This window comes from Notamacropus eugenii, chromosome 1, assembly GCF_028372415.1.
Source record: "Notamacropus eugenii isolate mMacEug1 chromosome 1, mMacEug1.pri_v2, whole genome shotgun sequence".
NCBI classification, from domain to species: domain Eukaryota; kingdom Metazoa; phylum Chordata; class Mammalia; order Diprotodontia; family Macropodidae; genus Notamacropus; species Notamacropus eugenii.
The window spans coordinates 356,817,043-357,105,400 of NC_092872.1; the positions used below are offsets into that span (position 1 = coordinate 356,817,043).

Here is a 288,358-nt window from a genome sequence, read left to right on the forward strand (position 1 = left end):
GAGGAGACATTAAAGCAGGGAAAGACATGGGGCAGGGAGAAAAGTTGGAAAATCACTACAGTAGGTCGACAAGAGGTGACAATTAGCCAAACAAATTGTGGGACACGAATGTGATGGCATATTACTTTGGTATTAGAAACTATACATATAAAGAGTATAGAGAAACTTAGAAGTTATATAGAGTGGTGCAAAGTAAAGTGAGTAGGACCAAGAAAATAATATACACAATGGCTGTTACAATGCAAATGGAAATAGCAAAAAGAATAAAACCAAATCCAAATGCTATATAATTATGAGTTGCTTCACCCAAAGACGAAATGAGCAAATGCACCTTCCTCTCCTCTTTGTATCGGTGGGAGGCTACTATGATTGGGAAACATTCATCTACTGTTGAGCTGCTTTGCATCTTTCTACTTCCCTTTTGATTCTTTGACACACAAGGAATGACTCTATAGGTATGGGGAAATGTAGCACTAGCTGTAAAACCTCTCTTACAGGGACAATTGATGCTGTATCTTTAAGAAGATGTGGAATTTTGAGAGACTGCAAGTTTTGTTGACATTCTGAAGAGACTATTAATTGTGATGACTGAAGAGAAACTGTGAGAAGAAAGAAAAGAAATTAAGAGAACTGATTTTTCCACTTAGATTATTAATAAATAAGATCATTCTTCAGAGATGCCATCTTGAGAACTCAATAGTAGGGTTGTATTCCAGAAGTGACGTCAAGAAGAAAGGTTATGGTTAGTAATCTTTATCACAGCTAAAACATTGTAAATAATTATTATGTTACATTATGAATAAATGGTCAGGACCCTGGATATTCATTTAAGCTTAGAAGATTAGGGGTTTTGATAGAGAAAAATCAGCAACTACTTATAGGAAAATAAATAGCATTTAATAAATTGAGTTGGGGGTCTTATAACTGATTGACTAATTAATGAGAAAGGCTACAATTTTGGTAATTAATAATAAAATAGCCCTGCATTATCTTAGAACTCAGGATGATGAGAATGTATATGGTGATGAGTCAACTAGCAGCCTGAAGGATCACCACCCCATGTAGGCGCCCACCTGAGAATAGTTGACTGTAAAACCCTGCTTCAGTTATTTTTGCTGAATTGCTTTTAAAAATCTTTCTTTTTTAGACTTTGTTACAGGGGATGACTTTTTCAGTAAATGAAAGAAAGATATATATTTGTAAGTGAAGGTTATAGATGTCTCTATCTATCTAATCTATCTATCTATCTATCTATCTATCTAATCTATCTGTCTATCTATCTATCTATCTATCTATCTATCTATCTATCTATCTATCTATCTATCTATCTACCTATCTCCTCTGCTCCTGCCTGGAACCTCTTGATTTTTGAGAATTTTTTATGCTTGGAATGTTCCATGCTAGAAACTTCTATCCTCCATGCAACCTAGCCAATTGACACTTGTGATATCAGAGATAGGAAACCAGTGAGATGTGACTGAACAAAAACTTGCTTTTACTTGTAAAACCAATGTCTGGCCCTGATCTACTCTGTGTTGTTGGCCTATTATATAAAGTGGGTCTCAAGTGTCCTTAATTGAAGACAAGAGGAGTGATGAGAGCCTGATTGAAGGTCAAGTATCAGGTCAAGAAAGTACATAATGCAGCGGAAGAGTGAGGAAGTTAGAGTCAGAGGGCCTGGGTTCAAGCCTCTTGACTTCTCTGGGCCTCAAAGTCTTCCTTAGTAAAATGAAGGGGTTGAAGTAGATGTCTTATAAGGTCCTTTCCAGTTTTAGTTTTATGATCCTATCAGCTTTTTGATCCTCTTCCTCCTCCAACTGCAGTTTGGCAATCATTTGCGTGAAATTGGGCGTCACCCCTACACTGACTCAATCAAGGATATAGCCTCTTTCCTCCAGCAGCTCTGATTCACTTGGAACCTTGTGTTTCCATTGACTGTGATCCATATGTATCCTTTGCCTTGAGTCTTCTTTAAGATCTCTTCTTGCTCCAGGATATCTCCAGTTAGGCCTTGTGATTTCTCTTATGTGAATTAAAGTGGACCCATAATAAAGGTCTTAGCACTTCTGACTCATCTGTCTTCTGTGAAAAATTTTACATCCTCAAATAGGCCGCAATAGACTGAGAAAGATTGTATCCTCAGACTTTTACTTCTGATAATCTCACACCCCTCTGCAGAAATGAGATGGAAAGCCAAATATCCATCATTCAGCAAATTCACATTGAGCGCCTGTGTTCAAGGACCTGAATCAAGGGGGAAAATAAATAAGTACAGGGCCTTCTGGGTGATTACTAAAAATATGTTGTACTGAGTGACAAGGGCCAGAAGTTGCAGACTCACTAGCCTGCAGTTCTCATACTACATCCTCAGCTCCAGTTTGGCTAAACCTTAGAGGACATGTGTGAGGTAAGGCTAAAAAGATAGTCTGGAGTCAGATTGTAGAGCACCTTGAAGGTCAGGTTAACGAGTTCAAACTTAGTATATGGGAAACTTCTAAAGGTTTCTGAGTAGGGAGTGATAAGATTAGAATGAGGCATGGGGAGGATTAGTCCAGCAGTGGTTTGAAATGGAAGTGGGATGACTGAGGAATCTGTTTAATAGTCAAACAAAGGCGAGGTGGGCTTAAAACAAGGCAGAATTAGTGTAAGGAAAGAAAAGGGGAAACATCCAGAGTGATACTGGAGAGGCAGAATCAAGAGAAGAGTCCAGTAATATTATAAGCTTTGGAACCTGATTGATTAGGGAGATGTTGGTGTTACCAAGAGAAAAAGAGTAGTTAGAAGTAGAGGAGATCTCAGTTATAGAATACAGAAAATCCCACTTCAGACACTTATTAGCTTTATTGGTTATTGTTGTTTAGTCATTTCAGTTGTGTCTAACTCTTTATGACCCCATATGGGGTTTTCTTGCCAAAGCTACTGGAGTGGTTTGCCATTTCCTTTTCCAGTTCGTTTTACAGATAGGGAGCTGAAGCAGATGGGGTTAAGTGACTTGTCCAGGGTCACACACAGAGAGCAAGAGAGAGAGAGCGAGAGAGAGAGAGAGAGTGAGAGAGCAAGAGCGAGAGCGAGAGAGAGAGAGAGAGACAGAGACAGAGACAGAGACAGAGACAGAGACAGAGAGAGACAGAGAGAAATTTCGACATTTTCCAAATCTGGAATGGGATTCAACAACTTGGTCAGCCTTAAATGCTATTACCCATGACTAGTCCTTGAGATGAATCCTAGCGGAATGTGATTCCTGGTCATTTAGTGTGTCTGAAGGCATTCACCCGTGGGCATTTCTAGGAAAGTGAATTTTCAGAAGGCAGGGTTTTGCTTACACAACGAAGGAGGTGGCAGTCCAATTGTATACTACTCTGTTCAGACAACATCAGGACCATTCTCTTCATTTCAAGGGAATACATTTTTAGAAAACGCATTGACAAATGGGAACATGTCCCTTACAAGGAAAGTATTACAACGAGAATACTATAGAGCTGGCCAGGTGTGGTGGCACATGTCTGTGATTCCTTTTGTTGGGGAGACTGAAGCTGGTAGATTACTTGAGTAAGGGAGTTCTGAGTTTCAGGAGGGCTAAAGCAGGTCATATATCTGCATGAAGTGTGGCTCAAATATGATGAGTCCTTGGGAGTGAAGAAACACAAGACAGCCTAAAGAGGGATGAAACAGCCCAGGTAAGGGAAAGAAATGGAACAAATTAAAGCTTTTGTGCCAAGCAGGATGGGATCAGTTCACAGTTGGTCACTGTACTTTCTAGCCTAAATAAGATAAATAGACACAATCTTTAAAAAAAATTGGTAGAAAGAATTAGAGGAAAAAAAAGACTTTGAAGGAACATGATACATGCTTCCAACTATTTGGAGAGCTGATAAGTTGAACGATAGTAGTATCTCACATTTATGGTGGTGTAAAATCTTCCTTGTACAACTAGGCAGTGCAGTGGATAGAGTTCTGGGACTGGAGACAGACCTGAGTTCAAACTGGACCTCAGACACTTACAGCTGTGTGACCCTGGGCAAGTCACTTAACATTGTTTGCCTCAGTTTCTTCATCTGTAAAATGAGCTGGAGAATAAAACAACAAACCACTGCAGTATCTTTGCCAAGAAAACCCCATATGAGATCAGGAAGAGTCAGACAAGACTGAAATGACTGAACAGCAAAATCCTCTTTTGTACAACTATCCTGAGAATCATCGAAAGTACTTTATCATCCCCATTTTGCAGATCTAACAGCTCAAAGTTAGTAAGAAGAGAAGCAGGATTCAAATCCTAATGTCTGCTAACTCCAACAATAATAACGATCCCCACAGGATACATCAGCCTCATTCTTATTATCTTCGTTACAATAATAGTGAGCATTTTTATGGCCCTTTAAAGTTTGCAACGTGCTTTACAGAGGTCATTTCAATAACCTTGGGAGTTAAGGGATACACAGGAGTTATCATCCCCATTTTACAGATAGGAAGTTGAGGTAAGTTAAGTGATTTATTCAAGATTACGGAGCTAGTAAGTATCTTAACTGGCCTTCAAACAGAATTCTAATTCCAAGTCCATCACTATCTACTACTACACACTGCTTATTTCTTTTATCTCACTAAGTCCATGGCCAAATTTTCTAGATGATGAATCCAAAGCCAACAGGGTAGAGTATGATTCAAGGTCATACTTGTATAAATAACAGTCAGAATTTGAATCCAGACCCTCTGCTTGCACAATTGGTGCTCATTCTACTTTTACTATGCTGCTTCTCATCTCTTAACCACTCTTAAACTTCAGTTTCCTCATCTGCAAAATTTTGATATTAATACTTTACTACTTACCCCAGAGGGTTGTTAGGTAGAAAGCACTTGGTAAATCAGAAAATTCAACATTAAGAATAAATGTTTTTCAAACTGAGTTGATTTGAATTAGATTGAAGGGGTTTTCCAAGTTCAAACTATCTTCTCTTAGTGAAGTGTGCCTTTCTTTTTCTTCCTAGCATGTTCTCTCTCTGTTTTCTGGAGTCCTCACACTCCATTTTCTTTAAGTCCCAGACCATGTGACTACCAGGTAAGCACCCCTCTCCTTTCCCCCCAGCCCCACCTGCTGCACTTGCCTAGAGTAGAAAAGTCATCTCGTCATTTGCAGAACTCTGCAGTGTCAGAAGATGGCAGCAGTTCATTCATGCATGAAGCAAAATCTGCTTCTATCCCAAAAAGGTCCTTCTGGAAAAGTGAGGTTTGTTTGGAAAATAAATGAAACTCTAGGCCAGTCTCTTCCCCGTTTCATGATGTGAGACTTCTGGGTGTTTGACAGAATAAAAAGCCCTTTCTTCCCGCATCTTTTATGGCTGTTTCCTCTTTGTCATTGCAGTGGTGACGACATCTTGGAGGACAAAGAGAAAAGTGCCATTTGTAGATGTTTAAAAACAAGCTCTTTCAGGCCAAGGAATGAATGTCCCCCAAGGACTTCAATCTTTTCTGAGGTGCTTTTCAAACACTTTGTTGCTTTATATGACAATTCACAGAACAATGGACTGTTAAAGCTGGAAGAATTAGCAAAGGAAGGTTATTCAAATACTAGAGCTAGAAGAGAGGTTAGAACTTGAGACATGTTCAAGCTTGGAGAGACCTTGGAGGTTATTTAGATCAACCCCTTATTTTTACAGAATAAGAAGCTATGGCCCAGAAAGGGCAGGTGATTTGTCCAAGTCTCACAGCAATGGGAGCATGGATGCCAGTGTTTAGGTTCCTTATATCCTGGGGCTAGCTCAGTGCTCTTTCTACCACACCAGGAGCTTGGATAGAAGAGTTTGGGGGCTTGTCAATGAAATTTCGGGATTCTGGAAGCTGGAGAAGGAGTGTGTTGTGGATAGAGGAGGGCCTTCCCTAAAACCTCAAAATCACACCTTAGCTGAATTTCTAATTGGGAAGACAGCATGCTATGTATATACAAGATGTATATACAATGTAAATTTTGCTTGTTTGTTCAGGGAAGACTAACATCTCTCTAGTGAGGACTTGTTGAGGCCTCGTCATGGCTGCTCATCCACCTTTAGTGTCCATGTGTCACCAGCTCTCACCTGTGGCTCCAAAAAACTTTACCATGTAAAGTGGCCATACTCTGGTAAAACCATCTTTGCAAATGAACTAAACCAGACTAAGGATAACTGACTGGCCTCAAACTGGTCAGTGAATCAGGGCGATATCTACTCCAAGCATGTGAAGACTTCCACCAGCTGAATGGGCAGATAAACAGCAATTTGTGCCAAAGGCAGATGAAGCAGGCACTATGGAACGCTTAGGGCTTGATCAGACACTGAAGACTCCATGGTCATTCACTGCCTCCCAGGCCATTGCCAATTGTCCAGGCTTTCGTCCTGCCACTTGGATTTTGATGTCTCTAGAAGAAAGAGTGAGACTGATGACTTTGTGCAATTCTGCCTCACTTAAATCCAATTCGCTCACAAGTCAAGATGTCACCCCATGATGTCCTCTTTGAAAATGAAGGATGTGTATGTGTAGAGCCCATATCGCATGCCGTCTTGGGGAGGGAGGGGGAAAAAATTTAAAACTTATGGAAGTATTTTGGGGAAAATAAAGAAAATGAAGGATGTACAACAGCAATAATGGAAATGGGAAGTAATCTTGGAGAGAAGATGATAGCTTGGCAGGGAGTTGGGGAGAGACCTGGAAAGGCCTCTACTGAAAGTCTACCAATGGCTCCCTATTTCTTATTGAATGCATTTCAAGTTCCACTGTCTGGCATTCGAGACCCTTTTTAATCTTTACCTTTCCAATCTATCTCACACTATCCTGGATCATCTAGAATTAATTGCATACATATTTCTTGTTCTCTTACTTTGGTGCCTTTACCCATCTATCCCTGAAAGCCTGGAATGCCCTCTTCCTCTCCACCACCACATATGTTAATATTCCACCTACTTCAAAGTCCCGTTCAACCATTACTTCTTCCTTGGAACTTGCCCTGATCCCTATAACTGGAAATGAATTTCTTTCCTTGGTAATTTTTAGTTCAGTTCAATTCAATGAACATTAGTTAAATTCCTACTACATTCCTGTTTCATATTTCTAGCCCCAAGTCTTGGGAATGAAAAGATAGAAATGAAAAGCCCTAACCCTTGAGGAGTTTATCATACAAAGTTTTGTTCCCCTCTTTCTTACATACTTATTGTTATTGTTCTCCACAATTCTCTATCTGGGAAATATTAGAGCATAAACCCTATGATGGCACTGTTTAAGTTATCTTTGTAGAAATTCTGGTGCCTAACTAGGGCGCTGTAATGCACTCCGAGTCAAGGTGGCCTGGGTACTATTCCAATTTTTGTAGATGAGTCACTTAATCTCTCTAAGCTTGTTTCTTCATCTGTAAAATGGGGATAATAGGGTTTGTCCTTTCTCCCTCATGAGGTTACTGTGAGATGTATGAATATGAAAGTGTTTTCTAATCTATAAACTATACATACGTAAGAGATTATTACTAGTTAACCTAGCTGGAAGGTTGGCTCTGTCTAGGCATGTGAGTGACATTGACATCCATTGCTCCCCTCTCCTTCCTATTGACATTGATAATGACACCATATTTCCCTGGGTTCTAGGAAACAGAATGAGACAGCCCAATTAGAATAATTCTGAGGCCTAATTAGAAGCCAGGTATTGCTTGACAGTTGGAAGCTTCCTAGACCTGCTCCCTGGATTGATTACCCACATGATTGATTGATAGGGAAGTGCCAGCAGGCTCCCAGGAATGCTCTCTCAGAGAGTACTTGATGTCAGGATGAACAAAGATAATGATAAGACTCACAAACAATGCCAGAAGCTCAGAGCATGAATGAAGAATGATGATTGTGAGGAAAGGCTTTGGCATTTCTCAAGGTATACTGCCAGCAGTGGCATTTCAGGAATGCCACCCAGGGTAAGATACTCCTTATGGAGGTCAGAGATTGCTGCTGGGAAACTGATTTCTGGGTTGTGTGTAGAAAGTTAGGACAGCAAAAACAGACCCCAGAAAGTGAATGGCAGATTAGGACTAGAACCCAGATCTGTCGACTCCCTGTTCCAGACCTCTTTTTCTACTTCAATAAATTAATTGGACAGAATGACTGCTGTTTCATAAGGATGGTATTCAGGCCAGTCGTGGGTTCTGGTCAGGAACACAGATATGAGCTCTGTTGCTATGCGTTTCTGTGATGTTTGTAAGTCATAAAAAATGATGAGGCATCTTCGATCTTTACTACTAACCATCAGGATCATTAAACTTGACCTTGTACACCACTTTACTTTTCCTTTTTCCATATCTTCTTATTATTTCTCCCAGATTTTCCTTTCTTTCTTTTATCCTTTCTCTTTCTGACTGCCCTTGCCCACCTTCCCCTCCCTCTATATAGCTACTTTAAGCACTTAGGTAACTAGATGGGTCAGTGGGCACAGCCCTGGGCCTGAAATGAGGAGTCTGGAAGACAAGAAGTTCAAATCTGGCCTCAGAAACTTACCAGCTGTGTGACCTCAGGCAATTCACTTAACCTCTGTTTATCTCAGTTTTCTCAACTGTAAAATGGTGATGATCATGATAACATTGACCTTCCAGGGTTGTTGTAAAGATCAAATGAGGTGATATTTGTAAAGCATTTAACACAGTACTTAGTACATAATAAAATCTATATAAATACCTGTTGTTGTCCAGTCATTTCAGTTGTGTCCAACTCTTCATGACCCCATTTGAGGTTTTCTTGACAAAGATACTAGAATGATTTGCCATTTCCTTGTCCAGCTCATTTTACAGATGAGGAACCTGAGGCAAACAGGATTAAGTGACTTGCCCAACATCCCACAGCTAGTGAGTGTCTGAGGCTGGATTTGAATTTAGGAAGAAGAGTCTTCCTGACTCCAGACCTAGTAGTCTATCCACTGCACCACCTAGATGCCCCACTACATTCTAGCTTTTATTATTTCCCTATCTCATGATCTTGGGGAGGGATTGGGTCTTTATTAGCAGGGACAGACAGGCAAAGATCAGCTCTAGGACTTTCATCTATAAGACTCTGGAGAGGATTATAAGTATAGACTCTCTGAGTTAGAAGTGCTCATAGAGAAAACTGAGTTCCATGTCTTCATTTAACAGATGGGGAAACTGAGGTCTAGAGAAAGGAAGTAAGTCTCCCAAACCTAAAGTAGAATTGGGACAACAACTCAGTCTCCTGCCTCTTTGTTAAAAGCTATTTCTCCTCCCAGTCCTTTCTGCCACCCTACATACACAATTCCACTGACAAGGCACAGGAAGGTATTTTCTGCACCTTGTCAGTAAAGGCAGGAGGCTTACCTCTCCTTGGGGGAGGTTAGATTTTAAAAGCCAATCAAAATTCAACTTTATGGCTTGTATTTTCTTTTCTCTTCAATCTCCCCCCGCCCCCCCCCGACCACCCCCACCCCACCATATTCTCTGATAACCAGCTTCCTGGCCCATCCTATTTTCTTGGTCTTTGATCTGCTTCTCCTCCCCTTTTTCTCCTCTGAACAAAGAGAAATGTATTGTGGTCAAAGTGAAGGAACATGATTCGGTAAAGTTCCTTCTGACTCACTTCATTCCTCTGAGCATTTTCCCAAGTGGCAGAGTGTGGTTTGGGAGTCAGGAGATTCAGGCTCCATTCCAGACTGTGGTCACTACCTCACTATATAACCACAGGCAACTCACATCTTGCTGGGGCTTAGTTTCCTCACCTGACATATCAGGGGTTTCAACTAATTCAGGGGAATGTGAATTCAGATAGGAATATAGTACATCTTTATCTTCACTAACCTCTAACTGAAATTTTTCATTTCCTTCAATTATTTACAAATACTTTTCTGAGAAGGGGTCATTGGACTCTACCAGACTGCTAAAGGGGACCCTGGGACTAAGGAATCTCTAATTGTACTTCCAGAGCTGACATTCAGAATTCTATGGTTCTTAGCCCCATCCAGTTCTGAAATATTATAGTTCTATACTTCTGAGGTTCTTTCTTGATTGGGCATTCCAGGATTGCTGGCTCTGGTGCTCTGGGCCTCTAATTCTTTAACTCTTGTTTTGACCATTCCTAAGTATGGCTGACTTCTTGTCTCAAGCAACTTCTGAAACCCTCTTCAAATGAATGAATTTCCTAACTGTCCTCTACTAGGGAATGTGTCTTGGTCAGTTGGCCATCCATCTGATTTTCTCATGCTGATGATGGCATAACTAAAACTGATACCGATCCCTTTTCCCTGAGAAAAAAAAAGTTTAGGGAAAAAATGTCCCACCAGATTACACCCAGATGTTAGACATGAGTGATCCTTAACACCTCACACTCTAGCCTGTGATATTGTCTAGAATCGGTGTGGTATGGAAGAGAGAACCCAGGGTTTGAAGTCAGAGCACCTAGACTTCAATCTCAAGTCTTACCTATGCAACTTTGGGCCATTTCCCCAATCTCTCACAAAAAGGCCTATAAAATAAAGTTGGTGGGGGTGGGGAACCTTTGGCCTTGAGGCCATGTGTGGCCCTCTAGATCTTCAAGTGTGGCCCTTTACTGAATCCAAACTTCACAGAACAGATCCTCATTTGACTGAATTCAAAGAGCCACACTCAAGGACCTAGAGGGCCACATGTGGCATTGAGGCCACAGGTTCCCCACCGCTGGACTAGATGATCTCTGAGTTACCTTTAAAAATCTAAATTCTATGAATCTGTGAACTCCTTACATTGGAAAGCCATCCCTACCCATTTTTACTTTCCTTCAGGCCTCACTTGCAATATCTAGGTGTCAGAGTTTTTGTGACGTTCAAATGAGTTAAAGCAGGTTGTAATGTTAGTTATCCATATAAATGGGAACTATTAATGTTCACCTTCCTATTTCCCTCTCTCAGTCCTCTGCATCATTTATCTATCTCTCCACAAGAGACAAATCAGGTAACTCAAATAGATTCAGAAATTTTGGAGGATAGAAAGTCATAGCTGGAAGGATAATAACAGGAAAACGTATCTAATAGGGTACTTAAATCCCTCATTTTGTAGATGAAGAAAATGAAACCCATGCAGGTTAAATGACTTACCAAAGGTCACTGAGGAAGTAAGCATCAGAAGTGGGTTTTGAACTCAGGTCCTGTGAATCCAGAGTTAAGCTTTTCCCCCTCTACCCCCTAGAACCATAGAATAATACTGAAAGGGACCCTAGAGATTACTTAGTCTAACCTCAATAAATGCTTCCCAAATTATGAGGTATATCTGTGCAATGCATATCATGGAGAATGAGGAGTCATGTGAGGTCAGGACCCTGGTGGTCTACAAAGTGGCAAGTAAGACTTCTTTGGGATTCTTCCATCTTCAATTTACAGATTTAGCCTTTCATTGCATAACAAAGAGATGGAAACTGCACTGGGGAAGGAGAAAAGACATTTAATGAATAGCTTACAGCTCAAAACTTAGCCATTGGCAGTGAGTGAAGATGTCACATAATAGAATGTGTCGGCTTTTTTTTCCTTCTTCATGAATCAGACCCATGAACTTGAAAGTGACAGAGGCTGACTAGCTATTAGCAACGTTCCCCTGGATTCTGCATGAATATAATTATTGTTAAATAAATGTCTATTGTATCAAGGTGCCGGGGATAGGGAACATGAACTTTCTTTACAAATTTCTGCAGCTTAAGGATGTTGGAAAAAACAGGAATAGGAAATAACTAGCTGAATAAAAGCTCAGGTGAAGCTGAGTCATTAAGTTTTAATGCTGGGCTCTCTGTTTGCTTTGTTTTCCCCATTTTAGCTCTCTGGCCATCTGAGGTTAAAGATTACTGACAATAAATGTGCCTGACATCATGACCTTTGACCGGGCATTAGAAGTCATAGAGATCACATTTTATATGGCATCCTGGGATGGTGAAAGTGACGAGGGTGGGAACAAAGGTGGACGCCCTGTTTTATTAATATTAAGAGGGACAGTCATTCTTGCCTTAGCAATTAGGCCAAAGGGGAAAAAAATTATCTTTTATCAGGAACCTGGGCTTCAATGTGGTATTGTTCTCCACCAGCCTGCCCCTGGGATGTTTCCAAGTCAAAGGCCTTGGCGTGGATGGAGAGTGGACCTGTGGAGTGAGTCAGCATGGCAATGTAAACACTTCCTCACTCTGTTGCACTTTTCAGATGGGGTAAAATCAATTTTATTTTCCTTTGAAAATTAATTAATCTGTATTTTTTAGTGAGTGGGTATCAATAAAGGAAGGTTGGTAGATTGATTAAAGACTTTTCTCTACCTTCTGGAGCAAAAATAGTGGCATTTTCTTCAAATGGCTTGAAAGTGCTCTTTCCTTAAAGAGGAAAGTCTGCTCTAGCCTTTGAGCCTTGCTTAGCACCAGGCACCAGGAAAGGCTGGAAAGAGACTGAGACATGGAGTCGGGAGACATGGACTTGAAGACCAAATCTGCCACAAATTTATTGTGTTACCTTCAGTGAATCAAGTCTATTCCTTGGGGCTCAGTTTCCTTTTCTGCTACATGAGGGGTTAGATTAGATGATGTTTAGGGTCTCTTTCCACTTTAATGTTCTGTGATGAAGATCAGTGAAAAGTCTAAAGCCTGGCTAGCCTGGAAAAGAGAAGATTCGAGGGACAAACATGATAGATACCTTCAAACAATTAATTAGAACAAAGCCGGAATTAGCAAAATCATTCAGGAATTCTTGAAGAATATAACCACAGAAACAATTCTATTCAGTCATATTAAAACAGATGTGTGCCCTCCACTATTGTGAAGAGGTGATCCAACAGAGTCCTGAATGAGGAAGGATTACTAGTGGATAATGAATTCTTCTAGATACTTATCTCTAGGGGAAGGAGAGGGGGATTATATAGATCACATCAAGCCCTACAGGGGTATGGAATCTGTGGCCTTGAGGTCACATACAACCCACTAGGTCCTCAAGTGTGGCCCTTTGACTGAATCCAAACTTCATAGAACAAACCCCTTAATAACAGGACTTATTTTGTGTAACTTGGACTCAGTCAAAAGGCCACACCTGAGGACCTAGAAGGCCACATGTGGCCTCAAATCCCAAGTTCTCCACCCCTGCCCTAAGATTAAGAGCCTCCTAGACAAGATCTATAATCATTCAAAGGAGTTTTGTCTGTCCACTCACATGGGAAAGATCAAGTGGATGAAGACTGTCTATTGTCCGAATTTCAACACGCATTTGGATGAATACACCATAGAACTTGTCCAACAGTCAAATGGACAATGAGATGGGCTTAGAGTTTAGAAGGAAGAGAATGCTTTCAGGTAACCACAAAGATCTTTACTCATCTCAAGCTTCCCATGAAAACAAAGGCCAATCTCTTTAATGCTAACTTTTCATTGATGTTGCTTTATGGCAATTAGAGATGGGACACCATGGACTCTGAAGAACTAAAGATGAGTATCACACAGAATGCAACAGAGGTGTGAACAGGCTACAAAACATAGCCAACAAGTAACTCCAAATATTAATAAGATGTCATCATAAAAGGAGGTCACCAGGGAATTGTTGGCAAGAGAAAACAAAGCTTCCAGCTTAGGGGGTAGACCCAGTGTGGTGGGCAAATATGAAAACAAGTCACAAAGAGCAAACACAGAGTTGCTCTCTGCATCACTGAGGAAAACTCCCAAATCATGGAGAAGAGCAATTAGGCTTGTTTTGCTTGGCCCCAGGAGTCAGAAATAACAGTAAAAGACTGAGAAGCAGATTTTGGCTTTATGTAAGACAAACTTCCTAAAAATTAAAGCTATCCCAAAGTGAAATGGGTTGTTTCAGGAAGCAATGGACCTTTTTCATCACTGGACTTAATGACTGCTTGTCGGGCATTAAAGAAAGTTTGAATAGTTGGTAGACTGAGTTGCTAGGTGGTACAGCAAATAGAAGTCTTGGCCTAGAGTCAGGAAGACTCATCTTCCCGAGTTCAAATACAACCTCAAACACTTGCTAGCTATGAGACCCTGGCTAAATCATTGAACCCTGTTTGTTGGTTTTCTCATCTGTAAAATGAGTTGGAGAAGGAAACAGCTTGCTTTTGCCAAGAAAGCCCCAAATGCTATCATGAAGCGCAGGCCACAACTGAAAATGATTGAAAATGACAAAAATGTGGTTGATTTAGATGATTACCAAGATCTCTTGTAAATCTGAGATTTCATGATTCTTAGGGCTTTTGTTAGTTTTAAAACATGATGGCTCTCTAATTACAAGATACCTTTCAGATTTGACATTCAACGATAGAATTGCCATTCTATATTCTAAGGGAACATAGAATATTGACATTCTATGAGTCTATCTCTTTCCAATGATGAGCTAATCTATTAGCATTTATTGAATAGCTGTTCTGTGATACAGAAGAAAGGGTACTGGCTCTGGAGTCAGATGACCTGAGTTTAAATTCCCACCTTTGCTCCTTACTACTTGTGTGTCTTTAGGCAAATCATTTGTGTTTTCTGCATTTCAGTTCTACACCTGTAAAATAAAGAGGTTGGGTCAGATGGTCTCTAAGACCTCTTCCAACTCGAAGTTTATGATTCTATTTGCACATGCCTTTGTCAGGCACTGCTTATTAACATAATAGAAATAGAATTCACAGACCTTGTCCTTGAAGAGCTTACAGCCTCACTAGGGAAATAAGTCTAATACAAAGAAACTCAATAGTGAATGATATTAGACCATAAAATGAAGTGCTTAATTGGGTGATACATATAGGAATATTGAAGTAATTCAGAGAAAGGGTGAGGCTAGAGTTGTCATTCCCTCTGGGCTTTCAGGAAAGAGTAGATAGTTAGTAAGTAGAGTAAAAGGTATCCTATCTTTGCAAGTAAAAGAATTGAATTCTAGTCCTTTTGTTATGTTACTTTCTGACTGTAACTTGGGCAAGTAAACTTAATTTCTTGAACTTAGAAATAAAAATGGTCATATCCTCTACTGCAAAGGATAGCTATGAGGATCAAATAGAGAGTCTGCATGGCAAAGAGATAAGCACACTGATTTGGAATATTCTCCTAACTCAATAGCAGGTAGCTAGCTGGCACAGTGAATAGAGTGCCAGACCCGGAGTCAGGAAGACTCATCTCCCTGAGTTCAACTCTGGCCTCAGATACTTACTAGCTGAGTGACCCTGCGTAAGTCACTTAATCCTGTTTGCTTCAGTTTCTTCATCTGTAAAATGACCTGGAGAAGGAAGTGCAAACCACTTTAGTATCTTTGCCAAGAAACTCCAAATGGGGCCATGAAGAGTTGGATATGACTGAATAACAACATGTACTCTCGATTTTATACACACACACACACACACACACACACACGCATATATATGTGTATATGTATATTATGTATACACAGATATACATACATACATACATACATACACATATCAGATAGAAAACAAAATAAATGTGGGAATCCTTTCAGAATCAGTTTTTGGTATGCAGTCAGATCATGAACTAGGTACAGCAGAAGTTAAAAATCAAAACTCATTTTTTTAAAGAGTAGAAAGTACTTCTTGCAGTTGAAGAAGCTCTAACCCAAACTTTCCAAAGAAGCCACTGAGTCTAAAAATGGGAAATGGATAAAAGTAAAAACATTGACTTTGACCTTGTTTTACTATCACTAGAGTACAGTGACTTTTTGGCCATAGTTCCCAAATAATTTTTTTTCATAGTTCCAAAATATTTTTCAGAATGGTGGGACCAATTAATAGCTCAACCAATAATGCATAGATGCAGTATTCCAATCTTATAGCCCTTCCGCAACTGCCATTTTTATGTTTTGTTGTCTTTGCCATATGTGAGATGGAGTCTTGGAATTGTTTCAATTTGAATATTTGTAATTTGGAGTATTTTTTCAAATGACTGTTGATAGCATACTTTTCTTTCTTTGACAATCATTGATCTATTGAGGATATATAACATCTTCAGGAGAATGATCTATGAATGTATCAACAGCATCTTTGATAAAAATATGATAAGGGAATAGACTCACAAATTATTTGCAGACCCTACATTGACAGTCAGAAAACCCCATCTTTTTAATATCAATATTTTTAAAAACAAGAGGCAGCATTGCAAAGTGATTAAAGTGACTAACAAAGTCCTGGGTTCGAGTCCTGCATCAAACGTATAATAGCTCTAGGAATTAGGGAATTTGCCAAAGTGTTTATAGAGAAAGATAAGTTGAACAAAGGATCTGACTTGGTTAAAACTATAGTAGTGACTCCTGCCTGAAACCAGTCAGTTGTTAATATACAACGTGTGCAAATAGGTAGCATATGTACCACCCGATCAGCCAGGTAGTTACTGAAAACTGACCATAGATAGGCAGTTGAACTCCCATATTTCTAACTGCCTGAGTGACCTATATTACTGCTTAAGGTGCCCATTTCAGGGTAGTCTAAATAAGAGGGACTGCCATATTTGTCTTGGGGAAACCTCCATCCAGATCAAGACCACAATACTGAAAGTTTCTTGTACAATTGGTCCACTTCACAAGGACTTTGCTGAATCTTCCAGTTGCTGGAAGCCTGAACTCCCCCATTTAATATTTTCCCCCCTAAATGTTTAGTAAAAGTTCTTTTTGCTACTGTTTGTTCTGTGTTCTCGAAGAGGACACATGATATCAGGAGGATGATGCCTTGACTTGCAAGTGAAGTGGATCTAAGTGAGGAGGAGTCTAATGTTCTTTTTTTTTTTTTTTTTTTTTTTTTTACTACTTTACAGTTGTTCTTGTTGTCCTGGGGTTTCCACAGTTTGAACTCAGACACTTCATGGGCAGCACTAACTGACTGAAAAGCTAGCCACTTAACCTCTCATTGCTCCCAGGGAACTCTCTTATGAATTGTTCATCTTAATAGCAACAGTGAATTTGGGTCCACTTCTCCTCTTCCCCTCAAAAAAAGATTTTTCCAATGATGTTATATAGACAAATATATAAACAGACATTGAATTGGACCCAGATTTAAACAGAAGGAGGAGAGTGGGTTGTATTGTTCTCACAGAATTTCAAAGCCCCTTTAATGAGAGTATGCTTTAATGTCCCAGAAAAAAAAAATGATCCATTTTAAAAAAATGCCAACCTTTTACCCATATTCTTGTATGGCTGTAAGACATGGAACAAAACAATCTCCGAAGAATTAAAAGCTAATGTCACACAGAGGGCGAAGGGAAGATGCATGCCTGGTATGAGCTGGCTGCAATATAAAACTAATGAGGAACTTTAAAGAACAGGAGCCAAAGATATCATCAAGGAAACGAATGATAAGAAGAGAAGATAGGCTGGTCAGTCCCATGGCAAGAACAAGGAATGAAGGTGAGTTGTTCACTGGCACCCTTATGATGCCAGGAAAAACCTCCAGCACATTGGGTGGACTCCATGCGGTGAACTTATGAAGATATTGATAAGAATCGCACAAAACAGGCAGGCATGGATGCGTTGAGATCTGCTTTGTTGGAAATGAAATCAAAGATCTAGTTGAGTGTGAGTTGAGTAATTAAGATGAATGTTTCATGCCTGAAAATTGGAGAACGTTAGCAAATGACCTGACCTTTATTTTTCTATTTTTTAAAGTTTTTTTATTTTTCCTTATTCATTTATTTATTTTTAGTTCCCAATGTACATTTTAATAAGATTTTGAGTTCTAAATTTCCCCCTCTCTTTCTAGTCCCCCTCCCTTCCAAAGATGGCATGCAACCTGATATACGTTATTAATGTATGATCATATTAAACATATTTCCACATTAGTCATGTTGTGAAAGAAGAATCAGAACAGTCCTGACCTTTATCTATTTATTTAGAAAGAAAGAGAAGGAGGAAGGAAGGAAGAAAGGAAAGAAGGAAGGGAGAGAGGAAGGAAGGAAGAAAAGAAGGAAAAAATAAGAAAGGAAGAGAGGAAGGAAATAAGAAAGGAAGGAAGGAAGAAAAGAAGGAAGAAGAGAAGGAAGGAAAGAAGGAAGAAAATAGACTGTTCCCCTTAGGACTGTGAGCTTGACTTTAGTTCCTGACAAAGTTCTAAAAATGTATGATTAAAGAGAGGGCTAGTGAACATTCGGAAAAGAAATCAGTGATCACAGGGGACCAGCACTATTTCCTTAAGAATATGCCATGCTAGACTAACCTCATTTCCTTTTTTTGATGGGGCATCTAAACTGGTAAAGCAGGAGAATGCTATAGATATAATTTATATAGATGAATCATATTAGTCATCATTTCACCAAGTCTATTTTACTGTTCTTGTGGACCAAACAGATGTGGGCAAGACAATAATACAATTCAGTTATTTGGAAGTGGTTAAATGGCTGCACGCAAAGAGTGGACACTAATGCTTTTGCTCTCAAATTGGAAGGACATTTTTGGTGGAATGGCTCAGGGATCTGCATGTGGCCCTAGACTGCCTATGGCATTCTTGTTAATTTTATAGATGACACAAAGCTGGGAGGGATGGCAAACATAGTGGATGCCATAATGAGTCAGGATTCAAAATGACAATATTTTCAATAATGACTTGCTCTTAAGGAGAGGCATTGGGTTAAATAAAAAAAAAATGGAATTTAATAAGAACCAAGTTTTATACTTGAATTTTTAAAAATCAACTTAACAATTATGAGATAAAGGAGGCTAGTTAATTCAGTCAAAGAGGATCTGAGGTTTTCAGTGGATTACAAACTCAATAGAAGTCAATGGTGTGATACATGGAAGCCAACCAATCAACAAATGAACCAAAAGCTAATACAATTTTAAGCTACATTGAAAAAAAAAAGCCATAATATCTAGGGCTAGGAAAGTGACAGCCTTAATGTACTCTGTCCTAGTTGAACCACATATAGAATATTGTATTAATTTTTAGGCAACACGGTCTAGTTAGGTCACTGATGAGCTAGAGAAAGCCAAGAGGAGTATAGTCAAAATGGTAAAAAATCTCAAGTTCATGCTAAGTGAAAATCCTTTGAAGGAACTGAGATTGTTTAGCTTGAGAAAGAGAAGTCTGGAGAGGGGCATACTGGGTGTGTTCAAGTAGTAGAAAGGCTATGATAAAGAAGAGGAATTTGACTTGTTTGCATTGGGCCTTGAGAACATGAACTAGGAACAATGGATAGAAGTTGGGTGTAAAAAAAGCAAATATAAGGTTTGGAGTTAGGCAAAATTTCTTAACAATGAGAGATCCAAAATTGGAGTGCGCAGCCTTGAAAGATAGTGGGTTCTTCCTCACTGGCAAAACCAACAAAAGCTAAAGGTTGACTTATTCGTTATAAGGACAGCTCGGTGACACCATTGTGCATGGGCTGCCAGACCTGAAATCAGATAGACTCATCTTCTTGAGTTCAAATCCAGCCTTAGACATGAGCTGCATGACCATGGACTAGTCATTTAACTCTGTTTGCCTCAATTTCCTCATCTATAAAATGAACTGGAGAAGGAAATAATGAACCCTTCAGTTTCTTTGTCAAGAAAACCCCAAATGAGATCACGAAAAGTCATACCCAACTGAAAAACGACTAAGCAACAACAATCAGTTATGTTATAGAGGAAATTCTTGTTCAGGTGAGGGTTGGATCAGATCACCTCTTTAGTCCCTTCCAACTAGGAATGTGAATTATAATCCAGTAACACCACTAGTCTTAGCAAAATCAAAACTGCAGGGGTCCCAAGGGGCAATGGAAAGCTGTATAGTGGGTGTAAGTAGGCTGCACAATATTTTCAATAATGACTTGCTCTTAAGGAAAGGCATAAAAGACATGACTGAGGAATCTGTTTCTGGAGAAAGAGTCTAGTGGATCATGTGCTGAGAACAAGAGATAACAGATGGACAGCCTGAATGTTGTGCTGGTATAGTCATCTCAAATGCCCCAGGTTTGAGGGGCCACTTGGAGGACCATAAGTCTCACATGAAACAAGCTGCCTCTGCTCTAGCAAGCCCACTCCTCCTGCCACTCCTAACCCTTTCTTCCTGGAACCTTTCATGTCCCATCAGATAACAGAGATTTTGCCAGTTAATCCCTGCTGTTACTAGGCTTGGAGATATCCATCACACGCATCTGATATGTACTGGGAAGAATCATACCTCTTCTACTTATTTATCTGGGTGACCATGGCCTCTTAACTTCTCTGAATCTGAGTTTCCTCATTTGTAAAACGAGAGAGTGATGCAAGCCCCTTCAAGGTCTAGATTTTATCAACCTGGATAAGACCCTGCCCTTTTCATTAAGACCCTATGTCTTCCTCTGTGTAGCTGAGCTGACCCAATATGTCAAGCACAAAGCATCCAGTTGTCCCCATACGGAACTAGGAGACATGAAGAAAGCTGGGCATAATTTGGATATTCTAGATCCAAAGACTGGCCTTCAGCAGGATCATTAACTTCCTTCTTCTTACATAGCCTGAAGATGATTGCAATGCATTTGAAGGCACAAGGATGCGGTAATCTCCCAGTTTGTTCTCTCCCTTAAACATCTCATTTTGAGTGCAAGCCTTTCTTTGTGTGAATTAAAGTGTCCCTGTAATAGACCTACTGCTTTTACCATCTCTGGCCAATCTACTTCTTCTATAGAAAAAACCCCATGTCCCCCAAAAGCTACAAAGGTCAAAGATCCCTGGTTTCTAAAGGAGAGTAAGGGAGCTGGAAGATGTATACCAGGATCTTGGGTAGATTCTCAGTGAATTCCTTATGAAGGAAGGTAGACAAAAAATGGCACAAGAGAGTTTGGGATAAATGGTTTACTATTTGTACTACAGAGGGGTGACCTACCCTGATAGGATCATGAGTCCACTGAAGTATCCAAGGAAGGGTAAGTTTCTTATTGTCATGACAACTTTGGCTTTTTCCAGTTCTGAAATAGAGAAGTCACTTAGGCACCAGCATTAATAGGGCAATCTGAACTTCTGGAAGCACATAGTCAATTCCAGAAGAGCCATTAGGGAGCCTGATAGATCTTGAATTAAAGAAAAGCCAAGTTCTCCTTCACTTCTTTACTTATTTGAATATAAAGCATATCCATGAAGGTGAACAGTGTGGTCTGCCTTCTCTTATATCTTAACAAAAAATGCCCTTAGAATAGAATTAGAGTGCAATGGATCTGATGGGTCCCCTCAATTAAGAGTCAAACCCACTCATTATGGAGGCTTTATAATGGAGAATTTCTCAGAATAAGGAACAGAGGGAACCTACCATGCAGAGACTTTTCAACAAAGTCAGAGATTCTTAGAGAGATGCAGAGTGGGCAGGATGTCCCGAGTTCAAATCCAGCCTCACATATTTGCTGGCTGTTTGACCCTAGGCAAGTCACTTAAACCCAGTTTATTCATCCGTAAATTGTGGATAATATTAGCACTACTTAGGATCTTGTGAGGATCAAATGAGATAAATTGTAAAGCACTTAGGACAGTTTTTGGCACACGGTAAGCTCTATGTAAATGTTGTTGTTATTAGTATTATAAGAACTCAGCACCAAAATGTTAATCCCAGGGAAGAAAAATCCTGGTCTTGCAGGGAGTTATGAATAACTGTAGTATTATAGTCATACCTCCTTAGGTTTGTATTTCTAAGAAGAGTACGATTCCTGAAGGGCCAATTAGTAAGCTAGGTGGTACAGTGGGTAGAGCACTGGACTGGAGTTCAAGAAGACACAAGTTCAAATCTAGCCTCACACCCTTCTCACTTGAGTGATCCTAGGCAAGTCACTTAGACTCTTTCTGCCTCAGTTTTCTCATCTATAAAATGAGGATAATAATAATAGCATCTGCCTTCCACGGTTGTTGTGAGGTTCAAATAAAATATTTGCAAAGTGCTTAGTGAGTCTTAAAAGTTTCCCCTTCACTGTGGCATTCGGGCAAGTCTCCATCAATCAATGCTGCTTTCAGTGAACACAGGATGCTCACATTTCCAAGACTGGGGAACAAAGAAGCCTGCCCAGTCTTGACCCAGGAGCAGGCTGATGACTGAGGGCCTCAGTGGTTTTTTATGGTTCTAGTGAAGAATGTTTATAAAACACTTCAAAATTCTGGTTGGTGATCAATTAGCTAAGCTTATAATGAAAGGAACCATCAACAAAGCTTTAATTTCTTAAGAGTTTCCTCTGTTATTGTAATTCTTTGGACAGCTCCATCATACCTTCTTCCTCAGAAAATTCATCACTGGGAAATCCCATTATCTCATAAGATTGAATCTGCCTTATACTCACCTCTCTTCAGTACCCTCTGATGGGACCCTGACCTCTGTTTAAGAAAGGGGCTCAGCACAGTATTTCCTCTTTTCCTACCAGCTACATTGCTTTTGGATTTCTTTGAACATCTCCTTCACTTCCCAGTTACCTTTTTCTCTCTCTCCTCTTTCAGTTTCCTTTTCTATTTTGTCTGCCCTCATTAGATTGTAAGTGTCTTGAGGGCAGGAACTGTCTTTGTTTTTAATTTTTATTTGTATCCTGGCACTTAGCACTGTGCTTGGCACATAGCAGATACTTAGAAAACGTTTATATTTACCAAATTGGTGACTAGGTGTCACAGTGGATAGAGCGTTGGTCTAGCCTCAGACACTTACTAGCTGTGAGACCCCTGGTCAAGTCACTTAGCCCTGTTTGCCTTAGTTTCCTCAACTGTACAATAAACTGGAGAAGGAAATGGCAAACCACTCTAACATCTTTGCCAAGAAATACCCAAATGGAGTCACAGAGTCCAATATGGCTGAAGAACAACAAATTTACCAGATATAAGATAGACACATCATTAGTAGTTAACTGCCAAATTTGAGAGACCCGCAGGCCATTGCCAAATTATATCACTCAAATTATTTTCTTATTATAGAAAAACTTACATAACAGCTACTTAGTCACAAAATGGAGGCTTAAAATAAAATGGAGCATTCAACCTAAATTAACATACTCATTCCCACTACACTAAAACCTTTCTAGATTGGAGAGATCAGAAAGGAAGCTGTGCTCTATGAGCAAAGCAGAATTGAGACAGCACAAAGTAAAGGTAGGATGCCCACAACTGGAGCATCCACCCCAAATATTCACACTAAAGATCTGTGCCCAATTTGTAGTAGAGCATTCCAAGCTCGTATTGGTCTGATCAGCCACAGTGGGACATACTGAAACTTGACTTTATCATGGTGATGTCTTTTTGGTCCTCTTTGAGAATGAAGGACAACAACCAGCTTGGAGAGAGAGATAGCCATAATCTCAAATACCCCTCTGACATGCCTCTGCCCAAGAAGAGTTCAGGGAACATTTTAAAGAATCTTGAGAGAGGAAATGATACCTTAAAATACAGTCTGTGTTAAAATATCCAAAATTTGTTGATTAAATAAGTTGCCTTCTTATGCCTTCTAGGCCCCATCAACAGTCCCATCCAAAGATCAATATCAGGAATTTATTGAGTGAAGAAGAACACTTCCTCGGGATAGACCCCAGTCTGATCCCATGGAAATAAAGAGAGTAGATTTCTCTTTAATCCATTCACCTAGTGAAAAAAGTCTTTTTTGTCCTTAGACTATTACCTACCTTTCCAAGGGGCTTTCCCAAAAAGTCTAGAAAGGGCTTTAGAAAAAAAAAATATTCCTTAATATTTCTAGTGAAATCAAAGTGGTAGTAGTAGTAGTGGTAGTAGTAATAGTAATAGTAGTAATAGTAGTAGTGGTGGTGGTAGTAGTGGTCCCTCCCTCTGCTGCCTTTGTGTTTTTTTGCACATACTTACTTGAGACTTCCCCTCTCTTATCTCTCACTATTGAAAATCCTAGTTTCTTCCAAGGCTCAGCTTAGGTTCCAAGGATTTCATGAACACTTCCCTTAATTCCCCTGCTAGAAAATAGCTTTCCTCTCCTCTGATCTTTCAGAGTAACTCCTTATAGGCCATATCACATTTTGCCTCATACCATACTTGTGAATGTATTTTTATCTCCAGTCTTAGACTAGATTTACAGGGTGGGGAACCTGCAGCCTCGAGACCACATGAGGTTGCACTTGAGGACCTAGAGGGTCACATGTGGCCTCAAGGCCACAGCTTCCCTATCCCTGGATTAGAAGCTTCTTGAAGTCAGGTACTGCATCTTTTATCTTTGTATACTCAGAACTGAGGGCTTTGTACATAGTAAATTTATCTGAGTAAAATGAAACAATCATTAAATGTACATCTGTTGAATTAAAATGAATTGAGTTTAGAAATTCAGAAAAATAATTCTCCAAGAGAGGCCAAGCCAAAGTTGAATGCTTGGGAATCCTGCTTCCTGATATTTCAAATATTGTGAATTCTAATATATTCAACTATTCATTTTTCCACTAACCAAACCAATCAAAACCTAGCTGTATCTCTGTACTCATGAGAACTCCGGCAGGTAGGGGGTCCTCATTTTATAGCTGAGGAAACTGAGACAGACAGAAATTAAGTGATTAATCCAAGGTCACACAGCTAGTATGTGTTTGAGGATACATTTGAACTGAGCATTCCCTTGACTTCGTGGCCAGTCCTCTATCTATTGCACCATGTAGCTTCCTACAGAGAATATAAACACTAAAGGAGAAGGTATAAATAGGTTGGTGACCTGTACTGCAAGAGAGAACATCCATCTTGGTGATTATAATACTATAAAGGAAAATTAGTATTTTCCTTTATAGTATTATAAGGAAAAACATCCTAACAATTAGAATTGTGGAATTTCACCAAAAGCAAAATGTGGCATCTTATGAAGTAAATTTTCTATCACCTGAGACCTTCCAACAGAAGGGAAAAAAAAGAGAATAAGCATTTTCATAGCACCTACTATGTGCCAGGTATTTTGCTAAGCATTTTGCAAATGTTAATAGTAATGATAATTAGCATCTATTATATTCCAGGCATTGTGTTTAGTCCTTTATAAATATTATCTCATTTGATCTTCATGACAACCCAGCAAGTTAGGTGCTATCATTATCCCTGTATTACTTTTGAGGAAACTGAGGCAAACAGAGATTAAGGGACTTGCTCAAGGTCACAAAGCTACTAACTGCCTAAATGACTTTCTAGCTCTAAGATTCCTAGATTCTGTGGAGGGTTCAGAACCTGGATCAAAAATCGTTTCGTCCTCCTTCCTCTGTTCCCTCCCCACCACCCCTGCTATGGCATAGTTTCCAGTTGGAGCCTACGGGGCTTGTTAGAGCTACACATTCTTTCAATTACAAAACTCATTGGATTCAGCAATCTCTCATATTCATGTTCCTCCAGGCTACATCCCAACCTCCTGCCTCTTTTAGTGCTGTTACTCATAAGCCTAACGTCCCTTTCCCATTAGTTTCCACCATACTTTCATCTCCACCCAGCCCTTCTCCTCCACACTCTTCTCATCCCTGCCTGGCCCGCTACTAACCTCTTCCATTGTGAGCTTTGGTAGCCAGGTTTGATTGCAACCAAATGGCCATAATATCATTCACTTTTTTCCAGGAGTGCCTACCCCTTCCTTGTTTTAATCAAAATCTAGTTTTTCCTTGACAGCATTTCTTTTCTTTCTACTCTATTTTTTATATTCTCTCCAATGAGCTTCTTTCTCCATAACTTATGAGGAGCTACCTGAATCCTCTCCAATACTACTTTTAGACCATAGTTCTTCTGGTCATCTCTCTCCAGAACTTGAAGTTTCTCTGTTTATTGGTCATATACCTTCCTTATTTTTTTTGAAAAGGATAGATGTGTAGAAATAGAACTGAAAGGAAACTCCACAGACATCTAGTCTATCTCCCTCTTCCTCATTATACAGAAAAGGAAATTGAGGTGCAGAGAGATGAAGTGATTTTTCTCAGTCACACAGTAAATATCAGGGGTGGGATTGAACCTGAGTTGTCCTAGGTCTAAGTTCAACACTATCAACTATGCTATGCTACCTTCATGAGAGGCCCTCTTCCTTTTCCTCATTGACTTTTTGAACCTCTTTTGCCAATTGATTTAGCCTATTTTTCAAGGTGTTATTTTCTTCAGCATTTTTTTGGGTCTCCTTTAGCAGGGTGCTGACCTGCTGTTCATGCTTTGCTTGCATGTCTCTCATTGCTCTTCCCAGTTTTTCCTCCACCTCTCTAACTTGATTTTCAAAATCCTTTTTGAGCTCTTCCATGGTCTGAGCCCATTGAGTGGGCTGGGATACAGAAGCCTTGACTTCTGTGTCTTTCCCTGATGGTAAGCATTGTTCTTCCTCATCAGAAAGGAAGGGAGGAAATACCTGTTCACCAAAAAAGTAACCTTCTATAGTCTTATTTCTTTTCCCTTTTCTGGGCATTTTCCCAGCCAGTGATTTGACTTCTGAATATTCTCTTCACACCCACCTGGCCTCCAGATCTGCCCAGCTAGTGCTTGGGGTCTGAGATTCAAATGCTGCTTCCCAGCCTCAGGGCTTTGGGTGGGGGCGGGGCTGCTATTCAGTGTGAGATTAAGTTCAGGTGCTCAGGTGGGGGCAGGGCCGCCTCACGGGCTCAGTTCCCTCAGGGGATTTATGCAGAGACCTTCAACAATGGATCTGGGCTCCTGCCTGCTTGGGGAGCCCTGGTCTGCTCCTGCCTCCTCTGCTGCCTCCCTAGGGGGCCTGAGTTATGGGGGCACCCCACTCCCCTCTCGACCAGCCAAAGAGACCTTCTCACTGACCCTTGTCACCTGTGGGTGGAGGGACCTGAGTGGCTGCTGGAGATTCCGTCCCTGAAGCCTGCTCGGATCTGCTCCTCTCGGTGCCATGCGGCCGAGGCAGGGCTGGGGTCGGCTGCACGTCCACAGTGCGTTGGACCTTTTGCGAGAGGTTTGCAGGGCTCTCTGGAACAGAAATCTCATCCGCTCTGTTGTTCTGTGGCCTCTGCTGCTCCAGAATTTGCTGGGAGTTCTTTTTTACAGATATTCTATGGGCTGTGGGTTCGGAGCTAGTGTATGTGTGTCTTTCTACTCCATCATCTTGGCTCTGCCCCCAGCCCTCCTCCTTTCAAAATTATCTTTCTACTTGTGTTCTTGATTCCCTAGCTTGTGAGTGAAAACTCGCTTCAACCCATTTAATCTAGCTGGTCCCAGATCATGCTTTATAGTCCATCTAGATATCTATTAAGAGACCAGAACCTACCCAACATGGGCATCTTGTCTGCCCTAAATCTTCCCTCATAATTCCTGTGATTGCCTAGACCCAAACTCCCTTCCCTGATCACCATTTCACTTGAAGGCAGATAATGTCTTTTTAATTTATATTTGTTATGCCTAGCAGTGCCTGGCACATAAGAGACAATAAATGTTTGTTGATTGATTGCTTCTTATTTCTGCTTGGACCTTGCTCTGTCAATCATCTCTTCTGTTTTATACATCTTCAATCTCTCCCTCTTTATTGGTCCAAAGGACCTAAATTCAAATTCTGCCTCTGATGCTTACTGTCTATGAGACTTTGGGCAAATCATTAACCTCTCTGAACTTTAATTTGCTCTTCTTTAAAATGGAGATATAGCTTCTGAGATTCCTTTCAGATTAAGACCTATGATCCTCAAAATCTAAGACCATCAAAAATGCATAGGAATTGCTTAGTTTAAAAATGTCAAGTTCAACCTTCCTGTGTTCTTGCTGTCACTTTCTTTGAGTGATTCCATCTCTTTACTTCCTTCCATAGACCAAGAATCTAGAATCAAGGGACTAGATCAAGGATATAGAAAGAGCAATAATCCTTGTCTGCTTCAATTTCCTCCATACCTACTTATCCCTTGCTATTGAGACTTCTTTTCATCATCCAGATGAAATTGCTATCTCTTTTTTAAAATTAATTTATTTTCAATTTTCAATAATCACTTCCACAAATTTTAAATTTTCTTCCCCTCTCTCCCGTCTCCCTCCCCAAGACAGCATGCAATCTTATTTGGACTCTACACATGTATTCTTATTAAATACATTTTCACATTAGTCATATTGCACAGAAGAATTAAAACCAGTGGGAGAAACCATGAAAAAAACCAAACCAAAACATAACAAAATAGAAAATAATCTGTTTCATTATGAGTTCTGACTCTATAGTTCTTTCTCTGAATGTGGATGGCATTTTGCATCAAGAGCCCTTTGGGAATGTTTTAGGTCCTGGCATTGCTGTGAAGAGCTAAGTCTATTGGAAACAGTTCTTGCACACTGTGGCTGTTACTGTGTGCAGTGTTCTCCTGGTTCTGTTCATTTCACTCAGCATCACTCCAATATAAGTCTTTCTAAGTTTTTCTGGTCTGCCTGTTCATCATGAAATTGCTTTCTCAAAGGCTACCTGTGACTTCTTAATGCCCAAATCCAATTATATTTTTATCTTATCCTCCTTGATCCCTGTACATTTGATATTACTAACTATCCCCATAGGCAGCTAGGTAGAGGGCTGATTAGGGTACTAGGTTTGGAGTCAGGGAGATCTGAGTTCAAATCCAGACTTGGATACTTACTCAGCTGTATGATCTTGGACAAGTGACTTAACCCTATTTGCCTCAGTTTCCTTATCTGTAAAATGATCTTGAGGAGGAAATGGCAAACCATTTTAGTATCTTTGCTGAGAAATCCCCAAAAGGGGTCACAGAGACTCAGACATGACTGAAAACAACTAAACAGTAACAATAAACTATCCCAATATTTTTAAACTCCTTTCTGTCTTGACTTCTAACATCACTGTCATAGTTCTCCCCTTAATTTTCTGAATGCTCTTTTTCTGTCCCTTTCATGAATTCTTTTCCCTTCTTCTAACCTAGAATGGAGGCATTGCCTAGTGGGAATCGTGGATAGAGATCCTTGGTCCTATTCTGTTCTCTCTCTATACACGAGTACTCCAACTGCAACCACTTGCTTTACCATCTCTATGGATCTGCTTACCTCTCATTTTTCTTCTTTTGAATCCATCCTGCATGGTCAGATTAATCTAATATACAGCTCTGATCATGTTACATCTCTGGTCAAAAATCTTCAGCATCTTTCCATTATCTTTAGAATAGTCTAAACTTCTAAGTATGGCATTCAAGGTTGCCTCTTACCTTACCCTGAAACATGTATACTCTTCCATACATATGTCTTTCTTCCTTTCACAATCTTATTCTTTTGCCAAGCTAGAATAATAGTCTTTCCTCTAGCCTGTTTTACATTTTTCTCTTATATCTTTGAACCTCTTGCAACTTTTCTCACAAATGAAGTAGCAGAAAGCACTCTGGATTTGAAGTTTGGGGATCATCATTCAAATATGGGATAGTGAGATAGAAATGTTTTGTCTATTAGTTGGAAAGAAGCATCTGGAGGAGAAGCTGAGTTAGGACTAGAAATTTAGAAACAGAAATAAAGTCAACAAATATTTATTAAGCGTCTGGTATATGCCAAGCATTGTGCTAAGCTCTGGTGGTACAAAGAAAGACAAAAAGAAAGTCCCTGCTCTCAAGGAGTCTACAGATCAGTGGAGAAGATAACATGCAAACAATTAAGTACAGACAAGTTGTATATAGGATAAGTTGGAAATAATCTCAGAGGGAATGTTCTGACATTAATATATCTTCCCTACACTCCTCTACAAAGTTACTGAAATTCCCACCTTTAGTTTCTTCATCCAAGGATTGGGGAAAAAATTAATTAAATTTTTTTAAAAGTACCTACAATATATAAAACATGGTAGTAACCACTGGAGAAACAAAGATAAAAATGAAGTAGTCCCTGTCCTCAAGTAGCTTACAGTCTACTAGAAAACACAAAATGTATACAGAAGAGCAGTCAAGGTGGCAGAGTGAGAGGAAACATTTTTTCTTAGCTCTCCCAACATACCTCCACCACAATAATGTAGAGAATTCACCAGACTAAATTCTAATTTGGAAAATCAACAAAAAGTCACAGTGAGTTATTTTTCAAGCCTAGGTCAACTTAGGAAGATAAGACAGAGAGGTCTGTGGACATTGTTGAGGGGAGGGGGGCTTGACCAGGAGGATAACTCAGGAACCATTCCAGTGCCCAGGGACATAAAGGGAACTGAGATAGAGCACCAGGCCAGGAAGTACTGGGGCAGGAAAAGATATTATAGGACCCTTGAACTAGTGCTAGGAGCAGGAATAGGTGCCATCTGACAACCCTATTACCCATTACCCAGTTCTGGGTCACAAATCCAGAGTAGAAAGGAGCAGTCATGATTGAACACAGGTCTCTAGTTGAGTACCAAGCATAATCCAGAGCATCTGTGTGGCTCTAATCACAAGAGTAGAGCAGGGACTTGGTGCTAATTTTAGCCCAACACCCAATCCTGTTGTGAAAAAATCAAGGGAAGAAACCAAGACCAAAAGGAAGCCAAGCAATTCAGTCACTCTAAACTTGTAGAATCTTTCAGCAAGCTAACAGTGACTGCGTCCAGCAACAGTCTACTGAAATTCAACTATGTGCAAGTCAACAGATCCAAACCTGAGTGTGGAACTTACCGAGTTCAGATTACGAGAATAGTGACCAGACTTCTTCCCAGGTCACACTACCTTGTATACTGAAGACTGAGCTGTGAAAGCAGTAGACACTCAGGCCACACAACCCTTTTTCCTCCTCCCCCCAAGAAAACACTCTGAGAAGTGAGCGGAGCCTAACACTTAAATAAATTCCAAAGTCAAGTAGGCTGGAAGAATAAGCAAACAAACAAAAAAGAACCTGACCATAAAGAGCTACTGTGGCAACAGGGAAGCTCAAGACACAAACACAGAAGACAATGACTTGAAAACATTTATGAGTAAAGAAAGCCCCACAGAACATTTTGAAAAAAGACACAAGCCAAAAAAAGCTAAAGAAAGAGAAAAAAATTAAACTAAATAATAGTAGTAGAGGGGAAAAAAGAGAGAAAGAAATGAGGGCTCTCCAAGAAAGTAATGAAAAGAGATTAATCTTGGCAAAAAGAAGCACAACACCTTACAGAAGAAAATAACTCCTTAAAAATTAGAATTGGCCAAATAGAAGCTAATGATTCCATGAGGCATCAAGAAATAACAAAGCAAAATTAAAAGATTGAAAAATAAAAGAAAATATGAAATATCTGATAGGAAAAATAACTGACCTAGAAAATAGATTAAGGAAAGATAATTTAAGAGCCACTGGTCTACCTGAAAACTCTGAATAAAAAAGCAAGAGTCTATACATCACATTTCAAAAAAAAATTATGAAGGTAAACTGCCCAGATATCTTAGAACCATAGGGAAAAATAGAAATTGAAAGAATCCACTGGTTACCTCCTAAAAGGAACCCTCAAATGAAGACTCCCAGGAATGTGATAGCCAAAATCTAGAACTTCCAGGCCAAGGAGAAAATATTACAAGCAGCTATAAAGAAAGAATTCAAGTACTATGGAGATATAATCAGGATCATGCAAAAGCTGTTACTCACCACTATAAAGAAATAGAGAGTCTGGAATATGATATTCCAAAAGGTAAAGGATCTAGGATTACAACCAAGAAATATCTACTCAGCAAAACTGTGTATAATCCTACTGGGGCAGGGTGCTTTTTCCAGGCAAAAAAAGAAAAAAAAAAACAGAGCTGGATAGGAAATTTGATATGCAAACACAAGACTCGAAAGAAGAATAAAAAGACAGAGAGCCTGGGCATTATGCTTGGATGGTCTCAAAAGAAGAATGGGAGGGTGGGAAAAAAACAGAGAAAGAAAACTATAGGCCAATTTCTCTAATGAATGTTGATGCAACAAGTTTAAGTAAAATATTAGTAAGGTAATTATAGCAATATATTACAAAGACCATACACAATTACCAGGCTGAATTTATAAGAATAATGCACCATAAGTTCAATGTTAGGAAAACAATAAATATAATTAACATACAAATAATAAAAAAATAAACAAAAATCATGTGATTATATCAATAGATATGGAAATAAGTTATTGAGAATTTACAAAACCCATTATTGTTTAAAAAAAAAAAAACAACACTAGAAAGCTGTATTGCTAATATATTGTTAATGGAATGAGAAGATCTTTCCCATCCATTGATAGACCTATGTGATCTGCTTAAGTCACATGGAAGCCTGAGTCACATGAATTTAAGTCACATGGAGCAGGAAGGGGTGGAGCAGGAAGGAATGGAACAGGAAAGGTGGAGCAGAGCTGAGAGGAAATGAGACAGAGCAGTCAGAGCTGGGAAAGAGAAAGGAAGCAAGCAGCAAGTTGTGAGTGAGTGATTTTGCTTAAAGGAGTTGTTTTGTAGGAAAGCCTGATAATGTGCATAGACTTCTTGGTTACTATGATGAATTTCTTTGTTACTATGATGAATCTGGCTTCTTGGTGTTTGAATAAAAGTCTTGGTTCTGTCTTCAATGAAGAGAGTCTGTTATATTTTGTGCTTCAAACCTGGAAATATGCTGGCATATTTATAGTACCACTGTGAGTATCACCTTGGCAATATATTTGGTGTTACAAACAGGATCGCAAGATATAAAACCTCTACTTGGAGTCAGGAAGGCTCTAAGGAAAGAAATGGGTATTCCAGGAGAAGAGGATTTACCTTACCCCTCCCTTGTGAGAGAATGGGCTAAAAACATAGAACTCTGTGAAAACTGGGAACCCAGGCTATAGAAAGGAGAACCCAGAGATTTAGAAAGATGTTTGCAAGGAATATCAATAGAACCAGGGAAAGAAATGACTGGAGTGTGTTATTATGTGTAGAAGCAGAAACAAATTGCTGGAGAAAAAGGTTAAGATGGAAAAGGAGTTAGCTAGTTTGCATGAGAAACTTTCTATGCTACAGTATTCAAATTTTCCTTTAGAAAAGCAAGCTAGAAAATTTCAGGTGGTAGAAGGAAAGGCTGTTGTTAGTTTAGCTCACAAAAGAAGTGAAAAACTAACAAAAGGAATGTGCATGCAGCCCTTGTACAGGCTGGGCCTAGTTGGGGCCCTGATACCTGGAAGTAAGATGCTTGGGAGGAAAATGAAACAAAATTAGATGAGAAGACTTCTACATATGCAGATGTTCTTCCAATACTAAGAAGGAAGCAGGAGAACCAGGGGGGGTTCATTGTTTAGAGAGGTAATTGACAGTTTTACTAGGCAGGAGGTCACACGTATTTTGAGTCAGTTCATACAAAAGATGATGAGAATCAGTGATGAAGGGGCCAGAGGAGTAGAGATAGATAACACAGATTGTTTGAAATTCGTAGGTATTAGTCAGAATCCTTTTGTATAGCAAGCTTTTAGGGACTACCATATTCAAGGAGGTAACAATGGAATTAATCTGTTAGCTTTGGCTGCAGAAGGATGCAGTAAGCAATATCCTACTGACTCTATGTGGCCTAGTGAAGATAGACCCTGATATTCACTTAGAGACTGTATAAGAAAGTTAAAGGAAGAGGTAATGATCAGAGACACTGATGCTTATCATAGTACTCCCTTAATGGTTCCTCATAGAAATATAATAGTGAAGATGGCTCCTCCTGCTTATAAGCACCTAATTCTGACCCTACTAATTGGGGAAATAGGGCACCCTCTTTTGGAGGTGCTAAATAAGATTTCACTGTTAAATAACTTAGTTGAATAGGGAAAAGATGAATTTCTTCAAGAGAGAAGAGCACATAGTCAAGAGATTCAAAGTCAGAATAAATTAACAAGGAAAGAATTATTCACTGCTCTATTAAGAATAGGGATAAATTTTGGAAGAGTAGATGATATTCCAACTAACAAACTATACAAAATGTACCAAAAAAAAGAAACTTCATATTAGGCTGAATAGAGAAGTAAGAACTGCTCTTACATATCCTCTTGAAACATTGCATCCAAGTTTGTCACACCTGCAGAGAGAATAGGAAATTGGCCAGGCCTTAGATCAGATTAAAGAAAGTACACCTCTAGCCATAATGATGACCCCAAATCTGCAAATTAGAAAACAGCAAATAATAACAAATAAGTTTATCATAGTGGGTTCATGGACTCCAGAAGCACAGCTGACCCTATATCTATACTGTTTCTGGTAATTGTGTCCTTGTTTCTTTTTTACTTTTTGTCTGTTCACCTTGTTTGCTAGATTTGTCTCCTACAGGCTTAGTACCCTCCACCTGTAGATTCCTGACTGCTCAATCTGGATATCACCCCCCATGTCCAAGACTGTCCTGTGTCACTCCTGGATCTGACATTGACCAAACTCTGGACGACAGCTAAAGAACTGACCCCTTGAATGGGACCTCTTGGGGCAGGGACAGTGGTATGTAAATTTCAGCAGGAAGTAGCTATAGAATAAGAGGTCTTCACCCTTTACCTCAAGGAATTTTGGGTCCCATTCAGTCAAGGGGGGAGTGATGGGCTGCTTGTGCTCAAGCCCCACCCTAAGATTTTGTTTTATGTGCTAATTTTGTGTTATACCTGTTATGTTGTTGTAAAGTTCTGTTGATACCAGCTGCCCCATTGACCTATGTAATGGATATGAAAGATCTTGGGGAGAAATGTATTGTTAATGGAATGGGAAGATCTTTCTCATCCATTAATAGGCCTATGTGACCTGCTTAAGTGACATGGAAGCCTGAGTCACATGAGTACCAGTCACATGGAGCAAGAAGGGGTAGAGCAGGAAGGGGTGGAGCAGAGTTGAGAGGAAGTGAGGCAGAGCAGGCAGAGCTGGGAAAGAGAGAGGAAGCAAGATGTGAGTGAGAGAGGGAATGATTTTGCTTAAGGTATTTGGTTTGTGGGAAAGTCTGATAACATGTATAGATTTCTTGGTTACTATGATGAATTTCTTTGTTACTATGATTGATCTGGCTGCTTGGTGTTTGAATAAGTGTCTTGGTTCTGTCTTTATTGAAGAGAATCTCTTTTATCTTGTGCTTCAAATCTGGAAATATGTTAGGATATTCGTAGTTGCCACTGTGGGTATTGCCTTGGTAATATAGAAGCATAGGAATGAATAGAACTTTCCTTAAAATAACAAGTGGTATTTATCCAATATCAAGAGTAAGCATTATCTGCAATGGGGATAAGCTAGAAGCCTTTCCAATAAGGGGTAGGGTAAGGATATACATTATCATCATCATTATTCAGTATTGTACTAGGAATGCTAGCTACAGCAATAAGACAAATAGCAATGAGACAAATGAAAGATAGTAAAGAAATAATTATAGGCAACAAGGAAATAAAGCTATCAATCTTTGTAGATGATATGTGAGAGCCCATTTAAAACTAATTGAAACAAAGAACAACTTCAACTAAGTTGCAGGATATAAAATAAACTGACATATATCATCAGCATTTCTGTATATTACCAACAAAACCCAGCAGGAAGAGGTAAAAAAAAGAGAAACTCCATTTAAAATAATTACAGATAATATAAAATATTTGGGAGTCTACCTGCCAAGACATACACAGGAACTATATGAACACAATTCAAAAAACATTCTTCACACAAATAAAGACAGATCTAAATAATTGGAGAAATGGCAATACAACCTAAATTAATTTACTTATTCAGTGCCATGCCAATCAAATTACCAAATACAATCAAATCATTTTATAGAGCTAGGAAAAATAATGACAAAATTCATCTGAGGAACAAAAGGTCAAGAATATCAAAGGAATCAATAAAAATGGGAAAAGGGGGATTAGCAGTACCAGATCTTGAACTTTACTACAAAGCTATAATCATCAAAACAATTTGGCACTGGATAAAAAATAGAGAGAGATCAGTGGAACTGGTTAGGAACACAATATATAGAAACAAATGAGCACAATAACTTAGTGTTTTATAAACTAAAAGATCTCAGCTTTTGGGACAAGAACTCAGTACTTGACAAAAACTGTTCAGAAAATTGCAAAATAATCTGGTAGAAACTGAGCATAGGAGAACATCTCACAGTGTATACCAAAATAAGCTCAAAATGGGCACATGATTTAGGCATAAAGACATAAGCAAATTAATAGGTCATGGAAGAAATTACCTGTTAGATGTATGGATAGGGGAAGCATTCATGATAGAAACAAAAGACAGAGAGGTTCAAAGTAAGTAAAATGGATAATTTAACTTATATAAAATTAAAGACTTTGAACAACAAAACCAATACACCTAAATTTAAAAGAAAAACAGGTAACTGAGGGGAAAATCTTTGTAGTAAATTACTCTGATAAACTTCTAAGTTTTAAAATATATAGGGAATGGAATCAAACTTACAAGAATAAGAGGCATTTCCCAACTGGTAAATGGTCAAACTAATCTGCAGTTTTCAGAGGAATAAATCAAAACAATCACTAGTGGTATGAAAAAATTCTAAATCACTAACAGTAAGAGAAATGCAAATTATAACAACTCAGAGGTACCATCTCATACCCATCAGATTAGTTAAGATGACAGAAAAAGAAAATGACTAATGCTGGAGAGAATGTGGGAAAATAGATACACCAACACATTGTTGGTGGAGCTGGGAACTAGTCTAATCATTCTGGAAAGCAATTTGGAATTATGTCCTACAAGCTATTAAACTGTATATATCTTTTGACCTGTCAATCATAGGTCTATACTCTAAAGAGGTCAAAGAAAGAGAGAAAGGGTCCATATGTACAAAAATATTTATAGCAGCTCTTTTTGCTTTAGCAAAAAATCAGAAAATAACAGTATGCCTGTCAATTGGGAAATGGCTGAACAAGTTATGGTATGTGAATATGACAGAATACTACTGTACTATAAGAAATGATGAAAACCTGGGAAGACTTTTATGAACTGATGCAAAGTGACATGAGTGGAACCAGGAGATGAATTTATACAGTAACAGCAAGGCTATGAAGATAGTTGTTGTCCTTTGTCTTCGAAGAGGACCAAAATGACATCACCATGAAAAGTGAAATTTCAGTGTGTCCAACTGTGGCTGATCAGACCAATACAAACTCGGAATGCTCTACCACAGGTTGGGCACAGATATAAAGATAATCAACATTGAAAGACTTACTCTAAACAATATGATGAAAAATCACAATTCCAAAGAACTCATGATGGAACATGCTATCCAACTCCAAATAAAGAATGGATGGATTCAGTACATATTGAGGAATATTTTCTTTTATTTCTCTTTTTCCTTTTTTTGGAACACAGATAATCTAGAAATTTATTTTTCCTGTGTATACACATTTGTAATGAGTTTTATTTTTCTTCCCTTTCCAATGGATGGGGGAGAGAGGGAGAGAATTTGAAATTGAATATAAAATAAAATTGAATTCAAAATTTTTCAATAAAAAATTAAAAACAAAATGAATACAAATAAGTATAGCATAAGGTAGAGAGTGAAAGGAGTAGAAGACAGAGAAGATCATATGTTCCAGGAATATTTGAAGAAGGAAAAAGCACTAAGAATTGGAAGGATCAGAAAAGGTTTTATGAAGGAAGTGGTAGCTGGGCAGTCTTGATGGAATTTAAGGATTTGTAAGGTGGACTTGAGGAGAGTAAACTCTGCTGGAAGACCAGAGTTTGCCTTGGAAAAATTTATGATATGTTTATTTGAAGGCACATGTTGAGCTTTGGTATAGCTCTTTAAGGGATTGTGGTTAGAATATCTGAGACCTCAGGCAAGCCATTTCTTATCCTTCAGCTTCAGTTTCCTTGGTTGGGGTAGATGATCTCTAAAATGTCTTCCAGCTCTTAATATATGATGATGTGAAGGCACCTCCTAGTCAGAGGTATGCTAGTAAATGTGTAATAACCAACACTTCTAAAAAGTAAATATATAAAAGTACCCAAAACACACACACATATACAAATATACACACACATATGTATACACATATACATACATAGTATATATGCACACATATACATATATAGTACATGTACATACATACATATACATATATACATACATTATATCTATATATACATATATACACACATATACACATGCATATAGTACAGTGTGGCAAGCCTGTAATGCTTGCTAGTAGGGAAGCTGAGGCTGGCAGATCTTGAGCTGGGGAGTTCTGATCTACAATGGGCTAAACCAATTGGAACATGCACTAAGTTTGGTATCAATATGGTGATCCCTCTTGAAGTGAAGGGGTCACCTCATTCCCTAAAAAGGAATGAACTGACCTGGATCAAAAAAAAGGCAGGTTGAAACTCCTGTGCCAATCAGTAGTGGAATAAGATTCTGTGAGTTCTCTTCCATCTTGGACAAGGTAGGGAGATCAAGTCTTTGAAACAAAACAAAACTAAACCTCCGTCTGGCTCTTATATTCTATGACTCTACTTCTGTGGAGACAGGTTAAAGGGGAGTAAACAGACCTGTGACAACATTGGTATAAGGAATTCCTAGTGAAGAAACCCCCTACAGTATGTTCAAGGTGGTCCTTGTGTGAACCTGTTCCTGACTTAGCTGCCACAACACCAATCTGCCTTTTGTGAATGATTCTCTGAACTGGGTATACTATGCTGATGTCTGAGTTGTAGCTCCAGTCAGGAAACCTAATCCTATATCTGAATCTGATAAAAATCCAACATGTGACCTTGAGTAAGTCCTTTGGACAGCCTGTCGCATTCAATTTCCTCATCTGTAAAATGAGAGTATACTCTAAGACTATGTAATTCTAGAATCTCATAATTGTATGCATCCAGACCTTCACTGACCATCCTAAACATATGACATAAATATCATGGGAATAGTGTTCAAAGGGGAAAAAAGTGTAGTAGGAACTTCATTGCTATGGAGCATCACCTGGTGCCCCTTCTGAACATGTCTGAGCTTGTTGAACAACCCCTCTGGAGATGTAACCCAGCAGATCCAAAAGGGAAGCATCATTATGACTTAATATTATCTATACTTTGCTACCTTGTCCTCTTACTATTAGAAAAAGGTGACGATTTCTCTCTCTCTGGGGGATTTTTTCTTCTTTAGTTAAATGATGATTTTTCTTAGTTATGTAATATTTTTGGGCAAATTTCCTTCTGTTGTCTCTCTAGGAATTTCCTTACTCCTTAAGTTTTTTGAACTCTTGTCAGGTTTTAGTGTGTATGAGCTAATTATGTTTGCTAGTGCCCCTTAAGCTTATTTGCACCTTACAGAGTAGAATTAATATAAGACAATTTGTGTAAAATATCTATAGAGGATAGGAAGTAGCCCAAAAGTTTTTGTCAGAGAAGAAACTTGTAGCCGTCATCAGTCAATCCATCATCTGCCTCTTCTTCACTCCACGAAAAACAGTGGGATACTCCGAGCAGACTGGTCGCACGGAAAAGTATTGGTAGCCTCAGGCAAGAGGGCTAGGTTTGGAGCCAAAGGTTTTGAGTAAAAAGAATTTGGGGTGGTCATTTTTCTCTTAGCCTCAGTTTTTATTAGCAAACAAATGAAGAGGGGGATCCCCACTGATAATATGAGGGATGTGTCTGGAAGGAAACTGGCAAGACCCTCCCTAATCCTCTTATGTGTCTTGAATAAGGTGGTAAATCCTGGACAAAGTGAGCTCTTTAATAAGGCAGGAACTAGCTCTCCTTTAGAACCACATTGTGGATGATTGATTGATCCAGTCATCTAGTTCATGTTAGTTAGTGGTGACACCTGGCCTGTACCCTTGAAATTAGCCTTTAAAATGGAAGGAAGAGATTAAACAAGGAGCTGAAAAGTTAGGGAGGTGCAAAAAAGGAAGACCACACGTACATACTCAGACTTCTCAGTTCTTAGAGATGAAGCCTGTGCATCTGTACGGCCTCTCCAGGGAACCATATGATCCCAGAGGGGGCAGCAGATTTAGGCCGCAGCAAGGAGTCTGAGTCATACTTGAAGTTTTGGGAATACAACCTGGAAGTTATGGGAGATGGCATGTACATAGCACTTTGCTAAATGTTTGTAAAACACTGCCCATGCTATCTAATTTGATTCTCATTGAGAGGTTGATGTGTTGTTCTCCTTATTTTCCAAGTGAAGAAACTAAGGGTGGCATGGGTTAAGTGACTTGTGTAGGGTTACATGGCTAATACCCGTGAGGTGTGATTTGAACTCTGATCTTCTCCACTCCAGGTTCAGCACTCTTACCCACTGTACCACCTAGTGGTAATAGAGTGATAGAGGAGCTCCTAGACCTAGACCAAGCCATCTGACCTCAGCAGAGGAGCTCCTGGACCATGCTGAATTTCTTCAATTAACTGAGGTGGGGGAGGAGGGACTCCTGAATCAAATGGAAGCTGAAACTAATAAAGAGCTGTTAACAAAGTCCTAATGTTGGGGAGCAAATCTGCTTTGTTTTTAACTGGTATTGAATTATGTGGAATGTGCAGGTTTGGGACATAGTTCAACTCTAGTGATCCTGAGTGCTTTTTACTTGTTGGGAGATTTAAATATAGATTACTATAGTAATTAGTATTCTTAATATTAGTATTATAATATTGAGGAATTTATGGGTTTTAAGATAAAATGAGTTTCATTGGAGGACTTTCTAAGCAGTTTCCCCTTGAAGGACTAGGGAAGGAATGGTTAAAATGTATGATAATACTGTAAATCTAAAAGACTGTTATGGGTCAAGCAGGAGCTAGAGGCTCATCAGAGAAAAGAGGAGAGTTATTCAGACTATTTATTGACTCTAGTGTGAGTTATTTGTGTTTGAGGGGAAGTATAAATAAAACTTGTCTTATAGTTAATGTTTTGCTAGCCTGAATGCTTGCATGGTCACAGAGGGCCCTTTTTCTGCTAGCAACCTATAGTCTAGCTAAATTCTGATATTCCTAGGGGAAATTTTGAGTGAAACACAAGCCAAGGAGATTTGTGAGAGGCAGCACTCTCTCCCCTCAGTTGAACCCAATCTGTGTAATAACCTTGATTCAAGGCCATAGGTTACAATTACATTTTGAGGCAAGATGCTTATGGTAAACTTCTGGATACAAGGAATATGTAGACATGTAGAAAGTATAGTATTTTCAGCAAGGCATTTGATAATCTCACATGTTACCTACTAGCATGGTAAATATGGGAATGCCAAGGAACCACATGGAGTAGGAAAAGGGCTTTGAAAGTAATCGCAGTGCAATTTTGGCTTGCAGAGGCATCAGTTAGATAGAGCATTTAAGCAAAAGGGGGGATGATTATTGCTGGAATAGATGTAATCCTGTTGCCTTTGGGATGAAGTGGTTTATCAGGGGAGAGACAAACAACCAAGTGTAAATCTTTAGTGCTCGAGGATAGGAATAGCTGTAGCTGTGTGGATAACCTCAGTTCTTTTCTTCTCTGGTCATTCTGTGCACTCCAGTGGGGTACTGATCTACTGGTAATGAAGATCTGGTCACTGGATCCAGATGGCTCAGGAGGAGAAAGTGAGGCTGGTGACCTTGCACAGCCCTCCCTCCCTCCCTCAAAACAATGTGCAAGTCATGTCATCATTTCTCTGATGTCATGGTCCTCTTTGAAAACGAAGGACTAACACAACAACAAAGAATTTGAAGTAATTGTGTGAATGTCTGTGTTAGTTCTCCCTACTCCATATTCTGAATAATGTGGCTGTATTTGGTACTTGCCTTGGAGAAGCATACCCTGGAAGGGCAAATGTACAATGACAAAATAATTTTAAAATATTTTAAATTGTATAGTTTAAATAAAATAAGTAGGCTTCAAAGGAGAATTTTTTAAAATTGTTGTCTTTGTATCTCTGAATCTTAGCAGAGGGCCTACATTTCATATAACAAAGGAAGACAGAAAGAGGGGGAATAAGAGAGAGAATTGATTAAGGGAGGGATTAGTCAGAAGTAAAACAAACTCTTGAAGAGGAACCAGGAAACAAAGAGTGAGGAAAGTATAAGAGAACAGGAAGGAGAGAAATACACAATTGAAAATCATAACTTGGAAATGTGAATGGGATGAACTTGCCCACAATATGGAACAGGAGAGTAGAATAGATTTGAAACCACAATGCAATAACATGTTCTTTATAAGAAACATCCTTGAAGCAGAAAGACATACATAATAAGGGCTTGGAGCAGAATTTATTATATTCCAGCTGAAATAAAAAGGGCAGGGGTAGTGATCACAATCTTAGACAAAGCAATTGCAAAAAATAGACCTAATTGGAAAAAAATAAACAAAGAAACCACATTTTGCTGAAAGATGCCATAAATAATGAATTGACATCAGTACTGAACATTTATGGACCAAACAACATAGCATCTACATTCTTAAAATAAAAATTAAATGAATCATAGAGAGAAATAGAGAAACTATACTAGCGGGGACCTCAATTTATCCCCTGATAAATCTAAACAAGAAGATAAACAAAAAAGAAATCAAAGACCTGAGTAGAATTTTAGAAAAGTTACATACAATAGACCTCTGGAGAATATTGAATGGGAGTAGAAAGGAATATGTTCATTTCTCAGCTGTGCTTGGCAGTTACACAAAAATTGACCATATGTACAGGGACATAAAAATAGCACAAATAAGTGTGGAAAAGCAGAAATATTAAATGTATGTCTTACCATAATGCACTATAATTATATTTGATGAAGAGCCTTAGAAGCAAAGATTAAAAATTAACTGGAAACTAAATCATTTAAAACTGGGCAGGTCAAAGAACAAGTCATAGGAATAATCAATAATTTCATTAAAAATAATGACAACAATGAAACAACTTATCAAAAATTTTGAGAGGAAGCCAAAGCAATGCTTAGGAAAAAATTTATGTCTCTAAATACTTTTTATCACTAAAATAAAGTACAGATAAACAAATTGGGCATGAAAGTAAAAAAAATAAAAAGTTATAATACCAACTAATTAAAATTGAAAAACCCAAAGTAGTACCTAACAATGACTAGGCACAATTCCAAAGGGCTCATGTTGAAACATACTATCCCTTTCCTGATAGCACATATTGAGACACATTTGTTTTTGGAGACATGGCCAATTCCATTCATTTTACTTGATTATATGTGTTTATAACACGGGTTCTGTTTTTCTTGCTTTCATAGTGTTGTGGGGGAGGTGATAGGGAGAGATAGCAGATCTTTAGGAAAAATAAAACAAATTTTTATTTTAAAAAAGATAAACTGAAGGTATGTGATCACAGATTAACACATTAATATTCCCTTAAGTTATGTAGGATAAGCAACAAAGAAATGCTAAATAGATTTTTGGTTTTATTCAAGGTATGCATTTTTACCTGTATGTGTGATAGGTATGTATGATACAATAATACTTCAAAATTTATTTAAATAAAACATTTGGGAGATTATTTTTAAAGAAGTCTTCATGGAATCACAAAATCATAGAATCTGAGAGTCAGAAGAGACCTCAGCCATCATCCAATGTCGCTATACCTGAAAGAAATCCCTCCTGTACCATACTGGACAAGTGGTATAACATACACTGGAAAGAAGTCATCCAGCTCCAGTTGAATATCCATAATACTAAGATGCCCACTGCCTCTCAAGGCAGCCTATTCTACTGATTAGGATGTTTTCCCTTATACAGAATGTCATAGCTTGAAGGGACCTTGAAGTCAGAACACTAGAATGCTAGTCATCCAACCCCTCATTTTACCAGTGGGGAAACTGAGGCTTAGATAGGGACAATGAAAAAGTATAGCTGAAATTAGAACCAAGATATCCTAAATTTTATTCAATTTTCCCTCCATTCCAACATGCTAGGAGTCCACAGAATCACTGAATCTCAGAGTTGTAAAGGACCTTAGAGGGTATCTAGTCCCACTCAGACTTGCACTCAAATCCCCTTTATAACATCTTCTCCTCTCCAAAGTGGTCATCTAGTCTCCACTTGAAGAATTGTAGTAATGAAGAACCCAGTATCGTTGAAGGCATTCTATTCCATTTATTAATCAATCAATAAACATATATTAAGCACCTAGTATATGCCAGGTCCTTATTAGGAAGTTTTTTCCTATATTAAACCAACATTTGCTTCTCTGATACATCCCCTCATAGCTCCTTGATTTACTCTCTGGAGCAAGTGAAAACAAATCAGATCTCTGTTCCACATGACAATGCTTTAAATAGTCAAGTAACTAGGTGCTCCCTAAGACTCCCCTTCTCTGGCTTAATATCCTCAGTTTCTACAGCTTTATCCTGTAATAATATCATGTCTAACCCTCAACATCCAGTATGAAACTTGAAGGACTTGGTTAGGTGGAGAGAAAGAGAGTTGATGTTCTTGGCAGGAAAAGAGATAGAAATCAGCATGGCAGGAGGGGTGAGACAGTGAAGCTTGACTTGAACAATTGCTTGGTGTTGGGGAGTAGGAAAGGATGATTAGCTTAGATAGACAAGGGCAAGACTATAGAGTATTGAAATCTAGGCAGAAAATGACTGCTTTATCACTTATAGAAGGCAGTTTTGCTTTGGGAGCAAGATTAAACTGTTTTCTAAGGTCCTTTACAACTTTCTTAAGGTTACATAATTCTAAGTTTGAGGTTTTGTGCAATAGGAAATTAGGATCCATTGTAGTATTTTGAAAATAGCATGATGAAAGTTTTAGGGAAGATATTCCTGGAAGCAGCATATAAAATATTTTATATAAGTGAAGATATTAGAGGGAGGGAGACCTGTTGGGTTATTGCAACATCTAGGCAAGAAACAGAGAGGCTAAACTGAGGTTCCTGGCTGGTGGACATGCAGAGGAAAGAACGATGGAGAGAGAACATCTATTGCAGCTGCTTTGAGAGACTTCCACAGAAGAAGCCAGCCAGCCGATGGTGCTAAAAAGAAAAAAACAAAACAAAAATGAAAATGTGCCTTGGAGGGGCGCATTTTAACTCGTAAAGAAGTCATTTGACGTTCCACTTGTCATAATCAAAGGAAAGAGGGATAAATTTATATTGGGATCACAGCTGAGATAGAAGACCATGTATGACCAGTTTCTTGGAGGAACACGATACATTCATTTGTTTGAGTCTTAGTAATATAATCTTAAAATCATGGTGGGAGTAGGAAAGAGGATAAATGACCAGGAGGAAAGTTTGTCTTGGATACTGTATACTGGTTATGCCAAACTCTTGCCCCTTATCCCAGTTCCATTGAAACAACTAGGCTGACCCACATAAGTGGACAGTTCAGGATATAGAGGAGAATAATGTATTCTCTAGAGAGAGAGATGGGGTCTCTCTAAGGTCAATTTGTTTAATTTCTCACCTCTGGTGTCAAAATCAGGCAGGTGACAATTGGCTAGGAAGCTGGGAATTCCTAACAAGAGAAAAGAAATGAGGAAGAGAAGTTGGTAGGAGGGGGAGGAAGGGAGGGTACCAGCCAGGAAGGAAAAGAGAACACACCCAGAGCAGGGACACCTGGTTGTAAGAAAACCACAGGTTTTCAGCTTACCACAGAGACATTCCCAAGGAAGAATGTATAGGACTTGGGCATATGAGACTGAGGAGAGTGAAAAGTCAAAGAAACTTCAAGGCTTTAAACAAGAGAAAACGATAGTGCTGTGAAAAGAAGCCAGGATATTGGAAAGAGTGTTTAGTCTGGGTCTGTGCATGCGTTGGGAAAAATGATGTTGGACTTGTTGAATTTGAGAATAGCAAGTAGAGAGACCCAGCAGGTAATTAGAAATACAACAATGGAGTCTGGAAAAGAGGTCGGGACTGGATGTGGCAAATGGATAAAGCCATTGTACTGTGTCCTCTAGCAGCTTTCCTCTTTCCCCTGGCTCCATTGGAGGTTAATGACTTCATTCAAATGATAGAATTTTGAGAAGACCATTGGAGGAGATTTGTGAAGTCAAGAAAGCTTTTTTCAAGTACTTCTAAAAATCATACCTGGTAGGTTTGCTCGTGGGTTAGCTAAACCTGAGTAGAAAGCTCACTGTTCAACTATATATATGTATACACACACACACATATATGTATATATATATATATGCATATGTATCAAACCATAGAACCTCTAAGATGAAATCTCAGAAGCATCTAGGCCAATGAAAACCTGAAGTATCTATCTCTTCTACAAATGGGGGTCAGTCAGCCTTTTCTTAAGCCTTCTTATCCACATGCTGTTGGATAGCTCTAATTGTCAGGAGGTTCTTGCTTATATTCAATCAAAATTTGCCTTCTTGTAACTTCTATCCATTGGCTTAAATTCTTCCCTTTGGAGGCACTTGGAATAAATACATTCACTCTTGCACATGGAAATAGGATAGCCTGTAGCACTGAATGTGCTAGTTAGATGACCATGGGCAAGTCACTAAGATGGTAGCCACAATAATGGCTGGCATTTATACACCAGCTGAAGGTTTGCAAAGAGATTTATATGTATTGTTTCATTTAGTCCTCACAACAATCTATGAGGAGATACAGTGCGACATAATGGCCAGAGAGCTGACTTTGGATCCAGGAAGATTTGGGTTCAGATCCTTCCTCTGATACATACTGGCTGTTTCACCTTAGCCTGGACAAGTCACTTAACTTCTCAGGCCTCTAAGAAATTCTTTAGGACTATTTAAGTTGGGGCAGCAAGGTGGTACAATAGATAGAGCGCTGGCCCTGGAGTCAGGAGGACGTGAGTTCAAATCCAGCCTCAGACGTTTAGTTGCTATGTGAACCTGGGAAGTCACTTAATCCCATTGCCTCCAAAAGAAAGATGATATAATTTGCTGAAGAAGTGTGCCTGTAGAGAGTTACATCACCCAAGAGTTCCCAATAATAAGGTGTTGGAACCCAGATCTCCTAGATGGAAGAACCAGCTCCTGGGAGAAGACATTCTTCATTCCCCCGCCATGTGGTGGGGTGTGGCCTCCTTTGATTGGTAGCAGAAACAGGCCCAAACTGCCCACATGGGACACTCTCTCTTTCCCAGTATAGACCATACAGGGTAAAGGTCCAAGTTCACCCACAGCCTGAGGGTGAGTGCCATGAACTGATGGGTTTGTCCCCCACATCTTTTAACCAGTGACCTGGAAAAAAAACAGTGTTGGGGTTTCATTTTGGACTGTTTGGTTTCATTTGTCTTTTCTAGTTCTAGTGATTGGTGAGAGAATCCCCACCCAACCCAGAATCAAGCCATGGGGACCTTGGAGGCAGGATTCCAAGTTGGATTTGCAGCCAACTGACCCTGCAGGGAAGCCCTGAGAAACCAGGGTGCCTGACTCAAGACCCAGGAGGACTGTGGACTTGGAACTTGGTGGTGATTGGACTCTATAGGAACTGAGTTAAACTGTGAACCTAATCCCCTTCCCCAACCCCCCTTAAGGTGATATAGGGGGAATTACACCTGCAGATATTGCATGTTTATTCTTGCTACACCTTTGAAATAATATTCGTTTGTAACACCTAATCTGACTGTCAAGTGATGAAATAGAACTGGGGTGCAAGGAACTTCTAAAATTGGGGAAATACCATGAGTGGAGACCGGAGCCAAATGGAAGAGAGCCTAAACACCTCCCTGACCTATCCTGGGGTGAAATGTAACACAACTGATCTTCAGACTGCTAGGTGTATATCAATGACATCACAGATCCAGTTTCTATCCCCTGTTTTACAGGGTAGGAAACTAAGACTAAGAGAGATTATACACAACTAGTAAATGTCTTCTTGACACAGACCCCAACATTATTTACTATGCCATGCTGACTCTATGACCTTGCTAATCAAACCTCAGTTTCTTTATCTATAAATGGGTGCAGAGAGTAAAAATATTTGCATCTGCTTCCCTGTGTTCTAAGGAAAGGGCTTTATAAACCTTCAAGTGCTACAGAAATGTGAATCAATGCTGGTATTGTTCTAGGTAAAATGTCTTCAGGTATTTGAAGATAGCAATCTTGTTTCTCCCTTAAATCTTCTCTTCGAGTTACCATAGGCATGCCATTGCCTCTGGTGGCTCCTGACACAGGCAGGATTAAAATCCAGAACTTGGATTGGGAGGCCATTCCATGCCCCTTCTGCAAAGATCTGTGTTCCTTTATCTCCATGAGTTTTCAATTTATAACCCAGAGTTAAGGACAGTCCAGAGCCTATATACTTGTGTTTATTCAGAGAGGCCATAAAACATTCCCAGCTCTAAACCAGTCTTCAGAAGGGTCAATAGAGCCCCAACAGCTGTCTATAGATTAACCTGGGAGGCCTGCTCTAATCTATGCCGATTCATTGACAAGAATTATTCTGAAAAGGAGAGATGCCACTAATTCTGAAAGCTACACAGAGAGGCAGAGGAAGAGAATGTCATCTTAGCTGCCTTAATCAGGCATGATTTCAGGGGAAGAAGAAGAAAAAAAACAAACTCTTGTGTCATTTCCCAGGACTTGTTAGGGAGCCAGACACTCTGAAACTCGCATTTGCCCTGACAGTGACGAATAATAATATGCTGAATACATACATAAAGAATGTTTGGGAACGTTTCGCCTTGTAATACCAGGGTGGCAAAGGCGGAATGTTGATCCACAGCTGCGGTTTGGCCTGCTACCCCCATCCTCCCCCACCACCCCAGGAGACCTCATTTGCGGGGAGCACTGGGGATTGAGCACTGTGCCAGCAGCACACCGATCTCCAACTACGAAGCCTGTAGCGTCCCTCTAACTGTCAGGGTGCAAATTGACAAGCCCTGAACAGAACCTGGGCAGCCCCAGCAAGGCAAGGCCCAGTGGGTAGCAGGAAGGACTGCTCCGCACTGGTCAGGAATAGGGAGAGGCCAAGTAATGCCCTTGATTTTTATTTCTCTCCAAGACTTATCTTAAAGATATGGGGTAGCCCCTCCCCACCAGGGTGTGCCTCCGAGTTCTCCAAAGGAAAGGGAGAAAGACCCGGAGAAGATGGAACAGGCTTTCTCAGAGGACCAAATATATACATTATTCAAAGTCATGCTCAGAAACTTCCCCAGAAAGTTGGAAATGGGTACATACCTCATTTACGCATTGATTAGTCTCCATTGGCAGAAGTTCCAGCTGGGAGATTTCTCCAAGGCCTCTTGCTTGTGTTAGACCGTTCCTGAGCCCTGGAGGGATCACTCAGAATATCTTCCCTCTGTCAGGTGTTTGGTTTAAAAAAAAATGAACCAACAAACAAAGAAACCCTCCCTATGTCCGAGGTGCTCTGTGCATCCTTCACGAGACCAGGAGGCTCTGGAAGGTGGAGGCTGAGGATTTTACAGTGAGGAATAAATTATTGAACAGACAATGGGGCAACTGGGCTCCATTTTACACAACAGAGGTCCTGCTGAAAAAAAAATTGTTCCTTTTACCAAACAAGATAACTCTGCTATGAGCACAGGAAAATGTAAACTGTATAGGATTCTCTTTTCAATATGCAAGTGAAGCTTTCTACTTAAAGGAGGATAGCTGTGGATCTTTTGGGGAAGCAATTATTTTGTAATCAGAGACCCTGTCACACAGTCAACACTTCAGTGCTTCTCCTTGCTGTTTGTCTGAATTTTTGAATATTGGGTTCACTTAAAGTGAGGCTCACCATTAAGTCGATGAATATATTATATGAACTTTGCAGACTAAAAAAAATTCCTCATTTTTTAAAATCCCCATAGAATGGGTAAATGATGCTCTCTCCTTCATTCCCCAAATGAAAGAAGTTAATTGGATAATGACGTACGACCAGAGCTATCAAAGCAATTTAATTTAATAATAATAATTTAATAATGAAAATAACAATATTATACCTGAAAGCCACTGAAATCAAGGAAAAGATCAGGTGATAACAAAAAAATTTAGCACCTACCAAATAAATACCTTTCAAGATATGATTGGTGGCTAAAATTATATCAGAAACTCTGTCTTTCATAGATTGATAGATGGCAAATCTTCATACCACCAATACAAGTCCTTGTTACCCTTGAGAATGCAATCAATAAGCTGTACTGGTAGCAGACTATTATCACAGACCCAAATGTTGCCTACTATTACCCTGACATAAGTCATCATAAAAACTTAAGAACAGTGTTTTTAATAAATGTTGCCATGCCAAATACTCCTTATCTGCAAGCTGTGTGTAACCAAAAAACCTTTAGAAATATGGAGATACAGAAAAATAAAATGAAGAACAGGATAAAATACATACTATTCCCTTCATTGGCTGCCACATGAGTTGTACTGAAGATGGTTTTAGCAAGCCTACAGAAAATAAGCTTATACACCAATATTTTAAGTCAATTACAAAAAACCAATGATTATATTCACCTGTGTAATGGTCCATAAAATATTAAATATAAAGAATAATAGTGGTATAGTAATTTATCCCTAGATAATTTCTATCCAAATTTCATCAAATCAGATGAGAAAGATAATTTTTCTAAAATAATGATAGTAAGCAACAACTACAGTGTTCGAGGAATTTTTCTGATTGACTTAGCGCTTCATTGCAATGCAAGGACTTAAAAAATTCCCAGTGGACTCTTGAGGCAAAATGCCTTCCACATCCAGAGAAAGAATTATGGAATTGGATCATGGATGAAGCAGACCATTTTCTTTTGTATTATGTTTTGTTTTGTTTTATGATTTCTCCCATTCATTTTAATTCTTCTACGCAACAAGATCAAGGTGAAAATGTATTTAATAGGAATGTATGTGTAAAACCTATATAAAATTTTATGCCGACTCAGAGAAGGAGTGGGGAGGGAGGGGGGAAGCAGGGGAAGGGAAGGAAAAAAATCTAACATATATGGAAGTGATTGTAGAACACAGAAAACAAACAAAATAATTTAATTAAAAAAATAAAATAAAATAATGATAGTAATAATGATAGCTGGCACTTATAGTTTTTCTTGAGTGACATAAGGGCAATTTTCAATTTTTCAACGTCATGATGCTTTGAACTCCTAGATGTGGGGAAAAAATACATGATGAACATACTTGCTGGCTAGAATTAGGTATTAATATACTTTAAAATTTTTTAATTGGATTTTTAAGTTTTGGGGTAATTAAGAAAAACTTATGTTTGACATATATTGTTTTATTTACTCTTTATAATAACTCTATAAGGTAGGCACCAAAACTACCATTAGCCCCATTTTCTGGATGAGGAAAGTGAGGGCTCAAGTGACCACTTATGTGAGGTCACAAAGCTAATAAGTATCAGAAGTGGGATTCCTATGCAGACATCTTCTGACTCCAAGTGCAGTGGTCTTTCTGCTATGCTGTACTATACTGCCTTCCTCTTTGAGCTCCGAAGTCACAAAATCTCAGCAGTCAATTAATCCAGCCTCTAATCCTTTGCAATAATCCTGTCCAATAAAAATAAATTACATTTTCATAACCAGTTTACAAAGCTCCATTTCTTACTACAACCCTGTGAGATAGTGTAATTATTGGTGTGTCCATTTTATAGATTGAGAAACTCAGGCCCCAGGAGATGAGGTGACTCATGAGAGGTATCAGGTAAGGTCATGAGAGAGAAGGAGCTAAAACCAGTCTTCTGATTCCTAGTTCAGTGGTCTTTCCATTGCATTATTATTACCTCTCCAGCCTCCTTCTCTTCATCATCTTGGACAAGTGGTTATTTAGCCATTTCCTTAACATCTCTAGTAACTGGTGGCTCACTACATCCCAGGGCAAGCCAGTCTATTGTTGGACAGCTCTACCTTTTAGCTTCTCCTCCTAATGGGTAGGTGAAAATTGACCACTTCTATGTGCCCCACTCGGTTCTCTCAGTTTTTCTAACAAAATGTTTGCTTCCTCTTTCCCATGACAACCTAAGTCCATTTAAGTATCTCAAAGAGTGTCATAAAATTCTCCCTCAGATCTCCAAAACCAAATGGATGTTAATTTGGTTTGGTTTAATAAAGTCTGGCCAATATGTAGCACAAACTAAATCTGGCTACACAAATAAAAATGGGAATAGATGTAAATGGAATGACAAATATGCAAATCTATTTTGTAACTTTTACCATAAGGTGAGGGAGAGGTCTGCAGAAAAGAAAGACACAGGTGGATCAAAGTGAGTTTCAGTAGATTCTAATTATACCAAATTCTCTTGTTAGTCAGGTACCAGCTGGTTCCGACAAAGTCTGACAAAGGTCTCTTGATGTAAAAACCATTTTCCAACTTGAGCCCAACCTGACCCAGAGAAAGGGCCAGAACTAGGAAGCAGGGCATCAGACTGGAAAGATGTGTAGGAGGCTCTTCAGGGGTTTCAGTCAGGAACACTGGACTGAGAGATTCAAGGGACTCTTGATCAAAGCCTGACTGACTTAAACCTCTCTTGGGCTCAGTTCCTCATCTATAAAATTATTAGACTTCTTGAAATCCAACAAGATAATTTTATTATAGTTTCCTATCGTAGAAATGGTTTTTTTTTTAAACCAAAAATGGTCCAGATTTATTTCATAGACCTTTTGGCTTTCAAAGGCTCTGTGCCTGTTCTATAATATGATCGTTTCTTTATTTCTAAAATGAGTTTGTCTCTAAAGGTCCTTTGCAGGGTTTTAGCTTTCTATGGTTTTATAATTCTAAGAATCTGTCTAGTTAATGTTTAGAACAGGGTTCTGTGGGTCTAAGGACCTCACGAGCTCTCACATTCTGTTCTATGGCTTTGAACCTTTAGAGATGAGAACAATACAATCTTTTGGACAGATTCTGAAAAATTTTCTTTCTCTTCATGGTAAGGAAGGGTGAGAAGCCATCGTTTTCTCCTTGTATTTTCCCCTAGTTTGACAATTGAGTTTATTTCAATTCCCATTTACTTTTCAATGTTAAAATATTTCAAAAATCATGCAAACAAAATTTTAATTATGTTCTAGTTGTCAAATTTACATGATTAGACCAGATACAGGATTGACTGTCACAGAGGGAAATATTTGTAGGAAATATAAATCAATAATTTGGGTTTATGGGCCCAATACCTTTATCTTTTCATTCTTCATTTCAATCTAATTTACATTCAATTCAAAAGCATATTATGTGAATCCCAATATTGCTCCTGATAGGATGAGCTGCTCAAAGCTCAATGATAACTTCTTGACTAATTGGATTTTTTCATTGCCAAGTACTTCATACAATAGATTTCCTTTCATTTACTTAGGAAGAAATTCCACATGCTAGAATACAAATTCCCTAAGAGACAACATTGTATAATGGGAAAAGCCCCATTGGGTTTGAACTCAAAACTTGAGTTAAACCCTGGCACTTCCCATTCACCAGCAGAGTGGTCTTGGCCAATTATTTAACTTCAATAAATCTTAGTATCTTATTACATAAAATGGAGACAGAAAATCTTGCTCTACCTGTCTTGTATGTCCAGTATGAAGATCAAATAAGAAATGCTGTCAATTAGTTTTACAAGTCTAAACCCTTTCAAAAGAAATAAAGGTATTTTCTCAGATTTCTGCTATGGAATGACTAGTATACAATGGTGACGTTTTCTTAGCCATCCAGGATAGCAAATTATGCATCCTTGATGTCACATATACTCTATTATAGATGGAATAGACCCAAAAGGAACTAATGATTAAATAAAACTTACTTGGCTCAGGGTGGATGAGGGGAGGTCTAAGGGGACCCTCTCTTTTGGCTCCATTTACTTTTTCTGTTAATCCTAGGTCCCACTAATTCTAAATCCCTCCAGCTTCTATCCTGGACCCTCTTTTCTTCTCCTTTCATACTATTTTGCTTGACGATCTCATCAGCTCCTATGAATTTAATTACCATCTCCATGCTGATGATTCTTAAATCTGCCTCTTCTGCCCTGAACTCTCTGATCTCCATTCTTATGTCTCTAATTTCCTTTCACATATCTCAGACTGGATGTCCAGTAGATGTCTTAAATTCAACATATCCAAAATAGAACTCATTATTTTTCTCTTAACTCTCCCCCTCCTATCTTCCCTATTAAAGTAGAAGGTAGCACCATCCTCTTAATCTCCTAGATTTGCAACCTAGGAGTCATCCTGGACTCCTCACTATCTTACTCTCACCCTTACCCCCCATATCCAGTATGGTGCCAGGGCCTGTTGATTTTTACAGAAGACTGAGCATTCTCCCAACCTTGACCTTACCAAGAGACCCAACTCTTTGGTATCCTTATTGTGTTTTTATATCTATTCTCTAGGTCTGTCCCTAAAATTGGGAGACTTCTATGAGTTTCTAATTCAAATCCTTCAGAATGTTTTTCAAGTATCTTATATCCATCTTTGTAGTATATTGATCCATGATGACTATAACTCAAATTCACAATAAAGAAGAAAGCAAGACATGAGATGTCACACCAAAGTAACGCAACGAAGTAATGCTAGAAGAACATGGCCTTTGGCAAGTAACAGTGAAGCACATGTGCAGTTTAGCAGCAACAACGATGACAACATTCAATTTGCATACTGACAAGCAATGAACTAGAATTTAGTGTTATAATTAGCATCACGGAATGCAGTGTCAACCAATAAACATTTATTAAATACCTACTATATGCCAGAAGTGTACTGAGGACCAGCATGTAGCCTGCTGAATCTAAGCTTTCAAATGTAAATTCATGTGTGAATTTAGTAGATTGAGTCCATTACTTATTGATCTCATTGATCCTCACAACAACCCTAAGAGGTGGGTGCTATTATTATTTCCACTTACAACTGAAGAAACTGAAGCAAACAGTGGAGACAACTGTACTGTGTATAACCAGAAACCCAAATACCAGACAAGAGAAAGTTAAGAATAGAAATAGGTCTTTTAAAAAATTAGGCTGCACAATTTTAGCGGGGAAAGAACAAAAGTATATTTTAGAAAGAAAACAAAGTGTATGTCAAAACTATAAAACTCAACAGACAAAAATTCTTCCCAATAGTAGAAAGATTGTTGAGCCAAAATAATCTCCAAGTTCAAAGCATCCAAGAATTGAAACTGCAAAGAGAAGATACAGCATTAAAAATAAAAAATAAAATGTTCGTAGTGAGGGTATCTACAGTACTTGTAGAAGTCATGTTGGAAAAGCCTGCTTAAAAGATGCAAGAAACAGCTGGCAAATCATTAGAGAAAAAATTTAAAATAAAAAAAGGCTTTTTTATCTTTAGACAAGTTCCCACTTTGAGCAGTGGAGGTATTGTGCTTCTAGTGTTGTGTGTTCTGAAAGAGGAAAGCATAGTGAGCAGGAAGGGCTAGTAGCTACCCGTTCTTGGCTGGCCCCCACTCTTGGCCTCCAGTGGGGCAAAAGTGTCTCCTCTCTCACTCCTCCTTTCAGATATTATTTGCTCTCTAGTTATAGCCTGCAAGCCCTACCCCTGGGGTGAAGGGCTTCCTGTTAAACTTGCCAAGAGAGGATCCAAAGAAATCAGAGTCATCTGAAGACACCTCTGCGGAGGGAGCTGACCTCAGTTAGCTCTGTTTCCCTTCTTCTTTCTTGACTGCTAGAAGCAGGCTCATTAGCTCTAATTATTGGTTCAGATTCACTTACTATTTCTCTGCTTTTGGAAAGTTATAAAATAAAGAATAAATAAAATCTCTTGTTCATTTCAAGCTCCCAACAGAGAAAAAGTCAGCAATTAGAATCTCTCTCTCTCTCTCTCTCTCTCTCTCTCTGCCTCTCTGTCTCTGTCTCTGTCTCTCTGTCTCTGTCTCTGTCTCTCTCTCTCTCTCTCACACACACACACACACACACATATAACAATGATATTTATATAGCATATCATATATTGTACTATATGTAATATTTATATAGTATGCCAGACATAGTGCTAAGCCCATTACTTATAGGATCTCATTTGATCCTCACGACAACCCTAAGAGGTGGGTGCTATTATTATTTCTATTTACAGTTGAAGAAACTGAAGCACACAGATATTAAGTGACTTGCTCAGGGTCACACAGCTAGTAAGTGCCAGAGAATGGATTTGAACTCGCCTTCCTGAGTTCTATCCATTGTACTACCTATGTGTATGTGTAAGTATGTACGTATATGTGTGTATACGCACACATATATATCCACTGATATCCATCCATCCATCCATCTGTCTGTCCATCCATCCGTCCTTCTATCTATTCATCCAGTTGCTTCATTTAATCCCTTAAGGAACACAGAAAAACAATGAATAACATCTGAGATATCTTAGAATGATTAGTTTCTTTCCAAATGAAAAACAGAAAGAATATGAACTCTTAGAGAACGAGGATTGGAAAACCAAATTTATTTCTCTCTTGACAGACCAGGAAAGGTGGAAGGGAAACAGAGGATTCACCAGGAATGACTGGTTCTCTTCCCAGCTAGCAATGGGCATGGCCCTCTCCCAGCAGCCTCTGTTATTCTAGTGCCTCAGATTCCTCTCCTCACTGCCCAGGCCAGTGTTTTGGTTGTGCTGTGACACTTGGGGACAGTGGTGGTACTGCCCTTCCCTTTGCCATAGCTTCTTCTCCTAGTTGTACTGCCACTGTGAGGCACAAAGCTCAAACAATTCAAAGGAAGAAGAAGAAGATCCATTTGTAACAAAGATATTTGTGGCCATACTTTTTATTGTAGCACAAAACAAGAAACAAAATGTGTGCCTTTCAACAGGGCAAATTGTGGTATAAACAAAAATGAATATAATAATTGTGTACATAAGAGATGACAAACAGGACAGATTCAGAAAAAACCCAGGAAGATTCCTACGAACTGATGCAGAGTGATGTGGACAGAATCAGGAGAAATAACTATAACACCATAAAGGAAAATGACTTTGAAAAACTTAAGATTCCCTATGAATGAAATAACAAATCACAACTCCAGAAAACTGATGACCTCTTTGCAAAAAGATGTTGAACTAGAGGTGCAAAATGAGTCTTATGTTTTCAGACAAACTCCATGGGTTCATTTGTTTTGCTTGACTATACTTGCTTATCACAAAGGAAGGCTTTTATTTGGGGAGGAAATAGTTGTGGGAAGAATTTGGTAGGTGGTGCTAGTAATACAAAAAAGGAGAAAAGAAAATCAAGTGTCAACAAATCATGAACAAATATATAATAACATACAATTATAAATTAACACTCAAATTAACTATAAAGGGTATAGGAAGAAAGTTGCTGTCTGTATCCAAAGAAAGTACTAATAAATAGTTGTATAGAATAATTTCATATATATATATATATGGAGAGAGAGAGAGATGCTGACTTCTTTCCATCTATCTATCTATCTATCTATCTATCTATCTATCTATCTATCTATCTATCTATCCCTATTTGTGTCTAATAATAGCCATCTCTAAGGTGGGGGTAGAGAAGAAAAAAGGAAAAAAATTTACATGATAACTTTGTTGTATATTTCAAAGGAATAGTAAGTTGTACATAGTAGATTTGCAGTTTCTTGTGCAATTATCTTCTTTATTATACTACTTAAAAAGAGACATGGGACCAGGACTCAGCTCTCCCAATTCCCACTCCAGCATTCATACCACAATACCATTCCCACAAAATTTCACTTTATAAAAAATCATTTTTGACAAGGAAACAAATTTGAGGAATTTGGAAATAGGAAGGACCTGCTGAAAATAGCTCTTGATGAAGTTCAGGCATAGTGATTATAACATTTGGGAACCATGTATATCCAAGAAAGCAGCCACTCTGAGTGATAAGTATCCAGCTTAGGGAATTAAGAGAAGTGACTAATGTACTTACTGAACCGTTTATAATTATTTTTACGAAATGCTGTCACCAGAGTAGATACTAGGTGATGAGAAAACAGCAAACATGTGGTAAATATTCAAAACATGGGGGGAAGCAGAGGAGTGATTCTAAGAACCAATGCCTCTCCCCACCTCGCCTACCTCTGGTCTCCCAAACCCTGACATAAACATTCAGAAAAATAATGTGCCAAGCAGTGCAAGAAAATCGACAAGCCTACAGAAGATAGGCAATCATGAGCAAGGAGTCCATGGATTTATAAGGACAAATAGACAGTGGGTTGAATTCTTTTTGCAACATAACTACAAAAAAATGGATTATGGGGATGTGCAGAGAGACGTATAGTAAAATGTTCTGTAGAAATTAATTCAAGATTAAGATTAATGCATACAGACCAGAGTAACTAGAACCAGGAATACAACATACACAATGACTAAAACAATATAAATGGAAAGAACAAAAATACATAATACTTTATCCAATGTGTAATGATTAAGACTGGCTCAGGAGAAGAAAAGATAAAATGAACCTTCCTCCCTTCCCTGCAGAGGTGAAAGGACTGTGGATGTGGCACAGTGGATTTGCTTTGCTTTTTTCCCCATTTTAAAACAAATTCTTTGTTTATAAGGGCTGTATCATTGGATAAAGGAAAAGGATGTATTTGAAAATGAAAATGGTACAACAACAAATGATGAATAAATTTTTGAAAATAAAGGAAAAATATTTAAGGTGTTACTTGTGGACTCTAAAGGGTCCTCCCAGCAAAGCTCCCTGCTCCAGATTGTCATGGATCCCAGATTCCTCTGGGAGGTGGACTTACTTTAAAGAGTGGAGTCAGGCTTGTCATATACTCTCTGGCAATAATGCTCCAAATGCAGAACAGAACTACTCAAAAATCTGTAAAACATAGCTTAGATGTGATTTATTAATAAGGGTTCCCCTTAAAGGAACATACAATGGTACAAAGGTTGGAAGGATGAAGGATGGCCTGGAAAGGGGAGATCCTGAAGGTACAGAGACCCCAAGAATGAGACTATTCCAACAACAGGTCCAGGGCTTCCGATGTCCTTCAGTAACTCCCACTTTGATTCATCCAGAGTTCATAGGATCAAAGAGATGGAGTTGGAAGAGATCTTAAAGGTCAACTAGTCCTAGATTTTAATATGAAATAGGAAGAAATTTCATATTTTCCAGAGAAATGTGGAGGTCCAGAGAAATGAAATTACTTCTCAAAGGGAAAAAGCAGCAAAGTCACCATTTAAACATACCTCCTCTGCTCCCAAGTCTCATACTCCTCCCACTGTGCCATGCGGGCCTCCCTTGATCCCTCTTTTAACATCACAGGCTATCATTCAGATGGACAGACAGGTTCAGAAGCCTTGCCTGGTAATCAGGAGCTTCATACTTTGCCAAGTGGTCTTGAAGTTGCAAGTGTTTCTTAAAAATTTCTACCCAAACCTCCCCCCACCATTCCAGACCAGTATGAGTCTCACCCATAAATTCAGGCAAACAACTCTCCTCCTGACTAATACTTACCTATGAAGGTGCAACATTTCCTATTCTAAATGGCTAACCTCAAGCTCTCAACACCACCCTTATCTCTATACTCTTTTTGAAAGTTCCCAGGGAATAGAATTTCCCCAAAAGTTTCCCTCTTCAGACAAGGGCAACCCCTTCAAGCTTCCCAGTAACAAAGGCTACACAAGTCTTTGTGCAGATTTGTGTCCTAAAGATAAGTTGGCACTAATTTAGGAAGTGTCAGGTCTCTGTTCACTTTTTCAGAGGGGAAAAATGAGGAGAGATATGATCTCTGGACCTTTATCACAGAATTCCTGTATGATAATCATCTCAATTTAATTGACATGTAATAAGCACCTGATATGTATAAGGCCTTGGTGAAACAAATTAATTATCAAGTATTTAATAAATGTTTACTTTGTGCTAAGCACTGTGCAGTGCATTCTTGATACAAAAACAAAAATGAGAAGATCTCTGCCCTCAAAGAGTTTGAATCCTTAATTCTTTATTATGAATTTAATTCTAAAATTTCCAAATAAAAAGAATAGAAAAGAGAATTCTATATTAAACCAAGAATCTCAGTTATGAACAGTTTATTTTTTTAAGGTATATATTCAATTTCACAGAATAGTATCAATACTGACCTACTTGCCTAGTCCTTCGGCTATCGCTACATATATTTTTAAAATTTTATTTTATTTTTAACTTATGGAATAAAACAAAGGCGACCAAGGATTCCAAAACTTGGACTTGGAGCCAGCAGAGAATTTATTCAAGTCTTGTTTCACCATCTGTTTGAGCATGGATACCTCAAGTACAGTTTATGAGCCTCACTTTCCTCATCTGTAAGATGGGTCTACTAGTATGTGCACAACTTACCTTATGGGATCGTCTTAAACTCCAGATGAGATAACTATACATAAAGAACTTTTTTTAAACTTTGAAAATAAACCAAAGTAATGATGAGATAATCAGAAAGTTTACTTCGAACTCTAACATTCCATGATTTTAAGGTCCCTCCTCACACTGATATTCTACTTTATTACTCTAAGATTCTTTCTCTCCAGGATTGTGGTAGAGCTAGCCTTATCTGGCTCTCTACAGCTGATTGTTAAATTTTCAGTGTGTTCATTGACAACTTGAAAATCAGCAAAACCACAAATCAGAGTTCAATTTATTGTTTTGTTCATTGTTGAGTCTTAAGAGAGTGACAGAGAAAATGCTAATAATGCAAATTAATCTTAAAGTTGTCCCTTGAGTATACTTTTTCCAGAGCTGGTTGTTAAACATTTACCAGCACACTGTTGCTGCTAGCTCTCAGATTCTCTGAGAAATAGATGGTGAATAAGTATATATAATAAGGAAAAAAGAAGCTCACACAAACATACAAGAGTATAGTCAGAAGAGTTAGATGCTAGTCAATTTAGCCCCAGGCTAGATTGATCTTACTTGAGAAGATGGCACTGGGGAGAAAAGGAATGAGGTTTTTTAATTGATCTTATGCATGATATATTCACTTGTTTTGAATTATTGGGGTTGGAGTGGGGAAGAGACTGTTTCTTTACTGCACTTGTCAGAAATCACAAGATTTAAGAGTTGGAAGGGAGCTTAGCAGCCATCCAACTCAACCCATACGTGATAAGAATCCCCACCATACTAGGACCTAGAAGCTTTTCCTGTTGTTTTGTTGTCTAGCTGTTTTTCAATTGTATTTGTTTCAGTTGTATCCAATCTTCATGATCTCATTTGGGAATTTTTTTTTTTGTGAAGATACTGAACTGGTTTGCTATTTCCTTCTCCAGCTCATTTTACAGATGAGAAAACCAAGGCAAACAGGATTAAGTGACTTGCCCAAGGTTACACAGCAAATAATTGTCTGAGGTCGGATTTGAACCCAGAAAAGTGAGTCTTCCTGACTCCACAAACTCTGTGCTTTATAGTGCCACCTAGCTGACATCAAGTCTAAATTTGCCTTTTTGTCACTTCTTCCCATTTCTCCTGGCTCAATCCTCTGGGAGTCAAACAAATTAATCCCTTCTTCATGTGAAAATGCCTTCAACTACCTGAACAGTTCTCTCAGCTTCCTGAGTCTTCCTCACGCTAAACATCACATTTTCTCCAACCAGTTCTCAAAGCCATTTGCCATCCTAGCTGTCTTCCACTAGACAGTCACCATTGTCCTTCTTAAACTGTGATGTCCAGAACTGAACACAGCACTCTAGACGGGTTCTGGCAAGGGCAGACTTTTGACTTCCCTCTTCCTGGAAGCCATGTTAATGCAGTCAAAGTTTGAGGGAGTTTTTTGGCTGCCACTGCTGACTCATGCTGAACTTGCAGCCCACTAAAACCTCCAGATCATTTTCAGAACAGCTGTGGCCTAACCCTACTTCCTCCATCTGAACTTGTGAAGTGAAGTTTTTTTACCCAAGTGTAAGAAGGGGAAAGGCTCTTTGCTTTACAAATATTGTCTCATTTGATGTAGTTGCTATTATGATCGTTAATTTACAGATGAGGAATATGTAGACAGAAGTTAAGTGACTTGCCGAGGGTCCCACAGCTAGTGAGTTTGTGTGGCTGGATTTGAACTCAGCTCTTCCTGCCTCCAGGTCCAGCATTCTATCCGCTGTATCACCTACCTGCCTCACTAAGTAAGACTTTACATTTATCCTTATTGAAGTTCACCTTATTAGAGTCAATGTAATGCTCTTGATTGTCAAGAACTTTTTGAATCCTGGTTGTCATGCAATGTGTTAGTTGTTACTCTAAGTTTTGTGTCATCTGCAGATTTCATGAGCTCACCTTTAATCTTTAATCTATAACTTTATCCAAGTCATTGTCAAAAAATGTTAAACAACATAGGACTGAGTACAGATATTTAGCTACTTCTTGCCATATTCACATCAAACTACTCTGTGGGTCCAACCATCCAACCATCTATCCAAATTCTTAAACTCTCATTGTATTAGCATATCATTTACATCTCTTCATCTTCTCCATGAGAAGAGTATGAACTACTCCATCAAAAAATTTGCTAAAAATCTAGATTTGATATTCATATTATTGTTTTATATTCATAGCATTCTCATCTATTAGTTTAATAATTCTGTCAAAATAACAAATGAAGTTAGTCTGGCATGAGATGATCTTGATAAAGTCATGCCAGCTCCCTGTGAGCACCCCTTCTGTTCTTTTTCATAATTGTTTCTAGAATTTTCCCTGGAATCCAAGTCAACCTCACTATCCTAAAGTGTGCAGGCTTTGCTCTCTTCCTTTTTTTCAAAATCAGGACAGCATGGACTCCTCTTCAATCTTGTGGCACTTTCTCCATTTTTCATAGTGTTTCATGCATAATTGATGATTCCTCAGCCAGTTCTTTCAGGACCCGAGGACAGGGAGAAAATTAGGCTGATGATCTGAGTTCATTGAGGACATCTTTTACTATCTCCTTCTTTGTGCTTGGTATCAGTTCCCTGATAGTCATTTTTCTTTTGGCATTTGCAGTGCAAAAGTCCTTCTCCTTGATGGAGGAAAAAGAAGAAAAAGAAGAATTAAGCAACTCTTCTTTCTCTATCTTTATCAACTATCTGTCTTTAATTCTATTTTTTCTCTCAGCATAGTTAAAACACCTCTTTTAATAATAGCGAGCATTTATATAGAGGGCAGCTAGGTGGTACAGTGGATAAAGGGCCAGGAGTCAGGAGGACCTCAGTTCAAATCAAACCTCAGACACTTACTAGTGATGTGACCCTGGACAAATCACTTAATCTTGTTTGCCTCACGTCATCATCTGTAAAATGAACTGGAAAAGGAAATGGCAAAGCACTGCAGTATCTTTGCCAAGAAAACTCCAAATAGGGTCATGTTGAGTTGGACATGACTGAAATGATTCAATGTCAACAAGAAAGAATTTGAGGTTTACAAAGTGCTTTACAAGTATTATGTCATTTAGCCCTCACAGTAACCCTAGGAGGTAGGTATTATTATGATGCCCGTTCTATATATTAAGAAACGGAGACATCATTTAAGCAACTTGCCTATAGCAAGTGACCTGAGGCAAGACATGAGCTCAGGTTTTCTTGACTCCAAGTCCAGTACTGTATCCACTGCACCATCTGGCTGTCTCTGTTGTCTATAGTTTCCTTCATTAACCTCAGTTTATTCTGATTTTCAGAATTCCTTTCACAATTTTTACAAGATCATGCCATGCTTATATTATTCATTGTTACTTGTACTATTTCCTATCTTCTATCCACAGGTTCCCAAAGTAGGCAATACCATCCCATCAGGGGTGTTTGAAGGATCCAAGGGGGCAATAGTATCCTCAATTCAATTGGGTGATGTTCAATAAAAATAAGGGGGTGGTGGAAGCAAAAGGAAAGGAAAGAAGAGAAGGAAATTTTGAAAGATCATTTGTACATGTTTTATCTGTTGTGTAACAAAGTTAAAGTTGTAGTGATTACATTATTTTCCAAATAAACATACAAAATACCAGGTATAACTGATCAGTGGTCAAGTCCCCCAACGGGTCTTAACAAGTAAGTGTTGGCAGACAAGTGTGTGGTACATTGTCAGAGAGTTCAGCATGCATCAGCAGGAATATGTGCGTGTAATGACTTGTTTACAATATGATACCATATGGTTACATGACACAATATTGCATCATCAGAATTTCAATGCAGGAAACCCCCCCACAAATTTACAATAAATTATTAAACTTGATGTCATTTTTAAAAATTATACATTTTTTAAGTGACTCAAATTTTTAAAAAGTTGTTAAAGGGTTAAATAAAGTAGATTTCTAGGGGTATGTTGAGTAATTTTTTTAAAAAAAAGGGGTGGTAGGTCAAATAAGTTTGGGAACCTCTATTCCATACATTTCTTTCTTTCTTTCTTTCTTTCTTTCTTTCTTTCTTTCTTTCTTTCTTTCTTTCTTTCAAATCAAAGTTGACTGGTGTGTTTCCTGTGTATCTACATTGATCTTTTCAGATAAATCTTTTATTCTTCTTCTTCTCATCATTTGGAATTATTTCCCTTTGTGTCGTCAGAGTTTTGTTCTCCCATCTCCCATTCCTCCTGGTCTGACTTCCTGTATAACATAGCAACACTAGCAATTTCCCCCCAGAATCCTCTGAAAACTGCTTTTCCAAAATTTAGGGTATGTCAGACTATCATTAGCTTTCCTTTACTCTATCACAAACTCTAGGAAGGGAAAATTATTATCTCCCTATCACCCCCTCCCATCCAGTTACCAATATTTATTTCTACCTTCACTATCAGTTTCTTCTATTAGTGAGAAGCAGATTCAAAATAGAATTTCCCCTTATTGGTTCCTCTACCATTTGAAGGATGAAATTAGTGGTCAACAACTCCACTACACCCTCACCTTGCACCAGCCTCCAATCTGTTTCATCAGTTTAACCCACTTATCAAACTACTCCATCAATTTGCTTTACTCTCTAGTCATTCCACTTACATTTTCTTACTTTTCTTGTCTTGCTTGCTACTTACCTTCTCCTTTTAACTCAGAGGGCTATTGTAGAAGAGACTCATCTCAGTGGAGCATTATAATAGATGGCCTCTGAAGCCCCTTCCAACTCTGAGATTCTGTGATTTTGAGGAAGTCCAAACTCTGCTTCATAGATGATGAAACCCAAATTCAAAAAAGGAAAATTATTTGCCCATGGTCACACAGAAGGTATGTACCTCAGCCAGTAGTCAGCTGAGGTCTGCCAAATCCGACTCCCTTCCTGAGAAACATATACCCCGATCTTCACAATTCTGCCAAGGGCAGGCCCACTTATTTTTCTTCCAGGGCATATTTGTAGCATTCTCGGCTCTTGGGACAAGCTTTATAGTCAAGTTCTTCTCAGTCTCAATTAGGAATAACACTCATTTAACAATAATGTTTCCAGGTGATGGTGGTTCAGGCAGGAAGGAAAAAAAAACATACTGTAATATAAAAGTAGATTCCTGGGAAGAGTAGATAGGCAGAATAAAATCAATTCTGAAGTCTCTGCCTATTCCAGGAGTATCCATTGAATGCATAATTAGGCCCTCTGTAATTGTCAGTTTGAAACTGCCTAGGACACCAGGGCTCCAACTCCCTAGTTTACTTTACAAATGTAAAAAGTTAGAATTGCCAGTATTCTGCGAATGTTGCATAAATGCATCATTTGTATAAGTGACTGAAGATGGGAAAGAAGGGAAAAGAGATTAAAGAGGCATTTATTCTTCATTGAAAGTGTGTAAAAGTAGCACACTCTTGTGACCCATGGGTCAGGTCCTGACCTCTGACTTGGTAGGCTAGGGCAAGGGCAAGGGCCCCTCTTTCATGTCCCAACCCACAATTTTTCCCAAGAACATCAGAATCTGGCTTATTTTGCTCCTCACAAAAAACTCTAAGCTCCTCGAGAATTTGGAGTAACGTTAGACATGCCAGCAATGACAATGCTGATAACAGTGAATTAGCAGGTAGCAGGTATACATCACTTTGAGATTTGCAAAGTGCTTTATAGATACTATGTAATCTGATTCTCATAAAAAAAATCTGGGGGGCAGGTGCTGTTATTATGCCTTCTCTATGGATGAGGAAGCTGAGACAGACAGAGGTTAAGTGACATGTCCAGAGTCACGCAGCTAGTAAGTGTCTAAGGTAGGATTTAACCTCAGATCTTCCTGACCTCAACATACACTCTACTGTGCCTGCCTCAGGATACAGGAAGTCCTTCTTGCTTAACCCTTAGCAAAATGGTTAGGATACTCCCCCTGACCCCCCAGGCTTCCCCAAAGATTCAGCTCACAATCCCTGAAAACTCACAGTATCAATTAATGAAGTCCCTGTATTGCAATAGGATTGTGTCCTGGTTAAGTCCAGCCTCAGCCCTTCTCCTCTTCTTCTGGTAAGTCAGCACAGCTCCAACGGCCTGCTCCAATGTGCTAGAGTATTTAGTCAGCTTGGCACCAGGTAACTAAAACTCACTCCCTTCAGTCCACACCCAACCTCATTTCCATCCACTTTTGGCTCATCTTCCATCAGCTCCATGGGTGCCTCTAACCCTAAGGAGGCAAAATGGTTTAATAGATAGAACATGGGCCTTAGAATCAGAAAACCCAGCCCCAAATTTTGGCTCAGATCCTTAATAGTGGGGTAAATTTCCTCAGGTCACTTAAACTCTCTTAGCCTGTTTCCCCATTATAAAATAGGGGTGATGATGATAAAGATGATAAATAATAATAATATCTACTTCACAGGGTTCTTATGAGGACCAAAAGAGAAAAAAGGAAATGTGCAATGAGTTTTGAAAGCCTTAAAGTGTGGTAACTGTTATCGATTATTTATTGTTCTTAGCTTTCTTACATGGTATACCTAGCTATTCTGATCTGAGACTGTTGTCTTTCACACATGGTCACTGACTTAGAAGAAAACCAATTAACATGTTAAAAAAATACATACACATACACACAGATATAGATAGATACATATATAAACATATGCATACACACATATATACATAATGTCTCTTGCTCCAATGATCCAGGCTCTCAGTTTGGTGTACACAGAGATTCACATGTATCTGTGTATGTACATAGATATATATGTATAAATACATATACATACATGCAATGTATTTGTCTATTCATCCATCCATCCATGTTGTAGGTAGACAATATATTCATATAATATGTATGCATACACATATATTTGTCTACATACAGATGTAGACATGCATACTCCCACATTATGCATAATGCACATATGTGCATATATTCACACAGGCACAATGCACATATGTGTGATGTACATGATATATTGCATATTTGTTCACAATGTGTGTTTATATATATACTATGCAAATTGTATGTTATATTAGTGCTATGCAATACACGTTACACATACACAGTGCAGACACATTAACAAGAGATTACTTCATCAGCACATTTATGGATACATATATTTTGTACATACATAGATACACTTGTCCACATGTATATACATGTATTTATAGACTGCATTGATCATGTCTAGCCACAATGTATAGTATATACTCATATATATGTATGCAATATACTTCAAAGTTTGAAGTGCATGACACTAACATTCCAACTTTATTCAAGCTTTCTCTCTTCCTTGGCTGGACTTGGCTTGCTCACACCCAACTAATACTCACATTGTCAAGTCAGAATATTCCTTAAAAGGACTGCCAAGTGACTACATATCACTCTCAAGGAATTAGAGGTAACCCTGGTGTGAGGAAGATATTTATCAACACTCATGACTGTCACTCCTAAGCCCCTATCAGTGTGCTTCCAATTTATACAAATAAGTCAACAATGACAACATTAACTCTTGAACATGAAGTATTTACTAGAGAAGAAGGGAAAATAAGAATAACTGTATTGTAACATTTACTAAATAGAAAGTAAAAGTAGGAATAACAGAAATATGAAATTCAGCTTATCAACCTGGGTCACATCCTCCCACCGGTGCAAAGTGTCCGGAGGTAGGGGCACAATGGACACAAAGTTACAAAAAATTACATGAGTAAGGAAACCTATGTGTCCAGGGCAACCCAAGATCTGAGTACTGCCCTATATGTCTGTGGACTGTCTGTACCACTCATTACCTGCAGAATGAGAGCACTCCTCTTTTGAGTCTCTTTTCTGTTCAAAGCAATTATTTTAGAGAAGTGTGGTTTTCTCTCAGTTTCTTTTAGTACTTTTATCTGAAGCTCTTACTGCCTTTAGGTCCTTAGGTCCTTGGAATTGTCTATGCAGCTCCTTAAGCAATTTTTTCTCTGTATTTCCCACACTGATCTCCTTTTCCTGCCCTTGTCATGAAGCAAAAGGTCCACAGAAGAAAGGGATATCACCACATAAATGTATCTGTATGTACACAATGCATATTCACATACATGCACAAGTATATTGTTGTACATAATACTATATGTGTATATAGAGATGCATATATAAATATATATGTAAAGACATGCATGCATACATATAAACAGAGAACAGTATGGTATGGTTGATAGAGGACTGGCTTTAGCATAAAGAAGACCTGAGTTTCAGTTCCAGTTATGACACATATTGCCTTTAAGATCCTGGACAAGTCACTGAATCTTAGTACGTAGCCTGAAGTACCAAGAAGTTAAGTTACAGAGAAAATGCCATTCTGCTTTAGCAGGGAGAGTTTCCTCAGCAGAGTTCCCGTTATAATTGAAATGAGTCCATCATACTTGCCTTATAAACCTTTTTTAAAAGTCTGTGTCATCTGACATGCTTTCTTTCACTCTCAGCCTCATGTCACCGGAAATTTAATAAGCACGCTTTCTATGACTTTATCCAAGTCACTGATAAAATGTTGGCCTGGTCAGGGACAAATCTCTCAGATACTTGTCCTGGACTTGAGAGTGAACTTGTGTCCAGTTATGCAACCAGTGCAGAATCTATTTACCTATATTATCATTTAATCCCTATCTTGTTCACAATGATTGTATGAGATACATCATCAAATGTTTCACTAAAAATCTAAATATCCTTTATCTTTGGCATTTTCCTGATGGACCAATATATTTATTTTCTGAAAAAAAAAAAGAAGTTAGTATACTATGGCTGGATCTTGATAGAGACATGAGTGATGACCATTTCCCTGTCTAAGTGCTCATTAACAATCCTGTTAATAATGTAGAATAGAATGAGAAAATAAAAATCAAGTCTGCTTGTCTATGATTTAGTCTCTAACCTCATCCTATTATTTAAAAACGGTCATACACTCTCCATCTCATTTGCCTTATCTCTCCTGTATGTCACACTTTCAAAGATCACCAACAAAGACTTAGTTATATTTTCAGAACCTGAAGTTATAGTTCATTCACCTTAGCCTACTAATTTGAATTCATTGAGTACATCTAGACACTTCTTGACTATTCTCGCTTATCTTGAGTACTTACTTTCTGCTAACTCTTTCTTCTATCCTTTGTAGTTTAGTGATAATCCTTCTCCCTGGAAGAGAAAGTAGATGCAAAATAAGATTTGAGTTGATTTGTCTTGTCCATTTTTATCATACATCCACTCTCAGCTGTGGTCTCATCCCTTCCTTTAGAGGCACAATATGTCTAACTGTGGCTAATCATATCAATATGATCTTGGAAGGTTCTACCACAGGTCAGGCATAAATAGTTCATATGATCATTTGGGAGAGAGGTGACTTAAAAAGTTGTATGTTTCATATTTCTTTTGATCTACCATAATTCTGTTTCACTTGTAGAACACAGTGCTTTCTTTGATGTATACCACTCTGGACAATCTTGTGTCAGTGTCTTTCATGTCTCACAATCAATAGCAAAGTTCTTCACAGAGACCTTGAAAATGTACTCGTAAAAAATGACAAATTTTGGAGGCGATTTGGGAAAATTGAGACATTAATGCACTGTTGGTGGCATTGTGAACTAACCATTATGTAAGAGCAATTTGGAACTATATCCAAATATTTATAGCAGTTTTTTTTCTGGTGACAAAGAACTGGAAATGGAGAAGATGCCCATTAATTGGGGAATGGCTAAACAATTTGTGGTGTATGAGTGTGGTGGAATATTACTGTGCTATAAGAAATGATGAGCTAGATGCTCTCAGAAAACTTGGATAGTCTTACATGAACTGCAGCAAAGTGAAATGGGTAGAACCAGAAGAACATTGTACATAGTAACAGCAATATTGTAAGACGATCAACTGTAAATGACTTGGCCATTCTCAGCAATACAGTGATCCAAGACAACTCTGAAGGACTTATGATGAAAAATGCTCTTTGTCCCCAGAGAAAGAACTGATGGAGTCTGAAGAGATTGAAGCATACTTTTTAAAGCTTTCTTTATTTTTCTTGGGGTTTTATTTTGGTCTCTATTTTCTTTCATAATATGGCTAATATGGAAATATACTTTGCATGACTACACACGTATGACCTATATTAAATTGCTTGCATTCTCAATGGGGGTGTGGGAAGGGAAAGAGAGAATTTGGAATTCAATCTTAAAAGCAAATGTTGAAAATATTATTTTTACATATAATTGGGGAAAAATAAAATACTAAATTTTTAAAAAGAAAAAAAAAGTGTCTTTTTATTCTTTTGACCTCCATGTAAGTACTCTGTAAAATAGTTTTTTTAGGCAAATGCATGTTTGACATTATTACAATGTGACCAGTGTATCAGAGTAGCACTCTCTGTAGTAGGTTTTAAATGTTTGGTGGTTCAGTTTGAGAAAGTACCTCAGTGTCCACTACCTTATCTTTCTAGGTGATTTTCAGAATCTTCCTAAGACAATTCAAATGGAAGGGTTTCAATTTTCTGGCATGGTGCTGGTATACCGTCCAGATTTCACAGGCATACAACAATGGGGTCAGCACAATGGCTTGGTAGACTTTCAGTTCAGTAGGAAGCCTAATACCTCTTCTCTCCCCCACTTTCCTTCAGAGCTTTCCAAATGCTGAGGTAGCTCTGCTAGGCATGCATCAAACTAGTCATGTATGTGGACATCCCGGAAAGCATGCTACCAATGTAAGTGAACTTATCTACAGCATTCAAAATTATATATTGCATATATAAATATATGCAACACATCATGTGTATATTATATAGTAAGCATATATGATATGCATGCAATGTATTTTATGTATTGTTATGCATATATATGTATGTGCATATAAATTTATACACATATTCATACACACACACACACACACACACACACACTAGCCCTTGCTATGTGCACTCCATCCTTAGCTAAACGTCCACCGTTTCTATACGTTAGCTTAGGATACAAATCAAAATCCTATTCTCAGATATATTTTCTTAGCTGTTTGTTTCCTTCCTTCTCCCCCCCTCCTCAGTATACCTTTCTCTTCTGATTCCTCTATCTTCAGTTTCTAGTATTCATGAAAAGACCTGCTGTATCTAAGGTCCTAATCTTTAGCAATGCTTCTTGGGTTTCTTCTGGGATTGTTTGTGTCCAGCAATAATGGATGGTGGCTATCAATTTTGACAAAGTTCAAGTGGCTGTCACCTCTCTGATACATGCCATTACAAGAGAGTAGGTATCTTTGGTTTTAATGTCAGTCCAGCAAATAGTTATTTTGATGTTATTCAGCAGAAAGTCAACAACCACAACTATAACGTAACCATTGCTGAGGATGACCTTTTAACTCATGGCACTGGTGGATTATATCAATATTTCTTAAGACCTAAGAAGTACTTTCTCTACAGATTCCATACACTTCCCCATTCTGCCAGAAGACTTTCATATCCACATAATTTTGAATGTCCATTGGTCCCTTTTCTTCCCTTCTTTTGTCACATTTTCACCTCCACTCTCAAATTCTGATAAAGGTAAGAATTCCCCTTTGTTTCACCATATACTTTTTGTATTTGTTTCGTATTTTCAAGGATGTTTCATTCTCCCTAATAATCTATAAAGCAGATATTCCTTTGTTCAGCTCTTTTAATTCTCTGTTAGAATGGAGACCAACATGACCGTTGTGCATACACAGGTGTTACTTGACATCTGCAGGAATACAGATATATTCTCTTCAGGCCAGTACAAAATTCTCTTTGTCCTCCATATTTACTTGACACATATCCTTCATCTCTATGGAATTTTTTTTGCTACCTCTCTTGGCTCACCCCTGTGGCTAAATGTGGTAGCAGATTGCCTATTTCATGTACCTGCTTATGGTGCTGAGAACTCAGTCACTAGAGTCTACAGAGCAAGTCTTTATTTAAGGGTGCTTCCTGCATTTTCTGGTCATGTGATCTTCTCATCATCCTTTAACCAATAGTCAGCTCATTCCTGCCTTTCCCTAAGATAAACAGAAGCCAATCTTCAAGCAGAAATCTGATTATTTAATTAGATCTATCCAGTACAGGAGACTGGGGTTATGACTCAGTGCACCAATTTAGTCGGAGGAAACACTTCCTCTCCATAGCAATTGTGGTCCCTGTAGCACACATTAGGGTCCTTTAGCACTCTGAGATACAATTGCTCCTCCCCTGCCCCTCATCAGTTCTTTTCAAGGGCCCATCCACTCTAAATTCCCAAGGGTGATGGGCTGCCTCCTTTCCCAGTGCTATTTCCCTCTTAAAACTTCTTTACTGCAACTACTACACCACACCTCCTACCCATAATCTCTCCTGAATTTGCACTACCCACAATTATAGATACCTATAACACTGGTCACCTTCCTATACTTCCCTAGACCTATGTACCTACTAAGGGTGAGGGGACAGTGAGGCTGAAGATACTTAGCAGACCACAAGACACCAAACCATGACATACAACATAGAAACATAAAAAAGCAAATGTAATATGAATGAGGTAAAAATCAAATTATCTAATTAATGCTGCCTATTTTTTCTTTTATTTTCACCTTGAAAAAAGGATCTCCCTTTACTTCTCTGGCCACAAGGCTATCTTTACCCAGTGGGAGCTCGGCAAGGTTAGATTGCCAAAATAGATTTATATACCAGACAAACAAATGAGAACACACAAGACACGAAAAATTATGACAAATGGACAAGTTAAAATCCAGTTACCTAATAAGATCTAGATGCCTCGTTTTACATTTAGTGCTGATTTTCAAATATCTGAAACTTCAGTGCCTGCTGAGGTCTTCTACCTCCACTGGGGATGGTTGAGGTTTAATTTATGTAGAAGACAGAAGCAGATATAAGACACAAAAACACAAGATAAATTTAATCATCTACTTTGGCCTATGTACTTTTATTTTTTAAACCTTGATCCTGATTTCCAATATTTTTCTTTATTTCCTTGATTACTAGATTCTCATCCCCTCTTAGAGGAAGGGGAGGGGAAGATTTATATTATCCACCAAAGAGAAGTACATATAAGTACACAAGAAACAAGCACATAGCATATAAGGACACATGACTAAATCAAATTATCTAATTAGATTTATTCCCTTTAAAAAAACAAACAAACGAATAAACCTTTCCACTAATCTGCAGCTACTTCGCTCTAATTCCCTGGCTATTAGGTTCTCTGTCCTTGCTTGGTGGCAATATTGGTGGTGAGATGTGGTTGTGATTGATTTACTTAGCAGACAGAAATTGATATAAACGCACAAATAACACAGGGTCAAACATGGAGAGTTGGATGGGATCTTAGAGATCATCAAGTCTAATCCACTTATTTTATAGATGAATGTGTGTGTTCACTCTTCATTGCTGAAGAAGACCATGTCATCAGAGAAACAATGACGTGACTTGCACTCTACTTTGTTTTGAATGAGGGAGGGCTGTGCAGGTTACCAGCCTCACTTCTCCTCCAGAGCCATCTGAATCCAGTGACTAGATATTCATCAAGATGACTAGAGATGACCCAGGATGAGGCAACTAGGGTTAAGTGACTTGCCCAAGGTCACACAGCTAGTGAGTGTCAAGTGTCTGAGGTGAGATTTGAGCTCAGGTCCTTCTGACTACTGCACTGGTACTCTATCCACTGTATCACCTAGCTGAACTATATAGATGAATAAACTGAGGCTAGAGAGGTTAAACGACCTACCTAGAATCACAAAGTTAGTAAGGAATTTTAAGGCAGGTCTTCTTAGCTCCAATACTTTCTCCAAGATACCACCCTCTCCCTCAAGGTACTTGATCCAAGGATGTGAGAGTAATTCTAATTACTCAAAGTGATAACGTTTTTGTTTACTTTGCTACTGATTTCAAAATATCTTTCCCTACTTTTATGGATCCTAAACTCTTATAATCAATACCACAATTAATCCCATTTTAAATGAAATTATAGTTTCCACATTTTTTCCCCCAGTCCAATGCACTCACGATCAAATTCTTCCTTGTGTGAAAATTCTCCCTTGCTGCATTTTAAGCTCATTTACAAATACAACAGGTTATTGCATTCTAAAATCAATTTTCTCTTTTTTTAAAGGTCCTCTCTGGGGCAAGAACACCTCAAGTTTTTTAACCTTTCTGTCTATGACCCTCCCCCCATCCATTCCTAATGACTTTGTTTTCCTTGCCGTGTCCATGTTTCTCTGACTTTTCCCTTCTGCCAAGTACAAATTATTCATGTAGACCTCATGGACTGGTCTAATGTTTTTCTCCCTTAGTTTATATTTTCCCCTTAACTTTTTTCTTCTTAAAAATATTTAATTTTTAAATAAATATTTATTATCTTTTCCTCCCATTTCCCCTCTCCAGAACAATTTAGCCTCCCCCCAACAAATATGCATACTCTAGCAATTTCACATCAATTTCAGACATTGATCACATCCAGAAATGTATTTCTCCTTCTGCATTTTAAGTACATCCCTTCTCTGGCAGGAGGTGGTAGTGTGCTTCACCTTTAGTCCCTTGGAATTATGCTGCACCTCTTTTATTACTCGATTCATGACCAGATCTAAGATCGATTCTGGCTCTAAAATCCTAGTTCTCCTTTCTCATCCTGTCTACTGTAGGCTTTCAATGGGTCTTAAAACTTAAGATACAGCTTAGGTTATTGCATCCCCAAGAGCTCTCATAGGCCTAAAAAAATCCTCTCTATATCATCGGTCTTGGCAAATTAGATTAGCAGAGAGAATTCCCAGCAGCAAAGGTTTTGGAGAAGCTGTAACATCAAAAAAAAGTGAGGCTAGAGGGAGTGAAATGTGACTTTTTGAACCTGTCAAAAACTTGGAATAGAGTTGGATTTAGGGTAGCCCTAGGCTGAGATGCTCTTATGCAGAAGGGACAAACATGCAGGCTACTGAGCCAGTAAATGTATCATATGTAATTGGGATATATTTAACAAAATAAATAAAAATACAATAGGACATCAATAATGCTAATATGTGGTTTTCTGAGTCAATATGCAGCCTACAGGGTTCCTTGTGTACGGTTTAGTGACCTCTTTTCTATTTAAGTTTGACACTCCTGCTCTTAGGAGATGCCTATATGGAGCATTTATTGACCTTTTTTTTTTTTATTCAATTTCTCAGTCAAGTGAAGCAAAGATAGCTTATTATTCAAGTATGACAAATTAATGGGAACCAATGGGAAGGACCTTAGCTCTGGAGTCCCAAGACCTGACTCAATACTTATTAGTTGTGTGAGCACAGACAAACCAGTTAACTTCTTGGGGCTTCTCTTTCCTTTATTGTAAAAAAAAAAAAGAGGGGTTAGGTAGAGGGGTGTACAGAAACTATTCCACAAGGTCATTATGAAACCTTAAAATCTTTATAGAAATTCAATTTTTTTACTGTTTTGTAATTCTGTAAGCTAAAGTTGAGCCACATCTTAAAAATAGTGTCTCAAGATTCTGATCCCTATTTTTCTGGAATATCTGTGATGGTGGGAAGTGGAATGGGAAAGGGAGGGGTAAAGGACAGTTGTATGCTAGTCAATATTTAACAACCAGCCAAAAAATTACATTTTATATTACATTTATAATATTACATTTTAAAGTTTCATCTGTATTATTATTCCATCATGTTCTTAATTCTAGACAATTAACAGAATATGAAATCAAGTCATTATTTGTAACATTGGCTTATTTTCAAGGTGTAAATGGTCACACAGAAAATTTAATGATTGACTCTCAAAAGCCTGTACAAACTGGGTTCCACATAACCCTTATACTCATAACGATGATCACCAGCTTTCTGAGCATCATAATTTTTTTTTCCTGCAAGTGAGGTACACTAACTTTTTGGTTGGTGGAGTGCGAGACGGTGGGCTGCAGTTTTAGCAAGTCGTCTTCCAATATTTGAAAAGATACCACACTGAATAACGATTAGACTCACACTACTTGGTCTTAGAAAGCAGACCTTGGGCAGTTGGGTAGAAATTACAAAGAGGTAGATTTCAGTTCTGCATAAATAGAAACTTCCTAAAAATTATAGATGTTCCTAAATGGAATGGGTTAAAACAAGAGATACTGAGTTTACCTTCACCAGAGGTGTTCAATAAGAGGCTAGCTTACTGCTCACTAAAGATATTGAAGGGAGTTGTGCTTCGGGTAGGGAATGAAATAGAGAACCTCCGGTGTCCCTTCTACCTCTAAAGTTCTACAATTTGGAGCAGATTTGCCCAAACATCAAGCATGGGAATGCACCCCACTGAATCAGAATACAGTGTAATTGCCATAGGTTGCTGACCCATGATAAAGTTGTAGCCTCTGCCTACATTTTGCTTTCATTTTGCTGCATAAACTGGACTCTTTAATAGAATTATAATGATTGCACAAGTTCATAGGGTCATAAATGGTTACAGAACCTTCAAGATAATAATCTAGTTCAAATCACCCATTCTACAGTTGAAAAAACTGAGACCAAATGAGGTTAAGAGAACTTACCCAAGGTCAGACAGGTCATAAGTGTCAAAGTCAAGTTTTTAAACTCAGAATCCAAATCCATCATCCTTTCTGCTCTACCATGCTGCCTTCAAGTTTATTTCATAAGTATTGGGAAATGATGCATTAGTTGAGAGTATTACTTTTTACCAGTGGGAGTTTTTGCAAAATAGCACACATTTCATGGGCTCTATGCATCAGTCATCCTGTATTGCCATTACAGACTGGACACACAGCAAACAATGACTATGTAATGAAATACTATCTCCCTGACCTAACAGATTGTTTGTTGTCTGAATGAAATCTGCTATTAAATAAAGACTTCAGTGCTAACAGCAACTCTGTACAAGCTCGTCCATGTAGACGAGAAATCTGTGATACTCCTTCCATTGCACTGATTTCTGTAAAACAAGCAAAAAACAAAAACAAACAAAAAGACCAAACTTTTCCATCAGCAACAAAAAAAGATTGCATGATGTCACATGCCTGTGATTCCAGTTACCAGGGAGGTTGAGGCTGGTGAATCTCTTAAGCTCAGGAATTGTGAGCTGTGTGACTTAAGCTGATGCACCCTAAATTTGGCATTAATATGGTGAGCCTCTGGGTATGAGGAAGGTAAGGCATCCTGTTGCCTAAGAGGTCAGAATTGAAGGTCTCCTGCTGATCAGAGTATTAGTGAGTAGGCAAAGAATTTCCAGCTTGAGTGAGATAGAGAGACCTAGTGGAGAAAGAGAGAGAGAGAGAGAGAGAGAGAGAGAGAGAGAGAGAGAGAGAGAGAGAGAGAGAGAGAGAGAGAGAGAGAAGCCTTAACTGGAATGCCTTGACTCTTGAGGTACTTTCTGTCTCCCCTTCTTTGAATCTGAGAACCTACCTATGCTATCCTCTCACGTGAAACTTGGAAACCCTTGGAGACCAGATAGAGCATAGAAATGATACAATTTAATAAAGTCACAATAAAACAGCCAAACCCTTTCATACTTTTTCCTTTTCTTTAACTCAATTTATTTTTCATTTTGTGGACAGAGATTTAGTCCTGGTATTAGTTTATGATTTTGCTTGAAAGAATTACCCAACACACACACATATAAAGAGGATATATTATTTTTATTATTTATTTTATGCCATGTATACCATAGAAAAAAAACCTGAGTGAAATCACTTCAGTACCGCTGTGTTTTTCATTACAAAGTTATTACATATAGAAATTACTCCAAATTATCTGAAATGAATGGAAATTATGAGGTTTAAATTCCCCAGGTTACCACAGGCACAGCTCTAGAAATTTATTTTGTCATCTTGCTGAACATAATTGCTACAACAAAATTTCTTCCATTTTACAACTGCGGCATAACTTATTTATATCGGTGGTGCTGTAATTTTACATCAATAAGTTGCATGGGAAGGAGTACACAGGTGGTAATTGAAAACAATAATTTGTAGTGAGGTCCAGGTGGAACGCAGTTGGCTCAGAAAAGGCTTCAGCTACTGCTCACTAACAGCATTGCATCATTGAGGCCTTTCCTCTCTAGGTCCCGAAGCTTTTGTAAGCCTCTAGTCCAGCAGGTACCAAGACTTTCTCATCAGCCTCAATCGCATTCCAAGGTATCAGCCCAAGTGAGCTATCCAACTGATTTGTCAATGAGACACTGATCCACAGATCAAAATTGAGAGAATAGGGCCATGGAGAATATGGACAAAAACTATCTCCAAAACGTACTCCCATCGGGGAAAGCAAGGCCAGCTCTTGCCCTTTCCTATTGACTACCTTCGATTAGGGAGGCTGGGGGGCCTTTTAGGTACCAGACACTAATTATCTGATAGATTTCAATTGGAGGATAAGTTGTTGCCAGAAACATCAACGCCTCTATTCCCCAAGCAAAAAGCAAAGTGTTAAGCCCATTAATGTCTCCTACGTTACTGTGTTCCTTACCAACAGAAATGTGCATTCTGGGTACAATATCAACACAGTCCCCAACCAGACATCCTCACTTTGAAGTTCCATAATCGTTCCTGTTAAACAGATACAAATAATGAAACTGCACATGCCTGCACTGAACCCAAAAGCTGATGAATTTACCAGTTTGAATTCTGTTGTCCAAGTAAAGATTAAAGAATTACCATAAATCTGCCCTGTTTAAAGACTATAAAACTAGGAGATATTGCAGAGTGAGGAAAAAAGGCAAATGGGGTGGTTCTTTGGGAATGTCCAGCTTCAAATTTTCATGAGATGGAATAGAGAGAGTCTGAAATGGTTTTGTCAGAAGTTCCAAATGGAAATTTTTATCACCATATCCATATTTTAGAAGGCTTTATAGTTTCAACACTCGCAAAGATGTTTAAATCTGAAGGAAATTATTACTATTTTTTTACGTAGTACCTGAACTAAGCCCATATTCAAAAGGAGGGCAAACTAACATTCTGGTTAATCTCTGTTTCATTAATTGTCTTTTGCTGCAGTGTGTTTTTTTTTTCCTGCTTTGCAGATTGAGCTTAAAGTGTGTCTCCAAACAGAGATAATTTTGTAATATTTACATAATGGAACAACTTAACACAACTAACACACTATATACAGAAATATTACAGTGCTTTCCATAATATACTTGCAGGAAAACTTTGGTATAATTCTATTGGAGTGTTTATTTTCCTTCCCTCCCTCTGATCCCAGCTTCTCAGGCTAACCCTGGTCTATTAAAAAAGAGGAAAACTACTTCAATGTTTTCCAGGATACAGAATACCTTTGTTGAATTCACTCGAAAGCATACGCAGCTCTATTTCTAAAAGTACAAAACAACAGATGATATGTCCCAGCACCTTCTTCTTTTCCAGTTCTGGAGGCATATCTGAAACAAGGGTGTATGTATATTTTTTTTGGCAATGAATAAACTAAGTTTAGTAGCAGCACCCTCATTAACTGTGCTTTGCTGAAGGACAACTTGTATTACTCATTCACTCTGGTTCTCTGAATTTCGATAACTGATTATCATCCACCCTCTTCCCCACTTCTCCTTCCTATGTAGCTAATCCCATTGTATAGATTTATTTTCTGAGAATGAATCTTGGGGATAAAATATAAACTGAGTCAGACTCAAATATTTCTCTGACTTTCTCTGCTTAAAGGACATGAAACAATCCTCACTACTTCCCTTGTTCAATAGATTATCATCATCCTCCCCATTTCATTATTATCATTCTTCCGATTTCATGTAACCAGAAACTTACCCTAGTACTGACTGCTACTGTTCTTATTTCAGAAAGGAAAGTCAGACTTACAGCCCACTCTGAACTTGGGAGGTTTTGGCTTCTGGTCCTGCTTTCCCTACTCCTGAATCCCAGTTCTCTCCCCAGATGAACTGTTTTTAAACATCAACAGGGAAACCTTACTTTTTGCATTTGAAGAGTCAAACAAGTTACAGATTTTTGTAGAGCAGGCATGAAAAGCACAGATAGATTCTTTCTGTATACACACACAAACACACGCGCACACACACACACACACACGCACACACTGATTTGGGGTATGTGTGGGGGGACTTGGTGGGTAGGGGATCATGTTCTGGAACACATTTCTCCGAAGTCGACCAACTGGGTGATGCCAGTCCTTACCAAATTTGAATTCATGACTCAGCCAAGGAACATAACAAAATTAGTAAGGCAAGAAAATTCCAAATGAGGTGAGAATACTGTTGAAGGGAAGTTCCAGATTTTCCTAGCACAGAGACATTCCATACTATTCCTGATAACACTGGGATTTTCAATGTGGGGGAAGATCTTTTTCATGTAAGAAGAACTCAGTACAATATTTTGTTTTTAAGAAATAAAAAAGTACAATGAATGATCAGAAATTCTGAATACCATTTAACCCTTTAGAGATAGCAGGTATACAGATGATTCATATAGATATCTGTAATCTGGAATAGGCTGTTGTTTCAATATCATTTATAGAGGAAAAAGGTGAAAATTGCTGCAGCAAGTATTTTAATAGCTGAAGAGCCATTTTGTTGGTGCAATAAATGAGAGGAATCTATGAAAGAGATTGGTTAAGATGTAGTTTTGTTGTCTTGTTTACTGCCATAAAGTGACTTGATACAAAGAGAATACAAATTTTGAGTGATTATGCCATATAGAAATTTGATGTCACTTAACTATGTAATTTTAAAAAATGATATAAAATCATTCCAGAAGATAAGCCAAGAAGCCCCAAAGACCTCTTTTGTCTTTTTATCGTTCTGAAAAGATAGCTCATAGAGATTCTGGTACTAGATGGGAAGGAAAAATAGCTCTCTTGGGAGCTTAAATAATATGTATGTAAATATGATTGGTTAGATCCTGCACTTCTGCTTCCTTGTAAGGTATACAAATTCAAAAAGGTGACCAGATCAATGTTTAGCATTTATTCTGATTTTCACAAGCAGCCACATTTATAGATTCAAAGAGGATAGAAATTAGCAGACTACTTGCTTACACCGCTTTTCTCCAGTGTATGTGAAATTGTTTGCCAGATAGTCGCAGATCACCAGAAACGAAGCTGAAAGTCATTTGGCAAAATGTATTGTTGAGTTTTTATTTTTCAGGAAAGTTATTTCACTACATTTATAGGGTGGAACAACATTTTTTAAAAAATCAACCAAATGAAATGTCAGTTTCCACCCCAAAGAAATATTGGGAGTCCCCATTTTGACTTGATACTACTGATCTTTATTCATGCCAAATTTCTGCTGAAGACATCACATAAAATGTAACTAATAAAAACTCAGAAGGGGAATGTTGTATCGCAGAAGATCAAAATAAATCCTAATTACTGTTAAGAGTTTAATAATTGAAAACTATTTCCTTCCACAACTCTGAACATATAGTACACCTTGTGTAGATACACATATCCAATCTATGCCATCAAATATGTTTATATTCAGCATATATACTGATAGTATGAATGCCGAATTAAATTTAATAAAAACATTACAATTTCTGGGCTGTTTTTCAATAAAGAAATCATAGAAATGTTAAATGACTTGAGAATGTTGAGGAGTATTTGTTTAGCTGCTGGAATGCATTTTTTTTAAAGGGGGAGACAAGAGAAGGGAATTATTTTTCCACTTTAAAGAAATTTTTGACACTTGCTGATTTTTAAAAAATTAAGACAGAATATTGAAAAGCCGTATTTCTTTACTTTAAGCCGTTTTCATCATTCTTCAGGATCAATTAATTTTTCTAAAAGGAAAAGTCCTTGACTGAGTGCCATCTGTCAAACAGACTAGTAAACTGTCTTTAGTCACTAAAGCCAGAGTGAATACACGTGCAACCTGTACTTCTTGTAATTTCCACAACATGTTAATTTTCACGTTCTTTTTTTGAAGTACCTTTTATTATAATCAAACCACTGATAGATCAAAGGCAGGGTGAGGGAGATCCCTGGAACAAGAATGAAAATAATTCGTGGGACAGAAACATTTCTGGTCCCAGTGCCATTGTAGCTGGCAGTGCTGGGGGAAAGAGTGGAAGAAAAGGAAAGGCGGTGGGGTAGGTGGGGGTGGGGGGCGAGTTCAGCTCGCCCCGGGAGAGAGGCTAGTTCTTCTTGTTTGTCTGCTGTCACCGATTGTGACTTGATATCGACAGAGTGAGAAAACAGAACAGTGGGCCCAGCTGCAGACGGAGGCGGGGTCGAGGGATAGGTCAAGGTTGGAAAAGAGACTGCTATTGATCTGGCTTTGAACGCGAGACAGGAGAGCAAGGAGACTAAAGGGGGAGCTGTGAGACAAGACATTAACAGCTTTCAGTGCTAATGATCACAAGTGCCAGACGGGGGAGAGAAAAAAAAGAAGAGACTGGAGCAGCAGTTAGGCTCTCTCTCTCTCTCTCTCTCTCTCTCTCTCTCTCTCTCTCTCTCTCTCTCTCTCTCTCTCTCTCTCTCTCTCTCTTTCTCTCTCTCTCTCTCCCTCCCTCTCCTCTTCTCTCTCTCTTTTTTCTATATTTACTTTCTTTTTCTCTTCTCTTTTTTTCTTTCTCCTCTATATTTTCTTTCCTTCCCTCTCCTCTCTCTCTCTCTCTCTCTCTCTCTCTCTCTCTCTCTCTCTCTCTCTCTCTCTCTCTCTCTCTCTCTCTTTCTCTCTCTCTTTTCATTTTTTAGGGGCAAAAATAAAAGGGCACACCTTTTTGATGAAACAGGCCAGATACCTTATCAGTGGAAGCAGAGAAGGCACCATCACACTGCCGGGATAGGCACTGTGTGCTCCCCACGCCTAGTTCAGGTTTGAGAAAGTAATAAGGAAACTCACCCATGGGTTTATCATTTATTTATCCCAGGTTCCTGAGTGAAATGCCCACTGACAGTCACTGTCTGAAGCTGCCAGCGACTTCCTGGTTGGACATGCAGAGATGGAAAGAGGATCCAGGGAAGAAATAAGGAAGGAATTCCAATTACTCCCCCCCCTTCGTAATTCCATCCCAAACTTAAGGGAATCCTGCTGAGGTCTGGATCGCTATGAAAAGTGCTTTATCTCCCCAGAGAAAGGTGAATTCTTCTCACCCTGTGGATCACTTTTCTGATGTCCCGTTGGCCTCCTTTTTCGTGTTTCCTTCCCTCTCAGAAGAACCCACAGTTTGTCTTCTCCCTCTCTCTTCCTACTCAGGTCTTGAGTTTCTTGGCTTAGCTTGTGGAACGATTTTATATCACCTGAAAAAACTACAGTTAGGTGACATCAAATTTCTCTGTGTATTATATAGGAATGTATATAGCATATGTATGATATATATGTATACAAACATACGTATTTTGTGTATATGTGTTAGTATAAAGGGGCATATATGTATATATATATGTGTATATACATACATGTATATATATGTGTGTATATATGTTATAAACAAAAAACAAGGAGACTGAAGTGCGTGTGTTCTCAGACTCCTAGAAAGGGTAAATAGATTCAGGGTAGTCAGTCTAAGGTATGCCTCTGAACTTTTTGGAGAGGTGTAAGCGAAGGGTCATTTTCTTTGAACACAAGCGGCATTCCTAGAAAGCTTTCCGTGACCCCCGACTCATCGATCATCTTGACGTTAGGTGAGGCGGCAGCTTTTCAGACTTCAGGTAAATGGAGGTAGGGCATGGAAAGATTTATGCAGAAATCTCTCTCTCTCTCTCTCTCTCTCTCTCTCTCTCTCTTTCTCTCCCTCCCTGTCTCTCTCTCTCTCTCCCTCTCTCTCTCTCTCCCCCCGCCCCTCCCCCCCGCCCGCCTCCCACGGTGGAAAAAAGCCCCTGTCCCCCGGGGGCGCTGTCTCTCCACCTAAGCCTCAACCCTGTGCCCTACAGTTTGGCCCTTATGATCTCACCACCCGGTTCGGCTCTACTGGCTCACCTCCTAGCAGAAGATGCTACTCATTCAAAAACTGCGCCCACCCCACCCCCACCCCAGCCGTTCCCCCTTGCGCTCCTCACTCTGCCTCCGGCGCTATCATTTGAGAGCAGTTCACATCTCCCCCCTCCCCCCCATTCGATTGTTTGCATAACTTTATGAGTTGACTAATTTTTTTTTTTTAAAGTAGAGTAGGATTTCTGGACGCACTCAAAATTGCTACGAGCAGTTACTATCCAGGATGCTAATTTCCTTTATAGGACCCTAAAAGCAAACAAATAACTACCACCCCACCACCCCCAGCCCATAAAGAATGAGGGGGAGGGGAGAAAAATAAACTGCTTAAGAGGTGCTAAATGCATACTACTTCTTAGCTGTTTGTGCAGACTCGCTTCTGAGCTGGTCCCTGAGAGTAGAGAGGGGCGGGGAATGGAGAAGGGGGCAGCGCTGCCCCGGAGGCCTGGGCCTCCCAGGTCACTGTCTGGAGTGCTGGGAATACGAAGTGTAGGAAAAGGAAGGCTAGGAGTGAGAGGCGAGTCTTAGAGAAGGCTTGCATTTTAAACCTCCCTGGGGACCAAGGGAGGTCCCAAAGTGGCTTATCCTCCGCTTAACAAAAGTTATCTTTCCTACGCCGTAGCCCTGAAAGCCACCTATGGGGAAGGGGAGATGAGAAAAATAGGCTGAAATGAGGAAGGTGGAGGGTAGAGTTCCAGGGATTCTACATACAGACACATACACATACACTTTTAGCCTGGGGTTCGCAGCCCTGCCTTTTTCCGGGTTTGGGCCTTGGAGTGATGCCTAAAAGGTAGTTGTATCCTTCCCAATTAAACTAGAAGGAGACAGGGAAGACTTTTAAGGGCCGTATAAATATCCCCTCTTCTTTAGATGGGTAGTGTCAGACATTCTACTGCTGAGAAACGAGTTTCTTAAGGGTATTTTGTGCCTCTCTGGCAGGGGATTCCACAGAGAGTCATGGTTAAGGGACCACGTTCAAGCTCCTCTGTGCCTTGAATTTCTTCACGAGCCAAAAGTGAATAGATAAAGGATGCCTCCGCCACCCTGCCAGAGGCATCGAACTCTGATCAACATTACAACCCTTATCTTTGCCCCCCAAACCCCCCCCCCCCCCCAAACGCTCTATGCAGATTTCAGAGTAATTGGGAGAGGGAAGGGAATGTTTGACACGAACTGACTTCAAGTAAGGAACTAGGATGAGTGTCTTTCGGGGAAAACTACGCTCAGACCGGGGGTGGGGGGATGGAAGGGAAAGAGGAGGGGGAAGGCAGATTACCAAAACAGGAGTCTCATAAAATAAGGAAGACCGCACTTCAATCTCGGCCAGAACTCTCCCTACCTCAACCGACCCCTCCGCCCTATATACAGCACTGAGGTTCTAAAAGAATCATTTTCTAGAAGAGTTTTAACAATCTTTCCTCTCCCTAAATAACTCTATACCAACCCTCAAAGAACCCACTACCTAACTTACTTGACTGGAATTTTTTTGGCGGGGTGGTTAAATAATTGGCCATCCCCCTTTCTACCTCTTCCCCAACCCGTCTCATTACAACTCCAACTATTTCCAAGTTGCTTCATATGCTCTCCCCCACATCCAAAATGATATCTTATTGGGGGGTGAAAGTGAAGGAGTTTTCCACTAGGAAAGAAGACCCTAGCTGTCGGGGTTTGTATATCTTCCATCTCCTATATCCTTCCATCAATCCAGGGTATTGCCCGCAAGAGTGGTGGACAGGTGAAGAATATTTTGTCATAATTACCATCATTTAAAAAAAAAATTACGAATTCCCCTCTGTCCCCCCAAACATGTACCATGGAAAAGCAGAAGCGCACAAAAACCCGATTTGTACATGTGGTTGGGTTGGTGTGTGTGCATGTGCGCTCGTGTGTATGTATGTGTGTGTGTGTGTGTTTTCTTGTTCTCTTGCAGGGTACAATGTTAAAAAGCCACCACTAGTCGCCCCCAGTGCTCCGACTCTCTGGGTCTTTTTGTCTCTAGTGCAGATTAAACGTCACGTCCGCACTTGAACTTGAATTTTATCCCATTGTACAGAGGCAGCCCCAGCCATAGAGAGACAGAGAGCTCCCAGAGAACCTGGACTCCGCCATCTTCACATTGCAATATATATTTATATATATATATATAATAGTAATAGCTCGCACCGACCCAGCAGCACTGGGCTACCGTCCTACCTTCCTTCCCCTGTGCCAGGCGAGGGAGAACAGTGCAAAGTGGTGCAGGGACTCTGGGAACCCAAGGCATAGGGCGAGCGTTCCAGGTGAACTGGAAAGGAGACACTACTGAGCTGCCCCCCAAAACCAGCCAAAAGGGTTAGTGTCAGAAAAAATTGGGGGGCACTTTTATGTTTCTTTTTTTTCTTTTTTCTTTTTTTTTGGCAAGGGGCGGGGGAAAACAAGTCCCAAGTTTTATTTTATTTTATTCTTTTTCATATTCTTTTTTCCGTCCTGGTGGAAGTGCGCTTTCCACCTACCAGAGACTTTGGAGAAAAGTGTCACGGGTTGGTGCAAAATCCTCTAAGTTCAAGAAGACATTTGGAAGTCCAAGTGGCCAAACAGTTTGGAGAAGTGAGAGACAGATATTTTTTTTTCTTTACCTCTTAAATTTTTTTTTTCTAAATATTGGGGGGATTTCATCTAGTGCACGACAACAACAAGAGTTTTTTTTCTTTCTAAAATTTAAATTTGAAAGTTTTTTAAACTAGAAGAACAAAATAAAGAAGAAGAAGAAGAGGAGAAAAAGGGGGCAAGAAAGAAAGAAGGAAAAAAAGAGGCGGGGAGCAGCAGCGGCTTTAACCTCCACCCCCCTCCCCTCTCCATTCCCCCCAACCGGTACAGCTCTCCGGGCGATGTCAGTGTAAATGCCAGGCAATGTCCCGCCGCAAACAGGGGAACCCGCAACACTTGTCACAAAGGGAGATTATCACACGTAAGTCTCAATTTGAAACTAGAAGAATTAGGAGCCTAGGGCTCCGGGGGTGTTGGGGAGAGGGAAACGGATTGGGAGAGTGTGTGTGGGGGGTGTCTTTAAAAAAAAGTCTTGGGGAAAAAGAGGAGGGGGTGGGGGAGAGACAGCCGAGGCTGATGTTAGTCATTGGAAATCGGAGGGGAGAAGGGGGGATTGAAAGGCTGGGGAAAGGAAGGCTGGGGTGGGGGGAGGCGAGAAAGCTTAAAGTTTCTTTTGCATCGGGGTGCTGCCGGCAGCGTGGGAGAGACAACCGCGCCGCCGGCTTTGGGGAAAGATGCAGCCCGGGAACGGGCTGGAAGGCCGGGCCGGGGGGTCGGGGGGTTTGCAGGGGAGAAGGTGTGTGTAGGGGGCACTTGGGGTGGATTGCACGGTGCACGGTGTGTGGCGGCGGCAGGACTGGGGAGGGGACGAGAGTGGGGGAGAGGAGGGGTTTGGGTGAGGAATCTGTGTGGTTTTTTTTAGGAGGGTGGATACGCAGAGCCTGGAAGTGGGGGGAAAAGTTGGAGCTTGGCTGACCGGGGGAGGAAGCGGGTGGCTGCGGGGCTGCGCTCAGGGCCCGGTTCTTGGGAGAGTTGGGGGAGACTTGAGGTAATGGCGCGGGGGGGAGGGGCGCGGCGCGCGGCGGCAGCGGCGGCGGCGGCGGCTGCCGGGGATCCGGGCAGGCAGGCGGGCAGGCAGCCGGGGAGGAGCCCTCTGCGCCCGCCAGCCAGCCCGCGGGAAAAGAGTCAGGTCCTCGGGACTCTGAGCCTGGAGAGGGGAGGGGAGCCCAGGCTGCAGGCCAGTGCAGCTTTCCAGGTGCTGCAGACCAATCCACCCCCCCCCACCCCCAGCAAAACAACTGAACTTGGTAGCTGCTTGCCCAGCCTCAGCACCCCCCTACTTTCTCCCCCCACCCCATTTCCCCACCTCCGTGTCTCCTGGGATAATCCTGCTTTCTTTTCCCCCTCCCTTCCCCCCCAAAAGGTGGGGAGACTTGAGCTGTTGAAAAATTCCTACCACTGGGAAAAGTATGTCAGCTAAGAATGGGAGAGATTGGGGTGCACCTATCCATCTAAAAGTAGATACCTATCCATCTATCATCTATCAATCGAATCCATCTTCTTCCCTGTCTAAATCAACACAAGCAAAGATAGCCCTCATTTGCAGTCAACTACACTGAGAAAGCGAGTTGCTGGGAGGATAGATTCACTTTAGGAGAGCCAAGTCTGGAAACACCATGTGTAAGCTGCAGTTTCCAACGCTCTTGCAAAAAAGAAAGAGAAAGGAAGAGATAGAGAACAAAATAGACAAACGTACACAAAGGTAGACGGAGGAAAGCCTCCCAGACGCTGGAAGATGAAGTCCAGGCTCTCAGTGGCACCGGTGGCCAAAGGTCTGGCTGCACCTCCTGCCGCACACAAGCTTTCTCCCTTTCTCTCTAGCCCTCTGCCTGCAACGCGTGCTTCACTTCTCAGCCGCGCGCAATTTTTTTTATTGCAATAGAAATAAAACATCCTCTGGGTGCAATCAGGATCCGAGGCAGGTTGTTTTCTCGCAATTCACCATAAACCTATTATGGTTGTGGCCAAAACGCCCCGGCTGTGTTCGGGAGGGCTGTGCGCCGAGCAGCCGAGGGCTGTCTGGAGACGGTGGAAATGCGAATATTTATGTTATATTTTTAAAAAATTTAAATAAATAAATAAAGATATAAATAAATAAATAAATATATGGGGTCTTCCCCTCCCCTGAAAACCAAGAATAGAAGCCATCTGCTAGGAGCTTTGGGTGTTGCGATCTGTTCTTTGTTACAGAGAGAAATTTGTAAGAATTTGGTGGATTATTTTTTGAAGGGGGGTATGGGAGGGATATATTTGAGTCGCGTTTGGCTTTAAATGGGGATGACCTTTTTGGAGGGAAGGGGAGGAAGCTCACTTTAATTTTGTATCCCCCCCCCACCTTTGTGAGAACATAAATGAAGATTCAACCTGGTTACATTGTTATTTAAAAGAAACAAAATGTTTCGCAACCAGATTTGAGCTTCATTTATTTTCTTTTCTTAAAAATAAAGGTACTTTAGGCTAATTGACATTTTCTTCTTTTACCGAGGAGTAACAATCACAATGTCCCCCTTTTTTTGGGGGGGGAAGGAATTGAAAAACGTCTACCCGGTAGACATGAATCTAATTTCCTGAGAATTCAATCTCCCCCCCCCCACCCCAAGTATTTTCTTTATGATTGCTTAGGTTGTTTTTTGGGGAGGGGGAAAGGTGGGGGGAGTTGTTGAGGGGTTGGTGGTGGGGATAATAAGGCTTGTGGTGGAGAAAACCTCGCCTGCATTTGTGTTTAAGGGGGAAACATTTGAAGGAAGAAGCAGGTAGGTTTGCTCTTAATTTCATCTCTTTTCTTGGTCGCATTACTGGAAAGTAGTAAGGAGGCAGAAAGGGAAGCCGAGTTACTATGCTCACAGTGATGGTTGGTGTGAAGGCTGTGGGAGGACTGGAGGGCAAGCCACCTACGATTTGGTCTCCCCCCCTTCACTCCTTTATCCATCCATCCATTCATCTATCGGTCTATCTATCTATCTATCTATCTATCTATCTATCTATCTATCTATCTATCTATCTATCTATCTATCTGTCTGTCTGTCTGCCTATCTAAAGCTGGTGGCAGTAGCGGGGAATAGTTTGTATGGAACGGAGAGAGAGAAGGAGATCATATGTAAGGAGTGGGAGAGTCAAAGGTGGAGGAAAGCGAGCAGGGCAAAGCTTTTACTAGCAAGTCTTCAACAGAGAACACAGAATTATCTGCAGACTTTTCTGAGGGGTGTTTCAGGGGGAGAGAGTAGTCTAACCAGTTTTCTGGAAGGGTTATTTATTATTAAATAGCAGCCAGTCTCTGTGTCCTGTGCTCACAAGGGAGGTGGGAGAGAGAAGGGCAAGGGGAAAACTGCATGAATCTGATACTGTTTTCTGGGCTCTGCATCATTTCATGTTCAGCTGTGGCTCTTTGACATCTGACGGGAGGGAGAATTGCATTCAGGGTGCAGCACTCTTTGCCAGGCAAAGGCTGTTGTCACTGCTCCACCGAAGTTTATTAGTTTCCACGCTATGGGGTTAAAAGAAACATTTAGATCTTCCTTGTGAAACAAACACCTGAAAATGTGGTTCATTTTTATCTGTTAGCTTGAATGATTATTTATAAGCTAGAAACTCTTTGGCCTATGTGGGCAGTCACCAGGTTCTCCATAATGATGCAACCTTGGCTAAATGTGAATAATTGTAAAAATAAGGAGACAGTAGCTTAAGTAGCATCTCTAGTCTTTGCACAGAAGTTATTACATTGAAAGACTCGATAATGAGATAGTTAAATTTATAGTCAGTGAGAAAAGGTATGATAGAAGAGAGAGGGTTGTGTGAGACCGCTATTTGCCAAAAACATTAAATTCTAGTTTGTTTTAAAATGTTTGACTCAGATGAATATTTTTCTGAAGTCAGATTGCTTTTAAAAAAGAAAACAATATATGAAATACCAGTAACAATAAAGAAAGCCAACAACCAACAAGGTATTTTAACGGTTGTGGGGGTAGATCAAAGAAGGGTCTGTGTGATTCCTTCTGCCAAGAATGTCCAGCAGTAAAGTGAAATTTCTTGAAGTAAAGGAAAAAGCTCTGGTGCTTCATGAAGAAAACTGGATGCTTATGAAAAATTATAGACCCTATAGGGGGGATTTTTCAGCCACCGACCAATAGGTTTCTTTGGAAAGATGGATCATTATCCTCATGAATTCCCATTCCTCCAAAATAGCTACACATTGAAAAGTCTGGGATATGAAGTCCCAGAAAGGCTAATTGTTATAGCTACACGGCTAAATAAAAAACCAAGAATAATAATTATGCTGTAGCTTAGAAATGGTCATGTTAACAATCCTTCCCCATCCATACACATATCTCTATTCATCCTGTTCATAAGCCTTTCCAGAATAGCTCATGCTTTTGAAGAATTTCTTATACTAGATTTTAGGAGAAAGGAAGTTTTTCCTGTTTTCCTACAGACTTGCAGAAGGGAACCTCTGTGTAGTTAAGGACATGATCCGTATCATTTGTTAAAATTCTATAGAGTAATAAAAATATGTTCATCATACGACACTATTCTGGGAAGATTTTTTTCCACCTTTTAATTCGTACCTGAGAGGTAGGAAGCATACTTATGAAGTTTCTACTGTTATTAAAGAACAATTGTATCAGTGAGTGAGAAGAACAGATATTTTCTCAGTGTTCATGGCTTCATAGTTTTTATGAGGTGATGGACCTCTAAAATATTTAACATAAAATAGTTTTTCCACCCAAGAAATGAAGTTGTTTTCATGATACCTATTAATTTACCTAGACATTCCTAGGGGAATGTAGGATTTTTGAATCAGGATTGTATTTAGAGTCATGATGACTTATTGATTATTTAGACAAAAACACACCTTATGGTGTTGGACAAAGCCAACTTTGGACGCATTTCATAATAATTATCTCTTACACACAATTGATCCTTGCTAAATGGTACAAATTACAGGTATCAGTTACTGCCTTCGGATGACACCTGAACTCTTTATCAGAATTTAGTTTTTAGTTCAGGAACTTTTAGATTAAAAAAAAAGTCTTGCACAAAGCCTCCATTTCCCTTTCACATTTCCTATCTTGATTGTTTTGCATTATGTATTGCTTGTGATCAAATACGTACCAAAATAAACTTTACAGGCTTTTCTAGTTGAATTGCCAACCCAAGTCTCAACTATGCCCTGTGGCTTTAACTGACAGGCAGTGACAACTAGGGGGAGCTCATAGTCTGTCTCATGGTAAAGGATGGTTAAATAGAGCTTGGTGTACTGGTGGTTAGGATACAATAGGGTTGAAAATAATGGCTATATCGGAGGCAGTTTGCATTGCTGCAGAATGTCTTAAGTGTAAAGTTGTAATATTGATTTCCATGCAGAGATCTGTGCAGGCAAAATGAGAGTATAAGTTTGAGAAATCTATTTTCAAACAATCATTGATTTGCAAGGCTGTGTTCACAGATGGGCTTAAAAACAATTAAGATTATTATTATTATTTTTTTAATGACATGTTTCCCTATCAAGCCCCCAAATTTATATCCTGAAAATTCCATAATGCTATTAAGTAATCAGGCTAACAATAATCATTAATCATTGTCAGTCGGGGTATAGTAAATAAATCCTCTATTACAGAGGTATACTGTACATCCATGTTTGTCTGCTGTATATATATATCACAAACATACTGGAGAGGAAAGTATCCAGTATTCAGTAGTCAGAGACTCAGAATAACTTACTGAATGGAAATTCCCTTTAGATCTAATTTTATAGTATGTGTGTTTTCACTTCCAGTCACTATGCAATAATTCTGTCCTGTGGAGGACAAGATGACCAATTCCCAAAAGATATAAAATGCTAAGTCATACGATGTGTAAAAGTTTCTATGGAATAATGTGTATAGGTTACTTAGTCCATAGAGGACTGCTGCCTTTCCAGCGTGGGACTATTTCTTACCTAAACATAAATTTGTGCTTTGATCACTAGCTTTCTGGATACACAATGCTTTCTTCTTAGGCTCCAAGAAATCCATCAGAAAACAGAAACATTTAGTTTTCTGTTAGAGCTCAATATACGGGCAGGGGAGGTTATACTATCACAGGAAGGAGTGCTTTATTCTAACCTGAAAGAGAAATAAATTAGGTCAGACAAAAGACTAGGGCTGTCATCAACTGTAGAAAGAGCCTTCAGTCTTGAGTACAGAGGGCTAGCAATTTATCTGATGATTTCTCTACTTCATTTAACGTTTGAAGTGGGGTGGTGTAAGCATATAGAGAGAGAGCAGCCAAGAACTCAGACGTAAAGATGTGCAGTCCCCCCAAATGCTGAAGAGATCTGTGTCCCACAGGCTCTCAAAAATCTTTTTCTTTGCAGAAATCCCAAACCTCTCCCTTGTGGTCTGTCTCATTTCCACAGCGTTTAACTTTTCCCAGGAGAAGCCATGAAAGCACAGAACTCGGCAGAGACCCCTGAGATGGAAATGTGGTCTTTAAGAGTCCTACTGAGGGCCACTGAAAAAGGGATGTGGGGAGCAAAAGGGAGCAGTGTCTGCAGCCTGTTCGAATTTCGACTTAGAGGGAGAATAGCTTGTCCCTGCTAAATGAACATCATAGAATTTTTAGAGGTGGAAGAGGCCCTAGAATCATATAATCTCAGAATTGCAAGGGACCCCAGAATCATGGAACACATAAGGTTCAAATAGGTGGAGAGACCTTAGCATCATAGAACCCACAGAGTGTTTATGATTGGTAGAGACTTAGAATTACAGGACCTTAAAGCTGAATATCTTAGAACATAGACTATCAGAGCCAGAGAGCATGTTAGAAATCGTTAAATTCAACTTCATTTTACTTAAAGGAAAAACCCAGGCCCAGAGTGGTCAAGTTTCTTAGTGGCAGAGCTGGGATGCTATTCCAAATGCCCTTTTCATTATACTGTACCATGTCCATAATGGCTTTCTGTGGTGGCCTCCCGGCCTCACCTTCAACCAGAACTGTCTGAGGAGTTTGGTCTCTGGAGGTTAACAATGGTGTCACCTATGGGCAAGAAAAGAAGAAAATAAATGATCTTTGGGGACTGCCTCATACCACACAGTAAAGTTATTGATGCAATACCAGTACCTTATAGGGTCTGTGTTGCTACATGGTGTTAGATGTGGATACATTTATATATTTTTAATGAGGAGGGGAAAAGAAAGATGTCAATAACCGTCTGCAGTATTGATAAATGTATGATTCATTCAGCTGCTGTTATTATGGCATCTTCATCCCTCACCATCGTGTATTTACTCTCATAAAAGGAGTCTGGGCCACAGGTATACCCTCCCTTCTCAGCTACTGTAAACCTTCTTGCTGCTTTTGTGGGTCCACAATAAGTTGCAGCCTGTGGACCTCAGTAAGATTTGGTTATGCCAGGCTCCCCATCTCCCCATCACACCCCCCAGAAATGCTGTGGACCATCTACCCTGAGCAGCAGTTTTTCCCAAGACATCTATAAAAAGTGCGGAGAGCAGACTATTAGAAAGCAAATGGAAGCCGAGGGACACACTTCATGTGTCTCAGGCACGTGTCAGCGAGGGGGGTTAGAGGAATATCGTCATTTTACTGGCAAAAGTGACACCAGATCGGGGATTTGATTAATGATGGCACATTCATAGGGACTTAGTTCTATATTTTTGACATATGCAAGGCTTTTGTGTAGTTGCCACAATGCAAGAAATTCATGTTGGGTTTTTTTTTCTTTCTTTCTTTTTTTCCCCTCGGAAGCAGCTGATGATTTTGCCTGTGTGGCTTGAACATACTCAAGATAATTTGTTGAAATTCAGCCCCAGACAGAACAATATTGAGGAACTTCAAAGTGGAGCTGAGGGTGGTGGTGGTGGTGGTGGTGGTGGTGGTGGTGGTGGTGGTGGTGGAGAGAAAACAAATCCCTCTCAGTTTTACCTAATGTCTTATGACCCCATCCACTAAAGCCACAGAAATACAAGTACATTTGATAAATGCACCAATGTATTCCTCAGTAAAGCAGCATCCTTTAAGCCAAAAAAATAAAGATTCAAGAAAAGTTGAAAGCTGGCATTCTAATAATTAGCCTGGGCCTTGGAAATCATTTCACTTCTAAGAAAGAGGCACTTCGAAGGGCAGTAATGTTTAAATCCACGCTGGAGATCAGAGGCTTAAAGCAGGTCGCCCTTCACAGGGTCGACTTCGCTGGCAGTGGAGAGGTCGGTACTTGGGATCCTGTAATAGGAGGGCTTGTCTGCCGCTGCTGCTGCTGCCGCCACCGCTGCTGCTGTTGCTGCTGATGAGTTTCTTTTTTAAAAGAATGGTATTAAATAAAACAAATCTAATTCATTTGGCAACAAAGTCTGCTTTTATATCACATCATCGCAATCTCTGCTGTGACTCTGAAGATTTAGAGCTACTTTAGTTTTACAAGACCTGCAGAATGTATTTAAAGGCTTCCTCAGTAGTAAATCTCTCTCTCTCTCTCTCTCTCTCTCTCTCTCTCTCTCTCTCTCTCTCTCTCTCTCTCTCTCTCTCTCTCTCTCTCTCTCTCTCTCTCTCCCTCTCTCTCTCTCTCTCTCTGTCCTTCTCCCTCTCCTCCCCACCTCCCAAAGCAACTAGTTTATTTATCAAAACGTAGGTCACTCCTCTCTGGTGCTGTGTTCTTACCATTTTATTAAGTAAGGTTTCAGTAATGGATCCATAAATATTCCTGAATGTCTTTTTCAGCCTTTCTCTTTTTTCCCCCTCCTTGAATCTGTTAGACTCAGAAACTTAGTTTCTTCAGTTTCTGAAAGAAGGGTGCATTGGGGCATGAAGGGAGTTTGGTCCCCGAGACTTTGGAGATATTTGAGATGGTTCTGAAGTGGGTGTTTTTAACTGTACCAGCTCAAGCTGGAATTGGATGAGACATTTATTTGAAGGGCTCTGTCTCTTCTTTCCCACTATCCCCACCCATTTCTCTCCTGTCAGTGATGTTTTAAATTTCATACTTAAGGAAGACTGTTTGAAATAAGTTGTAGTCCCTTGACGCCAGGCCCTTCTTATCAACTTACGAACTGACCATGGTTGCCTCTGTTAAAATGGTCCCCACTCTGCCCAAACATTTGTTTGATTTGGTCAGTTGGATTTGGCAGTGGTCGAAAAAATTAACAACAGAACATCAATTAGCCAAACTACTTGGTGCTGCATAGACTGAGCTCTCTCCTGGATAACTATCCCAGTTTGACAATTTTTTAAAAGAATTTTCAGTTTTCAGAGGTTTGTCTCCTTTCATGGGTGTTCTGTGCCTAGGGCCTGAGTGAAAAGGCCTTGAATCCAGTCTGTTGTGAGGGTTGAGGTGTGACGAGCTTCCTTGGAAGAGTCTCAGTGTGGGAAGAAGCTTGTCTCCACCTCCTATGGATCAGGGCCATGGGTGTTGGTGCCAGGTCTCTATCTATCTCTTCATAGGACACAGAAGGAGATGGCTAGCAGGGAGGGGTTGGTAGGGCCAGAGAGCAGATAAGGTACAGAGCAATGCCGTTTGCTCTAATTCCTGTGGTTACAACTGCCCTTCTTGTGTCTGTCCCACGCTCTTCCCCTTTCAGAAATAATTTAACCCTTCCACCAATCAATACATCCCTCACTCAGGCTCTCTGCTTTTGAACCTGGCCTGTTAAATGTGTGGTTAACCGCACTGGGTGGACAGCCCTGTGGCCAAACAACAGCAGCTAGGCTGACTGGTCGAGGCTGGGCTGAGGCTGGGCTGTGGCTAAGCAGGATTTAGATCTTTTGGTTGGATACTCTGAATTTGTTTTAAGACTTCTGTCATGATGTAAGAAATGCTCTAAATATACATTTGTTTTGTGTTGCTTGTTCTCCCTCTGTCTGTCTCCATGTGAGCCAGTTATTATTTGCACTGTTAAGACAACTTTATAAAAATCTGCCGTCACTTTTTGAGTCATCTATTCAGAACCTACACACATACACACACACACACACACACACAATTGATTCTTTCCCCCATCCTCTGTTATGTTCTCTTGGATACAATGAAATTAAAAATTGATGGCATGAGCTTAGAAAGTGTTGTGCTCAGTTAAATGTGAGCCTGGTGTGGCTTAGGTGCCTGGTATCATCTGTGTGAAAGGAATTTTCCCTTTAGACAAAAAAAGAGGAAAAGATCTCCCCAATTTTTGGTAAACATAGGTTGTTTGGTAGATGGGAACTTTCAGAACCTAAGAATGCCTTTCGGAGGAAGCAGGTGTAAAATCTTTTCATTTAGAGTTTGCTAGCTTAGCATAGCCCAGCCCAGTTCAGCCCAGCCCAGCTTAGTCTGTAAGACAGAGGCAGGCCGGCTCCGCTGTTCTGTAAACATGATGACACATTACAAGGACGACAGAGACGTTGGGGGCCACCCATTTTAGGAATCTATGGGTAGCAAGCAGCCCCTACCTACCAAAAAAAATTAATTTCCGTGCACATTTTCTCTGGATTGTGGCTCACCCCTTAATGATGGGAATTTGGATTTGAATCAAAGCTGAAGAAGAAAGCACACGAAAACTCCTCTCTTCTATCTGGGTGCAGTAGCCTAGCGGCTGCTTGCTATGTAGTAAGTAGGTAGTGCTGGCCAAAAGCAGGGCTTTGAAAAGAGGACAGTCTTTGAAGTCCCCCTTTCTGAGGTAGGATTTCCCTGAGGTAGGATGGATGCAGAGGCAATTCAGAAATTTATCAAATTCAGTTGATCAGTGCTCTGCTCATTGGGACAACTTGAAGCTCTGAGATGGTAGCTGACCAGGCAGGACAGATGAAAATATGGCAGATGGTGGCACCTCCATAGATAGGTTGTGTGGATGTTGCACAAAGTTGGGAGGGGGATTCCCCCTACCACTCAATCCCATACAGACCTCTCTAACCTGGTGGATTCTTAGCTGCCTAAAATTCACTTTAGGCTAGAGAGAATGTGATATTGGGGAGTATTGCTTTAGAACCATATGTTTGCTATTTTCTTTTTTATGAAGTGCATGGTCTTTATTTTTGAACTCCCATAACATTCGACTTACCCACAGATTTTACCAGTTTGGGGAGGGGGTTATCTTTGTTTCCTGCAATGAACCTTGGGCATCAAAGACCTAGTTTTGTTGTAACATGGAATTTAGCCCATTAAGCCCTTTGAAGATTTTAAGGTTTTAGAATTTTTCTTCTTCCTCCCCTCTGCTATTCCTATGCACACATTTTAATGTTATATTGATTTAATTTTAAAATGATGTTCTCTCTCTTTCTATATGTATATACATGTTTTGTTAATATTATTATATGAAGTACTGAAGTAGCAAAATTTTGTGTTGGACTGAATTTTAGGGACCTGGAAAAAAATTCCAAAAAGGAAACCTCATTTTTCCTTCTTATTTCCAAAAAACAGAGGGTATGAAACTTTTGTTGGACTCAGCAGCATCAGTGTCCTGTGACATATTGATACCAGTGTGGACTTCTGAGAGGAGGGTTACTGTCAAGAGATGTGTACAGGTCAAAGCATGCCCAGATCGAAAAGATCCGTTTTCATTTCACTTTTCTTTTTCTATGGTATTCTTCTTCTCGGGTGGCGGTGGGCAGAAGGGAATCAGGGGGTGAAGCTGCTAAATCATGCACTTGGACTATGAGGAGATAGTAAGGTGGGTTTTGATGAGCTGTAGATCTCAGAGTACCAAGTACTGAGTGAAAAGGGGCTCCTTCTTCCTTAGGACCAATTGAATTTTTCTTGGCCCTTGCTAAGGGATCGGAAAGTGTTTCTTTTTCTTTCTTTTCTTTCCTTTTTCTCCCCTATCCCCCTGTTATGAAAATGACTGAGAGAGGGACACGCATATACACAGACATAGGCAGTCAACACATATAACACAACAAACAACAGCCAAAGGAAATGAAACCATAGGGTGTCTATATTGAATGTGTCTCAAAGAAAAATTTCTTTTTCAAGTGGGAGCTCCTAGGCCTGAAGCAATGCCCTGTCTCTCTACCTGGTAGTATACAAGGATCATTTGAGTTTGGGGAGGGGATAGCAGAGATGGGTCCTTGTCTGGCTGCATCCCATGAGAATGATATGTACATTAGAGGACTACAGAACATAACCCATGTGGCCTTGTATTAAGAAACTCTTTCCTCCTTCGGGTGAAGCCTGGTCGTAATGTCATGTTAACCAGTTGTTGATATATACAGGGTTTCGCTTTCCAAATTGAAAATTCTTCATTTGTTTTCTTATCAATGGACACATAGAACAACAACAACAAAAAGATTTTTTTCACCCCTTTCACAGGTACCCCTCCCACCCCCCACCTGTGGCAAAAACAATGAAATTTTGGATTCTGGTTCCTGTGCTCAGGGCTATGGATCTTCCTTCAAACTTTGATTTTTATCTATGGGACTGGGGGAGATCGGAGATATGGATAGCGCATTCTTGACAAGGCTAGACTGGGTATTTGCTGACTTGAAGCAAAAACTAAAAGTATAGTATAGTTAAAAATCTTTTGAAGCTTTCAGACTCAATTACTGCGAATCTTAAGGACTTACTGCATGAAGAAAGTGAAAAACTGATTTTTTGAAAGGCAAAGGCTGCCCAAAAATGAAAGAATACCAGATGTTACCACTCCCTGCCCCCCCCCCCCCCCCCCCCCCCCCCGCCAAGTGCTGTTACCAAGTCCTTAGCAAAAGAGGAGAGGAATGTTTTCGAATACGCATATGTGAACTCTGCTAATTTTTAGATTAGACTGTGTTCCTTATGAATTAAAAAATGAATCTGAAATCATCTAGCTGGATCTTTTAGCAAGAACTTAAATCTGTTTAGAAATTTTTGGTACTTCTAATCTAAACAGTAAATTATGAAATGGGAAGCAAAGTTAATGAAAACATTTCTCTCATCCCGATGAGATGATGAAATCAAGAGAAAATTTAGTTTAGGTCGGATGGAGGCCTGAGAATCATAGCCCAGAAGATATACATATATTTAAGCTTCGATCCATTCCCAATGAGGTGGCGTTTAAACCTGTGGCAGGTCCTTTTATTCCCCTGCTACCTTTCTTAACCTTACAGTTTATCCCTTGTCTCCTTTCAACTCTCCATTTCATTATGTCCTTTTTAGCTTTTTTTTTTTTTTAGTTCATCTCGTTTGTGCTAAAAAAAAAATATTTTGACATCCTCCTCCTATCTATTAGGGATCCTTCTCTAGAAATAGTGCACAATACATCCTTATATTTCTAAAGAACTGTTTTCACAGTACTCTCCTTTGGCTCTGAAATTATGTATATGTAATTGGTAATTAAAGGTGCGAGCTTTTCAATATAAACAGTATTGCTCAATGTTAGATCGTTAAAGGGAGCAGAGGCACTAAATAATTACCTTTTACATTCTGACAAACTGTTCACAGAAATCCACTCTCCCTAGCATCACTATTCAGCGGAAGGGTTATGATTACATTTTCAGTATGGCAAAGCATCTTTTCATAAAATAAATTGGTAAATTAATTATGTAGTATTGTCTTCAAACTCCCTTTAAAGTAAACTCTGATTTTTTTTTTAAAGGCGTAATTAATGGTTTCCAGAATGTGTATTGTGTTTGCTGTTTAGTTACCTTGTAGATTTTCTTTGTTACAAGTCTGCAGACAGCAGCCTTTTGGTGTGGATTTCTTTGCCTATGTGATATTTTTCTATTTCTACATTTCTAATGCATTTCTACATTTATCTCATTGGGAGCCCAGCTCAGCCTTCTCTTTGCTTCTACTCAGCAGAATCCTGAATTATAGTTTTCTTCTTGCTATTCAGAAACAAACATACACACACACATCTCCTGTTTGTGATACATGTACATATTACACGCATAGATGTGGACTGTTGGGGAAACTTCCCTGAGGAAGCATGTGCTACTATCAAGGGAAATAACAGGCCCGTGATTTATTTGGAGGATGGGAGATGCCACAGAAATTTTTCCTTGAATTATCTGTTCCTTGGCTCTGACCATTTAATAACTTCACAGCCACGGAATGCATTTTTCCCCGTCATCTCTGTTTCCTACTCTTTCGTGTTTTCCATTATTCTTTGCTAAATACTGAACAGTTTAAAATTTACCTTGCTTTTCTGGTTTCAGACCTTTGTCTAGTTTGCCTGGCTGTCAGAACTCGAACACCTTTTATTCTCTTAGAATGCTAATATTTGCATTTCTAAAATTCCAACAAAATCTCAGATCCTGAGGGGATTATGAAACCTTTATGTGTCCCCTTTGTTTCGATAGGAAATTTTAGACTGCAAAGTTAAACCGTCTTTCTTAAGTGGCTTATTACCTTTTAAGATCTTCATCATCTTTTCAAACTACCTTATTTTCCCCTCTTTCCATTCAACCTTCTAATAAGCAGACATATGTGAATAAGGCAGCATAAAAATATATTTTCTTTTTAATTTAACATACTAACTGAGCACCTACTATGTGTAAGGCACTGAAAGTGTATTGTGGCCTGGAAACATGGCCTCCTGTGTAAGAAAAGAAAACCAATCAAGAAAAAATAATCAGTAGCTATTAGGGAGCCAGTTAGGGAAATAGAACTCTGACTGACAACTTGCAAGCAATCCAATCTCCCCCCTCCTTTTTTTTTGTGGGGGGCAAACATCTTGTAATTGTCGATGCTGCCCTCTGAGTCCTGTCTACTTCTCGTAGTAGCGTGGCCATTCAGGTGCTGTTTTCTAGGTGACAGCCTGTCCTCAGGGAATTTTGAGAAAGGTTTAGGGTATGTGGGAGAAGTTACTGCACCTCACTGAAACTCAGTTTTCTCATCAGTAGTATGAAGATAATAGTAAGGATCCTCCCTGCAATATCAGGGTTGTTTAAGAAGTACATCCTTTATAAGTCTCAAAGCAGTGAAATAATAAGCATAGGGACTAGACCTGGGATTTCATTAATACTGGGAACTCTCAGTGAAGAAATTTCCTCCACCAATGTGGGATGGCATTTTCTCAGAAACCACCAACTACTCTTAGAAGGCTGCCTAGAGCACTGAGTGGTTAAGTGACCCAGCGATTCTTTGTCAGAAGTGGAAGTTTAATCTAGCTTTTCCTGGTTTAAAGGCCAGCTCTCTCTCCACTCTGTCATGCTAACTCATAATAATAGTTGTTAAGATCCATATAGCGCTTACTATGTGCCAGGCAGTGTGCACACAATATTTTTACAGATATTATCTCCTTTGGTCCTCACAACAACAGTGGGAAGTAGGTACTATTATTATCCCCATTTTACAGATGAGGAAACTCAGGTAGTCAGAAGTTCAGTGACTTGCCCAGCACCACACAATTAGTAAGTGTCTGGGACTCAGTTCTTCCTGATTTTGGGACTGGTGCTTTATCCATTGTGCCACCCAGGTGTCTCTCTTACGACTTCTCCAGTGACAGGAATAGGGACTTAATTATGAATGTCAAGAAGGCCAAAATAAGTTTTCCTCCTATCAGGAGGATACTGAAGACCTAAGCCTGATAAAACACCTTTTGACTTATATAGGTTTATAGCAATGCCAGAACCTTTTGGAAAGATGCCAGTGTCAAACAGGGCATCAAAACATTTTATGAGCCCGGGATCCTTTCTAAGCAGGGCTCTTTTTGTTAGTTGGGATGCAAATAAAAGGGGAAAATAAAGGAAGAGGAGAGGCAGGCCTTAAGATCCACACTCATGAGTTTCTACTTTTCCTAGTTTGACTGTTCAAATGTTTTCGAGTGCTTAAGTCCATCTTTTTTCTCTCTGCTCCCTCTCCTCCCCTTTCCCTCTTTCTGTTCTCCATGTTAAGCAGAGGCTGACCATGTGGAAGCCACCATTGTCGACGAAGATGAAGGTCTTGAGATAGAGGAGCCGGGTGGCCTTGGGCTGACCGCAGGTGGGACAGATCCAGACTTGCTGACCTGTGGACAGTGTCAGATGAACTTCCCCTTGAGAGACATCCTGGTGTTTATAGAGCACAAGAAGAAGCAGTGTAGTGGGAGCCTTGGTGTTTGCTATGAGAAGAGCCTGGATAAAAGCAGTCCCCCCCCTTCGTCACGCCCCGAGCTCAGGAAAGTGTCAGAGCCAGTGGAAATCGGGATTCAAGTCACCCCGGATGAAGAAGATCGTCTACTGACGCCCACAAAAGGAATTTGTCCGAAGCAGGAAAATATTGCAGGTATGGCATGTTCCCTTCTCCCATCTTCTATTTAAGTATTTGGTCAAATGGCACTCCCCCTATAGCACACCTGTCATGAAGTAGAGGCAATCCAAAAAAAGGGCATTAGGGTTTGAGGGCCACCGCACTGGTGCTTATGGTCCACCACATTTTTGCCTGACTGTGCCAGTGACGTATGAGAAAAACTTTCAGGAGCTTTGGAGGTTGGTTGATCGTTAAGGACCACCATAAGAGTACCAGGTGTATCCACATATTTACCTAGAAACTTCTGGGGACTCTCTTTTTCTGAGGCATCCACTCTATGCACTGAGCCCTCAGGAAAAGATATACATAGGGTTTAGAGGACATAATTAATCTCATTGTTTGGTGAGTGGCTTTCTCTTTGTGTCATAATCAAGTTGACCCCATCACTGCTGCCAGAAGTAAAAGATGGAGTGAAAAGGGCAGTGTGGGAGAGGGAACTAATCCCAGCTTTTCCATAAACTTGCTTAGGCAAGCCTCTTCTTCATTTTGGGACTCAGTTTCCTTCTCTGTAAAATAGTTGGGCTAAATCAGGAGGCAGTGACATGTAATAGAAAAAGACTCTGTACGAGAAGACACCGGTTTAAGTATCTTTTTTGCCCCTCACTAGCTTTGTGATAAGTCAAACAGCTTGCGTTAACCTCAGTTTCTCCATCTGTGAAATACAGGGGAGACCAATGTCCAAGATCCCTTTTAATTGTAGGGATTGCTTTTGTGGAGATTTCTTAGAATATCCACTGTGGTTCAGGGAAGTGGGACATGCTACCCATTCCCCCTTAGCCGCACTGGTGACCCACCTGGACGTTTTCCCCTGTGTACAGGTACACTCTCCTATATAACTTTAGCACATGCTTACCTTCTGTTTGGCCTGTTTCCTCTCAAAAGTGCGGTTTTACAAGAAGTGCCTCTTGCTCTGTTAGCTTGCTATTTCCTTCCTAGCATCAAGATACTCCATCCAAAGCAGCAGACCCTTTTTTGTGTGCTCATCTCTCTCTTGGGTGGAGTCTATAAACCGATACTACTTTCTTGGGCGAACACTAACTGTGATCTGGTGGGAAAAGCCCCAGACTGGGAGTCAAAGGGCTTCTTGCTATGTATTATCCATGTCATCATGGGCATATCCCTTCCCCTCCAGGGGCCAGAGTTTCTTCATCTTTAAAATGGAGGGCTTTTTGATAGCTCCCTTCTAGCTCAAAAGCTGATGTTCTTAACTGCTAGTATTTATGTTGTTATGGTGAATAGAGGAGGATTAGGGATAAAAAGAGCCCACCAAGGGCTTTTAAAGCTTTGGAATAGGGCCTTCTCTTTTTCTGTTAGCATGTCTACACTTAACCTGGAAATAGGAAAGCTTCCTTTTCCCATTTTACCTCTTCCTAGTGTTCTGCTTTTGGATTCGTACTTTCTGTACTAGACACAAGGCTAAGCACTGATCAATTATAACCTGGCTCTGTCACTGACTCTCCACCTGTGCGACCATAGACAAGCCTTTCCCTTGCCTTCTTAGGACCTTGTTCTTCTCATCTCTGAAAGGAGGCGGGTGGATAAGATGACATCTCTAAGGGTGGCTTCCATGGCTGACATCCTATGATTATGGGTCCCTTCTGGCTCTAGATTCCATGACTAGATGAACTTTCTGGCCCTGCCTTCTTCCAAAATACCACGACCAGATGGCATAAACCTCTATGTTCATTGCACTAGGCTAGGGATTTTCAGAGAGAATGCTTGGACCACTTTGGGCTAATTAGAGGCATCAGAGGTAGTGACTTGATTTCTTCTTCCAGTGACTCCCTGAGGTACAGAGGCTGCTCAGGTAGGTCAGAGAGCAGCTACTGGTAATTTTAATCTTTGGTAGAGCTCCTACTTTTTCTGTTGAAAGTGTTCTGTTACTTCTGTGCCTAGCCAGTCAAAGGGGATTCGAGAGTTGCCATTTGCTGAGGCCAGAATCTGATGGTTATTTTTTTTTTTTAAATTCTTTGGATCTTTTGGAATGACTGTTGCCACTAGTCTACCTGTTCTGTCATGTGGGATGGTGGAGAATTACTGGAATAGTAACCAAGAGACCTGAGTTCTGGTCCTAGCTCTGTGACTTTGGGCAAGCCACCTTGATTTTATCCTGTAGATGCTGAACCAGATGATTTCCAAAGTTCCTTCTAACTTTTAATTCTCAGATCTGTTTGAGGGTGGGGTGAGGACCTTGGGATGGTGTAGGCACGGAATCTACTGTCCTAAAATGAGAAAGATCAATGACAGTTCTTACTCTTTTCCTAGCTCAATGGAGATCAAAAGGAAATTTTTATGAGAGGCACTTAAAATACAAAAATAAAAAGTTATTTTGGGAAGACTTCCTGAACATGATCTGCAGATAGGAATATCTGTGCAAATGTGGCAGTGCCTTCTTAATTAAGGACCAAACTGTTAGATGAAAAAGGTGGGATGACTTTTTGGTTCCCTGTCCTCTCCTTCCTGTACTTAAAAAAAATCAGAGGAATAATTTTCAGCAGGAGTACGGAATTCATGACATTGTAGCCAGGCAGGGCAGCCATGACTGCCTCATGAGAAGTCTTTCCTTAGAAAGGCCCTAGTGTAGTATACCTATCCCCAGATTTCTCTCTCAATAGAAAAGCCTTTTACATTTGCTAGAAAAACTAGAACCTAAATTTAACACTGAAGGTATTTCCCAATGAGAGGCCATAGATCATTATTGTTAGATTTGTTTAAAAAATCAACTAAATATGATTTCATAAAAGGAAAAGATAATTTCTAAGGAAGCTTTACCCCCAACCCTTCTTCCTTTTTTTTTTGGTTGAAATACTATAGTACTCTACAATGCTGTACGAGCGGCAACAGATATTGTTGGCCTTTCTGCTCTGCAACAGGGTGAATGGATTTCTTTATTCCCAAAGAAAATATGTAAAATAATCCCTTAGAAGTATAAAGACAGATATGTTTGTTCAAAGCATTTTAAATGTTCGTTTAATCAAAGGCACCAAATACAGTACATGCTGTGGCAGTTGAGGAAGACCGTTACATTGAAATAGCAAATCCTGGTCCTTCTTTCTCTCCTTTTCCCTTTTTTCCTTCACACTTTTGGAAGCAACTAATTTTTTTTATTTATTTAACAAAAAGGAAAGATTAAAGAATAAAACTTCAGTGGCTCAAATGTATAAAGTAATTTAATATGGTGGAAGCATTAATTATTTTAGCTTAATTGAATTCTGAGGACTGCAGTAGTTGCATTTTTGTAGACAAGCCCTGTTTATTATTTCTCTGTGTAGATTAACAGTAAAGGAAACACAGATAACTTTCAGTTATTTATTGTCAAATAAATGTGTCAATTCATGTGTAAAGCAAGCTGTTCAAAGATAATTGAGTCTTTATATTTTAAGAGGGAGACTGGAAATCATAGGCAATGGGCTGCTTTGGCTTCTGGAAATACACACAGCTGCTGCCCAGGCCAGGCAGTGGCTGCCCATGGTGCTGCTGGCTGCCCTCCGCCCTGGTGAGGCTTTCTTGAATTTCTGTGAAGTTTTCATTTGTTGTGTTGTGACCTTGGGCAAGGGTTTCCTCTCCCTCAGCCTCAGTTTCCTCATCTGTAAAATGTATAAGTTAAAAGCCTCTTTCTTGCTCTTACATTCTGTGTTCTCTGATCGTAAGGGACAGTACTGACAGTATGCGTTTTCCTATTTCTCTGGCTCAACTGAGTTTTAGTATAGTAAGCTTCTGGTAGTGGTCTTACAATTTACATCATCCTAAGATTAATGGTGGCAAAAATCCCTTGGACCTGGCACAAACCTTTGGGGCTACCACTTACAGTTATAGATTCAAATCCTTGATATCCTATGAGAGGCATTATAAAGAAATGACAAAGAATATTTACTCCAAGGGAATCTGGGGTGCTGAAGTTATACCACTAGAGATGTAAGGGTCTTCTTTGAAAACGAAAATACCTGTTTGGTTATGTAAGATATTAAGCTGCTATCCTTCCTCTTAAGTATGAATTACATCCTTTGCAAGTATCAGCTGAGAGCTGAGCAATAAAGAAATGGGAAGGACATAGCAGGGAAAGCGGCAGTTTTGAAGTCTTGGATGTTGTCTGGAAGGGCAGATTGAGGTTGGTGACTACTTGGAGTGGAAGAGGTAATACACATGCTGGAGGTGCTGGAGAGCACTGAAGATGGAGTTTGCCATCTTCTCCTTTTTTTTTTTCCAGGGTCAGTCTATCATTTTGGGGCCTTTGGCAATCAGCTCCGATCTTGGAATTGCAGTTTGATGAATTTGATGATCGACAAGGATCATCTTTGGGGAATTGACAATCTTATTTGAGGGAGGCCAATCTCACATATGGATGATATAATTAATGTCATACTTCGCCATTGCTATACCTTCAAACCATGCTTTCTTTTAAGGTAGCATGTGAAATGCATATTAGAGTGATGGTCAGGAGATCTTGGTCTGAATTCCATCTCAGCCATTTAGAAGCAACAGATGGGATCATGGATTAGAGCTGCAAGGAATCTTAAAAAGCATGTAGTTTAGAGGTGGGGAACCTGGGGCCTCAAGGCCTTGGGTGTGACCTTTTGACCAAGTCCAAGTTCAAGTTTTATAGAACAAATCCTTTTATTAAGAGGATTTTTTCTGTGAAGTTTGGATTCAGTCAGAGAGCCACACTTGAGGACCTAGAGGGCCATATGTGGTCTTGAGGCCTCAGGTTTCCCTCCCCTGATTTCTAATTTAATCCCCTCATCTTACAGATGGTGCTATCAGACCCTGTGTGCTTCACTTAACTTTTTTGAGCCTCAGTTTTCCTTATCAGAAAAATAGGTTATATATTAATTATTAAATATTAAAATAGGTGATATATTAATTACTGTGAGGAAAGCACTTTGTAAAGATTTCTAAGTACTATAGAAATGTGGATAGATCATCATCAACATTATTATTTTTCCCTGAAAGAACTCTTCAGAGAAAGTTGATTGGGAATATCTATAACCTCTTTCCCTTGATCCAACCTCTCTCTGACATCCTGATCTGATTGACTGTACTATAAGCAATCTCTAGTGTCTTTCTATTTTTTAGTGATTTGAAGAGGAGAGGCTAGATCTCAGGTTTTGAAAGAAAATGTGCATCTATAAGACGTGCTTGTCATAGATCACTTTTGACTTTTGTAAGAAAGAAGTAATTTGGGATTCAGTGTTGGCTTTGGAAGGCTTGCTACAACTGTTCTTCTAGCCCAGGTGGTTTGGTTTTCACTTACTAAAGCAGTACAAGTCTCATAGGCTGAGCATATTACTAATATCTGTGTTTGACATGGAAGTTCTACATTTATACAGCTCTTTCAAGAGAGTACCGCCATTTTGATTTTTCACCTCTTTGGGACTCATCTCTAAAACAAAAGAGATCGGACTAAATGAACTCTTGAGGTCACTCTGAACTCTATATTCTGTTTCTATGATTCCATGAATTAGTGTCAAAGCAGGACACCCCCCCCTCAACTTTCAGGTCTTAGTGTGACTGCTATTATTACAATAACCGTATGATAATGGTGAAGTCAAATACAAGGTGTCCCAAAAGTCTTAGTGCAGTTTAAAGCTGGCAGATGGGTTAAAGCCCACAACTGCCCTAAGACTTGTGGACACAAAGGATGTGGAGGTGGGGAGATCTGGGTTCTAATCTCAGCTCTGCCAATAACCTGTTGTGTATGTACTACTTCATTTCTGGGGGCTTTGGTTTCCCCAAATGTGAAATGAGGAAGTTGGACAAGGTGATTTTTAAGATCCTTTTTCCCTCTAATATTCTATAATTCTATAGCCTCTGTTAATGTGCTGGGGACATTTCCTATCTATAAAACTTAACTTTAGGTCCTTGAAGAAAAATCTCTTAGTTATTACCCCAAAGACACTTTCCTGAGGTTTCACATTATACAGCCACTCTAGGGAATACTCTTGATCATGGATAATTTTTTTTTTTTGGCATGACATCATTCATTCCATAACCAAATGAAGTTGAAATGGCATGAATTAGCCAGCACCTGTCAATCATGGTTTTGACTTCATCCCCCCCACTCCCCAGAAATGTCAGTTAACTTGGGGAAGTGCCGGAGATTCCAAAAGTGACAGGAGGCTGCTTCTCCACCATAGGCCAGGGGTAGAAGTGTTCTGTGTCCTTTTCTTAGTGTTCTAGACTTTTAAGTAAGTCTTCATTTGGAACTGGGGTAAGCAATTCTGGGGAGTATTATGGAAAGTCATTCGCGGAGAAGGAAAGAGAGGCTTTAGATGTCGACCAGCAAGTGGGATTCTCTGCCATAAGCGGCAGACCTTATGTAGTTGAACTCAGTGTGTTTGAAAAGAAAGGTTTCCTGTCAGCTGCAGGATTTAAATGCTATAACTCTAGCTCTGTGAATGCTCATTTTGGGTCTAAAGAATTTTTTTTTTTAAACTAAAACCTGCCAGTGAGAAGAATTAAATTGCATGTGCTGCAAACTAGAGATAAACACTACTTCAGGTTGCCTTGAAATAAATGAATTTGATATATTTAGAATTGTTATTTCCCCTCCAAATTAAGATTAGTTAAATCCATGTGTGTTGTACAGTTGATTGTTAACTCCATGTCGTGAGTTATCTTTCTTTCTGTTTTTTTTCCTCTTCCCCCAACTCGTGACAGCTAATTATTTTTGCTGCCTGCATTGAGGCATTTATGGGCACTCGGTGTTCCACATAACAAATTTGCTGCTCTTAACTTTAACTTTGGGGTGTTTGTAGCCATTGGGTGGTGCTCTGTCATGAAAAAAAAGAAAGGCATATAAAAGAGAAATCAGAGTATCATGGATCTAAAGCTGGGAAGGACCTTGGAGGACATTTGCCAGATGAGGAAATTGAGGACCAGGGCTTTGAGTTGACATAAGTAGTAAGGGTGAGAGGTTGGGGTAATATCCTTGTCTGATTCACCAGACTGTCAAGTGAGATTAGGGACAACAGTCCATGGGCACCGCTGCTCTGAAATATGATGCATTCTCATTGGGTACGCTTTGTCTCAAGAAAGCCGTCTACATGGCACAAGATGGGTTCTTGGTGTCCAGCCTAATAAAAATCTTTGCTGAGCATCTCTGCATTTATTTATAAGAGAATCTTAGAAGTTGAAAGGGTCCATTTAGAACAGGCTCCCACCTCAGAAGAGGATTTTGTCCACAAAATCCCTGATGGGTGGATGGTACTAGCAACTAGTGTTTTAAGGTTTACATTGCACTTTATACAAGCTACCTCATTTGAGCTCCCCATAACCCTATGTGTTAGGTAGTGAAGGTATCAGTAACTCTGTTTTTCAGAGAAGATTTGGATTTCAGATAGGTCAAAGGATATGTGCCTGCAGCCACATATCTAATGTTGGAGGCAAGATTCAAACCTAGGCCTCTTCTGACACCATACTCAGGACTCTCTTCCCCCATGCTACGGTCTTTGCTTGAACCCCTCCAGTGAAAGGAAGGAATTCACAAGGCTGTCCACTCCATTGTTGGACAGCTGGCTTCCTTGTAGCATGGACTGGATAGCATGAGAGTTGCTTCCCTGGGCCAGCGGGCAGTCTCTGAAGATGTGTGACACTGGAGCAGTGGGTTATAGTTTCCATTTTTATTAGAAACATTTCCCTTGGCCACAACATGATTTCGATTAGGCATTGTGCCCACTGCCTCTGCTAATGTGCATGGGTGGTATAAAAACTTCCAGCAGTCATTCAGCAAAGAGGGATCTGAGGCATGGGCAGGGTAGGGAGGCAGACAACGGGGCGCCCAGGGAGAAGTAAACTTACAATTCTTTCTCATCTCGTAGCAAAAGGTCAGTAGTTGACTTGCAGTTTATATTAGATGTTTGACAGTCACCTTTTGCTAATTTTCATGCCTGACTAATGAAAACCAACCTGCTCAGAAGTGGGGAAGAGTGGGCACCCCATGCGTTGGTGGGGCCTACAGTTAACAAAGCAGCTTGTCACCTCGGCACACCTGGGATGAACTCTTTTCTCTGAGATCACTGAGAAAAATGAACCTGGGGAATTTGGATTTTTAATATTAGCTCAAATTTGGACAGCAGCATCGAGTATTTTTTGCAAGCATTTTTCCCTTCCATTAACTCATTCCAATCATGTAACAGGATGGTGTAACCCAAGAATTGGTGACCACTCAGAGGTTAAATGACTGCCCAGCGTAGTAATACACTGAGTAATGACTGACATTTGTACAGCACTTTAAGCAATCTAAATATATTTTCTCATTTGTGCCTACAGTAATCTGGTGGGGGTAATACTACAGATAACAAATAGCAGTGCTTGGGGAAAGTATGCTAGCCCTGGAACCAGGAAGACTTGGATTCAGATCCACTATCAACACTTGTTAGCTGTGTGACTGAGGGCAAATCATTTCCATCACTCAGTGTCTAGGTTTCCTAAATTGTAAAGAGAGATAAAACTTGTACGCGTATTCAAGTAAGATAATATATGTGGATGTAAAGCACTGGGCAATCTTTAAAGGGCCGTGAGAATGTCAGTTATTATATTGACTAGAGAGGAAAAACTGAGGCTCAGTATGATCTTCATCTATAAAATAGTGTAAAAGAAGTGGTGCTGAGTTCAGATGACTTAATGGATAGGAAACTATTTTTTTAAAAGGATAAGGCCACACAAATCTAATATTACAAATATTAACTCAAGTTGTTAAGTCTGATGGGAGTTGGGAGAATGGAGAAGTCATTGTGGAATGGACTATTTGAGAAAGGTATCCTGAAAGAGAAAGCTTTTTTAAAAAATTAAATAAAAATTGACTTCTCTAGTTTTGTTTAGTCTAATAACCTTGTCCACAGTCTCCTGAATGAAAAAGAATTACATGCAGGGTTTGAACCTAGGTTTTTGCTGACTTCCACATCCAACACTCCCAGGTGCAGCCTGTACTAAATTAAAATATAATTGGGAAATATTGAACAAAAAAAAAAAACAAACCCCATAGCTATCATGGCATTTTAAAACTAAGTCAATGTACAGTACGTAGAGATGCTTACCTTTATCCTTACAGATGAATAGCCCCCATTTCTATCCGAGTTGGACCCCACTGGTGTATAAAGCACTGGATCAGGAGGTAGCAGACATGGGTCCTACTAGCACCTTACTTAGGTAAATTACTTGCCCTTTCTGGGCCTCATCTGTATAATGAAAGAGTTGGAATAGATGATTTCTAGGGTCCCTTGCAGCTCAAAAATGCTGATACTTATGTTAAACTAAAGCGGGGAGAGGGGATTCTGAATTTCCCAAGCTTCAAAACAGTTGAAAGACAGATTTCCAACAGATAAGTATGTAAGTATGATAATCAATGACCATGAAGCTCACTGTTTATTATTTCAGCTCCTTCCTGGAACTTTCTCTGGAGGTCTCAGTTACGATAAGAATGTTAGGCTTGGTGCCAGGAAGGTCTGAGTTCAAACTTTATCTTAGACTCTTACTAGTTGTATGACCCTGGCAAGTCACCTAGTCTCATTTTCCTCACCTGTAAAATGTGTACAAAAGTAGCATCTACACACAGGGTTACTGTGAGGATCAAATGAGTGCTTTTCAATCCTTAGAGTGTTATTTTTATTATACTTCTTTGGCTGTGTCCTCAAAGTAGAAACACACTTTGAGGGGAGGCTCTTAGTTGATACCTTGGAAAACTCAGGTCAGATTCAAGTAAAAACACCTGAGAAAGAAAGAATACCAACTGGTTAACTGATGGCACATTTATCAAGTATTTACTGGGGAGTCTATTGCAGCAAAAGGGGATTGCTTACAAGAGGCTAGAAGTAGTAACTGCTTTGTCCTTTTACTTTGTCATCTAATGCCTAGCCCCATGCCTCGAACCTTTTAGGCACTCAATAGTTGCTTCCCAGCCATAAGGAAGGAAGTAATTTGAGAGAAATTCCAAGATGGTAGAAAGTCAGGTTCTCAACAAGCTGGGTAAGTCTGATGGGAGCTCAGAAAATGAAGAGGTTAGCGGATCTAGGAAAGGCATGTTAAAGAAGGAAGTACTGCTGCCTCATTAAGAAATCCAAGTAAAAAAAAACAAACAACAGACTCCTTTTTAATGTCCCATGTTGATTGAATTGAGTCTAGCAGCTTGTTCCTGGGTTCAAGTCTCAACTCCTTGGTTGGCATGTTCTGAAGTGATGATTTTAAGCACTTGGGAGGAGTTGTATCTTTAGGGCACCAGGGAATTGGTGAAATGGTTCTGTTCAAGAAAAAAATAGTGCCCTCACAGCCTGGTAACTGGTTGACTTTGCCATGGCTAGAAGCTACAGCATAGGTTGCGTGCTGTTTCCTGCCCCTGTCATGAGGCTGTTCCTGCAAGTGCGGGATTATGGGGAGAAAAGAATAATTTATATAGTGAGAAATACAAACTTGAGATTGAGTGGGTGGTGTATATTCACGGGCTTTGTGTACACTTCCTCACCCTTTCTACAAACATCTATTAAGTGCCTTCTAGGATCATAAATTTACAGCTGGAGGGTCATCTAGTTTCTTGACAGATGCAAAAACTGAGGCCCAGGGAGTTTATAAGGGACTTGTCCAATGCATTGTGCTCTGTGCCATGAAAATTAGGAAAGTAAACAGTAAATGGTCTCTACCTTCAAGAAGCATAATATCGAGTATGGAAAAATAAGAGAGATACATATGCTACCAATCAGAATATGAGAAAATTGTATAAAAGTAAAGTACTGTAGGATCAAAAGAGATCTCACTTCTCACTGGGGGGGGGGGGGGGGGGGGGCCGTGGTTTGTAGAATAGGTTCTATGTATGATTCAGTGGAAAACCAGGGCAATTATTCAGTATTCAGATGAATTGGACTCAGCTCTCCTTCCCCCCTCCCCAATAAAACACTTTTGGCCAAAATAGCCAGAAAATTATTTATGCAAAAGTAATTATTTTAAATGAACCACCTGGATAATTGCCTCCCATTCTCTGTTCCATGTTGCAGGTGTGGACACAGTCTGCAAGCTCTCTCTCTCTCTCTCTCTCTCTCTCTCTCTGTCACACACACACACACACACACACACACACACACACACACCCCTAAATTCGAAGGGAAATGAGCATGTATGGACACTGTATACCCAAGGCAAACACATGAATAAGGAATGTTCAGAGATGTGGAATGTGTGCACTGGGCCTTGGGACTTTTTATAAAAGAAAGTGAGGACACCTGTCCAACTCAAGTGGAGGGTAGTGAAATACTTTTTTTTTTTTCCTGACTTCACAATGTTTAAAAATCTTCTTCAAAGCAAACAGTAAAAGAATCCTGGAAAGATTTTAGAGGTGAAAGCTGGTTACGATAAAAGCCTTTTTCTTTTTCATCCCATCTTCCCCCACTCCATGGCTCTTTAGCATCGTTCCTTTGGGTGATGGATTATTCTTCCCCTTGTCCTTGGGAAGATGATATTTCAGGTCTCAGTCTTCACTGTTAACTTCTTGGATTGTCCCTCCACCCACCATCTTCTAAACAGTTGGGGTGATAAGGTAGAGGAGGAGGGTTTTAGGGAACCCTTCACAATTAGGTTTCTTACCTTTGGCGCTCTTCCTATTCTCTCCTAAATCATAGTATAGACATTAATAAATAAATGGTCTTTCTGCACATTGATGATATGTCATATAACTCATACAACTTTGACCTGAAGTTAAAATATCTTCAATCATTAGAAAAGTAGTATAGCCTTTCCTCACCTGATTTCTGTTATGGTAAAAAAAAAGAGAGAGAGAGATCTTTTATGTTTTAGAAACAAGTAAATATCTAATAATTCCACTTTAGGAGCTAAATTCAGTTAGACAAGACTAATATTTTATCTATTAGCATTTTCATCTGGGAGGCTAAAAATGAATTTGTTTCAGTGTAGGTAAATAAATATACTATCAAGTTTGTATTTCAGAGATGTTATCTTTTTTGGTGAAGACAGTTTTAAATACGGTATCTCTGTGAGTACCTGGGTGAAAAGGCATTGCTAAAGCATCTTTAGAATAGGTGAGATTCCTTCTCCCCCTCCCTCCCTTTTCTTCTTCTTCTGGTGAAAGTGGCAGCTTACAAATAAAACCGGGACCCTTATGGGATATAAACAACAAAACAAATCCCAAGTCTCCTCCGTTGGGGAATCGCCCTTAAGATGATTTCACCTTTGCTCTATTATCTTGGGCAAGTTATTTATATTTTCTGGCCTTAGTTTCCCTTTGGTTAAAAGGTTGGACAAAAGTCTTAGAATTGTTTTTGCATAAAAGAGCACACACAGAATTTATAAAGAAAAACAATAATACTTAAAAAAAGTTCACCTACCACAAGAACCTTTGAACTCAAAGATTTCCAAAGACATTCTCACACCTGACATTACACTTTCATAGTTCTAAGGACATATGTTTTATGATTCTAAGGAGAGAGCTGCTCTCCCCCCCCTCCTCAGAATGGCAAAGTGATCCTGGGCAAGTCACTTAAGACTTAAGTCTCTCACTGGTTAGTCACTCAGTGCTCCAGGCAATTCTCAGATCATAAACTGTTTAAGGTGCCCATCTATATAGAGGAAATTCTTTACGGAGAGCTCTCCCGGGGCCAATGAAATCATAGATCCTGTCCAAAATGATTAAAAAAAAAAGAGAGATTTTAGAAATCTGATTTTTATAAATCTAATCCCCTTGGATGGAGGGAAGTACTGAGTAGCTAGAGTCAGTGTAAGGAAATCTTAGTGGGAAAAGGTGAAAATACTCTGGGGAATTAAAAGCCACTAATTGGGGAGACAGCTTTTGTCCGCCCAACTTTAACCCCTGGACCACTGCAGTGGCCAGAGGAAAAATGGCAGTCTTTATCTCAACTGCAAAAACCCCCAATAATAGCCAACGATTTAGGGGCCCCTAGGGGAGCCTGGAAGTTCTCTGCCCTGGCAGGGACGCGGTGGAGGGAAAAGAATATAATGCAGCCTTATAACCTAGGGGCCTCCACCCAGGAAACCTGGGTTTTTTTTGGGGGGGGGGACCTGCCTGCGGGGAAGGCTTGTTGCAAAGCAGAGCTCCCAACGGTTAAAGGGTGGACTGTTGGTGGCTCTGCCTTAAAAGGAAGACGGGGTGGGGGTAGGGGAAAAAAGTAATAATAAGAAAGAAAAGGGAAAGGGGTGGGGGAAAGGTGGGTGGGGTATCTGGGGATTTGGTGTCTTAAGCTAAGGAGCTAAACCGGAAATCCCAGAGATGTAATGAAAACAAAACGGACTTTTCACTCCGGCGGTGGCATCCTGGCAAGGAGAAGGATTTCCAGAGCCAATGTTTTCATTGTAGGTTTTTCTCGAGAGAAGCGGTGGAGACAAAGCCTTAACCCATTCGCAGGAAACCCTGGCTGGGGCAGGAGGTGGGCCAGGGGGACTGGCTTGCCCCCAACCCCACCCCGCTAGGGGCGGCGGGATTTGAACTTTTTTTTTTCTCCCCATGCCACCTGCCCCCCCCCTCCGCCCAACAACCTGGCATGTGTGTGTGTTGCCACCCCCCCCCCGGGGGGGGGAGGCTATTGGGGAGGGGCAAAGAGAAGGAAATCTTTTCAGAAAACCTTGGGAGGGAGAGGGGGCCTTAAGGAGAGGGAGATGGATTTAAGGCGCAAAAATAACTTGTTAGGACCAGGGAAACAGGCTGACGGCCCGCAGTGCATTCGAATGCACTCAGATTCCACCCCGTGCGGAGCACCAACTCCTGTAACTTTCTTCTTTGGGGGGAGGGGGGAGGCTGCTCTGCCCAGCTCCCCATCCCCGCTGCTTGACCGGGCAGATTTTTATTTTCTTATTTCCCCTCACCTTTTGATCATGGCAAGCACTTAGCATATCGCGCCTCCCCGGCGCTCTCTCATTAGGGTCTTTTATCTGCAGAATGTCCCCAGTCCCCGGTCCTCCCCTCCTCCCCCTCTCCCCACGCCAAGGGCAGTATCGCCTTTCTATCCAGAAAGCATCTAAATCTAGCCTTTAGAAAACACAGGAGCAATTAAAATCATTAGACACCTCCTTCCTGAGGACCTAGAATCTCAGGTCCAGCCCAGCCAGTTTTTTTTCCTGGGGTGGGGGAGAAGGATTTCAATTCCATGCATAATCTGGGGACATAATTGGCCAGCTGCTGTAGGGTCTGCCTGTCTTGCAGCTGACCTTGGTCCTTGCGTCTGGCCTCGGAATGAATGTTTGCCTTCTTTCTGCCTTTGACAGCTTCCCGCCCCCCTCCCCTCCCCGTCGCCTCCCCCGCCCCGGCCCACGCCTTCCTCGGTCTTCCCTTTGCACCGTTCCTCTTTTTTCTCCGGGGGGTGGGGAGGGGGGAGGAGGGGCTAGACTGCGTCTCCCTCTCTCCACTATCCTCCCCTTCTCTTGCTAAATTTATTTGGGGGAGGGGGGAGAAGAGTTTGTGGTTGGGTTTTTATACAGATATATGTATATTTCACCCTGGACTTGCTGGATAAAAAAAATCAAGTCCTGATTGGGGAAGGGGAAGCAGGGTTACAAAATACATACATACATACATATACATACACACACGCATATACACACACCTCTATTTAAATACGTGTTATTGGTGAAGGAGAAAGGGGAGGACGAGGAGGAATACGGCCAGGCTGGGGGGAAGCTGGAAGAAAGGAGAGCCACGCTGAGAGCCATGTGGCCCAGCCCTAGCGAAGTGTCTCTTTCTCTCCCTGCGCCCCCGGGGAGTGGAGGGGGCGGAGGGTCTCGGCCCGGCAGAGTGGGTCTAAAGAGAAGTTTTCTCCGAGCAGTTTACAGCCCTCCTCCCCAAAGTCTCTTTCTTTACAGCTCCACCCCCTCTTTTCTTCCCCCCACCCCAATCTTTCCCACCTCCTTTCCCAGGCAATCTCACCCCTGGCTCTGGGCCAGACCCTTCCCTTCTTTCCTCCTCCCCCTCCCCCTCCCCCCCGCCCCTCTGTCCTGGGTCTCTTGGGAAGGGGTAGGGGCGGAGAGGAGGGACCTGCCTGCGGAGATGGATGGAGTCGGAGGCTCTAGTTCAAGGGCAGGCCGGTGGCTGGGGCCTCCGCAGCCTTCTACGTCTGCCCGGCTCTTGCGCACCCAGCCTTCCTTCATCCATAAGCAGTTCTCGGGATTTTGAGGACTTTTATGATAACTTTGCAAGTGCCTCCCCCAAGTCCTCCAGTAGACGTCGTCATCCTCATATTAAAAAAAGGGGTGACCATTTAGTTTTTATCCCTGTAGGGATATTTTCCCCGAGGATGCACCTGGGCAGAGGCCAGGTGCTTCCCTACCGCCTAAGGGAAGGGGCAGAGAGGCTGAAGTTAAATGCTAGCGTGCCATACATAGTTTCACCCCACCCCCTGCTCGCACCCCCTTTCCCTCCCATCTTTTACCCTTAATAAGTTGTTTCTGCTGTTCCTAAATCAGGTGAGGGGACATGGGAACGGTGGTTGGGATTTCTGTCTTTTGTGTGTTGTCCAGGGTGGGGGCGGGGGAGCCACTAAAGTGGTTTGCTTTCTTTCTACTTCTCACTCCCCAAATTAAAAAGGGAGTGAGGTGGAGAGAAGCCTGCATTTCTGGAGGGAAATTCTGATGCTAGGATTTTAAAACACTCAAGGACAAAAGTGTTTCCCCAATTGTGTGGGGATTGAACCCTCCAAAAGAATTTGACAAAAGGCACTGTGGAATTACAGGGAATTAATGTCAGTTTCTCCCCCCCCCTTCAGTTCTTATTTCTCTTACAATCACCCCCCAAAGAGAGAATTTGTATGCAAATGGTCACCTTGCTAGGAGTCTCTTTATATTTTTGCTTCCTAAAGATCTGCCTCAAATTGTTGTTTAAAGGCTCAAATAGGTCCTTAAAGACTCAGAGAAACAGTGGTTGTCTGCCTTCTCTAGCTCTCAGTGTGTCTACCACAAAGCTCTTAATTTCTTGTTCAAACATTTCTCCAAAGCTGTTACTCAGGAAATAAAAATGTATGCTGTTTGCCTATAGAAGATTAAAAGTTTACCTTCACTGTGACAGCTTTTCTAGGCTGGGGTTAGAACCATGTCTCTATTTTCTTTTATTGAGAAACAGGTCTGAACCAAACAGAATGGATTTGGTTTTTTTTTCCCCAAAGGGGTGTGGGGCACCTAGGTAGTTTAAAAAAATAGATATATGATTCAGAGGAGAAGCAATATCTTCATGCTTTTATACTCTCATGTCTGCAGTATGCATAAATAAAAAGCATTAACATACATTGAGATAGAATTGACATAAAAGAAATTACTTATCAAAATGGAACTTTTGGTGACCTGCAGAGAAATTTAAGGATTTATATTTTTTGGTGCCCTCTTTTTTAAGGCCACACACAAAAAAGGTAATTTCAGCATAGGAAACCTCCAAATGTTTATGTGGGCCCAAAGAAAGTTTTCACATCTTCCTCTGGCTGTGTATGGATCCCCTAGGGTTTCATTTATAACAATCTAACAAGATAGAATCTGCCTTTGAATATCTGTAAATATGGCTAAAGATCACAAAACTCTACTCATAATTGTTCAAGACTAAAAGGCAGAATTTAGTGTTTGATTAGTGTTTATGTTACAGCATTCCTTTACAGAAAAGGAGATAAAATGATATTTTATTTTCTTAAGGAGCTCTGTCATTGGTTTCTAGACTTCAACTTTTAGAGAGATGAGCAGTTTTAGATTTTTGAAGACAATGACAGGGAGGAATCTAATTGTTCACATTTTCACTTGAAAGACAGGTCTGTTGCATACTTAGTTGATTTAATGATATTTTATTGGTGATGAAACCGACTTATCTTTGGTTTATTTTGATTGATTCAACAGAGATAAAAAGCTACTTATAATTGTTTCTTCTGCATTTAGGGTAAGGCATGTTGAAAAAGTAGTTGAAAGATGATTTGGGGTCTATTGGAGTCCTAATTTGGGAAGAACTAAGGAAACCATCAGGACGGTAGATTCATTTCTGCAGGGACAAATCTTGGTGTTTTAAGGGACTGGTTAAGAGATGCTCCTGAAAATGTTGAATAGACCCTGTTCCGGAATGTGTGTGGTTCTGACCGACTGAAGAATCAGGAAGTCGATTCAGGATTACCTTGCTTTTATGTGCCAGATGTTTTTCAGAAAAGTTGTGGGCAAATTGGGGTTTTGTCAACTGAACCAGGTTGAAATGTGCTTAGAAACTTCATTCTTTAAAGGAAACATGAGGAGAATTCTTTTTTGCCAGGTGACGAATCTTTGAGACAACCTTGAATTTTATGTATGGGCCTTGCTGGAAGGGTGGTACTTCTCCTTACCAGAAGATGGTTCTTGTATTATAATCTGAATTATAGAGGGAGGGAGGATAGAGGTTGAGAGTAGGAGTGGACTGACATATTAGAAATTGAGATATTGACCAGCTGCAGGCTGTCTCTGAGCTCTTCTGTTGTGGTATTGTGATATAAGCTAGCCTAAGGCAAGTGACTTTGTGTTCCCCCACCCAATTTCTTCATCTACAAAGTAGGGACATGACTGTGCTTACCTCTAGTAACTACACAGATAGGAAAATAAACTAGTCTATAATAATGAAATGATTATTCATTTGAAAAGCATCATATATAAATATAAGCTGTTATTGTATTCTTCAAACCAGGGAAAGTGTGGGGGGGGGGGAAGGGGAGGGAGGAATGTAGTTTTCCAAGGTGAAAGGAATCATATTACTGCTTGTAAGAAATGTCACATCGAAATGCAAACTGTATTAATTTTAAAACCACATATTTGGAGGAGTTGAAAGGACTTGGGTTTTCCAATATCTGTGCTTTATAGAAACGTAGGCCACTGCACATACTAAGGGGGAAAAAATCTTTTCTCCTTTCTAATAGGACTGTCCCTCTTTTGGTTAAATTTCACTTACCTTAAAGGAATTGGAGAGAGCGAAATGTTGTAGTAGACAGAACACTAGATTTAGAGAAATCATGTTAGCCTCTCGGTTCTCAGTTTCTTCATCTGTAAAGAGAGGTGATTGACCCAGATCAGTGGTGTCTAACTCAGATCACCAAAGGGGCCACTAACCTGTATGTAAGGATCCCTGTGGGCTGAATATTGACTTAAAAATCCATACATATTTATGTATGTTTTAAAATTAATATACCAATGCATTAACATTAATAGGACCTACATTTTAATTTGGTTTGGTCCACATTCGAATGTTCAGGTGCTGCACCTTTGACACCTTTGACCTAGATGACCTGTAAGGTCCTCCCTTGTATGAACACAGGCTAGCATAGTAGAAAGAGCTGGACCAGGGGATTTCTGGATTAAAACCTTACCTCTGACACTTAAGGTAGGAAGTTGGCCAGAGTTACTTATCCTGCAGGGAACTTGATTTCCTCATTTGTAAAGTAAGGTAGTTGAACCAGATGGCCTTCGATTCCTGCTCTCCATCTATAAATGCTATGGTTACCTATCCTAAAACATAAGCTCATCATCCCTTTTAAGGACACATAAACCATATCAGTAAGTTGGGCATTTCCATCAGAGGGACTTAGAATGCTTCACTAATGATCCTTACCAGTGGTGTTTTTCTTTTCCTCGCCCTGAAAATAACAAAGCAGAGAAGCAACTTTTGTTTTGTACTCCTTTTGTTACCTAAAGAAAGGCATGTTGGAAAAAGGACTTGGCTTCATGGTAGAGAAATTCATTTATCCACCTAAATATTTTAGTGTATGAGCCATCCACAATCTGTCTCCAGCCTACCTTTCCAGTCTTATTTCATATTATCCTACTTCATTTAATCTATAGGGACTCTGTACCATGTTCTTTCTCTCTCTCTTTTTCTATCCCACAGTCTCCCAGATACAAGCAGATTTCTGTAGTCTAGTGCAGGAGATACACATTTTACAAATACTGGTACATTTAACTCTTTCCCAAATCCAGAATTCCATCTCCTTTCTCTCACTTTTTCAGTCTCCTCCAGGTCTGAAAAGTACCCCTCATTTTTGCCTCTGAAATTTTCATTTTTTTCAGGGCTCTACTTGGTGATTTCTACCTGAAGCCTGTCCTTATTCCTTTAATTATTTTTTTCTCTCCTTTCATTTTTCTTCTCTCTTTCCCCTCTCTTCCCAAATTAACTTTTGTGAACTTTTTTTGTGTACATATTGTTATCAGGAACTCTTTTTTTTTTAATCTTTGCATCCCCAGTTCCTAGCATAGTTTGACACTCACAATAGATATTTAATAAATGTTTCTCATGTTGAACTGAAACAAAACCTAGTCTGTAAATGAGAGAAGGAACAAAGCTGAAAACTTAGGAAATTTTAGAGTTTTTTTTCTTGTACCACCTCTCCCCCCAACCTCAATAGAAGTTGTTATTTATCAGGATGAAGGCACCACATCTGGCTAGTATGAAATAGACCTTTTGCAGTAGAAGTGCATAATGTAATGCTGAATCCCAGTGGCCCACCTTTAAAAGAAAAATGAAGGGCTATTCATTGAGACTGACTTTGTAGGCCACAAATGCTTTGGTTTTTTGCCTTATGTTTTATACATGATTCACTTATAGCTGTTATGAAATAAGGCTGTTTTCTTAGCCAGTCTCTATTCTAGCAATATAGGCCTGTTTGGACTGGAATCTCAGGTTGGAATTTAGGTAATTTTCTTTTTCTTCTTATCTTTCTTTTTCTTTTTATTCTTTTCCAAGCCCCTCAACTGTCTGTATTTAGGAGGGGCCTACTTCAAGTAAGATACCCACATACCCAGCTTCTGTGGTACCACTTTGTAGTTGCCTCTGTGGGCACAAAGCCAAAACACAGCTCCTGCTACTTAATTGAATACGAATCTAAGTAAATTTCACTTGTGAACATGTGACTAGCCAAGGAAGGCAAGGGAATATTTCATCTTCCCCCGTATGTATGATTTTGAGGTCTTGTAACCTTCAACCTAACTAGCCAGAATTTTGATCAGCATGCTGGTACTGTACCTCAGCCTAAATCACATGTTACAACGCACGCGCGCACACATATCCACACACACACGCACACACACCAGCCGAAGTATGGCAAAACCATGTACCGCCCATGTAAATATTGTTTGTATGAACTGGGTTTTCTATCTTTTGTTAGTGGCAGCTTGGTAATTAACACCAGATTAGTGCAGCTTTCTTTTGACACGTGAATACATTTTGGGTTTGAAAATACTTGTGTTCCCTAAAGCCGCTTCAGAATATGTACCTGAATTTTTGATCTGTAGTATATTTTTTCTCCCTTGTTCCTGTCCACGTTTTTCCCCAAATATAAGCAGGTTTCTGCAGTCTAGTGCAGAAGAAACACGTTAAACACAGCTAAATAAATCATGTTTACTCTTGGCGTTCTTGGTAGTGAAAAATCTGTTGGCTGTTTTTGCTTCCTTATTTCTCAGCATTTGCTTCCTACCTGTTTTTGAGCACATGCCCAGAAATAGCAGTTTTGTCAAATGAGGGGATTATGCCAACCAGCCGTCCTCTCTGCCAAGGGAACTGCTGGATTGCAAAACAATGACGTTTTTTTTAGTGACACTGATATATATTTTTTTTCAAAGAAATTAGTATATAGAATAAGGGTATTGCATGTGCTTTAAAGAAGACCCTATGGGACAGGGACATGGAATGAGATACATGACATTTCACAAGAGCAGATTTTCCATATTGTAACCTGCTTTGTGACACTTGAAAAAAGAGATTTTTTTTTTCCTATCCAGAAGATGGTTCTTGTTTTTAGGAAGGTCTGCTAGCAATATCGGGATGCAGAGGCATCCCTTTGGTGGCCTCTGCTGGCTGATCTTATGGTTCTCTGGTCTGTATGTGGTTCTCCTGACACCCATATGAGTGAGACCTGGATCAGGGTCCATTTGAGTTCAGCCTCAAGGCCTGCCTTCCCGAAACCATGTTTGGGGTGATTTTGGATGACATTGGATTTTTTTTTTTGTTTACTTATTCAGTTTTCTGAGGCTTACAGTGTTGATTCTGTTTTAAGCTTGAATTCAGCTCCAGTTTGAGAGAGGTAATTGACTTGTTCCATACAGTATGCAGGGTTTGTTTTCTTTTTAAAAAGGCATGTATGGGACATGCATGCACTGTTTTGCATCATGGAGCCTGTTAAGCTGCCTTTCTGTATCCTAAAACTTCATTTTCTCATGCGAGCTGGATCCTTCACAACCACAATTTCTAAAGTAAAAATATTCCTTGGACATTGGAGCAGCTTGAGTGCAATTGTTTTTAAAACCTGTCTTAGGGAACATCGTGCTCCAGCCTTGCACTGTAACTTCCATCAGTGTGGCAAGGAGGTAGTGAGTGGGTCCTTATCAGCGAAGTCTAGTCACACAGCTCTTAGAGGGAATCTGTTTCTTTGCAGGCTCGAGCCCTTAGCTGCAAGCTTCGATTCATAGGAAGAAGCAGCCAAAAAAAAAAAAAAAATTAAAGCAAAATCAAAGTCAGCGTGTTATGATTCCCTCACATTTCTAAGGGGAATACTCTGGAATAGGAATGATATTTCCACTGAGGTTTGCACCGCCAGTTGCTTTAATTACATTAAATAGTGGTGTAAACCTCAGCTGAATGTAAACGGACTTCAGGAGTCGTTAGCATAACCATACTGAATCGCAAGGAATAATGTTACTAGTGTTAATGTGCTAACAATCTTTATTAAATTAATCCTGTGAAGTGTTCATTTTTACAAATTTTGTTGTGTGCATGTTGCAAGTCACCAGTGTTTTGTGGGAAAGATTGAAAATGCATGGAAGGTATTGTAAAAAAAGGGAGAGACAAGGTTGCTTGCCTCCTGTCTGAATTAAAGGAAGTTGGGGATTTTTGCAGTCAGATTCTACCCATGTTGAAAAGAGGCTCATGATATGGATATTAAATGCCATCGAAATCCAGAAAACTAGGGTTAAAAGGACTACTTGGTTGAAAGTAATTACAGGTCTGTTCACTTTTTTCTTTTTTTTTTTAGTCAGTGACATTTCAATCTTGACTTGAGAAGTAAGAGGCCATAGAAAGATTTTGTTCTTGTGTGATATAAAACAGTGAGCCCCAGCTAGACTCTCCACACTTCCATCAAAAAAACACTGGCATTTATTTTACTACAGTACAAAAGGTAAATTGATTTTAAGGCAACTCTCTCTCTCTCTCCCTCTCTCCCTCTCCCTCTTCCCCTCCTCTTCTGTCTGTCTCTCTGTGTCTCTCTATCTCTCTCTTCCTCTCCTCTCCTCATCTCTTTTTATTAACCAATGGCCCAGTACCTTTCTTGCCTTCTTGAAACCAAGTTCATTTCTATTACTTCCATTACAAGAAACCCTGCCGTCCACCTTGATTGCGATTTTTTTTACTGCCCAGGTAGACTCAGAGGCCCTAGCCCCATAAAGGCTTGATGACACTGGGTTCCTAAAATCTGCAACTCCATCTGCACCTGAATTTTTTTTTATCTTTTCTCGGTTGTTTCATGCCTGAGTTGTTGCAATAACCTCTGTGCCTGGGCATTCCTCCTCTTTTATCCTCCTTTTATTGGGCTGTGCTGAATTATTTCTAGCTCCTCATTTTCCAAGATCCTTACTGTTCAAGCAACAGCTTTTTATTTATTTAATTACTTTTAGAGCACACACACACACACACACACACACACACACACACGTGATGTTTGATGGTCCTAGCTTGGCCTCCCTGAGTCTTCAGAATGGTGATACCTTTCCATTCAATTCACTGGTTGATTTTTTTCATATCCCTCCTTGATGACCCAAAGGTACAAGTAGTAAGGGAACAAATTAATTATTCCTTGGCACTCTTTATTATTTTGATAGCTCATAATCAAGGTTTAGTTTTTTACATTTAGTAACTGATAGAAAAAAATAGTTGACATCCATTTAGGGCTTTTAAGGTTAACAAAGAATTTTATATAAATTATTGAATTTGAGCCTCAAACCAATTTTGTGAGATCAAGGGTTCTATAGATATTTTCATCTCATTTTCCAGGTAAGGAAACAGAGACTCCAAGAGGTTAAGACCCTTATCCCAGCTAATAAGTGTCTGAGACGGGATTTGAACTCAAGTCTCTCCTGACTCCAGGTCATTATTGTTCCTTTCCTTCTTTTTTCCCTTCTTCTAGAGTAAAAATGTCCCCATTTAAAAATCCATTTTTGTTGTTGAATCAATCAGTCAGTCAATGTGGACAGAAGTACCTTTATTTCATGTGTGTTACCACTTCTTATGATTCCAGACTTCAGTTTGGGGTTGAATTGTGTCATATTGTCTAAATTGACAAGGAAATATTTCAACATTCTTTTCATTTATGTGCTAAACTATCCTTGAATTCAGTTGAAAAGTACAAGTGGCCCACAGGATCATGGCCTCTGTGTTATATCTCAGTTCTACCCCACTAAACTCCTAATGAATTTCACTGACTTTCTCTATTGTCTCTGAATTATGTACTCAGTCTTTCCAGTTTCCAGGTTAAACTTTTAATCCAAATATACCTAATTTAAACATATGAGTATTGCATATACGACATATTATGTGTTATACTTTACAATATAGAGTGCTTTGATATTAAATACCCATTATAGAGTTGATGGACTACATCATACAAGCAATAAGAAATTTAATGCAACTTTCTTAAAATTCAGTGTAGAAAGGGCCCCAGTGTGATTGGTCTCATGGAAAAACACTGGACTGGGAATCCGGAGGTTGTATTCTAAATTCTGGTTTTGGATTGAAACTAAGTTGTGTGACCCAGGGCAAATTACTTTACTTTTCTAAATCTTATTTTCCTCATTTGCAAAATGAAATGAGACTGGATAAACAATCTCTTAAGTACAATGGATAGAGCCCTGCACCTGGAATCAAGAAGACCTGAGTTCAGACGTGACCTTAGACACTTCCTAGATGTATGGCTCTGAGCAAGTCATTTAACTTCTGTCTACTTCAGTTTCCTCAACTATAAAATAGGGATCATAATAGCCCCTGCCTTCCAGGGTTATTTGTAAAGTGGTTAGCACAGTGTCTAGCACATAGTATGTACTTTAAAAATGCTTTTTCCCATCCCTTCTCCCTTCTCTTCTAACTCTAACATGCTTTGACCTGTGACCCTTAGGCCCCTTCACCTCCAACATTTGATGAATCCTAATCGATCTGTAATTTTTCTGATTTTCTGCTATATCCGTTGGTAGCTATACTGATCAGATTACTAATATATCATATCTGTTTCTTGGCTGTAATAGGTAATGCTATTAAATTTAAATTTAAGCTAGTTTTACATCTGAATTTTAGAAATTTTTACTTCCCTCCATGGTTTAATTAGTTTCATAGTCACCCTTTTCTGAAGCTTCAGACCAGTACTGCCTATATCAGGGTGGTGGGCACCACTTTGGGGGCCCAGATTGCCTTAGCATGAGTTACTGTTTTCCCATCTATCTCCTGAATTGTCACCAGACTACCCAGCCTTACATTTTCAGTCAGGTGGGAGACTGGTTCTGGTACATTTAGGGTTGGTCAGTCCTTATGCTAGGGACTTTCCCCAGGAAATGGGAAAGTACTCCCTTTTAGGGGTTCAGGTAGGTTGAAGTTGCCCTGAAAGAAAACTATCTTAATTTTCCTTTTCATATTTGAGATCTAAAAGGTCTGACACAAATATGAGAGTGCTGGCTCCCCTTATCCCTTATCACTTCACTGGATTTCAAGGTCCCCATCACAGAGCCTCAACTCTCTTTCTGATTTTAATTCTCTGTTTGCCATTGTCAACCTGAAGAAATGTGGAATTTGATGATTTTTAGGATATCACCTAATTCTATTTTTTAGATGACCTAGAGAAAGAGGACTGAACATGCTGTATATGCTCCAGAGGATTTCTGCTGTTGGTACCTTTAAAAAACTGGAGGCAGCTACAATGAAAACCAGAACCTATTGGAGCCCAGCAACAGGGTGCACTAGTGAGCCTTTAATTTCAAGAGGCAGGAAGAAGCCTTCACTCACTTTCCTTGCAAAGCCCCCAATGGTGGAAATTAAAATGTTTTGTATAGTATTGTCATATGTACATTTCTGAGTTTGGGCATTTGCTCCTTCCTGCTCTCTTTGGCATGCCTTCAATGTGCAATGTGTTAGAATGCATCGATATTTTTAAATGTGATTCATTTGGATGGATTTAGGAGATAAAAAAGAAGAGATTTGGGGGAGACAGTCTCATGATAGTAACAAAATTGAACCCCTGGAAAAGTTCAGTTCCAAATCCCAGGGCCGTGGGGTAATATCTTCCAGGTACCAAAGAAAACTCCAGGGGATAACCAGCTGTTGACTCTGAGTGGTCAAGTAGCTGATGTTTAAAAATGTGATTTTAAGAGCCTTTGGACTAGGAGACAGAAGATCAGTTTTTTAATCCTGGCTTTCTCAATGACTCCCTGTGTAATTTTTTTGCTGTCTCTTTTCCCCAAGCCTCAGTTTTCTGTTATGTAAAATGGGGACAACAAATTCCTTGTCTGCTGTAAAGGGTTGTTCTCAGGATCCCAGGACCATGCATTATTTGAAAGTATTTTAAAAAAATTCTTCAGCACCAGACACATGTAAAGCATGATTATTGTGAATAATAATTGTTTATTATGACATTAATAAAAATAATATTTGTTTTGTTGAATAATGATAATGATGATAATAACCTGATCTCAAGGCCCAGAAAATTACCCATTTTTGTTCTAAGATAGGGTACTTTCTTGCTAAAGTTCCAGCAGAGATGCCTTTTTTAGTGGTTTCTCTCCTCTTCCTGCTAACCAAACAGTAAGGAATGACATCAGTGTAAGTCATTCAGGTGAACCTAGGAGGCTTAGCAGGTAATTTTCTAAAGCAGCTTATTGTTAACCCACCCTGGTAGACTGAGAGGATTGTTGTCATTTCTTTTAATGCCCAAACACCATACCTTTTACAAATAGCTATGAGTAAATTTTTAGCGGGGTTTTAAAATGTTTTCATATCTAAAACATGACCCCAAAGGAAATCTTTGCAGAAGGCTATGTAAATCTCTTGCGGCCTATCTAATTTTTTTCATTGCTACCTTTACAAGAAACATGTACTCAACACCCTCCAACCTACCAAAACACAACAAGGAAGCAATTCTAATTTTGACACGCACACACAGATGTTTAACAGCACTCAGGAAGTGTAAAGTTCAGTTCACCATTTTCTCTCATTTTGTAGCTCTGAGATTATAACAGAGGTTATCTAATACAACTCCTGAGACCCAGAAATGTAGGGAGATGTAGTGAGACATGTTGGAAGGAGAGAGAGAAGGGTTGAATTCAAGGATATATCCACAGTGGTACCTTTTAGGGTAATGGATAAGGGGGAAGAAGGATGAGATAAGGATTGAGGACTTTTTAGTGGCTTTTCAGGATTAGACTGGAGCAGCATCTAGCCTGTTTCTGTCTGTTTTACCAGCTCTACTCTATGTCGTCATGGAAGATTTACATCTTTAATAATTCTCTGATCATTCATTCATCAAATATTTATTTAAGTACCTACTAGGTGCACAACCCAGTGTTTGGCCCTGGGGTTATACATATACATAATGAATATGACTTTATGCTGAACTTCATGTTTTTATTTCTTTTTTTTTATTATTAAATGCTCATATCATAAGAAAACAAGAGTCACTCTTTGTTGGTACTCAAAGCCATGGATGCTAATTAAAAATAAGAAAGTTAAAAGAGATGAAGTGATGGCTTCATGGTAAAGGTAAAAGTTGTGAATATTTAAGAAGTCAAGCATATCTGCATAGCTCTGAGATTTCAGCACAAAGAAGGCAGATGAGGCATCCTCCTTCCCTTCCCCAAGAAAAAAAAGAGAAAAAAAGGCAAATGATTTAAGGGCTGGGTCTGGCCTTCGAAGGAGGTAACTAGTGCCTATCTTATTTTGAGGTAACACTCAACTTTTTTTTTCCACATTGGAAATTGCCAAAATGGATGTCATCAGCTGCTAATTAGATGTATTTTAACTACAGGATCATTTTACTAGCTAATACTGTTATTATGTGCTTCAATGTGAATCCTTAGTGGAGCTCTTAAGATAGAAAAGTGTGAACTTATCAGACATTTAGTGAAAAAGACCTTGGGTTGGTATAAATACTTTTCTAGGAGTGAAAGAGGGACTTACAGCTTCTCCCCCTCCCCCTACCTCTTACCTTCCACCCGGAAGAGAACGAATCCCTTGAATCAACCCTACAAACCCTTCAGAGCTTGGTCATCTTATGTATTTCCCTTCTCTCTTTCCCTCCCACTCCAGACTTCTAACCTCACTGTGATGCAACCCTGTTGTTTGTTTGCAGTTTTCTTGTCTTTATAGACTCAGGCTAAAGCCAGATATGATGGGGGTGGGTTAGAAGAGGAGGAGTTTTTCGTCAAGGGACCTTAAGGACTAGCACTAGGGCTAGAGCTAAGTGCTAGTGTGATCGTTCAATTTCTCTGCCCTCAGAAAAGTTTCATTTCCAAAGCATTTGTCATTTATTTCTAGGCTCTCCTCTAAAGGTTACTAGTATCTACATTCTCTAACTGAGGACAGAACTGGGAGCTTCAGTGTCAAACTAGTGGACAGTTAAACGATAGTAGAGTGAGATTTAAAGCCTTACCCTCCTCCATCTATCTATCTATCTATCTATCTATCTATCTATCTATCTATCTATCTATCTATCTATCTATCTACCTATCTATCTATATCCATCTTTCACCAGGAACCAGGGTCTACCTTCTCCTATCTCCAGCAACCCAGGAAAATGGCATTTATTTATTTCATGTTGGGGGAAAAAAAAAACCCAGAATGCTTCCTACATGTGAGCTGTACATTTTATCTCATGCTACCCTTCAAACACCTCCCCCTCTATCCACCCATCCTCACCTCCGTTTTAGTGCATGGTATTTTTATCATCTTTAAAACAAAGTGGCTGGCAAAATATTTAACGGATTAGAAAGAAATGTTTTTATTTTCTCGAATTTGAATTGGGTTATCTGCCTATCTTGTTTATGAAATTTTGTGCAGTTTTTCCCTGCACAGACTGTGTGACTCTCAAATCTTCCCCAGCTCCATTTCCATATTTCTGCGTGCTTGTTCTTTGTTAATCACTTGGCAAGCGCTTATTTGAATATTAAAAATTTCTTTAATCATCAAAGGCAGGAGCACAGCTTCATGAATATTCATATTTCTTCTCCTCAGACTGGATTCTAGTTCATTACCCTGCAGTAAAGCCAAACAGTCATCAATCCCGCTCATTACAGCCGCTGGCGTTTTGATTGGCTGCCTGCTGCTGGTAGCTTTCCCCTTTTTTTTTCCCCTATGAGCTGTCGTGTACCTGCCAACAACAAAAAACATATCAACAATGCAAGAATAAATTTCTCTGGTTGAAAAACAACTTTGCAAACTTGTCAAATAGTCTTCATTGCTTCCCCCCCTCCAAAAAAAAATCTAAATAAATAAATAAATAGGAGAGAAACTTGAGCTTTAGAGATGAATATTTGTCAAGAGAGTTGACGTAAGTTTCATTTGCATAATGACTTTGTACTTCTGCATTAATAAAATTTGCATATGAAGCCATGTTAATTACTCCTGATCATGCTTTTTGCATTCATGCATAGTAATTTTCTCCGACTTGTGAGAATTAATGTCTTGGCATGGGGGGAGGGGGCTGAGAGGACTGTCAAGTTTCAGTACCAGGGTCCCTTGCTTACTCTTTTTCTCCCTCACAGTGTCTTTTTCCCTGAGCTCGGACTCATTTATGCAGTTTAAGTAGGAATCCTCAGTTTTAAATATGTATCAATTTAAACACAATCTGTGGCAAGGTAGATATATAGTACTTACAAAATGTATATAAGAGCTATATTTTTGAACACAAATGAACCCTACATCACATCCTTTTCACTCCTGCCTCTCTAAATCTCCTCCCATCCCCATCGCCTTTCTCCTCCCTTTTCCCCCCTCCTCAATTCCCCCTTCAGATGAGAAAACATGATCTGGGAAGATAGAAGATAATTCATTGGGTAAAACTTGAACATTCAGCTATGGGGAAATATTGTGTTGAGTTTTCCCAAATCCTATCAAGCAATTGTCCGTTATGTGTGTTTCTGTATAAGTGTACCCATGCTTGCATCTGTGGATGTGGGAGTTAATGAATGAATGAATTGGTATATACATATCTGTAACATCCTGGTGAAAAGGGAGACAGGCTACTTCTCATATCTGAAACAGGTGAATTTCTTTTAAAAATAAATTCTTACACTCTCCCATTTTGGAGTTCAACTATTGTTGCATGTGTTCGTTCTGCTGATGCTTAATAATGATGCAGAGAATGGAATGAAAATGAATGGAGAAGAAACAAAACCAGAGGAAAAACAAATGCAAGGCTAAAATGGAATCTCGAGTCCCTGTGTACTGTACTGTCACTGTCTCTGGCAGAGTTGTGTGATGTCCCCTAGGGTAACCAGAGCAGGCTCTCTGCTACAGTGGGAGGAACTGATAGAGAGTACACAGAATTCCAGAATTTATTGAAAACTACTGAGATTTTTTTCTTTTGGTATCATTAGCCATAATGCTATTTAAAATATATTTTGTATATACCTTTCCCAATGTATTAAGATTAGGTGTATTTGACGAGAAAATCACTACCTTCTCAGGTGAGGTCTAGAAACTGACATATCCTTTGGCACAGCAGGCATGGAGATTCAGAATGAAGGCAAAAATTCCACTTCTAATCTTATGATGGTTTGAGATCAGATTCTTTTCCTTATTCACTGTGTTATAGGGGATACAATGATCCAGGGATTCTCCTCCAGTAAGTAACTAGCTTCTTTGCATGTTGTCACAACTAACCTCAGCTAGAATGGTCCTTACCGTACTGCAGAGGGACTAGATTGGATAGTCAGGAGTTGTGGGCTCTCCTTCTTGCCCTGAAACTATTTTGCTGGTGCTCCTGAGTGAGGGATTTAACCTTTTGGAGACTCAGTTTACTTATCAGTAAAATGATGTGGGACTATATGATCTCTAAGCTTTCTTCCAGGCTTTTCCTTCCTGTGATTCAGTGATTCTAAGGCCCCTTGGATTCCAGCTCCAACATTCCATATACCAAGATTCTAAGGCCACACCTCCATGCCTAATTGTTCAATGATTTTCTGGGGCAAAAGTGCCTTGTCCAGATGAATGTGCCCCCTGATCAGAAGAGGAACCCTTTCTTTGGATTTGTATCCCCGACACCTAACACAATGCCAGGCACCCAGTAGACATTTAATAAATATGTGTGGATTGATTGATTAATCCTTTTCATTTCAAATGGAAGAAAGGGAAGTTTGGCAAAATAACTAATGAATATTAGAGTAAGGGTGGGAAACAATCTCGTTTTTAGATATAAAGCTGTTTCGCTGAAATCTAACACAAATCCTGGGAAGTGCAAACTGGCAACAGAATACATACATAAAGCACTAATAAAAATGGTTGGTTTTAATTATCATTATTACATATGATTGTTATATATGTTTTTAGCCTATGTCAGATACCAGAATAATCTCTTTGTTATTTCAAAAATGAGAAAGGAGTGATTTAATTTCTTTCTAACCTCAGTGCCCACTTGCCTCTAGTAATTCCCTTCCTGATGGAAACTAATTTTTAGTTCACTTTGCATTTGTGAAAATTGTCCACTAAGATTGAAGATGATTCAGTAACTATTGATTTTTTTCAGTTATTAACAATGATCAAAGAGATCGTGACAAAGGAAGCCATCCCCTGGCCTATAAATGGATGGGGGGCCGTGGTTGTGGTAGTACCTAGAGAGGGGGAGAAATTGATGCTCCTATTGCTAGCTCTACAGGGGCTAAGCATTGTAGGGACAGCCAATCCCCTTCATTTGGTTTTGTGGGTATTTGTTGCCTTCCCTGGGGCTCAAGCCTGGCTTTCACTTTCGGATCTGGTTCTTTGCTTTCTTTTGCGCTTTTAGTCTCTGCAGGGCTTGGCTACTGTATAGCAGGCCCCTCCCAAACTCTGACAGCTTGCCTGGCAATACTCACCCAGCCCATAGCCCAAACTCTGTGTATCCCCTTTGTAGCACACTGGGTGAGCCCCCGTTGCATATGCAGTAATCTCAGACATTAGGGCCTGCAGCTCATCACACCTCCTTAAATCTAGGCACTCAACCAGGAAGTTTTTATTGAGCACCTACTACGTGCACAAAAGATAATAGTGCTCAAAAAAAAAAAAAAGATAATAGTATGCTAAAAGACCTTACAATCTTTAGTAGGATTTGAATTCAAAAGTATGATCTTGAACTTTTCTGGACCTTGGTGCCTTAAATGTATAATGAAAGACTTGGCCTAAAGGAAGTCTCTTCCATGATTTCTATGATGGTTCTATGAAGCACCTTAGGTATATGAAACACTATAAGATTTAATAAAGTATTGGAGAAACAACATCACACAGGGCCAGATTTGTAGTGGGAGAACTTAGGACCTTGGGGCAAGTCACTAAATTTGTTTGGGCTATAGGGAGCTAGACTCCATAACCCTTGAGATTCCTTTCAGGTCTGTATCTGTGATTCTGCGTTCATGCTTAAGCATGGTTGCATATGAGATTATGTGATTAGAAGTGCTGTGGCTGTTCAGAGGAGAGTGAGATCTATATGAGCTGTAGAGGTCAAGGAAGACTTCGTGGAAGAAGCTGCACATGGGGCAAAGCTTCGCAGTTTGGGCTGAGGTTAAATGATTCTACGTTTCTCTTGGCCCACAGTCCAGTTGCTGTTGGCCAAGTACACCCTGTACAAGACAGTTCTTTAGTCACCTAAATCTGATGACTCGGGGGTGGTGGTGGTAGAAGGGAAGAACCATAGTGTTTTTCATTTTCATGTGTACCTGAGAGGCCCCAGAACATTACTCACTTTTACCTAGGTTACAATGCCAAACAAGATCTCTTTTGGCAAGGCAATACAGGATAGTAGAAACAATAATGAACTGATTCTCAGAAGACCAGGGTTAAAGGTCTGGTTCTACTTCTATTGACTCAGTCATTTGTACCATTCTGGGTCTTACTTTCCTTATTTAGAAAATGTAGAGCTTGAAACAAATTATTTCTTAATGACCTTTCCAACTCTAACATGCTTTGGCATTTTAGGGTTCTTTCACCTGTAACAGAACTATAGGAATCTAATGTTCATTTTGGCTGCAATATTTTATTACTCTTATGATTTCAGAAGGACACCAGAGAAGAACCCTAGGCTAGGATCTGGTCTATGACATTTGCTCCTTATGTGACCCAGAGCCAGCTACTTGGCCTACTTGGGCCTTAGTTTCCTCATCTGCAGAATGATGGCACTGGACTAGGAGGCCTCTTGGGTACCTTTCAACTCTGTCTATAATTTGGTGATCCTCTGAATTCCATAAGCTGTCTCTAAGGCCCTAAGTCTTCATATTCACTGCAGTCTCTAACCAGAATTCATGGCAGCTGGTCTAGTTTGGTGGCACTCACTGGCTCCCAGTGTGCTCCTAGAGAGGAGCTAAGAGCCAGACTAACATTTTGGGAAACATCTGATTTCTGTTTGCCCAGCACAGAGGGGTACCCAAAATGTAATGTAGATACAGTGTCAGGGACAGTGATCTCTACCTGTTTGTGTAGTCAAATCACACAGTTGTGCATTGTCCCGGGAGCCACAAAGAGATGGCTTCTCTTTAAAAAGTGGGCCTCCCTCCCCCAGCCCCAATCCTTCCCTGGCCTACACTTCCATGATGCACTGGAGCTCAAGCAGTTCCTTATACAGAGAATTTAGACTCTTCACTTGTGGTTTTGGCAAAAGCTTCACACAAATGTCTTGCCCTGGTGGTCTCCTAGCCATTTAAGATAAATGACAAAATCAAATGCAGTCTTTGCAGAGCAAATGTTGGATGTTGGGCCATGGATAAGGCATCACCCATTTGTTCCCCACACGTAGCTGTCAATTCAACACTTAGTTGCAGTTCTTTGGAGCTATGACTTTGGAGAGGGAGAGGCTACATTGACCAGCATTGCTTGATTAGAACGGGGAGTTTTGCTGATTTTGATGGGGCTGGGATTTGGGGGTGTTATGAACGTGGTGCCTAGGCGTCCTCATCTGTGTGGCTCTGGGTCTACTTATTCACTGGCTTTGTGGAAATGAGAAGAGGGAACTATGGAGCATCCATCTCTGAGGCTAAAGCACAGGTGGATGGTAAAGGAGTCACAGCTTTGGGGCTCTTAGAAAAGAGGACCTTGCCAGTCTTTTAAAAGGTTTTCTCAGGAATGCAAAGCCTGTAAAATGGGGCATACAAAATGCACGGTTGGAGCCAAACACAATGGGCCACAGAGGCTTGATTCTGGGCAGTTGGGTTTCAGCACCTCTGGGGAGCATGTCAAATGACAAGGGCTTCCATTTTCTCTGTGCGGGTATGTGAGGTCTGCTGTTGGTTGGCAGCCCTGCCTGAGGAAAGCCAGCCAGCCAGCCCAGTTTGGTGTCAGTTAAAGGCATTAACACAGCCATAAAATGATAATTCCCTTTAGATTTGGCCTTTCCAAACCTTTCTGATAGCTCCAGTTTTCAATAGCACTGTCTCAGCTCTTGCCACTTATAACTAGCTTCCTTGGTCCCCCTTTTTCATACAACCTTACCCCCCTCCCCCTCACTTCTCAGGCCCTATCTATGGATTACTTCCTATTTTAGCTCTGTCACTAAACAGCTGTATGACTTGAACAAGTCATTTCCTCTCTGGGCCTCAGTTTCCTTATACTTTCTAGCTCTAAAATCTCATTAATTTCTGTCCCAGATTCCCTCAAGGGCCACTGGGGCTCCCCCTTTTCTCTTCTCCCTTACCCACTGACCCCTGCAGAAATGCATTCATTTCCTCAGGGTAGGTGTGTGCCCATTTCTGCTAACTCCTTTCCCATACCCCAATCCCAATCCATGTCAATCGTAGATCCCCGACTGACCAGTTTTTTTTTTCCTATTGTTTTTTTCTCCAGGGCCTTCCAGGCCTGCCAAGCTGCCGGCAGCTCCCATAACTGCCTCCTCCCACCCTCACACATCTGTGATTACGCCACCTCTCCGCACCCTGGCCTCTCTCCCACCCTGCTTTAGCCTGCCCTGCTGTGCTGGTCATTCAGTCTCAGTTGGTGGGACTCAGGCTGAGAGTCAGACTGAGACTTCAGGCACATTTGGATGCCATTGTCAGTTGTCAGGTAATAGAATAAACATTTTTTTCTGGTGGGGGGGTGGGAAGAGGGTGGAGTTGGGGGTGGGGAGGTGGACAGTGGCGCTCTTACTCAAACCTCTGTGAATGATGCCAAAATATGGTGGGAAGATTTGCAGACTTCTTTGTGGTATGTTGGGGGAAGGGAAGGAGTTGGTGAAGCACCTTAAAAATTCTTTGCTGGATCCAGGGGAAATGGGCAGGGAAGCCAGTTAACTAATACTCCCCTCCCCAATGCTGTCAGATATCACACATGACCACCTTGGGTACCCATGCCTGAGGAGCCTTCCAGGAAAGGATATCATAGGGTCTCTCTGAGCTGCCTAGTGTTCAGTTTAGTTTCAGCATTTATGGAGCACTTACTAGATGCAAGATATTTTATTGGATAGCTTTTGTAATCAGAAGTCTTCTTTTTTTTCCATCCCTTCTCCCCCTGGTTTTCAATGTTATTGGCATTAAAGGTTACCTTTAAGTCTCTTTTTGAACATCATTCCAGACCTTCAAATACAACTTGCTAACTGTGTGACTTTAGGTAAGCCATTCTGGACTCATCCACATCCTGGACTCATTTTACTCATCTGTAGGATGATCTCTGGGGTTGCTGCTAGCTTTGACATTCTATGAATAAATGAATTGAAAGTCTTTGCTTTTCTTTTGCAGAATGTATAACACATTTGCTTTGGGCAGAGGTCTCAAAGTTTCTTGTAAGAAAGGTGACATAGGAAATAACCAGACCAAAAGGTGGTTGGAGATAGTAGGTCATACAGCGAGTGTGGCTTCTCCCCTTCTCACACCCCAGTTGGCCATTAATGGAAATCAGCCCATATTTTGAGAGCAGATCAGCTGTGTGTCCCAGGTCTGGGAGGCACAAACAAGAATAAGATATAAATGAATCTCTTCTCATCAGCAGACTGCTTTGCTATGGTACCCGTGTCTTCGTGGCAGGGTGTGAAATGGATGCAGCTCCATCAAGGAGCTAAGGGGTGAACGATGTCACTTACTCACTTAGCATCTCTTTGCTTTTTGACAGTAGCACAAGCACAGAACTCACTGGGTAGGAGAGCCATGAGAGAAAGGGTAAAAAACCTCCTCCTTCTAATTTAGATTCAGTGGGTTTTAGAAATGACTGGTGATTATCAATGAACTTCTCCTCCACCTCCAGAGAGTGTCACATTGTAAAGGAGTTGCAGTGGCTTGGGGAAGAAAAGATCTAAGTTTGAATCTCAGCTTTCTGCTTTTATTTTATTTTTTTGCGGTGGAAAGAGAGTGGTAGATTTGAAGTCAGAGAGCCTAGGTTCAAACCCCTGAATTTTCCATTTATTAAGTGACCTTGGGCAGATCACATAACTTCCTCAGGCTTCAGTTTCTTCATTTATATGAACAAGGGGTCAGACTGGATGACTACTAAGGACCCTTTCAACTGTGAATCTTAACTAGATGGAGAGAATACAGGACTTGGAGTCAGAAAGATCTGAGTTCAAATCCTGCCCTAGACACTTGTTAGCTGTGTGACTCTGACCTCACTCAGTCTTTGTTTTCTTATCTATGAAATGGGGATAATAATAGCACCTACCTCCCAGAGTTGTGAGAATCAAATTAATGAATACACACACAAACACACACACACACACACACACACACACACAAGCTTTGTTTTTTTAACCTTAAAATGTTATATAAATGCTAGTTATTATTACTAGTATTACTATTTCCTTGGACCTCAGTTTCTTCAAATATAAAATGAGGGAGTTGGACTAGGTGGTTTCTAAGTCCTTTTCTAGATATAAAAAATTCTATGACCCCATGAATAAAAAAATATCTCCAGACAAAGACTTCTTTCTCTATCCATATCTTCCTTCTTTCTCCAACACCATATCACTAGCTGCATGTTGGCTACAGTGAATGGAGATAATTTAGAACTTACCCACTATTTCACTGGAAAATAGAACTTCCATATTTCTGAGGCACTTGTCAGGGAGTTCTAGAAGCTCTGACCCCTGTTTGTAGGAGTCTTAGAACAGAACACCTTCCTTCCTTAATTATTCATTCCTTTATGTATTTATCCATTCATTCAACTGTTTATTCTACCTAGAGAAACAATCCCACTTGTCTTGAATTTTTTTTTTTCTTTCTGTTCTGAAATGCTGGTATGATAGACAGTGGATGGAGAAAAGGAGAAAGTAAAGATTTAAAATAGTCAAAGAAGGAAAGAGTAAGTCATTATTAAAGAGGACGCTAGGAATGACTCACAATTATGTAGTGATTTGAGATTGACAGAACCTGGCAATAGTCCTGTGAAGATGCACCTATCATTATCCCCATTTTACAGATAAGGAAACTAATAATCAGAGAGATTTGGAGACTTGCTGGTTGGTTATAAGAGCTGGCATCAGAACTGAAGTCTCAAGCTCTTCGAGGCCAGGGTACTGTCTTTTGACCCTTTTTTGTACCCCTAGTGTTTAGCATGATGCCTGGCACATAGCAGGCTCACTTAATAAATGTTGATTGATTGATGCAAGTCCAGATCTCTTCCTATGACAGCCTGTTGCTTTAATTCAGTGTGATTTGTGGTGTAGGGGCATTCTTTTTTAACTTTCTGGTTTTGTACACAGTTTGGGGAATGCTCTGTTCACTAAGTGGGTGATGCCAGCATTGTGGGGGAGATAGATCTGTTATCATGGCTTCCTCTAATTATTGCTGCCGTCTATGGTACTTAGAGAATAGACGACATGTATCAAAGCACACTCTAACTGTTGATGACAGGAGTTGGTCAAGTTCTGCTTGAAAGGAACACTATCTCCCCTTGGAAAGAAGGCTTGAATATACTTAACCTCGTGTAGTCTTCCATCTCTGTATGAAAGTAGACAGCCTGCTGTTGGGGAGCAACAGAGCCTAGCATCCGGCCAGGACTTCTGCTCTCTGTAGAACTTGCACCCCACCCGGACCAGCCAGAGTTGACATTACCCAACTGATGTGGTTTTTGTTTCAGAGTCTGACTCAATTCACATCAGAAAAGACCTGAGCTAATTAGGCCTTCTGTTTCTTTCTCAGTCCGGTTTGAGGCTTCTCAGAAAGCTAGCTCCTTTTAAAACAAGGCCACCAAACAGTTACTCTGCCTAACTGTGGATGTTGGGGAAGGGTAAGAGTCCTGGATTTAAGACAGAGGTCTTGTTCAAAGAATGACTATTTGTTAACTAACTTTGTAAACCTTAAAGGGCTAAATGAGCATCTGCTATTATTATTAGATGTGTGACTGTGACCAGATTTCTCTGGACCTCACTTTTCTCATCTGGTTGGACCAGATGATCCCTAACTTTACTGGAGGGAGGCTCCTATGGACTTCCCAATGGTATTTAGCTTCTCCGATATTATTAGTATTTCAGGCTTGATAAATGTTATTAGTCACCTGTGATACACCTTGCGTATCATCCTACCATGATCCTCAGAGCTGAGCAGGTAAAGTTATCTGTAATCTTTGAGTCTCTGGCTGCTATACTCCCCAGGATGGGAAATTGTCACAATCATGGTAAGGAGGCACCCAGGATGCGACTGCTATGAGCTTTATTGGACCACTGCCTTTCCTCCTCATTTCTGTTTTTAATTGATTGCTGGGCTGCTTCAATAGTTTAGTATAATTAGCTTTCCTCCCTCTCTTTGTTTTCCTTTAAGTCAGCCTGGGACAGAGTGCTGCTGGGCGATATTTTTTTGATCAATTTAAATACCTGAAAATATTCTATTCCAGTGGTTTTTGTCCCTTTGTGATTTCTGTCACTTGAATTGGTCTGTTTGCTTAAGTGTTTTTAGTGCCTGTGTAATTAGTAGTTGGAATAGTCATTAAATTTCTAGTAACCCCTGTTCAGGATATGCAGTCTGGTGTAAAAAGGGAAGGGGGCCACTGTATTTGCATCATTTGCCCCTTTTCTTATCAGGATGCATTGAACCTCTCTCTTCAAATTAATATAGAAAACCCGAGTGTAAAAAATGCTTCGCATAGGTTAATTGCATACCCATGAAATGTAAGCAGTTATTTATAGAAGGGTATGATTTTATGGGAGAAAGCAACATAGGTACGTGTGTGTGTCTAGCCTGGCACTGGTGCATTTTTGCAATCCCCCAACACTCACTTTACCACAGACACTCACTGTAACCCAGGCTGGTTGCTTGTCCCTTTCTAGGTCTGTGGTTCCTCACCTTTAAAATTGTGGATAATAAGATCATAGATTTAGAAGTAGCCTTAGATATAATCTAAATCAACAATTTTGTTTTACAGATGAGGAAACTGAGGCATTGGTTAAGTGACTTACTCAAGCTCACATAGGTTCTAAGTAGCAGAATGAAATGAACTTGGAGACCCCTCACAGCTCAGATCATCTGTGTTCTTTGATTTGAAAGTCACTTTCAGCTCTGACATTCTGTGTACTGTGAATTTGAGATACCAGTCAGCTCTGAAGGCCTTGTAAGAGTTGTGGTATTCTATGTCTTATCATTCTACAATCCTTTCCAGCTCTGATGTTTTATATTCTGTGATTTTTTTAGCTCCCTTCCTCCTCTGACAGTATATGTTCTGGGATTCTTAGGCCCTTGTCTCGATGGTCTCTATTCTATAAATCTAAGTCATTGTCCAGTTCTAACATTCTAGTTTCCATGTTTTTAACATTTTATATTTTAGGATCCCTCTCAGCTCTAAAAATTCTAATCAATGTTCATTCTCAGTGTATGTAGTTTGTAATATAGAAACACGAATCTATGTTACTATGTATTACAGTGCTCTATGGAATGATTTCTTATTGAATCTGTGATGCATATTTTTAAAGCTCTTTGCATGTCCTGTTGTTAGCAGATGGAAAAGAGATTGTGAAACTTCATTGCATTTTTAAAATCAGCAAATGGTCATCAGCCAGAGTGATTAATAGATAGGGCTGTGAACTTCAAGGTCTAACACAAGAACACACAGGATTCTAGCTCAAGCAAGCAGACGTGTTTGCATTTAATAGAGGGAGCCAGTTTTAGTCATTAGTATATACTAAAATCACAGAGCAATCTTGTAAAGTTAAATTCAATTTACTTTTCTACTGAAATTGTGCTTACTGTATTATTTAACTAGTCTGGGGTTTCTTGGCATGAGTTGAAGCAACAATAAAGATAAAAGAATACCTGTAAGTAAATAGTAGGGTTTAACAGTAGAATATAGTTTTTTCCTCCTTCAATTATATCCCAGTGTTCATTTTGTGTTGGTTTTATAACCAGAGCCATCCAATGGGAAGCAGCAGATTAGACCACCCTTGATGTGAAAGCTTGATGCAATTAATACAGTCTGTCTCGAAAGCGGCATTATTTCAAAAAGTTCTGTGTTAATGATATGGTATGTGTTTCGCACATTTCATGCTAGAAGTGAGCTGGAGTTTCATTCCGGACTGGGTTTGATTAACACTGGAGGATCAATGGAAAACAAAATGGGGATGTGAGTAGAGATTGCAGACTCGTCCAGCCCCAGTCACCTCACTCATCAAGTGCCTGGACAATGCTGTGTTTTTGCTTCTCGCTGAGGCAGATGTCAGATCCACCCAAAATGGGCTTTAGATCGTCCTTTGAAAAGGGGGGATGAAGGGGGGAAAAATATGTGCATGTTAAAGACAAAAGAAATACATCAGCATTGAGATCATGGCTAATTATTTTTTCTTTTTAGCATCTTGCAAAATAATTTTGTTGAACGATCTCTCTATCAAAGCAGGTTATTTGAAAATATAACATTTCACGAATTCATTTGAGAAGTATTTCCTGAGTGCCTACTGTGTATTAGACCTTTGTATATCTATCATGGGATATACAAAAATGAATGGTGTGTTCCCTGTCATTAAAGAGTGTATCTTCTGGCAGGAGAGAGAAAACCTCAAACCCAAGTAATTGTAAGGGAAAATTTGGAAGTGAACTAAGGAAATGCAGAGTACTGTGGAAGATAAGCCTCTTCTGGCTTGGTAAAGGGTAAAGGTGGCAAAGGAGGAACATGGATATCAGAGAATGTTTCTTAAAGCAGGTGACATTTAAGCTACACCTTAGTAGTTTTCTTACATTTACTTAATTAATAGAAAGGGATGTGTCTGTGTGTGTGTTTGTGTGTGTATACATACACACACACATATATACACACATTTGTGTATATAGAATTTGAAGTTTACCATATATATGTTTATATACATACATATAGAAACAGTACTAAAAGTCTACCCTATATATGTGTATGTGTATGTATAGTGCTAATAAAATACATATATACATACATATATGCATATATGTGTATATGTACATTTCTCATGAGTAAATAAATATTATAAAAATATTAGGGCTCAACTTAAATGCCATATCCTTTATAAAGTCTCCTCAGGAAGATAGACTTTTATCACCCCACTAATGAGAAAGTTGTGTGTGTTTATATGTATGTATGCATTTGTGTGTGTTCTATTAATTGAGTAAATAAATGTTAGAAAACTATTAAGGGCCAACTTAAATGCCTCTTTCTTTATGAAATCTTAGACAAACAGAAGAGTTATATGAGAACTTTTGTACATATATACATGTATATGTATGTATGTCTATAGAACAAAAATGTATATATTCTACTGAGTAAGTAAATGTTAAAAATTGTTAAGGTCCAGTTTAAAATCACACATATGTATGCACATGCGCACACACACATTTAATACTATGCCAAAAGCTGCCTGATCAAGGATGCCTCAAGAATGAACAGAGTTACTCTTCAAAAACATAGTACAGTTTAGTTTAAATCAGGTAACCTGAGTTAGCAATGCTAGTTGAAGGTAGAGATAAAAATTTAGTTAAGATATAGTCCTTCCACTCATGGAGTTCATAATCACTAGCACAGAACTAGGAAAGTCACACAGGATTAAATCTAATACAAAATTATATTCAATAAGTAGCAAGTAAAGATTCAAGTGTGTTTGCTATGCCAGGCATTATGCTGAGGGCCAGGCCAAAAAAAAAAAAAGAACAAAAAGCCAAGGTCCTGTCCTCAAGCAGTTTATAGTCTAATGGAGGAGATAATATACAAAAAACCCCAACACATATGCAAGGTATATACAGGACATTAAAGATGTACAAAAGAAAGTATTTTATGAGCTGTATGGAATGACTGGAGACGTGGAAGACTTCTTGGAAGAGGAGTCATTTAAGTTGGGCTTTCAAAGTTAAGCACCAATTCAACAAGCAACATTGCCCACCCGTGTACTAAGATGAAGCATTCCCAGGCATTAGGAAAAATGTTAACAAAGCAACAATGCTACTATGCATATAGCGTAGAGATGAAATGTATGAGACAAAACTGGAAAGGCTGGATGGCATCAGATTGTGGAGGGCTTTGAGAGCTGGGCTAAGGAATTAAAACTTTTGGGTAAAGAAATAATAGTAACTAAAATACATCATAGCATTCACTATGTTCCAGATCCTGTGCTACGTGTTTTTTAAATTATTATCTCATTTGACTCTCACAACAACCTGGGAGATAGATGCTATTATTATCCCCGTTTTACAGATGAGGAAGCTGAGGCAGATAGAGGTGAAGTGATTTGCTCAGTAAATGGCTGAAGCCGGATTTGAACTCAGATCTTCCCTGACTCTGGCCTTAGGACTATATCTGCCGTGCTACCTAGTTTGCCAACAACTTGGCAAAATCTTTGCATAAATGTTAGGATGATATGAAGGATACGAAGGGAGGGAGTGTGGGAAGGAGGGAGAAAGTCTTGAAGACCTGATAGGAGAGCTGCTGAATTAGTCTAGGAGCATATGATAATAAGGGCTTATTCTAAGATGGTAGCAGTGGTGTGAGGGAGGAGACAGATGCAAGAGAAATAGCATGGGATGTACTGTTTTCTAACATCTCCACTTCTTGGAATCACAGGCCACCATGAATGCTACACCAGACAGATTTTCCTCACATGTGCTTTTCCTTGATGCATGTAACAATTGTAGATGGGCTACAGGATACATATAAGGGGAATGACATGTATCAAATCAATTTCACAGGATGGGTTTAGGTAACTGATAGAACAAATGAGAAAGGCCCAGGTATGGGAGGAACACGAGGTAGACATCAGATTTTAGAAAGAGCATTGATAAGCTAGAGAGAGACCGAGGGGAACAAGCAAGAAAATAACAATAATAATAGTACTACTAATAATAACTAGAATTTATATAGCACTTTAAGTTTGCCAAACACTTTACAGATATCTCAGGATAGTGAAGATTATGCCATATAAAAATTGGTTCAACAAACTGGTGTGTTCTAACTGGTGTGGTGATCTAACTTGGAGAAGGGAAGACAGCTATCTTCGAATGTTTTAATAGCTTCCATGTAGAAGAGATATTAGATTTGTTGTACTTGGTTCCGAGGTCAGAAGTTGGAAGGAGGCAATTAAAAGTTGGGCAGGCAGTTAATAAGCATTGATTGTGTACCTCCCATGTGCCAAGTGCTGAGGATACAAAGAAAGGCAAAAGATAGTCCCTGTTCTCAAGAAACTCACAAATGTAGACTTGTTGTATGGAAAAACCACCTGACAATTACAGATATCTGAAAGTAAAATGAGTGGTCTCTTTGACTGGTAGATTCCTTCTCACTGGAAGTCCCAAAAAAGCAAATTGCATTTTTTTAAAGTTACATTATAGTGGAGTTTTTTGTTCAGGTTTGTGTGAAACTAGATAGCCTTTCACCTCTGACATTCTGTGATTGGAAAATTAGGAGATCCAGTATATTGGATCAGAGACTTAGATTATGGATGGTACCTCAGAAATCCAAGCAAATCATTAGCATCCTGAGGTCCAGCAAGGCTTAAATGACTTGCCCAGGATCTCATAGATTACTAAAGAGCAAATATAAGATTTGAACTCAGGTCCCCAGACTCTAAATCTAGAATTTGTTCCCCTCTCCATACTAGCCCCCCACTTGTCTTTGGAGAGAAAAGATGTGTGTCAGAAGGAGCTCAAAGGTTTGGGAGACAGGAACTCATTGGTCTGGGAGATTAGAAGTATAGATTCAAGGCACTAGCTACACTTTTGCTAATAAACTGGATTCATCACGTAAAAAAATCATTTTGCTTCCCCGAATCTCAGTTTCCTTGATTGTAAAGTGAGAGTTGGGGGCAGGGATTGTACTAGAAGATCTCTAAGGTTCCTTCCAGATGGATCTGCTTTTATATATGGTACTAAAGCCCTTTTCCAGATCTCACATTCTGTGTTCTCTGAGTCTAAGGCCCCATCTAGCTCTGATATCCTATGGCCCTTCATTCATTTCTCAAAGTCAGATTCTCCTATCCTGTGACTCTGACATTTCTATAAATGGAGATGTTGGGCCAGCAATCGCTGCCACATATAGAGAGTTAACTAGATTTAATTTCACTATTCTGAGGCTAGACCCTTCAAACGTTCCAAGCACAGGGCAGAATCAAAGAATTCTGTTTCAAATACATACAAGATGTTGCTGTTTTTCTCCTCTGACAGGAGAAGCATTTGGAAATGCAGTTTTTTTTATAGCTGTCTTAAAAAGGAGTTTGGATGTTTAGCACAGCTGGTGCTCATTACATTATGCACTATCAATAAAGTAGCATGTGTAATTAATTTTTAATGCAGTGCTGTACGCAGTGCTTTAAAGCAGTTACTGGATGGGGAAAAGCAGCAGTGGTCACCAGCAGCAGAGACAGTGAATTGAGACTGTTGCATGTTACCTCTCTGAAGGAGATTGAAAAGTGATGGACAAGTACAGTAGATAACGCTTCAGGAGGAACCTGCCTCTTCAGCCCTGTCTTCTCTCTGGAGCTTGAAGCCTATGTTGGCAGCCGCCTCCTGGAGGTCTCCATGCGGTTGCACTTCTTAGATTTTCTGAAAATTAACTTGCCTCAAACTGCTCTTCACCATCTATCCTCTAAACCAACTTTGTTGATGATTTGCTATTATTCCCCATTTCTATCACACCACTGACACATCCTGTGTTCAAAGCCTCTGGGTTATCTTTGATTCTCCTGTCTTTCACCTCTAGCAGACCACCATTCCCTAACTTCTGTCAGTTCTACCTCTGAACTACCTTTCCATCTGTCCCCTCCACCACTGGCCCAGGAGGCCAAGAACCTTATCTCTCAGTTCCTCAGCTTCACTCTCCCTTGTAGCAATGCAATGATTCCTATCCTTCTGAGATTTCTGAAATCCAGTGATTGGTTTGATTTCATGATACCTCCAGTCAGTGGTGTGCCGGAGCCAGCTCTAACCTTCTGGAGTTTTCAATGTGAGCATTTGCACCTAGGAAATGGACGAATGCTACAAGTCATGTCTTGTATTATTGTTTTGTTGGTTGTCTAGACGTAAGAAAGTGGGAGAGAAAATGTTAATAAATTTAAAATTCTGTCATGGGGACTTTTATTTTTGGAGAGCTCGTTGTTTAACAATTAATAGTATTCCCTACCTTCATCCTTACCTCTTAAAATGCATAGCATTATATTTTTTTACTTTTCCAACCAAAGAGAGGATGACTTTATATTTAGTTGTCCATATATACACACACAAATGAGTCAAGAATGTTGAGGGCCCATGGCAAATGTTATTGAATTGATTGCTGTCAGCCAGATAGGTCTTGGCGTCTCTCTCCTTCATTTTTTTTTTTTTTATGAAGGACCAAAGCCTACACAAGTCAAGTGGCTTGCCCAAGATCAAATGGATAATAAGTGACAGAACTGGGATTTGAACCCAGGTTGTATGATTTTAATTCTAGCATTCTTTTCTCTGCATCCTGCATCGGGGGAAAATCAAAATGGTGGTAAGAGGCCAAAGTCAGATGGTGGGGATAAGAGTTCTGAGTCAGAGGGAGAAATGGTACAGTCTTGGATACAAGAGTGTTGTTTTCTCTGAAAGTTTCAGCCAGTTGTGACCAAGAGTCTGACATCCCACATCTCTGATCCTTTCATCTTTGAGTCAAAAGCCAGTCTACTTAGACCTCTTCCTCATCCTTCTTCCTCTTCTGGCAAGCAAAAAATTGACAGAATGGTGTTTGGGACCAAGAGAACTACTGCATCATATTTTGATCCTCTGATAAATCTACATTCTCAGTCACTGTGAGAACTCTTTCCACTGTAGTAGGTCACAATCAAATACAAAATCTGTTTGGCATTCAAACCCTTTCATAACCTACGCTCAGAAAATTACCCACCCCCTTTTCTAGTTTTCTTATACCTAATCCCCCACCCCCACTCCCACCCCCACACACTCTGTGATCCAGAGACTCTGGCCTTCATGCTGTTCAGTGAACAAGACACTCTATCTCTAGGTCCTTCACTAACTAACTCCCAGGCATGGGATCTCTGTCACCTGGCTTCCTTTAAGTCCCAGGCAAAATCCTACCTTCTATAAGAAGCCTCTCTCAATTTCCCTTAATTCCAATTCCTTCACTCTATTGATTTTTATAATTTGTTTGTATGATATTGCCTTCATTAAATTGTGAGCTTCTCAAGGGAAGGAATTACCTTTTGCCCATTTCTTTTCCCCTTCCCCATCACTCCTGAGCATTTGGCAATGTGCCTGGCACATAGTAGGCACTTAATAAATGCTTATTGACTGACTGACATTCCCACTGTAGCATCTTATGCTGTATAATTCTGGGATATGTCTTTCCTTAGGCCCTACATGGAGGATCTACCCAGCTCAGTGGCAGATCTTGGATTCCAGGGAAACATTTGATGTCTAGTTGATCTCTTGGACTTTCTCTACAAACAGCCTTCACTCCTGTATGGAATTAATGTTCGTTTTAAAAATTAACAGTAATAATAGCTAGCATTTATATAGCACTTTGAAGTTTCCAAGGCATTTTTGCAAATATTATCTCATGTTATGGTCACAATAGATGATATTATTCTCATTTTACACATGAAGAAACTGGGACAGACAAAGGTTAAGTGACTTGTGACAGAGGTTAAATGATTTACCCAGAGTCACACAGCCACTAAATGTCTGAGGTAAGATTTGAACTCAGGTTTTCCTGATCCCAGATCCAGTGCTCAGTCTACTGTAACCATCTACTTGCCTCTGACAAAATTGACTTTATTTAAAGGTTAAGGGGGGGAATTTCTCAGCACCCCTTGATATCATTGGAAATGCCTCAAGGGTGTTGCCAGACCATGTTTAGTGGGATGTCCCTGCTAATCCATGAATCTAAAGTATTTCAAGGCTCTTTGGTACAATCATATTTTGTGATTCCAAGGCTGACTTGTTAAAGGATCAGGCTCCTCTTGAGGTGATTTTGGCCTTGAGGCATCTTGTCATCCATTCTTGTACAGGGCTACTCTTTATTAGTATAGTAACAGTCAATGATTGTTTCTGGTCAAAAGGATGTGTATAGTTTGTCAAACAAGGACCTTCTGGCAAGAGGAGTAGGAAGAAATGTAAACAGAAGAAACTGTATTATCCATAGACATGTAAGTCTGTATCGATGCTTTTTGTGTTGTTTCTTTTATGGTGTTTTTTCCTCCCTAGTGATATGACCTTGTTTTTGACTGCACAATTCTGAGTATATCCAAGAAGCACATACATAATATAGAATTATGGACATCCACATGTACATAAGAGACAGATGTTTTTTTCTTCAGACTGCATACCTTGCTCAGGGAGGAAGTGGAAGAATTTCAGCATTGAGCATACCATTTGTTCATTCAGAGTAGGAACAGATGTGGCAACACGTATTCTTTCTTAGAGGGATCTAAGCGAAGAGGGCACTGGGCTGAAAAGAGATTGGATTGGCCCAGGAGCCAATGGACAGAGATAGAGCCAGAACTCTATCTTAAAATAGTTGGGTGACCTTCAGCAAGTCAGCTCAACTTTTGGGGCTTCATTTTTTCATCTTTCAAGTTGGGGATTAGACTTGATTTTCTTGGTCCCTTTCATTTGTAAGATGGTAATTAGGAAGACGCACAGCATGATTTCTTCTCCTACATAGATAAAGTCAAGAGAAAGCTAATAGTGTAACTTTTGACAAGTCACTTAAACAAAGCTTTCTTCATTGTGAGGTGTAGGGTTTTGACTAACTGATCTCGAAGGTACTATCTAGCTTTAAATCCTGTGATCTTTGTCTCTTTTATCTAAAACAAAACCTCTTCTTACTTCCAGTCATTATAAAGGAGAACCTTGGTATTAATGAACATAAACCCTTAGGCAAATGTGTCATTTTCATCCAGAAATCACAAATCAAAGGGTCTTAGAGACCATCTGGTTCCCTTTATAACATCCCTAGTAAATAGTCTATCAACCTTTGTTCACAGGCATCTAATGAAGGGGAACCAATTCCATGAACTCTAGAATGTTTTTATGTTAAACTAAAAATCTTCCTCTCTTTAATTTCTACCTATTCTTAGTTCTTTCCTCTGGGGCCAAGTAGAATAAATAGAATTCATTTTCCAGTCCTTTCAGTGCTTGAAGCCAACAATCACCTTTCTTCTGTCCCATCTCCCTTGATTTCCATACTTTAGCTAAACATCTCCACCTCCATCAGGTCATCCTCAAATTGCCCGATATTGAGGTTCCTCATCATCATGATCAACTTTCTGGGCTACTCTATAACTTATTAATGACCTTTCTAAAATGTACCACCTAGAATGAACATAGTAATCCTGACATAGGCCAGTCATGGCATAAAGACTTTCTCCTCACTCATTCTGTACACAATTCCTTTCTTTTTGTAGCTCATCAAACTCTCAATGCATATTGAGTTTACAATTCACCAGATTTTTTTTTTCACAGAAATTAATAACTAGTCATGTCCTCCCCATTTTATTCTTGTGAAGGCTGTTTTTTTAATTGAAGTTCAGGAACTCTTATCCATATCCTCCTTCTGTCTAAGTGGTTTGTACTTATTATTACAGCCAATACTCCCACACAATGCCACTTCAGTGATTCTTTTTCATTCATCTTCATCCAGTTGCCCTCCATATTATTTCTCACTGTATTTATTGTCCATATTTTGTGTATGTGGCTATAAACATTTATGGATTTTGTCTTCCATGAATTACTGTGCACTTATGTTGCCACCCTCGCTTGGTTTTACTTGTTTTTCTCTGTGGTATCTCTCTTGGTAGATATGTGTTGGGATGTACCTGACAGTCCATATCCAAACTTTGCACTGACCACTCTACATGCTTAGACTATGCTTCCCTCTTCCTCTCACACAGTCCTTCTCTTTCTTTAAAACATATCTCAAAGAGCATCTTATTCTGCTTGAAGCCTTTCCTGATGCTTCCAAGTACTTTCAACTTCCCTTTCAAACTGATGTTCAGCCACTTTGAAAGTATTTGTATTTTTTCATTTTATATTTGTCATATATTTTGATATATTTATATATGTATATGTGTATATATATGCATATTTATGTAGTATAAATACTTGCATTTTTTGTATCCTCAGAGACTAGTTTAGTGTCTAGTGCATAGCAGGCAATTAATAAATATTTGTTGATTGATTTATTTTCTTTTTTTCTCAATCCTTTTTTAGTTGCAAACTTTTAAATAAGATTTGTAAGGTTCTGCATTTTTTTTTTTTGGAGGAGGAAGGCAAAGCAATTGGGGTTAAGTGACTTGCCCAAGGTCACACAGCTTGTAAATGATAACTGTCTGAGGCCTGATTTGAACTGGATCCTCCTGACTCCAGAGATGGTGCTCTATTTACTGCACTACCTAGCTAACCCAAAGCTGTATTTTAAGCTATAATCTAAAGATACAAATCTTATTTCAGACATCCTCTTCTTAACTATTATTAAATCTGCTGTCAATGGAAAGCAGTGATGAAAATAACACCTGTTCCTATAAGGTATTGACTTTCTTGCTCAAGACTTCAAAACCCCTATCAGGATTTTCAAGATTCCTTCTTATCTCTGGATGGATCACCAACATCACATAGTTGATGATGGTGGCCAAACCTTTCCCTCACCATAACCCCAAAAGCCTAGAGTTTCTGGATTGGGAGAGTGGATAGGAGTTCCTACACTTCAATTAAAAAACCAACCTTCACAAGAATAAAATGGGGAGGACATGGCTAGTTATTAGTTTCTGTGAAAAAAAAAATCTGGTGAATTGCAAACTCAGTATATGCATCGAGAATGTCCATTTTTCATTGTCTTCAGTAAAATGTATGCTTTCCTTGAGGGCAGAGATTAGATTTTTTTTGTCTTTGTGTCCCCAGTGCCTAGTGTAGTGCCCTTGATCAGTGCTTAATAAATGTTGTTTGGTTAATTGGATTCAGACTCAGTTTGTAATTGGGTGAAACAGGCCCCACCTAGAAGTATACAAATAATCCCTTTGAGGCTTCTCTAACTTTCAGAAGTTTACAGGAGGCTTTCATATACATTATCTTACCTGACCCTCTATGCATTTGGTAGGAATGTATTTATAAATGAGTTTTCACCAGTTTGTAGACAAACTGAGGCCTAGAAAGATAAAATGACTCTCAGTAGTAGTCAGGGGCAGCACAAAAGGACTCAGATCCAGGTCTCCTAATTCTACAGCCAATATTGACCCTGGTTTCTCTCACCAGTCTGCTGAGGGATATCTTCAGTGGTTTGGTTTTCATGTAGGCAGTGTCTTTTGGAGGAGAGTGGGACCCCAAATAGAACCAAAATGTATTTTCTGATATACAGTCATAACATGGCAATTGTGATCTTGTAGTAGTTAATTATCTAATTAATAATTAGTTAATCACTGGATAAAAAAATATTACTTGTGGATGAGAGGGAGGGGGAGAGAGAGAGAGAGAGAGAGAGAGAGAGAGAGAGAGAGAGAGAGAGAGAGAGAGAGAGAGAGAGAGAGAATGAATATGATATCTGATGGACATTTTGACACTGAAATTTTTTTTCTAAAGACTATCATCAGTATGATCATTGACATACGAGTGCCTGGTGATATTAATTCACAATAGAAGGGCTGATATGGTAAAAGAATTTAATTATAAAATAACTTTTTGAATCAAGTTTTATGTATGCTGTATCATAAGACAGCTCTTTTAGGACTCTATAGAAGATTTTGCCTATTGGACTATTTTACTTAGGGTTCCTCCAGAAAATTCAAGGAATAAACATGATTTCATTGTCTTATTACTTATTATTACTTAATAACAGTTCACCTTCACAGTTTACAAAATGTTTCCTTCCCCGTAGAACTGTGAGGTAGATAGTTTAAGTTTGCTCATACTCCCTATTAGACAGATGAAAAAACTGAGGTTTATTGAGATGATGATCCAACCAGGATGGAAGGCCATAAAAATCATGGTATACGAAGGAAATGAGGATGTTTAGTTTGGAAAAGGGAAGATATAGTGGGTGAGGAGATGGAATTCATATAAACACAGACTATCTTTCTGTATTTGTAGGTCTGTCATATAGAAAGGGCATTAGACTTGGTCAGCTTGGCTTCCTCAGGTGGAACTTGGTTCAAGGGCAGATTTAGGCTTGACATAAGGCAATGTATCCCAGCAATTAGAGTCATTCCCAAAGTGGAATGGACTGCCATGTGTGGTGGTAGTAGTAGGATACCACTCTTGCTTATCAACCCTTCTGTAACCTGGCCCCTTCTTATCTTTCTAGTTTTCTTATACCACATCCCACTCCTGTCCAGTCCCACTGGCCTCCTTGCTCTTTCTCAGACTCAACACTGTTTTCCAGCTCTGTTGTTTAGTCATTACCATCATGTCTGACTTGTCCTGACCCCATCTGGGGTTGTCTTAGCAAAGGTACTAATTTGCCATTTCTTTCTCTAGCTCATTTTATAGATGAGGAAACTGAGGCAAACAGGGTTCGGCAACTTGTCCAGGGTCACACAGCTAGTAAGTGTCTAAGGCTGGATTTGAACTCACAACAATGAATCTTCCTGATGCCAGGTCTGACCCTCTATCCACTGTGCTGTCTAGCTGCCCATTCCAGTTCTGGCCATTTTCAATGACTGCCCCTCATACCTGGAATTCTCCTCATTTGTACCTCCTGGCTTCCCTGGCTAAGCTAAAGTCTCACAAGACATCTTCATGATCCTACTTAATGCCTTCCCTATATTGATTATCTACAATTCATCCTGTCTATATCTTGTTTAGACATAGTTGCTTGCATATTGTCTCCCTTACTAGACTGAGATCCTTACGAGTTTTTGGCCTTTCTTTGTGTCTCTAGCACAGGCACACAGAAGGTGCTTTATAAATATTGATAATTTAACAAATCCCCCCCCCTTTTCTTTTTTTTAGCATTTATTAAGACTGACTGACTAGATAACCACTTGTTGGGGATGTTTTAGAGTAGATTCTTGTTCAGTTACACCTTGGACCAGATGACCCTGGAAATCTCGGCCCATTCTGAGATTTTGTGTTCCCATTAAGTGTGAGCTCTTCACAGTTACCCAGTTAATAAATGCCAACTTCTTAGAGCTGGAATTTGAACCCAGACTTTTGACTCTCAAGTACAATGCTATTCATTTCCTTTATGTCTTTTCATATAATTTAAATCGTCCTGTAGCATTACTTGGCTCTATTTGAGAACATGATTCTCATGGCTTTGAAAACTTGAGGTGTTTTATTTATTTTTTTGTGGGGCTTTTTTTTTTTTTTTAACAACAAAACATACTTAACTTTTCAGGGATTAAGGGTGAAAGAGTTGATGTGCGGTACATATTTTACAATCAAATCCAAGTAGTCTAAATCATGAAATATAGTTTATCCAAACATAATCAAGGCTGGCCTATTTCACCCAGAAACTGATGGAAGAGAGAGAGAGTGAAAGAGAGAGAAAGAGAGAGAGAGAGAGAGAGAGAGAGAGAGAGAGAGAGAGAGAGAGAGAGAGAGAGAGAGAGAGAGAGAAAGTTCCTTTACTTTAGAATATCTCTGTATTCATTTATTATTGATAACTTGTGTCTTTGGGGAAGGGCATGATCATAGGTTTTGGATTGTCCAGTCTGTGACTCATGAAAATATGAACTATATAGATTTTTTTCCTTTAAACTGTTTGTTTTCCTGTTCATTACCTCTATTTAGTGTGTGGAACCAGAACCAGAACCCTGGGTGATTGTAGCCCCTTTGGATGCCTTCTACAAAATTAGCTTTTTATTTTCCTATACAGGTGGGGATCAATGCAGGAGAGGATAGAATAGGGTTTGTAGTGGAAATGGTGTCAGGTTTGGAGTCAGATGAACTGTGCTTTATTCACAACTCGGTTACTCAACAACTATGTGACTTTGGGCAAATCACTTAACCTCTCTGGGTCTCACTTTCCTTGGATGTGAAATGAAGGGTTTGGAATATATGTATATAAAACTTTCCAGCCATAAATCTATGATCCTCTGAACATGTGAGAACTGGCCTTAGATCCTTGTAACAAAAGTTTCCATTTAAAAATTTCAGCCAAAGGAGGCAGAAATCTTACAATTTAAGAAGAAGCTTTCTGTACTAACTGTATCACGTATCAGTCTGAGACATGGGCATTTGGAATCTTTCCATAAAACTATTTTAAAAATTATTCTTTGCTAATAAGAACCCAAAGCTGGACAGAAATTATCCCATTTGGTATCCCAAATCTTCATTTTTTCAAACAGTGCATGTGGGGATTTTTATTTATTTTGTTTTTGTCTAGGCATTGTTTTCATCTGGAACAGGGAATTCCCAGTGTGGAAACTCCTTCTACAAAGGTAGATTCACCAGATGTTGACTTAGAGGATTGTCTGGGACACTGAAAAGCTTAAATCTCACACTTATGGAAAAACATACATATAGATAGCATTGTTAAAGAGAGAATTTCAGCCCAGGTATTCCTGATTCAAGGTTGTTCCTATTGCCTTTCTCATTGTGGTTTTTAATCTTAGAATTAAGAAAATTACCAAGCCAGAAGTGACCTCAGAAATCATCCAGTCCATCTCTTAGCTGAAGCTTGGATTTTCTTTTGAACAACCTCTACAAAGTGCCTGTACTCACTACCAGCCATGGTAGCCCAGCTCATCTCTGTCTAGCCCTAATTGTTCTGAAGTTTGTCTTTTAATAAGCATGAGTCTACCTCCTGGTTTCTCTAACACTGATGGACCTAATCTCCAGGGAACAGATATCTGAAATTTGTTCCCAACTATATCAATTCAGTTCCTTGTGCATATTGTATTCAAAACACCCTTTTCTAATTCCATGTCTTTGCTTACTCTATTTTCCTTCCTCTCTCTAATTTAATTCCTACCCATTTTAGGGGAGGGAATGGGTTATACTTGCCAAAAAATGACAAAAATAAAAGAGATCAAAATTTTTAAAAATCTTATTCTTTAAAACTTATCTTAGGTACCTCCTCCTTTATGAAGCCCTACCTGACGACCCTTATTGACAGTGATCTCCCCATTCCCCCAAATCCATCTCACGTGACACTTTACTCTGCACTTCTCTGAAATCATCATTAATCCTATAATATGATATATTATAGTTAACTGTTTGTCTTATTTCATTAGTGGACTCTAAGTTCCATGAGGGCAAGGACTAATCTTAGCTTAACTGTGTATCCACATGAGCACATTGATCTGTATGCACCAAGTACTGAATAAATAGGTTTCATTTAACAGAAAATGACTCCGTGATCTTCCTTGCTTCAGCATGTTCTGATCAGTAAGACACTTCAAGCCTCTAGATGATGGCAGAAATCATCACTGGTGCATTAGGTTGAAGGGGGCAAAGTTTTCCTTACTAGCCCCAAGTCAGAACGCTGTTATTTTTAAGGATGGAGGGTGTCTATTTCTCAAGTGTCTGCTGTGAGTAATATAAGAAAAAATTAACAGTCGAATAAGGGTCTAAAAATAGCAGGACACATACTTGCCTATAATTCTCCTTTTCATTTTTTTGTAAACCAGCTTTGAAAGGCTAGTAGTATTTTTAGCTTGCAACTTCCAGGACATCTCGTCTCTTTTCAGGAAGAACAAGGCTGTGTGAATCGAAGCTTATTGTCAGTGAAGCTGGTGATCTGAATTTAGTAAGAACACTGAAATTAGGCCCCAGGGGTTTGGGGTTACAGATGAATGAGTCCAATTCCTTTATAACATTTTGCAAAGTGTATATTTGCTTCCAAGAGAGTTGACATTGCAGAAGGTGGGACCTTGAGGTGTGGTTGTCCTCAGAATTGGTGACATTAGGGTTTCCTTGCTCTGGAATTGAGGCTAGAGAAATCAAGATATGAAAACCTACCCCTTGGGGTGTGAGTACTGTGTCTAGGTGGACAGAAGGGTGGTTTTCTTATTAGTAATGTCATAACTTAGATTATAAATCTAGACCTGTAAGGAGGGACCTTGGGGACCATTTAGTCCAGCAACCTTCATTTTAGATGTGAAAAACTAGAAAAAGGAATTTAAAAGATGATCTGGAAGAACATTTTATGGATGAGAAATTCAAGGCCCAAAGTGACTTGCCTAAGATCACACATGGACTTAGTGCTAGAGTTGGGACTTGATATAAAGACTCTCTAAAAGAAGAAACAACAAACTCTTGCGATATGCTAATTCTCTTTTGAGATACAAGCAATAATGCCCAAGGCTCAAGCATCATAGGTAGGTGAGGACAGTTTCAGGATTATGTAAACTATAATAATGTGGAATTATGTGAACCTGTACAAAATTACAGAGTTTTAAGGGAAACCCCCACTAAGGCTGAACGTTGTCCCATAGAATTTTCTCCCCAGTCTTTCCCGTTGTCTCTGACAGAGTCATCTAGATGCATGAGCCTGAGAAGGGAAGGGGTCGTTCCCCTGCATGTGAGTGTGTAAAAGAGAAGCAGAACTGAGTAAGATGAGCAGAAAAGCTAGCCCCAATTCAGGGTGTTATGGAAGCGAAGCATCTGAGGTTTCTTCCCTCCCTCGCCCCGCCCCCCCCTTCTTTCTAATTCTTCTTGGATTCCAGTGTTTAAACATTGAGGCCTGTTGGAATTGTTGGAGGGAAGCCGCCCTATGAATTGCCCTGTTCTTAAGATCACTCACCCTGCCCCCCAACAACATTCCTGGGAAGACTGTGCTATATTGTACTTACACACACACACACATACACACACACACACACACACACACACACACACACACACACACACACACACACACACACACACACACCCAACTTCATAGTTAGGAGAGAGCTGGATCGGGCAGAGGAGTGGGCTTTGATATTTGGTTAGATGAAGCCCTTGACTTCCATGGGACACTTGTATTCCTGTAGAGGACGTATCTTTTTTCCTCCTATCCCCACAATTCAACCTTTCTTCCTCTGCACCAGTTCAGTGTTTTCTAAGAATCCATAGCTCCCCCTTCCCTTCTCTCCCCCCCATTATTCTCTTTCATCTCATGACTGCTGTTCATTTTTCAGTTTGAGCTGGCCCCTCCCTCATAATTGCTCTAATGAACACAGTATTTTCAGAACCACCGCACTAAAAGTCAAGTGCAAAGTGATTGTTTTAATTTGTATTTTTTTTTATAAGGCAGGATCGGCTGAAACAAAACAGCTAATAACCCATGGATTTATTGAGCCAGCGTGAGCCTGCTTAATAAGATCTTTTACCTGGAATAAGTGCACTGTCCCTTTAAATACAAACTCCAACTTTACTGGGTATTTTACAGTGCCTGGTTTCATTTATGCTGGAGCCAGACTTACTGTGTGAGAGCCATCCGCATGCTGGAATTAGTCTTAAGCTTGCTTCTGTGGTGTTGCCAAATTCCATGTTTGTGTTTTATTTAGAATTCTTTTCACGGCCAGTCGAATCTGTTCAGGCACACATAGGCGCTCTTGCGCCCCACGGAGAAAATAAGCAAGCTTGCGTTTTCTTTGGCAGGGGCCATGGCCACAAAAGACTGCGGTCTAAAAAACATTTTTTAAAAGCTATTTTAACCCATAACAGATGTATAAAGTAGGCACATGCATGCCAGTTTTCTTAGTTTTAATTAAAAAATAATTACAGCCTAATGGGATGTTAGTGACAAATTTGGATGAATGGTGGGTGACATTATCTCAAGGCTTGCCTCAACTTATAAATTAGTGTATCTTTCTTGGCTGACTGTGGCAATGAAATTAATTGCAAAAGAAGATTTATATATATGTATATATACATATATATACATATATATGTGTATATGTATATATATATATATATCTATCTGTGTGTGTGTGCATAGAGGTAAAGTCTCTTTAAGTTTTTGCATTGGATGGTACAGAGGCAGCATGGTATATGAACTGAGGGTAAAGAGATTGGTGTCCTAGCCCTGGCATTGCTGCATTCTGGATGTGTGTATAACCTTGGGGAAGTCACTTATCTTCAGTATCCTCACCTATCAGATAAAGGGGTCAGAGCGCATGATTTCTACTTACCAGCTTGAACATTGTGTGTTCACTGATCTGAAGGTCCCCTTCAGTTCTGATAACCCTGTGTTCTGTGATTTTACATCCCATGTTCTATGACCCTCAGGCCCTTTTCTGCTCTGACACCCTTTGTTCTATGACTTTACATTCTGTATTGATGATTCTGAGGTTCTTTATGGTTCTGAGAGCCTGTGTTCTATGTTCTAACACTGTTCTAGGTGCCTTCTAGCTCTAATATTTTGACTCCGAGTTCCTTTCCACCTCTAATATATTATGTTCTTTGGACTAACTAACTTCTGGTTCTCCTATTGCTTCCAGCTCTAGTATATCACTTGTCTGTGAACTTGGTGTGCTACCTGGTATGAGGGAGACTTTTGATGAGCAATCCATTTGGTACTGGGCTGTAGACTGCAAAGTATGCCATCCTATCATTATTGCACAGGTAGCCATGATGCCAAGTTGTGATTAACGTCAGAAGGTGATTCTATCTATAACTCCAGCTCATTCTCCAGGACAGTGAATCTGAGCCAGGGATGTTCCAATATTTAATCTTGCCCACCGTTTTTATAGTACATTGCAATCATGTCTTGATACCTATGATCTCATGCCAACCTTCTCTTACTTTTCAATTTTGGGCTCTTAAGAGACCACCAATAATCTTGAAACAAATTATTGTTTTGGACCTATAATGTATTGCATCTAAACAAGAAAATAAGGCAAGGGAGGTAAGGAAGAGGAAAAAATAAACACACTCCTAAAATTGCAATTGTTACAAAGAGGTTTGCCCAACAGGTTGTTGTTATTCTGGGTTCGATTTTTATGTAAAACTAAAAATAAGATATAGCCACAGTGGGTTGAGATGTTGAGAATGAAACCAGGAGGGAATTTTTTTTTGGATGCTATCTGGACAGGAAAAAGACAGGTAAGAAGGAAAGACGTTTAACTCATTGACTCAGAGGTTTACTCTGAACACTACTCCTTGATGTGAAGATTTGGGGAGTGGACTCCATTTCAGATTGACCAGTGCCAAGGAGTTCATCCTCCTGGAACCAAATTCTCCTTTACAATCTCCAAATAGTGAATTCTGTCATAAGGTACAATCAAAGAATTTTCTCAGTAACTCAAATGAATGAATTGTACCCCACTGGGCACCAAAAAAACTGATTCCAGTAGGGCACATATAGAACACTCTGCCCACTGTTTGGTAAGCAAAAAAACCCACCAAAACAAAAAAACCATAGAACATCAGCAATGGAGGTTACTTCAGAGGTCACTTTGTTGAATAATAATAGCTGACCAGGAATCACCTTGAGTTTATCCCTACCAAATGGTCCTCCAGCTCCCACTGGAAGATGGAGAACTTACTACATCCCAAATCATCCCATTCCACTTAGGGTTGTTTTAACTGTTAAGAATTTTTTCCCCCTTAAATCAAGCCTCTGCAACTTTTTAAGTTAAAACTTCTCCTGATTACATCCTCTGGGATTAAAGAAAATAAGTCTAATCTCTGACTTTCCTTCAAATACTAGAAGACCATGAAGATTCTTTTTGTCATCCTTAGGATGGGTCTTTAGATGCACCCTGTAGCCGGTCTTTGTTTTATATGTTGTCTTCCCAATTAGAATATGAGCTCCTTGAGAGAAGGAACTGTCTTATTTTCCCCTTCAGCTTTTTAGCAGCATGCTTAACACATAGCAAAAACTTAATATTTTTTTTGATTGATTCATTGATTCATTCATTCACCATACCCAGTAATTTCAACCATGTAAGAATATGCCAAAATATGGCAGAATACTATGACCTCTCTTACTCCCTTGTTCTGGACCATACCTATGTCTTTTAATGAAACCTAAAATTTCATTAATTATTTTCTGGTTGCTATATGCATCATTGTTGAGTCCTTGAATTTATAGTTCATAGTCCTCTCCTTCCACACTCTCCAAAATCCTTTTCAGACTAACTATTGTCTAAATGTATTCCCAACTTGTTATTTTCAAAAAATTAAATGCAAGATTTTTTTATCCTGATTAAATTTCATCTTACTAGATTCAGCCTATCATCTAAACCTACCAAGATTGATTAGGCCTGGATTCTGTCACCCAATGTATTTGCTAGCTCTCTGAGCTCTGCTTCATCTGACCATCTTCCATTCCTGGGTACTGCCTCCTCTTTGTTTTTTTGTCTTGTTCTGTCTTTATTTTTGTTTTGTGGCACTGCTCTCCATTGGTTCTCCTATTTTTTTGGCCCATTCTTTTCCATCTTGATTGCTTGATCATCGTCCTTACTCCCTAAGTATGGGTGTACCCCAAAGCTCTGTCCCAAGTTTTTCTTCTCTCTTCACCCTCTTCCTTGGTGATCTCAACTTCCATAAATTCATTTCTCAGATATATGCACATGACTCTTAGTTTGCTTAATGGAGAAAGCACTGTGGAGAAATTTTTCAATGGAGAAATCAGGAATACCTGAGTTTAAATCCTGCCTCAGACACTTACTACTTATGTGATACTGGATAAGTCACTGAGATTCTCTGCGCTTTAGTTTCTTCATCTGTAAAAAGTGGGATGGGGAGGTGGACTTGATGACTTCTAAAGTCCCTGCTAGCTCCTGTCTTCTCCAGCAGATTTCAACCCCAACCATCCTCTCTTTTTCTCTGGTCTTAAATTCCTTAATTTTCTTCATTTTCCACTGACTCCTTCCCTACTGCCTTCAAACATGTTTGAGTCTCTTCATCCTTTAAAAAAAATCTTTCACTACAGTGTCCCATCCTGTCAAGCTAATATCCTATCTCCTATCTCTTTTTTCTCTTTAAACCTAGAAAATCTGTCTACATGCTGAACTGCCTCAGCTTCTCTTCCTTCTTACCAATATTCTCTTAATTGATAAATCTGATGGTCTTTCTCAACCCTTATCTTTCTTCACCTCTGTCATATTTGGACCTATTGTCTAATCTCTCCCTTGGATACTCTCTTTTCTCTGGATGTTTGTGACACTACCCTCTCTTGGTTCCCTTCCTACCTGTCTAATCACTCCTTAGTCTCTACTGCACCCTGGACTGCAGATGTCCCCCAAGGCTTTGTCCTGGGTCCTCTTCTCCTTTGTCTTTGCATTTTCTTTGTGACCTTATCTGCTCTTACCCCATTGATCCATTCATTTACCAAATCTTGCTGTTTCTAGCTCTCTGACATCTCTTACGTTTTACCTCCTTTCCTGTTCACACAGCCGTGAACTTAGTTTAAACCTTTATCACTTGTTGTCTCCATTATTACAGTAGCTTTTTATCTCCCTTTCTCTTGTCTATCCTCCCTCCAATATAATATATTATACACCCAGCTGCCAACGTGTGAAAACCAGTCTGAAAGCACTCTTCTGACCAGGTCACCCACCCTTCCCACCCCTTATAAAACTACAGTAGGTCTCTTTTGCCTCTAGGATAAATGGCAAACTCTCTGATATTTTAAGGTCCTCACTTTCTGACTAAAGCTTATCTCTGTAGACTTATTCCGTATTATTGCCCATGACACACTCTGCATTCTAGCCAGACTAGCCTGTTTGCTGTTCCTTTGATATACCATCCCATCTCCCATCCCCATGTTCCCACACTACCTGTACTTCTTAGAATCCCTAGCTTTTCCAGCTCAACTTACTGTCACCTCATGCATGAGGCCTTTCCCGGTTCTTCCTACGCCCTCGGATGCTAGTGTCTGACACACAGCAAAATTATTTTGCATATATTTTTATCATTAGTCATATATACATGTTGTTTCTCCCAATGGAATATAAGTTTTTTGAGGAAAAGTTTTGTTTCTTTTTTTGTCTTTATCTTTGAAAAATCTTTTTATCTGTATCTTTAATATTTAATTTTTAAATTTCCTATCTCTTGGAAAATAGTAGATGTTTCATAAATGCTTGTTAATTGTTAATTGTTGGTTGATGCTTAATTCAGTTAACTATATCATCCTGAGGCATCGATAAAAATTTTAAATAAGATAGGGCCAAGTTGAGAGTACAAGTACTCTGGAATATCCCACTAGGGACTTCCCTCCAAGTTGACATGAGTTCATTAATTGCCTCTCTTTGGGTCTTGTTACTTAGCCATCAGTAAAGTTTGTCCTATCAGGAAAGTCAGTTTTCTTTCTTGAACCTAAAGATATCTCAGTTTGTTTGGTCTCTGCAATGTTGTCATTAGACTTTGGAGAGTTAAGACAGAACACTGAATTTATTTAATCTAGTCTCTTCACTCTCCAGAGAAGAAGAAATGAAATGATTTGCTCTGTCCTACAACAAGTTCATGTCAGAACTAGGATCAGAGCCACGTGTCTCCCTGCTCATTCTGTTTCCATGTTTCTTAGTTTCCCACATCTGGAATACTAAGCCCCACTCCTTTCTCTGCCTGAAGGAGAGCCAATCCAGTCCTTCCAAAAAAGAGATTTATCAGAAAAAAAGCCAACTTTGGAAAGAAAGAGGTGGGGGCCTGGGGTGTTTGGGTGGTGGTTATTTTTGTCAGGAAAGCAGGATGCATATTCTTACTTAGGCAATGTTTCCCTGAGCCCAAATTCTTCAGAAGTAAAAATTAAGTTCCTCTATTAAAAACATGAGTCATAGCAGCACAGATGAGAGTCATTTTAGCGTTCCTAGAATTTTTGGAAGGGAAACATTACATTCATGTTAATCCTTTCAATTACACCTTATTGCTAAAATAATCCACGATGCATTTGCCAGTGGAGCCCTTTGCTCTGTGATTACAGTTTAGGCTTTGAAAATAACACCTGAAAGTTTTCAGACTCCCGAGATCCAGTGTCTTAATTTTCCTTTTATGTTGCTACCCCCAGAATAGTCCGGTAAATTTTTTATTTACCTTGTAGGGATTTTCCTTATAAATATGGGCTAATTTGATTCATTCCGATATGTCTCAAGTATCTTATTGCTGTTGCAAGTGATTAGCGTCCAGTATAAAAGAGTCCATGTCTGTAAATGAGAATTGGGAGCAGATGTTAGTTTGAAAGTGTGTTCCCCACCCCTTGCCTGTCTTGCCCTCTTTACAGAGTAGTCTGCTAGTCTGGAACTAGGTCTTTGTGTAGGTTTGTACCCACTGAGCCACAGAAATACAGTCTCTGTAATGTACTTTTTCCCCAGTGAGCTGAGAGACATAATAGACAGGATGGTGTTGTGAACAGTATTGACTTGGAAGTTGAGATAGCTGGAGGCATCATGGAGCAGTGAGAAAGGTGCTAGATTTGGAGTCAAGAGATCTCATTTCAAATTTCAGCTTGGCTACTTTCTTGTATGAAGTTGGGCAAATCACTGTCTAGGCCTCAGTGCCTTCATCTCTAAATTGAGGGGGTTGGACCAGATGACTTCTGGGGTCCCTTTTAGCTCTGAATTTATGAGGCTGTGATTTACATTTGGAAGATGCAAATGTGCATAAAGGACCTTTCTTTTCTGAGAGCATATTATGACCATAGAATAGCAGAATGAGAAGGAACCTTGGATATCAGCTAGTTCAGCTCCTTTCTGAAACATTAGCCTGGTAGTTCAGGGCTTTGCATTCTAAAAGAAACCAAATAGATCTAGTCAAATCCCCCTCCTTTCATAGAGAAGGAAACTGCGGCCTTGAAAGAAGTGACATTTTTGTTGCTATTCTTATAAACTAGAGGGAAGAAAGGGACCAAAGATAAGATAGACATACTTCTCTGGGTGGGATGGGACAATGGTCATTGAAAAAGAGGGAAGGAAGAGCTGCTGAACTCTTAGTTTTTGCTTGTTTTTCCTACCAAGGAAAATGGTTTTTGGACTAAAAATAGAGAACAAAACTGACTAATAAGGAGATGAAACAGAATAGGGGAGGTAGGGGGCACTTGGTTTTCCTTGATGAATTCAAGTCACCAGGCCTTGATGAGCCACATCCCAGCGTACAGAAAGTACTGCAATTTTGATTTCCAAGTCACTATTAGTAATATCTGAGTGATGAAAAGGAAAAGAAGAAAAAATAAGGGGAAAAGACCACAGAACTAAAGAGAGGTACCACAGGGCTATGGATGTGCACATGTCCTGATTTTTTTAAAAATGGAAGACAGTAGAATCTGCAGCATATAGGTAGATAAGTTTGACTTGAATTCCTGACAAAATTCCAGAACATATTATTAAGGAGTTGGTTAATGAATATCTAGAAAAGGAAGCAGTGATTGCAAAATGCCAGCATGGCTTCAACAAGAACAGTACATGCCAAACTAGCTTCATTTTCTTTTTCGACAGGGTCATTAGATGGATAGATCATGGGAATGCTGTACTCATCATTTGTCCAAATTTTAGCTGAGCTTTTTAAATCTCTTGTACTATTCCTTTTTAAAATAACATGTTTATTGATACCTTTTATTTTTACATCATCCACATTTCCCATTGTTATCCCTCCCATTTCCACTCTTCTGTCAGGGAGTTGTTCTTTATAGTAAAGAAAAAAAGAGGAGAAAAATCAGTAAAAACTATCACATTGAGAAAGTCTGATTTTATTTTTGCACTGTAGCATACCCACTGAGATTCTTCTGCCCCTCCATTCGCAAAGGTGGGGCTGGCACTTTGGTGGTATTCTTATGGACAAGATAGATAGATATTGACTAAAAAACATTCTAGTTAGATGGATTTCAAACTGATTGATTGGCCTAACACACAATGAATAGTCATTAATGGTTTGATGTCTCTAGTTGTGTGCCTCAGCGATCTGTAGTTAATTTTACCTTTTTGGTAACATCAATTATTTTGAAAAATTTATTGATTGCTTGCTTATCTGACTTGCAGATAACACAGAGTTGAGAGGAATAACTGAGACGCTACCTTAACCCACAGTGGATAACATTCAGGATTACCCCCAAATTCAGTAGACCAGAATATTGGGATGAAACAAGATAAAATTGATAGAAATAAAAGTAATGTTTTACATTTAGACTTTAAAACAATTAGCTTCACAAGTGCAACGAGAAAGGCTTGGCAATACTGCAGTTTTATCTGGGAAAAAAAAAAAAAGATTTGGGGGTCTTAATGGACTGCAGACTCAATACAAGTGAACAGTTTTCTATGGCATCCAGAAACACTATTGCTATTGAGAGAGGCACTGCTGAGCACGGGGATATATAATAGTCTCTGCCTTTAAGAAACTCACATTCTGATGGGAGAGACAACAAGCAAATAGCTGTATATACAAGCTATGCAATGGGAATGAAAGGTATTTTCAGAAGGAAGGCATGGAGAGAGTTAGAATTGTAAGACAAAACAAATTCCTAACAATTGGAGCTATTTCAAAATGCAGTATGTTGCCTTGGGAAGTAGTGAGAATAGAGGTCTTCCAAGAAAAGGCTGGATATGTCATGTAGTGGATTTTTGTTTAGATATTCATTGAACTACATGACATTTTAGGCCCTTTCTTAGTCTTAGAGTCTGATTTGCTCAAGGTCACTCAGTGAGTTATGGGCAGAGGACCTAGGCCTCCTGACTCAAAGATCCTGTTTGTTTCCACGTCAACAGGCTACTTGCCCTGGCTTAATACTATAATAGTCAGAGAACAGCTCTAATTCTCCTTGTCTGAGGATCCTGTTTTTAGAAAAACCAGATGACCTGGGTAGCTGTGGAGAGAGCCCACACTGACATGCACTCCTCAAACTTCTGAGTTATCTACAGTGAGCCTCCAACTTCAACTGGGAAGGCAGAGAAATATCTGATGAGTACAGAACAGATACCAGAATGGGTACACATGACCATTAAACAAGAATTAACTACCACATCTGAGCCTTAACTGAAAGTTCAAGCTTGCATGATGGAATTTAGTTCAGTTCAACAGGCATTTATGAAATATATACAGTATATATGAAGTTCTGTTAGGTCATGAGGAAGATCCAGGGATCATAGCCTCATGCATGCAAAGCTGCAAGTAACTTCAGTGACCATGTAGTCAAACCTACTCATTTGGCTTGTTGTGTTCATCCTTCGTTTTCGAAGAAGACCATGCCATCAGAGAAATGATGACATGACTTGCAGTTGACTTTGTTTGGAGGGAGGGAGGGCTGTGCAAGGTCACCAGCCTCACTTTCTCCTCCTGAGCCATCTGGATCCAGTGACCACATAATGGGAGACCTTAGCCTTTTTAGGCTAGGCCTTTTGACCTATCATGGGAGATAACACCCATTGAGTGAATAGACCTCTTTAAGAAGTAGTTATTTGGCAGTTAAAGCCCAGAAATATTAATTGTCCATGGACACAAAGGTCAGTGGAATGTGAGCCTAGGTCTTCTGACTTCAGGACAGTGCTCTGTCTATTAGACCTTACTCTGGCCTTCCCTTTCTTCAGTTCCCAGCTAAAGCTCTATCCTGTCCCACGAAGCCCTTCCTGACTCTCTTGCTCCTAACTTTGAATTTTATTCTCATAGGCCTTTTCCTTCATAGCATCTCTTGTATACATCCTCTTCTCTCCATTCACACAACTACCACTAGTAAGGACCCTCAGTGCTTCAAACCTGGACTATTCCAGTAGCCTGCTGTTGATCTCACTACCTAAAGTCTTTTCCTATTCCAGTTCATCTTCAACTCAGCTGCCAAAGTGATCTTCCTATATAACACAGTCCTTGTGACTGTGTCACACCTCTTCTCCAAACCCCCATCTAGTAGCTTCCTATTACTTTCAAGATCAAAATTAAAATCTTCTGTTTGACCTTTAAAGCCCTGTACAAGCAGACCTCTTCCTACCTTTCCAGTCTTCTTACACTTTGGTGCCCTCCACATAACCCATGATACAGCCACCCCAGCCTTATTCCCTGTGTTGTTTTTGTTTCAATCATGTCCAACTCTTTGTGACCCTATTTGGGGTTTTCTTGGCAAAGATACTAGAGTGGTTTGCTATTTCCTTCTCCAGCTCATTTTACAGATGAGGAAACTGAGATAAGCAGGGTTAAATGACTTGCCTAGGGCTATACAGTTAAGTATCTGAGGCTTGGCTTGGTTTGAACCCATTTCTTCATCCCTCCAGGCCCAGCACTCTATCCATTCATTGAACTACTAGCTATCTCTTTACCTCGTAGTTGTAGATAAGACTCCATTTCTCCACTCCATGACTTTTAACTGACGTATTCCACAGGTGTAGAATACTAACTTGTATAATATCTTGCTTGTACCTACTGTAGTTGTTTGAATGTTTTGTCTCCCATTAGAATGAGAGTTTCTTGAGAGCAGGGAACACATTTTTTGCTTTCCTTTGTATTCCCAGAGCTTAGTACAGAGCCTTGCACATATTTATTATGAGAAATGCTTGTTGTCTGTTTGACTGACATCACCTGGATCTGGCTTTTATACTTTTCTCACTCTCCTCTGTATCATTTATTACTGTATATGTTGTATCCCCACCATTGGGCTGAAAGTTCCATGTGGACAGAGACTATGTCACATCAATCTTTATTGTCTCCCCAGTACCCAGGGCCTAGCAATAGAAGGCCAGGAAGAAATCTTTTATTAAATGACCTTGTTCAGTGGCCTGAGCCCTGGGGTGATTGTTGGGTAGGTGACTCAGCAGTAGTGTGCTATCACATGTCCTCCGCGGCCTCTGTAGGTTTCTACCACAGGGCCATGTCCTGCTCTCAGATGGCCTGAGAACTCCCCATTGATGTCAATAGGGCTGGTGTGTTTTGATCAACACTGTGGAGCTTGATAAAAATTGGTGTCTGAAGGTCAGAAAGCACAAATACCACATTCTCTCCCCTTCCTGTTCTCTCAAATTTGGTGTAGTCTGGGTTAAAACGGAAGCAGATTCTCATTTCTGGACCCTTTCCCCCTTTACTCCTCCCACAAACCTGATTTGTCAAGGTTTCCCCATCTTTGCTCTCACCTTACTTACAAAATGCCCAGACCAGGACTCTCCCTGCACACCTGGTACTGTCCTTCCCCAAAGTATTCTTGGCCTTTTTAGCTCAGATGCCTTAGGACATTGAACAAGGCTGATGAAAGTAGGAGATGCTGTGGTATAGTCGATAGAGAGCTGGCTTTGAAACCAAGAAGACCCAAATTCCACTCATCTCTGATATGTACTGGTTATGTGACACTGAGCAAATCACTTAACCCCATGATACTCTGGACAGTTTTCTAATGGAAAGAGTTGTGTATCTAACAAAGACACAGATCCAGTCTTGTTGCCTTAAATAATTTGGTTTAATTTTTAATTGTGTATACTTTAATGAATGAGCTGCAATTCCATTCAGCAGGCACTTAAAAAGTATATATGCTATGCAAAACCTTTGTGCTTGATGACGAGGAAATAGAATAATTATGTTATTCTCTCATGCTCTATACTACTGTCATGGAATTTATGCCCTAGTTGGGGAGATAAGATATGCAAACCAAATTATACTACAGAACGGAATATGGTCAAATGCAGAGTGCTATGAAATTTGGAGGAGGACATAAAAAGATCATGTCCATCAGGGAGAGCTCCGCCGGAATGGACCTGGAGGAATTTCAGTGACTGAGATGAACTAAGATCTCTTCTGGCCTGGGAGAAAGGATGGGATTTGGAGAGACTCAGCACATTACCTTTTCTAGTACCTGTTTTTATTTGGTTGTTGTAGTTGTTTTTGGTGCTGTTTTATAAAGAAGAAACCTGTCTCCCCAAACCAACAGGAGCTGGCGAGCTCATTTCTCTCTCTTTAAAAATAGCCCTGTGGTGTTGTCTTGCTTCAGTTAGCTTTCTCGTCTGAAACTCAGAGAAATGGCTCTTTTATTACTTTAAAGCTTCAGGAGACCTTGGGAAAGCAAGGTGTAAATATAAGAGGCTGCCAACATGTAGTGGCAGTGTCTGCCTAATAAACTGCTAATAAATAACTTGGTGATTAGCTAGGAATGGCAAGCCCCTCTAACGCAGTGCTGACTGGATCCAGGTTTTCCCTCTCCACACCTCTGAATACCAGAACAGCATGGACAAATGCTTTGAAGACATTCAGTCCTTGAAAGTTCTTTCTTCAAAGGAAATTGAGATCAGATTCTGGGAGCCACTGACATTGTAAGATGCTCTTGCTAGAGTGTGGGGTAGAGACTTGAGAAAGGATTGGGGAAAGTGGGGTGGATAATGCCAACTGACATATATTGGCATGGGCTGAGATGAGTTTGCTAAAGTGGTTTATCTTTGGCTGAAGCAGTGCCACCAAAGAGTTATATTAGCTTCTTGGGGGAAAGGGGTTATGACTTCTTCATCCATAGGGCTTCCTCTGATGCCTCATTGTCATTAGGAGGTGATACTGGGATCTTGCTCTGGTAGGTCCTACAAGCTGAAAAGGCTTTCATAGAAGGGATCAGCGACCTTTCACATGTGTCCCCAGGGAGTGGTTTAGATAGATTTCTGAGAAGCTTGCTACCAGAGTCTACCAAGGGAGGAATATTTTCCTCAGCAGCCTCTCATGAAGTCCATCTGATAAAGATGGGGAAGGGCAGCCATTGGGAGTATAACCTCACTGATGAAATCATAGATCTTTGAAATGCCTCCTCTAGAACTTGATATCATCCATAGCAAGCTGTAGGTGCTTAGTAAACATTTGTTGAATGAATGAATGAATGAATGAATGAATGAATGAATGAGTGAGTGAATGAATGAAAAGCCAATCCAAATATTAAAATGACTATCTAGGAAACTTTCACTCAATCTTATCACTTCCCTCTCTTTTGTCACCAAGTAAACTTCAAATTCCTCATTGGATCATAATATTTGGAAGTTAGCTGTTGTGTAGTCAAGTTCCCCCACTTTATGGGGAGAAAACTGTATTTAAGGAGCTTCATAATTCTGACCTTATAACCTGCTCCTCCCCCTGCACAACAGCCTGGCAGGTCTGTTCACCAATCCTGTTACCAAATTTCATTCCTTTGCCAATGCTTCCCCTCTTGCCTCATCAAAATCCTCCTCATTTGTATACTAGTTACTTCTAGGAAGACTTCCCTGACCACCCCCTCTTCTCTAAGGGACCTCCTTTCTCTGAGCTCCTACAGTACTTAGGGTCCTTCAGACTCATTCAGTGCTCCCCAAGCATTGCCTTATGTTTCTGATTATCCCTGTATAGCTGTGGGGGTTAGGACTTTGGTAGATCATGAGCTGTTGGAGGACAGCCTTAAGCTTCTTTGAGTCCTCTCACAGTCCTAGCCTAGGTCTAGGCATCTAGTAGATGCTCTTTGATTGATTGAATGAATGAGTTTTTCTAAGTTAGTTATGTTTATTTGGGGAATAAAGAAGGAACCTTCTGTTAAGGTACATTTAAGGGCTCCCCTGAACTTGTCTTTCAACATGATACAGATTGTCTTTTCATCTTTGTCTCTTCCATGACATTAAATGGCTCTGTGGGTCATAGGGACTCTAGATATTTTCTGAACTCAAATACAAATGCACATTTATTTTATCCTTTCCAACCAAATAATTAAGCATTTATTAAACACCTACTGTGTAAAAGGCACTGGGCTGAGCACTGATGATACAAAAACAAAATGAAAACAGTCCCTGTTCTTACCATCACCCTTCATCTTCTTGTCCAATATTATTGTGGATTTGCTTGCCTCTCATTCTCTATCCTATCTATATCTTCTTTCTTACACATTTTTATTGCCCAGAGAAGGAGTTTAGCAGATGCAGGAGACAACCAAAGACTCTAGAACCATAAGAGCTAGAAAGGATCTTGGAAGTCATATATGTAGGTGATCCCTTTCACTCTATAGATGCAGAAACTCATGTAAGTAACTTACCCAAGGTCACTTAAGTAATAAAGTGATAGAACTGGGATTTACCTCTAGGGTCTCTGAGTCCAAGTTCAGCACTCACCTCTCACTGCCCTGCTCAGTCACCCTCTCGCTCTCCCTATTGGGGTGAACATTTCTGAATTGGTCAGTGTCCTGGATTGAGCTATACCAAATTTTACCAGATCTTTTGTCTGCCATTGTTTAAAGTAGATCTCCCCCCACTCCCCAATCTTCCATGCTTCCCTGGGGAAGATTTATTGACTTAGGAGTAACTCCCTTCTGTACAGTAAGCAGGGATAGAGAAATGCTAATTAGCAGAGTGAAATTGTGTCATATTCCCCAAGTAGCAGAACTCATAAAGGAAGGAGCAAAAAGCATCATGATGCTCTCTAACAGGAATAATGTTTCTCTATATCACGTTGTCCCTTTTACAGTCATTGATCTTAGCTTACTGATTGGTTTTTGTAAATGAAAGCTAATTTTCTTAATACATTGGGGTGTTTTTATAACTTCCTTGTGAAATGCCAAGATGTATGAGAATCATAGTGAACAAATAAATGGGCTCCCCCTCCCCAGTCCTCCCACTTCTAACTGTCAGAAATGATAAACAGGGATTAAGGAGTTTTGTCTATTTGACGTATTTGTTCAAATTGTGTCTTTTGCCTCTTAGAAATGTTTGACTTTAAGGAAAAAGAATTACAGTTTGGTACTATGTTGTCTGCAAAAAATGCATTCATCGGGTGGTGGCATGAATAGAAATCTGGTGTCCAGAGAGAGAGGGGTAACAGTTTCGTTATCATCCCCTGCCCTTTTCAGATCCCATCAGAGCTATTGTGTGCAGTTCTGTGTATTGCATTCTTGAAAGGATGTTGATAAACTGGAGTGAGTCCAGAGGAGGGTAACTAGGATGATGCAGGGACCAATTATCATGCCAGAAGATTCATGAAAGGAACTGGGAATCTTTAGCCTGGAGAAGAGAAGACTTATGGAAATACACAATAGCTTCTTTCAAATAAATGAAGTAGTGTCATATGGAAAAGAGAATCCATGTGGATAATGAGAGAGGTTGTACCATGTGACCTCTAGAGTAGCTTTCATTTTCATCATGTCCAATTCTATGATTATTCTTCTTGGACTCTGTTCTATGGCTGGGAATTATATGGAGGCAGATCTTGGTTCAGTATAATGAATATCTTCCTGAAAATCAGAGCTGTCCAACAGTAGAATGAACCAGTGTGGTAAGTAGTCATTTCCCTCTCCTGGAGGTGTTCAAACAGTGACTGGATGACCACTTGTCAAGGAACTAACTGCATGAAGTCAGAGGTTGGTCTAGACCTCTGGATCCCTCCCAGTTGAGATACTTTATAGGACAATGAGGAAATGGAAGTTTCATAGATAGATAGACATAGAGATACATTTATATTGATATCTCATACACACGTGCTAAATGTGTACATACATATACATACATGTATACATATATGTATATGTTTATGTTACAGTGCTATATATAATATATAGTATATGTTTATATCATAGCACAGCCTAGCACATAGCAGATGTTTAGTAAATGTTGATTGAGTGATCTGACTACAGGAAATAGAAAGAGACATAGTAAAAGCTTTCAGTGAAGGTCTGTCTATCCGGAATGTGGATTTGCTCCATCAAACTCTTGGACCCCTCTATTTATTTATTTTTTAGACAAATAGAATACAAAATCAGTAAACCATTGGAGAGTATCCATTTTGGTTCAAATACTTTCACCTTTCAGGGAGTGAGTTATTAATATTGTGACTGTGCTGTTAGGACCTGTACAGACACTGTATGGATCAAAGGATCCCAGAATCTCAGAGCTCCAAGGGGCCCTTCCACATATCCAACAAGTGGTTATCCAGCCTTTACTTAAAGATCTCTAACAAGTGGGAACCACCTCTTAAGGCAGCTCATTCCACATTTAAACAAATGAGCTAATTAGGAAATATGTCCTCACATCAAGCTAAAATCTTCACCTCTGCAATTTTCACTATTTTACTCCTACTTTTGCCCTCAAGGGCCAAGTAGAAGAAGGGTAATCTCTCTTCCACCAGACAGACCTTCAAACATGTCATTTGAAGAGAGTGATCCTGTCCTCCCTTAGTCTAGTCTGCTGTAGGCTAAAACATCCCTAGTTTTTTCAACCGATCCACATATGTCATGATTTCAAGCTCTTTCACCACCCTGATTGCCAGCCTGGACACCCTTGAGCTTATCATTATTTTTTTCTAAAACATTCAGAATTAAACACAGTAGTCTAGAGATGATTGGAATGGGATAAAAGCAGGGCCATCATTTTCCTAATCCTGTATATGATGCATCTCTTAAAGCATCTTCAGATCACATAGCTTTTACGACTATCATACCTCTCATCTTGATTCATATTGAGACTATAGGCCTTTAAAACCCCCATCTCTCTTTTGTCTTCTTCTGATGAACTATCTTTACCTCTTTCCTTTTTAACTTGTGCGGTTTATTTTTTGAACCCAAATGTAAAACCACGTTTATTTATTATCAGGTTTCACTGAGTAAGTTCATCCCAACCTTCTAGCCTATTGCAATCTTTTAGAATCCTAACTTTGTCAGGCAGTATTAGTGGTCTCTCCCAGATTTCTGTCATCTGCCAATTTGATAAGCATACTATCTCAACTTTTACTGAAGCCATCAGAAACAAACATTCACCAGCACAGATTCTCTAGGGCACTGCACTAGAGGCTTCCTCCTGAGTTGACTAAAAACTATTAGTGATGGCTTGTGAGGTCTGCTGGATCCTTCCACCAGCTCTGAATCCTCCTGATTGTAATGTCATCTAGCCCACATTTCCCATCCTTCGTACCAAGATAACTTAAGGGACTTTGTTACACGCTTTGATAAAATCTGCATAAGTCACAGCATTCCCCTCATCTATTGTCCACTAACTTGGCTGAAGAAGATTTAAGATTAGTCTTTCATGATAAAACTAGACATTTATTAACTATTTCTTTACTAATTTTTTCTGGTGTTTTTTTAAGAGCAATAGAGTTTCCTGGATTTCTGCTGCCCCAATCTCTACCTGCCCCCCCCCAAATAAGTCAGACTAACTGCTTAGAGTTTGCAAATACTAATCTCTTTTTGGAAAATGGAGGTATTTGCCTTTTTCTGTCCTGGTGGTACATCTTCTGCTCTTTACAGTCTTTCAAAGATGACTGATTGTGGCTCAGTCAGTATATGCTAACTCTACCGGTATCCTGCAGCACTGCTGCTAGTTCATGTGGTTCATTTACTCCTTAAAGACAGGTAGGAATTTTCTTTCGGTCTCTCTGTTGGCCCTGGGTTTCAACTCACTGTTTTGCTCTTTTTCAGAGAGGAGCCATCAATAGTGGCTGTAGTTAATTGCTTTTTATTCCTTTGTCATTTTGGCATGTAGTTTGTCTGAGACTAGCAATTATCTAGTTTATTAGCTCTTATTTTTATTTCTTAATATAAGAAGTAAACTCACCTTTGAGTTTCAAAAGTATCTGTTAGGGATTCTATATCTATTTATATGTGTGTAGATATATTTTATACAAATATGTCTCAATACATATATCTCACAACATTACCAGAAAATGATGGAGCAGCTTAGATTTTTAAAAGCCATGGACAGAAAATTAAAGCAAGGGTAAGTAACAGAAAGATGATTTTTTTTTTAATGTGGCACTATTTTGCAGATTTTCAGGAGCCATAAAACTACAAACTGAAACTTAAAAGTAATTTAAAGGATAAAGAGATGGCTGATGTTTTTTAGGTATCCTGGTGAAAAAAGGAGTATCAAAGAAGGGATAGGACGATTGTTCATTGTGGATAGAGTAATGCTAACTAATAATGGAGAGAAGGTAGACTACTTATCTCTGATTTTACTTCCTTTTTTCTCTGCCAAGTAGAGATGGGACAAAGCAAATTGGGCTCATAGAGACTTGAAACTCTCAAGATAAGTTAGAAGATGATGAAAATAATTAGACACCCTTCAGGAGTTCAAGTTGCACATTTATATTATGCTCAGTGCTTATCAGGTATCTTTGAATGCTGTTGTACTTGTACCATGGATATATTCCATTCCATAACTGCTACCCACACATTTCTTCTCCTCAGCCTCCTTAATGCAGCTTCATCTACTCTCAGTTTAGAAGGAATCCATTTCTCAAGTTACTTTCTCTGGTGAAAGGGAAGGTCTTGAAGTAGAGAATGAATGCTTGCTTGTGAGAAATGTTATACGGGGTGTCCCAAAAGTCTTAGTTTTAAGTTATTTAAGCCCATCAAGAAACATTTATTAAGTGCCTACTATTTTCCAGGCTCTGTGCTAAATGCTGAGGATACAAACAGAGACAAAAGATAGTTGCTACCCCCAAGGAGCTTACAATTTAATGAGGGAGATGCCATGCAAACAAATATATACAAAGCAAGTAATATACAAAGCAATTAAAAGAGGGAAAGTATTGGAATTAAGAGAGAAGGTAGAAACTACTCGCTTCTACTTAAGAACTACTAAGGGGGCTAAGGAGGACTTCTTGTGAAAGGTGAGATTTTAGTTGGGACTTATAGGAAAACAAGGGAGGTCAGTAGTCGGAGTGGAGGAGGGAGAGCATTCCGGGCATTATCAGAGAAAATGCCCTGAAAATTAATGCCCTATTAAAACTTAAAATAACACTAGGACTTTTGGGACATCCTGTGTATGCATGTATGATTTTATGTATTTGTGTCGATATTGTTGTTTCACTGGTGTCCAACTCTTCACGAACCCATTTGGGTTTTTCTTGGCAAAGATACTAGAGTGGTTTGCGATTTCCTTCTCCAGCTCATTTTACAGATGAGGAAACTGAGGCAAACAAGTTAAGTGATTTGTGCAAGGTCACCCAGATAGTAAATGTCTAAAGTCATATTTGAGCGTATATGTGTATATACATATATGTACATATAGATATACACACATATATAAATGTACATTCTATATATATGGAGATGGGGCTGCACGTGTGATTTCATCTATTTAGGGAACTCCCAAATGAGCAAACTCCTTCTACCAGTACAGGTCAGCATCTTCTCTGCAAATTCTTGTCTTAGCAGTTGCCTAGAGAACTGAGGAGTTTTATAACTTGTCCAGAGTCCAGGATGACTTTCCTCAAACATCTGATGTGAAGAAAGTGATGTACAGACTTTACAGTTTTATAGAAATATTAGTTGCTATCAGTACTTGCATTGTTTTGCTGCCAGATCATTTTGAGATCACTTTGTAGAGTCCTGCAGGCCCATGGATATGAGCTGGTAACCCTACTGGCAGCTATCTCTGTGGGTAGTTCCCCCATCACTACAACCCCAGGGGACCTATTGCAAACCTCACCTTGTCTGGCACTGTTTTAATGGCCAGGGAGGGAGTAAGAATCGGAGGTAGAGCAGAGGAGAAATAATAATAAACTCACATTAATAAATAAACCGAGATCCAGTGATCCTGGCCCCCTGGCTGCTCCTTCCACAAAAGCACTCCCTCTCCCACCCCCAGATATTTTCACTGGCAGTGCTTTGGCCTGGAATTCTTTCCCTCCTCATCTCTGCCTTCTAGCTTCCTTTAAAGTCGCATCTTCTATTGAAAAAAAAAAGCCCTTCTTGGTCTCTCTTAATGCCAGAGTCTTCCTTCTCCTGATTATGTCTAATTTATCCTGTCTGTACCTTGTTTGTACAAAGTTGTTTGCATGTTTCCTCTCCCATTAGACTATGAATTCCTTGAGAGCAGGGGCTGTCTTTTGCTTCTCTTTGATTTCCCCAGTGCTTGGACATAATAGGTGCTTAAAAATTCTAATGGAATGGCTAAAACTAGAGCACTTTGAGATTATAGTCTTTTTCTTAACAATATCATGAGGTAAGCAATACAAGAATTCTTCCCTTCCTCATTTTACAGATGAGGAAACTGAGACACAGAGAAACGAATATCTTGCCCCTCTTACAGATGTGTCAAGACTGGAATTTGGCACCATTTTTATTGTTTATTTAAAGTGTTTCTATCACATTATACCAAAGGCATCTCATGGATGTCAAAATGCAGAGAAGTGTTATTTGCTCCTGAATTATAGCACGTATGCCTTGTGTCATTTTTTTCTCCATGTGTCATTTCTATACTGAATCAGTGTTGAAGAAATTAGAACCTCAGGTACAGTGTTAAAGGTTTCATTCGATGGAAGAAGACACTTGTTCCTTCTGATACTTAAAGGAATATCTCTACGGTCAAGTGAGATCTTTTCATCTCTTTTGTCCTGGGGATATGCGTGCATAATTCCTAATAACAACAGAAGGATTTACACACACAAAGAGGAGGAAAACAGAGTTCTTCATTTTTTGCTTCCTTAATAATAATAATGGGGCTGTTTCTTGTCTTTTCTCCATCCCCCCATGGAGTTTCCTTTGAAGTCGCCATGAGCTTAGATCCACTCTACCTAAAGAGGGGCTGCAAGAGGGAAGGGAAAGAATGCAAAAAAGATAAAGATCTGACCCCTAGATGATTAGTCATGAAAATAATAGTGTTATTGATAATGGACCCCTTAACCACTGTACTGACACTAATAATCAGCAGAGCATAAATTCATGAAGTTTTTGAGGAAGGAACTTAAGGACTTCGAAAACCACTCATACAAATCATTCAATCAGTTATTCATTCAACAAACAGTAAGCACCTAATATGTGCACTGAACTGTGCTTGACACTGAGAAAACTGCAAATTCAGTCAAGGTTGTTTACTGAGGATCAACTTTGTGTCCTTGGTTTCCTTGCTTGCCTCTTCCAGCAGTCATTTGGTATGGTGGAAAGTTAACCATCGTTGGAATCCAGAAACCTCAGTTCTAGTTTTACATCCGCCACAAACTCAGTGAGAACTTAGACAAGTCACTTTCCTTCCCTCTAGAGTCATTATAAAGGCTACTGTATGTATTACGTCATTGCCTCCACGGATTGTTTTTAATGAAGTGTTTAAAAAGGGTAGACTGTGATCTTAGCCTTGGCAGCCTCATTGGCCAATTTCCAAGCTATTTCTCTGTAGCACAAAGCATAGCTTGGTGTTGTCCAAAACAAATAGGAAAGATGAAATGATTTTGGAAAATATGGACCAGGGAAGATTTAGGTCATAACACTGATTTTTGGGAGTGAGCCAAAATTATTCAAGATAGGGTTGTTTAGGCAGTCACTGTGACTAGGTAGGACTAACCACCAGACTTGGCGTGTAAGAGACCTGGATTCTTATCCTGGCACTGTCACTGTAGACAGGTCACTTCCTTTCCAGTGGCCTTTGCATCCTCATCAGTCAGATGAGGGGCTTGGTTTATATGATCTCTAGAGACTGTTTTCTGGGAGTCAGCAGTGTCCTGATTTCTCAGATAATTATATATATTTCTGTTTTACTTAGACCATACAGACTGGCCTGGCTGCCCAGGCCATATGAAGAAAATGGATACCCTTACCCAAAGTGGCATCTTTTAGTCCTGGTAAGGTGGGGAGTAGAAAATGCTGAAGGTGTTTGGAAAGTGGAAAGGCAAGCATCTTCAGGGACGAAGTTCTTAGCAATATAGACATTCCCCCCTTCCTTTTTAATTACTCCATTTTTGGTTAGAATTATTTTTGGGAAAACAAAATGAATTATCCATTGTGTGTAAGAACCTAGAGGTTTTCACTAAGGGCTGGTGTAGTGATAAAACCACCTGTCTTCTGTCTTGGAGTCAGAAGTTTTGAATACCATGTTCTAACACTTATCAACTTAACACCCAAACCTATAGTGTTTCTTCATCTGTAAAATGGGAAAACAAAACTGGCACCTACTTCTGAGCTTCATGAAGAACACCATTTATAATCCTTAAAGAATGATGCAAATTTGAGCTACTGTTATTTTTAAATAAAGTAACCAAATAGCTAGTATTAGTCAGAAAGGTCTGGCTTCAAATTCTACTCACTGTGTGACCCTGGGCAAGTTATATCCTTGGGAACCTCAGTTTCCTCATCTGTAAAATGAGGATAATAATAACTTATCTCATAAGGTGGCTGTGAAGATCAAATGAGATAGCACATAAAACACCTTGTAAACCTTAAAGTGCTACATATATGATAGCTATTATTAATATTATTATTATTAAATTATATATGGGATTGATAGAGGGATTTTGGAGAGGGAACGAACCTATAATTTCTTGGGTATAGGACACTCTGCTGAGGAAACATTTTCTATCAATGCAGGTGAGCACCTTTCCTTCATTGCATAGTTTTAGAGAGTTTTGCCTAAAACACAGAAAGGTTAAATTACTTGTCCAGGGTCATACAGCTAGTATGTGTTAGAGGTGTATCTAGCTGAAAGTAAAGCTCTATTATGTCAAACTGTTTTATAAACTTAATATTGAACATAAATACGCCTAATTAAATTTGCTTGTAATTATTTGCATTTAAATTAATTTCATTGCAAAAAACAACTTTACCATCACTCCCGCTAAGTCTCTGCCAAGATTTTTTGTCCATTCCTTGTCATTTGCTTTTCCCCTTATATGGTTATACTGTATGTTCTGTTTTTTGGCTGGGGAAGGGCTTTGCATTGTTTCACAAAGTTTAGATTTTCTTATATTCTTCAGATTTACCAGTTCACAATAGTATTCCATTACATTAATAACCGACAATTAATTTAACCATTCCCTTCTGTTGAACATTTTGGTTGCTTCCTTTTGTTGTTGTTGTTGTTACAATTTAAAATAATGCTCCTATGAAAATCTTTGCACAGATAGGCGAGCTATTGTTACTGAGTAGTTAATAGTTTTTTGTTTTTTTTTTAAACAAGTGGTCACGATTTTAGCAGCAGAAGTCCGTGTCTATGTAGAAATATTTGTATGAGATGTATTGGCTGCTTCTTATAGGAAAACGGTTACTTTGTGGTTTTGATTCTGGGTTTAGGAAAATTCTTAAGAACCTGGAAAGTTAGAATAATATACGTCCAACTGCTGATCGACACAGACACTCCCAGCTTCTCAGACCCATGTACCATAAAATGCATGCTTCTCTGGAGGAGCCCATATTTCCCCCAACTATGTTAAGTTACTCATAGAGGAAATCTTTTTCCATGTTACTGCCTTGGAGCATACGGATGAATAGCAACCCACTTTTTGCAGCAGAATTGGTACCTTTGCTGGGATTTGTAGAGCCCATTCACTGTCGTGCTCCTGAAAAAGTCCTTTCTTTGTCTTTTTTCTTTATCTATAAAAATCAGGGGGTTGGACTAAATGACTTCTTAAGTCTCCTTTTAGCTCTCACATTCTTTGGTACTGTGTGTGTGTGTCTGTGTCTGTGTGTGCGTGTGTGATTAGGCATGCATCATTTCTGTAACATTCTGCCTATTGTATGCTTCTGTGATAAATAGATGAAAAAGCAAGTGACTTTTTATTCTAATGTAACTTCTTCCATTATTATGCTTGATTGAGACATATCTCAAAGTAAAGCTCCCTGAGAAATAGTTATCAAACTTCTTTTTACTTGTAAGACATTAACCAAAGAAATTTTTTGATTCAAGTCAAAGCCAAAGGACCTCTCCTAAACAGTCTGATCCAATCGATCTTCATGATGCCAGACCATAAGGACAAGTTTTCTGGTATTTACAGTTCTCTCTGTTGCATTGGAAAAGTACAAAAAATATAGTTTCATTTTAATTTGTGCACATGCCCAGTTACTCCCACTGTGATAACTTCTCTCAGACCATTTGATCCCCAGGGTGGGGAACCTGCATTCTCAAGCCACATGTGACCTTTTAGATCCTCAAGTGTGGCCCTTTGACTGAATCCAAACTTGGGATTCCCAGATCTCCCACTGAATAAATGCAAATGTCAATTAATATTATTTTCATTTGCCTTTTTATGTATTTGCTTTTTCCATCCAGCTAGACTATGAGCTTCTGGAGGGTAAGGACCCCATCACATCTTCTTTGTATCTTTCATAGCATTGAACATGGGGCCTTGGCCATAATCTGTCTGCTCAGGAAATAATTCAACTCAAGAAATTTAATTTAGTAAATATTTGTCAAAGACCTACCATGTCCAGAGCACTATGCTAGGTACTGGGAGAGAGACAAAATTCAGACAAGAAATAGTCTCTGTCCTCATGAAGCTTATAGTCAAACAAAGACCTGTGAAATGAATAGTGTTTCACAGTATTTCTGTGCATGGGTCCATCTGATATGGTTGTTGGGGGAGGGGGTTGGACACAGCTGCCCCTACGCTCAGTGCCAAGACAAGGCACTTTGTCAGATGAAGACGCACAGGTGTAGGCAGTATGTTTTACCAGCCTCCCAGACACCCTCGTCCTGCTTTCCTAAGTCCAGCTGCATTCAGACAGACCTAAAGAGATCAAATGCCCAACTCTGGAAAGTATTTAGCTTCCTTGTTCCTAAAACCTTGAGATTTCCTCCTCTTTAGAGTCTGCCTCCACAGAGAGGTGGCCCTGAACCCTTTATGGAGAGGACTACCCCTGTATGAATGATTCTAAAAGTTAGTTCCTTACCAAAGTAAACACTTGAGACTGATAGGTTGAAAATGCTAACTCTCCATGTGTATATGAGTGTATGTATGTGTGTGTGTGCACGTGTGCATGTACGCTATTGGCTTCCTTTATTTTTATTTTTGTCTTGGCTTCAAGGATCCTAGAATATGGTTTCTAGAACTTGGTATTGGCTTCCCTTGCCTCGTTAGGTGTTTTAAGAAGGGGTAATAAGAGGCAGTGTAGCCCTTCTTAGCCTTTCCAAAATGACTGGCTCATTTCTCCCTTTACATATATGGCAGACACATGGCACCAAATGTTGATTTCAGTGCTAGGGAAAGCCCACTTATCTGTGTCTGATGAGGAAATCTGACAATAGAACCAAAAAGTCAAAATATTCATGTGATGGGTCTAATTAAATTTTCTCCTGTGTGCACAGTGAGTGTTGTTATCTCTGAAAAGAGAGAGAGAAAAACAGGGACAGAGATGGAGAAGGAAGGAAGGAAGAAAGGAAGGAAAGATTTCCCATCCTTGGTATATTTTAGGGAATTTTGAAAACAGACGGCTGAGGAAGTGAGGGGGAGCTCTTCCACAACAAATATCTTTATATGTTGTGGGATTTGGAAAGTAAGACCTTCTCTCCCACTCTACCCCCCTTCCCATGCACTCCTGATTATTAAGATACTCAGTCTTATAAGGGGTGTTGGATAATTAATCCTGTGGAGAGACACCATCAACAAATGCTAGAATCTATTTAAATAATGAAGAACTTCTTTTAATGTCTACATGAAAAATAACTGGGCTGGTGGCCCGGAAGAGAAAGAGTCCATATTAATTGAAATGTACTTTTCCCTTCAGAGGATGGGTATTTTTCTTTTGCCTGAACACACACACACACACACACACACACACACACACACACACATACCACAACACGCTATACTCACCAGAGTCTCCTTTCAGTTGAAAAGAAATCAATTATGTTTCATGGTCGCCTTCCAAAAACCACTTTTGATTGTATGATTTTGTTTCAGTTTAGAGTGCTCCAATCAGTCCCTTAGAAAAAAAAAAGAGGAGAAAAAATTCTGTAAGCAAATATCTGGGCTCTACTATAGATTCTAAGCCATTCTGTATATTGACAGCAATCAGGATTCAGAGGCTGCTGAAACTTCCCCTCTAATTGAACTGGGAAAGGTAAACCCAGTTTCAGTGCTCTGCACGCAGTAATTGCAATAATTTAATTTAGCTATTTAACCTGTAATTCAGTGGTATTTATTAAAGAGCATGGGAGAAAATGAGGCCATTAGGAGCCAGAGATGAATACATTGAAATGAAAATGAACACTTCTAACTGCTAGTTGACCTTCGTTTTGTAGCAGTTTTTATTAGACTGGTCACGGTAATTACCGGGATGTGAATCATGGAGAAAAGTGAATAATTCTGTAATGAACATTTTTATTCATTATCTCACATTTTCAGAAACCGGGCAAGTTATCGGGGAAAAGTATCTGCAGTGTTCCCCCTTGTTTGTTTTTCAACAAATAATGGTTTGTGGACAATAGCCCTGGTGTACAACATCCTTCCGATCGGTGGTGAATTTGTGTCCTTGGGAACTGATGTGTTGCTGCATCACCCATGCAGCCGGGAGGAGACTACATGTTGATTTTCCTGGTGCATTTAGGGGAGACACAAGGCTTTCTAAATCGAACCAGAAAAGTAACCGTATCCTGAGAAGGTTAGTGCCATCTCCTCCAGCCAGACTGGGGACAGTTGCTTTAAATTATTGAGTACGTTAAAAGTTTAGTAACTCGTGGAATGAGCAGAGTAGTGTGTACCATAGCAATCCCAGTCAGCCCTACCCATCCATTGCCATTCCTGTTACTTCATCAGTCTTACCCTGCATCCTTGCCAGTTATTCAGACCTTTAGATTAAATGGGGTTTAAAAGGGGAGAGAGTTTTGTCAGTCCCATAATGATTTATAGCTGCTCCTCTGAATGTGTGGTGGTAGGCTGTTTTTTATAAATTTGGGGTGAAATGTTTATCGGGTTTGTTTCCATATTGTTTTTAGTCTGCCTAGTGGTACTGACTAAGGGAGTCAGGCCTTTCCCTCCTAAAACCCCTCATAAAGAATCTGGAATCACTTGATGATGTTTACTGAGGGGAAAGCTGAATTAACTGGAAAGCAGATAAATTATTAAAATTCCTGAGACTCTGAAGATCTAGTTTCAAATCCTGGCTCTGTGACTTATTAGTTAGGTGACTTTGGTTAAATTAACTACTGCTGTATGGACATCAATTTCTCTAGATCTATGAAAGAAGATTATTTTTCTAAATTCCCTTCTAACTCTAACATTCTTTGACCTCTCTACCAGTTACCAATCTGTGTCCAAAATAGAGATGTTAAAAATAAAAACTATCTAGTTAACAGAGGGAGGGAGAGAAAAGAAGAAGGGGGGGTGGGGAGAGAGAGAGACAGAGAGACAGAGAGACAGAGACAGAGAGACAGAGACAGAGAGACAGAGACAAAGAGAGATAGAGAAAGAGACAGAGAGAGAAAGAGACAGAGAGAGAGAGACAGAGAGAGAGAAAGAGAAAGAGAGAGAGAGAGAGAGAGAGAGACAGAGAAAGAAAAGGAGACGAGAGAGAAAGAGATAGAGAGAAGGAGGGGGGAGAGAAAGAGAGAGAATGTGTTTAAGATCTTCTTAGTGTTGTCAATGAAACCTTATTAGAGACAATGATGATATATATCCTCAGCTGTGTCAGGGTCTTCATTTCCTGCTTTCTCTTTTCTCTGCAGAGTGCTACTGAGATCATACTTTGACCTCATAAGGAATAGGGATGTGGGTTTGCCGTGCATTATGGATATCTCAGAAGAAAAATGACAGATATGCTATGAATGTAAAATGTCTAGTCACTGCTTTGCACTATTCTGACTGGCTTTCAGTTCGTGAGCCTTACTCTTTAAACAGAGATTCAAACCAGTTTTCTTGTCTTTCCTGATCTCTGTATTAGTTAATAGTGTTTTATTACCAGTGTTGACCAATTACCATTCTAAAAAATTCCCTGATGCTAAATATTTTCAAAATTTTGATTATAAGGTATATAATACAGCTTCAGATTTTTTGGAAGAGTTGGTTCAGAGCCACCTTGATTTTATTTTAAAAGACAATTTAACATCCTCATTTTTGTTGACATCTTTTGTTTTTGTATCACTGTATTTCCAGATAGATCATTCCCACCCACCACCACCTGGCCAGCTATCCCTTTCTAATAATGAATTTTTAAAAAAGAGAAAAAAAATCAATTCAGCAAAACCAACTAGCAGTTCACCTGTGTCTGACAGTATATGCAATATTCCACACCCATAGCCCTCCACCTGTGCAAAGATGAGAGGGAGACACCTTGTTTTTCAAAGTATATTCCTGGTATCTTAGTGCTCAGCAGCTTCAGTTTTACTGATCAGAAATAGTTAAAGTTAAACCATATTCAATATCTGTCTTCCCTTCTGGAGAATAAAAGTATTTTTGGTCACTAAGCAGTTTTTCAGAAAATTTGTCTAAGATTGCATTTCTCTAGGGGCAGCAATAGAGAAATATTGGTCAGCTTGATAGAGAAGACCTGAACTTCTACCAAAACTGAATTTTAGTTCTCCTAGTTTATAATGACCAGAGACCCACAATAGCCTCTGCACTGGGTGATCCTAGCTGACGTCTCTCTTGTGCGTTATGCCCAATGAGTAAAAAAAATGGGGCTCCTCTAGAGGTACTATGATCTAGCATGTGGCCTCCTGGATCCCCCAGTGGAGGGGGCTGTTGTAATGAGAACAGAACTAGAGTATTTTTTATAATCCATTGAAATAATGAAGCATTTTGAAAACAAGGTGGGACTATTTAAGCAAATTGAGCAAGGACACCAGTCTTGGGAATATTCTGATGGTCAAGGTCAACCCCTGGGGAATGGGCACAGACTAGCAGAATTTCACCAAGCAGGGTGGATTCTGTCACACTTCCACAGCTGGCTGGCATAGACTATGTGGCATCCCTGCTTTGTTGATGGGAATTCTTGGTCTGAACTCAATAAAGGAGAAATACGGTAAACAACATAAACATAGTACAGGAAAAAAAAAATGCTGTCCATCCCTGTTTAGAAAAGCAAAATTGGTAGTAGTTGGGAGTTGATGGGGGAAAAAATGTTCCTATTTTAGGCTTAGAAAAGCAGGTACCCATCACTGGAGCCAGCTACCGAAATGATCAGAAGCCACTGTATGCCATCATGTACTGGAACTTTGAAACCTCTCATCTGCTCGGTTGCTTGGTTACAAGATCATTTGTCATGTATTCCGGGAGAAGGGGGCTCAGGGTGGGGAGGGGGAAGAGCCAAGGGGAGGGGGGAAGTAGGAAGATTACATGTGCTGTTGAAAATGCAATGAGCATATCCGATCATATCTAATTCCCATTTATATTACTGTGGACATCCCTACTGCCCAGCTGCCCTCTCAAAGACTTGGAGCTGTGGGATTTTTTTGATGCATGAATGAAGACTGGGAAGTGGGCCAGGACTCTGTTCATGGGCTTCTTCATCATTTATTAGCTTCTAGTTTTAATTGTTTTCCTGCTACTTTCCAGATATTTATCTAGGAAGAATTGTAGTTTCTTACTGTGCCATGTGGATGCATGGAATGGGAACCAGCTACAGAATTTTAACTAGTTCATAAGAATTTGACAAAATCAATGTCTGTCAGAATGTTACATTTTATGGAAAAATTTCTGAAAGCTTGTATCTTTTATAAATCATGCATAACAATGGCCCATATCTATATCAATTCTCTGTATTAGAGCATCTCAAAAATTTACTTTCTCTGTGAAGCTCTTGCTGACCCATCCATTCAGTTATCTCACATACTACTTTGTTTTATGCCTCTTGAATGTAGTTTCTTTCTCTACTAAATGAAAATGGTTGGACTAGGCCAAAGGATTGGGGAACCTGGGGCCTCCAGGCCACATGTGGCCCTCTAGGTCCTCAAGTACAGCCCTTAGACTGAATTCTCTTAATAAAAGGATTTGTTCTGTAAAGTCAAAAAGCTTTATCCAAGGACCCAGAAGGCCACATGTGACCTGCAGGCCACAGGTTCCCCACCTAAGGTACCCTCTGGGTCAGCTAGGTGGTAAGGTGGATAGTGCCTTTGGGTATAGTCAGGAAGATTCATCTTCAGGAATTCAATCCAGCCTCAGACACTTACTAGCTGTATAACCCTGGTTAAGTCAATTAACTCTATTTGCTCTCAGTTTCCTCATCTGTGAAATGATCTGGAGAAGGAAACGGCAAACCACTCCAGTATCTTTGCCAAGAAATCCCCAAATGGGGTTGTGAAGAGTCAGACACAACCGAACAAGGTACTTTCTATGTGTTATTTTATATTATAGTTACCTGTTTTTGTGTCTCATCCTCTTAAAGACTCTATGAGAGCAGGGATCGTGTCTTACTTAAACTATTTAATCTCCACCAATATCAACATAGTCCTTTGTATATAGGAGTTGCTTAATAAGTATTGGTTGAATTGAATTACCAAATACTTCCTTCAACAACCATATAAGATTTTTGAGATATTATATTATTATCCACATTTTACAAATGAGGAAACCCAAGACCAACCAAATTCTAGCTTTGAAGATCAAGAACCATATACAGGAACCACATATCTACTGTCTATTATGAGGCTGCTAGGCAGTCCCAGAGTTAGTGTTAGCCTTGGCGTCTGGAAAACCTGAGTTCAATGACTTGCCTGGAGCAATATGCCCAGCTAAGTGACAGAATTGGGATTCAAATTCATATTCCAAGACCCTTTTTTCAAATCATCCCATACTATAAACCTTCCAAACCTTATTCCCTTGGGATGTCCTTGATGAGGGAAAGGCACAAAGCTGACTGTCAGCTGCTTCCACTACTGTTTGACCACTCCAAGGGATCAGTTTAGTACATCTGTATTACTCAATTCAGCATCAGAAACCATAATATGAGTGAGCACGGTAGGTCTTCAGTGGAGAAATGAGGTGGTGTGGTGGTTAGAGTCCAGGCCTGAAAATCAGGAAGACCTGAGTTCAAATCTGGCCTTAGTAGCTGTGTGACCCTGGGCAAGTCACTTAACCCTGTTTGCCTCAGATTCCTCCTATAAATGAGCTAGAGAAGGAAATGGCAAAACACTCCAGTATCTATGCCAAGAAAACAGAGTTGGACAAGACTGAACGACAACAACAAAGGTCTACAGTGGCTGAGAGATTTAGCTGTCCCAGGAGCACAATTAGAAGATAAAAAATGAAAAAACAAAACAAAACAGGAATTTGGTCAGTCCTGAGAAGCTGAGAGCAATCTCTGAATCTTTCTCTCTGCCTGAAAATTGGAAGACTAAGGATATGGTGGTCATATTACTTCTTCTGTACAACAATTGGTAGCAGTGGTATCTTTTTTCTTCCTTTTTTAAAAAAAGAGTAATTGGTAAAGTGAAGACGGTAAACTGATAGCTATCAGTGACTGATTTTGGAGAGAAGGATTCAGAAACTGAGCTTACCTGAGTTTAATTCCTGAGTTTTGATTTAAAGGGTTTTCATTTAACCCACCTGAATTATTGTCATCAAGGCAATAACGTTCAGACTTCTCAGTTTGAACCCACTTGGATCCATTCTGCTAGAAAAAAATGATCATACCTTAGGTAAGATGCTCTGCAGTCATGTCAGTATTGCACAGTACATGACCTAAGGGGAGGTCATTAGATCATGGAATTTAAAGGTAGAAGGCACCTATGACATCATCTACTGAATCCCCAGCATTCTAAGAGAGTCATGTGAGTAGGTCTGTATCTCACCATGCACCATGTTATAACTTCTTTCTCTTATCATAGATCTAATAACCAGCCAAATTCTAGCTTTGAGGATCAAGGACCATATACAGGAATCCCATATCTACTGTTTATTATGAGGCTGCTAGGCAGTTCTAGGCTTAGAGTGTTGGGCTTGGAGTCACTAACTATGTGACCATGAATAAGTCACTTAACCTCTGCCTTTGTTTCCTCATCTGTAAAGGAAGATAATAACAACACCTATCTCACAGGATTGTTGTAAGAATCCAATGAGAACATTTGTAAAGCACTTAACAAATGGTTATTCCCTTTTCCCTCTACACCGCCCCCCCCATTTCTAATAATGAGAATCCCCTGGTTTCTGATACACTTTCCTTATATTAACCCTATGAAGTAGGATGACCCTAAAAATGATTAACCCCATTTTTCAGAGGAGAAAACTGAGGCCAATAAGAGATTTGACTTGGACACTGGTCTTTGACCACAAGGTCTTTATACTGCCCACTTCATGCTGCTGCTTGACACCTTCCGCTGGCCATTAGCTGCCACAGATATTCAGTGTATAGACAGAGATGATCATGCCTGCTTGTTTTCTTCCTGTCAGAATGGGTTCTTTTTGGGGCAGCCTGCTAGTTCTGCTTGAGGTTCGATGAAGTTTGCCTAAAGCAAGTTTTAGTTCTTAATAGAATCAGCCTTGTTAGACAAATAGGGAAACATAAAGAATGACTTGACATCTTCATGTTTGTTGAAAGTGGGGTGAATAGATTGGGAGTGTATAGTATGTAGCTTTAAAAAGCATGCCATCCCTCTGTAAATTTCTAATTTTTAAAATTCCCAAGTTGCAGCTGGGAAAAGGCAAAGAATGTATGCATGTCACAAGACCCTCTCACATTTCTATAGCACTTTACACTGAGAAAGGACTTCCTTTGCACTGATCCTGTGAAGTAGCCATGCAATATAATTCCCATTTAGAGATAAGCATTACTGATTTTTCTTAGAGAGATGGAGTCAACTATTGGTTTCCTGACAACCGGTTCAATGTTCCTTCCACGGGACCATAGTTTCCCTCCCAGAAGAAGGAAAGATCTGTAATGTTTTCTCATCCACCTCCTGTTTGTTCTAATTGCAGTCTCACAACATAACTGTTTCCTGTAAAGAAGAGTGCCTTGATCTTTGCTTACTTCTCAGAAGAATTCTCAGTTCAAACTACAAATTTGTTCCCTTTTCTCCAGTTACGTAATTTAAAACCCTGTTAAATTCCTGCCTTCCTCTGATCCTACATCTTAGAATCTGAAGAAGACCTAAAGAGACATAATATTCACTCTTATTAGATCAGGCACCATGGTACCCCAGGGTAAGACCACCCCCTCCCTATTTCTAGAGGCAAAGGACCCAGGTTCAAGTCCCAACTACCCAGGTGACCTTGGGTCAATAATTTAGTTTTTCTGTGTCTCAGTTTCCTCATCTGTAAAATAGGGGGAGTGGATCAGGTGGCCCCTGAAGCCCCTTCCTAGTTCTGGACCTATAATACTTTGTGCTTGTATTGACTGTCTTCTGATAGCTTTCTCCTCACCTTTGGTTGGGTCCTACCTTCTCAGAATAGAACAGATTTCTTTCTCCCTAGATTTCTCCAATAATCCCTGCTCCCATTTGATTCAGTAATTTATTATTGGAGAAGACATCTAGATTCTCTGCACAAAATAATAATGATAACGGTAATAATTTTATACAATAATTTTAATAATATTAAATAATTTAATTAAACAACCAATAATTAAATAATTAATTGAATAATATCAGATAAAAATAATTTTAATAATATATAATAATTAAATAATTTTATGGTACTTTAAAGTTTGTAATGTACTTTACAAATATATTACTTATCACACAATGCCTGTGAAGTAGGTTTTGTTATCACTTCCATTTTACAAATAAAGAAACAAACTGAAAAAGGATAAGTGATTTCTCCAGGCCCACACAGCCAATAAATGTATGAGAGTGGATTTGAACTCAAGTGTTCCGACTCTCTCTATTTTACCACCTGGCTGCAAACTATGATAGGAAGAGTAAGTCTAGTCAACTTTGTTCCAACTCTCTGTATTACAGCCATGCACTGAACATTCCTGAATCTTTCAGGAGTTTTCTAATATTCTGCCTCCTTCACAGACAGATTGAGAGAAAATTTTGTAAACAATGCATTTGCTATAAGAAATATGAGTTGCTTTCACTCAGAAATCTGTGATTCTTAAATTATTACTTGAATAATTCAAGAATCCACAGGACACACACACTGTCTTGAAGTATCTGAAGGACTATGATGTGGGAGAAGGCTCAGCTTTGTTCTGTCTGACCTCAGAGGGCTGAATTCAAAGGACTAGGAGGAAATTTCAGAAAGGCAAATTCACACTTGATGTCAGGATACACTTTCTCATTCTCAGAGCTATCCCAGAGTAGAATGGCTAATTTGGCAGATGGTGGGTTTCACTTCCTTAAAAGTCTTCAAGCCAAGGCTGGATGAAGATTGCTCAGGTATATTTGAGAGGAAAATTCTGTTCCAGTTTGCCTTGTGATTTCATTTGTATAGGTCCTTCCCCCAGGGATGCTGATCACAGACCCACCACATCTTGGAAGACAGTCTTTATAAACTGCTGCGACTGAATAAAATTATTACCTAGTTGGGGGCCAATCTTTTGGTGATGATAACAAGCAGATTCTTAATAATAATATATTTTTTAAGACTTTATAATGCTTTAAAGTTTGCAAAGCACTTTATATTATGTATTTATATAATATATTCATATTATACATATACTTTATATAATATATTTGTATCATGTATCTATAACTTTATATTATATTATATATCATATCTCATTTAATTTCTACAACAATCTTGTGAGGTCACTGCTATTATTATCCCTAATTGTATAGATAAGGAAACTGAAGCTCAAGGTGGTTAAATGACTTGACCAGGATCGCACAATTTGTAAGCATTTGAATTGGGATTCAATTGGGAAGTCTTCTGACTTCAGTTCCAATGTTCTATACACTATATATACCACACTGCCTCCATCTTCAAGCTTCTCCTCAGAGACTTTCCAGGGTGGTGGCAGCCTCTCCTGCATTCCACTGGCCTGGCCATCAAGAGCCCAGGGTCTCTTCCACATAGTGAGGAGGCATCGGAGGAGGACGCTAGTGGAGACATGGGTTATCATTGAAAAAGCTTCCTTCTTGGATGGTCCATGAGTGACAGACATCTCTGAGACAGAGACCGAACAGAAGCTGAGTTATCCGATTGACTTCATTTGTGAAACAAGGACTTGCATTGAGCTCCCCTGGTACTCTCCTCCATGACTCACTTTATTTCTTTGAGCTTCTCTTTTCATCCTCCATTTTCCAATCTAGCCCTAATTCCTCACTCCTCCATCATCAATTATAGTTTCCTCCTTCCCCGTTCCCTCCCTACTATGTATGTACTCTGCCAGCAGAGATCTCATTTTACCATGCCACCACTCCTAAGGATAAACTTCAAATACCTATCCTGGCATTCTGGCCTCCACTTTCCCTTTCAATTTTATCTCATACTTTCCTCCATTTTATGCTCTACACCCAGCCAAACTGGATTACTTATTCACTTAACCATATCTCATGTTTTTTAGTCTCCATGATTTTGCTTACCCCATTCCTTCCACCTAAAATAGCCTTTCCTCTCAAACTGCAGCTGTTAAAATGTTAGGACCCTGCTCAAATAGCACCTCTTCCAAGAAGCCTGCCTCCCTGTCTCCCTCCCAGTAGGCACTAGTCTCTCTATGGTACTTGATACTTGATAACACTTAACACAGTCTGCCTTTTATCACTGTTACTTGCAAATATGTATTCCTATACTTAAGCTTCAAGAGGTTGGCTCCATGTTCTTACTTGTTTTTTTCATTCTCACACCCACAGAACCAGCGCAGGTCACTGTACCTTTTAAGTGCTGAATAAAAATTCGGTGAGACTTGAACACATTGAATCAATGCCTACTGTGTGTAGGAAGTGACCTAAATGTACTCTTTTATGAATCTGCCCTCATTGTGTTTAGAGAATAATTATTGCAAGGCTCTTGAGCTGCTTCTAAAGAAAGGTCTCAGAAATCTCAAGTAACACTAAGGCTAAAAATGGATCATTGCACATCAAATTGGACTTTGAACTTAAGCATATTTCCTTTATTAGGGGAACTGAAGCAGTGTCTGGTGAGTGAACAGCAAAGCAACAAGTTATTTGAAGAGTAAGTATTAGAAAGTATTGAAAAGAACATGTGCCTAGGAATCAGGAGAGTGATTCTAAAGCCCCTTCTACCTCCAATAGTCAGTGGTTCCATGGCTCTGTTCCTCAAGTCCAATTTACAATATTCGACAAAGAGAATCACCATTTAAATGGTGCCTATCTACTTTGTGCCAGGCATTGTGCTAAGCACTGTACAATTATTTCATTTGATCCTTATGACAACCGCAGGAGATCGGTGCTATTGTTATCCTTATTTTATAGTTGAGGAAATTGTGGCAGACAGAAGTTAAGTGACTTGTCCAGTGTCACATAGCTAGTAAGTATCTGAGGCAGGATTTGAACTCAGGTCTTCAAGACTCCAGGCCCCATTTTCTATCCACTGAGCCACCAGATGCCTCTATGATTCTGTGATTCTAAAGGTTTGTTCTAAAATCCTGTGTTTGTATGAAAAATAGTAGTGCCATCACAGTTTGGCAAATTAAAATGGGCTGATTTATGGTATTTTAAAATAGTGTTACTTTTCATCATTTCTTATAGTTAGTGTTGTCATCTACTTGGAAGAAGAATGGTAAAATTAGAAGTACACTGGGATGAGTCATAGGGCCTGGATTTGAATCCTGTTTGCTCTCCAAGTGACTGTGAACAAGTCACCTGACCTCTGTCTGCTTCTGTAAAATGGGAATAATATGTTAGGGAGCCACACCAGGGTTGTTGTAAGGCTTAAAAGTGAAAGAATATATGTAATGTGCTCCTAAAAGTTTCACATAGTTATATATGAATATATAATATATATAGCAATATATAAACATCACCTATTATTATGGCCATCCTATAGGCTCAGAGGTCCCCTCCAGTTCTTAAATCTATGTATGTTCCTATGATCCAGAATCTATAAATCTTCTCTGCTTATTCTCCTTGTATTATTCCAGAAATATTCCCCTCCTCTCCCCCCCACCCCCCAGACAAGGAGGAGAAAATTCCAGGCATGTGGGATGATAGAGTTGCTGAAGATTTCTTTTCTTAGCATTTCTTCAGCACAAATAACACCCCGGCTTCCATGCTAAAGCTGGCATCAGGCTGAGCTTTGTTCATTTGTGTGACTAGTTGCCAGTAGAAAGTGGCTAAACCCATCCCTGGAGAAAGGATTCTTGCATCAGGGAGGGCTATTGACCTTTAAGGACCCTTTCAACTCTGGGGATTTTATGATTCATTTTAAGATTGTCTGATTCTGTGATCAAACACTGTGCAGTTCCTGTAGCCAGTATTCTTAGCCATATGTTACAACAAAGACCACACCACCAGCACAAGGATGGATGAGGTAATCTAATGCCCGCTTGTTCTAGCTCTGATTTCCATGGTTATTTGAAAGCCACACTTGACTCCATCAAGGCAAGTATGGGAAACACTAATATCGAAATCTCTCCCAACGTACTTTCCCATGCCAGTCATATCAGAGTCTGTGAGCTCTTTGGGCCTGATAGAATATAAATGGAATTTTAACCTTGCAAATCTTATTACCTCAATTGCCAATGAATCCACTGGGATTTCAGGTGCTCAGAGGTCTTGCTTTGTGATGTAGATACAGGGAAAGCAAAGAGGGCACTTCCAAGGAAGCGTTTCCCCCTGCATTGCACTAAGTGATTTCATTTGTTTCTGGTTACATTTAGGGGACTTCTGCAGAAACCCAGGATGTTATTTTCAAGGACACACTTGTTATGCAATCTCCTGCTTACTTCAATAAATGGTGTCATGGGATCACAGGATCTAGAGCTGGAAGGAATCTCAGAGATCATCTAATTCAACCCCCTTATTGTACAGAGCAGGAAATCTAGGCCCAGAGAGTTGTGTTCCCCAAGATCACACCAATATTTGATCTGTGTTAACTGGAATTCAAATCTAGGTCTTAATACTCTAAATCTAGTGCCCAAGTGACCTAGTTTTTGTTTGTTTTCTCTCTCTCTTTCTCCCTCTCCCTTTCCCTCCCTCCTTCCTTCCTTCTCTCTCTCTCTTTCTCTCTCTCTCTCTCTCTCTCTCTCTCTCCTTTTATCGGCTGCATAGATGGATAGAAACCACTAATGCCTCAGTAAAACAACAGATCAAATAAAAATGTCCCGGATTTGATTGCAATAAAAATTTGGTTATTGGGAGAGAAGGATAAAAAAAAAAATCCTAGGTTGTCAACTTGTGCCCTTGAGTTTGAGGCAAAGAAACCATTGCTAGGCTGTGGAAATTTTAGACAGACAAGTCCTGAATCTCTGCCAAGAAAGATTTACAGTGAAAACATTGCTGACCGTTAACTGAAGTGGCACTAATGGACCCACTGATTGTCCATACTTTAGAACCTCTATGAAGTGTCTATGTGACAGATTTTTTTTAATTCAATTTTACTTATTTTTATCATCCAAAGTTTAGATCTAATATATCATTTTCTTGGTGAAAGGGGGGAAAAACCACACAAATGAACAGAAAGGACCCTTTGAAACAGTGGGAGGGGAACCAGGAGGTCAGCTCACAACAGCTGAAATCTGATGTTCTTCAGCTTGTTGTTTGGAGTTGATGGCTATTATTCCCCAAGAAAATAGCGTCCTTTTTTATTTGCTTTTAACATCCTGCCCTTGGCATCTGTTCCATCCATTGTAGACTAACCTAAACCGTGTTCTGACAGTGGGTTAAAGCGAGCACTTATTGAAAAGCATTCTCTACTTAATTACATTTCCTTCTTCTGGAAGCTATTTTAATTTTTTTTATAATCACATGTTAATTGTGTATTAGCAGGGCCTTTCTGATTAGTTGAAAACATAATGAAACCTTTGTAAACAACACAGAGAGAAAGAAAGAGAAAAGTGTGAAGTGAAGACAGTGTTGATGAGGGAGTTTTAAAAGGCTGAAATAACTACATTTCGAGATGCCAGAGAGAAATGTAAATTGTACCTGGGAATCTGTTCTCTTGAGTGACAACTTTCTGTGGAGGCATAATCGGCCCACTGAATAAGAGACAAAATCGGCGTATGGATACAAAGGTTGTCCAATTCTACAAAGCATTTGTAGAAAATGTAGTAGTTGCCATAGAGTAGTCTGACCTTGATGGTGGCTAACAAGTTGGTGCTATTTGTAAACCCACCATGAAGCACTCATCCCCTCCCTCCTCTGCAAATCCTTCCTCCCACCCTTGCAAACAACCTCATGCCAAGATACAGCCCAGGGATGGAGTTTTTCCAATTGTTGTGTTTGTTTGTTTGAAAAGTCTTGATTTCTCGATATGGCATCAGACCTGGAACAGGTTTAGAAGCACTTGCTTTTGCATCCTTTTTAAAAGATGAGAGGCATGGGATTGAGGAGCATTGGACTAGAAGTCAAAAGAGTTCTAGCTCTGTCTTTATCATTTACTCACCCTGTGAACTTGGGCAATCAGTTTCCCCAGTCTGGATGTCAGTTTTCTCAACCTGTCAAATTAGAGGGAGCAGGCTAAAGGCTGTTAAGTTCTCAATGATTCTTTTGGTGGATGTTGAGTATTCTATGATTCTAGTTTCTACATTCCATGTTCCATGACTAGTCTCTTCCAGCTCTAACATTCCATGTTCTAAGAGAGTCTTTCCTTCCAAATCTAACATTCTGTGGTTCTAGGGGTGTGTGTGTGTGTGTGTGTGTGTGTGTGTGTGTGTGTGTGTGTGTGTGTGTGTGTGTGTGCATGTGCACACGCATGCACATTCACAGGAGAAGGGAAACACGCTCCTAGAACATGCTCATATTGTTTCCTTTTCCAGCACGCCACTCTTTTAACGAGATTCACATATTTTTATTAAAAGCACCAGCCCCAGTTTACAGTCCTCATTGTTGAAGGGGGCAGAAAGCCCTCCTCTATTACAGCTTTAAAGAGCTGCGCTTATAGGGATTTTTCAGTTCGCAGTGTGTTATTAGAAAAGCGTGGCTGGGGCGGTTAAAATGAAAGTGCTACTGTATGCAAGAGTGAGATCCACTGTAAGCTATCCAAGGAAACTCTGCCAAGGCAGTATGTGAACAGCAGCCAAACAAAACACAGGCTTCTTTCCAGTGAACCCAGCTCACTTCTGCAAATAGAGGAAAAATTGACTTTCTGATTTAGAGTGTTTCTACAACTAAGAAGAATTACTACAGTGATTGTTCTAAAAATATTTTAGAGGCAGCACATTCTCGAAGGGTTTGGGATTCTTCGCATTCTTTTCATTGTATTTCTTATGTAATCTCACTGAGATCGTGGAAGGGGTGGGGGGTAGGAAATGGAAGCTTGCGTGGTCATTTCTTGGCCCCCTGCTGTGTTGTGGCAGCATAACCGAGTGGTGTTTAAGAAGCAGAAATTGCATTTTTATCTTTCTCACTTCAGGAAATAAATTTGGGTTTTAATCTCCTGCAGCCGCTGCTTGCATAGATCAGATCTTAACTGTTGAATCTAGGGCAGCCCCTGAGATCCCTGCTTCTTCTATAACTGATGTTTTGGTAAGGTGGAACACAATTTTATAACGATTTTTTCTTTCTTTTTCTATCTTTCTTTTCTTTCTTCCTTTCTCTCTCTTTTCTTTCTTTCTCCCTCCCTCCCTCTCTTTCCTTCTTTCTCTCTCCCTTTCTTTCTCTTTTTCTCTCTTTCTTTTTCTCTTTCCTTCTTTTTTTCCTTCCTTCCTCCTCTTTCTTTCTTTCTTTCTTTCTTTCTTTCTTTCTTTCTTTCTTTCTTTCTTTCTTTCTTTCTTTCTTTCTCTCTCTCTCTCTCTCTCTCTCTCTCTCTCTCTCTCTTTCTTTCTTTCTTTCTTTCTTTCTTTTTCTTAATTTCTCTTGACTCTCCCCACCCCACGCCCCCTTACTCCTTCACTGATGATCCAGTATTAGGTTTTCCTTTACAGGACCCAGAGCTCTGTAGGAGCTTCCATAAGCTACAGTTCTAGCCAACTCAGGAATTCAAATGATTTCCATAATGATGGAAATTGACTGGGATTCCACAAGTTTGTTTATTGCCAAGAATAAATAATGCATGAGTTCTCTCCTCTCTTCCTTCTCTACTCTTTCTTTCCTCTCTCTCCTTTCCTACTCTCCCCCTTTACATATTTTCTTCTTTCCCCAATCAGTCAACAAGTATAATTTATTCTTCCCCCCTCCCCCCAGTTCTCTCTCTTTTCCTTGTTTGCTAGACTCAACTACATTAAGGAAAGCATTTTGAAATTAAGGAGATGCAGCCTATTTATCTAACCTGGGCAAAAGAAGAAAGGCAATGTACCTAGAGAATATTAGCATTTATTCTCAAACAAACAACCAATAGTAATCGAGTGGAAAATGGAGTTTAGAAAATTGAAAAGTAATTTCCAGTATTTTTTCCCAAAGGCAATTAAAAGAGATATAGCAATAAGAGCCAAAGTTAGAGGATGACTGGATAGTGAGGTTGGTGGGATGGCTCCTGAATTCAGAGTGATCTGATGATAATGTTGATAATTTGATGATGAGGATGATGATAACATTACAACTGATAGGAACTTAAATTAGTTGTACCAGTATTCTGGAAACTAATAATACTTAATTATCAAATAGCTTTCATCCAAATAACTCCTCATTCAAAGATTGTGAAATAAGTCCGTTAAAAATCAAGTGATGGTAAGTGCGAAAGAAAATGGAAGATGCTGAGATTCTTGTTCTAGTTCTTTGTGCTACAGGCCTTCAAATGTTTATTTTATATGGAACTATTTAAAGAGAAATGAAAATGAAGAGCTTCCTTCTCTTTTCCTTTTCTTCTTCCTTCTTTTATTTGTTTCATCAGTGCATAGATCGGTAGAGCTTGAAGAGACCTTAGAATCAATCAATCAATCAATAAACATATTAAGCACCTACTATATGCCTGGCATTGTGTTAAGTCATCTGTTCCAAAGTCAGCAAAGAAACTGAGACTCAGAAGTTTCAGGTGATTTGCCTGAAGTTGCATCTAGTTAGTAGCTAGTTGACTCAAACTCAGGTCTACTGTACCACAATCCATTAATTCTTCCACTCTTGCCTACCTTTGCATTCACTTTCATTTTCTTTTTCTGATCTGCCATTTTGATTAAGGAATGTCACAGTCACCCAGTGTGCTCAAAGGTGAGCAGCTAAGTTGTTGAATGTGTGTTATAACCAGTTCTGAGACTCACAGGTGTGGTTTTAAATGTCAATTTATATTTTGGGAACAAGGTAGGGTTAGGTATTAGATGTTGCCCATGTAGCGAAACCCATCTTTCAATGAATCTAGATTAGGGTCATAGTATCAGAAATTAAGAGCTATAAGTAACCTTAGAGTTCACTGAGTCTGATCCCCATCATTTTACAGATGCAGAAATGGAAGGACAGAGAAGCCAACTGACTTGACTAGGGTCACATAGTAAATGAGATTTGAACCATATCTTCCTGATTCCAAATCCAGTGGCCTATTCACTATACCATAATGCCTCTCTAACTATTGTCTTTAAATGACTAGATTGTGTGTATTGACATCATCATCATTACAATTTTTAAATATTTATTTATTCAGTTGTTTGGATGGATAGAATATCATTATCCTGCTCTATCACCACCACCATTACCCCCCACCTCCCCAGTATCCCAACCAGTTTGCTATACTTTGTGGGGCCTAGATGTGGGAGGGTCATTTGAGTAAAATCTATAATTTAGATTTAAGTGGTCTTCTCCTCCCTTTGACTTTGCAAAATTCAAATTTATTATAACAAGTCATTGTATCCCAATATATTTTGAGATCTGCAGTTTGACTGGTCACCATCATTCCCTCTACCACCCACCACATATACCACTCCCTATCCTCAAATTTAAAATGAATATATTATATTAGATAACCCTTAAGTGTCCACCTGGTTCTAACATCCTTTGTTTTTGTGTTTCTAAGTTCTCTTCCAACTTTGATATTGTACATTCTATAATTTTAAAACCCCTTTAGCTTTCATATTCTGTGTTCTCTGAGCCGAGATTCCTCCAAGCTCTAACATTCCATGCTTCCAAGGCCATTTCCAACATTTATATTGCTTGTTTTTTTCTAAGGCCCCTTCCAGGCCTGATATTCTTGGAGTTTGTTACTCTTTAACTTCCACAATTCATTGCACACATATGCATTTCTATGTCCACACTTTGCCTAGTCTAGGCTGGTTAGATGCTATAATATCCATTCTGTGAGTCATCAGTAAGGATGACTGGCTCCATGAGAGTCCGGTCAGAGTAGCTTAATGTTGGTTGTGGGTAGGCAAGTACTATTGATCAGCATAAAATGATTATTTGATTTAGACATCTATATATCAGCAGTTGAGACAACTGCATTTGTCTTCTAAGTGAAAGAAGCCACAAACCTAGAAAGCACTGATGCTTTTGTCAGTGATTTGCTGTGACTACTGGTTAAATTGCCCAAGTGAATTTTTTTAAATACCTTATTTGTTGCAAATGGATTAAGTTTGTCTCTGGGTGTGCCTGTGTCTGTCTCTCTCTCAGTATGTATGCATGCATGTGTGTGTGTTCAACAATATGACCGTATGTAGTTCTGTGTTTTGCCTTTCTTTGTATTACCACTGCTTAGCACAGTGCCTAACATATAACATGTGTTTAATAAATGCTGGTTAACTATGTGTGAAACACTAGATTTCCTTTGAGAGTTCCTAGATTTAAACCACTTATTTATGTGTGTGGCTTTCATCTACCGGGTTCCCCATTCTAGCCTCAGTTTTCCTTATGTATAAGGGTTGGATCAGATGACCTCTAAGATCCCTTCCAGTGCCAAATATGTGGGATCCTTACTTTCTGTATGTCTCTGGGTCAAGACAACACCAAGCACTTATTAAGCACCTACTATGTGCCAAGCCTCTGTTAAGTGCTGGGAATACGAAGAGGAGCAGTTTCTTCCCCCCAGTGTTTGATACCTGCATGTGTGTTGCCTGCATGTTCCTATGACTGTGTTCCCGTGTGCCTGAGTGTGAAAATGCTACTGTGTGTATGTACATGCCTGCATGCTTCTGCATATGCCATGTGCCTGCATTGTGCGGCTGTGTGTGCGTGTTAGGGTAGGGACGATATTTCCCAAGTCACACCTCCTGGAGTGTTTTGTACATCTCAGCATTCTCGGAGAGTGATTTGTTAATTGCACCCGGAGATCAGCTTTAAATTCAGGGAAGGCTGAAACTTTGAAACTGTAACATTTTGACTGTCGAGAATGACCAGCCTTCGCCCCTCCTTTGCAGGGAGCTCTGGTTGAAGGAAGCTGGCATTGTCGCCCAGTGACGGCTCTGCCGAAGTGCCGCAGGTTTTCATATGGAAATGTGAAATAATGGGGTGATTAAATAGAGCTGTATATTAAAGTACATCTGACATTAGAATTAGCATAATGTGCTCTAGCCTTAGGCTGAGTACTTTATTTGCCATCTGCGTCGGACCAAAATCCCCTGGGGAAGCGCTAAAATATTCTGAATAAACTCAGCCCGGGTTCTTATTGAGAGTAAAATACCATTTGTGGCACGTCGTATTGATTCGTCTTAATTGCGGTGCAGAAAAGAACATTCACTCGCTGATGACTTTTGTACTCGGTGACAAGTCGGCTGGAGTTATTCTAACGCAGTTGGTTAACCTGAACAGACTGTCGCCCAGCTCCGGCAGGAGCAAGCCTTATCTGCAGCCTCCTCAGCTGCGCCACATCGCGTCCCGCACCCTCCATCCGCGCCCTCTCTGCATCCCTCTTCTCCATCCCATGGGCCCCTCCCCCATCTTTCTTTCCCCGGGGCTAGGTGGGGTTGGGGGAGAAAAGGGGGCGGGGCGAGGAAAAAGTGACCCATGCCGGGAAATTCCCTTTGCACGCTGCCTCTCTCCCTCCCTTTCCCCCTTTCTCCTGCCCCTCAAAGACATCTGACTAGCGTTCTCCAGGGGAGGCAGGCTCGGAGCCGCCCGCCCTGGAGGACCATTTCCAGAGCCATCAGTGCTGGAGATATATCGGGGAGATGTTTGCTCCCCACAGAAACAGGACCTAGGGGTGCTGACTGGGCGGGCAGCCGGCGTGATACGGTTAACTCCGCAAGTAGCCAGGATGCCACACACCTTAGGAGAAGGTTCCCGGTGGAAAGCACCAAAGATAAATAGATTTCCTGGAGGAAAAGGCTTTGATGCTCCGCGCAATGCGAAGTCCAGTTTCTACCCTATAATTGCCTATCATTAGACACAATTTAAATATTCAAACATCCTCCACAAACCTTAGCCTAGCATGTTTTTATTACAAATTCAGAACAAGGGAATAACCTTTAACTTCAGAGACAAATGAAACAAATTTACAAGTGCACGTCTGCTGTTTTCTTGTGTTTTATAAATCCCTGCGGACCTGAACACTTTTGCTATAACGCCACTCAGAACAATATACATATATTACTGCTTGTTTGCAGTGCTTCCGTAATGAGTCCCCTTTGTATTAGATAACCTATATAATTCAGCATCGAAGCTCTCCATAACGTCAATTATCTCCTCATAGCTAAATGTACATTCTATTAAAATGAGATTTACAGCCCTTACAATACTTCTTAGGGTGGAACAGGGAGATTTTGTGGATTTAAAGAATCAGGACTGGTAAAGAATTAAAGCAAAAAGAGTATTTCATCCATTAACTATGATGAGGAACCTACTTTGGTTCTTAGGAGACAGTTCAAATTAAGCAGGGTGCAGAGCCTACACACACAGGAGCAGACCATCATCTCCTCCTCTCCCAAGAAAACCTGCCCTTTGACTGATTATTTAATAATTCACTCCTCATTTTCCCATCAGACAAAAAGATAGCTAGCATTTATAATTTAAAGCTCTTTACAAATATTATCTTATTTGATCCTCACTGCTCTGTGGAATATGTCCTATTATTATTCCCGTTTTACAGGTGAAGAAATTGAGATAGACAGAGGTTATACATAACTTGCTGCAGGGTCACACAGCTTCTACAGGTCTGAGACTGGATTTGAACTCAGGTATTCCTGACTCCCACCTTCAGCACTCTATTCAGTATGCCACTTGGATGACAAACATGGCTGCCTTTACTAAATTTTTATCTTTGGAATTCTAGTGTCAGATCAGAAGGTAGCATCTTAGGGACATATGAATTCTGTTGAAGAAGTATTGGCCTATCAGATTTCAGGGGGGTTGTGATTATCATCATCGTTATAAACTATTTCAGTAGCACAGATGGTGCATACAAGTGCTGAACTTTAAGTCAGAAAGACCTGGGTTCAGATTCTATTTCTGATCCCAGCTGTATGACCACCGACAAGTCATTAAGCTCTCTGAACTTCAATTTCCTCATCTTTATAAAAAAAATCATATCTATAACATCCAACTCAAGGCTCTGCGAATCAAGTTTAAAATCAGTCATTCAATCAATCAGTATTATACAAATGCCAATTATTATTATAGTATCTTCTGATTTACACAGGGCTTTCCTCACAATAACCTAGTGTCAACGGCAGTGAAAGTTTTACTATCTGTTTTACAGATGAGGAATTGAGATTTTGAGAAGATAAGAGATAGAGCACTGTGTCTAGGGGAGGGAGGGCCTAGTTCAAATCAGGTCTCAGACACTTACTAGCTGTGTGACCTTGGGCAAATCACTTTACTTTTGTTTGCCTCAGTTTCCTCAGCTGTATGAAGGGGATAATAATAACAGCACCTACTTCCCAGGGTTGTTGTAAGGATCAAACGAGATAATAATTGTAAAAGTGCTTATTAACACAGTCCCTGGCACATAGTAGGTACTATATAAATGCACATCATATTCCCTTTCCATTCGGTCCTAGAAGGAACCTCGGAAGTTATCTGATTATCTTCATTTTACAGATGAGGAAACTGAGACCTAGAGAGGTTAAGTGACTTTGTACAAGTCATTCAGATCATAAATAACAGAGTCAGGAGTTGAATCCAGGCCCATTCCCCCTCTAAATCAACTGCACTTCCTCTGGCATCATATTCATTAAAGTGGCTTCCCCGGCCACTAAGCTATTAAGTTACTGAGCCAAAACTCAGACATAGATCTCTTGATTCCAAAGTCAGTGGTCATTTTACTCCATCCCACTGTCACTACTGCTATTTCACTGATTTTGCAGTGCATCTGCAAAGCAAAGGAAAAATAAATGAAAGATACCCATCTTTTAAGAATGTGCAGGACTTTCTCTGAGTACTTCAAATAGGATGCTATATATATAAGAACGTTGTAGGGTCTGTGTAGGGTCTTTCCATGCTGGTAAAGAAAAGTCCCTTTTTGACCTGTGGTAAAATGCTTGAATGTACCAAGATTTCTAATTTCTCTATATGTCAAGGTTGTAATGCTTCACCACCCCATGGCTAACTCCTGTCTTACTTCAGCAGAAAGTGATTTCACAGACTCAAAGTGTTTAGATGACAAACGTGTGGAATTAATTGAAACTCTTGTCACAGAGAGGGTAATTTAGAAGTCAGCTCATATGTTATCGATTCTTCAGTACTGAATATTTTGCACTCCTTTACTTCCGTTTGACCCCTCCCCTTGCTCTATTTTATACTTCTTTGGGGTTTTATAGTCTGACATCATTTAACAAAGCACAGGTCAGATGTGGGCTAAAAAAAACTCCTAAGTGGCCACTCATCTATTCAGTATACTGTATTAAGCTGTATATCCCAGGAGAGGAGGGACCATGTCTTATCTAAACTTTGTGTCTTCCTCAGGCCCTGCTACAGGACATTGCATACAATAGACACTTAATATACGTTTGTTGAGTTGGTTCATAGGACTTAGAGCTAGAAGGAACTTTTGAGATCATTTTGCAGATGAAGAAACTAAAGGTTCGGAGATTTCAAGTGATTTGCTTAAAGTCAAACAAATATTAAGTAAATAGCAGATTCAATTCCAGGTCCTCTGACTCCACTACACTGTACCAAATTGAATTGAGATAAGTTGGATTGAATTGCTGTAATTTGCATCATATTAGATGTTATGTTGTATGAGTGGGCCATCAGATGGGGTGTGGATATATGGCCTGTGTCTTTAAGTATACCTTAAATATAAGCTGTCATCAACTTTACATTAAATCACATTAATGTGTAATATTGATGCAAGATAAATGTCAAGCCAGTCCCTTGGCCTGAGTTGCCAAATGGCTCCCATTTAAAAAAAAATAGTGTTCTTGTTTTCCTATGTAAAAGGGATGAAAACTCATCCTGGGAATCTGGATGGACAAGAATACAGGACATTATATTGCTGTTAAAAAATTAAGCAAGATGGAAGGTGGTAGACTAGTTGCCCTATCCCTTTGTCTTCGAAAATCAAGTTTCTATATTCACCTAAATCCACTTTGAAGCTGAATGGAGTGGATACCAGTCAAAATTTTATTAAGTACCAGCTATGTGCCAGGCAGTGTACTAAGTGCTTAGGGATACAAAGAGCAGATATTTGCCCCAATCAAGAATAATGCATAAGTAAGTGTAGGTACCAAGGACTACAAAATGAGAAGGCCTTTTAGCCACATTAAAGATTAGACTTGAAGTGTACCACCTTTCATTTTGATTAATATTATAGTACTTTTACATATGAAAAGCAGCTTCTTGCAACAATTCATTGATATAGGTCATGTTAAATATTGTTATCCTTCTTTACAGACAAAGGAAGCTGAGTGAGTTTCAGAGAGAGATGGAGGGACTTCTCCAGCATAATATGGGTAGTAAAGGATGGAGCCAAAGCTTGAGGTCCAAGTGATTTTTCTATTATATAGCAGTAATAGGACTGGAGAATCATTTTCACCAGCCTTGATTTTCATCCACTAATAAGGTTAGGGCAGAACCTGTGACTTTTTTTTATTATTATAGGGATTTCTCCGGTGAAGAAATTCCTTCTATAAATGCAGGTTGGTACCTCAGTAACTTACAGTCTTAGAGAATTTCCTAGAGTCATGGAGAAGTTAAATGATTTGCACAGAGTCACATGATATGAGTCAAAGGTTGTACTTGAACCCAAGGCTTCCTGGGTTAAAGGCAAATCTCTATTCACTGTGACACAGTGTCTCCACTAAATTCAAACTTAAGGAAACCATTCATAATTAAGTGATGATTATTTGCTCTACAAAAAGAATCACCTCAGACTTTCATTAGAGAGCTTTCCTAATTAGACCTCAGTTTCTTCATTTATAGAATATTAGCATTGGATTCCATAGGTTCCCAAAGTAGGTGATATCACTGGGGAGGGGGTACTGGACCAATAGGGAGGCATGGTAGCATAAGGTGCAATTGGGGGGCATTGAATGACAGGAATATGTGAATGTAATGACTTGTTTACAATATAATACTATTCAGTTGCATGATGCAAAAATTTCAACACAGGAAAAAAATCTCAGAAATTTATAATAAATTTTTTAAATTTAAGAATTTAAGAATTTTAAGAATTTAAAAATTTAAAAAAAAACTTTAAAGAGTTAAAAAAAGTAGATTTCCAGGGGAGCACTGAGTAATTTTTTTTAAAGGGGGCAGTAGGCCAAATAAGTTTGGAAACCTCTGGATTAGATGATTTCTAGGGCTCTTACAAGCTCCAATATTTTATGTTAAAAAAATTAGGTTCTCTTCCATATTTGACATACTGTGGTTGTATGGTTCTATGATTATAAAGTCCCTTCTAGCTTTGATATTGATGCACTCTGGTATATTAGAGTCCAAGAGAAACCTGGATCCAAATCTTACGTTTGATACATTACTAGCTTTGTGGGCAGCACAACTTAACCTATCCAAGCTTCAGATTTTCTGCAAAATGGAATTAATGATAACTCACAGGATTTTTGTGAGGATTGTATGTAAGAGAATTTATAAATATCAGCTGTTTTTTAAATTAGAATTCTAAAGCTCCTTCACTTCCTAAGATTCTGTTTTCTTATGTATCCTTTCATTCATTCAGTAATTTCAAAGCATCTTCTACACGCAAGACCTTGTACTTTGCCTTTTAAAGGAATGAAAAAGTCAAAAAGGTAGTTTTTGCCCTCAGAATGCTGGCACTCTAGAGAACGTAGCTAATTGCAATGGATTATGAACCGTAAGTGCAAGGGGGATAAACACAATGTTAGGAATGTTCTAAGAAGACAGAAATCGTTTCTGGTATCATTAGATTACCCACATGTAAATAACACACAGAAGAGGACTTCTTTTGCAAAAAGGGTGGCACACCAGCATAAGGAACAGATGCCTGAAAGTATTTGGGACCTTCACAAACCTGATCATTTAATTTTTTTTTTGGTAGGAGAGATCGTCCATGCTCAATCTCTTAACCTAAATTAGCTCTTTGTAAAATAAAAATGCAGCGTTTACCCAGGGTCCCGGGTAATACCAGGATAAATTCATGATTGCAAATGGTATGGAAACAGAAGGCCCTCTATGGTGCTTTTTGTTAAAACACATAGGCCACATACAAAAGATAACAAAGCTTTCTTTGACGTTATATCTGAATTGTGAGATAGCACATAGCCAAGAGAACCCTAGAACCATATTCAAAAGTTCCAGGTTCACGTCCCAGTTCTGCCAACTTACTTTGCAAATCACTTCCTGTTTCTGAGCCTCAGTTTCCGCCAGTGTAAAATGAGGATAATAATAATGACCTACTTCATAATTTGTTATGAGTGAGATGCTTTGTGAATTATAAAGTGTTTCAGACTATGGGCTCAAGTGAAACTATCATTTTCACCACTTAGTTAATTTTATTCTACTGGGAATGCTACAAAGATTAAACAAGACACAGTGTCTGCCGATATAGAGGGGAATTATTGGGTAAAGGAGATAAGACGTATAGAGATGGCTATGATTTAGAATAGAATTCAAGGGTGCAATAAGAAGGACCAACAAAGAGCTACAGAATTAATGGAGGGAGAGGAGATCCTTTCTAGCAGGAGACATCACAGAAGTGCTACTCTCTGAGCTGGGCCTTGGAGAAAGATTTCAACCAGTGAAGGTGGAAGGGAATGGCTTTCATGTGTAAAGAGAGAGAGCATGGGCAAGTTAGGAACAAAGATGATATTAGTCAAACTTCCTAACTTCTTTGGTCAGCCAAGTGGCACAGTAGGTAGAATGCTGGGCCTGGAGTCTGGAAGACTTATCTTGTCATGAGTTCAAATCTGATCTCAGACACTTACTAGCTCTGTGACTCTGGGCTTAACTTAGCCCTGTTGGCCTCAGTTCTTCATCTGTAAAATGTTAGAGAAGGAAATGGCAGACTACTCCAATTTCTTGGCCAAAAAAACCCAAACGGGGTCATGTAGAGTTGAACAGATTAAAAACGACAACCTGACTGCAGTTCCAGTACTCTTTCTGTGATACCATACTGGTAATCTTTGCTTTCCCTTTAGTCATGGGATCCTATTTCTGGGGGAAGATAAAGGTTCTTCCATCGAAACATCAGCTGTGAGTCTAGTCTTCCTACTTCCTAGGCCACAACCTCCAACCCCCTTTCTGGAGTGAAGTTAATCAGAATGGTCTATCTTCACCTGTGGGTCTGCTGTCATATAATCAATTGACCACCTGCAGTCATTGGAACCTCAGAAATCCTAAGGAGGAGGCAGTGCCTAACAGGAAGCCTCTCTTTATAGGAAGAGCCTACTACAGTGCTCAACACAGAGACAAGAAATACCAAATGCCCACAATCTTGGCTTGGGACAGTCTGACAAAAGCAACACTATGCACTCTGTTCTACAAACTTTTTTAGAGTACTATATTGGCTCTCTCCTTTCCCTGATCACATTCTATTTTGTATTTGTTTATATGTCCCATCCCTCTAAATAGATTATAAGCTCCTTAAGGGAAGGTATTTGTTTGTCATTGTAACCCTAGCAACAAGCACAGTGCCTGGCACATATTAAGAGCCTAAGGGATGTTTGTTAAATTTTATCCAAAGTAAGCATCTCCTGTCCCTTCCCTCCCAACATGTTTTTTCATTCTACTTTACTATAGGAGTGAACAGAGGAAGGCAGAAAGAGGCATCGCCATTGTTCATGGAATATCAGGGGGTGGGAGGTGGGGAAGAACTTTAAGGAATAAAGGTAGCAGCCTAGAGATCCATAGGAGAATGTGGAAAGGAGAATAAGAGGGTTTATTCCAGCACTTACAATGCAGGTTCCATGATCCCCATGACTAAAGGGAAAGCAAAGACAACCAGTATGATATCACAGAAAGAGTACTGGAACTGCAGTCGGGTTGTTGTTCAGTTGTGTTCGACTCTTTGTGACCCCATTTAGGGGTCAAATTGGCAAAATGGTAATGGCCCCTTCTCTGGGACACATTTCCATACCCCCTCTATTAAAAGAAACCTTAAATTTTGTGTGAATGCTGAAGCCTGAGTTCATTGAATTAAATCCTGAAAGGAAGCGTTGTTTGTTATCCCTCTGAGACTGCACTCATGCATAATGGTTTTGTACTTTTAAAGAGCCACCATTTTATTATTTCCTCTTAGTGCCCAGTTCAATAGTGACCTATTATTAAGAGCAAATTCTGTTCTAAATTTTAGTGAGACAGAGATGTGTATGTAAGAAGTGGCTAGAAGTAAGAATCAGGATCATAATATCTTTGGTTGCTAACCATGCCATGTGCAGTTGAAGCCAAACTTTTTGGTTAACACAGCTGTACAAGAAAGTTTGAACATTTATGGGTATTTTTTTTTTCCTGAACTCATTCTTCCCTTCTCTCCACAATTTTCATTCTTCTATGTCTCTTCACACCCTTCTGTTTTAACTAGCGTCTGTTCCCTATAACCCCAGACATGCCTCGTGTAAGCAGCAGCTTCCATCCCTCTTCCTCTTCTTCCTTTCCCCCACTTTTCTGGAATGTTCTCTCTCTTCTATAAAAAAGATCTGACCCATTGAATTCTTACCTCCTCCTCGGTGAAGCTGTTCTGTGTTGTTCCTTCTCACAATTATATCTCTCCTTTATCTCCTTTTTTTAAAAATAAACTTACTATTTTTAACATTCATTTAAAAAATTTTGACTTCTCAATTCTCTCTCGCCCACCCACCCCTCTCCCACCCATTGAGAAGGGAAGAAATATAATATCAATTATACATGTGAAATCATTCAAAACATATTTCCATATTCTTTATCTTTTTCTAACTCATATCATAACTTGTTCCATTCATCTGGTATTATGTCATACATTATCTTTTATTACTGCTTTTCTCATTTTTATATGACGGTATATGTGTATGTGTATGTATGCACACACACCATTCAGAGGAGAAGGTCAGTAAACCAAAGCTTGAGGGCCAAATCTGACTTGTGACCAAGGAGTTAAAAGTGGCTTTTACATTTTTAAATACTCAAAAAACCCCTTAGATTCTAGAGTATAAGCTGTCTGAGAGCAGGACAACTGTCTACTTTCTTCTCTCACTTCCTATACCCCTACCATATTATACTGCATATAAAATAACTCTTCAGTGAATGTTTATGGAAAGATAAAAAGAATATATGGTGATAAATATCTATGGCACAGGGAAACAACCGAGTGTGCTCTCAGTTTTGACTGAACATGGATTCTTATTGGAAAAGTTAAATATATTTATGAAAATTCATTTATTTATGAGAACTCATGGGAATATAGTAATAATGATGATAGCTCACTTTTCTGTGGTGCTTTAAAGTTTATAGGATACTTTCTTCAGAATAACCCTGTGATTTAGATTGCAGTACTATTAAGAATTCACTGTTTCATAACAGTCCTTTGAGGTTTATGGAGCAAATATGATAATTCCTATTTTGCAGATGATGTGACTATTCAGTAACCACTTATTAAGCACCTTCTATTCAAGGTACTATGCTAGGTGATGTGGATCCTATGACAAAAACAGAACAGCCTTTAATGAGTTTGCATTTTAGTGGGGAATATGGGGCAATTGCCACCTGAATTTCCATTGTATCTTAAGGGCTTCTAGGACCTTTCCATTCATCCTATGGTTGAATTCTTGCACTGGGTATCTCAAAATTCTTGGTGCAATTTTAAGCCTTACTTACTTAAAACCTTATTAGCTTTTAATTTTATTTTATTTTAAGCTTCAGCAGCTTAAAATGGACTAAGAATTTTGGGATACCCTGTGTATGTTGTCTCCCCTAATTTTATGAACTCCTTAAGATCAGAGACTGTCTTGACTTTTTTTTGTGTATATTCCCAGCATTTAGCACAGTGCTTGGCATATAGCAAATGCTTAATAAAAGCTTTTTCATTCATTCATTCAATATAATAGGTATTACCCAGATTAGAAAATATAAGGTAATTGGACTACCTTCAAGAGAAGGATTGAACAAGGTCTTACACAAGAAAGACCATTGAATGAAGATAAGTATTCAGAGAGGCCGAGGCCAGGAGGGGAACAGCATTCTAGGAATGGGAAAAGCATACACAGATGGGAGTTGAAATGCAGAAGTCAAAGAATGGTAGGTGGTTTGGCCAGAATCTAAGATAAGGAAAAAGAAATAACATATAGAAAGGTTGGATAGAGACTAATGAATGGTGACATCCATCTACTGCAAGGGATTTTTCCAGTCCTTGTCCCATCTTGGAGCTACAGTATTAGGCTGGGGTTCTACTCAAGTGCCACTGGATTTCCCCAGTTATTAGTCTTTTCTCCCATCCCTGAAATGACTTTGTACATATTTTCTGTATATATCTCCCCTTGAAGGCAGGCACTGGTTTTTGTTTTTTCATCCCTAGTGCCTCAAATTGTAGGGTAATAGATGCTTCAGTTAGTTTGTTTAGACAAGTTGAATTCATGTACACTGTTCCTAAAACAAAAGATTGGTCTGCCTGAAAATGTCCTGTATGTTGCATAGTTAGGAAGAATGTTTCCAAATGGTTTCTCTTTGGCAGATGATCTGCTGAGAGTAAGACAGGTGACAAAGACCATTAGGTGACATCTGTGGATGTAATGGTAACTGTCTTATACTCAAAGGGCCCTTTGCAGAGATTAGAACAGGATTCTCCCCTAATTTAAGCAGACATTCCTATCCCTTCAGCCCCTGTGTGGCTCATTCTCCCATTCCATATGAAAAACTAAATCTTTACCTGGCTTGAATGCCCTTAGCTGGTCTTGTGAGAATACTCGTTAACCAGGGCTTTCAATTATGGGGTTTTAATTTAATAATAATTCAGTTAAAGGTGTGTTTTTTATTGAGCATCAAGGATACCTTTATTGGTATTATTAGAGTAACTAGCATAATAAGGAGGAGTAATTGTTTAAATGCTCATTAAAAATGGAGTGGCTTTGAGAAAGTAGCATGGCAGTGGGGGGAGGATGTCTGTAGGAAATAGTTCAATGAACGTCTGTTCCTGAAAGTGTCTGTAAAGGGAGCCATTCCTTTTAAGTTTGCCGATTTCCACGTTGTTATAACTTTGGAAGCCATAGACAGAGGCTGCCTTAACATTCCTTCAAGGTTTTACTGTGGTTCTGGTTACCTCATAAGGCATACCCAAAATATCGCTTGGAGTTTACAGCTATGTCTCTTGAATGGATCATGGAAAAGTTCCCATGTGAAATTTCAGCATTTGTGGGAAGGGTTAAGATCACCTTCTGTAGCTAATAAAGTGAAGAAAAATAACTACGGCACAATGGATCGGGAAAAGACAGAATAGTAACATGAGAAGAGAACTTAGAAATTATGTAATCCAATCCTCAGACTTTCTAGGGGAAAAAACAGAGTCCAAGAGAGGGGAAGAGAAGTCATACAATCTAGGAACAAAGATATTAAAAAAGAACACCTCCCCCCCAAAAAAGAAAAAAAACACATCTTGTTCATGCCCTGTACATGGAACTACTTCTTTCCATATTTTTCTACTTTTGAAGTTCAATCCATTTTAAAAATCCAAATGCTGCCTCTTCACTGAAGCCTTCAGAATCCCTCTACTCTGTAACAACCCCCTCCCTTATATATCACTGGTGTTATTTGTACCTTTCTGGTATACATTATTATCATCTTGTGTTTTGTAGTTAATCCATGTCTGTCTTCTTGTCCAGTTGCAAACTGCACAAAGGCAGGGACCTGTCTCATTAAAACTTTGTGACTCTTACTGCAGAGCACAAAGTTCTATGCACAACCAATGGTTAATAGAATCTATCTACACAGCAAGCATTCACTTGCTTGTTAAAGAGTTTTCCTGGATGGCTGTAATCCCTGCTACTGGGGTGGCTGAGGCTAGTGGATCTCTTGAGCTCAGAAGTTCTAAGCTTCAGTAAGGCTAAAGCAGATTGGATGTCCACACTAAGTCCAACACCAATAATGTGGAGGTAAGGGATGGGTATGGTACAGTGCCCACCAGGCTTCACACAATAGGCGTTACCTCCCTCTAGGTGAGTACCTGAAAAGGCTAGCCTAAAAAGGCCAAGGTCTCATCTTGGGCCATCTCCAGTCATTCTGATGAATATCTGGTCACTGGACTCAGATGGTTCAGGGAGAGAAAATGAGGTTGGAAACCTTGCACAGCCCTCCCATGTCATGCCATCATGTCTCTGATGTCATGGTCTTCTTTGAAAATGAAGGATGAACACGGACAGACAGACAAACTTAAGGAAAACAGAAATGGAACAGGCCATAGTCTGAATGCCAGTCAGCAGTGGGATTGGGTCCAATGTACTTCCAGCCTTGGTGAGTCAGATAAGGAGACCAAATCACTTAAAAAAAGAAAGGAAAAAGAGAGAGGTGGGGAAACCTATCGGTACTGGTCTTTTTACCTGAGGATGAAAAGTTAGAGAACTGAAGGGTCGTGAACTGACAGAGAGGATTCAGGCCTTTTATTTTTCTGATCACATCCAGATTCCCCCTACATTGTTAATATCTGGGTAGCAGATCTGCCTACCCAGTTTTTAAAATTTTGATCTAAAATGATGAATTCTGTTTATTAGAACCAGTTTGGAAAATGGTGATTTGATTTTTGCAAACCTGTGAATTCAAATCAGTGAAGCAACCTGAGTTTTCTGGGCCTGTCACACGTCTGCAGATTTATACTCTGACGTCTGGGTTTAGTAGAACTAAAAGAAAATGTTTTATCATCTGAGCTCTTGGATAACTTCTAATAATTCTTCCAATAAATTGAACCTCAGTCTACTGTAACTACCCTACCTCTGTATTTGATAGAACCTAAGCTCTCCGAGAGTAGAAATGGTTTGTTTTTTTTTTAACTTTGCATCTTTAACGCCTGCACATAGTAGGACCTCTATAAATGCTTCTTGATTGCTTGTTGTATGGGAAGGTGGTATAACAGAAAACTGTGATTTAGTTACTGGAGTAGAGTAGACATTTCTAGGTTTTCAGGGCAGGATTTGACTTTGTTTTGTATAGTCATTAAAAAATAAGCTCATAATTGGCTTGTCAGTCAGAATAAAACCCAGGCAGTCACAGCATGGGAAGTGGTCCAGGTCTGGGAAAGCCTGAATTTCACTCTATTAAGGGGTAGTGCCCAGAACCATCTTTCCAAGGTGCCCCTTGGGAGAGGGAGCAATGGAGGTGAATGTCATAGAGGGGCCATCCGGAAACCAACTTCCTGGGGGCCTTTAACTGAAGAAGGGTTCCAGAAGGCTGAAATACTACATTATTAAAGAGAAAGCTTACTTTTGAGCAATACATGACTGTTCATGGGCATGTTTAAAATATTTAGCAAGTTTTAGAATATAAAAATGTTCGTAGTGAATCTTCAAAGACTTTCTGACATTGTTCTCTTCTTAAAAGTGAGCATCTACACTGCTTAAGGCAATTTCTAGGCAAGATAACCATGAAGTGATAATATGGAAATGAACATTTTATTAAAAAAAAAAAAAGAGGAACGGAGGAGAAGAGAGGGGAGTCTAGAGAGAGCCTCTGAGGGCTGTGAAAGTTTTTTCTTTAATGAAGTTGTCAGATCTTCGATAGCAGAGTGGCCTACAGTGAATGTCTGCCGTTTGTGGAGGGGGTCTTCAGAAGCAGTGGGTTTAGGGCACAGAAGTGACAAAGACAGAGAAGTTACCGTTAGCCCTCTAAGCATACATAGCTCAGAAATCTGATTTCACTAATAAAAACAGTTTTCCTCAAGCTCACAATGCATTACAGATATGGCTATTTGCTTCAGTATGTCTCATGAGGAAAAAGTTTATGTTTGGGGGGGTGGGGAGAGGAAAGCTCTGAGCTTTTCAAAACAAGTGGTTACAGGCTCTCTCACCAGCTGCCATTTTGAGGCTAATTTTTTAATCAGCCATTTCAACTGTAGATTGGCCTTAGTCCCCAGCCTTCCGGGGAACTGTACATGTTCTTATAATTTAGACATTCCTTATGGGGACAGATCTTTAGTAAAATGCTTGGCAGCCTGGGGGAGTTGTTGGGGTGGAGGACTGGGTGAGGAGAGGAGGAGGGAGGGGGGATAACAAGAGCCAAGGAGTATCATCTGACTTAAGAAAAATGAAGAAATAGAACAACTGCCTATAATAAATCGATTAATTAGAGTGGTTAAAATGAAGGTGAAGGAGGCAGGACACTCTTTAATTTGAAGATATATGACCTTGTAAGATGCTGCCTGTCATCTGTCATATTAACTCTCCCTTCAGAAGGGTCTTTATTAAGCTCTGCTCCCAGGTAAGCTGAGGTAAAAATGTGCTGTTCCTGAAACGAAAAAATAAATCAGCTGCTGGCAGGAAACGTTCTCTACTTTAGTCCTGCTTCGCTGATTTCTGTCACTTTTTATACTGTCTGTTCAGGGCGTGCACTAGGAGAGATATGGGTGTTTTCAAAGATTACAATGTTAGGTCTCTGGACATCATGGGGGATGGCAACTACGGGATGGAGTTTGCGCTTCAACCCAGACAGAGAATCCCACAAATTTGCTCTTAGAAGTTAAGTTGTGAGAGGCAATGAATGCTTTTCTAGTCATCAAATAGGTTAACTGTTAGTATGTGAATTATACAGGCATTCTGGGGAAGTAACCCAGCCCAAAGTGCTTAACATAAGCTATTTTGAAAGATTAATTATAAAAGTTGAAGTTTAATTGCTTTAAGTTATAATTTGCCCCCCCCAAAAGGTAAGCAATTCTTTAATAGAATACTACTTAATGTTTCATCATGGAATGGTGTGGAAGTGACGGTGGGCACTGCAAGCACTGGCAGGTTCTGCCAAGCTGGAAAGGCCCATGTAGCCCAGTGATAGATGGCCCTCATGACTTCTGACTAAGCTGAGCACAGTCAGGTTGTTAAGTGGGGGCTGGCCACCAGGTGTACAATTTTGTCCTCTATAGCTCATGAAGGTCGTTCCTGTACAAAAGCACCAAAGAGGTATGATCTGGGTTGATGGAGGGAAGCCCCTTACTGATGGACTCTTAAGTCCTTGAAGTCTTAAAATATGGAAGTATGACAGTATTTATTTTTTCAAAAGTTCAGGCATTTTATTTCTATCAGATTAACTGCCCCCCTTTTTCCTCCCCCTATCAGTGCCTTCCCCAAAATAATTATTCTACTAAGTCTGCATGGTATAGCTCTCAATGACATTCTAGCTGATGTTTGAGGGTGAACTTGATGCCAGTGTCCCCTCAGTTCTCCCCAGATGTTCAGAGCAGAAACCATGCTATTCCAGCAGTCAAACTATATCGGTGTTAATCATCAGTTCCTTTTTTTTTTTTTTTAATGCTGTGTTCTGGCTTCAGGGTGCTCAGTCCCTCTGAGTCATAGAGTTTTAAGGATAGTTTCAAAAGTAGAGTTTATATGCCTATAAACATACTGCGACAGGGTGCTTGAAAGACAGGTTTCTACACAACTTGAAGTCTTCCAACCTTATTTATTTATAGATTAACTCATTCTCTTCTCCCCCACCCCACTTTCATTTATGAAATACTGTCACGGGTGGTTGATTTCAGAAAGAGAATTGTGGGTTGTCATGGCCCCTGCCTCCTGGCTGTGTTTTTCAAGTTCTTCTATTTTTCTTAAATATATAAGAGTAATTAACAGGTATATTTTGTTCCTGTTTCTCTGAGTCTACCATGTATCGATTGGAGTTAAAAAACAAACAAACAAGCAAACAAACTCTTAAGGAGGCAGGGCAGATTGGGGTAAAGAAAAAAAGAGGCTTGAGAGGTCATTCCACATTAAGGATCATAAGATGTTCTCACAATGATAATTAATTTATACTTATCCCTGTTTTACAGGTGAGGAAACTGAGACTCAGAGAGGTGAAAAAGACTTCCTGAGGGTGGCAGAGCTAGCAAATGTCAAAGTTAGGATCCAAGTTTAGGTCTCTTCCTATTACAATTATCTGATTAATTCAGCTTTCCAAGAGCCCAGGCACTGGAAATACAAATCCAAAAAAAGAAAATAAATCTCAACCTTGATATTCTATTGAGGAAGAAAATTTTGCGTGTGTGTGTGTGTGTGTGTGTGTGTGTGTGTGGTGTGTGTGTAGACACAAAATAAAGATACACGAGGTAGTTGGAGAGGGAAGAACCTTGTCTGTAGACCAGGAAAGTCTGCTTTGACCAAACCTGCTCTTGAATGAAATGGTTATAGTATGTCTGAGATGGGAGGTAGGTTTTTGTTTTTTTTTTAAGTTGGCAAACATGATGACAGAAACCAAGGTCTTTCCACACTTGTCTTTTTTTTTTCTCTGTAATGCATAATAAGAGTTACAGGCTGAAAATGATGAGTGTTATCCTCAGCTTGAAAATGGATGAGAAAGGTAAACAGCAAATGAAATCTGCAACCTCAATTCTTGTGGCTGCCTGAATGAGGGGCAGATGAAGGCACTGAACACTCTTGACTCTGTTGAACCAGTGGCCATAAATATCTGCTGGTGATGTTACCAAACAGAGCAAATTTCTAAAAAAGCAACATTTGTTACAGTTCATTACAACTGCCCTGTCAGATTTGATTATCGGCTATTCCTTTGTGCACTCAGTTGGTGTTTTGGCAGAGGAAATATGGGGGGGGGGGGGGGGGGGGAGAAATGATTTCCTATAGGAACATTTTTTTTTCCAAGGGTTCTTAAGACTCTGATGGTGGTGAAATTCCATTGTATCCTTGGTTATCATTTTAGGGTGTAGTCTGAATGAACTCTGATGAATAAAAATGCAGTATTAAATATAGATATACCCCCAAACCATGCAAACCCATAACAGAAAGTCATTTTTCTAGGAAACTTCCTTGAAGCAAACATCACTTAATTAGGTACCTGTGTGAGAAGAGATCTGTATAGTTTCTACGTACCTTCCTACAATCAGGCCTTTAGAGCCAGAAGGAACCAGTGCCTTTCCTGATGAGGAAACTAAGGCCCAGAGACATTTAATTACTTACCTAAGGTCACCAAGACAGTGCTGGAATTAGAACCAAGATCTTTTCCCATGGAGGACACCATAGACTCTCTGGTCATTTTGGAGATGTTTTCAACGATGCAGGCCAAGTATAGGCCACAGGACTTCCCAGCAGTGATTTCATTTCTACTTTTAAAATGTGAGGAACCCACTTAGATCTTCCTGAACTTTCTTTTAACAGATGGCTTGGGGAGAAAGGTGAGGGTGGGGGGGGGGGTTAATTTCAAGAAAAATACAGTCTGGGTCAGTGGCACTTGGGTTCTCTCACCTGCATGATTTCTGAGCGTTCTTTCTGCTCTTTTTTAATAGGTAAAGATGAGCCTTCAAGCTATATTTGCACAACATGCAAGCAACCTTTTAACAGCGCCTGGTTCTTGCTTCAACACGCCCAAAACACCCATGGATTCCGCATCTACTTGGAAACAAGTCCTTCCAACAGCTCCCTCACTCCACGGATCACCATCCCTCCTCCTCTGGGACCGGAGGCTGTTGCACAGTCCCCGCTGATGAACTTCCTCGGAGATAACAACCCTTTTAGTCTCTTACGAATGACAGGCCCCATCCTGCGCGACCACCCCGGCTTTGGCGAGGGCCGGCTCCCCAACACTCCCCCACTTTTCAGCCCGCCGCCCCGTCACCATCTGGACCCACATCGCCTTAGTGCCGAAGAAATGGGGTTAGTTGCCCAGCATCCCAGTGCCTTTGACAGAGTCATGCGATTGAACCCCATGGCAATCGATTCGCCAGCGATGGATTTCTCCAGGAGGCTCCGAGAGCTGGCGGGGAACAACTCGACCCCTCCTCCGGTCTCCCCAAACCGCAGCAACCCTATGCACCGCTTACTGAACCCCTTTCAGCCAAGCCCGAAATCACCTTTTTTGAGCACCCCTCCGCTGCCCCCCATGCCTCCGAGCAGCACGACCCCTCCCCAACCTCAGGCCAAGAGTAAATCCTGTGAATTCTGCGGCAAAACCTTCAAGTTCCAGAGCAATCTCATCGTGCACCGCCGGAGTCACACGGGAGAGAAGCCCTACAAGTGTCAGCTGTGCGACCACGCCTGCTCGCAGGCCAGCAAGCTGAAGCGCCACATGAAGACGCACATGCACAAGGCCGGCTCCATGACGGGCAGGTCGGACGACGGCCTCTCCACCACCAGCTCCCCCGAGCCGGGCACCAGCGAGCTCACCGGGGAGGGCCTCAAGGCCAGCGAGGCCGACTTCAGGAACGAGAGCGACCCGTCCCTGGGCCACGACAACGAGGAGGAAGAGGAGGAGGAGGAGGAGGAGGAGGAGCTGGAGAACGAGAGCAGGCCCGAGTCGAGCTTCAGCATGGACTCGGAGCTCAGCCGCAATCGCGAAAACGGCTCCAAGTCCCTCCCGGACGAGAAGTCCCTCGTGCTGGGCAAAGTGATCGAGAACGTGAGCCTGGGTGCCATCCAGCAGTACAGCGACATGCTGGCCGAGAAGCAGAAGAGGAGCGGCTTCCTCAAGAGGACCTCGGACCAGAGAGACCTGTGCTCCCGAGACCTGTGCCAGAGGGACACGGGGGACGAAGACTCCGTGGCCGGAGAGCTGGACCGGACCGAGGAGGGGACGGTCAACGGGAGGAGCTTCGGCCCCGGGGAGCCCTTCCCGGGCTTGTTCCCCCGCAAGCCGACGCCCATCACGAGCCCCGGCCTGAACAACTCCTCCAAGAGGATAAAGATAGAAAAGGATCTGGACTTGCCCCCAGCCACCATCATCCCTTCGGAGAACGTTTACTCGCAGTGGCTGGTGGGCTACGCGGCCTCGAGGCACTTCATGAAGGACCCGTTTCTGGGCTTCACAGACTCCCGGCAGTCCCCGTTCGCCACGTCCTCGGAGCACTCGTCGGAGAACGGCAGCCTGCGCTTCTCCACGCCGCCGGGGGACATGCTGGACGGAGGCCTGTCGGGCCGCAGCGGCACGGCCAGCGGCGGCAGCACCCCGCACATCAGCGGCCCGGGCCCGGGGCGGCCCAGCTCCAAGGAAGGGCGCCGCAGCGACACGTGCGAGTACTGCGGCAAGGTGTTCAAGAACTGCAGCAACCTGACGGTTCACCGTCGGAGCCACACCGGAGAAAGGCCTTACAAGTGCGAGCTCTGCAACTACGCGTGCGCCCAGAGCAGCAAGCTGACCCGCCATATGAAAACCCACGGCCAGATCGGCAAGGAGGTCTACCGCTGCGACATCTGCCAGATGCCGTTCAGCGTGTACAGCACCCTGGAAAAACACATGAAAAAGTGGCACGGAGAACACTTGCTGACAAACGATGTGAAAATAGAGCAGGCGGAAAGAAGCTAAAGGCCCCCCGCGTCCCGCCCCTCCCCCCCGCCCCTCCCCCACTCCTCCTTCCCAACTGGGTTAAATCAGGGGTCTAGGTAACATTTAATTTGTACAGTTTAACTATTGCCAACTGAGAAAATGCTGACTTAATTTTGCCTCCATAAACGTAACTTAGCATAACTATGTTAGGTGCCAGAAGACGGCACTCAAATTTAACCTGTGTCTACAAAGTTCTATTAAACCTGAGGGTTGATTAAGGCAGTAAAAAAATTGTGGAGCCTTTTAACTGTGCAATAATTTCTGTATTTATTGGGTTTTTGTCATTTTTTTTTGGCATGTGCAGGTACTTTTTTTATTATTATTCCTTCTGTTTAAATTTCTTTTCAAATTTTGTTGGGTATCTCTTATTAATTTTACCCAGTAGTAGCCTGAGATTACTTGCATTGTAGGGGAAAAAGCATATCTTTTAAATTATAATTTTTTGGGCCGCTGCTTTTTTGAAATTTAAGCTACGCATGTGTAATTTCTTGTGAAGAAGCCGACACTTCAATAACTTTTAAAGTTTTTTTTCCTTCCCCCCCTCCCCCCCAAGCATACACACACAGAAAAAAAAGAAAGGAAAAAAAAGGCAAGCAAGTGGGGTATTATTGGGGGTGGGATGGGAATGACAGCGGATAACAATCTTTAAAATTGTAGCACTTTCTTTCGGAATTTGGATCTGAAATGTAGCACTGATGAAGTCATGAGTGATTGAGGCCTTTTTGGTTTGTTTTCAACATTGAAGTTCCGTAACTGGAAAAAAAAGACAAAATGAAATAAAAAGTGATCAGCCCCCTAATATCGTTTCCATGAGACAAAGCAGGTTTTGTTTAAAGGTAGCCACAAGTCAATAGCATCCTTCGATTGTACATTATTGGCAGATAACGTGACTTCATTGGACTGTTGGTGATGCCCTGAGATGCAGAGTGGATGTCACTTGTCTTAGAATATCCAGCCTGGTCACAGTAGATAGACCATCTAGAGGTGATTAGAGTGTTCCTATATTCACATGGAAGGAAGGAAATGAGAAGTTGTCTACTAGCTTAGGCTGTCTTCTTTCTGTAGTGTAGAGCGACTGAAACCCTTAGATGCTTCTTTAAGGGCTAACTTGTTAGCTTCTAAAGTCAGGAAAGAGTCAAGTATTGGTACCCAGAGGATCTGAAGAAGCTAGGTTTATCTCTTGTAATGCACAGTGGTGCTGTTGTTAAGGAGAAAAAACATAAGATGAAAATTTTCTGGTCCCTTTGGTCAGAATAGTGGTGGAAAAATTAGGATGAAAGATCCCTTCCCATTTTTTTTTTCTCCCTATCCCATTAGGACAAATGGTACTGAACCGAGAACAGTTAAGGTTAGACATTTTAATTATGTTGACCTGCACTTTAAAACTTTTGTTTGCATTTAAATTAAATGGCTTCTAAACAAGAAATTGCAGCATATTTTACTTGGCCCAGAGGTGGGTTAAACTGTAAGGGGACAGCTGAGAGATTAAGTGTCAGTGTTGCTAAGCATGGCATTCACAATACTGGCACTATAAAGAAAAAAAGATAAAATAATAATTTATTGGACAGTTTTTCTTACTGCCATTCAATTTGACGTGAGTGCCTTGAAAACTGATCTTCCTATTTGAGTCTCTTGAGACAAATGCAAAACTTTTTTTTTGTGAAATGAAAAGACTTTTGCAAAAGAGTAAAAACCAGAAAAGTACATTCTTTACAAACAAACAAACGTACAAAAAAAAAAGCCACATTTACTTTAAAAAAGAAAAAAAATCCTGGTTGAAGATAGAGGACATGAAAAATGCCATAAGACCCAATCCAATGAAGATGTATACCCAGCACAACTTCGGACATCCATTGGCTGAATTATTCTCAGCTTGGTTTTTTTTTTCCAGGACAACGCTGCTTAGGAAATGGAATGGAGGTGACTTACTGCTGAATTTAAACTCAAGTGACACACGTTACAAGTTGTTATCGTTGAATGAAAAAAACAATTCAGGAACAACGGCTAATTTTTTTTTAAAGTTAAATTTAGTGCACTCTGTCTTAAAATACGTTTACAGTATTGGATACATACAAGGGTAAAAAAAAATTGTGTGTATGTGTGTTTGAGAGATCATTTTTTTTCAAAGTTTGCTTAATAGGTTATAAAAGAAATGCCGTGATGGCCATGTGTATATTGTTTTCTTTTGGTGACGGGGTTTTAGTATATATTATATATATTAAAATTTCTTGATTACTGTAAAAGTGGACCAGTATTTGTAATAATGGAGAATGCCTGGGCATTTTACAAAACCAGGAAAAAAAAACCCTTTTCTTTTTCCTTGAAAATGTTGCAGTAAAATTTAAATGGTGGGTCTATAAATTTGTTCTTGTCACTGTAACTGTAAAGTCTGAGTTTTAGTAAATTTTTTTCTGCCTTGGGTGTTGAATTTTTATTTCAAAAAATGTATAGAAACTTGTATTTGGGGATTAAAAGGGGATTGCTACACCATGTAGAAAAAGTATGTAGAAAAAAGTGCTTAATATTGTTATTGCTTTGCAGAAAAAAAAAAAATCACATTTCTGACCTGTACTTATTTTTTCTCTCTCCCCTCCCCTCTTTCTTCCCCTTCCCTCCCCACTCCAGAATGGACATTGATATTGGTTGGTTCATATGATGTAGGCACTCATTGTATTTCTATTGGAGCTTGTAATTTTTTAACTGTACGCTTGTCCTTTTAAAGGGATTTCATGTACCTTTTTGTTAGTGAATTTGGAAATAAAAAACAAAGACAAACAGGCTGCCATAATATATTTTTTAATTTGGCAGGATAAAATATTGCAAAAAAAAATTTGTATGTTAAGACCTATTGTAAAAGAGAAAGGGTTGTTTGACAACCTTTGAGTAAAAGAAACAAAGTGACATTGTTAAATGGTTTTGTTCACAGATCACTTTCGTTGTCTATATTTTTATCAGAGTTGGCCTACTAAAAGTACTGTTCCCATGAGGCTTCTCACTCAGAGCAGCCTGGACCTTGCATCAAGGCTTCCCCGGGTCTGGCCACATCAGACTGGATGGTAATTCCCCTTTCATGTTGAGTGGAAAAATCAGTTTTTGTAAAGATGTTCAAGTAAGTAACATTCCGCAAAGTGCCCCTGACCCCATCCCCCTTTCTCTGCAAATTCTAAGATGTGGAGAAAGAGAGAACGTCCTTCCCTGTCATCACCTATCACCATCTCTCCCACCCTCAAGAACAACAACTTTTAAATGACCTTTACCCTTTCCAAAGAGAGCCGTGGTTTCTGCTAGACACAGGGAAAATGATCTACTATTGAGGTGATTACAGATTAAATTTTTGGATACAAATGGTCTGGGCCCAGATTCCCTTCAGTGTCAGAATAGGGCCTTTTGCTTGTACAGGTCTTGCCAGTCTGTCTATGATCCGCTTTGCCGCTATTCTCTCCTGATTGTACATTCCATCAATTTCTGAATGTTTGAGGGACTGGGATGAAATTTGGTGCCTTTTGATATCTCTCTTTCTCCTCCCTCCTGCTTCCTTCCACTTTCTCTGTCTGTCTGACTTTCTCTCTCTCTCTCTCTCTTACTCTCTTTGCCCCTACCCCCCAAGTAGCTTTAAGAAGATAGAGTGATATTTTCTTTTTGTTTGTTTGTTTTGTTTTAGTTTCTTCCCTGGGGGAATAACAGTTTTTAGGATGCCAATTTCAGGAAACCATGATTTCAGGAAAAGGAAGTTAAAACCTAGCATCTTTGTGGGTAATTCCTCACCAAATACAGATAACCTTTCTCTTTTGATGGGTGTCTGGTTGACATGCTCCTCCCCAAGTCACTTACCTTGACCTTGTTTAAAAATTTAATAAGCAAACAAACAAACAAAAAAAACTGATGCAACTTTTAGGCTTCCTATCTGGCTGAACCCTTGAAACCCAGAAACTTACATTTCATTTGGATATACCGTTAAGTTGCCTTGGAACCCAAGCCAACCTTACGGCTGTCCCATAATCGAGATAGCTCTCACCAGCAGTTATTCAGTGGCCTAAGAGAAGTCACCCAAAGCCAAGAATAAATCATCTGAAAGCACAAGGATTGTGTTTCCTACTGTCTGCAGCGAAAATTGGAATTTCTTTTCCTGCTCTCAAAAAACAAAATAAAAAAGCCAGTGGTCAAGCACAATGGGACATAGCCAACATCAAGCAAGCTCCCTCGTCCTTGCTGCTGGACCTCTGAAGATGATGCTGAAACTTACATGGCCATTTTGAGGGATATCTTCCCAACTTGGAATTTGCCACTTCCTGTCTGAGGGTCTTTGGGAGGGGGGAGGGGGAGAGGAGACTGAATTCACATAAGAGAAAGGTTTAAAAAAAACAGAAAAGAAAAGAAATTAGTATTTCATCCCAGTCCTGAGTGAAAGACTGTCCAAGGTTTTGTTTCTCACAGGCAAACTCATGTCTATGGTGCTCTTTGTATTTCAGAACTGCAAAGCAAAGTAACATTGGTTTCAGTTGTTTGCATTTGTACCGGCAAGGCAAAATATTTTTATTACCTTTTTCTATTACTTATTGTATGAGCTTTTGTTGTTTACTTGGAAGTTTTGTCTTTTACTACAAGTTTGGAACTATTTATTATTGCTTGGTATTTGTGCTCTGTTTAAAAAACGAGCACTTTTTTTTTATTATGGATAAAATGTTGAGATGACAGGAGGTCGTTTCAATATGGCTTAGTGAAATATTTATTGTTCCTTTTATTCTCTGTACGAGATTTTTGGCCTCTTTTCTCCCTTAACGTCACAATGTTGAGTTCAGCATGTGTCTGCCATCTCATTTGTACGCTCGTTCGAAACAGTTTGTTCCAGTTTCAAGTTATAAAAATAAATTGGACATTTACTTGATCTCCAAACCTTGTCTTTCATATGTCTTTTCAAGACTGATTGGCAGACTGGCCAATTTCTAATAACCATTTGAATTTTTGTACCACTTTTCCCCCTGATTCATTAAATTAATGTGCATTGGGGTGAGGGAGGTGCTGCTTAAATAATGGTATGTAAAATTTACCAATGTAATCTAGAGAAGACATAACCCGGATTGGCCTCTAGCACCCAGAAAGCAGCAAAGTCTGGAAAGTGCCCTGAACTTGGAGACTTGAATTCTAGATCTGGCTCTGCCCTTAATGATCCCTGTGACTTTGGACAAATCATTCACTTCCCTGAATCTCATTCCTTTATGCAAAGTGAGATCATTTCTAAGGGCTATTCTCATTTTGAAGTTCTCCAACTATCTAGCACAGCCTTTCACCTAGAGACAAGAGGTCTATATCTGTCATCCTTATGAATCCAATATATTTTTATATCTTCAAAGAAGCCTTTAATGAGGCTAATGATGGCTAGGGTAGCTTGGTGGCACAGCAGGTGGATCACTGGGCCTGGAGTCAAGAAGACTCAGTGAGTTCAAATCTGGCCTTAGATTCTTACTAGCTGTGTGACCCTGGTCAAGTCAATTAACCCTATTTGCCTCAGTTTCCTCATCTGTCAAATGAACTGGAGGAAGAAATGATAACCCACTCCAGTATCTTTGCCAAGAAAACCACACATGGGGTCATGAAGAGCTGGATGTAACTGAAATGACCCAACAAAACAAAAGTAAGTCAGAAGAACACAAAAGAGAAATTGGACAATTTTGTATAATTAATTAGCTTTTAATAGTATAATCCTTTATATTTTGCCTAGATCTGGGGCAAATGCAGAAGAAGTAGCATTTAGAGGGAGAGAATAAAATTTAAGTAACTACTATGTGCCAGATACTGTGCTGAATGCTTCATAAATATTATCTCATTTGATCTTCTCAAGGTAAAGTGTTATCTCCATTTTCCAGTTGAGGAAACTGAGGCAAGCAGATTAAGTGACTTGCCCAGGGTCACACAGCTAAGAAGTATCTGATGCTAAATTTGGACTCATTTCTTCCAGACTGTAAGCCCAGGGCTCTATGCCATCCGTCTGGAAATGTTCCGTCCCATCACTTTGTTAACCAAAATACTTTCCTTTTTCTGAGTAATCTGTCTCCAGGAAATTGAAATTTTGAATTGAAATTGAAAAAAGAAAAGAGAAAGCTTTCCCACTCCCAGGTTTAGGATTATAGGTCCTTCTCCTTGCTTTCTTTTATGATGTATTCATTGTTCCTGGGAGCTGAGCGGTACCTAGAAAGGAGAAATCTTCTCCATGATCCTCAGCAGATAAGAACAATGAAAAAAGGTACTAACTCAAAAAAGTGTTTTGCCACAGTTTGTGAGAAAAAGGAATGAAGGACAGATTATTTTTTCCCCCAAACTATTCACTGCATAAATTGTTCTCTCTGAGTAAGTGGTCTAATTTGCAAGGTCCTTTTTTAATGATAGGGTGGAGAAGGAAGGGTTGGAATTTAAGAAGTAATAACAGGGAGTTGGAGCCACATTCAGGAAAACACCACCTCTGTTTGTGCTCTCAGTGTTTTACAGTGAATTTTTAAGCCAGTGTCCCAAAGAGAGGAAATTCCCCTTTTCTTTGCTATCAGACCTTGGCTTGAACTTTGCCCAGTGATTTCTTAAAAGCACAGGTGTTCTGAGCCTTTTATGTCTTAACCACACAAAATGTTGTAGATATGAATCCTCAGTTGCTTTGTGGGCTGGAATACTCAAAAAAAAAAATCTCCTTCAGCAGGAGGGGACTTTTAACAACCTAACACGGGAGAGGTAAACTCTGAACTAACAGAAGTCATGGGGCCAAAGCACTCCTCAAGTCTTATAAAAACAGAAAATATTATTCTTGGGTGAAGTCTGCCAATCACACTTGTCTCCTTTTCTTAGAAGGATGAGCATTAGGCAGTGCTAGGAATGGGAGGGATTGTAGAGCCTTTAAAAAAAGCATAACTCTAAAATGGCCTCTGATGATGGTGATGTCAGAAATACAACCTCCCTTCACTCCTCCTCACCCCCAGCCCTCTTCACCACCTCAGTTAAATGAAATTAAGATAAAAGAAGTCATCTCTGACCGACTAAAAGTCATGCAATTGCTGCTTATGATTTATTTTTAGTCTGTTTTTAAAATTTCAGACAGCTCACCCGTCATCTGAATATTTCACAGTCAATCCAACTTCAGTTAAACAATCTGACTCAAGGATTCGCAGCAAGGTATTTAATATCTTTCACTTGGGCTCTAGGTCCAGCAGTTAAAACTGAAGTTAAAACTAGAGAATATTTCCCCTTCTGTTGGAAAGACAAAAGTCTACAAACAGAAGCTGTTTTCCCCTGTTAGGGTGATTAAAATACATAGTTAAACCCATGTAACTTTCAATTCATTGAGAAAGACCCTACTTTTTCCTTTTATATAGGTGGAAAGAGTTATATAATTATTTCGGAACAACTCCAATAGGATTGAGCTTTCAAGTTGTTTAGGTCTGATCAAAAGGTTTAAATATGTTGAGCAATACCAGTAGAGAAGGAAATAGAGGATCTTAGAGATGGAAGGGACTTCAAGCCATCCTGTTCATCTCTCTCCCAGATACATTTTTTTTTTTTTACTTTGTATAACCCTAAAACAAAACAGAGAAGCTTACAACCTGAAAATTCTTTTTACTAGTTCATAGAATATATGAAAGAGAGGAAGGAACAGGGAATGAAAATAACTGGTTTTATATAGTGCCTACCGCATGCCCCTTGCTGTGGAAAGTGCTTTACAAATATCATTTCATTGATTCTTATTAGATATGAAGTGTGATTCTCCCTAAATACAATATACTCTTTCAGATACTTCAAAAATAATTGTTTATTATGTCATTATGGGAACCACCATCAGTTGATAAGGATTAATAAGCACCTACTATGTGCCAGGCACCAGCTGATGGAGGTTGCAACCCTTCTAGTACATGAATTGCTGTGGCAAAAAAAAGCCAGTCCCAGAAACCTTCATCACCTGGTTGGTGTGAGCCTCTCCACACTTAGCTAGATTCATCCTTGAATGACAAGCATTTGTCCATTGCCTGGTCTGGCCACAAAGCCTTTCCAGAGTGGTAGAACCTGCTAGAACTTGAGTCTTACTGGCCTAGCTTTTGAAAACTCAGGATCATTGCCATGCCAAGGCAAAGCACTGAAGTAGGAACTTGGGGTGTATATTTCCCAATACTTCAATGATCCATGAATTCATCAGTGTGACATTCAGGATCTACTTACACTGATGGAGAATACAACTTTCCCAAGGCTAAGGCAATGGGGAACTCTAAGAGAAAGCGATCCCTGTGGGAAGCATATTGACTTTGAAAACCACAAATTAACATTATCTGTGTTGCAATGGATTTTTATCTATTTTGTTAAGCATTTCTAAATTACATTTTAATCTGGTTCAGTTGGGAATTTTGGAGGTCCGAGTTTAAGACTTTTGTTCTCTATAGCCCCTTCATCCATGAGACTCTTACTGATGTGGGTCACAAAATAAGACCTCCAAAGGTGTAGCAGATAAACTGGCCCTCACTTGTCCATCAGACTTCAAGGAAAGTTGGAGTAAAACAACACATCTGGGTTGATACAGTTGGCACTGACACAGGGATGATCCATGGGAAAGAGAAATTAGCAGATACAAATGTAATATAAGACAAAACACTGTTGATACCTGCAGTAAGGATCATGACACTCAGACTGTGGATCTTTGATTAATCTTACTTAGGACTTTCCAATGGCACATGTGTTGTCCCCTTTCATCGGCTATTACCAGTATCTACAGGTTATTGACCCCACATCCTAAAAGGTGGGATGGTTTTGTCAATAACTGTAATAGCTGCAAATTGCCACCTGACAGTTGGTAAACCTAAAGCCCTACAGCCAGCCCAAAGGAAGTGGAGCAAAGGAAGGGGGGTTTTACTTTAAGTTGAATTCTGGAGTGACTAATGTGGTAACTGCCTGCTTGGGCCATTTCTTCTATGGCCTTTCATGCTATCCAATGTGGAGAGTCAGGTTTCAGCTCTGTAGATGTAATATCTTGTTAGGTTCAAACCTGGAACACTTTCATTTGAAAAATACCTTGGATTAAGATACAGTGTTGTCTCTAACGGGGCAAGAAGGTAGTTCAGAGGATAGAGGCCCCTCTCCATCCCACTTCCTGTCTGGAGTTAGACCTGAGTTCAAATATGACTTCAGACACTTACCAGCTACATGATCCTAGACAAGTCACTTAGCCCTGTTTGCCTCAGTTTCCTCATCTGTAAAATGACCTAGAAAAAGAAATGGCAAACCACTCCAGTATCTTTGCAAGAAAACCCAAATGAGATTACAAAGAGTCAGACATGATTGCAATGACTGAAGAAGACTGCCTCTAATATGTCTAATATAGAGCATTTATGAATGGAATTGTCTGCTTCATTAAATAATGGTTAATTTCTTTCACTTCAAGTTCAAGACTGGATAACTGTCAGGCATATTATAACCAAGATCAATGTTTTAAGTAGGGTTTCAAATAGATGCCTTTCCCAGAATCTTTTGGTGGTGGCATTCCATGCTGTATGATCCCAAGGCCCCTTCCAGCTCTGACATTCCATGGTCTGGAGATTTAAGGCTTATATGGCCAAAAGGGTTTCAGTTTGTGCCCTTTAAAGATTGTGCCTGTTCCTGCCTACAATTCCTTGCCATATCGTTCTCTGTGCATGCATGGTTTGGTCCCACAACATTTCTTTTCCAATAGACCTTTTTCTTGCAATGTGGAGTCAGGAAGTTTTAACCTTATTGCCTCGGTAGATCTGCTTTATTTTCTCTTACCTCATGAACAACAGAATTAAAATGAAAAGACATTTTCGTTTGTTGGAGAAGTGACATTTGGAAGACCGCTATCAGTCAGAGGTATATCCTTAGTTGCACAAGCAGGGCCTCTGCCTACACAGAGTAAAGTCATCATTTAGCTAAATTTCTTACATATCACTAAGAAAATATAAGAACTTATATAGGGGATCCCGAAAGTCTTAGTGCAGTTTTAATCTATTGAAATTTCAAAGCTATTTAAAGCTAACAATGTTTAAATATGTACTTATCCTCCTATTACCCTCTATTTATATGGTTGCAGAAGCAAAGGCCTGTTCCTTAATGTTCCTTAGATCATAGGATTTAGAACTGAGAGGGGCCTAGGGGATCACCTTATATAATCCCCTCATTTTACAGGTGAGGAAATTGAGGAACAGAGAAGGCAAATTGCTTGTCCAGGGTCATAAAGGTAATAATAAGCAACACAGCTGAGATTCCAGCCACATCCTGTGACTCCAAATATGAATGAATTCTGTCCATTACATCTTAGGGAAAAATGAGTGAGGTTTTTATGCAACAATCACATGTCTGTTTCCAGAGGGTAGGAATGGTTTCTCAGGTGCCAGGTGCTCTCTGGCCATAGAAATGATGGTCATTAATGTTGTGCAATTTGGCCCACGTAGACATGGTAGAAATTTCTGTGTAAGGCAGAGACGGAGGACAAGGGGTCTTATCCAATCAACTTCTCTGACATCACATACCCCACCCCCAGCCTTAAGGATGGAAATTTCCCAAGGAATGGTAGATTGGACCTGAATTCCTGTACTTTATAGCTCGTATTTCTATAGTACTTTAAGGTTAAAATGGTTTTTTTGAAATAATCTCATGGGGTATCAGTAGTATTATTATCCATATTTTATAGACTATGGGTTCATAGATTAGCACTGGAGAGGATCTCAGAGATCAAGTAACTGAACCTCCTAATTTTACAGATGAGACTGAGGCGTAGAAGGGTGACACTATTGTTCTGAGTTACAAAGTTGTTAAGAGAGTGAATCAAAGACTTCTAATTCTTAAGCTGAGGATGCTCTCCTTTCTACCACAGAATATCCATCCCATATATTCCTTATTAGTTGTTGTGGTCTAGTTGTTTTTCTTTTGTGTCTGACTCTCTGTGACTCCATTTGGGTTTGTTTGTTTGTTTGTTTGTTTTTTAGCAAAGATACTAGAGTGACTTGCTATTTCCTTCTTCAGCTCATTTTACAGGTGAGGAAATTGAGGCAAACAGGATTAAGTGACTTGCCTAGCATCACACAGTTATTAAATATCTGAGGTCAGATTTGAACTCATGTCTTCTTGACCAGGCCCAGCATTCTATCCACCACACCATCTAGTTGCCCAATATCCCCTATTACCCTAATGTCAATTCAAATTTGCTTTTGAACCACTTCATCACTTTTTTTTGGAAAAGGCTTAATACATTAATTTTGTGGAATGATCAGGTTTCTGAGCTCCACCCCTCAACAACTGAACATCTATAGAGTAATTGTAGCTGCCACAACATCCCCATGTGAATAGTGCCTGGGATTGAGGGATTTTGTGATCAATTGGCCAAAGCCCTCCTGTCACAGGTGAGATCACTGAGGCTCAGAGATATTGTGTCCAAGGTCACACAGATAGTACAACTCAGTCAGGATTTAAGCCTGAGTCCCCTGACTACCAATTCAGTTCTTGTTCCACTCTGCTACTCAAATTGGGCACACCTAACCTCTAGAATAGGAATAGGCTTAAATCTCAGGCTTTGCAGTTACTGCTTCTCAGATACCTCTAAGGTGTGCCACTATTTGGAAACGATCAAGGCTTTTTCAGGGGAAGAAATTAAAAAGTCCTAGTTTAGAATTCACAAGAAAGACATTTCCTAGAAAAGCCACTCAGTCCACCTTGTCACTGAAAATAAAATATAACTAATCTAGTCTTTTCATTTCCCAATGAGGATGGCCAAGAGTCACACAAGCAAGGTGGGGATGCACTTGGGTAGGGGCATTGTTTTCTCCCAGTGTGGCCTCTATAATCCCGAGAAATAACAATGGAAGGAGACCATTATAATCCCAACTAAGGCCTGTGGAACAAGACGAAAATGGTATTCTGAAGTACTCTCAGGGACAGGTAGGATTCTATAGCAACGTTTTCCTTGTGATAATGAAGGGAAATTAAAACAAAAAGTTGAAAAAGATGAGAGCAAAAGGAAAGACTTCCACAGTTTGTTATACTAAATAGGTAAATTTCATTAGAAAAATTCAGTCCTTCTCTTGACCCTCCATCCCCAAAGTAATACCCAAATCCAATCCACTTACCCATTGCCTAGACATAGTCCCTATGAAGAGTGTTGCTAATTAACTTATTTAGATATTTTAATGGATACATAATCTCATCAGTGTCAGTCTTTGCTCTACAGCTACATATCTCGGCTCCTCCAAGCTTTCTTATCCTGTAGTTCTTATCTACTTCTTTCTGCAAATCCTCCATAGAGATTTCACAGAACACACTGGTAGCCCCTGATTCAAATTTAGAAGATTCTTAAAATCCACAGAAGAATGATTTGACACTTCGCAGTAGGTTTCAAGGTTGCTTATTTTTGGAGATGAATCCTTTATACTATGTCTGTAAGAAGCTACCTCATTTATTGATTCATTTAACAAATATTGAGCATTGCCTCTATGTCAGGACCTGGGCACTATATAATTTTTATTGTTGCTATTGTTGTGTGGTCATTTCCATCATATCTAACTCTTTCTGTCCTCATTTGGGGTTTTCTTGTCAAAGACACTAGGATGGTTTGCCCTTTTCCTTTTCTAGCACATTTTACAGATGAGGAGCTGAGTGAGGCAAATAGGGTTAAGTGACTTGTCCAGGGTCACACAGCTAGAAAGTGTCTGAGGTCAGATCTGAATCCAGGAAAATGAATCTTCCTGATTTCAGGACTGGTTATTCACTGTGCTACCCACTTCACCGTAATGCCTCTCTAAGCTTAGCAGAGACCTTTCCTGATATCCCTGTTTCACCAAGCTAGCAGGGACATCTCTCTCATCTGATATCATAGAATGTTATACTCTCCCATGCCCATATTTTATTTTGTCATATTAATTTCTGTACATGTTTTATCATCCCTATAAGCTCCTGAAAAACCTATCCATAATTATATTTCCCCATGTATTTTGAACAGAGCCTTACATGTAATAAATACTTTAAAATATTCATTGAGAATGCTCATGTGTCTTACCAAATGAATGAATATTAGTTGCTATAAATAATAGAAAAAAAATAGTACAGTATGGAATAGTCTGATAGATTCTGGTGCCTAAGAAACACAGGATGTAGAATTAGTAGGAACCTTGGAAAGTATTTCCAATCCTTTCATTTTACAAATTAGGTGACTGAGGCCTTCAGAAGTTATGACCAAGAGCTTGAGTGATGTTTAGGGCTTCTGACTCCGAATCCTAGGTTACAGTGGGATAGTTCAATTCAAGAATACAGGTTGTGCATGTGCTGGTTGCAGAGCCATGCGATTTCTTGAGAGTCAACATGACAAGTGATGGAAGAGAGAAGACATAGTGGAGGTAGTGTCTACCAGGACTGGGTGATATAGTAATAGAGACTTTGGACCTGGAGTTGAGGAAATGCTGAATTCAAATCTGGCTTACTGCCTGTGTGACCCTAGGTAAGTCACTTAACCTTTGCCCCCCTCATTTTCCTCAACTATGAGAATAATAATAGAACATATCCTCTAAGGCTGTTGTGAGGATCAATTGAGATATTTGTTAAAGGGCTTAGAATAATGCCTGGCACCTGGTATATGCTTAATAAATGCTTATTCCTTTTTGTCTACCTATTCCTACTGAACTTACCAGTTATATTATACTAGGGGTATAATGGTAAAAATTTAACAACTGGTTCTCCCTCACCAAAAAAAAAAAAAAAAAAAAGGTATGTATGCACAACACACTTTTATCTTGAGTTTGTATTATTAACATTATCCCTATCACTTTCTAAAATCTAGACAATAAACAAAACAATATATTAAACCCTAATTTGCAATTTGCTTATTGTAAATTCATATATTGAAAATTTAACAATCAACTCTCCTGAGCTTATGCAAGCCAGCTTTAGCACAGTATTGCGGCTAACCCCTTGACTCTGTATTAATTACTGAAGAAAGATACAACCTAGGAAAAGACCTTCCAGAACTCACAACATAAAGGGGTTTTAGGCCCTTCTTTTCACTCTTCCTCCACCATATTGTACAGATCCTGAGGGCAAGGAGTATGTCTTCACCTCACATACCAAACAGCACTGGGATTCTCAGTGAATACCGGAGGCAAGGGCAGGTCAAGTGCACAGGATACTCTTCTGACTGCTCAGCCTCAAAAGGGACGTAGCAATAGGTCAGCTTGAACATTTCACTCCTCCTCACCCCTCACTTTGTATTACAGTCAGAAGGGAATTATACAAGTTGAGTTAGAGAAGGGAAAAAGAAGACAATTCATCCTGAAAGATGAGATCAAAACAAGTGTTGAGAGATCTAATCTGCAACACAGCTATTTAATGGGAAAGTCTAAACCTGGAAAGAAGTCCTCCTGATTGAACTCCTATCATCTGTGAAGAAAAAGGACAATTATATCTTCTTTCTTAGCTACCACGCGGGAGAACTGTGGGGATCAAATGAAATAACATTTATGGAAACACTTTGAGAAATATGATGTGCTCTACACATGTAAAGTATCAATACATAATTTAAAATAAGAATCTAAGGATGATAATTGTAAGGGAGCTCAGATCTAGAGAGCCATGGAACATTAGACTCAGAAAGGATTATTGATTTAGAGTGAGAAGAAAACTTTATATCTAGTCCAAGTCCCTGACTTTACAGTTGAGCAATTGAGACTCAGGTGAGAGAGGGGAAGTGGGGAGAAAGGAGGAAGAGAGGAAATGGTAGGAAGGAAGGAAAGAAAGAAGGGAAGGAGAGAGGAAGGAATAAAACAAAGGAAAGAGGGAGGAAGGAAAAAGGAAAAAACCCAGAGTGTTAGAGCTGAGAGCAATCCTCAGTTTTAGATTTATTAAATGTCAGAGATGACATAATATATGGCATTGAGATCACCTAATTCAATCTCTGCATTTTACAGATTAATAAACTTTGACTCAGAGAGATAAAGTCACTTCCCTAGGATAACAAAATGAATTAGTGGCAGAAGTGTGACCCAGATTTTCTGATCCCTTGTCCAATGTTCTTCCATGCACTAATGGAAGACACTAATGTTTTGCTCTAGTCAAAGACTGATATGAGTTTGTGCAGCTTCATACATTGGGATGTCATATGGATGGGAATTACTGAAGACTGACTATTAGATTAATGGAAGGCTCTTATGTTTGGTTACCATACCCATTCATTACCAGAAAGATCTAAAGAAACTGGTTGTGGAGTCAGGTACTATAGGGGGCAAATGGTAAAATCTCAACATGAATTTCAAGTCCTAGGAAGGGATTTGGAGATCATCTCAGCAGTGGAGCCTGGTGAACTTGGTGACCTTCAGGGAGGTGAATCTTTTGGAAAGGTCAACACCTCTTTGAGAGGATAGAAGATACCGCTTAAGTCTGGGGACTTATCTCTCCATAAATACCTCACTGAGGATGAAGGATGAAGTCTCAGTGTATAGAGATGATTTGATTGGCTCAGGCTATTTTAGATCAGTTACTTCTTTGAATTGTGTCTATGAAAGGGACCCAATGAGGCTGAAGTTGCTATAAAAGAAGATTTATATACTAAAAGTCTCTGCTTTTACCCCCAGAGATCTGTATAGGCCTTTTAGTAGTTCCACCCAAAGGGAAGACTGAGTGTTGCAATAGAAGGTGCTGGGTTTAAGTCAAAGTACCAGGGTTCAAATCTCCGCTCTTCCTCTTTAGGTCTCAGTTTCCTCATCTGTACAAGAAAGGAGTTGGACTAAATGGACTCGTAGGTCCCAGTGTCTTCTAATCCTTTAATCCTAAAATCCTAAAGGTTTAGAGTTTAGAATCTCACAGAAGGAAAACAGTCTAGGGCGTGGGAGCAGGCTAGAGAAGCAACTCCCTTTCTGCACAATATGAATAACTGATGGGAGTAGTGGTGGCCAAGTCTAGTTTTTGTTTGTTTGTTTGGTTGGTTTTTTTATGAATCAGTCCCTTGGTGTTCCTCCAGCCTTAGGGCCATTTATTTGATCCTCTTCTCCCCATACTTGTCACTGTCTTGGTTTTGTCAAGGAGGCCCGGCAATGGGTCCATATCCTTCTGGGTCTATGTGGTGGGTAAGGTCTGCTGCTTCATAACCTCTCATACCTATAGATGAGGTCACATAAAATGGTAATATGTCTCTGCACTTGACTTTCCAAGGTTGCAATTAGGTAGATGGTGGAGGAGGTGGAATACATACCGAAGCAGTCAGGTCTAACTATGAGCTCTGCTAAGATATCTCTGTTAGAGTTCTTTCTTTCCAGTTATTAAAAAATTCCCTGCTTTTCCTCCACACTTTTTCTTTTGAATGTTCAACAAAGGCAAACATTTCAACATACACGGAAGAGAAAAGATGATTATGTATGAATCCATGAACATCTGTTACATAGTTTGTTTTTTAAAGTAGATGTTAAATTTAACAAGGTAGTAACAAAATTGCCCTGTCTGTGCCTCTTTCTGATTTTCTTTTTGTTTTCTTCAGTTTATTTTTAGTGTTTTATTGATGCTCTTTTGTCTCCTTCTATTTTGCATCTCTTGTCACTATCCATAAACTCATTCCCTACTGCCCCTCCCATCAAAGAACTGCACTCCCTTCCTTATGTAGTGAGTACTCACTAGCTCCATTTTCTCAGAGCAGAGCCAGCTACATCTCTCCTTCAGAATCCTAGTGGTACTTCTAAATGACTGAGGTGTGTCTTCTCTAATGTAATTGACACACATGGGGTGACACAAAGTCCTACTGTAATCTCATTAGGTCCCCTGGTCCTTTCTTTTCAGTTAAATACATGATTTAAAAAAAACGTGTTTTCTATGAGGCATCCCCACCTTTAGATAATGATGGAGAAGTTAAAAACAGGCACAAATACCAAAAATTTAAAAAAAGAAAGTGTCTCAAAAAAAAGCTCATTGTGCAAGCATAAAATCAACAGAGAAGATCCTGAAATAAGAAGGAAAAATGAGTAATACCTTTTCTCTTTAGCAATTTTTTTTGGGTCTCCTTTAGCAAGCTGTTGACTCATTTTTCATATTTTCTTGCATCACTCTCATTTCTCTTCCCAATTTTTCCTACTTCTCTTACTTGATTTTTAAAATCCTTTTTGAGCTCTTCCATGGCCTGAGACCAATTCGTGTTTTTCTTGGAAGCTTTGGATATAGGAGCTTTGATTTTGTTGTCTTCCTGTGGTTACGTGTTTTGATCTTTCTTGTCATCAAAGTAAGATTCTATAGTCTGATTTTTTTCCTGGTGTTTGCTCATTTTCCCAGCCAATTACTGACTTTTTAGCTTTGTTAAGGAAGGTCTCTGCTTCCAGTGTGGAGGTTGTACTATTCCAAGCTTTGGAGGTTCGGTGCAGCTATTTTCAGAGATATTCCTAGGCACCTGTAAATTTTCAGTTCTTCCAAGATTGTATGATCAAAGGAGAGGTGTTTACTCTGTACTCTGGTCTGTGTTTGGCCACAAGCATTCTATTCTGCCTTGGAACTGTGAGGGGGATTCCCTCTCCATCACCATGACAAGCTCCACCACACCAGTGCTTCTCCTTGCCCCTGGATCACCACCCAGGATTGTAACTCAGATCCAAACATGGGCAAAACAAGAGAATCCTGCTTCAGCACCAGCAAAGAGGTTCCTGCAATCCCTCTCTGATCAGTCACTGGATCCCCTCACCATCTGTGGACCAAGAGCTGCGGAAGCAGTCACTGCTGTCACTATCTTTACTGCTGCCGTAGGGCTGCACCATATACCACACTCCTCTCTCACCCAGGCCTGACAGACTTTTCCTACTGACCTTCTAAGTTGTCATTGGCATTTGTAGGTTGAGAAATCTGGAAAGTGCCATAGTTGCCAGTGATTCAGTGCCCTGAGGCACGCTCAAGCCCAATCTGTGCTGGCAAGGCCCACGCTGGACTGTGCTCTTCTCTCACACTGGTTCAATAGACCTTTCCTCTCAATCTTCCAGATGGTCTTGGGCTGGAAATTTGTTTCACTCTGTCATTTTGCAGGTTCTGCTGCTCTAGAATTTGTTTAGAGTCATGTTGTTTAGCTGAAATTAGGAATGAATGTGTGTCACAAAATAGAACTCTCTATGCAAATTTTTAAAGAAATCAACACATTAGAAAAGCACTGGATCCATGATGGAGAGTCTCTCTGAAGAAGTGAAAAAAAGTATCATTTTTGGAACACCAAAATAAGGAGGGAATCTTGATAGAAGAGAAACAAAAAGCAGTAATATTAAAAAAAACAAAACAAAACAAAGCAGGAGTTCTATGTAAGTCAAAGTGACTGACCTTGAAGATATGGTCAGAGGTAACTTCAGGACCATAAGGATACCAGAAGAACATGACAAATAATAAAAAAAAACCCTGAATATCATAGCTGAGGAAATAGTAAAAGAAAACTGTCTAGAACTTATGAATATAGATAACAACTTATTGATCAAGGGAATCCACATGCTGCTGTGAAATAAAATGCATCAACTTCTTACACATATGGTGATTAAATTGAATAATTTCAATGACAAACAACAAATTTTTCAAGCATCTAGAATAAATACCTTCATATTAGAAGGAAAGGAAATGTGATTAATTAATAACAATAATAACGAAATTATTTCATAACCATTAAAAATCACAGAAAGGAATAGAATAGTTTATCTTGAAAAGCAAAGATGAGCATGCTGTAATCCCAAATGACATAATCTGCAAACCTGAGCCTAGTCATCAATGAAAAAAATTGAATTTTCAACAAAAGAGAGGTGTTTGAGGCATTTGGGGTGGGGGAAGAGTAGATGTGGGCAGAATATTCAACTTTCAAATAACTTCAAATGACAGAAACACAAGGAAGGTAAATGAGTGCAAATACAACTGAAAGGATAAGAAATAAAATCACTTAAATCATGTTTAGAGTTCTTGTTTTAAAAGTAAGATTGACCTATAGGGCAAAGAAAGAGAAAGAACAAAGAATGATCATTAAAGAATAAAAAAGAACCCAAAAGGAATAAAGACTTAAGATATCTTAAAGAATCAAAAGAAACAGAGGAGGATTGAAGGAGTAAACTTTTTGACCACCATCCCTGCTTCTTTCATATGAATCAGAATCTTTGTGGCACAGAGTTATAGATGAGGAGGTTTCATAACCTCCTTCATAAAATGGAGCAAAGGGAAGTGGGGGACTGGGGGTGATGAGTGACATATCCTTACCAAGTCTACAGGTGAACAATGAAGCGATGGTCCTTTTGATAGCTTTTTGGCAAGGGAGAGAGGAGAAAAAATGGAGAAGGAAACACATTACCAAACTCCTTTCCCAAGCTAAAATAAAATCTTAATACCTAAACCTAGGAAGGATAAAGTCAAAAAAGAAAACTGTATGTGGATATAATTAATGAAAAGTGATTCAAAAAGTTAAGTAAACTGTTGACAAAAAGAAGAAAGCAATATATCCCTTCCTAGACACCTTCCTTAAACTGTTATGGGATGGGACAAAGGAAGTGGTGTGAGTGTTTGTTCAGTCAAGTTTCAGGAGATCTGATCAGCTGGGGCCTGTCTGAACTCAGTGACAATAAGCTTATAGAATGGACTTGAGCTTTCAGTTACCTGTATCACTAGCTTTCTTGTGTTTGGAACAAGATCAGATTGTTGCAGCCTGCTGTCATCACAGCACCCTTGAGGATGAGCACCCCAGTAATCTGATACTTTCTCCATCCTATCCATAGCAAACTCTACTTTTTCTGAATCCTTGTGATCCAGTCACCATCTCTCAAACTGAAACTCCTTTTCCTTTGCTATCAGTTCTTGCTTTCTCACACCATTTCCACAGTGTAAGTCCTCTGAAACCTTTGTGCTATTTATCATTAACTAACTCCCCTCAATCCTAAACCTCTTTCTCTACATTCTTTCTGTGCCCAAAGAGACATAATAATATTCATAGCCAGCATTTACATAGTGCTTCAAAGTTTGCAAAATACTTTACAAATATTATCTCATTTTATCTTCATAACAGTCCTGTGAGGTAGGTGCTATTATTATCCCCATTTTGCAAAGGAAGAAATTGAAACAGAGAGAAATTAAGTGCCTTTCCCAGATTCAGGATTTGAACGCAGGTCTTCCTTACTCCAGGTCCAGCTCTCTTTTCACAGAAGGTAGTCTGAATCCCTACAACCACTTAATTGAGCTCTCTCATAAGTCATTTTACATACTTTGCCAGGAATGGCTTAGGATAATCCTTACTCCCTCTTCTGAAACTTGTAGCCCTTTCCTTTGCCACCATCACACATCATTCTCTCCTCCTTTGAGGTTTACTCTATCCTGCTTCAAGGTGAGTCTTATGGAGAAAAGGTTATCAGTATCCTTCAACTATCACTCTCTTGCCACCTATAAAACAGGCAAGCTAGCCTACTTGAAGCATCAAGACACCTGATGGAGAGACAAGGGGCAACATGTATTGGGCAGATCAGGCAGCACCATCACCACCACCATCACCATCTCTCTTCAAACCCAGATGGCCATAGATCAAGATCCTGAACCCAAGAACTTTGGAAATGACAATACTTTTACCTCAGTGGTCAGTTATTATCTTGGAAAGCAGCCCCTGTAGACATGCAGCCTCACAACTCTTCCTAGAGGTGCTATAGACACATCTTTTAGAGACCCAAGAGAAGAAAGTTCTTGTCATCTAAGTCTTTGGCACCATCACACAACATCAATTGACACTGTCAGTTCAATATCAAAAAGAAATATGATTTTATTAGTGGAAATGGTATCAAGGAAGAGAATTACCATCTGCTTTGCCACTATACCCTAAGAACCCTTGAACCCTCCTATCTGACTTGAAGCTAAAACTTTCTATTTGTGTTGTCTCCAGTGTCAGAATGTAAGCTCCTTGGGAGCAGAAATTATTTTACTTCTCTATTTATATAACCAATGCTTAGCACTATACTTTGAATATTGAAGCTCTTAATAAATGCTTTATTATTCATTCATTCATTCATTCATTCATTCATTCACATATTTACCTGTATCACCCAGTTTTTGTTGCTGTTATCTTCTGATCAAAAGATCACTATTCCTTCTTTCTACAGGAATTAAATACCTGGTTTTCTGTTTTCCTTCTTTACTACTCCCTATCCTCATTCAATTCAATTCAATCTAACAAACATTTATTAGGTGACTGTTGTTTGGAAGGAGCTGGGCATACAAAGACAAAAATGAAATAGTCCTTACTTTTAAGGGGCTTATGTTCCATTGGAGGATACTTCAAAATCACAGATATTTACAATGTAACTTGAGGAGGGAAAGAACACTGACAACCGCAGGGATCAGGACATGCTTCAGGGAGGAGGTGACACCTTAGCTGAGTCTTGAAGGATGCTAAGGCTTCTAAGAGGGGGAAGTGAGGAGGGAGTGAATTCCAGGCATATGGGACCACCTGTAGGCAAAGGCATAGAGGCCAACTTAAGGGAACAACTAACTAGTAGCTAGTAGGCCAGGTTGGTCAGTTTGACTAAGACAAAGTATGTTTAAGGGGGAACCAGTTGAAATTTCATTCATACATTTTTTTTAGCTCCTTGCCCGTAGAGAATATTTCATTCTTGTCTGTATCCTTGGCACATAGAACAATGCCTAGGATACAGTGGGTACTTTAGTAAATGGTTGTCTCAATTAATTTAAAGGACTGGTTATCATATGGAAAGGATGACTGTGAATACTTGATGTGGGAAAAATGTCCTCAGGTTTAACTTTTCAGCTACATTATGAAGATTACTAACAGTCAGTTCATTTAGTAGCAAAGAAATTAATGATAATCTAGAATTCTTAATGAGTAAAAAGTATGACTAGGGGGAAAAACTGGCCAAGAACAATTTCCTAAGGGTGATGCTAACTAGATCACTGGATTCTAGTTTTATAGTCTTAGAGTTGGAAAAGATTGTCTTTTAAAGATTGTCTTAGTTCAACCTCCCACCTAGATGCAGTACATCATCCCTAACAGGGGAATCCTTAAACCTTTGTCTGAACGTTTCTAGTGATAGAGAGAGTACTTCTTACTATAGAAAATCAACTGACTTTTGGGACAACTTTGATGATTAAAAAGAGGCAGCTACATGACACAGTAGATAGAGCACCAGACCGTGAGTCAGGAAGTTCAGTGTTTTTTAGTCATGTCCTACTCTCCGTGACCCTATTTGGGGTTTACTTGGCAAATACTGGAGTGGTCTGCCATTTCCTTCTACAGCTCATTTTACAAATGAGGAAACTGGGGCAAACAGGATTGAGTGTCTTGGCCAGGGTCACTTAGACAGAAAATATCTGAGGTTGAATTTGAACTCAGGAAGATGAGTATTCCTGACTTGAGGCCTGGCACTCTATCCACTGTGCCTGAGTCCAAATCCTGCCTCATTCACTTACTAGCAAGTTACTTAACCTATCTGCTCCCATTTCCTCATTTGTAAAATGATGATAAAAATTATCTTTGTCTCAGTTTTGTTATGACGATCAAATGAGATAATATGTGTGAAGTGCTTTGCAAACCTTATAACACCATATAAATGCTAGCTATTATCAAAAAAATTCTTCCATCTGTTGCAATGAATCTACTTCCTTTAATTTATATCAATTGCTTCTAATTCTACCCTCTTTAGACATTTGAATATAGTGATTATGTTCCCCCAGTTTTTTCTCTTCTCTGGGCTAAATGTCCCCAGGACATAGAATCAGAGAACAAAGACTACTGGACCTGAAAGGGACCTTTGAGCCACAGAAGCAAAAATTGTTATTTGTGGAAGGCATCTTGATAACTCCATGGATCATTCAACCCCCTAGAGCAAAGGCCCCAAATCACACATTAAGTAGCAGAATCAAAACCAAGACCCAGGATTTTAAAGTCCTTCTCCCTGGCTTTCTATTGGGAGGAACTACCTCAGTGTTCCTTCAACTATTCTTCATGTGGTCTATTTTCTCTCCTGGTTAGTCTTCTGAATAGTCCCAGTTTGGTCAGTGCCCTTCTTAAACTGTCTCCCAAGAAACACAGGGGATGTTATACTCTTCTGTGTTTTAGATCATGAAAGCCAGTGTTCTGAAAAAGAGATATGGGAAAGATAAGACTCCTAGAGTAGCCATGACAGCTCCAGAAAGAGTCAGGACAGGTTTGGTTTAAGAATACAAGCAGAGAAGCTGGCATTATCAAGAAGAAGGACTAGTCCTTTATCAGCGGAAATAATGGGTAAGGTAGAGGGTTCTGAGTTTTGATGTTTTGAAGAGAGAGTTCATGATTAATGACCTCCATTGTTGCAGCCAAGTCCTCTGCTGAGAGGAACTGTCCTCACTCCAGATCTAGTCTTCTTTTGACTATATCTTGCTGCTTTCAGTTGGAGTAACTGTATTTTCTGTGAGCCTTTTCCATACCAATCTCAACAGGGAGAATGGGCTACCTCAGGAGAATACATGTGAGAAGCTAATAACTCCTCATATTATGTATGTATGTGTGTGTGTGTGTGTGTGTGTGTATCTATGTGTGTGTGTACCTCAGCTCAGGATTGCTAACTGACAGTCACAGAGACACCTACTCCATGCTAGGCCTCTGAACTCTATCTCCCTCTGGATATCTAGGGAGGAGGCGGTTGCTTTGTGGGTGACAGGGATCAGTAGGAGCCCCTGTGCCTAACTAGGCCACAAGACTCTGTCCCTGGTGGGAGGGAGGATTGAAAGCATCTGGCAGATGGAAGCTCAGATCACTTTTTGTTTTTTTCCCTGTCCTGTTTAATCTTTTTGTCTGTCTCCCTCTTCCCCCAACCCCTCTCCCCCACACCCCCCACTTCACAGAGCTCATAGAGAATTCTGTGCGAAATCTATTGCTAAGTATTCATCAGTAAAGATTGTCAGAGCAGTGTTACCTCACCCACATGGCACAGATGCCACACTGTCTACAGTGGATAAGGATGGATGTCTGGTATGTTGAATTTAGGCATTCTTGTGGTATGCTTTCTGAATAAGCTGATATCGAATCCAAACTGCCCGCTACCATAGGATATCCAGGTACCATAATAAAGGCAGTAGGAGTAGTGGATAGAGAGTTACTCTTGGAATTATGAGGATCAGAGTTCAAATCTTACTTCAATCATTTACTAGCTGTTTGACCCAAGTTACTTCACTGTTGCATCTCAGTTCCATCATCTGTAAAATGAAGAAGTTGGATTTGATGCCTTTCAAGATCCTTATAGCTCTAAATCTGTGATCCTATATATCTTTGAGATGCAGTTGGACTCATAACAGTGCCATATTTGAATTCTGAACAAGGAAAGGAAGGCAACAAGGTATATTGGAAAGAGTGAGGGACTTGGAGTCAGGAAACTTGGGTCCTAGTTCTAGCTCTATCACTAATTAATTATCCATGTGAACATGGGCAAATCCTTTTTTTCCAGGCAGCATTTTCCCTATCAACAAAGTGAGGAGAGGAGAGTCAATCTGTTAAAGTCCTTCTTGACTCTCATTTTCAATGATTTAAGTGGGTAGGTGTACATTAAGTCTTTAGGTCTCACCTCATGGTCTTAGAAAGTTGACATACCTATAAGTCATTAAATCTGATATTGAAAGGATCATTCCTCTCCACTTCAGACATATGGGCAGACTGTGTGCCATCCCCATAACTTCCATCTCCCTTGTAACTCCTCCTGGTTCAGGGCCCCCAAAAGGCCCTGGGATCACCTTGACCTGGCTCAGTCATGAGAACTTGCCTCAAAGAAGGTCATTCATTATCTTAATCTTTGTTTTCTTGTCCGCACCTGACATTGCTCTAGGAAAATCTTCTAATGTACTCAGGTCATGCTTCATATCTAGATTTCTCTAAATATAGGTAAGAGTGGTTCTGATTTCCTTGTAAGCATTTAAGGTACCAGATGCCTATCAGGTGCAGGACCACTTTTGTTTCACTACACAGAAAATAGAGATAACTCAAAGGAATACATGAACTCATAATCAGACATTCAGATAGCCCATCAGCTCCGCTGGGAGAGAGTAGAATCTGGGGCAGCTATTGGGGCAACCCTTTAACATTTCCACAGAATCATACATTCTTTTCAAGATTCATAGTGTTACTCTGTGGTTTAAACTCCCCCTGGAAGCTAAACACACTTTAGAGGCTGCTGAGCAAGCAGTTGCTGTCCCATTTGGATCTGTATTTGCCTAGTAACTAACTAGGTTTAGGATAATAGATTTAGAATGGGAAGAGAGCATGGAGGTCATCTAGTTCAAACCCCCTCATTTTACAGATGAGGAAACTGTATTTGTTCTCTAAATAGGAGGCTGTACAAGAACTATAAAAGAACATACTACATCAGAAAATCTCTTTCTCTCTCTAAAAGGGCTAATCTCAGAATTTTAGATCTTGGAAACTCTCATAATTGAGATTACTCACATGGTACTGCACAGAAAATCTCCCCTCTCTGTCTAGAATGATATACTTTAGGCTCACATGGCATAGGGAAATCAAAATTTCCTCTCTTTCCCATGGGAGTTGGGGTTCATTAATATTTTCCTTGAGCTACCTTCTTGGGCTGGGTGGCCAGTCGTTTGGTGCTTCTTCTCCCATTTCTCTTTGAAATTCTTTTCAAATTCATATTAGGCTTCCAAAGTCACTAAAAAAACCTATTTTGACACTACTGATTACCTTCTCCTCCTGGATACTCTTTTTTCTCTGGGTTTTGTGACACTGCTCCTTCTTAGTCTCTTTTGGTGGTTCATCATCCGTATCTCACTGCCTGTGGGTATACACCAAGGCTCTTTCCTAGGTTTTCTTTTCTTCTCTCTGTACAATTTTTCTTTTGGGAACCTCATTAGCTCCCACGGGTTTAATTATGATCTCTATGCAGGTGACTCCCACATCTATGTATAGTACTTCCTTTGGGCCTACTTCCCCAGTTCCAGCTCACATTGGTCATCTGATTTACCAAAGGAAGACTGACTGCTATGCTCCTCAGGGTTTCAGAGGTAACCCTGAGATGTGAGGGTTTCTAGAACTGTAACTCATGAGCCTCCACCACTGCTCTTCCCACAGAGGACAGCTTAGCAAGACTTCAATAAGTTATTAGAAAACGTGATTTCTAGAGTATAAGAACAGTTGGTACAAAACATCCCCCAAAAGTCTGGGGCACACTCTTGTACAAGTTGACACAGGTACAGAAAGGTAATTCTAACTGTAGAGAACTTGTGAAATCAAAGGATAAACTCACAACTCTTGGTTTCTGGAAGTCTTTTCTTGATTCCATAGTTAGTATTTCTCGCTGGTTCAAAGGGTAACCAAGCTTGAAGCTTCTACCTTTCCTCGGGGCAGCTATTCACTTCTACATCCATATGTGCCTGTATTTGTCTGTGCTTAGGGTGTGTCTCTCTCTCTCCTTCCATTTGTATGTAGGAGCCGGTCTCTGACTGTATGGTTCAGGGATGGGGAGCCTGTGGTCTTGAGGTCACATGTGGCCCTCTAGGTCCTCAAGTGTGGCCCTTTGACTCAATCTAAACTTCACGGAACCCATCCTTTTATTAAGGGGCCACACTCCCTCTGGGATCAATCTCTTACCTTGTAGCCTTGTGAAAAGGCCTACCTGCTCTAAGGGCTACTGAACTTAAAGGCCTATAACTTGCTACCAGATTCAGGCAATTACTGAAACTCTTCCACTATTTAAAACCCAGAGACATAATTAATTTGTTTGGTTAGACAAACAGTTGTTTTCTTCCTAGGTCATTCAAAGAGTGGTTCAACCCTCACAAAGAGATCATATAATCCTGTTCACACATTTAAAACTTCATTTTGTATGATCACCCTTACTCTTAGCATCTTGTAACTACATTACTTGGGATATGAATAAAATCCCATCCCTACTTCTATAATCCCAGTCTTTCTCCTGATCGCCTCAGCTTCTAGTGCTCTCTCTCTCTCTCAAGGTTAATTTGTATGTATTTTATACATATTCGCTATGTACTTCTTTATATACATGTTGCTCCCTCTGATAGAATGTAAGGTCCTTGAGGACAAGGACTTGTATAATTTTTGTTTTAGGATTCCCCAGTGTCTAACATAGGACCTGGCACCTAATGGATATTTATAAATTATTGTTGACTGATGGATATAGGCCTCTCTTGTGTGCTTTTGTGAAAAGTACCTCAATGCCTGAGGTATGACCATCTGTTTAGCGGGGCAAGTCCATGCTCAGAATTTTTCTAGTTTTCTATCAAATGGTAGAGCTTGAATTCTAACTTAGGACTTCTGCCTTCATATTCAATGCTCTTTCCACTTGCCCCAGAGCTGCATCTTTGTCCTGTTAACACATGTTTTGACTTGGATTTCAGGTGGAACAAAAATGAGTCTGCTTTATTAGTACTTATTCCACTTACTTACCTTCTGCCCTTGACTCATTTTCTCAATATATTTACCATCCTCTGCTCACTAAAAATTTCAGAATTGATTTCTGCAGGAAATTCTCCACATTTCTCAAATGCAATGCAGTATAGCAAGTCTTTAAAATGCTAGATTCAGCAACAGAAGAGCTGGCTTTGAACCCATAGTGTTACTTAGCACTGGTGTGATCTTGATCAAGTCCCTTCTCTCTTCAGCTGTTTCCTCATTTGTAAAATGAAAAGTGTTGGACTAGGTGATTTCCCAGAACTCTCTTCTACTTTGAAACGCTATTAATTTAGAGTGGAAGAGGCATTTCTTTCTCTTTGCAAAAGTGGCCACACATTTAGTAGTTAGAAGTGATGGCCATTATATTTTGCAAACAAGTCCTAAATTTAAATAGCAATTTGTCTACAATTTATGACCTTTTTATGATGTATTTGGGTTTTCCTTGAGAAGTTGAACTTCTTTGTCATCCAAGTTTGATTCATATTTTAATTTTTTAAAAAAGCAAATGACCTGTATAAAGCATTTCAATGTCTGGCTATTTGCAAATGCTGCTTGGTTTGCAGTCAGTATTTTTAATTTATGCCACAAAAGGAATGGAGGAGTTCTGGACCTTGCCTTGCTTCCAAACACAGCTACGCGTGTCTCGCTTCTGCCTGACATTCAGTACTTAGTAGTTTGTAATGTTTGATGGATGCTTAAGAAGTATAATTGACGCAGGGGCCATTTAATGATGCACCTTTCACCAAAGAGGAAACAGTTGCCTGTTTCTTCTCATCTTGCCCTATTGGCCTGGTCGAGGTGGATCATTTTAGCAAGGAAAAGGTTGCCTGTTCTGTGAATCCCCCAACCAGGGAAACTACTTTGTCTTAATTACCTTCGGCCGAAAGAGTGTCCCTGAAGCAATCATCTTTGTTTGTTAACATATCCTATCTGCTGCAGAGCTCCCCATAAATAAAACATAACAGAGATTACAATGTCATGTTCGCCCGGACTCCAGGCCCTGGTAACTGCTCGAGTAGAATGCACAAAAACATCCCAGAGCAGCCTGGTGCATTTCTGAGGGCATCACGGAATGGTTTTCATTCCTAAGCAACCACATGCATACTGGTTTCTAATATTAAGAGCAGTGTTTGCTCAGACACTAAAAAGGGCCGTCAGAAATAGACTTTGTTTTTTCTTTGTCTTAAAGGGGTTAGACTTGTCAACAACAGATTGCCTTTTCAGTCCTTTTGAAATGGGCCTAATTACAAGGCCATGATAACAAGCAATGATGTTTGGCAGGATTGCCCAGTGGATTTAAGGAAAATGTGAAAGGATTTCAATCCACCAATCAATCCAACAATTGTTTATGAAGTACCTACTATGTGACAATAGTTGTGCTAGATGCTTGGGGTACTGGTACAAAAACAAAGCATTTCCTTCGCTCAAGGAATTTGAGGGAGATAAAATCTGAAAATGTATTGCATCAAAATATCATTAATAATAATTATAATAATGAAATAAAGTGATAGTTCTTGCCAGAGATCCTCTTCTAGTACCTTGCTATAATGTGGAGGTGATCCTGGGTACCCAGAACTAATACCAACAGAATACAAACCGTGACAGGGTCAACCCCATGGGAAAGGTCTCAAGTGCAGGTCCTAGCATTAAGCTAGGAGTTTTTCTTCCATAGACCAGTCTAGCTAAGTGCACAGAGGATTCAGGATAGACAATTGACCACCAAGCTGACATAGTCAGAGAGTCGCAACAATTAAATTGTTGATTTCTAGGAGTAACAATGATAATGACAGATCATCCTTTTATAGACAGGGGTGTCCCAGAGACTGTTCTTACCTGCTGCAAAGTCAGATTGTTAAATTTTCATTGTGGGCATGTATACCTTGGAAATATGTAAATGGGGGCTTGGTTTATTGTTTTGTTGATTGTCTAGACTTTTAAAGAGTGATGTAATACAAATTAAACTTCAAAGAGAGTCATTTATGCTTTTTTTTTTGAGAGCCAGTTGGTAAACATTTATCATCACATTGCTGCCTGTAAAGCATCATAGTTTACAAAGTACATTCTTCATTACAGTGCTCAGAGGGTTGTGAGATCAGTAGTGGAAATATCAATGAATCCATTTAATAGATGAGGAACTGAGGCTAGGAGCAACCAGGTGACTTTCTTGTCTTAATTTTTGCCTTTGTATCTTCAATGCTTAGAACAACAATGTGTGACACCAAAGAGATGATCAATAAATGTTTGTAAATTGATTGTCCGATTGCTAACTTAAAGGAATATCACTAGCAAGGTAGTACTTTGACCTTGGCTTTCTGACTCCAAGTTCAATGATCTTCTCTCTCCATCAGTCATTCTCAAGTTTTTACATTTCTAAAATTATTGAAGATCCCTTCCTTTTGTCCTCCATTGACACTTTCTCTATTTCAGGTTAAAACATCTTAGTATGAAAATATCTTTGACCTTGATCTTGGGGACCCCTGGGGGGTCTCTGGATGATACTTTGAGAACTACTGTTCTATACCACATAAACATATTTCCCTATGTATGGGGTTAAGAAGTCAACAAGACAGTGTCAATCTGTGATTTGTGACACCAGTATGGGAATTCATTATGGGCCTACTTTGCCCCATGTACTGTAAACTAAGCATTCTCACTGTACCCACATATGGTACTGGATCTACAGGACTGTGAAAGGACTGAGCTAAGGTCATGCCCAGACTCAGACTCAGAATGTTGGAGTGAGAATGGGACCTTTGAATTTCAGTGCCTAGAAAATGTTCTTTAAATCATAGAACCACAGAATAGCGTAGTTTGAAGGGACATTAGAATCACTGAACCACAGATTGTTGAACTTGAAAGAGATCTTAGAATCAGATAATATATAGACTGGAAGATACGTGGAATTTTTAAATTCATACTCATTGAACATCACAGCTTAAAATAATTTATGACAACAAAACATGAAATTTTAAAGCTGAAATGGTCCTCAAAAGTCATCTAGTCCAGCACGTAGTTAAGATGTGAATCTTCTTGAAATTACCCTTTAACAATCATCTTTATTCTGGCATTCAAGGCCCTTCAAATTCTGGCACCAAACTACTTGTCTTCTAGTACTTGGATCATCACAGTTCAAAGATTTAGAGTTTATGTAGTCTAACACACCTATTTTATAGATTAGGAGAGTGAGGCCCAGAGAAGTGAAATGACTTGCTGAGGTCACAGAGATAGTAGCTGAGCCATGACCCTCTTCTTCAGACACACTGATTTCTTTCTTACTTTTTTCCCAACACACTGTATGCTGCCCTAACTATATGGGCAAAGAACCTTGCTATTTCTCTGCCTAGAATGAAATTATGCCCCCAAGCCTTTAAGACCCAGTTCAAATCCTAAGTTTTTTTTTTAATTTTTGGATCACACTAATAAACAGTGATCTCTCTCTTCTCTGAAAACCTAAAAAATTATTTAGCAATATGTAGCACAGAGGATAGAGTGCAGGGCTTAGAGTCAGGAAGACTCCTCTTCCTGAGTTCAAATCTGGCCTCAGACACTTTCTAGCCGTGTGACCCTGGGCAAGTCCCTTAACCCTGTTAGCCAAAGTTCCCTCACCTATAAAATGAGCTGGAGAAGGAAATGACAAACTACTTTAGTGTCTTAGGCAAGAAAACCCTAAATGGAAGTCACAAAGAATCAAGAAGGAGTGAACAACAAAAGGTTCACAGTCTGACCTCATGTGAATAATCTAACTACCATGGACTCAGCTTTTGCGTTTCTAAAATGAAAGGGTTGGAGTAGGTGACCTGTAAGTGCTCTTCTAGCCCAAATCCTATGGTTTGATGATCCTGTAAGCTCTGTATAATGGTATCATGGGGAAAGTATTGGGCTACAAGCTGGGAAACCAAAGTTTAAAAGTTTGTGGTTGCTTACTGTATGACCGTGAGCAAATTACTTTTTCTCTCTGGTCCTCAGTTTCTTTTCAAGAAGGAAGTAAACAAGATGATCTCTCATGGCCCCTCTGGCTTGGGTATTCTAGGACTTTAGGATTTTATTGAAAAGCTTGTGGGGATGAAATTTCTGGACATCAAATAAACTTGGAGCCCATCCCCAAATTCTACTTTCTCAGAGTGGAAAGCCACAGTCTCACCCCAGCCTATAATCTGGACACTTTGCATCTGCAAGAAACAGATGTGCCTGATGAAATCTTCAGAGAGAACATTTTGCCCCTCCTCTTTGAGTATAATGTTATACGGAGAATGTTTATATGAACCAGGAAGAGACGTCTTCTAACTATATAATATTTAACACAAATGTCCCAACTTGCTAACTCCATCTTCAATTCAGTATACTTTCCATTTTTCATATAGAAATCCTATTTTAAGGACCCTTTGACAGAACCTTTAAAAAAAATCTATGTAGCTATTTTTAAAGGAACAATTAAAAAAATTCACACTGTTAGCCCATGAGTAGAAAAGTTGTTTGCATGGTCTGTGGCATGGAAAATCCTAGAGGTTAAGTAGTTAATGGAAAGTCCTGGACTTGGAGTCAGGAGACCTGAATTCAAATTCTTTCTCAGGCATAATTTTCTCTGGGGAGAAGAATGTGCTAGACTTGGAGAAAATATTATTCTATAGTGGGATGGTATGGGATGGGAGAGGACACAACTCTCATTTGTAAGCAGGTTTAACTTTAATGTAAGAGCAATGGATGGAAGTTAGAGAGACACAAATTTTGTTTCAGTGAAACAGATCCTAATAACTGGGGCTGTTCAAAGGTGGAATAAATTGTTTTGGGATAAAGCAGATTTCACCTTCTCAGAGACAGGTAAGAAGAGAGAATTCAGGTACAGTTTGAACTAGATGATCTTTTTATATTTTAAATTTTAAAAAAAAATTCTTCAGTGAACATGAATCTATTTTCTCTTCCTCTTGTCTCCTCCTCCTCCTGTATTACTGAAGAAAAAGCAAAAACAAAATCCTTGTAACAGATATTCATAGTCAAGAAAAAATGTCTGCTTTGGTCACATTCAAAAAATATATATCTTATTCTCCACCCTGAGTCCATCACTTCTCTGGCAGAAGGTGGGTCACTCTGTAACAGAGTTAGTGATTTTTAGCCAGAAGATGTGGATTGACATCATGGTTCTATCACTGTGACCTTGGGCAGTTCAGCTCAGCCCTGGGAGCCCCTCTGTAGTTCATGATTCTAAGGCCCCTTCCAGTTCTGACAGTCTGTGATTTCTGATGAAACCCCAGACATCTCCTTATCCTTCTGCATGCTCTGTAACCATCTTCTCCATCTCCACCCCCTCATGAATGTTGAACTCCACTCCTGAGTCCCTCAGATATGATAGGTGAACTTTCTCTTTCTGTTGACTGGAACCAGTCCTACATCCCATTTTCCAGCTCTCTAACTATCTTCTCACCATGGTACATAATGACCCTCCTTTTCCAGTTCTCCTTTATATGCTGTTATATATATTCTCTTTTAGAATATAAGCTCCTTTCTCTATTAGAATATAAGCTCCAAGCACCATTTTACTCATTTGTATTTGTGTTCCCCATACTTTGTACAGTACCTGGCACATAATAAGGACTTAGAAATTATGTACCTTGCTCATAGATGTATGCCTTTGGTTATAATGGGAACTTCATGAGAAGAATGGGGAGTTCAGTACCTAGGTACCAATCTCTACAATTGAGACAGCATAGTACAGTGGGAAAAGCACTGATTCTAAAGCCAAGAGAATATGATTTCCAGAATCAAAGTTATTAGTTATGAGACTATGACCAAATCACTTACCTCTCAGAGCCTCAATTTTCCCTTCTAACAAACTGGGATGATTAAACATGCTCCATCTGCCTCATATGTTGATGTTCTGAGTAAAGTACTTTGTGAACCTTACATTGCTTTTTATATAAATGTGAGCTATTACTGTTAGAAAAGTTTTAGTCTTATGAGTCATCATGGCAGGTAGATGACCCTGGGCTATCAAAGGATACACATTCTCCTAAGTTGGAGAAGACTTTGAGTATAACCCTATTGACATGCTGTGCTTGCTATTCAAGAATCTAGATAAGTGAATTTGGAGAGGCTCATCAACATTAGGTGGATCGCTAAGTAACTAATTCTTTGGTCATAGTGACCCAGGAAACAAAGAAAGATGAAAAAATTCTCTGCATTCACCATCCCCATCTTGTTCTTTTTGACTGATAGTGATGGAATGACTGAAAATAAGAAAAGAGGGCACCCAAAATCACACTTTTAAGACCCTTATATAAACATTAATTCAACTCGTGGTTCTCTAAATATGAAATCTTTGTCAAGAACACACACACACACACACACACACACACACACACACACACACACACACACACACACACACACACACACACACACACACACACACACACACACACACACACACACACACACCACTTCCAGAAGCCAACTCAGCAGAAATCTCTGGCTAGGTTATTTCTATACTCTTTCACAAAGACAAGGAATTTTTGTCCTAGGACCAGCAGAAGCACGCCTGGTTTTGTTTCCTTGTAGTCTTAGTATTGAGGCCTCCTGCCCTGATCTGAGCAGCAGATTCTCAGTCTTAGGTGATACTCAGCCCCAGATGCCAAGCTCTCTGAAACAAAGAGCAGTCATTTCAGTAATCTAATGCCTATATATATAGAGAGAGAGACAGACAGAGACAGAGAGAAAGAGGCATTTTTGCTGTAAATAAAACCACAAGACATAAGGAATTTGCAGATAAATGCTCACTAAGTTCTCACTTTCTCCTTGGAGAGACAAAAAAAAAGGTTGTTGGAGTGGGTTTCATCCTGCACCAAAAGTAAACAAAAGTCTTCATTTCATGGTGCAGTTCTGCCATCTTGTCTTGCAGAGTCCTTGATAAACATGAGAAAAAATTGCTATGGAGATATTTCAGCTTTTTCACCAATTTCTGTTGTAGTACATGAAGAGGTTAATAAATTCTACAAAGAACTTGACAAGATCCTCCAAACCAAATGAACATATACACTGATACTTAGTGATTACATTATGATGGTAGATAGAAGGGAGGGCAGTGAAAACATGTTGGAAAATATGGCTCAAGCTCAAGAAATGAAAGAGGCTAAAGCTTAGAGGCTCCACACCTGTATATCATGAATACTTTAACAGGAGAGTCAGATGGTGTTGGACATGGCAAGCACTGAACAATATCACCCAATAATGAAATTGACTGTATCTTAAGTAACAGGAAATGACTCATTACTAAGGTGAGATTCTTTTCCAAATCATCTGCCTGAGTACAGTCAGACCACTGAATATCTAAAACAAAATAAAAAAAAAAAGCAACCACCAAATTAAAAGAAAGGATCAGGAGGAGAAGAAAATACTTCTTATAATTATAATAGCTTCAACCTGACTTTCAAACAGTTCATGGAAATGGGTAAAGGAAAAGTCATTAGCATTATCTGTACATCTGATAGAAATTTAACTATTCCAAAGCATTTGGTACAACAAGAAGGCCAAAATATCTCCAAAACAATGTTAGTTAGCAAACACTCAATTTCCTTGCCAGGTACAGACATGGAAGCCTTGTATAAATGATTTAGAATATGAATTAATTTACAAATAAATATAGAGGAGCATGGTAGAAGATTATGACCATATCACTTCACGAATCAGAAAATATTGGTGGAGGGAAAAATAAGTCTATAGAAAATGAGACCAACTAAGCCAGATAATCTTAAAAACATTTATAAGGGAAACTAGAAATTGGACCACAAACAAATGTAGCATCCCATTTGGAGCTCCTTCCTCTTGCAGGTTGAGTCTCCTTTAGGGACTAATACTTCAAATTCAAAGTATTAAGTGGGTCTGCATTCCTAAAATTAGAGCTCATAAACCTCCATTGAAGTGTGTACCTTTCAATAGTCAGTCTGAGGCTACAATTAACCCAAAGCAAAGGAATTTACTGGAAAAATATAATAATAACAATAATTTCTCATAAGATGGAGTCTACTCTACATCAAGAATTCATAGCATCAGTGGAAAGAATGATGTCGTGGGTCAAACATGACTAAATTATGTTCAGTAATTCAGATCCGGGCAGCTAGGTGGCACAGTAGATAGAGCATGGGTCTGGAGTCAGGAAAACTCACATTCCTGAGGTCATATCTGGCTATGTGACCCTGGGCACATATGTTAACCCTGTTTGCCTTAGTTTCCTCATCTTTAAAATGGACCCGAGGAAGGAAATGGCAAACCACTTTAGTATCTTTGCCAAGAAAACCCCAAATTGACTCACAAACAATAAGCTGAATAACAACAACGATTTAGATTCAGGAAACAAAATAAGATATTTTAGACTCTAATATTGAGTAAAAAGCAATATTTACTTAATAATACTATGGAAAGGCTAATCATCAAAGATGCAGCATTATTTCAGTTGGACATAGCTCCCCTGCCACCATATTTGCCATTGTGGGCATAGCTGGTCTGAGAAGTCCACAAATCCTCATGTATTGAATTTTTGTACCAGTCAAGACTTAGTTTTCTAAATGAATCAAATCTCAAAAGTGCTTCTATCTTCTTCTGGAGAAAACTAGCTTAGTCTACATGGCAAGGATCTTTGTAGATACTGATCCTCTCGCAAGTGAACATACAGAATGATACACAAAAGGAGGTAGAAATGTAGGAAGTATCTGTGGCCAAGGTCTATGTGAGGAAGGATAATTCAGACTTTAGATACGTCTTCTTTCTGCTCCTACAGGTCTTGGTCTCTGTTAGATTCTGCTCTATTGGACACTGTTCGGCATTGTCTGGCTTCTTCACTTTGGTTGCTTCCAAATTCTGTGTGGCCTTAGGCCCCACCACTTCCAAAAGCCAACTCAGCAGAAATCTCTGGCTAGGTTATTTCTATACTCTTTCACAAAGACAAGGAATTTTTATCCTAGAACCAGCAGAAGCACGCCTGGTTTTGTTTCCTTGTAGTCTTAGTATTGAGGCCTCCTGCCCTGATCTGAGCAGCAGATTCTCAGTCTTAGGTGATACTCAGCCCCAGATGCCAAGCTCTCTGAAACAAAGAGCAGTCATTTCAGTAATCTAATGCCTTAGGTGTTGTACTTCAGGTTGTTTCCATCATCCCGAAGTAGTAGCATACATTTGAATTCACACTACTTGAAATTATAATTATGTAAAATATAATTGTTTCCAACCTAATGGAACTATGCAAGAGAAAGAAATCAAATACATCAAGGTAGGCCAGGATAAAGATAAAACTATCTTTATTTGCTGATGTTGTGAAGACATACTTGGAATACTCTAGAGAATCAAAAAATATACTAATTGAGACAATTAATAGCTTCAGCAAAGTTGGAAGCTATAAAAAAAAATCCTTAAAAATCAACAGCATTTCCATCTAGGAATGACAAAACACAAGAAGCAATAATAGAAAGGGAAATCCCATTCCAAATAACTACAAAATATATAAAATATTTGGCGATCAACCTCCCAAAGCACATAAAAGACTTGTATAGATTCAATTACAATGTATTCCTTAAAGAAATAAAGAACTTTATAGATAGATAGATAGATAGATAGATAGATAGATAGATAGATAGATAGATAGACAGAGGAATATATTCAATGCTCACGGCTAGTCTGTGCAAATATAATGAAAATGACAATACTACCAAAATTAATTTAAATTTTTAATGTCATACCAATCAAGTTACAAGAAAGACACTTCATAAAAATAAATGATAATAATTCATTTGGAAAAAACCCAAAAGATCTAGATACAATATCAAAGGAAATGATTATGCTAAAAACTTTCCAGAGTATGGGTACAGGGTGACCTTTCCTTTTAATATCAGAAGAAGTCTCCATCTAAAGCCAAAAGCAAGGATTTTGTGCAATGGGGATATACTAGAATATTTCCCAATAAATATAAGAATGAAGTAAGGTTGCCCACTGTCCCCACTGTTGTTTGATATAATTCTGAAAATGCTAGCAACAATAATAAGACAAGAGAAAGCAAATATGAAGTATGAATGTGAATAAGGGGAGGACTTTAGGAGATTCATCGTTCACATTAATTGGGACTTAACTGTATTTTTGTGCCTAGTCGTGGCCTCGAGGCTGTAGGTCCCCCACCCCTGGATTCTAGATCTTATTTCACCTTTGTATTTTTCACAACTAACAGTTTCTTCCACATATTTAATTTGATTTTGGAACTGAATTTCTCAATTGTCATCCTTTGGCACATCCTCTGGACTTCTATGTTTTCCTGCCCCCCCCTTTCCAAATATATTGACACCCATTATTTTCTCTGATCCTCACCAAAAAAACTCAAGGAATTATTCTTTAAAAAAATTCCCATTTGAAAAATAAAGAAACTGATGCTCATGGATGTTAAGGAAGAGAGAACTTGAGTTCAAATCCTAATTCTGCTATTTATTACCCATGTGGTTTTGGGCAAAGCAACTTACTTTTCTGGTCTCAGTTTCTTCATATGTGAAATGAAATAGATGGAAAATGATAATAATAGGATTTCTAATGATATAATAATTATATAACATAGTATAATAATCATTATAACATATGACATACAATTAAACTATTATATATAACACTGCATAGTCATATAATAATTATTATATTGCATATAATAATTTCTAGTAATGGCTAGGATAGTGCTTTAAGATTTACAAAGTGCTTTACAGATATCCTCTCATTTGATCTTCAAGCAGCTCTGGCAGATAGGTAGCATTTAGTATTCCTATTTTAAAGTTGAGGAAAATAAGCCAGGCAGAGATTGTCATTTGCCCAGGGAATTGTACTAAGCTCTGTGAAATACACAATGTTTAAATAAGCTGTGACCCCTGCCTTCAATAAGCTTATATTCTAGTACAGGAACACAAAACTATACAAAGTATTGTATCATAAGTACGTTAGATTAGTGAGGAAGTCAGAGGACATAGGATTGGAGATGGGAAGTGAGAGAATTCTTCTAAAGGAGGACAATCATAGATTTAGAACTGGAAAGGGCCTTAGAGAGCACTAGGTCCAGCCCTCTTATTTTACAGATGGAAGAATGAGTCCCAGAGAAGTTAAATGACTTACCTAGGGCCACATGGCTATCTGAGACAACAGTTTGATCCTGAATCAAATTGCTTGTAGGAATACCTGGTAGCAGCAAGCAATATGGTGGCAACATATTGAACTGGAGTGATGTGACCAGGTTCTTAGTTCTTGCTCTGCTACTAACTGGATAGGTAACCTTGAAGAAGAGGCTTCCCATCTCGGAGTCTTTTTTCTTCATCTGTAAAATAAAGGAGTTGAGATTGCATAGTTGCTGAGGTGGCAGGTAATTTTACAAATATCACCCAAAGAGAGAGTTACAAGGAGGCAAAGGGAAAAAATAGGATGGGCAGGGGGTGGTTACTAGAATTTTGCTTTCTGTTTTTGCTTCTGATTTACCAATTATCTTTGGGCTGACCTTCATGGCCTATACTCCAAGCCTACAGCTTATTTCCCCTCTAATATTACCTCAGGAATCTTTCAAGACTCAGTTCAGTGGATGCTCAGCTCAATTACTTCTCCATGTCACAGACAATCTCTTATTCTCTTATCTTTTCCCCATGGTTTGCCTTCTGTAACCTTTGTTTTCTAAGTTTGTCCTCCTAGTAAGCTTGGTGACATAGCAGATAGAGGAGTGAACTTGTAGTCAGGAAAACCTAGTTTTGAATGCTGCCTTAAATACTTGCTAGCTTTGTGACTTACTAGCTATGTAATCCTAGGTAAGTCACTTAATCAATTTAGCCTCAGTTTCCTCATTTGCAGAATGAAGATAATAAAAGTGTGTACCTTAAAAGATTTGTTGTGAAGATCAAATAATATATGTAAAGCACTTTGTCAACCTTAAAATGCTACATGAATACTATTTATTATTTATTATTATTATCATCCTCTGGGAGTTTTACAACCCAGAGATTTTTTTCCCTTTGGTTTGCTTGTCTATTTGTTTGTGTTTCTCCAATTAACAGCCCTTTCCCTGCTTTGTTACTCTGGGTATGTGGTGATGCACTAGAGAGATTCCATTAATGACGGAAGGTAATACTGGTCCATATTAAAACAATAAGTCTTCCCATTGGTACCTTTTAGAATTACAAAATGCCTTCATCTCTATTCACTCGTTTGATTCTCACAATGAAATTATGAGGGCAAGGATTATTTCCATTTGACTAATGAGAGCCATGAGACTCAATGAGGTGAAGGGACTCAGCAAAGGTCACATAGCAGTCATCAACAAAGCTGGGAGAGGAACCCAGATCACAGGGTCTAGGATTTCATAAATCTCTGTGACTCCAGATCCAAAATCTGAGTGAGTATCTGAAGGTGACACTACCTTCCTTGGCCCAAGGGTTGTTGGGATGTGGCAGTTGGGGGTTAATGGGAGATGTTGCAATATATGCAAACAAAACATTGACAATAAAACAGGAGACAGAAAATCAATGTAGTGTCAGACAAATTAATTATCAATGGCATATGGAGTTAAAAATAATGGAATGAGCTCATACACTTAGTTATTTTCAATGGACAGAGCCCATGAGTGCCTCTTTTTAGCTCAGAAAATATGGCCCATGTCTGTCAAAGGAGAGTAATTACCCATTAGATCAACATAATGCTGAAATGCTTAACTCCTCCTGTGAAACAGACAAACTTTTATGACTTTTTTTCTTGGAGAAGTAAATATTTTATTTATTTACTTATTTGTATTACATAGGGATTTAATGTGTTTCTTTTCCCCCCAGTTTTAAAAATCATGTTTATTTAAAGTTTTGAGTTCCAAATTCTATCCCTCCCTATTTATTACCCATGTGGTTTTGGGCAAAGCACCTTACCTTTCTGGTCTCAGTTTCTTCATATGTGAAATAAAATGGATGGAAAATAATAATAATAGGACTTCTAATGATATAATAATTATATAACACAGTATATGCTCTCTCCCCTCCTTGAGATGGTAAGCAATCAGACATAGGTGCAATTATGTAAAGCATTCCTATATTAGTCATTTTGTATAAGAATACTAGAATAAAAGAAAAAAATGAAAGAAAATGAAAAATAGCATACTTCAGTCTGTATTCAGTCAATCTCAGTTCTTTCTTTGGAGACAGATAGTATGCTTCATCATTAGTCCTTTGGGATTGTCTTGGACATTATATTGCTGAGAATAGCTAAGACATCCACAGTTCTTTATCTTACAACATTGTCATCATTGTTCTGTTCACTTCACTATGCATCAGTTCATGTAAGTTTATCCAGATTTTTCTGAAATCATCCTGTTTGTTATGAGAAGTAAATATTTTAAAGTATGACATATATAAACAGCTGTGTTCTGCAAGAATGCCTTTAGAACCCATCTCATCTAAAGAATTATCCACAGGAGGTAATCAAATGCTTTCTGTGTAAAGACCTCTGATTAAACATTGAAATGCAACAAATCAAACTGTCAGCTTCTCAGCCATACACTACACCCTTTTCTCTCCTCTCAATTTCCTGGAAGGAATTTTAGAACTAGTTTAGTGGTCCCGTTTTACAGATGAGGAGACTGAACCAGAGAGTATAAGTGATTTGCCCAAGACCACACAGCTGGTATGAGGCAAAGCTAGTAGCTGAACCCAGAACTCCAAAGCTACTATTCTTACCATTATGGTGGTGTTCTTGTTCAGTCATGTCGGACTCTTTGTAACCCCAGTTGGGGTTTTCTTGACCAAGGTACTGGAGTGGTTTGCTATTTCCTTCTCCAGCTCATTTTACAGATGAAGAAACTAAGTAAAACAGGGTCAAGTGACTTGCCCAGGGTCACACAGCTAATCAGTGTCTGAGGCTGGATTTGAACTCAGCTCTGTCCTGACTCCAGGCCTGGCATTCTAGTCACCTAGCTTCCCTTTCTTATCATTATACCAAACACTTGATCTTGAGATTCTTTCCAACTCTGAGACTGACATTCTATAGTACTTTTCCAGTCTTGTTTCCCTTTACTCCCATCTGTTCACTCTGTGACTTTTTCCTCTGTGGGATCTAAAAGACTCTCTCACTTCACCACCATTTGGACATGTTCTGTTCCTTGAAAATTTAGATGAGATCAACTGCTACCATGAAGCCTTTTAGCCCCTCAGCTGAAAATTTTCTTTCCTTTCTACAGAAATTTTTTTTATTCTTTAATTTATTTATTTTTAGTTTTCAACATTCATTTCCATGATTTTGAGTTCCAAATTTTCTTCCCATCTCTCCTCTCTCCCCCCCACTCTGATATGATATGCATTCAGATTACCCCTTTCCCCAGTCTACTTTTCCTTTTATCACTGTATCCCTTTATCCCTTACTTTATTGTAGGGCAATATAGATTTCTGTACTCCCTTGCCTATGTATTTTATTTCCAAGTGGCATGTAAAAACAAATTTTAACATTTGTTTTTAAGACTTTGAGTTCCAAATTCTCTTCTTTCTTCCCTCTCTACCCACCCTCATTGATAAGGCAAGTCATTCAATACAGGTTATACATGTGTAGCTATGCAAAACACTTCCATAATAGTCATGTTGTGAAAGACTAACTATATTTCCCTCCATCTTATCCATCCCCCCACTTATTCTATTTTCAACTCTGATCTTGATCCTTTTCAAAAGTGTTTGCTTCTGACTACCCCTTTCACTAATTTACCCTCCCTTCTATCATACCCTCCCCCTTATCCTCTTCCCCCTTACTTTCTTGTAGGGTAAGATACTCAGTTGAGTGTGTATGTTATTCCCTCCTTAAGCCAAATCAGATGAGAGTAAGGTTCACTCATTCCCTCTCACCTCCCCCCTCTTTTCCTCCATTGTGAAACTTTTTTCTTGCCTCTTTCATGAGAGATAATTTACCCCATTCTATCTCTCTTTTTCCTAATATATTCCTCTCTCACCCTTTAATTTTTCTTTTTAGATATCATCCCTTCACATTCAACTCACCCTGTGCCATCCATCCATCCATCCATCCATCCATCTATCTATCTATCTATCTATCTATCTATCTATCTATCTATCTATCTATCTATCTGTCTGTCTGTCTGTCTGTCTGTCTGTCTGTCTGTCTATCTATCTATCTACCTGTCTGTCTGTCTATCATCTATCTATCTATCTATCTATCTATCTATCTATCTATCTATCTATCTATCTATCTATCTAATTTTCTCCAACTACCCCAATACTAAGCAAGGTCTCATAAGTTACAAATATCTTTCTATGTAGGATTGTAAACAGTTCAACTTTAATAAGTCCCTTATGATTTTTCTTTCCTGTTTACCTTTTCATGCTTCTCTTGATTCTTGTATCTGAAAGTCAAATTTTCTATGCAGTTCTGATCTTTTCAGCAAGAATGCTTGAAAGTCTTATATTTCATTGAAATTCCACTTCCCCCTGAAGTATTACATTCAGTTTTTCTGGGTAGGTGATTCTTGGTTTTAATCTTAGCTCCTCTGACCTCTGGAATATCATATTCCAAGTCCTTCAATCTCTTAATGTAGAAGCTGCTAGATCTTGTGTTATCCTGATTGTATTTTTACAATACTTGAATTGGTTCTTTCTGCTTGCAATATTTTCTCCTTTCTCCTAGAAAGTCTAGAATTTGGCTATGCTATTCCTAGGAGTTTTCCTTTAGGAATCTCTTTCAGGAGGGGATCAGGAGGATTCTTTTCCATTTCTATTTTATCTCCTGGTTCTAGAATATCAGGACAATTTTCTTTGACAATTTCTTGAAAGATGACTTCTAGGCTCTTTTTCTAAATCATGGTTTTCCAGTAGTCCAATAATTTTAAAATTATCTCTCCCATATCTATTTTCTAGGTCAGTGGTTTTTCCAATGAAATATTTCACATTGTCTTCTATTTTTTCATTCTTTTGGTTCTGTTTTAAATTTCTTGATTTCTCATGGCCATTAGCTTCTATTTGCTACATTCTAATTTTGAGGGAATTATTTTATTCAATGAGCTTTTGGACCTCCTTTTCCATTTGATCAATTCTGCTTTTTAAGCTATTCTTCTCCTCATTGGCTTTTTGGACCTCTTTTGCCATTTAGGTTAGTCTATTTTTGAGGTATTATTTTCTTCCATATTTTGAGGGTCTCCTTTAGCAAACCATTGACTCATTTTTCATGATTTTCTTGATCACTCTCATTTCTCTTCTCAATTTTTCCTCTACTTCTCTTACTTGATTTTTGAAATTTTTTTGAGCTCTTCCATGGCCTGTGACCAATTTATCTTTTCTTGGAGGCTTTTGATGTAGGAGCTTTGACTTTGTTGTCTTCTTCTGGTTGTATGTTGTGATCTTCTTTGTCAACAAAGTAAGATTCTATAGTCTGAGTTTTTTATGCTGTTTGCTCATGTTCCCAGCCAGATACAGACCTCTTTGTCAAGGTGGGATTCTGCTTCCAATGGGGGTGGGGGTGGGAGTACAGTCCCAAGCTTCAGGGATTTTGTATTGGCTGCTTGATCTCCTCCACCTGCGGGTCCAGTGCTCCAGGAGCAACCTGTGCCACCACTGCTGCTCCTGCTGCTGCTGCTGTCCTGGGGCTGGTGCCAGACCCCAGTCAGACTAGGTCCAACAGAGTTTTCCCACTGACCTTCTATGTTGTCTTTGGTGTTTGTATGTTGAGAAGTCTAGAAACTGCCACAGTTGCCAGTGATTCAGTCCCCTGAGGACTGTTCTGATCCTGTTTGTGCTGGCATAGTCCATGCCAGACTGTGCTCTGCTCTCAGTCCAGAGTGATAGATGCTTCCTGTTGACCTGCCAGGCTGTCTTGGGCTGGAGATTTGTTTCACTCTGTCATTTTATGGGTTCTGCAGCTCTAGAATGTTCTTAGAATCTTTTTTTTTACAGGCATTTGGAAGAGTTTGTGGGGAGAGCTCAAGGAAGTTTAACAAATGGGCTTCCAAGCTATCCTTTGATTTTTATATGCTTAAACATAAGTATGCATGTGTATATTCATATATGTATATATTTATATATGTGTATATGTATGCATGTATGTATGTATGCATGTATATTCTCCCTCTTCCCCCCAAAAAGACTAAGGAAAGAAATAAAACAAACCATATCAAGGTGATAATGTAATCAACACAGTGCTAAATAGTGTGCCAGCACCCTGGGGCTCTTCAATAAATATTAATTGATGATGATGAGTTTGATAATGAATCTCCAAAGAAGAGTAATAACTCAATCTTCCATTTCAAATACCACATGATCCAGGCAGATCTTAAACCTCTGGAAAGACAGGCTAAATTTTTCCAAGTCTATCTTATATCAACTGACCTTCATTGATACCAGTCCCAAAATGACACTTTAGTGGAAAGGTAAGGATTGTAGATCTCCCTTTAAATTCCTCTCCTGCTAAGTAAAGAAGGATTTCTAAAATCTCTTTCTCTCTCAAGAATAAAACTGCATCCCTTAGAACAATTTCAAATCAATCCTAAATCCTAATCAAATAGTGGTGAATTGTTAATTGAAACCAATCACCAAAATGCATTATCCTTACCTGTCCCAGCTCTAAAGAGTGGGACTTGTGATTAGGCAAACAGAATATTCAATTCAGTCCATTGAACAAATTAAGATTCAACAAGTATTTATTAGTATGGGAGAAGGACACACACACACACACACACACACACACACATTCCCACCCCCCACCACAAATAACTAGAATAGAAAAAAGATGACATGAGGGCAAAGGAGAAGTTCAGATAGCATTTATTTTCACTGACTAATCAGTCAGTGAATACATATTAAGTGTACGTATGTACTTATGTACCAGCCACTGTGCCAAGCTTGAAGGCACAAATATGAAAAAGAAAGTCCCTGCTTGTAAACTTAAGGAGTTTACAATCTAATGGGAAGGGGGACCAACACAGAAAAGGAAGCTGAAAAGCTGTGGATGAGGCTGGGGAAGGTAAGATGGAAAAGTCCAAAGGAGGGTGAGAGAGTATGAAATGGAGAAACACTTGGCCTGGGCACCCTCCTTAAATGGAAGTTTTGAGTGCATTTCTTTGCTCCACCCTCTAATTGGAGGAGTCCCAGGGCAGAGAATATTGAGGACTTGTGAGTCTCAAGGTTGATGTGACCTTGCATGATGATGAGGCAGGCTCCTGGAGGCACGGTGGAGAAGTCCAAAGAGGAGCAACAGGATGGGAAATGAATAAAAGGGCAAAAACTTTTGCTCAGACTTTTGTGGGATTCTAAGCTGAATAAACCACAGTGTTTGGGCTCAAAGAACTTGTAGAAGGGGAGATAAGACATATTTCTTAATAACAATAATATATTTTGCATATATATATATATGCTGATAAACCTGGTAAGCTGGTGTCAGATCATGAAAGGCTTTAAGTGCCAAACATAAAAGTTTGTGTTTTATCTCAGAGACAATAGGGAGTCACTGGATGTTTTTGAACAAGGGAGTAAGTAACATGGTCAGAGCTGTGATTTAGAATGATCCCTTTGGCATCTGTGTGGGGGATGGAATGGGGAGGGGAGACAGTGGAAGTTGGGAGGGCAATTAATTAGGAATATACTATACTAGTCCAAGGAGAAGGTGATAGAACTTGAACTAGAGTGGCGTCTGAGGGAAGATATTAGAATTGTCATGGAAGTAGAATTAACATGACTTGGCAGCTGGGGCAAGGGAGAGGGGACAGTCTGAAGTTGTGAATCTGGGGAATTTCAAGGACAGTGTTGTTCTTGACAGAAACAGGGAAGTGTGGAAGAGGGGCAGGTTTGGGGGAAGGGAGTAGGGAAAGCTAAAGAGTTCTATTCTGGACATGTTGAAATTGAGTTTCCAATGAGGCATGCAGGTGGAGATGTCCAACAGGCAGCTGTCAAGCAAATAGAGTTCAGGTGAGACATTATGGTTAGATGAATGGATTTAGGAGTGTATCCTGGGCTGATTTGGGCAATACAGTTTGCCTAAGATGGAGGCACTCTTGAGGGGCCTTTGGAATGTGTCCAGATTGCCTAACGTGGAGGCCTATGTCCTCTACCACGTGGATGGGGGTCACTTCTTTTGATTGGCTGCCTTTGTCTTAAAATTGGCAAGCTGAACAGACTGCTCTTTTCGAATACTCTTTCCCCCACTCTTTTCTACCTTTCCTTTATGTTGTTCTTTTCAGCCACTCTTATCTGCTGCTTCCAGAGGGTGAAGATCCCAGTTCACCCACAGTGTGAATGCCAAGAATAGAGCCTATGAGAGGGGTAGGACTTTCCTTCCCTAGATCTTCTTCTATTACCCTGGCTCCAAGAAATGGGCTTAGGGGTATTTGTTTCTGTTCTGTGTTGTTTATTCTCAGTTTCAGGTGCCCAGCGTTCTAGTCATGGAGACCTTGGAGCCAGAATTGCAGGGATGGTACAGCTAATCAGTCCAGCATGGAAGCCCTGAGAAGCCAGAAGACTAGGGACTCAAGGCCAAGTGGGGTTTGGGACTGTACTCTACGAATTAAGCTATGAACTTAATCCCCTTCTCTATAGTGACTGAGGTGGTACAGGGAGGAAGAATAATTATGCTGAGAAAGTACTTTTGTATATTTGTGATGATACCTTCTGAAGTATTTCTGTGTAAAAGCTAATCTGAGTAGCTAATGGAACTAAGGTTCATGAGACCTATCTCCTCTGAGGGAACAACATCAGTGGGGGCTGGAGCCATTTGCTGAGGATCCCCCAGTTCTCTCCAAGGTACCAGAACATTGGGAGGGTGGAGTAAAATATAACCTACCTGATCTTCACACAGTAGGGTCAGGGTAGTCTGTATTATTGGAATCATTTTCCTCTAGATGATAATTAAACTCATGGAAGATGTTATCTGCAAAAGGAAGAATGGAGAGTCAAAAGAGAATAGGGCCTAGGACAAAGTCTTGGGAGTGGGACTTGGATGATGGCCAACCAAAAGACTTGGAAGAAACATTCTTATAGGTAGGAGGTGAACCAGGAGAGAGAAATGTCATGAAAGCTGAGGGATGAGAGGATAACTAGGAGAGGGGATTTAACTATGTTAGAAGTTATAAGAAGGTCTTGAAGAATGAAGACTGAGAAAAGGTTATTGGATTTAGTAACTGGGATCACTGTTAACCTTAGAGAGAATAGTTTCAGAGAGTGATAGTGTGAAAATCCAGATCACAAGAGGTTGACAAGTGAGTTGGAGGTAAGGAAGTGGAGACAGCACATGTAGAATTTTTTCATTTTTAGGTTTGATTGTGAAAGGTAAGAAAGAAACAGAATGATAGCTTGAGGGCCTAGTAGGATCAAATGAAGATTTGTTATTTTTAAGGATGGAAGAGATCTGGGCAAGCTTATAGACAGCAGGAAAGGAATCAGTGTATAAACAGAGATTAAAGATGAGAGTGAAAAATAAAAAGAGACGCAAAGAGAAAAAATCACGTGCACACATTCAGAATAACTGAGGAAGAAAGTTCGTAGCGTAAGGGAATCCAGACAGAGAGACTGACTGACCTTGATTGTTAGAAAGGCCACCTTTTTGTCAGACTGGCTCAAAAGAGATAGTTGGAGATGATGAAGAGGGATTTTGAGGTATAGACTAGAAGAACGGAGAAAGCTCTTAAGGGATGAGCCCTATATTCTCAGTAAAGAAGTAGATGAGTCCTTTGCCTGAGCAGGAAAAAATCTCTTCACTGTTTTGTGGATGTATCATGCTCACTCCCAGCTCCAAATATGCTTATTCCACTTCTCCTGCCTAAAATGCCTTTACCTGTCCTCTTTGTCATACCAAATCCTACCCACTCTTAGAGGTCCAGCTAAATTTGTGTAGTGGGGCAGTGGGAGTCAGAGGAAGAGGGAACAGGAAGGAGATTGGATTTGCAGTTTGTCTCTGGGTTCAAATGTTGCCTTTATTACTTTTTGTATAAGCATCTTAAGCATCTCACCTCTCAGTGTTTCACTTTCTGTAACTACAAAATAAGAGTGACATAGTAGATCAGTGATTCTTAAACTTTTTGTTCTCAAAACTCCTGTGCACATTTTTTAGGAGCCCTCCCACTCTTTACTAAGAGTTTTTGTTTATGTGATTTATAGTTGTCAATATTTACCCTTATAGGAATTAAAATGTCTTGTTATTGTTATGAAACTCATCTTGACTTCATGGACCCCTTGAAATGGGTCTTGGGGTTCCCAGGGGTCCCCAGACCACCTTTTGAGATTCTAAGATCTCTCTCTGCTCCGAAGTCTAAGATCCTAAATTTCATCTCTCTGTAGCTTATACTAGCCTATGTTGAATATTTCCTTCTCTTAACTCCTACCTTCCTTGTCTAACTGTATCACTTTATTTTTTCACTTTTAGCATTCAAATGCATTCATTTTAGTGCCTAAACCACTTCTCTCATCAAGGCACTGTACTCTATAGGCTCTAGTGATAGAAAGAAACACCAGAATGCATAGTCCTGTGAGGGATATGTGCCCACAGATCAGTAAATATATGAGATAATATAAAGAGAGAAAGAGAAGATAACTCTAAGACTCAGAGAAGGTTTCATGGAGAAGGTGAAAACTGAGCTAATCAGAGATGAGGAGAGAGGAATGGAGGAAGGTTTGTTCAGAAACAGAACAAGGAATGCTGGGATGGCAGGTAGTCAAATTTGATTATAACTGAATACATGAAGGAAATAAAACTGGAACAGTAGGCATTACCCAGATTATGGAGGTCTTTTAATTCCAAGCTAGGGAGTTTGCATTTTATCCTAGATTCAAATTTGTGCCAGGGCAGCATAGTGGATAGCGTGCCTGGCCTGGAGTCAGAAAGACTCATCTCCCTGAGCTCAAATCTGGTCTTAGGTACTTGCTTAACCCTGCTTGTCTCAGTTTTCTCAACCGTAAAATGAGATGGAGAAGGAAATGGGAGACCACTCCAGTGTCTTTGCCAAGAAAACCCCAAATGGGGTCACAAAGAGTCAGATACAGCTGAAAAATAGGTGAACAATAAGTTTGTAAGCTAGGGATGGATATGAGCTTTTGGAAGATGATTGTGGATACTGGAAGAAGAGGCAGGGATCTTATAACATAGTTCACTCAAGAGATATGATGTGGGATTGAACTAGGGTAGTGGCCACGTGAGAGAGGAAGACAAGATACTGTAGAAACTGCATCAATGGAACATGAAAACTGATTGAATGTTGGGAAAGAGAAATGAGTTGAGAATGATGCTGAGGTTTGGAACCCAGGAAACTGGGAAGATGGTCATTCTAGCAACAGAAATAGGGAATTTTGAAGGCAGTAAAGCTGGAAAGAGATGGACTGGAGATACTGGTGGGACACTCAGGTAGGAATGTCTAAGAATCACCTAGACATGTGGGACAAGAGTTGAGGAAGACAATTAGAACTGGAAATATAGATTCTTGAGTCATCTACATAGGAAGCATAAATATACATGTGAGAATGTATGAGATTCCCTGGGGGAGATCATATAAAAGGAAGAAGAGGAGAGAACCCCCGGATAAACACTTGGGGGGGTGGCACCCATGCTTAAAAAATGAAGAAGGATGGTTGACTATCCAACATAGGAGGGTAAGAAAAAGTGGTCAGACAGGTAGGGACCCAGGAGAGAGAGTTATATCACAGTAGCTAATTAGGAAAAGAATATTAAGGAGCAAGGGATAGTTTAAAATGTAAAAATGCTTCCAAGTTCAGGCAGGTAGGCTGAGGACTTAGAAGAGACAATCAGATTTCGCAGTTAATAACTTTAGAAAGAAGAATTTCATTAGAGTGATAAAGGATAAAGCCAGATTATAAGCCAGAAGTGAGTGGGTGGTGAGGAAGTAGATCTAACAAGTTTAGGTGACTTCCCAGGGATTTGACATGAAAGGGAGAAGAAATACATTATGGTAGCTTGAGGCAATAGTCAAGGGCAAGTGAAGGTTTTTTAAGGATAAATGAGATGTGAGCATGTTTGTAGGCAAAAAGAAAAGTGCTGTTATATCCAGAGGAATTGAAGATTAGGAAGAAAGTGGGGGATAAAGGATGAGGCAAGTTCCAGGAGGAGACTGAAGAAGATGAGAATGCATGTAGAAGCAGAGGGGTTATAGCCTTGGTAAGGGATAGAGGCAACTCTTCCTCAGGGACTGGAGAAAAGGAGGAGAGGAAAGGTGAAGATGCAGGTGGATTTGGAGATGCAATGGTTTTCAAAGTGTATTCTGGGGACCTTAGACCCCTTCAGAGACTCTGTGAGGTCAAAACTATTTTCATGATAATGTCTAATATGGTAGATTTTAATTGATATAATCCATATAAGCAAAAACTTTCTGGTGGGAGCCTCAATCATTTCAAATAGAATAAAGGGGTCCTGAGAACCACTAGAGAAGAAGATTTGGAAGTCTGGGTGGGTTCAGCTATCTCAGTAAAAATATGATACAAAATTTTCTGTTGGGGGAGGGGGAGTGGGTAGGAAGCTATGTAACTCTGTGTACTTGAGAGAGATTTGGAACAGCAAATGTAGGGAATGTGATAGAATCAAATGTAAGAATAAAAAAATGCTGTACAGCCATGAGGGTCCAGCTGACAATACAGATAATAGAAGTTTATAGTTGACGTAGCCATCAGAATTGCATGACTTCCTACAGCAGTAAGAGAAAAAGAGAAGCTAGAAAATTGGGGGTGTGGCAGTGTGGGGAAGAGATTAGAAAGCTCTGTAACTCAACTGTTTAAGTACAGGCTTAAGACTATATAGGAAGAAAAGTTAGGTCAAAGTAACATAGGGAATCTCAAGAAGTAGAGGTAAGGAGGATTGCTGTTGTTGAGGTATGGGAGATATTCGCTGTAAGGTCATGGAGATGGGATATGGGACTTAATGTGTGAAGATGTTGTACTGCCTAGACAATACAGGTGGTGAAGGAGAGTAATGTGTAAGAAGTCTAGAAAAGTAGATGGAGTCAGACAAAGTCTGAAAAGTAGATTGGAAATTTAAATCTCAGACAGAGGAGTTTATATATTTTATCTTAGATAGATAGGAAGCCACTGGAGCTTTTTGAGCAAAGGTCAGACCTGAGATTTTGTCATATCTCTTTGGCAGTTGCAGCCAAGGATGGAGAGACTGAAAGCAAGGAGATCAATTTGAAGACTATTGCAATAATCCAGACAACAGGTGATGCAGTCCTGAGTTAGAGTAGTAGCTGTGGGAGTGGAAAGAAGAGGATGGATGTGAGAAAAAAACAGGGAGGAAGAACTGATAAAACTTGACAATGAATGGGATAGATGAGGGAGAGAGAATTGAGGATCACTGGTAGTGCCACTCTGGAAGAGGGGTGGGCTGGGGTGCTGAGGAGAGAGGAAAAGTTATCTTTTGAACATGTTGAGTTGAGGACAAGGTGGATGTGTTTAATAGTCAGCTGGCTGTTCGGGACTGGAGCTCAAGAGAGAAAGTATGATTAGACATATAGGTCAGCTAAGGATCAACATAGAGATAATAGTGAAAATCATGGGAGCTGATGAGGTCAGTGACTGAGGGAGGGCAGAGATAGAGATAATAGAGGAGAAACAAAGAGGACAGAGAAAGAGAGAGAGAAAGACACACACACACACACACACACACCACACACACACACTGAAAGACAGAGGATTCAGGACACAACTTTAGGGTATATCCATTGCTAGGGAGTGAGCCATGAATGCTGCTCCAACAAAGCTTAAGGAGAAGAAGTGATCAAACAATAGGAAATCAGAGAAGTACCAAGAAAGATCACTGTTGAAACAAACACGAGAGAACATGAAGAAAGAGAAAGTGATCAATTGTGCTATATGCCTCTGAGAGGTTGGTAACGGTGAGAATTATAAAAACCTACAGTTTTTAAGACAATTAAGACAATTCTGGTAACTTTAAAGAGGATGGTTTCAGTTAAGTGATGTCATTGGGAACCAAAGTTGCAAGGGACTGAGAAAAGAGTGAAAGGAGACAAAATAGAGGCAATGCATATATTTGGTTTTTTTTTCTAGGACATCTTGGTAAAACAGAAAGGAGACTAGTTTTGGAGTCAGATGACATTGTTTCAAGTCACTTAACCCTGATGAACCTCACTCAGTTTTCTCTTTTGTAACATAAATCTAGTAAATAATACTGGCATTACCATCCTCAGTAGGTTGCTAGGCTCAAATGAAATAATCAATGTGAAAAGGCTTTTGTTAAAGCACTCTGTGAATGTCAGATGTTACAGTTGCTCTTATTCCTGGAAGGCAGAATTTTAGGAATAAACCTAATATACATTACATATAATATAATAATAATGTGTCACATTAATTATTATAAATAATACATTATAAGTGCTACATATTAATTAATTATAATGTAATATATTAATTATAATATATCATATATAATATAATATTTATATATATTTTAGACATAAGCCTATTAATCATTTTATAGCCCAGGTACATGGGGCATAATTTCCTCTAATCATCCAAAGATATAGAATCATAAAAATATTGAACCTGGAAGGGACTTTAGAGACCTCATGACTCCTGCTTTACAGATGAGGAAACTGAAGCCAAGGTAAGTAATCTGTCTGAAGGGACTGAATAATAACTAGACCCTGGGCCTTCAGACTCTTGACCTATTATTACTTGCACTGTACCTTACTCCATCTCAAGGGCATCCAATGATAACACCATAAAAATGGCCATAGTGGGTCAGACTAATGGAATGTCTACACTAAGATTCTATTTTTAATTCTGTCCCCAAAAGACGTACTTGAAGAGGGTTTATCTGTCTTAGATGATAACTAGACATGAATATCCCTAAACATTCCTATTTTTTTTTTATTTTTAAATGTTTACATTTTATTTGCTTTCCAATTACTTGTGAAAACCATTTTAAACATCCAATTTCCCTTAATAATACAATATGAATCTTGTATTATTGAAGAAAATTAGGATGTTTGTAAAGTATACTACAAATATTTCAGAATCTCAGATCATAGAATGTCAGAATTGGATGGGCAGAGGTATAAGGGAGCTATCAACTCAGTGTTTATAATCCATATTGGAAGTCAGTTTCATTTTAGTTTTTTTTGTTTGTTTTAGCAGATGTTAACCTTGGGCTTGGCCTTCATTTGGTTCAGGGAGGGTAAGGAAGAGATTGTCCATAAACACAATAGGCTCGAGGGTCAAAGGTAAGAATGAGCTGGGTGCATGCACATGGAGGACACAGGATGCTGGGTAGACAGAGTGGCATGTCTGGTCTCTGTTAGGTGGTGGAGTGGTTGGTAGTCGGGTGTCCCTTTCTTGATTGAAATCACATGTTGTGTGACTCTGCTTCTCCTGGGGAGAGCTGTCCTAGTTTGACTGCTCATCCTGCAGCTTCCCTTCCAAGAAGTCTGTTTTGTAACATTTGGCCCGGTGTCTCCCATTGTTGTTCATAGGCTGTCAACTTTGAGACTCTGCCTTGCAAACCTGCAGCAGACACAGGGCATGTTTCTTTGCTTGAAGGGTGTGAGGAGGAGGGTAGCTGGATGGAGGGGATAGAGACTTGAAAAGAGTTTGAACTAGCAGTAGTAAGAATCACTTTCCCTAAATGGCAACTGTTTTCTAAGATGTAGAGAAAGAACAGAAGACATAGAAAGGAAAATAGTTTTCCAACTCCATTACTACACTCTGTTATGGGGAAGGCCATCGTTGATTCAGTTCATGGTAATAGTATGAGCAGGTGCTTGTGAGGGAAGAAAAATTATTTATTTCTCCCTAGAACTTCTCATGCAAATGAACTGGTGGTCTATTTCAGTGCTTCCCCAAGTAAGGAACTATTTTTTGAGAAGATAGAGTATTTCAGCCAGTTGTTTCAAGAAATTCACATCTGGAAGAGGATATTTTTTCTTCTTCACCTTTCTTTTCTTTCTTTCACACCCACCTACTACCCATTCTGAGCTTTATTTTATAAAAATGAATTTGATCTTGTATCACTAAGCTATGGATGAGAAAACAGAACTTAAAAGAACAGGGTATTCCTTTGGTAATCATTAGAGGAACCAAATGAAAGACTGCCTGTGGAAAAAAAGGAAGTCATTCACACACCCTTCTGACCACAGAATTGCTGGTATGGGGTTAGATCACTGCTGAGGCTAGGAGGTCTTAGAAATTGTATTCTCCTGAGCTTCTCACAAGGGAGGTGCCAGAGATACAGAATATAGATCTATTTTTCTTTCTTTTCCCCATGTGTTAGATGGGAAAGGGAATCTTTTAAAGGAAAAAATAGGCTGTACTGGAAGTCAGGAGAATTTGGTTTCTATTCCAGGTTCACCATTGACTGATTTTGGACAAGTATATAAGCCTTTCTCTTCCCATTTCTATATTGAAGATGGTCTTAATATTTCCTTACTTGTAAAGCTGTTGTAAGGATAAAATATAGTTAACAGCTGGTGTGGTAGAAACAGTGCTGGATTTGGAGTCAGAAGTCTGAGATTTGAGATTACCCTGCTTCCTATTAGCTATGTGACTTTGGGCAATTTACTAAATTTCTCTGGAAAGAAAATTATTTTCATTTGTAAAATGATGATGTTGGACTAAAGTTGTTTGAATTGTTTGATTTGGAATTACTTTGGAATTAATAATTTGGAACATTTTATATGGTTGTTGATAGTTTGCCTTTTTTTTGAGAATAGCCTATTTCTATCCTTTTGCCATTTATTATTTGGGAAATGGCTCTTGTTCTTATAGGTTTGTTTCAATTCCCTATATAGCCTGGAAATCAGACTTTTATCCCAGACTTTTCTCCAGTTAATTCTTTCCTTCCTAATCCTAATTGCACCATTTTTATGCAAAAAAATTTCTCAATTTTACATAATTAGAATTATTCATTTTATTTCCTAGTATCATCTCTAACCCTTGTTTGATCAATAAATCTTCTATCTATAAGAGTGAAAGGCATCTCTTTTCCTACTCCTTTAGTTAGTTTATGATTTGACCTTTTGTATTAAGGTCATGTATCCATTTGGAGCTTGTTAATATGGTATGAAATACTAGTATAAATTTGATTTCTCTTAGACTTTCCTAGCAGGTTTTGTTTTGTTTTGGCCAAATAGGGGATTTTACTTTAGTAGTTGTAGTTAGTAGTTAGATAATCCTTTGGTTTATCTAATACCAGGAACTTGGGAAGAGCCAACTCCAACTGGCTCAAGAGACTGATTGTTAAGTTTTCAGTGTGAGAATTTACACCTTGGAAAAGAGCAAACACTACAAATCAGAGTTTAATTTATGGAGCATCTAGACTTAATAAAGTGATGGAGAAAATGTTAATGATGCATTTTAAACTTAAAAATATATCCTGTGTGCATAGCTTGCTCTCCCTGCGCCCACCAGCTCCCACCCAGAACCAGCTGTTCAATATTTACCAGCACACCGCTGCCTAACTCTGAAAGTACCTGAGTACTCTGTATCATAGTCATTCCTTAGGATACAAAACCTGTAAGTGTGAACTGAGGGGCAGGGAGGGAAAGAGACTGGGCAGCTCTCAGAAGCATGTTACATTACCAACACCCAAATCCAGTAAATGCAATACGTTATATTTTTTAAAGGCATTCAAAGTACTATTATCGATAGAAAGTAAGGCCATTGTGTTTGATTTATACGAATGCACTGGCTTTATTAAGCATGAAACTTTGTACATTGAAACATCGTGCTGAAAATATACAAGTGGAATATTTTGTGTAGACAAGAGGATGTTTCCAGAGAAAATTAAATTGATTTAACAAGAAAAAATAGACTTTTTCCACAACTATATCTATGACATTAAAGGGAATGTCTCGGAGTGTTAACTTGGGATTTATTAGCTCATTTTTTGTTTTTTTAATTATTAACTCCATTTTCATAAAACAGGTTTTCTTTGTAATCCTACATATTTCATTTTCTACTTTTAAAAACATTATTCTGAGAAAGAATCCATAGGCTTTACCAGACTGCCAAAGGGGTCTATAATACAAAAAAGGTTGAGAACCTCTGACTCAACAGAGTATTTCTGTTTATACAGTTGCTTAGGAAATAACTGAGTACAAAAAGCATTTGATAGGAAAAACAATGTTAAGTGTAGCTTTCAATATGTTCAAAATGATGTTTAAGGAATTATATACAAAACATCTTAGAATGGTTCTACTTACAAATAGTATGGTAGGAAGATGAGTTGCCTATTTGTCTGAAGACCTTTGAATTAGTTGGTTGGGAAATGAAGACATTTCTATTTTGCCCTTCAAATAGATGAAATAACTTATATAATCAGAATTTCTCATTTGACTACATTTGTTTAATATGATCTTAAAACTGATATAAGGCAAGATTTGATACTTTGCAAACCTCTTGATGGCACACCACATCAAGAGAAAATTTCAATATGATTTATGGATTTAAAAAATGATAATGATATAATTTGAGAGAATTGTCTAGGAATTCTTATAGAGAGAATACAATAGATGTCAAAATGAAATGCAAATCTACAGGTACAAATTTAAATTTGGTCCCACATTGTGTATACGTAGACAATAAGATGTAGAGAAAGGAGAATGACAGGAAATATACAAATTTTCAAGTTATTGTAAGAGTAATCAACTTTATTTTTATTTCAATACATGTTATTGACACATTTTATTTTTATGTCACATTTTTTTCTTCAATAGTCTCTCCTCCCCTTCCAGAAAGGCATCTTTAATAAGAAAAGAATTTTTATTCTTTAATAAAGAATTTTTTTAGCAAAACCAGTTGATGCATTGAAAAAGCATGATGTCATATTCAATATTCCACGCTTGTGGACCCCAGTCTCTGAAAAATGGACAGCAAGAGGTTTCACTTCACGTCTCTTCTTTGGAGTCACACTTGGCCATTATGATCTCACAACATTTAGTTTTGATTGTTTTGTGGTTGTTGTTCTTTCCATTTATATTTTTAAGTCATTTTTGAATATTGTTTTCCTGATTATATTTATTTCATTTTTTACCAGTTCCTTTATTTCCATATTTCTTTGTTTTTTTCTAATAACGCAGTAATATTCCATTACATTCATGTACCATAATTTATTTAACCATTCATCAGCTGATGGGCATCTACTTTGTTTCCAGTTCTTTGCTACTACAGAATGTGCTGCCATAAATATTCTGTTGTATATGGAACCTATCTTTTTGCCATTGACCTCTTTGGAGTATCTGTGCAGCAATAGGATCCTTGTGTCAAAAGGTGTGGACATTTTAGTCACTTTAGTAATCAACTTTATGGAAAACAGTCCATTAAAAAGAAAGGCTCTTTACAAAATTGCATGAGGTTATGAGAACAGAGCATAGGACACTTCTATATTATTTTGAAATATGCCAAAGCACTTCTAACAGCATTTGAGATTTTAAAAAAAGGAAAGAAATTGACATTTGTTTTAGTAATAAAAAAGTGAAGCAAATTGATCTCATAACAAATATCTGCTATTGAAATTTGTATGTTTGCTAGATATTTTTGAAATATGAAAGTATTTTAAATTAATTAATTCACAGTCCTCAAATTAGTACTTTAATCCAGATGAATAAGTTATAAATTTATAAAATAATAATAAATTTGATATATATATATCTCAGTTGAAAAAATCCTGTTCTCCCAATGTAATCAAAGAAAGCTAAGACCTGCTTATCAATTGCTTGACTAGCCTAAGGAAGAAATTATCAATTTACATTAAAGACCTAGATATTTTTAAATGTGAATTGATAAGGAATATATTTACCATGAAAAAGAATGATACTTTTTAAAAATACATTTAGTCTTAATCCATCTGGACAGGAATGATTAATGAACTTTTCTTGTGATAGTGTGCTGAAATGAGCATCTTAACCTGAAAATCCTATTTTATTTTGGTTATGGGTGAATAAAGAACTATCTGGTTTATCAATCAAAGTAATACAAATTTTATTTCCATTCATAACATCTTATTTGTGTGAAATGGAGTTTTCTAGTAAAGTTGTTGTAAGAACAAAACATAGATCTCAATTAGTAGTTGAAAAAAAATGATGAATAGTGATAAAATATCGTTTTGAGAAACTGTGGGACAAAACCAAGCTCACTCATATCATTAAAAACATTGTTGTTTTTTAAAAAGGCTATACATATCTAAATTATAAATGATTTTAAAATCATTGTCACATTTTATTATATGTTTAAGATGTTTTAGGTGATAAAATCATAACAAGTTATTTATTTTATCTAAATAAAATGTGAGATAATTTTTTTTGCATAGATTGCTTTGTGAAAAATGAGGAGCACAATACTCCTAAAAGGGAGATTTGTTACACACAATTTAGAAAGCACTGATCTAGCGTTTCATTTTACTGAAGATGAAATGGAGGAAATGAGCAACTGAGTGACTTTCCAAAGTTCACATGACAGTCAATTAGCAGAATTAGGATTTGAACTCAGGTTCTCTGAAACTCCAATTATTATACTGCTTCTGGTTAGAAGGGACCTTCAAGGTCAAGATGATGGAGTGAAAGTTCACAACTACCAACTCTTCCCCAAAAACTTTCCTACAAAATGATCACAGAAAAAAAAAATCTATCAAAATTCTGAGTGGGAAAGCTAAGAAAAAGTCACAATGAGTCATTTTTCCAGTCCAGAGCAACTCAGGAAGATGAAGAGAGTAGTCTTTAGATGTTGGGGTGGGGGCTGACTGAGTGCAGGACATAGCAGAAGTTGTACTGGGTGGTAATGTTGGCAGACAACAGTGGTGAAGAAGAATGGGTGGCTGCAGTGGCACCAATGCTCAAAGATGGTAAAGGAAACGAACTCCTGGTCAGAAAGAGATCCTAGGGGACCTCTATTCTAGCACCGGGGACAGGATTGTATGCCAATTGGCAATATTGTCCTGGATTGCAGTTCTGGATTGCAGTCCCAGGACAGAGAGGAGCAGTGGTGGTTATGAAGTGGCAGGGGCCCTCCCTGAATAAGGAACAAAGCATAGACCTGGAGGACAATGCTAGAGAGACAAACTAAAGAAGCAAAGTGTCTATGGATTACACTACTTTGGAGGGAACAAAGAACCTACAGGCTCCCAGATGCAGCTTTGAAAGTAGAAGGACATAAAAGGTAGAAGCTCAGGTTAGTCATTCCCACACCCTTCACCTACCCCCACAGATGAGCAGAGCCTAACTCTAACATAAAGTCCAAAGTCAAGAAATAGATTGGAAAAATGAGCAAACAACCTGAGTATAAAAAGCTACTACAGCAAAAAGGGAAGCTCAGGACACAAACCCTGAAGAAAGCAATGACTTGAAAAGATCTACAAGAAAAACCTCAATGAAAAAATGTAGATTGGACACAACCCCAACAAGAATTCTTAAAAGAGCTAAAGAAAAAGAAAAAAAAGAGCAAAAATGAATTATTTTAAAAGTCAAATTAGAGCAGTAGAGGAAAAATTGGGAAAAGAAATAAAATCTAGGCAAGAAAATTATAAAAATAGAATGAATAGTTTGATAAAAGTAAAACAAAAATACTGAAGAAAATAATTTGTTAAAAATCTGAAATGGTCAAATTGGGGAAAAAAAGGTAAAAACTTCATTAAAGAAAATAATTCCTTAAAAAATTAGAATTGGTTAAGTAAAAGTTAATGACTCCATAAGATATCAAGAAATGATAAAATAAAGCCTTAAGAGTAAAAACAAACGTGGAAGAGATCTTCAAGGATATCAGGTCCTACCTTTCTCTCAATTCATGAATTCTTCTCCACCCTAGATGGTCATCTTACCTTTTCTCAAAATGGTTACTAATCTTGAAGTAGTTTTAAAATAATATTAAAAAGAAAAAAAGTGGTCAAAGAATTTGAGGGATAAAGAAAGAGCCAGAGCAGCAAGCACAATTTCTAAACATCTGAAAGATATTTATATCTAACCAGTGACCTTTGGAAGAATAGTCCTCAAGGGAAAGGAATACACTTTCATGAGGTTATCATTTTACTTTTGTAAAGGAGAATGATAAAAAAGCAAGAGACAAGACCAATAGCTTGGACTCTACTTTCCCAACCTTTGATCTCTGAAACAGCAGCTGACAGTAACCTTAGCTAAGGTCACTCATGTATTGTGGTGTGGTTGAGTTCTTTAGAGTCTTGGCTGAGGATGGTAGTAATTGGCAGAACAGGCCACTGACAGACATCCCAGTCAAGAATGTAGTGCATTTCTCTCCATAGTTCTTTTTCATATACCTCTCATAAATCTCATGCAAATATGTCCTTCTTAATTAAATAGCTAGTTCATTAAATTGCTCTGTCTCGCAGGGCTAGTAGGAGAATCTCCCCTTGAAGGCCACTGGACGCAGCAGAACTAGATTAGAAAGGCTTGGATGGGTGCATCTAAATTTAACTGAAATATCTCTGTAATTGGTGGTGAAGGGAGAAGAGAAAGGAACTGGAAGAAGAAGGGACTGATAGAATTGGAAGAGTGAGGGGTTAGGGTAGAGAGAGGTTTAGGTAGGGAGGTATTGATGTGGTAGAAGAATGGGTCCAGGGGATTAAGTTATAACAGATTTTTCTGGACTCAGAGAGAGCTGAGCAAGTTAATCATTGGGTAATTGCACTGTGGCACAGTTAGTGCTTTAATTAAAAAAAAAAAAAAGGAACCCAGACTCTTCCACTCATTTTCAAACTGCTGAAAACTCTAAACAAAGGAGATATAATATGGAGCAGTACTAAGATAGTGATCAGGAGGAATGCCATCTTCTGTGGTCTCCAGACAGTTGCACTGGTGTGAAATCAGACTATAGGGATCCTGGAAAGCAGATCTGAAGGCAAATAAAGTCATCAAAGGTCAACCTGAAGGGAGTGTGGAAAAGGAGTGGCAACAAATCCATTCCTCTACTGTTTCTTATATGTGACCCTTACAGTCTTGGTCCCATCCATCTATATTTTTTTATGTTTTTTTTTAATATTGACATCCAGTATATATCCTCTCAGCACATATACACCTTGAACCCACATGTAACAAGGAAACAGTTAAGCACACGCAATAAAACATTTTGTACCTATAGCTCCCATGGCAGGGCCCAGAAATCTTTAACTTCTAAAACGCCTGGTCTTTGCTGTTTCCACGGATCCTTCTTATGATATGTATAAGGATATTGTTTTACTTTTTAGGAGTCTGTAAGTGTTGCTAGGTGGTACAGTGGTTAGAGTGCCCAGACTCAGCTCATTTTCTTTAGTTCAAATCCAGCCTTAGATATTTGCTAACTGTATGACCCTGGGCAAGTCACTTAACCCTGTTTGCCTCAGTTTCATTGGAAAATGGCAAATCATTCTTATCTTTGTTGAGAAAACTCCAAGTGGGGTCACAAAGAGTTGGATACAACTGAAATAGATGATCAACAAAGTGTTATTCTTCCATATCCTAAAGGATAAAAATAAATTAATATTGCTTGCTATATAATATATATATTCATATACACACTTATCTATAGCTATATTAATAAGTAAAACCTTCATTTCTTTTCTTAATGTCTTTGTGTATAGAAAATTTATTTCTCTTCCACCCTCGTATGGAATATAAGTTAGCATTTTACATGTAAAATCCCAGGGGAAAAATACTATAAGAAACCCTGTAAAGCCTTGCAAGAAAAACGCAAGATCAGTCTCCTGGAAGTTACCAGATAATTGGCATGTATCATACAAGCATTAATTGCCCCTTGCTTTTTACTTTCATCTCTAAAACTATCTGAGAATGTTTCCCTTCTTTTCACAATAATAATGTCATAGATAAAGTGTCCATCTAGACCCAGACACCATGCTGGTCATTATGGTATAGTTGGGATTCTTTTTGGACTCAGGGAGTTAAGCAAGTTCATCATTGAGTAATTGCATTGTGACACAGTCACTTCCTTTTTTCTTTTTAAAGTTGCTTTTATTTAAAAAAAAAAAAATCCAGACTCTTCTACTCATTCTTAAACTTCTTGAAAACTCTACCCTTAGGAGATGTTATAGGGAACAACATTAAGATGCTGACAATCACTGACCTCTACAACTCCCATGTTGGCCAATCTTAAGTAAAACAAGGAATACTCCACTCCCATTCTCGGATCCCTCTCAACCATCTCTAAAGTGTTGATCTGGAAACAGAAGTAACAAGTAATACCTTGTTCCCCACTGAACACATGGAACCCCATCAAAGGAAGGAGCATCTCTACCATGCCAGAGACGAAACTTTTTCTAAACAAAAAAGGAAAGCCCGGAGACCATATTTGGAGCTGCTACATCATAGAAATTTGGGAAGCTGACACACTGTCATCCCAATCTAGATGCAAATTTGGAGGCTCATAGCATTCCAGTCCTATCTCTAACTACTTTTAAAGAATATTTTTTAATAAATCTCCTTTGGACACTAGTCTTATGCATGGGTTTGTTTTTCCCCCAGACAGCTAGAATGTCACATAATTCATATTTCAAGAGACATTTTCCTCCAAAAGAAGGAACTGAAATGGGTAGAAGAAACTTATCAGTTCTTCTTACTTTTAAATTCCTTGTACTCAGGGAGCCCTCATTCTAGCTGCTGCTTTGAATGGTCCTAATTTAGAATTTAATTCTCCAACTCTCTATCAGAGGACAGAGGTGTGCTTTATTACGATTGCTGGGACTGATACTTGTTATGGCAATTAAGCAGACTTTGGCTGAATTTTAGTGTGGTTTTCATTTATATCTTTGTAGTTACTGTGTTTAGCATTCTTCTGGCTCTGGTTAATTAAATTTGTTTTTTTTTTCTTTTTAATTTAAAAACTCCTGAACTTAAAACGCCAATAAAACAAGCATTTCTATGTACTTTATAGAATGAAAGGAGAGAATTGTACATGAGATGGTGCACATTACATAGAACTTGCTTTTCTTAAGTATTTACCTTTAATATGTAACTTTCAAAGCTGTCCTGCTTGTCTATGATTCTTTCCAACCTTCTGTTCTCTTCTCCCTTCATCTTTTTGTTTTTGTTGTTGGAGGTGGTGGTAGTAGAAACTTATCCCAACTCATTCCTCTTCTTTTCACATCCCTCCCACGTTGAAAAAAATAAAACAATCTCCTTGTAACAAATATTCATAGTCACACAGAGCAAATTCCCATGTTATCTATTTCCCAAAATGTGTGTCTCCTTCTGTATCTTGAGTCCGTTTCTTCTCAGTCAGGAGATGCTTGATCATTAATACTCTAAAATTGTGTTTCATTTCATTGACCAGACTGCTCAAGACTTCAAAGTTGTTTTCCTTTGCAGCACTGTTATTACTGAATAAATTGTTCTGGTTCTGCTTGCTTCACTCTGTATCAGTTCACACAAGTCTTTCCAGGCTTCTTGGAATACATTCCTTTCATCCCTTTTTATGGTACAATAATATTCCATTACATTCCTATGTCATAATTGCTCTGTCACTCTTCAGTTGAAGGCCACCTCCTTTGTTTTCAGTTCTTTGCTAAAACACCAAGAGCTGTTATAAATCATTTTGTGCATATAGGTCCTTTTTCTTTGATCTCTTTGAGGTAGAGACGTAATAGTGGTTTACTTCACTTTTGTCCCTCACCTCACCCCCAGGATTTCTCTGGATTCTTCATATTCTTACCAAACTATTCACTATTGTCCTGGACCAACTATGTGTCTGAAGGAGATGTCCCAACATGGAGAGAAGCAACATGGAGATTGCTGGGACAACAAGGTGGTCTAGCAGATAGGGTGTGGAACTTGGAGTTAGGAAGACTTGAGATCAAATCCAACCACAGATACTTACTAATTGTGTGATATGAGCAAGTCACAATCTATGTCTGTTTCCTTACCTGTATAATGGGGATAGTAATAGCACCAAACTCATAGGATGGTTGTGAGGATCAAATGTGAAAACATACATAAAGTGCTCAGCAAACCTTAATGCACTATATAAATATTAACTTTTATTGCTATTTTGTTTTGGGTCACTCCTCCTCTGCCTTCCTTTGACCAGGACCACTCAGGTTATTTGTATCCCTGGTATCTTTCCCCTTTGGGAGCTCTGGGAGTGATAGAGAGGAAAAGAGAAGAAGAGACAGATTTTTCCCTATAACTGACCAAAACACCCAGGGGAAAAAAGTTAAGGAGTTTAAGAATACTCAAGGAGGTAGGGAGCAGTCAGAGGAGAGTTTGGGAAAAAAAAAAGTGGAGAAAGGAGAGGAAGCCTCTAGCAGCAACCCAGGAGGTGACAGATAACATGTTTCTCCGTGCCCACTGCTTTGCAGCTGTTGTCACCTCATTTTAAGGACCATTAGTAGTTTCACACTTAGCAGGCTCTAGGGAAGAAAGGTGGGGAAGCAAGGTGTCAGTGGTATTTCTCCTGAAATAGGAGCTGGCAGGAAGGAGGGAAGGAGGTTAGAACACAAAGGAGCAGCCAGGATGAAAAACAAGGCCTTCCAAAAGAGAATAATTAAAAGCCTTGGGATGTGCTTTCTTTGAGTGACCAGGAAGACTAAACTGATCGGGCAATTCAGCCAAATAAGAGGTTCATTTGGTTTTTAAAAATAATAGATGCATAGAATATAATAAAAATTTTCCAAAGTCTTGGGTGGTTTGTGTAATCTCTTTGGATCTTCTCTTTCATTTCAAGCTTCCCCAAATCATAGGGACTTTCATAGATTTCAAAATGAAAGGGAATTTAGAGGCCTAGTACAATCTTTTCATTTTTCAAGTAACTTGTGGAAGTACTACAGAGCTAGTAAGTGATAAGAACCTCTTGTTAGCATGAAGGTGACTTTGGGTTTGAAAAGACAGGCCAGCGGAGCATAAGCTCTGGTGAGTCCCTCCAGGTAGAAAAGCTTCATATAGAACTGTGAGTCTGTTCTCTCTGGTCAATGGAGCTAAATTCAGAGAGGCTCATTGTCAGAATGACTCTGTGCTGATTAGTTTCTTTGGTTAGCAATAGGGAAATTCAGAGGAGAAGGGGAGGTGGGGGGCAGGATAATATGATGAGTTCTATCATGCAGATTGTAATCCATTCATGGTCATTTATCTTGTGTGACTGTACAACAGATTCCACTAAAAAATGAAAGGACAGGAAAGCTCTTAAAGGGCATTGTCCTCGCAAAGAATGGCTAGGTGAGGGGGTGATGGGCCTCACCTGATGCAACCACAAGGTGATCAGCAAGCAGGGTGTGTTAAACTGAGAGAATACAGGATTATTTTGCAGAAGGCACCAGTGAAGCTACAGGTATGGATTCCCATTCAAAGTGAGGCTATAATCCCTCTGAGGAACCCAAGGCCAGAAGAAAGGTAGAGACTGAGAGCTTACAAACCCTCAAATTTATGGAGTAGGTTTGGGTTCGAAATAAGATTTATGATTGGCTCTCCAGGGGGAATTTAGTCCATCTTCCTGCTCTTTTGTTGTTTATATATGCCCTGGGGTTATGCTGCAGCCCAGCAGGGGGGACCATGGAACCTCTGTGTCCCAGAGCAGGGGTGGAGAACCTGTGGACTGTGGCCTCCCTATCCCTGTTACAGTATCAGTCCTTTAAGGGCATATACTAGCTTTCTTCATGACCAGGGAGATTCAAGGAATATTTGTGATGGGTTGATTCAATGTTCATTCAGTGAACATTTGTTTAAGTACTTACTGTATATAAGGATCTGCTAGATTTTTAGAGGGATGTACCATTGTAACAGCAAGCACCCTAGCATACCCAGGATGACCTGCTAGCACAGGTTCTTGGATCTACTTTTCTTAAAGGAAAGCAACTTTTAAGGGGTCAATAATCTTCTTTAATTACATTCACTAGTTCGGGGGAAGAGTCAGCACTCTGAACTTCATAGAAAAATCATGCAGAGAAATTAGCATAAAGATCAACAGACAGGGTTCTGACTGCCTTAATCAAAGCAATATTGCTATACACTTTACGTAAACCACTGGATAGAGAGAGCCTTTATATCTGAGCAGTTGACAGGTCTGAACGTATGGCTACTCAGACTCTTGACCAGAGAATGAAATAGTCCTTATCATAAGTGAAACCCCAAAGCAAAATACCAACTCAGAGTATATATACAGTTCTCAGAGTCAGAAGGCATCACAACCCTCATGACTCAGTGCCTAATCAATTTAGTACCAAAGGGTGTGGGAGCAATCTTCTCCTTAGGCAAGTCCTTCCCCCAGTGAGCTCCATGGGAGGCCTATTAATGAGTGGGGAAGAGCTTATTATCCCATTAATATTAAGGCCATTTAGATAAGAAACTGTCACTTTGCTAAGCTAATAGCCTGATAAAAGGAAAAGACAAAAGATACAAAGATAACTATAATACATGATTTTAAGATTATAGCTTTAGAATTAGAAGGTACCTAAAAGTCTATGTAACCCAATACTCCCATCTCCTTCATTTTACAGATTAGGAAGTGAGTCTCACTGAGGTTAGGTGACTTGCCTAAGGTCACATGGTTGGTTGTTGTCCTTTGTTGACCAAAATGACATTCCTATGCTAGAGTCAAGTTTTAGCGTGTCAGACTGTGACTGATCATCCAACAGGAGCTGAGAATGTTCTACCACAGGTCGGGCCCAAATAGTACACGTGAACATTTTAGGGTGGATTCTCTGAGTTTGCACTTCTTGTGTTTCTCTTGTGCTATTTCAATTTTGCTTTGCTCATGGAGCACAGCACATTCTCTGACATGGGCATGCCCTGCTGATTGATCCTGTGCCTCTGTCTCCTATTGTCATACAACCAATTCCAAAGTTCTTAAGAGAGACGTTAAGAGTATCCTTGTATCATTTCTTCTGACCACCATGTGAATGCTTGCCCTGTGTGAGTTCTCCCTAAAATAGTCTTTCTGGCAAACTTATGTTTTGCATTTGTGGCCAGTCCATCGAAGCTGTGTTCTTTGAAGCAGAGTTTGAATGCTTGACATTTTAGTTTGAGAAAGGACCTTGGTGTCTGGTATCTCATCCTGCCATGTGATC

The 288,358-nt window shown here is 39.5% G+C and overlaps 1 protein-coding gene and 2 long non-coding RNA genes across 8 annotated transcripts; 2 read left to right on the plus strand and 1 right to left on the minus strand.

Moving 5' to 3' along the window:
* The first annotated feature begins 584 nt into the window (after positions 1-584).
* On the plus strand, positions 585-40,130 carry LOC140525832 (uncharacterized). 3 transcript variants are annotated; one of them, XR_011974132.1, is made up of 4 exons: positions 585-742; positions 4,983-5,053; positions 33,980-34,156; positions 39,936-40,130. It is a non-coding gene; the product is annotated as an uncharacterized lncRNA (long non-coding RNA). The 3 variants fall into 3 exon arrangements; XR_011974131.1 differs by lacking the exon at positions 4,983-5,053 and adding an exon at positions 12,045-12,161; XR_011974133.1 differs by lacking the exons at positions 4,983-5,053; positions 33,980-34,156 and adding an exon at positions 12,045-12,161.
* A 45,600-nt stretch (positions 40,131-85,730) lies between these two features.
* BCL11B (BCL11 transcription factor B) lies at positions 85,731-225,906 on the plus strand. Of its 4 annotated transcripts, none has more exons than XM_072630280.1 (4): positions 85,731-86,602; positions 102,017-102,385; positions 136,383-136,598; positions 218,981-225,906. In XM_072630280.1, exons 1-4 carry the CDS (start codon positions 86,545-86,547, stop codon positions 220,990-220,992), a joined length of 2,655 nt encoding a protein of 884 aa, XP_072486381.1. In that variant the 5' UTR covers positions 85,731-86,544; the 3' UTR covers positions 220,993-225,906. The 4 variants fall into 4 exon arrangements, with proteins under 4 accessions (XP_072486381.1, XP_072486382.1, XP_072486383.1 ...); XM_072630281.1 differs by having other exon boundaries at positions 102,020-102,385; XM_072630282.1 differs by lacking the exon at positions 136,383-136,598.
* Positions 177,721-188,960, minus strand: LOC140518280 (uncharacterized). The gene is made up of 3 exons (XR_011971891.1): positions 188,815-188,960; positions 183,197-183,305; positions 177,721-178,203 (listed from the first exon to the last, which is right to left on the minus strand). It is a non-coding gene; the product is annotated as an uncharacterized lncRNA (long non-coding RNA).
* Positions 225,907-288,358: the final 62,452 nt, after the last annotated feature.

Coding starts and splice junctions, on each gene's coding strand:
- BCL11B (XM_072630280.1), top strand. CDS start 86,545: ATGTCCCGCCGCAAACAGGGGAACCCGCAACACTTGTCACAAAGGGAG. Junction 86,603..102,016: donor ACAAAGGGAGATTATCACAC/GTAAGTCTCAAT, acceptor CTCCATGTTAAG/CAGAGGCTGACCATGTGGAA. Junction 136,599..218,980: donor ATGCCATTGTCAGTTGTCAG/GTAATAGAATAA, acceptor CTTTTTTAATAG/GTAAAGATGAGCCTTCAAGC.